Here is a 288,358-nt window from a genome sequence, read left to right as displayed (position 1 = left end):
CAGATATTACATTATCTAATATGAAGTCATGACAGGAAGGGGTTAAAGTGATTCTGCTGCACTAGCTGTATTGACTGTTTTTATTTTGCTGTGTGTGTGTGTGTGTGTGTGTGTGTCGCTATTGTCCTGACGTGAGTAATACCTCACAGTAACACTAGAGGGCAACTGGCTGTCGATGAGATGACTCCTGTAACATGACGTACAGTATATAAATAATTTAGCACAACTCTCCAGTGCTGGCGATTACTCTTACATCTGAGCTTTTTTAATAACACAGTCTGCGCTCACAAGAGCTTTATTTTTTTATCATGTGACTTCAGGTGGATTTGACCTAAAAAATAAAATAAAAATACAGCAGAGTCTGACAGAGAGGATTGAAAGGAATGTGTGGAGAAAATGAAAGAGAGAGAGAAAGTGAGAGAGAGAGAGAGAGAGAGAGAGAGAGAGAGAGAGAGAGAGAGAGAGAGAGAGAGAGAGAAACAAAATGATGTTGGAATATTTTTAGGTGGAGATCAAATTGCAGTTAGTCAGAAGTTCATGACAGAAGCTGAATATTAGCATATTGAGAGCAGGAGAAGAGTAGAAGAGCAGATTGCTGTGCAGAAGCAGAGCAAAAGGGTTGGATCAAGTTAGATCAGTCTTATTTATTTTTATCATTTTGGTTACATTGTTTTGTGACTAAAATATCTTGTGGCACTAAATGGTTTTTGAATAAATCAGACTTGTTTTATTTGTATTTATTAATGGTGTCAAAAGTGTACAAAAACAAAACTTTATTTAAAAAATGGTTGCACAATATATCTATACCATATTCTTTATTGGGTAATATTAAAGATTTGTATTATTGTTAACAGGAAATAATAAATACACGTTGTTTATTTTTTCATTTATATTTTAAACTTATTTGCTATGGACACATTTCTCATGTTCATATTGCTGTAGTACGAACATATACACATATATATATATATATATATATATATATATATATATATATATATATATATATATGTATGTATATATATGTATTTATATATATATATATCAGCTTCGTATCTGCATTGCCCATCAAAAAATCTGTAATGGTGGACATAACATCACCAACAGAAAAGTGACTGTAAAGCTGTAAAACCACTGTATGTGTGAACAGGCTACGTGAGAGAGCCAAGGAGACAGTTCCTGTTTAACAGATTTCTTACTCTGATCTGTGGATTATTGCTATGAATGTGTCTGTTATTTAAGTGCTCGTATAATCCAGTTACCTCACTGACGTGTGCCGGAGTGTTATGAATGGAAGTGCAGCTGGATGGTGATGAAAACATGGGCGGGACTAGCCTGGCAGAAGTTGGCGTACAGCCCCTCTGTCTTCCTGCAGAATGAAAGCAACAGAGTTCATCAGGTGGACGTGTGCCAGAACACACAGGTCATGTGATGAGCGTGACCTTTCAGCACAGTCTGCTCTTCCACAGCAATCCGATATGTCAAACTCAGTGAACACCACTGTTAGTTTAATCATTGAACTCATTGCCAGACTGGCATACTATTGTAGTTTATATTAATATTTACTTTGTCATTTTATCACTTTGTGTGTGTGTGTGTAATATCTATGTCTATATAGTTTTTAATTAACTGATATTTAGCTTTTGTACAATCTACGGCCGAATGAAAATGAGAAATGTTGCCTTGGCAAATAGCTGGAGAAATAAAAAAAATCACTAACAAAGAAAGAAAACGAAAAAGGACAAAGGCAACAATGTTTTCTGTTTTTTAGACATTTGCTCGGAATTTCGAATTTTCTCAATCATTTCAATTAAGTTTATTCAGCTATAAAATTACTTTTCTGATGATGTAACCATAACCATGTGAGCAGGAAAATATAACCATAACCAATAATATCATAGTCTAACATTTTACCATCAATCAAATGCTTCCAAATATATTAACTAAAAAATGCCTGAAAATATCAAGTCATATTGAATCCTGATAATAACTGTAAAGTTTTATTTATTATATTAAGTTTAATTTAAGTTTATAGTTGTTGTAAACACATTGTACAATGATTTAATCCATGAAATGTGAGGGCGAATATTTTTCCCATGCTGTGCCTTGTCTGTGTGTGTGTTTGTGTGTTTTGGGCGGACGGGTGTGGGCTGACTTTGAATGAGACTCTCAGATACAGTTCATTTAATTTGGCTTCCTCTGAAACTTCCATCCACCTCAAATGTTTTAGGCCAAAACTCTAGAGAATCCGCAGATATGCTTCAAACGTATTTGCTCAAAGGAAAAAGCACGACCACAGGAATGCACAAGCAGATATTTGATCTGCTAGAGACCCCATAGTGCTCTGTAATGACTTTGGAAGAAGGTAGAGAAGCCCTGCTTGGCTTCAAAGCTCTGGCCACCCATCAGCCCTCAGCACCATGGTAAATGACCTGTTAAAATCCACAGAGGGAAAGCGCAGAGATTACTGGAAACAAAAGCAACGGAGTTGTGGTAATGAGCTTTTGATGTTTGTGACAATGGGAGCCGTCAGTTTAGGGGGAAACTAGTCTTGCGTAGCTGAAGGTCTGGAATTCAGGGCAGCTTTCATTGGCCAAGGCCCACCCATGAGGCCGTTTGACTGACATGTCAAACAACCAATCACAGTCCATTTCATTCATTGTCCCGTTTCGAGGCATGGAAATGTCACTACAATAATAGACCAGTGTGTAAAACTCTCGGATGTATTTTAAAGATTACATGCCGCAAACTTTAAATATTCCACATACTTTTGAAAATCCAGCATTTAGTTGATCCTGATAATCACTCGTCGTAATGGTTGTAAACATGACGTCTTCTTTCATGAGGGGGTTTGGTGCCACGGTATCTATGTTTGGAAAGATATTCTGGACTGTTTTCAATAGGAATTGCAAATTATATTTTCGATTGCGTTTTACATGTTTGGACACACAATTGTGACAAACCAAATGCAATCTTGCATTAATGTTTGCATTTTTGATTTTGCTAATGCACAGTGTCTGCCAAATTTCAAATGGAAAAGCAAAGTCCATTTTCAAATGTTTTTTCCATGTCCATAAGCCTGCCATTACTGTTTGTATTTTTAAATGCAAGATTTGCAACTGCGTTTGGATGCAACTGCGTCACAATTTATGCATATGAAAATACAATTTGCAATTCCTTTTAAAAAATGGTCTGGAATATCGTTCAATATTAGTGAGCATCCCCAAACTTTTAAACGGCAGTGTGCATATTAAACGAACGTATTATTTGTTATTTATAATATGGAAGTCTAAAAAATGTGGAATGGCTTGCTCGTATTGGAGAGCTCAGTGCAGGATGACAAGTGTGAAGCTAAGAAGCGAATGTACTCCGGCAATCATGAGTAATAAATTACTCAGGACTAGAACAGGACTAGAATTCAAATGATTTTGATGTGGGGTGGAAGCTAAAAGAGGAAGAATCTGTGAATGTGAATCCGGTTTGAGTGGATTAGTCTAAGGAACAAAGGAAAAGTGACATTTAAGAAAGAAGCACCCTCATTTTCTCAATAAACGTAAGCCTTTCCTCTGCGAGCCCACGGATGCCTGCGCAAATGTGTTTGTCATGGCCACAGCAGCCAAGTAAACAACCTGCCTGTTGCCAAGGTGACAAAAAGGCTTCTTGCATAAATGTTTATTTATGAACAAATGGGCTCATTTGATGCCGTTTCTCTGACCCCACTTATGCATGCGCCAGATTTGATGAAAAAGATGGTTCCTTGAGAAAAGAATCCAAAAATAAAATAAGCTTTTCTTCAGCTGATTAGTTGATGCTGTCTTTTCTTTTCCAAGGGCAGATCATGTTGCCAGCCTGATTGTGGCTGCAGCCTTGGGCACTGCGTAACCTTGGCGATGATTTAATTATCAGCGCACATGGAATGTAGTGGAGCTGACCTCACTGAACCTGTGCTCGAGAGCACCTGTCCTGATGTCAAAAGCTCCGCCTGCCTTTCGCTGCGCCGAGTTTCAGCTTGTTGTATTCCAGCTTGATGCTAGAGATGCTTTGATGGCATTCATCAGGTGCACAATGAAAGCTTTTAGAAACTAGAAATGTGAAACATTTGATTTTCCTTTGACCCCAAAAGACTGTTCACTCAGCAGTGTGCTTATCAGCGGTGGCGGATATATCAGCAGGCTTGATAAACGGGTAATTTAGTACAAGTCACAAAAGAAACTTAATACAGCCATTGCATACTGTCTGTCAGATGGTTTTCTGTGCACACTCATAAATGCACTTAAATGGTCCAATACATTCAAATGTCAAAATTACTGACTTTATGCAAGTATTCATATAAACACAGTTAGCTGTGTTTGATTTGCATCAACACTAGGGCTGCACAATTATGACAAAAATCATAATTGTTGATTATGCGATTATTAATTATGATTATCGTAATTTACATTTATGTTTATTCCATCGTTTGATGCAATTGCACGGCAGATTCGTGAGAGTTGGCCACCCTGCGTTTCATAATAATAATCCCTTACATTTATATGTTTAAATATCAAAATGAGGCACGGGTGTTTTTATATCACTATTTCTGAAGGAAGACTTGCAATGTTATATGCCTGATAACGCAGCGTTTGTGAGCATAGCTCTGTTTTGTTTACAAAAAAACGCGCATGCGCAGAAACGTTTGTTTATGTTGTTGCTGTTGAAACCGTCTATACATTGGATTGATTGGTTTCTTCTTTTAATTATAAAAAAGTAAAAATATGAAAGGTATTATAATTTTATACTAAAACTAAAACAATGGATAAACCCATTAAGATAACATGTATAAAGAAAAAAAGCATCTTAAGCACGCAGAATAACAAGTGGACTTTGAACGATTAATTGATTAATTGTGAAGCCCCTAATTGATACAATATACAGGATCCGAGCATTAGGTCTCGGCGTTTTTAATGTTAATCAAACCACAAAAGTGAAAAGTGAAAATTACTCACTGCTCTTGACTGAATCACTTTTGTAGCTTTAATAGGAATTGTTATATTTTTTATTAATACAGTGAAATCTGTACAGTGTTTTATTTTACATTTGATTACTTTATTCAATTTCTATTGTATTTCTTACATATATTAGTGAGGTAGACATACTTCAAAAACCTAAAGCACTCTATTTTTTATTTTTTATCTTTGTTCTATTGTATTGAATTGTCCTTATTGATTAAAGGGATAGTTCACCAAAAAATGTAAATCACCCCATGATTTACTCACCTTCAAGCCATCCTAGGTGTATATGACTTTCTTCTTTCAGACGAATACAATCAGAGTTATATAAAAAAAATGCCCTGGCTCTTCCAAGCTTTATAATGGCAGTGAATTGGGGTCGAGATTTTGCAGTCCAATAAAGTGCGTTCATTTATTATAAAAAGTGCTCCAGGGGGTTAATAAAGGCTTTCTGTAGCAATGCGTTTGTGTAAGAAAAAATTCTGAAACTTTATAAACCGTGATCTCTAGCTTCTGCTGTCGTACGTAAAGCAAATTCACTTGTTAAATGTCTTTGCAGACAAGATGTATGAAATATGAAGCCAAATACTGACACTCATTTTTAGAGGTGAACTCAAAAAGATAAGGCAATACATTCAATATGCGATGAAATCAGTAAGAAAAGTATTGCTTTTGCAACATTTGCACATTTTTGGTTCCCGTAGGAACCTTTCAGTGAATTGTTCTTAAAATAACCTTTTGTGAAGAAAATTGTAATGATCTGAAAAATCTGTTTTCCACAATAAAGAAGCTTTTCTGCAATGGAAAGGGTTTGCCAATAAAGAACCTTTATTTTTAAGAAGGTAGAATTTACAAATATAGAAATATGACCTTCAAAAGGAAGTGGTGAAGTGGCACATGCCTCATATGGTTGGGCTATGCCATGTCAAGTGGAAAGTTGCTTTATTGGGCAATATCTAACAAATGTGCGAGCGAATAATGGTACAATTTTTATTTTTGGAAGAACCCAGCAGCACCTACCTCACTTTCCGCTGTTATTTTGAACCATGATGATGGCATATTATTTATTTTAGCCATTTACCCTTCAGGTTCTTTTTGTTTTCCAGTTGTTGACACATCCTTTCATTCTGTGAATTGTGAATTACAATGTGTATTATCTAACATCTTTGCTCGGAGGGCAATGTAATAGGAAAATGATGTGGAACTGATGATCAAGAATGCCTTTAACAGTGACAGACAGCATTCTGACCTTGTCTCAGGATAATTAAGCCCTGAGTGCCGTGCATTGTAAAAATATCCAGAATGAAGGAGGGTGATGTATAATTTAAAGCAATGTAAGTCACTGGTATGGCTCCAGGGATCACTTGTCAAGCAACCAGTTGGTGGAACGATGCCGGCTGTAGTGTATGTGTGTCTACCGCAGACGTGGCTTATATGTTGTCATGTTTCCTTATTTGTACACATGGCTGTCAGTAACCGCTCTAACTGCTCTTTTGCTGTCCACAGCACCCAACCTGAAGGGCCGGCCCCGGAAGAAGAAGCTCTCCATCTCCCAGCGGCGAGACTCGCAGGGGCAGGGTGGTACAGCCAAAGAGAGCAACGGTGTGGAGGGCAAGTGTCTAGTCAAGGTATGGCTTTAGAAATACACAGATGCTGAAATTGTGGTCAATACAAATTGATAATTTTCCAAAAAGATAATTATTTTGACATTATGAACTAAATCCAGCCCCCATATCCCCCCCCCCCCCCCCGAGCCTAACTTTTGACTATCAGCATAAGGTCTGGTCCACATATATAAGAAGTTAGACAAGAGAAGACTGTCTGACCATCATGCACAGCAGTTTCCAGGAATGTTTATGTAGAAAACACCACAGAAATCAGTAGAAACTGCCCATTTCAGCAAGTCATACAATGGCTAATGTTATAAATAATTACTATTGTGTACTAAATATGAAACAAAATAAATAAATATGAAAGCACACTAAAACCTGAGTTTAAAATGTTAAATTATACAGTAATAAAATATTTACATTTATCATAAATTGATATTATACAATACTTACCAAATACAAAAATTCAAATTAATTAATTTTACTGCTGTAAAAGCTGGATAATGTAAAACAAAACTGTAATAATAAAATAATACCAAAGGTAAAAAAAATATATATATATAGTTTGAAAATTGGTATGAAAGAACAGTATACAGTACTTGTTACATTTAAAATAAATTAATTAATAAATAAGCCTATGATCGGCTTCCAATATCATTCAGTGCAGACAATTTCTAAACCTCATTATGGTCCAGTACAGACAAGGTCACAGATATATAGGTCATCCTTTATTTTCTGCAAGTCTTTTAGTGCATTTTTTTTTTATGTTCGTTATGAGTAGATTTTGTCTCAGTTTTAATACATCAATCTGAAGCACTTTCCCCCTCCACCTCCTGTCTGGCATTTAGTGTTACTGTTTCTTCAGCTTCCCATGTTTGACTAATGGGCTTCAGTTGTTTTTCTTTTCGTTATTTTATCAACCTTTGCCCTTACATGTCATTTCCTGTCCAATCTCCTGCCAGCATGAGGGCAGTGTTTTATGACCTTCCTCGTCTGGATGAATATTTGTCCGGCAAAACAGCAGCTAATTCACCCCAGCTTTGTTGAGAACCTTGAAAACATTCTGTGATCTAAACCGGCCCTGACTCTGATGTGATCTAATGTGGTTCATGCTCTTTCGGGACCCCATCAGCTGCTTGACTTGGGATGGGAATCTTTACCTCACAATTTGATTTTAATTTAGGGAGTCCTGATCTTCTGTGGAACACCAATGGAGTTTAAATCTTAGCTGTGCAACAAAAATAACTACATTTCAAGAAGAGCAATTTGGGTCCAGTGATAATAAAATACACAATTGTAACTAATAACAAAGGGTTTTTGTTTTGCAGTTGCTCTTATATGATACAGAACATGCATACATACATTTCAAAAAGCATGTTATACTGCTTCCAGGGATTGTTTAGTTCATGTCAACGTAACCTAATGCTTCAGTGTTTCTTTCTTTGACTTTTTTTTTTGTATATGTTCACATATTCCACTGGCCTTGATAACTCCTTTTGGAAAATAAATGCTCTTGATTATCGGGAACAGATGGCTAAACAGACGTGTGTGGGCCAGAGATGACTGCAGCATGTGACAGCATGGTGGGGCCTGAAACTGTAAAACTGACTCCAGAACAGTTCTCAAACACGCACTCCGGGGTCAGAACAGCTATTTTAAGTGTGTGAGAGCTTGCAGTGGTATTGAGGAAATCCACAGCATCTATTTTTACGCCACATTTGTTTTTTTCCAGACCTGAAAACACTCAGTATATAAACTAGTGGTTCTTAGCTGGAGGTATGCATGTTTTGATTTTCAAACAAACAAACAAAAACATCACTTTGATCTGTATTTTCAACCTGTTTTAAGTGCTGTTAAAAATTTTGAGGTTAATTAAAAAAAAAAGATTCACGTAAATTAGTATTATTCAGCAAGGGTGCGTTCATTTTTATCAAATATGACATTCATGATGTTACAAAAACGCTGTTCTTTTGAATTTTCTTTTCATCAAAGAATTCAAAAATAAAATGCATTATGAATTCCACAAAAACATTAAGCAGCCCAACTGTTTTCAACATTGAAAATCACAAGGAATATTTCTTAAGCAGCAAAACAGCATATTATTAGTATGATTTCTGAAGGATCATGTGACACTGAAGGCTGGAGTACAGACTGCCAAAAAGTCCTCACAGGAATAAATTACATTTTGAAAAATTCAGATAGAAAACAATTATTTGAAATTATTAATATATTCATAATTGTACTTTAAATGCAGTTTTAGTGAGAATAAGGGGTTTTCAAAAAGTGTTACATAACCCAAATATTAGTGCAAAATAAATTAGAAAATTACAAAGATAAAAATTCATTTAAAACCACTGATTCAATCATAAATGAAAAACACTACTTGTTGAAAACCTCTGATGTAACATATGCATTATCTTTTTTATATTTGTATAATATTAGATTTTTTTTTTAAAGTAGTTTGTGATGTTATCCACCTATGACAGACCAGGCAAGGGTGCTTTTCAATATTCTTAAATACGTCTCGTTGTTTAGATGAAGGGGGACACAAAATCAGGAGTGTCCAAGCCCAAGCCCAATTGTAAAAAAGTGACGCCTGAGGATAACCCGAAGGTGGTGATGGATGAGGAGTGCCACACAGACGAGCAAGCCTTCCTGGTGGAGCTGTATAAGTACATGAAAGAGAGGAAAACTCCCATTGAGAGGATACCGTACTTGGGCTTCAAACAGAGTAAGTACAGAATCTTCACCTTAATGGCATTTGAAAAGTCCAGCACGATGGAACTATCTGCTTCCCAAAAATGCACATTACTCCCCCCTTGTGTCATTCCAAATCTGTTCATCTGTGAAACATAGAAGTAATATCTTATGCAGAATGTCAGAAATGTTGTTTTCCATACAAGATGAGCTGTATATTGAAGATCTCAGATCACATTTGCGGTCACATGACATTGCGAGAACCAATGGCCTTTGCCGATGATGATGCAAACCTTCAAATTTGTGTGCCACAGAAGAAAGAAAACAACATTGGTTTGGAAAGAGGAGCAGTTTTTCAGTTTTGAGACCATGTGTTCATCTAGTTGGGACTAAACACTCCGCAGTGTTCACAGTTACCCAAAACAACAAAATAATTTGTCATTTATATTTAAAAGTTGCTAAGTAGGTCAACATAATTTACAGAGTTTAAATACAACTATTTCCATGCAGCTCTCCAGCTCTGACCCCACAGTACACAGTGTTAATAAACAAGTAGCTTAATGCTCAACTCATAAACAAAGTATACAAGCTATCTATCTAAGGAAGCAGATATTTTATTATTCATAATATGTCCCATTGATTTTCAACACTGTTGTCGGTGGAAAAAACATTGAATTGCTGCATAGAACTCTGTATCAGCCACATCTAAGCCACATTTAGCACATTGCACATAAATGTAACTAGGCTGCAAAATGATGCTGGTTTCTAAAATACCTCAGCAGCTGTTTATGTAGCCAGGAAAGTGCCTCATTAAGTTATGGAATAGATCTGTTTACTGACTATGAAGCCTATTATTTGTGTTTTATATGGAAGGATCATTTACCGTTATCGTGATCAAATAGAAAACATGTTTGACCTACATCAAGATGCACACACGAGTGTAGGAGTCTCTGCGTGAGCCCAGAGAGCAGATGCCATGTTCTTATTCACACTAGAGACGCTCGTCACTATAAACCTTTTTTATCCTTGTATAGTGTGACACACAGTTCTTGTAGAAGATGATTCATATTTCATGTTTAAGCTGTAAGGAAGTGAATCAGGCATCAATCTTCTGGTTTAAAATTGTTAAGCAACAAAATTAGATTTTAAACTTTTCTATATCCAACAAGTGATGTTTGATGGAGTCTTAATAAATTCCACTGTGGCAGCCCAAGCTAAATTAAAGGGATAAAGGGTTTACTCAAAAATGAAAATTATGTTAGTTTATTCACAAAAACATTGATCAATGTACATTAAATATGGTAAACAGAAGCTCAACTGAACAAACCTCATTGGTTCTCAAGCATCAGTCTAGTGTGTTTGAGCATCTATTAACAATATCTTTGTGCGTTGATCAGTGTGTATCAGGTGAATAAAAAGCTAAATTAAAACTGTTCATCTGAAGAGACACAATCACTTTTAACTTTATTAAACCACTCGATTCACGTGCATTTATTTGATGATCTTTTTAGTTTTTGAAGCCTCCTTTTAAATTAGGAGCCAAAATTTCCCGGATTTCATTAAAAATTTCTACATCTGTGAAACAAAGATGAATAAAATCCTACGTGTTTGAAATTACAGATGCCAAAAAAAAAAAATAGTGTAACATGGTTGAACATGGGGACCAGTGTTTTAATATTATGTCAACTAAAATCAAATATGTAGAGAGACATATTGAAGACAGAAAAAATGCATGAAGAAAGGAAATACCAGTGGTAACAGACAAAAAAAAAAAAAAAAAAAAAAGAATTCCAAGAATGTATAATAAAAAGCATCTACAGTGTTTATATGCAGCTTTTTGAGGTAGATAAGTTACAAAGTCATCCTTTTAAGGGTACTGTCCCAGTGACAAGCTGTTTACCCCTAAAGATACAATTTTTGCACATTTGTACTCTACTGATGTTTCAGAGTGTCAGAGAGAGAGAGAAGCTCTCTGCTGTAAGTTTAATGTCATTCAGCCGACTTTAAAACTACTCGCCATGTAACCCAGCAGTCAATCAGAAGTAGCTATTGGGAGGAAGCAAAAATCAATATGGCAAGATATGAGGCCAGACAAACAGCGCTCTGACAAATGCAGTGGTTTTGTGTGTGTGGCGATTGAATCTTGATTGATTAGTCTCCCAGCAGCAAAGTCCCTCATTCATTTCTGCTGTGACTTATTCAGAAATGTGGCACAGCTCTGCTTCATTAAACTGACACAAATTTATTTCGTTTCATCTTTTTTTCCCGTTCTCACTCTCTTTCTAAGAGGCCCCTGCTTAGCATTAGCATTCAAGTGGTGAAAATTAAATGGTGGGGAATGGATTGTTGACAAGCGTTTCAAGTCATGTTTCAGTTTTAATTTGATGTTCAGTTGATTGGAAGAATGTGTTAGTATGGCTGTGTGCGGAATAGAATGCTAGCATACGATATGCTGCACGGTATACACTACTACAAAATGAAGGTTCCAAAAACAGTGATGTCATGGAAAAATCATTTTGGGTTTCCCAAAGAACCTTTCAGTAAACAGTACTTAAAAGAACACTCTGGAACTTGATGGAACTTTTAAAATCCATGGAACCTTTTCATTCCACAAAAAGTTCTTCACAGTGGAAAAACATTGTTTATATTATTTAAACCCACTTCACTGTTAGAAAAGAATGGTTCTTTTAAAAAGGTTATTTTTTCCCTGCTATAAAGAACACTTTCTGCAATGCAAAGGTTCCATGGATGCTAAAGGTTCTTCACGGAACCAAATATTCAAACAAAGAAGCTTTTTCTGTAAGAGTAAACTGCCTACTATTCTTTAAAAAGTAGGTAGTGAAAACTAGGCATTACTATAAATACTGTATACTGTAGCAAATCTCAACTGCTTGATTGTTTATGTCATCTCATGATGTAAGCTATTATCACCCAGCTCGAATCTGATCAAATGTGACATAAAGGCATGAATATGACAAGATAATATAAGCATCATAATTTTCTGTAAAGCTGCTTTGAGTTGATGTGTATTGTGAAAAATGCTATATACACAAATAATGCCCTGGAAAATTGTCATAACATATACTTAATAATATGAAGTATGCTATCCCGAACATGTTTCCCACTGCTCTCCTGTGGAACTAATCGTCATCCTTGTTATCCGTCTTACAGTAAACCTTTGGACTATGTTTCAAGCGGCTCAGAAACTGGGAGGATACGAGGTGGTGAGTGTTTACACAATTTGTTTGAAATCCAGTGCCGTTGGCAGCACGCTTTTTCCTTTGGCTCTGAAAGATTCCTGAAAAACAAGAGTTTCGTTTTCGTTCCCCCGCCTGTCTTGTAATGTGTGTTTACTAGACTCTGGCCTGGATGCGGAACTCTCTCAGTTCCAAATTTGGCCAGAACGCTTGCAGTTGTTATAAAATGTACAAGTGGAAAACACGTGTAACCCTTTTGCGGTGGAGGAAATTGGTTGAGGCCTGTTCACTACCCATGTTGAGGCTCTTAAGGGACCATTATTGTGCAACAAGTGAACTGCGCAATAAAGGGAATTCATTTGGCAGCTTAACTGACATCTGCGCTGTGAAAGTGTGGTGAAAACATTGAAGTCCCTTCTATGCGACCAGCTATTTGATATTTTTGGTATTCATTCATCAGCGCTGAAGCTAGATTGAGCAAACAGGAAGCCACTTATTTGCTCTTTTCATCTGGTGTATTGCTACCATCGCCTGCCTTTCTCATCGTCTTTATGTCCCCTGGCTGCTCAAGTTGTCTTTGCCACAGAAAGCTTGGCTTTAAACGCAGCTGACATCTGTAATGAAAATCATCATGCAGGAGGAGCCATGATGTCATTTGGAAACATTTACATTGCGCAAGAAGATCAGATTAAACTCCTCTCCTGAGGTTGAACTGTACTTGACTGCGTTTTAATACCGCAACTGTAGTCCGGACCCTAAAATCCTGCCTCGTACACAATGCCGATGTTTAATCAAACAGCGGTCAAGGGCTAATATGAGTTTAGAGCAAATGCAAACGCTTCATTAAATGCCATAGGAGACATCAGATGCCCTACTCGGTGAGTCAAGCTACCAAAGGAAACTAGAGCACAGCTGAAGTGTTTCTGCAATCAAAGAGATTGCAGTGATTAGGTCTCCGTGGACACTGGGTACATACTGTATTCCAGAGCACTGTGAGAATTTTGTACTTAATTGTGTTGTAACTAGTCTGTGGTGAACACATTGGCCTGGTGACTAAATCGCACATGCATTAATTTCCCAGCACTTGATGCATGTGCTTTTCCACAGAATGCATTTTATTGAGAGAGGCAGCCATTAGCTACGGGAAACGGCCATTAAAAATCTTTTAACCCTCGTATGCTGAATGCACTGAAGGTCTCTCATGAATATTAGTCGCTGTGCATGTGAATTATGTTAATCGAGTATGTGTTTTCTGTTTTCCTATTCAGTTAAGAGTCTGATCAATCTTATAACTCAATCGTATGACCTTGCGTGGGACATCATGCGCTCGGTGTCATTTAATAAGTATAAAGCTTACGGGATCTGTTTAACATGCATCAAGAGAGCCTGTTATTTTCATAATTCAACAATAAAGAAAGGACATGAATGTTGAATGCATGAATAGTGGAATTCTAATATCAGTGTTCATTTCATTTCTGCTTCATGCACACATCCATTACGTGAACGCCCTTGTCGCTTATAATAAACTTCCCATTCTCGTTTCAGATCACATCGCGCCGACAGTGGAAAAATGTATATGATGAACTGGGCGGCAATCCGGGAAGCACCAGCGCCGCCACGTGCACACGAAGACACTACGAGAGGTTTGTCTCCTCATTAGCCAGGATTGATTTTAGAGAACATCTGCAGATTTCTGTGGAATCTATTTGAATGTGTTAAAGGAACCGGAGTATTAAACTTCTGTTGGTAGCTGAATAAATATTTAGACAAAACGTTTAATAAAAAAACAGGCGGGAGGCAGGGGATATGTCCAAATTCTGGGTAAATCTGCAGATCGTTCCGTGAAAGTCTGTGAGGATCTGCTCTTTAGTATGCTGATGCATGATGGGATGTGCCCATTAAAAAACATGCGCTGATCCTGCTGGTGATTTTTTACACCCCATATTATTAGCAGCCCCACATGAAAGCTGCGCCTGCACAGCTCAAAGAAAGCTCAGCAGATTTATGTAGATTCAGAACATCCAATTATTGTTTTTATAATATTCAGAGCATGCTTTCATGACAGATTTATGCTAACAAACATTAAATAAGATATTACTAACTGGGTTATTTAAAAAAAAATGAATGTAATGAATAAAATGACTAATAATTTAATGCTGTATAGAAGTGCTATATGAAACTGTGTTTGTGAAATACTGTTAGTAAGGGCAAGTTTTGCCATGGGTTTGTGCTTATTCTTAAAGGTTTGGAGGCAGGGGAGACAGTGTTATTGTATTTGCTCTTAAAGATTTTCAGTTTGAACTTTAAGGTCTGTGTGACATGTCTCTCTCTTCCGGCTGGCTCATCGAGGGGTTTATTGGGACCCGGGGCAGGTGGTGTTGGCAGGGATTGTGTTCTTGGCGGTGCTCCACTGTCAGACTTAGTGCTGAGTCAGCAGCCACCAATAATGTATCTGTCCAATGAATAATAGGCTGCCAAAATCTGATGTTATAACCTTGATCAAACAGAGAGGGATGTGTTGATGTGTCCACTTGTGCAGCTGTTACCAAGAGTAATTAATTGAATTAATTTGGCCAGGAAATGAAGCCATTCTGTACATCGTTTGCAAGTGAAAGGCTGTTTCTGCCGCGATGACGCACGGCATTATGCCCCGGCTCATCTTCGGTTTCCTGCCCCGGGACGAGCTACCTATTGTTTGGCTACGAGCGCTGCTCTTTGGAGCCCAACTCAAGCGGCTTTTCTTGGGGGTCCTGTTGCAGGGTCACTGCCAAGTGCAGCCCGGTCACAGATGGGAATGAAGATGTCTGAGTTTTATGAGTGACCTCACTTCTGCAAAACAAGCCGAATATGCCTTGATCTTCTGTGTGTGTGTGTTTATTCTTTTTCTCCCTCCCAGCTCAGGGTAAAACCAAGTTCTTAAAAGATTTCTGTTAAGTACTTCCCAACCCTTTGAAGGGCAGCCGACTGAACTGACTTTGTGTGGAATTACTCATCTTAGAAAGCAGGCACTCTATCAGTTGAAGAAAGCTTGCAAAGTCATGAAGATGAACAGATTGACATACATTCTGATCACAAGGTGCATTGCTTTAACTGCTGCCATGCTCTTTTTATTAAAGGAAAACTATGCTATAGAATAAATGAAACTCAGTATTTAAATTGGTAGTTGACCCAGAAATAGCCATTGTTTACTCACCTATCTCATTCAGAACATGTATGACTTTCTTCCTTCTGTGGTCCACAATAGGAGAAATTTCGAAGAATGTATTGGCTGTTCTTTTCCATATAATAAAACTGAATGGGAATTGAATGGCCATGCTAAAAAAAAAAATCACAATTTTTTTTTATATAAAATCATGTGATGGCTTGAATGACGACTACAAAATAAAAGAAATTAATGATTGAAAAACAAAAATTATTAACAATTAAAAAATATTTTTCATTGTTATGTGTTTTATGGCCCTCTATTTTAAGGTCCAATTTTCACTATTAACTACTGTAGCTGCTTATTAGCATGCACATTATTGGCATACTAGCCGTTTATTACTACTTATAAAGCTCATATTAATGCCTTATTCTGCATGACCATATTTTAGATCTCTTAACTCTCCCCCACACCTAAACTTAACAACTACTTTACTAACTATTAATAAGCAATACAATTAGGAGTTTATTGAGGGGAAAACTCTTAATTAATAGTAGATATGTGTTCCCTATTTTAAAGTGTTACCTGTGTTTGTCAATTTTAGTTTTTATTTATTTCCAGTTAATATTTGTAGTGTTTTATCTTAAATGTATTTCAGTTAGTTGCCAAGGTGACATTTCTTTGTTGAAAGTTTTTCATCTGATATTTATATATTATACTTTATTTTATTTCAGCTTCATTTCAGTAACCATTCATTTTTTTAAATATATTTTAGTTAATGATAATAGTCCTGGTATGGACTACCTTTATTTCAAATTTTATTATTCACTTTCATTATAAGGAAAAGAGCACCTGAGATATTTTTCAAAAATTCACTTTTTTGTTCCATAGCAGAAATACATTGTAACCAAGTTTGTTACACCCGCACAAGGATGCATACACAGAATACACAGAATATTCATTGGGTGTTCTCCAACTGCTCCTAATGATATTTGCTGTATTATCTGATTAGCTTTTGGCTACCATATATGTTGTGGGGGAAGAGAAACAAATGTAGATTACAAATTAGGTCATAAAATATGACATCAATAACCTTGAGAGAGGCTGCGGGAATCCAGCCAGTCCTCAACCCCCCACCCCACCCCTCTGCTTTTTAATTATATAGGTCAGTGGCACTGATCACTATTTATTTAATCCTCCTCTTCCCAGAGAGAGATCTTTGTTCCAAAAACGTTCTGCTTGTGAATACTTTTGCAGATAACAGCATTCCATGAATCTTGTCGAGCAACTTTAGTCCCTTTGCTGCAGAGATTATTTATTTGATGTGTGAATTTCTACTGTCCCTTAAAAAAAAAGAAGAAGAAAAAATCCACAGACAGTTCTTCACTGCGCTCGCCGCTGCAGAACTAACAAATTCAGGATGCATGCATATTTGCATAATGTGTGAATAATATTTGCTGTACCATGTACAAATATTATGTTGCAATATAAAAAACCTCTGATGGGTGCATTTATTGGTTTGGAATGGAATGGCAACTTTCTATTTACTGAATGCCACACATTAAATACTGCATACTGCCTCCTATTTGAATGCATTATGCAATGAAAAACAAAAAGCAGTACCATCTTGCATATTTAATATAGCAAAAGCCAATTTCTAATATTATTATTTTTATAATTTTTGTCATTTTTATAATCGTGCATTTTTAAATGGTAACATTTATTGTAAATACACATTTGGCATACTTGTTCCATGCATGCTGAAAATGTATTTTGCAATAGTAAGAATAGGATTTTAGTATGCTATTCCAAACATAGCCGTTGCAATGTGGGATTTCTAGCACAGTACTTGATTATCGATTTTTAGATCCCCCTCTAGAATTAATGTTTGCTCTAAATTCAAACAAGTCACGCTTCACAGAACTCATCCTTGAACCTCTAGCCAGTATGACAGATTTTAATGCAAGCCCTGTAATTGAAGTTTAATGATCTGGCTTTGAAGGAAGGTTTTTTCCCAGGGAGCATTGCATCAGCTGTTTTTGTCCCCTGAGAGATCGGAGCTTCATTTGAGACTGCAGCTGTAGTAAACAATAGAATTATGCATTTATTATCCCTGGAATCATTAGCATGAGCACCTCATAATCCAACAATATCACAGCTGCACATTCTCTTGAATGTCAGATGATAACAATTTGGGTTTTTAGAAATGCCAATCATCGATCCACATCTATTTATAAATAGCTGTTTATCAGTATTTACACCATTTGGCTGTATTTACATAGTGCAAAGGAGCTGTGGTATGACATCGTGGTTGTGAAAGTTGACAAAACCTAATCAAAGCCCTTATTGATCTAATTAGTTTATCATCTCAGTTTGTATGTCAATTTAGAGGCTCATTTGCCCTACTAAGATTCCATTGTGTACTTGCTTTAATGAGACAGATGTGGCAGTTTCAACCAGCATATTGTCAGCAAAAAATTTTCTCAGTGAAGATAATGCTCTGAGGTACAGTACTTACAAAAATGGCATATAAAAAAAAAATCTAACAGTATCGCTCATTCTATCGATTTGATACCAGAGGCTGTCTGACTAGCTAATGGCTGCTATTGTGCATACAGTATATGCAGGGCTTGAATTGAGGGGGGGATACGGGTGGATGGCATCCCACTAGCTGAAAAAAATGACAAAAGCATCACCTTGGTAAAACCACCATCCCCTTTAGATGAATAATGTATTATGTAAAACTTATCATGCAAATGAAATGTTAAAATGCTCTACTTATGATAATTCACAAACTAAATAATGGCGATTGGCCAATTAGAACTCGGTACTGTAACAAGCAGCTCACAAGCGGAAGACATTTTTCGAGCGCAAAATGATTTAAGCGCAACTTCTTTACAAAGTTCTTTAAAAAGAAGACAACAGAAAAGGTATGATTTTTCCTTGGTTATAATTTAAAGACATTCCCGATATTGTGCTGTACCGTATTTTCCGGACTATAAGTCGCACTTTTTTTCATAGTTTGGCTGGTCCTGCGACTTGTAGTCAGGTGCGACTTATCAAAATTAATTTTACATTAACTGGGAGAAATTAACCAAAACATTACCGTCTACAGCCCCGAGAGGGCGCTGATGCTGCCAGAGATGCTGCTCACTGCTCCTGTAGTCTACCCTGAAGACATAGAGCGCCCTCTCGCGGCTGTAGATGGTAATGTTTTCTCTTGGTTCTAAATAAATGCGACTTATAGTCCAGTGTGACTTATATATGTTTTTTTCCTCATCATGACGTATTTTTGGACTGATGCGACTTATACTCAGGTGCAACTTATAGTCCGAAAAATACGGTATGTTTGACTGTGAAGGATTGAGAGACGATAGTAGAGCTGACAATATCAAATCACTGACTTTGCAAAACCAAACAAAAACACGTCTTTAGAGTCCAAAAGCATTGACTGCGTGATGAAACCTTCTAAAATACAATTATAATGCCCTTATATTTCAAGCAATAAAATAAATGTTTTTACATTTTTATATTCATTGCACTAGCAATGTACTTTTTTTTATATTAGCTCATGCGCATGCACAAATGTGATATTACTTGTATTAATTAACAGTGTAGCAACACAGTGTTTCGTTCGTTCCTTGAATAAACCATATTTTGAACGAATCGAGTGAGTCAGTGATTCAATACTCCATTAAGATTGACTCGTTTTAATTGAATCAGCCATTTTGAACGAATTGTTTGATTTCAATAAATCAATAAATTATTTATTAAAACATGGATTTGCTGCCACCTACTGGCAGTTTTATTGTCCTCATTATTTATCCATGACAGGCATAAACCAGGCAAGGTGTCAGCACTACCAGCACAAAAACAAAAATGTTAAATGTGTTCTGTAGTATCAAAATTGGTATTATCAACAATGCTCAAGCAACATTGCTCAAAAAAGTTGCCCCATGTATCATCAGCCTTAGACTTTGCTTGTCCAGTACTGCTGCACGTTCAGTTTCCGTTCAGAGTATTTGTAATGGGGAGTTTAAAAGCTTTTTCTAAAGCTTTGTTTTGGAACAACCACCATGTTGATGTAGTTTCTTTTTCCACGCACGGCTTATTTATGCTTTATCACTTCACATTGTGCTGAGAGAATAAGTGCTGTGTTTATGTTGGGCTAAAGATCGAGCAGCGCTCGAGCTCAGGCCTCTAATTTAAAGTCTGTAAATCACTACCCAGGAATGTGGCTTTCATTTCAGCCGCATCACAGAACCAATTCCAGCAATAAAATATTTTGCAGGGAGGATGTGTCTGAACAAACGACATACACTACAAAAACACGGCTCTCATTGCTTATTATTTAGAGCATTTAATAATTAAAGCTGGCTTTTGAACGTTAATGGGCTTTAGCCTGAAGGGAGTTAGAGAGGTAATTTCAGGTCTAAAGGCCAGGAATGACAAAAGGCCTGCTTTGGCGTTCCTTCTCGTCTCTGTTTAACTGTGTGAATCTGGATTAGTTCAAGGGTCGACTTCTCAACAAAACCTTTCAGACGTCCTGTGAAGCTTAGGGAACAATGTCTGTTTTTTCGTCTCCCACACACACACACAGACACACAGCCTTAAATTCTCTCTCCCGGCCCGTCTCTGTGATTAATCCACTGTTTGCCCTGTGGAGGAAAGCAGGAAAAGTACTTCAAATTATTTCCCCTTTTTAAAGGGCTAGGTTTGATCCCAGCTTGTACAGATGTGATTATGAACGTGTTGGTTTGAGTTTCTTCTCCATAACCTCTATTATATCTAATAACAGGCCTCTGGTTGTTTAACATTCATTTGGCATGGAAAGCTGCTGATCTGCCATCTAGCCGTGTGTGTCTTTTACTGCGGCTGTGGTCAGAATTTACGGTTCATGGCATTTTGGCAAGCACTCATTAGGGCCACATCAGTGGAAGTAAACTCAAGGCTCCATCAGATGGCTTGTTTAATAAGCAGTAATGTTGGATCCCGGGCACACCTCCCCAACACTAAAGTGGTGGAATGAGATGAATGAGAAAATGAAATTGTTGATGTCAACAACCATTTATCTTCGTTATTTCGGTATGTGGCCTGAGGGGTGCAGAGCGAGATGAGAATGGCTCTCTTTGAGCGAGAGCTCTCAAAGACAAACATGCTAAAAATAGAGTTGAAACAGTTGAGATTGTGATTCTTAGTCTAATGTTTCACTTCCTGTTTTGTGCACCTCTCACAGCTGAGTATTACCCCATCTTGTGACCAAAAATTGTAAGTGCAGCTTGTAGAAAAACTGTTTAAATAAATCTCTGGAAAAGATGGGGGGGAAAAAAGGACTGGACTGACAATTTTTTTTTTTTATTTATTTATTTTTTTTTTTTTTTACATTTTGTTTTTTGTTTTGCTTTGTTTTACTCCATTATTCTAAATGGCAGTTCTCATACTAATTTGTAATATTTTAATTATTATTATTTGTATAAATGCATTAAAAACATTATATTAAAAACAAATGCTCAATTAAAAAGAAACCAATCTCTTTTCCTATTGCATTAATGAAAATTTAAAAAAAAAAAAAAAAAAGAAGGGTCCCAAAATAAGCTCTCTTTTTCTTTGTTCACAGCAAAATAGAATTATGACCCAGACATTCTAGACATTTTGGACAGGTTTCATGCGATTCACCCTACTGCTGGCTGTGTCATGTTTATTTTTGAGCTGTGAGAATTTATGCACTGGAATTTCCTGGAATCAAATCATATTGATTTAATGATTTAAAACCTGAAGCTACTCACATCTAAGTGTCAGTTTACATAATATGACATATGATACATTGGTATATTTGTACTCACACTGTATTTCTGATACAATCGTAAACTTGTATATTTTTATGTTTCTGTGGCAACACTGAATGTCCAAATGTTACTCTTCAAATGCAAGGCATTGGATTATGTAATGCTTATGTAAATCAACAGAACTATTTGTGCATGAGTTATTTCAGTGGGCAGAGGAAACCTGAGTATTGATTGCAGGATGTTGTTCTATAGCAGCACCCGCTCACAGGACTGCCGTGTTAAATATTAGTCATTTGCTCTACGAGTTCGAAAGAAAAGGGAAAAATATCTCCCAGCGTGAATGACTCACTCTTCAGAGAACATCTTTATATGTACCGGTAATAAATGTGGAAGAAATTAAATTCGACTTTCAGTTCCCTCATAGTAACTCAGTAAAATCTCTTTAATATATTTTCTAGTGTGCACTTTGAGACCAAAGTCTCAAACTGTTCTCAGATTGGCCATTTACCTATGTCTGCACTCAAAAAATCTGCGATCTTAATATGAACTCTCCCAGTTTTAAAAATGAAATTATTTCAAACCAGGCTCATTGTAAAAATATGCGTTTGGTGATATTTTTTGCTAAACGATATTATATTGTTTCATGCTTTTTTTCACAAAACTTTTAAAGTGAAATATCAAGTGAGTGGCAATAAAAGTGAGTTCAGTTTTGTCCAAAACAGATAAACATGGATCTGGCAATATTTTATCAAGTTGGTTGTTATGTATAGTTTGGAAATAAAATGTCCGGTGAAATAACGTCACATTTAAAAATAACGTATTAACTATAGCAAACATAAGAAAAACACATTAGCTGGAGCAACCATGTCATTTTAACTTACTTCTACAAGTCTTTGAGCTCTTTTGCCATGAGTCGTGTCTCATGGGACACTTACAGAGCGCTCCACATCGCAAATACTGTGCTCTACCAGGTGAGCTACAGAGCAAGTTTACACCATTGGAAGAACCATGCATATGGAGCTGGTTATGTGATGAAAAGTTTACAAGTTTACACATTTTCAAATGGTAAAAGTGTTCTGAGGTCATGTGAAAATAAGTGTAATCATAATTTGTGTCAAAAGTAATAAAAGTTGTTGTGTTTTACTGCCACCAGTCTTCATTTCAGCTGGAAACTGAATTATTTGAAATAACTGTTAAATTGAATTTTTAAAAAAAATGAACTAATCGGAACTATTTTATTCTTGTTTATTGTAAAGCTCTATCCACTTACTGTATGTCAACAAATTATTATTATTTTTTTCCAAAGGACTTCTAGACACAAAGTAGAAATGTACTTAAATTAAACTATGAGCTGCATTAAGTCTCAAGAGTGATTTTAATTCCTGATAGTTTCATTTCACACCACAGTTACAGCCATTATATTTAGATCAGTTCTGCTGGAGGTTGTAATGAGGTCTGTTTTACTCATTTCAAAAAGTGTCTTTTTAATACCATCAATCTGTGCAACTGCATACAACATCAATAATCGTCAGCGTCTAATATTTGCCTTAGGTTTACTGTGATCAGGCGCACACTGGCAGGGTTTTCAGTTCCACCCTGGTCATGTGGTTGCGGTTAGGGGCTGCAGCAAATGAAGATGTAAGGCTGGCAAGAGCGAGCCCTCACGGTTCCCCTATTACATGCAGAAATGCCAGTTCTCCATGCAGGAAAACCCCACTGACCTCAGCACAGCTTCTTCCTGCATAATCCCACCAGCCACTGCTGCACAGGAAATTGCTAAACACAAACCGTAGATTACCAATTTCAACTGTGTCTTCTACACCCTGCTAGGAAATAACACACTGTTAGTTTTCATCAACTTCCAGTAAGAGTTATATAAGCTGGGCCTCCGGTACCATGGTCGCATTTACTCTTAACCCCACTTGATTTTTATAAACACCACTTTCCAGTGGCCCACGTCTCTTATGTGTAACACATCCCTGGGCAAGGGTGGCAGGAAAAACTGCACCACAGTGGAGCATAAATGCTGGTCTTTGTATAATTGTTGCGTTCTTTAAGTATGAATAATTTTAACGGTCCGCTTATTATTGTAATTAGTGTTATATAAGGATGGACGTGGGGGGGGGGGATGCTGAAACACAATCTTATTACCCACTCAGCAGTCTTCCCAACGGAGAGGAGAGCGTGCAGACAAGAGCGTACGAGCGCACCGTTGTGGTTTTCAGCAAGCTGTTATCTCTGTGATGATGCCCTTATCTGCCCACATTATACAGGAAGCTTTATTCTCCTCACGATCCGTGAAGCAATTATGCATCTGAGTCAATGACAAGAAGGCAGTTTGCACAGCAAAGTCACTTTGTGACATTTTTGTGGACAAATTAAAGTGTTCGAATTAAGTGCACCACTTTAAAAGGCTATAAAAAAGTACTTGTCTCTAAAAATGATGTTTTCGATGGCTTGGCGGTCTGTATGATTCTTTTGAACAGGCTCAAGGTGACACATAACACTGGTCTGGATTTCTAAAATAAATGATTCATTTGTTGAGGCAGTTTTTAAGTTGAACGTTAAAGTGCTATCTGGGGTAAGTACTCGGGCTCAAGGACACAGATTTTCTCCAACAGCTATTTTTGTCGCAAAAATGGAGCAGGATCTTTAACAAACATACTGCATATCACAGTTGTAAATCAAAGACTGGAGTTCGTTTTACAGGAAAATGCTATTTCAGTCATTTTGCTATAAATAAATCATTTAACTTTTTATAATTTTGCTTGCCGTTTCCTTGTAATTGTGAAAATTATTAGCAATTCCTAAGTGAATTTACTTCAATTTTTTTTTTTTTGTGTACTGACGATCTTTCCTCACGATTCCTCTTCTTACTTTAAGGACATTTTTTTTTCCAAACTCATTTCAGTCAATGTCTTTATGCTTATTTAACAGATAAAATTCACACTTCAGCTCACATGCAAGATATTCATGAATAAAATCATTTTATTTTAGCCAGATTGAGAAAATATGTAGCTGCAGCACATGTGAACCGTATATTAATGTTCCAGCCCTCATTTTCTTTCTCTGATGGAGATGTAAAAGGAAGCCTGTAATAGGGCCTCAGTTTAAGAGTGCTGGGTTTTGAATGGCATATGAATGTGACTATATGCTAAACTTAATCTGCAGGTGGTGATGAGTGAATTCCCAGCCTTCAAGTTCATATAAATAATCAGCTCCATCACAGAGCGGGCAGCTGAGACAGAGGCTTTGAGAGCACCTGAGCCCAGCCAAAGTCTGCAAAACATGTTGATCTTGCCTAAAAATGAACCGTTGCAGTCAGTGCGCTGAATAGAGGGACTAAAATAACTTCAGCAGAGCTTGTGATTACAGACAGCTCTTGAACTGTGGGCTGATTCATTTTCATGACTTTGCAGCTGCTCTAAAAGGGGATGCAAATGTTTTTTTATGGATGTTAAAATCTATCTACCTGCATTTCAAATTCATTAAGTATTTATTGAGCCAAAATATATTTACATTTTACAAAAAAATCCATGGAGAAAAAGCATGGTTCTGAGAGGAGTCCCATGTGAAGCTTTGGACAGTTGTAACGGACTGAGTAAAGTCTGACGGGGAGAAAAACTCAGCATGACACTTGTACATTACTGGCAGCGGTTCTGTTCTGTTAAACGCAGGTCTTTGTAGAAATGTTTGGAATGGGGACAGAAAGGGGGATGAGCCTCGTTTCCAGCCACATGAGGGGAAATAGTCCTGTAAATGAATCTCTCTTGTGGCACTTCAGGTTATTCTTTGTACTCCCACAGTGAGCACACGTTCAGACCATCAAGGAGGTTTTTGGTTCATTGCCCAGCGAAATGTATCCCACCACACCATTTGTGATAAAATGGTGCATTTGCTTTTTTCCATTTGTTTATTTTTATTTTGGAGGCCGGCCCAGTCAGTGGTCTTGATCTTTTCTTGCAAAACCTACTTCCTGTACTTGATGTGTTTTCTGTCTTGCAGCTTTTTGGGACTGCGTGTAATATTAATACTGAATGTATTATGAATATGGTGTATCATGTTTTCATTCACTGTCAAACGATATTTTATTCTTCACTACACCCAAGGTTACAGGGAATAATGCAGGACAAGCGTCAAAGGAAACAGTAAAAAGCAGCAGTTAGAATCTCTATATAAAAAAACTTTAATATATTTAAAAGGATTTTATGAAAATAATGAAATATATATATAGTGTTTCTTTAGCTCAATTGGTAGAGCAATGCGATATCAAGTGGAAGGTAGGGGTTTCGATTCCCCGGGAACACATGATAGGTAAAAATTGATGGCTTGAATGCACTGTAAGTCGCTTTGGATAAAAGTGTCTGCTACTGTTAATGCATACATTTTAATTTAAATTTATTCTTAAATAATTTAATAAAATATTAAATATTTTGTCCTTTTACATTGTATAAATAAACAAACTACAGAATTTGGATTTGTATATTCAGAACGTGAGTTTCAGCAAACTTATCAGCAAAAAGCAGCAGTAGGAATCCAAATTTATCAAAAAGTAAAATATTTACAATTATTTAATGAAATTAAATTCCAGGTATACCCATGTTAGATATTTTGTCTTTTAACATATATATTAAAATAAATGCACTAAATTTAGATTTTTTTTTTTAAGCAAAACATTTTCACATTTCACTTTTTCATGTTATGTGGTTTAGTGATAACAAAAAAGTTGCACTCTTTCCATGGGGGGTATGTGGTTATCAAATCTCAAAATGTATGAAATACAAACGTGTCATCCCAATTACCTGCAGAACCTTTTTTGTTTGCCTTAAAAAGAACTGATTGTGCATTAACAGTGCAAAAGACTGATCACATATTATTGACATTTAACAGTCCCTGTTTTATTTCATCAGTCACCTTAGGCTCTTATCATTTTAGTATCAGAGTCAACATTCTGATATCTATCCAGCCACAGTACCCTAAAGACTGGCAAGAAAAACCTTGAATACATAAGGATATCAAAATGACTACTAATGTCTGTGTACATGTATATCTGTATCCCAACCAATGTTGAAACTAAATCTCTGTGTTTGCTTAGCTCTATCTCTCTCTCTCATAAAGGGACATTTAATTGCATATTTCCTGTTCTTGGCATCGTGCCCTTTACCGGCTGCATGAAATGGAGTTATGCATCTGTCTATCTGCCAGCTGCTGAGCTCAATGAAAATAACAAAAAATTTAATCTCACAGACGCCCTCAACCTCTTAAAAACATTTTCCTTCTGAAGAAAAACTACACAGCCTAACTTGCAAGGAAAGATTTTCTACAGTTTTTTTCCCTCTGTGAACTGAAATGGGAAGGGAATGGTGACTTGTTATTCCCATAAATGGTCATGTGGTGAGAATAAGTGAGGATATTCGTCATAATTTATTCCCTGACATCTCACCTTGTATTTCCATTCTTATCTCAACTCAGCACTCAGACATACTGTAAATATAGGTAAATTAAAAGAGTAACATCTATATTAGGTAAATATAAAGTCTCCCTTTGCACGCGGTTTAAAACTGGGTCGTCATAAGTACAGCTTAAAGCTCACTAAGGAGTCTGTGGGGGTTTGAAATAAAAAAAGTCCTTTAGTTCCAGACGAGGGAGATTTCTGAGGATTAGCTGTGAACAAGATAAGTCATTGTGTGCATTATTATACCTCCACTATGTAAACATGAATTGAAACATTACAGTGGGAATCAGGTATTTGGCAGCTGCCTGCTATTTTGATTTGACTGCACGGACCGAGACATTTTCCACTTTTAGCAGCTGTAACATGTTTAAACTCTTTTGGTAATGGGATCTGAAGATGAATGTTCCCTCTGGGCTTCTGCTTAGATTTGCCACTGGCCAGCGGCCAAACCTCAGTCGGCATAGTTTTCCCGCACAGCCCTTGTCTGAGCGTGCTCAGTGCGTCCCGCCTCTGAGAGCCCCAAACATCCCGGCGTTGAGTAAACAAACGGCTACAAACTAAAGGAGATGAATCCCTCTTGAGATACCACCAGATCTTATTAAACAAGAATGAAGGGAGTGATAAAAAGGGAAATTTTAGACACAAAAGAAAATCAAAAAAAAAAAAAATCACAAACATTTGTTATGGAGCATTCTGTCGCTTTTAGCGGTCTCGATCATATTTATGTTTGACTTCGTCTACCGCGTCTTCATCGTGATGCACGAGATGTGAAATGTATTTGGATTAGGGCTGGTGTGGGATATATTTATGATTCCGCATGCCTCCAAGAGTTCCCAGCCAGACTCATTAATCACATCGGACACATTATAAAAACTTCAAGCTACAAGAGTAGAGAGGCAGATCATGTTGCTGTCTACCTCCATTCCCATTGCAATAACATTCTCAAGTAAATCATAATTTCATATCTACTGTCATCTTGGCTTTGATTTTAATAAGTCTTCACTCTTAGTTTTCTGGATGGTACGGATCTAATGGAATGTGGAGCATTATAGAAAAGGTACATTTTCATTAGGATTGTCCACAATTTTTTCCCCTATTTACCTCATTGTGTGTATTCACTCATGCAAGAGTTCATAGCTGGCCATTCCTTCAGCTACATGCATTTTTATGTCCAAGTAGCCGATACAGCCAAGTAACAATAACAGATTTTGGAAAATGTAATATATATATATATATATAATAAACATGCAAGAATTAAATAATGTTAACTAATGAAGCCCTAATGTAAAGTGTGAATGAACAATAAAGAATCAAAACTCTTTCAAACAATATCTAGGGCATGTTGTAGTCCAGATTAAAATGTAAAAAAAAAATTGAAAATTAATAGCCTATTAAGTCTTAATATTTAAGTATCTGGCGCTGAGAGGAACACCATAGCAAATCCACAGATATGAATGGCTAATTAAATTATTTAAATCAATTTTAGAAAGTAGAGCAGTTGCTTTATTTATGGGGTTTCCAGGGTAATGGCTGCATTTTCTGCAGTTTAGCGCCATCTGCTGTCAGAGAGTGAATGTGCTTTCATTCAGCGCATCTCAAGAGTCCCCCATGTGCTTCTCATGCATGCTTGTTAACATGTGAGCGGACACGCGTATTTCAAGCAGCATACAGCATTGTTGTGCATTTTGACCACTTGATGGGAAAAGTACTCTTTAAATGCATCCTAAATTATGAATAATTTTTTATGTATAATTATTCACTGTATTTAGCAGTCCCTCCAGAAAAACGCGATTATGCGATCGCTTGATTTAATGCATAATCATCCAAAGGCCGCATATTTATGCGGGGTCGCATTTTTTCAAATATGCCGCTCTTTTGCCGCATAAATTACCGATTGCAGAAAGCAAAATATGCGGGGCTAGCATGATTTCATAATCCCTGTATTTTCGTTGCAAAAAAACTCAAATTCTTAGCAGAACGTTGAAAAATGTTGCGTTTACTTCACACAAGTAAAGCCCCATTTTCCCCTATAACCATGGGAACCTTATGAAGTGACGTAATTACGTGATGTGAACATCATCTGCAAACCCTCCGGTGAAACTTGAAGCGCGCAAATCATTCTTATTTGCCAACAAAAAAAAGCGCAAAAGAACGCGCAAAGCAGTTTCCCGATTTGTTACATGACAGTGGAGCCAAATTATATTGCGACAACTTGCGAAAACTGCAGTTTGATGAAATAGCGAAAAAAAAGTGATTCCCCCAACACCCCCTTCTCACTAGGCTACTAACACTGTTGTAGTTTCATTCAGAAGTTGATGCAACTTTACAGTTGTAAGATTGCACTTTTTTGTTACAGAACAGTACCAAAAACTTACAGTAATTATATTAGTAGTAGGCTATGTAAAATAATTTACGTTGCAGTAAGAGATTGCAACTTAAATATTCTGTGATTTAGTATGCTCGCTTATCATAGGAAGTAATAAGAAATTACTCTTTACATTAAGGTAGTAGCCTATTGAGAAAAAGGTGTTGGGGGAATCACCTTTTTTTCTCTTTTTCATCAAACCGCAGTTTTTGCAAGTTCACGCAATTTTCATCGCATAAAATTGCAAAAATATCCCGCATATTCCATCGCATTTTTTAAGAAAGCGGGCCGCAAAATCAAGGATTTTTGCCCACAACAACCACAAAAAAAATCCAAGTTTTTCTGGAGGGACTGATTTAGAAGTGCCCACAATAACAATATTGTGCATATTCATTACCGTGATATATCGCATTACAGAATACCGGCACATCTACCACCACCTACGTATATCTCAAAAGGACCATTGACACCATCTATGGTCTCAACTGGTAGTGTCAATGGTCCATTTGAGACCATTTGATACTTTTATTGTATGTTTTAGGCGTGATTCCCATCCACTTACATTATAAGAGTGATAGCATGCTACGGTTTGACTTAAAAATCTTGGTTTGTGTTCTAGTCACCTACCCTGGGGTTAAGCAGATAAACATCAGATTTTCAATTTAAAAGAGAGTATATTTCGTACAAACCCATAGGGTTAAATGTGTCTGTATGAAGAAACAGTCATCTATGGTGAACAAAACCACATCTTCTGTAACAGTGAAGTGCACAGGAAGGAAACATGATGTCATGAGTCAATTTCAGTTTGTCTAGTATAACAGATAAAGCCTACAGGAAACAATGCTATTATTATTATTATTATTATTAACAGTTTGAAAAGACAGGAATTTTTTAAGTAGAAGTGCAATGATGAATCAGTCTAATTCTACTAACCTGTATCACTTCCTCCTCAGACTCATCCTACCCTATGAGAGGTTTACTAAAGGTGAGGAGGACAAACCCCTTCCGCCCGTCAAACCCCGCAAACAGGAAGCCAGTGCCCAGGAGGGTGTTGTAAAAACAAAAATGACGACCATGAAGCGGCCAAAGGACGAACAAAAACCTCAGAGTGAAAAGGACACTTCAGCTAAAATCCCAGAGCCGGTCAGTCTTTCATTGTGTCCTTGTAGCCTTTTTTGAAGCAACAAACAAACTTACAGCAAAAGTGACTAGCCCCAAAATAGGCCTTGCGTACATTACCCATTTGGAATAAAATAAAATATAATTTATAGAATCTCTTATGCTCATCAAGACTGTTAAAATATTATACAATTCAAAATAACTGTTTTCCATGTCTGTTTTCTGTTTAAATAAAAAAAAAAATATAGATCCCTATGATGGCTAATCTGAATGTTCATCATAATTACATCATTACACTATTGGCACTCAATTATTTATATATATATATATATATATATATATATATATATATATATATATATATATATATATATATATATATATATATAAGCATTTTAAAATATATTAAAATAGAAAACAGTATTTTGTTGATCAAATAAATAACTGCAGTCTTGGTAAGCATAAGAGAGCAAATTGTTCACCAGTAGTGTATATTCCTGTCCAGTGTGCTTGGTTTCTTAAGGCTGTCATAAAGCTCGGTGCAAAATAATAACACGGATACAATTCATGCCTGGTCCCTAAAAAGCTGGCGGGAAGAACAACCATGACAGACCACTTCAGGCTGGCTGCCTTTCCTCTCCTCAACAAATAAGCTGTCACAGACGTGTGAGAATAGCGCTGTCAGGAGCAGCTGGTTTTAACATAATTATTTGGGCTGATTTAGAAGCTCTGTCCGCTGCACTACAGCATGGAAATCAAATGCTATTTGTCTGCCTTACTGACTGCAGGCGATTTATACACTGTGCCCGTGTCTGTTATTTTCTGTGAATCTCTGGACTGCAGAGCACAAGGTTTCCCCCCAGTTCCATTTTCCATAAGCTCCCTTTGAGTTTTGTTCACAAATCAATTTGAAAGAGATTAATTGTGGGGGAAATCTTAACAGTGCTGCATTTTTTTTTACGGCAAGACATTTTGTGCACAGAGCGGTGGAAATGTTTTCCTATAACGTCTTAGAGACCAATGTGCACTGGGCCAATGCATGCCACAGTTTTGTTCTTATAGAAACCGTGTGCTTATTTTTATCCCTAAAAGCCAATAAATCCATGTTGATTTGCAAATGTCGCTCCAGTTAAGCATAAATATGAAAAAAGGAGAGCACGACCGTGGAAGGGAATGAAAATTGACTTATTATTTTCACATGAATAAGCAAATGATTACAGAGAAGATGAAAGGGCTGTTTGAAAATGTATCTCGAATTGTCAAATTTAGACACATTTCAAAGCCGTTATGTGATCGGTATTCATTTCTACTGCACATGAAATGACTAAGTTATGGTGTGGAAACAAAAAGGGCTGTAGTAGGTTATTTTCCAGCTGCATGCCTAGCTCATCTGTCTGGTATGTTGTGTAATTTGAAAGGCCTCTTCAGATAATTGATTGTACATTGTACAAGGCAGAAAATGAAAATGGAATTCTCTGTTTGAAGTAGAGCCGATATGACAAGACTGGAGCGCCGAAAAGAGGAAAAAACACTTAAAACAGAGTTATAGATCTCAGAGAGGAAATTAGGAGAGAGAGATGCTGGGAGTTGTCTCGGGGGCCAGCGTGTCAGTGGAGTATAATCAGGGCATGTACAAATATAGGCTAAGAATCAGAGCATTGTAAGTGGTGTTAAATCAGTCCGTCTTCAGGCACCAAATACAATCAAGGCTATTGAATAATGTGTGCTGAGCCAACGGGCGGTCATACCGTGTTACAGCTGGGTCATTTTTGCCTGCTAGTCACTGGCTGCTTGAGGCCCCAAAGCAATTTCTGTTAACTTGTACAAGTGTCCAAAGGCGACAGAGAGAGTGACCCCACAGGTCAAAGGTCTCCATCCAAACCATGCAAACGGCAGAAAGAGACTCATTCTCATTTGATCTTACTGAAAACCTCACAACTCAATACCAATTGTGCTATCTCAGTTAAAATTTTATACCATATTAATACCATATTTTTTTTCTTGAAATAAACATTAACAAATAAAATTTGGTATTAAAAAACTATTATATTATATTATATTATATTATAAGTAATATGATTTTATTATTTTATTTCAACTAGTTGCCAAAGCAACATTTCATTTACTTTAAATTGATGTAAAAAAAAAAAAAAAAAAAAAAAATACTAAAACTGAAAAATAACTATTAAAAATAAAAAGAATCCCTAAAACTTTATCTAAAATTACATTGAAAATGGAACATACAAAAATAAAATTAATAAAAAATAGTAGTAGTAGTACCACAGTAATACTAAAATAACGATGAAGATGTATAGCCTTTAATTATGTATTCTATAAAAATTATAATGATTATAATATTTAATAATAAGCATTGCTTAAGTTTGTTAAAGTAACTGTTCAAGATAGGAAAATAGTAATAGTAATAATGGGTACAGATAATAAAATAATAATAGAAGAAATTAATTACCAGCATAAAACAAAGAAAAAAAATACAAGCGATACAACAAATAAACATTTTGAAATAAGTAATAAAATCTATATGTATTTATATTATGGGTCTTCAATTTTACAGTATTAAAAGACATGAATATTGACCAGAGTTTGACACATTACACAGCGGCAGGTCTATTAGGGTCCATTTCTGCTGCAATACCTAATGCACAGTACTGGATCCAGTATTTTGTCTGTATATGTACATTCACTTAAACAGCCAACTCTGTATACATTAAAACCTAACCAAGCATTAAGGTCAAGAAGAGCATTTTACTATTCATGTGTGCAGCTGCTCTTCATATAATGCTTTTATTTTACTGTCAACTTGGTACAAAAGTACCATTAACATACACATTTAGGGCGCACACAGTATAAATTACCATAAAATGGTATCAGATAGTAGATCAAGGCAATCATGCTACTTTCAAGCCTACAAAAACAAGCTGGGACAAACTATTTGTCTCTGTGCAGTGTAATGTGATGTATGAACGTGCGATTATTCACATGTAGTTGCACATTCATCTGGGCTGAGTGAGGAAATAGAGTGAAAGAGATGAGCCAGCCTTTTATTTGACACCAGCTGATGTCAAACATCTGTGCATCTCTTCCTCCAACACTGATAATGAATGGATGGGCGGTGTACGCCTCTCCTCTGCACTATACTGTCACCACTCTGAAGTTCCGGAAAGCATCTGCTCATTAGAGACACGTGAAGTTTTTCCAAAGTGCTAAACTTGCATAATGCTCTGGATCATAGTGGATGGCAGCAGGTGTCGGCTGTCTCTTTTACGCAATCATGCTGACTCAGTTTTCTACTCTCATTTAAGCAGACTGCATTTAAAGGATTTTGGCATTGATTTGTTCAGCTCTGAAATGATGCAAATCTTACACAGCCTCATCTTTCATCTCATTTGTACAGAGAGAAGGGTTATTTGCATGGGGAATGCATTGAGGTATCAGCTTTAAGCCTACAGCTCAGCTCCTGGTGCACATAAGTGCAAGGTCATCTGTTGATGCACACAACATATGCGCGTCCTGAAATAGACTTTGATGTTGGCCATTTGTATGTAGATGCTGATCTCACAGCATTCTTCAGCAAGTTTGTGTGTAAGGTTTCTGCTGCAGTTATAAAGCTTTCTTAAACTCTTCAGAACATTAGAACATCTAGAACCAACATAAGTACCACCTAGCCACAAATTTCCTGCAAAATTCCTTTGCATGCAAAATTAAAGGGCAAGTATGTAATTTCTGCGCTACTAGTGTAACCAATTGCAAAAATAAAGCATATTTCAAGCAACCTTTGCCCACAACCCTACACTCATTACACCCTTAGGATTATTCTTTACCATATTTACCCTGTAAATAATTAAGTAAATTAGCATGATAATATTGTGTATTGGTTAGGACGATAAGTTTAAGGAGCATATCGCCCAACACATATAAATCATATTTATACCTAAATATCTTCTCTAAAGTTTTAGCCTGCTACAGTAGCCATGCTCCAAACTTTCACCAGGTTGAACTGGAAAGAGACTGATAGATCTGAAAGAACTGATCAAAATGTTCTGATGGTGCCTAGGATGCTCACTCGGTGTTTAAAATTTTTGAGAAGATATACCCATGGATGGCATACTGAAAGGTTACAATCCGAGATAACAAATTTTAAAGTCCAATTCAAACACATGAATAATAAATACATTTTCAAATTTGATCTCAAAATCTCTCCCATCTGTCTAAAAACAGTTCCTCGGTCTGACTGGTTATAATATCAATACCATCCTCGAAAGGGAATGCTGAATCATGTCAAAAGCAGACTACTAAACATTCATGAAATCAAGGACCTTGAAACTCACTTTGAGGTAAAAACTGAATAATTTCATGCCTTTTTGTCAGTCATCTCAGTTTTCACCCTTCTCTTTTTACCTATTCACATTCTGGACTGCAGAAGTGTAGGCTATGCATTAGAGCTATATTAGCTTGATATAACTAAAACTATTCAATTTTATTCCACACTGTTGTTTATGGTTCATTGAACAAGCATTAAAAATAGTTTAAACCCTTTCCAATAATAATCTGTCAAACTAATTGGGATTTGTAGAAACGTATCATTAAAATACAATAACCTGAAAAATGGACGTTTCATTATTTCATGGGTTTCAAAAAAAAAAAATAACACCAATTAAAAATCTACATCTTTAAAAGTTGTATCACCTATCACCTCGGTCACCACATATGACTTAACTAATGTGTTGGTGTAATTGTGCTAGCATGAGAAGCAATGTTTGCTTGTCCAATTTCTTTGTGTAATTCTGCCATTAAGTACATTTTTATGTGTCTGTAGGGGATGGAAGACACTGAACAGCTCCAGGAGAAGCTGTTAGAGAAGCAGGATAGCCAGCAGTACCAGGTTCTAACACAGAAGGACAGAGAAACAAACAGTCCTATTTCTGAAGATGAAGGCGTACAACTAGTGATCAAGGATGAAGATCAACCTGTGCTCCATAACACATACGAGCATGCTAATGGGAATGCGTTACCCTCACTTTCTCAAGATTGTGCACCACTCAAATCAGAGGATTGTGACGGATTTCCTGTTGCTGCCATGCCAATGCAACATGGTCAACCTCGCCCCAACTCTCACACACCGGAGCAGTGGCAGCATGGGATGCTGGAATACAAAGTGCCTCCGAGTGCCCTTATAAACATTGAACAGTCTAAGCCAAAAGAGGGCCAAAACCAGGTGGGTATGGTGCTACCCACCCTAAAGCAGAAACCCCTCACATCTCCAGAAATCCCACCTGAAAGGCCTGAGACCCCTAAAAAAGAAGAAATAGGCTTCAGTTTTAATCCCCTCCTCTACCCTAGGGGTAATCCTGGCATCATGTCCCCATTAGCTAAGAAGAAGATGCTGTCCCAAGTCAGTGGAACAGGAGGACTGCGTAATAATTACCCATACGGACCACCACCTCCATTAGTCAGTAGGAGGCTGTCCAGCAGTAGTACAGAAGGGTCATCTTCTGGACAGCAGAACTCCCAGGCTCCTTCCACTACAGAGACCAACATGGTGATCAAACGGCCATCAGTTATCCAGCATGCTCAAAGTTTCAAGTCCAGAGGTAGTGAGGACAGGAGGTCCTCAACAGAGCACTCTCAGAAAGAGGGGTGTAGTGAAGGAGATCCAATTCCTCAGCCACAGCCTACCCTGATAAGAGAGCCATACCTCATGAGGGCTGACCTCCATTCCAGCATAGAAAAATCTGCTGAGATGCCTCGTCCTGGCCTGGCTCCCAGCTTCCTGAGTGACTTTTATTCCTCACCTCACCTACACAATCTCAGCCGACAAACCGAGCACCACCTCAGCAAGGAGCAGATAAGCAAGTATCTTAGTGTAGACGTTTACCCTCGGGACTGTGAGACCACCCAGGGCTTTCCCCCAAGCCAGCATCCCGACAATGTGGGTTTGAATTACAGTGCTAGGCTTAATCAGAAAGAACAGGGACCTCCTCCAGAAAGGGTAACAGAGGAGCAACCAACTGATTTGAGTCTACCAAAATCCTCTCCGCACAAACTGCCTCTTTCCACATCCTCTCTCTGTGGCATCTCACACCCCACAATACAACAGGACATTAAAAACTCTTCTCTCTTTCAAGCAGGCAACAGTCAGAGCTCAAGCACAGATTACCATCCCAGGGCCTGTCGTGTTCCTCCTATGACTGTGTCCATGTCTAAAAAGGTCCTCGAATCTCACTCAAAAATTCTGGAGAAAGCACGTAATGGCAGAGGAGAAGAGTCCTTGGGATACAAGATCGATGATATGGCTCGGCCCATTCTGAGCACCAAAAGCAGCCCACAGAATATCTGCACGGCACGGCCACTGAAAAGGACCCTTGAGGATTTGGAGAACGGACCTTCGGAAAAGAAGATCCGGGCTGTGACGCCCTTGCACTGCTCAACACAAAGAGACGGCCCAGGGAAACCTAGGACACCAGAAGCTGTAAGTGAGTCCATGAAGCCTGCAGAACCTGCTCACACAGCGCACATCAACAGCTACACATCAGAGGGCCACAAGATCCCCTTGCACTCTCACCTGTTCCAAGGGCTGTATCCAGGGACATTTGTATCTCAGGTCCAGGACATGTGTGAAAGCTTGGGATCCCACGGTACCCCAAGTTACTCTCATCCACTGCAGTACTTGAAGAATCAGGCTGTTCTGTCACCACTCATGCCCCCCTTCGCTATTCATTCCTTAATGATGCAAAGACAGTTCCTGGCTGCCAATCCCTCCCACATTTACAGGCACCAAGTGGGCACCTCATACGGGGACATTCTGCACCCTGGCCTCTACCCCATATCAGCCCTTCACCCCCAGCCAGCTTTCAGTCCCCCTCAACTCTCTTCAGTGCACCCCAGCACTAAACTTTCCTAGGTGACTTAGTCTGATATTCCCTGGCCGGACCCGCCCAGCCCATGCTTAACTCAAACTTGATGCTCCCCAGAAATTCCTATCAAGCATGGTCACAATATGCACCCAACGAATAGCAGTGTTTTATAAACATTTTAACATGGGAGCAGTTATTTCTGTTATTTACCTTCTTGCCACTCAAGTTTATGATTTGCACATTTCTTTGAACAGGGGCCAACTGGGCTAATATTGGCTTGTTCTCAACGCACTGTTTGAAAGTGTTAGTTGGCTTGTTCGAAGACATGTTGCCTTGGCACATGTGTCCAAGTCGAGATGGGCAAGATGTCCATGGAGGCATCCAAAGGAAAGTCAAGTGGCAAATCAGTGCAATGCAACAGTGCTATTTCAGTCTATTTTGAGAGCTCTTTTATCTGAAACACTATGATACGATAATGCAAGAGCTGCCTGGGTAAATGTTTGACCTTTTCACATTACTCTTTGACTGTAAGTTTTTTGTTGCTGTTGTTGTTATTTTAAAAAAATGTAACAGTGTGGTAGTTTTATATGTTTATTTTTCAATCATACAAGGGTTAAGCAATGAAATATCACATTTGATAAAGTCACAAAAAAAGAGACCCGAGTATTGCAGTTTGGCGTGTTACACGGTTACATGTAAATAAAACAAACTAAGCTTTCCTTGAAGGAATCTTAAATGTCAGTGATACAATGTGAGGTAGGCTTCACAAGCTTCTTTGACCACAGTCTGCTGGCCTCCTTTTCAGCTACTCACACCCAGCCAAACTCGCTTCTGATCACCAGAGCAATGTGGAATGTGTTTGTCAAATGTAGGACTGAGGTGCTTGTACATAACCTTCACAAACTGAACACATTTTGTATCATGTTCACTCGCTACTGTAATTTCTGACTGCTCTGAACTGTGGAGCTAAAGAGTGATTTTGGATGGTGAGAGGATAATGCAGGACTACTTAAGTGTCAGAAAGTGAGTTTTGTATTTGCTGGTGTAAACTTGCTTACTCAGAGGACTTTTTATCAGGAGATAAACTACATTTGTGGAAAACACATTTTAGGAGCACTTAGAAAAGCCCACACAGGCTTTTCCATCCATTTCTGTTTAAGGTTTGCTAACAGTTAAACTTTTAGATATTGTTTGAACTTTAGGTCTGTAAATGCTGGCAGCATTCAAATTTGCGTCTGTATTAAATGAAGTGTAACACTTGCCAGAAAAGAGTTTTTAATTATAAAAGCATGATTTCTTTGCACAAAAGATTTTGGGAAAGTACCAAGAACATCTGAAAAGCAACTCAGTACTCCAAGGGGTAATCAATTATATTTTTCTTAGTCCTTTTTTTTTTTTTTGATGTATTAGTAGTAGAAACTAAACTTCAAGAAATGTATTTACTCCAACAACGTTTGGAGTAACACTCAAGGTTGCTATGTAACATTTTGTAATGAGTAATAAACAGTTTTATAACTTAATAGAACAGTTCATCCACGTATGTTTTCATAATATGTTCCAAGATACTCTATATCTAATAGAAATACTAGCTACCTTAAAGGGATACTTCACCCAAAAATGAACATGTTGTCATCATTTACTTAACTTCATGGTATTCCAACCTTTGTTTTACATATAATGAAAGTCAATAGGGTCCACTGTTTCATTGTACTGACAAAAACAGCTGTATTTTACAATTAGTGTTTCACAGAGGATACGATGTCATACAATTTGTTATAATACAAAGTAAATGATGACAGAATTAAAATTTTGGGGTGAACTGTCCCTTTAAACTTTCATTGTATAGGATTCAAAATATCTAATTTTGTGTTTCACAGAATGTTTTTACACATTATTCAACTTTGGGCTTAAATGGTGATTAAAAATTAAATTTTAGGCTGAACTACTCCTTTAAATGAACACAATCACTAAGCCTATTTCTCTGCCCTACTTTACATACTTTATGCCGTAACCACTGGCAAGAGGAATAAAGTGCAGCATACTGCATATTACTATAGATTATAATGAGTTTAAAGAGATAGTTCACTTTCAAATTAAATTTTGGTATGTTTTAGCTTACCTCAAGGGCATCCAAGATGTAGGTGTCTTTGTTTCCGCAGTAGTTTCCATTTTGATATTTTTAGGTCAAACCGCTCTTGTCTGTGACTCATGTAATGCAGGTCTATGGTCAGCACCTCAAAGAGCAAGCACAGAGAAGTACAAATTAAACAATTCCCCATCGTAAGTACACATTGATGACCTAAGACATGAAAACGATCGGTTTGTGTGAGAAAACGAACAGTATTTATATCGTTTTTACCTTTTGTACACAACCACGTCCAAGTGATCTGAGGGCACGCGTGCTTCCTGATGTGTGACGTGTGCGCAAGCGCGGAAAACACCGGAAGTGATCTCTCGCGCATGTACGTCACTCATTGTTTACTGTTTACCACACGATATGCCACCAATCTGCACTGTCTTAAATATAATGCAGTAATTGTAATTAATTAATTGGTTTATAATGCACCCTATAATCGTTGCGATAATAATAAAAATACAACACATTACTCACTCTATTGACAGCGTACCATTGGGTCCCTCTGGCATTGGACGTCGCCTCCAGTTTATACATGGCAAACTAAACACAACATGCAAAACGCTGCGGCTCAACAGCGGAGAAAACTCAGGATCTTCAGTCAGGCAGGTGTGTGATGCGATACTGTCAATGTCCTCGTCGTCGTCTTGTAGTTGTGGCATTGCTATGTTCCGTTCGTGACAACATATTCTCTCCACTTCTGTTGGCATCTCACAACATTTGCTACAAGAACACCACCAATTTCGAAGAGATCTCTGTATCTCTGAGGCTTGAAGACATGCTGCTGCTGCGAATGCTTCCTCCATCGCTCTGAGTTCTTGATCTGTGTATTCTGGTACAAATAAATATGGTTGTGAAAAAAAATTCACCGTTGTCTGTTGATATATTGAAATCGTCTTCATTGCGATGTCCTGTATGTCTAAATACATTGAGAACTTCATAGTGAAAGGTGACACTTCCGAAATCTCTGTGTAAACCATAGACAGTAAGTGTAAACAATGAGTGACGTACACGCACGAGAGATCACTTCCGGCGCTTGCGCAGACTAAGCCAGAGCGCGCACGCACGTCACACACCAGGAAGCACGCGCACCCTCAGATCACTTGGACGTGGTTGTGTACAAAAGGTAAAAACTCTATAAATACTGTTCGTTTTCTTACACAAACTGCTTGTTTCGTGTCTTAGGTCATCAATGTGTACTTACGATGGGGAATTGATTAATTTAGACTTCTCTGTGCTTGCTCTTTGAGGTGCTGACCATAGACCTGCATTATATGAGTCACAGACAAGAGCGGTTTGACCTAAAAATATCAAAATGGAAACTACTGCGGAAACAAAGACACCTACATCTTGGATGCCCTTGAGGTAAGCTAAAACGTAACAAAATTTTTCTCTTTAAGAAACATAAATTGTTATACAGTACATGTATTGACAAAAAAAAAATTAATTAATGTTTATCTATAATACCACAGCCATGTAGAGAATTTCACACTTCCCTACAGTACTCTAGCACTAATGAATAGGCACTGTACTAGGACACATCTGCTCTAGTTTACCCTATTCATTATAATTGTAATGAGCACTGGGAATTTTGTGGCCCCGTAATTAGACTGTTTGTCAAGTGCACTTAAAGTGTCTCTTTCAGTGTAAAGATTGTCACAGCCAGTTGTACAATGGAGGTTAGAGTTCAAACTTGACTGTTCAGAAATCTGGCCTAAATGTTTTAGCTGCTACAGGAATGCAGAGTTGCCACCGTGCTGCAAGGTTAAACACTGGTCCATTTAAAGGCATTGCCACTGTGTTTTGCCCCAAGATATGTATATATGTACATGCTATGGTTAAAATGGCAGCAGTGGAACGAAGTATCCACTGTATAGTTAACAACTTTATAATTCATTAAGTGTTTTAATAGGTGGCATTATAATAGTTTACTTGTCCCACAGCTGGGCTCTGCTTACAAAAGAGTCATACAATTAATACCATCAAGTTGACCGTGGCACAGCAAAACTTTCTGTACCACTTAAAACACTTACTAATAAATATTTTTAAGGCGAGCAAGCTCACATGAAAACAACTGCACTTCATAAAGATATAAAATCCATTCCAAGTGTTTTCCAAGCTATAATACCCCCTCTAGTGGTTGAATTAAATATATGGTGAAAAAGGCAACAATATAATTACAAACTGCTGTGTGGAAATTTGGCTTTGTGGAGCCCAGAAAACTTCTCAACATCCTTTTAAATCTAAATTATAATATTTGTGAGCACATCATGCTGGTGACATGTAAAGTTTTTGTTAAATGACCAACTTCTGTTTTGGAAATGTAGTTTAGAATTTGGTCATGAGGAGGGAAAAAGAAAGCATGATTATAAGAACAGCACTGGTCCCCACAGCCCCAAACCTCCACGTGAGACAAAGTGCCATTAAGTGTTTCTCAGACTCAGACAAGGTCGCCTATTGACTCAGAAGGAAAGGGCATCTGACGCCATCTCTGTTTCCTGCCTTTGAATGTTTCTGTGATTAAAATACACATTTGGTGCAAAATGTGGAAAGCCTTGACTGTACCGCAAATTGTTTCCACACTGGAACATTTACATTTATATACACGTCCTGTTGAACTGCAAATAACTCAATACATTTATTTTTTGATTGTCTGTTTGTACCCAACCTTAAAAAAGAAAGAAATAGCTGACAGCTGACTTTTAACAATTTTCATTTGTTTTACATTACAGTTTGAAGTTAATGTTACAACAAATAATTGTTCTTATTTTTTACTCCAGAGGCTTTATAAAATTGAACATCTTTTTGAAATGCTTCACTTAATCTAATCAGAGAGAGAGTTCACAATCTGAAATGTGCTGGTTTCCCATCCACCTCAAGTGCTAACTCGAGAAGCTTCAGTCTACACAACTGAACCATTACACTCCTTCAAACCATTAAAACCCAAATAAATCCTTTAAAATAAAACCTTTGCACATAAACCAATGTACACATAAATCACACATGAAGTCAAAATGACTTGTGCATGGTCAGACTCAACAGTAAAAAATTAAAAGCAAGTGCACAGAGGGAGAGAATGTGTACAGTAGAATGTAAAATAAGAATTCAGTAATCAAAGAATGATCAGTTATATTTTGTAAAGCACCACTTAGCTTGAGCAGAGCGCTCCCTGCCTGCCAAATGAGAACACTGTCAAAAGCATTTAAAGCATTAACCTAAAGCTAAACGGCTATTCGTTAAAGAATATTATTTTTGCAGTATGTTTTACATTGCTTAAATTAAAAATAAGCACAGTGCACCTGTTGACTGACAGCCATTTAAATTGAAAGAAAAAAAATTATTACACAGATCCGTGGTTCCCAACTTATTTAGCCCCATCAAGTGCAAGCCTTGACAAAACCTGTTATACAAAACGTGATCCAATCACTGCCTCTGTTATACCTCTGCAATTGAGGGTATGAGTTCATTTGTCACAACTGACTGTGACTGTATTGACACAGGACTAAAATTTGTGCCATATCAGTATTTAAACAACCCAATGGACAATAACTACAGTGCTGTACAGAGTGGAGGCAGTTCATTGTTTGCCTGTCCTGATGGCACAGCTGTTTGTGTGCTCTACCCTCAGCAACTGTGCTCTGGTAATCTGCTTGCCTGTGCACAATACAGCCAACTATTCATCTGTTCTGCCCACTAAAAATACACTGCTTCACTTTGTGCATGTGCTTCATGTCTTGGTTTTATTTATTTATTTATTTTATAATATATTCATAATTTATGGTTTTGTTAAACTTTATTTAGTCGCATGTAGCTAATATGGATGAGTGTAACAATTTTTTTAGATTCGATTTTGGAGTTTCCATAATTTGGAGTTAGCTATACTGTTGACGGATTCAGTCAATAAACTATTAATTAAGTTATTGACTGCCCAATATCTAACCTTCTCAAAGTAACCCAAAATATACTTCTAAGGGTATTTAACCATCATATTTCAATGGAAGACACCATGTGCCGTAAGTGTTATAATCAGACAGTGAAATATTGTGTTTATGGGAAATAGAACGCTATGGAAAGTGTATATTAGAGAAATTAATAAATGTCCTAGAACAGAACCTTGGGTAACCTCATATAGGTAATTGAGGCCTAGGCAAAGGTGTTAACAGGCAATATTCTAGTTTTAAGATTGTTCATAATATGAATTAATTTTTTTATTGAGTCCATAAAAATAGCATGAGTATGTAAAAAATAGCACTGCGACTTAGCAAAACTACAAAGGTAGAACGAATAATCATATTACAGTAACACTTTAAAACAAGGTTCTATTTGTTAACATGAGCTGATATGAACGAACAATGAACAGTAGTATTTTTATCAGCTAATGATAACAAAGATTAATAAATGTAGCATGAGTATGTAAAAAGCAGCACTGCAACTTAGCAAAACTACAAAGGTAGAACTAATAATCATATTACAGTAACACTTTAAAATAAGTTTGTATTTGTTAATATGAGCTGATATGAACTAACAATGAACAGTAGTATTTTTATCAGCTAATGATAACAAAGATTAATAAATGCTATATTTGCTAGTTGTTAATCTTAGTTATTAACTTTTTGTAAAGTGTTACCCAAATTACAATAACAATATATCAATGGACTTTATGCGGTATCTCTATGGGCCTCATATTATTACGATAATTTTTTGTCTACACTGAACATGCTCTCCAAAATTATTAAATTATATTACCAACCTATGTTGGGGCTGCTTTTGAAATACTCTATTCTCAATCCATTGGTTTGGCTTATGAAAGAAACTACTTATGAATCTGTTCATAAGAGTTTTCCAAATATTGACTCAGATCAACCACAGGAAAACCACCAGTCAAAAAGTCACCAAAGGAAAAATAACCTCTTTGTAAATGCTCATGTGTTTTGCACAAAATGCTGAAAATTTAGAAGATAACTAAAAAAAAGAATTTTAATTTTCCTTTTTATAACCCCTTAATTGTCACTCACATTTTTGAGTGTAGACATGAAAATCCAAACGTATATTTTTAGAATTCATGAATGTAAACATTTTGTAACATGATTTTGATGTACTACTTTCATGGTAATGCAATGTCTGATTTTAAAATGGTTTCATTTTATCTATAATTTCTGATGATTCCTAAAGTGTGATAGATAAAAAAAGCTACGAAAAGCTTTTTTTTTTTACACAGGTCAGAAGTCCTGTTATGATGTAGATTTTTGAGGTATACTCTCATCATAAATTAATCTATTACTTTTCCTACATAATTTTTTTTAACAAAAAACTGTGCTAAAATATCTATTTAGGAGTCTATTTACTCCCGTCGTGATTTGTTTTGAAATATGAATCATAATGTTGAGTTCATCAGATTAATCAAGGCCATTAAGGCCTATTTTAATATGAACTCATAATATGCCTGTATAGTCATTCCCAACCATCCTTGCTCTTTTGTTCTTCAAGGGATTGTTTTGACATATTTTGATTATAATCTGATTTAGATTATTAGATTAGTGATACATTATTGCTCTCAATTTCCCTTATTTCTTAAGGACGTGCACTGTTAATGCAACAGTAGTTAATCATCTACAATAATGCTGATATTCACCCAAAAGTCAGTCTCAGCAGTGAAAATGGATTAGCCTTCTGGCAAAAACACTAAAATTCATATTTTAAAACATCTTTCAATAAAAAAATAAAATAGAATATATCATGAAGGCAAAATAAAGCAGTGTGTTTAATTTTAACAGTCTTGAATCAAACAAAAGCTGCATGATTGATGCTGGTAAAATATTTATCCATAAAAGAAACAATTCTGCACAGCTGGGCATGTACTGTAGTGAGCCAGCAGTTTCAACCTTGGTTCAAAGTCAAAGCATTAAATGCTCTATACCCAGCTGCTGAAATGTGGCTCTGCTGGAAGATGTATGTGTGTAGAAAGTCTCCCTTTATACTGCTAATTTCTGAAAAGCAGAATCTTTATAAGCCAGTGACCATGCCAGATCTACCAAAACACTTCTTACTTTGACAGAAGACACAACATAAATCGAAAATGCTATAAACATGTAACATGGTTGCACCTCCATCATTTGAACCACATTGGTTCAACAACATAGGACATTAATAACCTCACATGCAGTTGGTGGATTAATAACCCAATAACTGATTCAAGATATCCAAGATGCCACTGTAAAGAACATGACACCTAAAGACTACTACACTGTTTTTTTTTTTACTTGTTATTTTCTCGTTGGGTTCGGGTTTCCTCTTACGCCATGTACTCCAGGGTTCCATTACACATTTATGCACAGGCACACTCTTCAAAAGTGTTGACACTAAAATATATAGTTTGAAACAGATTCACATTCAAATGGAATGCATTGCGTGTTAGCTTGCTTGATAGATTGAATCCACATGTCATACTAAAAGATTACTATGCTTCTTACCACAAATCGAGAGCTGTAGTTCCAACCACGTAAGGTCGCAATGTTTTTAGCAAATGTTCGTTTGAACAGTGGTTTCAGGAAACAATGAATCGTTGAACTTTTTCCGTGTTTCCACTTCAAACTTTCACATTTAATTCAGTGTATAACTTGCTGTTTCTTTGTAAATAATTATTTGTGAAATTTGCTGGCAAATTCTGTGTCAAAATTGTTTCTACAAAAAATTTTCCCCAGCATTTTAAAACGATTTCTGAAGGATCATGTGGCATTGCAGACTGTAGTAATGGCTGCTGAAAATTTAGCTTTGCCATCACAGAAATAAATTACATTTTAAAATATATTGAAATAGAAAACAGTTCATTTAAATTATAATATTATTTCACAGTATTGCTGCATTTTTTTATCAAATTAATGCAGCCTCAGTGAGCATGTGACACTTCTTTCAAAAACATAAGTAGTAATGCATGTTACACTGAAAATGACAGTATAACTACAGTTCATTTTCTATGCAATTAGAATAGATTAGTTGCTTCATACGAGTTCTGAATTTGCGGCCTTCTAGAACGGGGCATGGACATGGGAGCAGAATGACTACAGAGCTGTTCTGAATCATTAGGGAAAAGCCTAGGGGAGGACGAACTGAACAGGCCAGAGGGAGACGGTCAGAGGCAGAGCTAGATTAATGGCGCTGACTCGGAGGAGGCTCAGGTACAGTGAGGAGTAATTAAACAAGCTTTAGGAGATGCATTCACCAGTGTGTGTCTTACCTGCCGATTCACGATCCATCGTCAGTCTACCTCATAAGAGAAATGACACCAGGAGCAATGACTTCCTGCAAACCTGCCTGCGTGAGGGGAAAGAAGATTGATGTATATAATCACCAAATAAATACAGTGAGATCTGCCAAATGAAACATCACCCTCTCATCTCATCTAAAAAAAAAGAAATTAGGTAATAGAGGCTTTTTGGGGGTTAACCCAAAGGTTACATTATTTCTAATAAATAATAATAACAAAATACAACTTGAAAAGATTTATACACATTTAAACAAGTGCTAGGGACGTTATTTTGAAACTGTATCAACAGTTTTAACCCATAAAGCTTCTAGGAAGCAATATATTTCAAATTATAATACCATGTGATTTACATATTTTATAGATATATTTTATCAGAAGGGTTTTTCATTGCAAGAAAATTAATACTGTAGCTGAAAGCAGCGTTCAGGCAATTTTTGTTGTGTGAATCATATGTGAATGTAAATGTTTAATTTGTCATTTAGTAATAGCCTCTATCAAAATAATTATAATAATACAAAACATGATTTAATTCAAACAGCAAACGTCCAATGTGCAGCACTGCTTTCCAATCAATAAATACATTGTTTTTGATTGCATTTTGGATTGAATTTAACTGATTTGATATTATTATGGTTATTAAAGTTGAATAAAAAACGTTAAAACTGATTCCAGAAAATTCTGAATTTGTGTGGGGGGCAGATAAAGCAGATTTCATAGGGGCCTAACTAGTAGTGTTCTTCTTTATTTAAGAAGACTCAGTGCAATGCAGATCAAAAGCCTATTGAATATTGTCTGACTTCCTTTCCTGACGGTGCCATTGATTTTTAAACAGTGCTGTACTGTCAAACAGAACAGAAGACGTGAACTTTGGTTTTGATCATGATTCCCTTGACATCCTTTAACCCTGCTCCCTTACATCCTGTCTTTCTCTTTCTTAAATAGCCCCACTTTCTCCCACTCTATTTTAAAATACAGAAATTATTCTTCAAAGTGGTACTACACACATTGCATTTCTGATATTCCAAATGCTCACTCATTATTATATCAAAGAAAATTTGGGGTTATATTTGGGCAATTTTCCTACTTTGTACCATGCTTGTAAAGTATGAATTCAAGTAAATATTATTTCTATAGTGCCTTATATTTATTTACTTGTGGCACAGATCTAATTAAACGTCAAAGAATTTATTATTCACATGAATAAATCATAATCAGGACTCCAGCTTTTGATGTTTACTGGGGTTTTCAGGGCATTCTAGATCTGCACTCTGGTAGAATTTAATCTATAGCCAATGAAATCACCCCTCCTCAATTAAAACTCTTTCCTGTTTTGTTTTGCTGAGCTGATATTCCTAAAAGAGACTGGTATGGACTGGATTGGTATAGATGTCCTAACAGGGAAAACCAGGGTGATATAAATGCTATTTTAAGTAAAAGGTCAAGTGAAGCACGTTAATCTAATCCTTTCAGCCATAGCACAACAGGAATATACAGCAGTTTAACTCACTCACGCGACTCTATTCAGACAAACGGTAAGTACTGCAAGTGTAACATTGCTTTTTACAGTTCCGTAAACAGTAAGTCAATATTGAGTAACTTACATTTTAGACACAATATTGCCCTTTACTTTTTCCTCCTCTTGACGGAAATACTGCCAAACAACGCGACAGCAGAACCGTTGCAACACAATAGTGTTTGAATCTTGAATGATTCAGTGATTTGATGAATCGGTTGAGTGAATGATTCACATGGTTCACTAACCTTGAGTGAAAAATGAATTTTTTCCCTACAAATCATAATTCATCAGTACATTAATGTGTTAGTTGTATTATAATCCTAATCAGTCAAAATTCTTGAATGCGTAATAATATTTGATTCAGTATTTTACATTAAATTTTTAGAAATGCAATTCAGATATGTCCATGATTTAATAATTTAGTTATATTCATATCACATTTTGAATTTCCCCACATGCTATAAATGAAATTACTTTTTTTACAACTTAAACCTAGTCTGTTTAGTCAACTGCAACAAAAAACAAAAACAAAAAAAACAAACAAAAAAACATTATCAGTTGATGCCCATTCAAAAGTGTCAGTGAATTCTGAAGATATACTGTATATACATATATTTCAAAAGTATATACATTTTAACAATTACCTCAATCCTCCTGAGGTGTAATAGACCATGTGGACAATTGATTTTGTTAAAAAAAGAATCATGTGAAAAAAACAACAACCACAAATCAAAATAAAAAATCTAAATAATATTATAATTGTATTAATAAATTAATACATTTTAAAAAAGTATAAATGCATGCAAGTTGTATAAAATGTTTTAGATTGTATAGGGAGGGATTAACTGGACAGTTGGGCTATGTTTACTGATAGCTGAACTCAAAAAGCACAGCTGAAAAAAAAAACACACAAAAAATACCATTGATAGCTATTGCATAAAATTTTAATGCACAAAATTATGAAATATTGGAGGTTGTTTTGCATTTCTATCTCCTGTCCAAGACATAATGGGACATATAATGCAATCAGTGGTTATAAACCTTATCATACTATTACTTTATCATTTTTTCATATCATCTTTTTCATCCAGTCTCTACCATGAGCAAGTTATTTATGTAAGTATACACATGGTTTTACAAGCTTTGAAAACAAATAAAAAAGAATGGTTTGTATCTGTATGTGTATGTGCGTTCAGAGATACTTCCAGTGACATGTGGGATAATCATGGCAAGTCTTATTACCTGCCAAACTGATAAAACTATTTCAATAGCTAAATCATCTGTTGTCTCTACCCAAAATCTGTTGTAAATCAAACACTGAATTGAATTTAGTCAGTGCAAACATTCTCCCCGAAGCACACGCACACACACTTACATGAAATACCAAACCATTCTAGAACGGATGTATACATTTTCTGACTCAGCAAAACTCTTGACTGACCTACTCAAATTCATTATAAAATGCAAAAACACAACAAATCGCAAATGTAAAAGTACTTATGCTGCTTCTACTTATTTTACTATATATATATATATATATACAGACCAAAAGTTTGGAAACATTACTATTTTTTTATGTTTTTGAAAGAGGTTTCTTCTGCTCATCAAGCCTGCATTTATTTGCATACTGTATATACATATATGGAAAGTGTAAGAGATTTTGAAGTCAAACCCTCAACTGTGCCCTTTCAAATACTGTTTTCACACAACATATCACACCAGTCATATCTGAGAAAGTAATGCTTCTCTTACATGCCACACTATATCAATATCTGGTGATCTGTACAGGAAAAATGTTCTGGTATTGTAAATTTTTTCCATGAGCATAATGCTGCATGCTCACAGAGGGGTAACGTGGGAAGACATATGTATCCAATCAGGAGAGAGGTCTCTTGGGGGGTCCAAACAAGTTCAGGACCGCTGCAACAAAGGCACTGTCTCTCATGGAATGTAGGATATCCAAGACTGTGAAATGTAGGAATGGATAATGCTTCTCTCCAGGCATAAATAACGCCAAAGACCCAACCCTTCTTTAAAATGGAAATATTACCCACAATCCTCAAATGAAGGTTTTCATCATTTGGGTTAAGCCCATTGGAGAGCTGGTTTGGGAGTTGATTATAGTCTGTCTGGTTAGTTGTTTTCAATCCAGCTAAATTACATTTTTGAATAATGAAGAACATGACATTTTCAAGAACATGACAAGATTTCACAGATTTTTCTGATACATAGACTTATGTATAAAGTTTTCAACCACTGGACATGTGTTGCACCACTAGGTGGTGTTAGTTACCTATTTAAAATAGTCCTGTTGGGATTTTAATTTTCATCAAGAAAACTAATTTCATGCACATTTTGTAACACTTTTCACAGGTCCCTTTTATTGTTATATTATTTTATTTAAATGTAACTAAAACAGTATAACTGTATAAAAACATAAAATACAGAATTCTGAGCAAAAAAAATGAATTAATTGATTAAATGCAAAATTTTAAAAGAGAATATGTTAAATAATAACCATAATTACAGTGTATTTACAGTTATTTTGTAATTCCCCTTTGGGATTTGGAGTTTTGTATCTAACACATGTGTTTTAGAGAACCATCGTTGTTCATTGCATTGGACTTTGGAAAATATGACACAGACAAAAACAAAACACATTTACACCTCATTATTACTCTCCCTTTGCCTCTTTCTGGCCATAAACTAGGTGTTTGATATTACAAACAGACAGAGTTACATTTTTTTTTTTTTTATTTAGTTAGTTTTTGATGTTTTTATTGGATCTTTTGGATCATGTAGAATTCAATGATAATCTCACATTCCTTCCCGAAAATGACAAATGTTTGCAATATATTTCTTGATGCTGATGCTGCCATTCTCTGAATGGATGAGTGTGCATGAGCCAAGAAGGTGTCCGTGTGTTTTCGGGTGGGCTCAGATGTGTGAACAGGCCTGTGTGGACCACTGGCACCCAGCGAAAGGAACTTTTACTCACCACATGGCTCTTTTACAAGGCTTCTCACTTCAGGACAGGACATGAAATAATTTCCCACACTGTACACCACAATGTCAGCCTTCATAGTGCCTTACTTTGATTGGAGATGAGAAGGTACACCAAATTGCACAGATGGTAAGGTACATTGCTGTCTGTCCCTAAAGGTTGTGTTCCTCTCACACAGGGTCGCTCAAAGATTCAGATTTCCAAATGCTGGCAACAAAGAGGCCATAACTGTGCCTCAGCAGAACTAGGGAATAAATGGAGAAGTCTTAACAGAAATGCCATTGAGTAAGACTCCCTGGAAATGTCACAATGTAATAAGAGTGTTTGTTATTTGTGGTCTTTCATACAGGCTTGGCAGCACATCTGAGGGAACCTTGGAAAATATCTAGATCTGAGCCTCTTGTAGGAATGGCCCTCTTCAGTGCGGTGTCTGCCTCTTTATACCCCCTCTTTATAAGACTCCAACATTGTTCATTGTTTTCTCAGAAGTTAGTTGTATCTGTATGGCACCATCTGACACTTCATAATGTACAGTATGCTTATGCTATTACACTTCTAAGGAGTTGAAGGAAAAGTCCATACATTTAATGGAAAGAGCACTGGTAATTTTATGGAATTCAGGAAACTGTCAATTTTTCTACTGATTATATATATATATATATATATATAATTTTTTTTTTTTTTTTTACAGTGCATGTTCTTATTTAGAAAGCCTATATTCTAAGTGTTAAACTGATGCGGCCTGACTATATGTGATTCACTTACCACAATAACACCCATACTTTTGGGTTTGTGGATGGCGGTGCAATTTTTTTGCGTAGGATTTGCCTCATAAACATGTTTTCTGTGGCTCCTTATGGAATCGATCTGCTTCTCATTGAGGGTAAATTAACCACTAAGCAGCAAAAAACCTAAAGCTAAAGGCTTAAGTAGATTTTTATATGACAGCCACAGGAATGTCACTTCACTGCGTTAACACTGTTCACATGCAGAACTATCGAATCTGGGTTGTTTTAAGAATGGAAGTAGTGTATATACCATGGATATTTATTATAAATATAACCCACCTTAAATGAGACTTGCTGCGTAGAGGTGTTGTATTATTTTCTAAGCAATCAGACTTAAAGGGATAGTTTATGCAAACATTTAAATGTGCTTAAAAAAATGTCATTTGTTTCTTCATCTGAACAGATTTATCATTGCTCTTGTATACCAATGGATACACTTTACTGAAAGGGTGCCATCAAAATGAAAGTTAAAACAAGATGCTAAAACATCACAATAATCCACATGACTCCAGTCCATCAATTAATGTCTTGTAAAGTGAAAATCTGTATGTTTGTTAGTAACAAATCCATCATTAAGGTGTTTTAAATAACAATAAAAAAAATATATTCTGGTAAAAAAAAAAAAAAACTGAATCCCCCTTTTCCTCTAGTGAATAAGTCCATCCCTTTTTGTCATCTCACATCAAAATATCAAAACATATTTGTTTATCACTTGTAAACAGTGCTTAATCTGTGCATATTTCTCACTTTTTCACTGTAGAATAAAAGCATATGGTTAGACAACTTGCGTTTTAGCTTGTATTTTAACTAGTATGTTATTTTTTAAACAACAAAAAATCATAATGATGGATTTTTTCTTACAAACATGCAGCTTTCCGCTTAACAAGACGTTAACTGATGGAGTCACGTGGATTACTCGAGGATTATTGTGTTGTTTTTATCAGATGTTTAAGTTTCTCCAAATAGGATCCATCTGTTACATTTTAAATGCTTAAAAGAATCCCATAGATTTGCTCTGAGGGAGGCACATGAATCATATCTAGAGACAAGATTATCATAGAGACTTGAAGTGAACTAGTAAACAATCACCTAGCAACCACTTCACCACTCATGACAGCAACTATATATATATAGTACAGACCAAAAGTTTGTACACTCCTTCTCATTTAAAGAGTTTTCTTTATTTTCATGACTATGAAACCCCATCACTCTCCTTCTTGGTCAAATAGCCCTTGATGCCTTCAGAGTGACTCTACAATTTTATAGTCATGAAAATAAAGAAAACTCTTTGAATGAGAAGGTGTGTCCAAACTTTTGGTCTTCTTTCTTTCTACTTTCTCCTTCTCTCTCACTATGCCTCAGTGCTCAAGACTATTTGCATTAGTATTTGCATGATATAAATTTGCCTGTGCAACATTCAAATTTAGTTTTGTTTTGTACCTCTAACAACTTGTATTTTTTATACTCCAGGTATTGAATGAAGTTGATTTTCTAAGCACAAATTTGTCATAAATTCAACAGTACCCTTAAACATATTTCAAAGAGAATATAAATAATAGTAGTTAGAATCATGGCCTAATCCATGTCTGTGGTTCTTGCCTCAATACCCAATAAACAGTTGTGAATTTACAATTGTTTTAATGCGTGACTGGGGAGCAATAAGAAAAAGGACTAGTATGGTAAGAAGGATAAGGACGGTACAATTCTTCACTGCAGGCATCAGGTGGGAATCCTTGACGTTTTGATGATATGTAATGCTGTACATGATGTGTACTTATCTTTCATGGATGCTGCCAGTGAGACACCTCATACGATGTCCATCAGATCCCATTTTCTGTGCTTGAGCCTGGGTGAAGGATGCTTTTTGTTGAGGTGATGTCCCCCCCCCAAAAAAAAAACTATATATGGGGGAAAACTGTGTCATGAAAGTTATTTTGTAATAGTCCTAAAAATAGGTTTTTTTCTTTTGAATTGATGGTGTGATATGACTCAGACTTAAGAGTCACCCATGGTGTGAAACCACAGTGTGAATAATAATTAAGATCTAGGCTGTTATAACAAGATGACCTCAGTGACCACAAACAGAAAACAGGCAAATCAGCTCTGGCATAATTTCTGATAAACATGAAATCCACACAACACATTCATGCACATTTGCCATGCTTTTGGGAAACTTCAAAAATGTGCTCTAATTTCATAAAGAGCCCACTAGATGTCATCCTAAGGACACAGATTCTGTGAGCGACTTCTAAATGTTTTCTGTGAGGCTGAAGGTTGCGTCCACTCCACGCACATTTCGTCTGTCCACCCACAGTTCCTTGTTGGAAGACCCATTCTGATCATATATTTTCTGTATTTATCCATGATTGATGCGTGGGCTCTTTTCATTCTAACACACTATAATTCATTATTTTTAAACTAAATGATCATTGTGGTAGTTCATGATACATTTTACCCAGTAAAGGTGAAAATGAAACTAAATCCTTCTGTAAATTCTGCATTTTAATTCACAAGACCTCATGAAATTGCTGGGCAAATTTAGTTTTTATTTTAATCAGATACAGATGGTAGCCTAATAAAAGAGCATTTTAGTGAATGAAAACTTGTAAGCAGTTATAAATGCTGGCCAGGAGTCTACTTTATGTTTGGTTCATTTTTATTAGAGGAGAAAACTGTACATTTTAAATTGTGAATACCTGCCAGAAGACCTTTTATTAGTTCATTAGAATATGTTAGCCTCAATGCAAACAGACTTAAACTAAACATCACAAAAGTGAACTTAATTAGTTAATGCCAAATCAGGCTGCTCTTAAATCATTATAGATTTAATTCTTTATTCACAAGGTGAGGTAGGAATTTCAAACAGAGTAATTTGTTTCTCATAAAGCAGGCCTACTTTTCCTCATGTCCCCTTCATAAAAGTGGGAAACACACATGTCCTGTCTAAATAGTGTGTCCCTGAGAGTGGGAAGCATGAGACAAGAGTCTTTTCACCCAGCTGAAGTCATCAACGGGTTTGCGTTAACATTATGCAATAACATTAATGATCAAGAAATGAAGAAGGAACAAAACGAATGATTGTTCTGTAAATCATGTAAAGTTTACCATGTGTTCTATGTTCTGTGTTATACGGGTGTCATTTGAAAAGGCTTTTATCAACATACATTATTAGCTTCTTTTCTTTTTTTTCCTTTTCTTTTTTTGACACATTACAAATAACCTTCAACCAAACTTCCCATCATATCATGTCCATAATGTTATTTAAACACGAAACACAACAGAGATGTCTTGTGTCATATTAAAAATCCATATTAATTATGTACATGAGCGTGAAATCACACACTATACCAAGTGCATAAATAATTTTTGACCTGAATAAAATATGCTATAGCATTTCTGTCCTGGCATAAAGTGTGCATGTTCGCTTTTTATTTTATTTTTAGTTTGTATTTAATGACGATTTTAACTTCACGAATATGGTCTGAGTTAAAAGATATGCAATGAGACAAAACCATTCTTTTGTACATGTGTCTGATGCAATAACAGCTAATAATTTTCTTCAAAATATTCTCATTTGTGTGTGAGGTGCATTGCGAGTCAACGATTAGGTGGGTACATTTACAAGTGTCTTCCTAATTTTTACCATTCTCACAACAATATTTTTAGGGCCCCATGCCAAGTGGACACATCAACTGTGTCCCATGCTAAGAAGTTTTCACCAGGTTGCAGAGAGCCCATCTCATCTCTGAAGAGGATCTTGGGTAATTATCATTAGTGTGCTTAATTGGGGGTGAACTAGTGCAAAAAAGGCCAATGTTGGTCATATATCTGCTGCCAGTGTCCTAAGTACCCACTGTAGTCAGTGAGATAAGTATCCTCTGGCAGTGTTTCCATATGACTGTTTTAATGACACATACTTGATGACCATGTGAACTACAAACTAATGATACTTTCTTATATGACGCAAGTTATATGATGCAGCAGAAACCTCCTTCTTAGATGCTACAAGCCTCAGTATTTCAGCTTGTATATCATGCAAAGGCAGGTTTTGTGAACTCCTTAACTGTCCTCTCAAATAAAGAAAAATAAATAAATAAATTTTATATATACAAATGTTTATATAGTTATATAATAATATCAATAATAATAATAATAATTCATATATATATATATATATATATATATATATATATATATATATATATATATATATATATATATATATAATTGTATATAAACACACACACATAAAGTACTGCATTTCCAAAAACGAAACAAACAAATAAATAAAAATACATTTGACGAGGGCAATATTCAAGATTCATTGGACTATATGTATAACATCCATTTATTTGCTTCAGTTATTAGACTTGACTTTTTTTACATCCACTTTCTGCTTTTTATTTACATAGTTGGTTTTTTTTTAGCAATGAGAGCCTGGCTAGTTACTTGTCTGCTTTGAGCGTGGCCTGAACAGTTGTACATTTATTTTTTGTAAATCATTTAATGAAACAGACTGGATATATTGTGGCTGTTTTACAATAAGCAGTTTCCTATGATATGTGGCGCCTGTTCTTGACATTTTTAATGTTACTAACGTTTCCAAAAAAGTTCCCAAAAATGACTTTCTATCTATTTCAGCATCTTTGTTCCTGCTTCACATACATGCACTTTTCTCCACAATACTGGCAGCATTTCAAATAAGCACACTGTCATCGTGTAATATTCAGTGTGATCTATTGCATTTGCTTTATTTGAGCAGCAGTTTTCCTCTGTTTTCCCTTAGCTAATCCACAATAAACAGCCGTCTAAACAGACAAGCATAACAGAGGATGGCTCTCAGAGCAGGGACTGACACAAAGGCACTGTGCCAGGGTAAATAAATGGCTTGAGATGTGGCGTGCTTTCTGTCAGAAGGGTCAAATCTGCCCCTCGCCCTTAGAGACACACAGCACGAAAGTCCAGTGAAGATGACCGTTAGACATGCACACTTATGAAATGTGTTATGAGTTAGTCTTTTATTAAATGGTTGGATAAGCTGATGTACCTTTTGGCATTACATGCTCTCATAGTGAATAATGTCGGTATTGAGCCATGAGCTTTTGACTTCACATGTACTGTTGTAGATTTTGAGTCCTATTATTGACTCATTTAGTCTTAAAATGTTCCCTCATGTGGTTAAATGCAAGGCTCACTGGGAAAAAGCATCTTTATACTTTTTTTTTTTTGCAAAACTGACACGGACACTACACTGTAAAGTAAAAAAAAAAAAAAAAAAAAAACGGTAAAATAGCGTCAGCTTGCCGGAATTTTACTGTAAAAAATATGGTAGCAACATTTTAAATTTTAAACTTAAATTTACAGTTAAATATAGATTTAAATTTACAGTTAAATATACAGTTAATTTCATTAACTGATAAAATGTTAATATACCAACCTACTGAAGTACTGAAATCTGTTTTGAACCATTGTAATACACTGATAACCACCAAATGGAGGTGGTGATGAGAAAGTCACATGATGAACCAAAGCCCATCACAAGCAGTTTAAAAAAAAAATAACATATGTGGAAGGTACACAGTGTCAATCACAAAAACACTTAACACCATCATGGTAACACACATGAAATTGAAATAATACAATAAACGTTCATCAAACATTCAGGTGAAACACACAACCCTAATATACAAAACTGATATCAAAAAACTAAGAAGCAACAACATAAAAATCTCGTTTGAAATGTAACGCATGGGATTCTGGGAAAGTCAATTTATGGTTATATCTTTTTCACTTACAAAAATGGTATATTACTTAAAAATTTTAATATAATGTCCAATACAGTTTTCCACCGTATATAGTAGAGGAATTTGCCTTTAACCATCTAACAGGTTATTTTTTTCACACATAGTAAACTTGCTCAGTAGCTCACCCGGTAAAGTAATGAACTTGAAATGTGCTGTGAAACATGAGTCAGAACACTCGATAAAAGATTTCAAAGACTTGTAGAATCAAGCTAAAATGCCATGGTTGCTTCAGAAAACAATATTTTATCACAAGTTTGCTTTTGCTAACACTGTCGGTTAGGTTTAGGGTAAGGGTGTAACGTAAGTGGCATGTGTCACTCACCAGATATTTCATTCTGGAACTGCTCTGACATGTACAACAATTCACATAATAAAACACTGGCAGATTCACATTCTTCTGTTTTGAATAAAACTGAATAGGTTTTTAGCACCACTCATTGGACAGTTCGCTTGCATCAATGTTGCAACGGGCACATTTTTATCCAGTGAGTCTGGATTGAATTATTTACTAAACAGTCTTTAAACACAGTAGGAAGAAAAAAGGCTTCCCTTTTGTTGTTGACATGAAAGGCTGTGCATCCAGGTAAATTCATGAAGTATTGAAATTCATCTGTCACTTGTTGATTTGCTAGTAAGTTTGTGTTACTGTGGCTCAAGTGGTAGAGCATTGTGTTAGCAGCCCAAGGTTGTGGGTTCGATTCCCAGGGAACACATGTTAGTCAAAAAATATTAGCCTGAATGCACTGTAAGTCGCTTTGGATATAAACGTCTGCTAAAAGCATGAATGTATTTATTTATGAATAACTTACAGTAGTTGATTTGTTCCCTTTGTTAGCCTGCTAAATCATACTTTAGTTGGTTACTTTTGAATGATAAACACATTTAATAGTGTGTTGGTTTCGGGTCTAAAAACAAATCCAGCTGAGAACCAACATGCAGCACAGACCTGCTCTTGATACATGTTTAGTGGAGACTCCACTGACCCTGTGCCTAAGCTAACACCTAGCCATAATGTTAAGAATGTAACCACATCATACTTTTGATAAGTTCTGTCCCTCATATACTATATGTAAATTTCCTTCTTTCTCACAGATAAAAAAATCCTTTTAAAAATTCCATAATGTGCCAGATATGCCATTACATACCATTAGCATTGCAGCTCAATCCTAATGCAAGAGATCTGATGAGATTTCCAAGACAAATTAGAAAGAATGCCGCCTATGCTTGTCTTCTACTAAACCAAATTAAAAATGTGGAAGACAAATTATACAGTTTGAGAAAGAAACGAAGAACTCTGCGGAAAGAAATCACCTCGGGGACAACTGTAGTCAGCCGATAAGAAAGAGCCCCGTTTCCTGCATATACCCAGAGGACTAAGAGGACACGTCTGGGGTAGGACAACATATTCCCTCACACTGTTGCTTGTTTAAAACAGCTATCATGCTATAGCATTGGAAATATAGCTTTACTGACTCTCAGGGTTAATTTATGGTTTACATATTTTCATGACTTGTCCCAGCATAGGCCCTTTTCACACTGCATGATTAGCAGTGCTTTAGGTGAAGCACCACTATCACTATTGCTCATACAAAGTATTAAACTTGTAACTGCCTTCATGAAAAAAGTACAGATAACCACAAATATGAAAAATAATAATTATACATTGTAAATAGACTTAAGTGTGAACTTGATGTAATGTTTTCAGACACTCTATTGTGTTATTTACATTTGAATGAAAATGTATTAAAGATTTAAATACAATTAGTTTAACTTATAAGAGTGTTTTTGAGCCACTTAACCAGTACATAAGTACATCTTTATATATCATTTTTATAATAACTTAGCAAAAGTGTACTGCTGAATGTACTGACAAGCATGTATGGCAAACTAAAATATATTGCAATATAATTTATCTTGAAATGTGTATGTCATGTATTTAAATATATTTATAGTTACAAAATAATAATAATAAGTAGCAGTAGAAGTATCAGTAGAAGTAGTAGTAGTAGTTAGTAGTTAATTTGATTTTATAATAATTTTTTGTTTATTTTGATTTTTTTTCCCCAAAGAGTACTTTGTAAAGAAAAGAGCACAAAGAGTGTGTTAAAAAACAGTCTAGAAAGTATACTATCTGCTTATTTCATTATTTCATTTCATTGTAATACTATTATATTATCTGCAAGTACAGTTTTTTTATTATATACTTTGAATACACTTAAGCACAATTATTTTTCAAAAGTAAATAGATATTTATAAAGTAATTATTTCGTTTTTCTTTGCAATTTCTCCACCATCTGCGCACATCACTGTTTGAAATATTTCTAAATAATTCTACACTGAACATCATAAATGTTATGCTTGAAAGGTTTCAGGTGGAAATTAAGGGGGTTTTATGCCGGTAATTTTTCTCTAGTAATATAAAGCAAACAGTTTATTGGAATTACTGTGTATAATTTGTAAGTATGTCTTCTATAAACTAATGCATGTCAGTTGCATCCTGTTTGAAAAATTAATTAAGAGTTGTTTTTGTTGTTTGTTTGTTTGTTTTTTTGTTGTTGTTGTTTTTTTGGCGGTGGGGGGGGGGGGGGTTGTTGTTTTTTTGCCCCAGGGTAACACAACATTGTGATATATAGTATCCCCAGTGACAGAGCAAATAGTCTTACAAATATTAGAAGACTTGAGAAAACAACAGTCATATATCAAACCCCCATTCGAGGGAGGATCAAACCATTTTGTCATGGGGGAAAAAAAAGTAATCCTGTCTCCAGAGCCCTGCGCGCCCACCTCCACATTGACGAAACCATGGCCTGATGAATGGGGCTACTTTCACTACTGCAGTGGTCTAAGATGGAACGAACACTCATCTTAGTACTATAACCAAACCCCATCAGAAACACAGAAAGTCACTTTGCCTGAGATAGATGCGACAGTTAGTCTTGCTACAAGCAGTTTCCAGCTCACTGACTTAGTGCTCAAGCCTGATGACTGTGAAGACTGTTCAAACTTCAGCTGTTTACAAGGTGGTGAGGAGAGCATTTTCTCTAGCTTACTTTTGTGTGAACTGAATGTAGGAAGTAGATTGCAGAACTACAATTCAAAGGAAATATAATTAAACTGAAATTCAAAGAACAGATAAAGAACATGATAGAATGATAGATAAGCTTTTTAAATTTAATAAATAAAAACAATTTTGTAGATGAGGATAGACGAACATTTCATTTCCCAGAATACATTACCTGTGTTGAATTTCTTTGAATTGCAATTCCATAAAATCCAAAAATCCAACTGAACTTCCTGGGGGGTGAAAAAATGATTTCAAATCCTGTGGTATTTTTAAGAGAGAAAATCAGACCTATATGACATTCCTCATTTTAGATGGCAAGTGATGTCCCTCTACTTAAAAGACAATAATAATAAAATATATTAATTTTCATGTGTAACAAAATGTGCATATTCCTGCTATACATCAAGAGACATGCTGGGATGTAATTGCAACAACATTTTTAAATGAAGCAGCTATACTGTGAATACAGATTTTGTTTAACATGTAGGACTACAAGTTAAGTAAACTGTTTGAAAAGCATGTTATTATATTTTAAGAACTTATTGTGACCACCAGCTTCATGTCTGTGCTGTTTCCACAATGGATGTTGGCTTTCTCAGAAAAAGGTGAATTGTAAATGTCATTGCTGGTCATGGTTGATCGGAGGGGTGCACGGTGAGTACAAATTTGACATACTTAAATCTACATTTTGATAAATGTAAGCTTATTAATATTTCCAAAATGTCTAATGATTTTTAAATTATCACAGTGCCAGTCCCAAATTTAGAAAATCTGCATTTAGGCCAATTTGTCTGTGGTGTCACTTTATTTCTTGGCAGAAATAGTGGTAACACCGCAGACATGAGAAGTCAGCAATAATATTTGGAAGTCTGGAAGTCCTAGTGGTTAGAGAGTTTGACTCCTAACCCTAGGGTTGTGGGTTTGAATCTCGGCCAGCAATACCGTGACTTAGGTGCCCTTGAGCAAGGCACCGAACCCCCATGCTCCCTGGGCGCTGCAGCATAAATGGCTGCCCACTGCTCTGGGTGTGTGTTGACAGTGTGTGTGTGTGTGTGTGTGTGTGTGTGTGTGTGTTCACTGCTCTGTGTGTGTGTGTGTGTTCACGGTGTGTGTGTGGTCACTGCTCTGTGTGTGTGCACTTTGGATGGGTTAAATGGAGAGCACGAATTCTGAGTTTGTATGGGTCACTATAAATATTTTTTTTTTTTATTAAAATGCCCTTAAAGGAATACTTTGCCTAAAAATTAAAATTGGCTAAAAATGTACTCACTCTTATTTAAGATGTAGATAAGTTTATTTCTTCATCAGAACGAATTTGGAGAAATATAATTTCATCACTTGCTCACCAGAGGATCCTCTGCAGTGAATGGGTGCCGTCAGAATGAGAGTCCAAACAGCTGCTAAAAACATCACAATAATCCACAAGTTAACCACTTGACTCCAGTTGATCAGTAAATGTTTTGTGAAGTAAAAAGCTTCATGTTTGTAAAAAAAAAAAACAAATCCATCATTAAGGTGTTTAATGAAAAAAAAAAAAACTTCAAATCTGTTCCGATGAAAAAACTAACTTTTTTTTTTTTTTAACTTCTTTGGGGGGTGAGCTATTACTATAAACTTCAATTTTACATAATATAGCATATTAAGCTCATTTTAAATACATGTCAATACATTTTAATATAAAATAAATTACAACTTCTGTCTCTCAAGTCTCTCTGGATGAACTCTATGAATGAACCACCAAGAACAAGCTATAATAACTGAACAACCTCAACTATACTGAACACCTTAGCATTAATAAGCACACACAAACACCACTCGTATCTTCAGTGATCTTAACAATGTAGTTAAGTGCATAGTTCCTCGTTGGAGGTTAACAAGTTACTTCTGCTCTTAAAGTTCAACTCTATTTGTTCCAATGTATAATATTAATCCTTCTTTGTTTGATTTCCTTTGCATCCTTTTCTATCTACCATTAGTCACTCTTCACCTTTCATATAAAACAACCCGTTAGGTTTAGGTAAATGTGCGAGTGCATAAAAAGAGCCAAATTAAAATGAAAGGGCAAATTTTGACCTTTCATAGAAAGGATTTTGGCAGAAACGTTTCATATCCTTATTTTGAGGTCTGTGGATTCCCCTAACAGACCTGAGCCTTTGTACGGAGATCTTCACCCTTGCACTAACCTCTAGAGTGAGATTGGCTCTATCTATCTCACTTTCTCTCTTTTCATATGAGTCTTGCGGGGGGGGAAATATATCTGTTCCACAATACTATTTTTACAGATCAAGGACTGCATTGTGTGACATCAAATGAAAGAAGTGAAATCTCAGCACAAATAGTTGTGAAACATACAGTCTAGCTTCACAACCTTAAGGGTCATATGATGCGATTAAAATTGTTCCTTTCTCTTTGGAGTGTTAAAAGCTCTTGATGCATAAAGAAGATCTATAAAGTCTCAAATCCAAAGAGATATTCTTTATTAATGTTAAGTCTCTGCCACGCTCCCCTAAAATGGCTCCTTTAAACACGCCCCCACATGTCTACATCACTATGTGGGAAAATTAGCAAAATGCTGCCTAAATGTTCATGCAAAGAAATAAGGCATACATTTTATTCTCACTGTTGCCACCATTTCATGGAGAAGCTTGTGTGTTTCATTGTGAATGTTAAACTTCTTTGTTTGTCTTTCCAAAAGAGCTCAATATCCACTTCGTCATTCCTAGAGCTGATCCATGCTGGTCACCGAGGAAATACATCAGCTTCATGCTGTGGATCGCCGGATCGGCTGTCACCATGGACGAAGTCCAGCTCAAGGTCGTCACATGTTGTTGCTGCAACCCCAGTGCTCCTTTTTCGAATCCACCGGCCGTTCCTCGTTATGGTGAGCGTGATTTCACCGAGTACATCCTTGTTGATCCTGGAACATCATTCTAATCAACCAATCAGAATTGCGAGATAACTTTTCATGAAATGTCAGTTTTAGGCTTACAATCAGGGTTACCGTATTTTTCGGACTATAAGTCGCACCCAAGTATAAGTCGCATCAGTCCAAAATTATGTCATAATGAGGAAAAAAACATATATAAGTCGCATTTATTTAGAACCAAGAATCAAGAGAAAACATTACCGTCTACAGCCACGAGAGGGCGCTCTATATACAGCCTCTCACGGCTAGAGACTGTAATGTTTTCTCTTGGTTCATTTCTCTCAGTTCATATCAAATTAATTTTGATAAATAAGTTGCACCTGACTATAAGTCGCAAGACAAGCCAAACTATGAAAAAAAGTGCGACTTAAAGTCCGGAGAATACGGTAGGTGCTTCTACACCTTTTTTAATCAGCTATCATTTCCCTTTATAGCCAATGGCTGCTGCTCACTTAAGCCATTCATCATTCTTTGCATATGTCAAGGATTTGCCACTGATGATTCAAACGAGAGTTTTGAGCAAGTGTATAGAGTAGCACTTGATGTTTGTCATTCCTCTGATCACAAATGCAGACATGGTTTTATGTTTGTGTGGCACGATATGCAACACGACGTGTAAAAAGACAGTATAGGTCATTATAATCAGTAATTATGTTCCCACTGTATGCAACAACTGCCTCGTTTGGGTAATGGGTTTTATTGTTTTTGTCCTTTCATGCTGGTGTTCTGACCGGGACATGCCATAACAGTATATGTTGAGGGGCAGAACATTTCTGTCAGACGCTTGAAACATTTGGCCAATCACAACACACTGGATAGCTGGCCAATTAGTGCACACCTTGCTTTTCAGAGAGATGAGCTTTGTAAAAATCGATGCCTTTCAGAAAGGAAAATAATGTTCTTTTCAGCAACATCTTATGACCGCTTTAAATTGTGTGCCTAATGGATAGAACACACAATGCCAGTTGACATAAAGAAATGAAATGTCATGACTTTACATGGCTAATTCTTATTGTCTCATAAGACATAGATGCCTCATGACAGAATGTAACTGCACAGGACTTTAAATCTAATTAATTTATATGAATATTTCATCTAAGATTTTAATATTATTAATATAAAACAATATTTTATGTCAATTAATTTATTTCGTTCTTTTAAGAAGCAGCACAATGAGAAGGATCATGTCAGTCATACACTATAAAAAGTTATATATAAAAATGAGAGTTAAATATTAAAAATTCTTAAACATTTCTTGAAAGAAGTCCAGGTCCAAATCCAAAGTTGTTGTTTTTTCTACATTTATTAAAATACAGAAAAACACTAATATTTTGAAATGTTTTTACAATTAAAAAGAATTGATTTCGATTTGATATATTTTATAATGTAATTAATTCCAATGATGGCAAAGCTGTATTTTCAGCATCATTACTCCAGTCTTCAATGTCACATGGTCCTCCTGAAATGATTCTAATATACTGACTTTCAAAAACATTAAGCATTCCTCTTTTTTGACCAGGAGTGAATTTAACTTTCAATAACATTTGACAGCCTGTACATTATGTCTTACAAAAAGCTATTATCATGAATCAAAGTGATGAAAACCAACAAAACGTACAGTAAATAGTTTTCTTTTCAAAACTTATATTACTGTATATAATGTATGATAGCAACATTTACAGAAACACAATAATTAGACAACATGAATTATACGAGTATAGTAATTATGCAATATGGCCATGCATTATTGTGAATGTGCAGTGATGCATGTTGACATATATAATATATAGCAATCATCATCCGATAGTGGAAAGTGTTTTATAATGAGCCTTATGTAGAGAGTTTGACAGATGGATGTTGCATTATAAACTAACTGCTCAAATGTTCAAAGGATTTCAAATCAGCTGCATGGAGAAACCTGCTTTTCAATTTCATTCCAGTGAAAGTTCAAATGCAAGTTCTTGTTTTTAGGATGGTATTAATGTATCTTTTTAGCAAAGACAGGAAATGATTCATCACTTTAACCTTTTCTTCATAAGGTATTTGTGCCATTATTATTAATATCTCGTGCATAATGAAACCTCTTTTATTATAGTCACGAAGCCTAGACTTTTACATTGTCAGCTCCCTGGTAAACGTCCATTATTCCTTTCCACAAACTCACACACACACTCACAGGATCGACAGCTTTTGTCAGAAGGAGGAAGTAAAATCTCACAAGCTGACATGTCACTGTACATCCTCCATTCCATCTCGAGAGTTTCCCCAACCTGGGATATGAATACAATGCAGGGAAATGCAAGGAATGCCTCTCAATGTCATGGAGGTATCATCGGCTCTGAGCGGCTGTCACCTCCAGGAGCTCTGGATGGAAGGCCACTGGCGAGGGCAGCGTGCCCAGCAGACGTGAACCGCCAACTGGAAGAGGTACCTCATACGAAGGGCCCGCTTCAATCTTGATCCTCAACAATAACAGGGGGACAGGACGAGGCCATCAGTCTCCATTACGGAGACACTGTTTTCTCTCAAATTACCCTCTCTGTCGTGTTCTCCGCAGCATCTATAGGAGCGGCTGTCTCGTGCATCATTTTGCTCACAAAGCTTGAAAGCCCCCTGGAGGGGAGAGAGAGCTCCTTCCTGCCCCGCCGGCCCCTCCTTGCATGTCCGTCCACCTTGACAGGGACAGTCTCTGCCGACAAGGGGGGAAATTAGCATAGCAATGGAGATCCTCTCAGGGCTGAAAGGGGCGGACATTGTAAGTGACTCTGTGGCCGCCCACCCCCCTGCCTCAACCCTACCCCAGCAGCAACTGAGACCCTCTTAACAAGTCCCAGATAAAAGCAGGACTGCCGACTCACCTTAAAAACATACCTATGGGTCACGCTGACACAAAGAAATACAGGTGACCGCTGCATGCAGTGTTTGGAGGCTGTGCATTACCACATGTTTCTCAGTGAAAACAAACGCAGAGCAGAGCGAACCAGCAGCGTCACTTTGACGTAACAACACAGACGGATCAACACGTAGCCGAAAACATCCAATAGACGTACTGACGCAGGTGCTCGGATTCAGTGTGTTTATATTTTGTCTGGCTCAGAGAGTCTCAATAGCTGCACTTTTCACTCATCCAACCAAGAACAGCACTTCAGTGCATTTATAATAAGGAGATAATGTTATCATCTCCAGATAAATGATCTCTTATGAATAATATCATGTTATTATATGCATTAATATCACAAAGCAATATACTTGAAATTGCCAACGTGATTTTCCACTGATATAAGTAATGCAGTGTCATTCTCTTTAAATGAATCATTATCATTACCTTTGAATAAAGCTTTGTTCAACAAATTTGGGACTGACAATTATGTGAGTTAAACATTTAAATCATCAAGTACATATTCATTAAAAAAACATACATAAAACCAATAGTGCAAACTATACAAAACCATTTGGTGCAAAAATCATTCATACATACATACATGCTTACAAAAGGTTGCATTTATTTGACAAAAATACAGTAAAAACAATAATTATCAAGTATTATTACAATTAAACATAACTGTTTTTTATACACATATTTACAGCTGTATTTTCAGCATCATTACTTCAGTCTTCGTGTCACATGATCCTCCAGAAATCATTCTAATATGCTGATTTACTTTTCAAGAAATATGTTTTATTATTATCAATATTAAAAACAATCGTGCAGCTTAAAATTTGTTTGTGGAAACCTGTACTTTTTTTCAAGATCCTGAATAGAAAGTTAAAAAGCAGCATTTGTTTAAAAACAGAAATCTTTTATAACAATATATGAATATCTTTACTGTCACTTTTGATCAATTTAATGATTTTCTTCCAAAATAAAGGTCCAGATTGCCATGACAACATCTCCTTTCACCCCTAGCCTTTTGCGAGGGTGAATATCTGCTATTTGTCTTCATATGATTGAACTGTGTAGAACTCTTCTTAATGACAGGTGGTCTCTGTATTAACCTCTCGACTAATGCCCTCTGACTTTCCCAGTGCTTTCTCCTGAAGAAGCATCATCTCATTGAACCAGCAAGTGTTTGTTCATTTCTTGTCAGAGCCTTCATCAGCCCTCATCTTTTCTACTTCAGAGTGTATTTGAGAACTGTTTCAACTGACAGACCAAGCGTAAAAGACAGCAAACGACTTAAGTGATATATTGTGTCACTGTAATTGTCAGGACCTGTTGCCCAAAATCCACAGCTTCTATAAATCGTTTTTGTCTTCTCAAAATCTGTAAACCATTTTGAGACAATGACAGCATAAGTTGTAGTTGATGTCCATTTTTCTTTTTAAGTCTTGTGTGTGCGTGCTTGTTCACAAAACATTTTTTATATCAGTTTTTTCCACTGTTGTTAAGTATGTAAGTTTGCATATTGGAATACTGGATGGAAACTAGAAGAATTTAGTCTTTGGAAGAATCCCAGGACACAAATGGGGGTTTGGTAAAACAAAAAACATGAAACTTTTCAGTTTAATAGTCAAAACTGTTTTACTCATTATAAGTCAAGTCAACCTTGATCATCAGACAGAAGTGAAAATAGTTCCTGAACCAAGTCATTGTTTTTTTGTTTGTTTTTTTGCCACTGAGATATAAAAAAAAGCAGACAAATGTCCCAGATATGCAAATTACACATGCAAAATTACATTAAAGAAGTTTGATTTGTTGAAGTTTCCCAGTCAACATTAACGTTTTGCTAACATTCCCACTGTAATGAAAGATCCCATTAAGTTTCTGAAATAAGTAGCATAATGTTATATTATAACATTAAAAAAAATATTATAACACTCCGACTCATTTCAATTCTAATGCAACAAAGTCTGTGCATAACTGTATTTATAAATTTAAGAGAACCTTGCCAGAATGTTAGCCAGAGTTCGGAGAACGTTCCATGGTGGCTGGGTTATTGGTTTGATGGTTTCATGAAGAAACATCCATGGAAACTTTCCATTGCACAAAAAGTTGTTTTGGATTTTTTAAATGTTCTTTTATGGTTCTTTTAATAAATAATATACTTGAAATAATACTGAGTACAGAATTAAATGGACAAATGTTTCTCTACTACCATTTGCTAATATAGACAGTAAAAAATAAACGCATTGGCAAACAATTTCTACATTTGATTCCATGTTGCATTGGGGGCTGGTGTAAATGTGACACACATGTGAAAACATGTTCTGCTTTTGATCTTGTGAATCAGCTGTGTGTCTGGAATCTTATTTAATAAAGCAATGACGAAGAATGCTTACGCATGTACTGCCTGCATGACAGCCCCTCATTCACAGAATGCACACATAATCAAAGCAATGCATGAAACAGGAGCGGTCTTTCTTCATGTAAAGAACAACAACATTTTTATTGACCTTTGTCTCTTAATCATGCAGATATTTTCCAAACAGCCAAAACATGAATTTTTATGATCTGAGGAAATAGCTGGCATATCTAAAAACAGTAACTGCTTCAGTATCCTCAAGAAATCAATGGAGTCTCATTTGTGAAGGCATAAAAGACTCACCACTGACAAAGGCATGCATGTACCACCAATCATAACAGAACAGATGGCAGATTGAGCACAACAATGGGGACGTTCACCACAAGATGTCGGAGCAATTAGAAAGTCTCATTGTCCTCTGCTCTGCTCATTCAGGATTCTTGGCTAGAATTACCAGAGATGCATGAACTCCATTCTATCTGACCTCTATGCAATGTTAGTCATGCACATTTTAAGCATCGGCGAATAATGTTGCCTTTATCTGCCCTGGTCTTTAGCTGTTGAGAATGATTGCATCTTGCTTGGAAAAACTTGCTTATTCTGAGCTAACATACACATACAAGTTGGTTGAATTATTTATAACAGTAAAGCAATTGTGAGACAACTATGTTAGCCTTCTACCATGAGAGAGGTTTCTCTACAGAGTTTAAGAGCCAAATTCATATCTGAAGGCTTTGTTGATTAATTCGACTTGGAGTGAGTTACAGTTTTGAAATGGACTCAGATATTTTGACCTTTTGGCCCAAACCACATAATCATTAACTAAATATTTATATTGTTAAATAAAACAAGTCATCATCAGTACCAAAAAACAGACAGAGAGAAATCTATGTACAGTACAGGACCACAATAACTCATTTAACAATTCTTTAGTCATTGCACTGAAATCACAGATTACTTCTCATCTGTATTAAAAAAAATCAGGCAAATTATGAAATAGCATCATTTATTTTATGCAATTGTCTAAATGTAATTAGTGCTCTACTGCATCAGAAATCATTCAACAAACACGGTGAGTCATGGCTTCTTCCCCTGTTATTGTCACTACTGCTTGCCATATGCATAGTGTAGCCTTCTCTGTCAGTGGCAAGGGATTCACATGTGGTAAATGTAGGGAAATAGTTAGGCAGACAGAGAAGATTTCAGAACTAGCAACACACGGGTCCAGGGGTGAATATAGTCCTCCTGTAGCGAATCCATGTCTTTTTTAAGAAAAATATCCATATTTCAAAAGTAATAAACCCTTTTCTATCACTTCCGCCAACTCTCATGTGCAGAATCCATTCCAGCGGATGATTTTTCTTACAGAAACACATGCATTCACTACAGGAGGCCTTTATAGGAGGGTGAGTAAAACACAGTCTAATTTTCATTTTTTGGGTGAACTAACCCTTTAAGGAAAACACTCCGACATTGTGGTATAACCAGAGCCACCTGGAAAACGTAGCTGGAAGAAAACAAAACAGGAGAATTTTAAATTGCATGGAGGGAATGTACAATACCATTCATTCTCTTCTATATAGAGGAATAAACTTGTCAAATCATCAAAATCAACAACATAAATGTTAAACCCTATGCCATCTAAGCTACTAAAAGAGGTACTTCCAGAAGTCATAGATCCTCTTCTGAATATTATTAATCCGTCAATGTCATTAGGATATGTCCCAATATAATTTCTACTGGCTGTTATTAAGCCTCTCATTAAAAAAACTTGATCCTAGAGAGTTAGTTATAGTATTTACAGACCAACCTCAAATCTCCCTTTTCTCTCAAAAATAAAATAAAAGGCAGTATCCTCTCAGCTATGTTCCATCTTAGGAAGAAATTGTATCTGTTAGGATTTCCAGTCAGGATTTAGATTGTTTCATCGTACTGAGACTGCTCTTACCATAGTTTGACACTATCGACCACAACATTCTTTTGAGTAGATTACAAAATTATGTTGGCATTAGTGGAATTGCATTGGCATGGTAAAAATCTTACTTATCTGACCGTTATTACTTCATTGCAGTGAATGTAGGGGTACCATACTGCTCACAAGTACAGTATGGAGTACCACAAGACTCAGTACTTGGACCACTGCTTTTCACACTTTACATGTTACCTTGGGAGATATCATCAGAAAACATGGTGTTAGCTTTTACTGTCATACTGTTGATACTCAGCTCTGTTTGTTTGTGGCCCAATGAAACATACCGATTCACAAAACTAATGGAATGCATAGTTGATATTTTCCTGTTTGACACTGTAATTTGACACAACCTGTATTGTATAACGTACTAGTGAATCACTGACTATGGCCAGCTTAATAATGTAAGTGTCAATATTAAATAGTACTATTAGAGAAAATGTGTTTGTTTTAGTTTGTTAAAAGGTCTATGGTGCTAAAATAAATAAGAAATGCTGGTATTTCCTTAAGAATAAGAAGTGCACTTAATTTGTATTGAAGGTGCAGTTGTAGTGTACATAAAATGATATTTGTAAAAATTGTACTTAAAAAATAAATCACTGAAATAAAAGGCCATTTAAGTTTATTTAGAAATAGTACACCTTATTTAGAGATAGTACACCATGACTAAGTATCTTAACACAAAAATGTTTACATTAATATATATGTGCTAAATTGCAAAAGCTAAACCATAAGCATGTCAGTACATTCAGCATTACACTACAGACAAATTTTAAAGATAATAAAAGTAATTTTAAAATTACATATAAAAATATATTGAAGTCTTACTAAATTTCATCAAAATCCTTGCCTTTAAGACAGTGATGATGGAACGATCTCCCTTATGTGTCTGATCTTCACATCCGGGCTGTTGAGAGAGGATCTAATTGAATTACCCAAATGGAAGTGGTATTTGGATGTGCTTGCTCTCTGAGTAAATGAGCGGGCCTCATTATTTCTCAAGAGGATGGTCTTTGTGGTGCTCATGCATAAAGGTACATGTCCTGAGTATGCACTTCACTGACTCAAAGCTGCGTTCTACAGCAGAGTGATGTCCATACACACTTCCGGTCCTCTCGCTATCAACACTAATCTGGAAAAAGATAATGAATTACTGGCCTGAATTACTGAGGTGTAAAGGTTTGACATAAACTTAATGTACAATGAGAATATAGGCATGACTATATAAATGACAAAAATGCATACTTTCCATTTTTTAAATCAAATTAAAATCAGCATATTAGAATGCCTTTCATGTGTCACTAAATCTGTAGTTATTGCTGAATTACATTTTTTAATTATTCACATAAAAAGCTTTTGTTTAAATAAGAGGAAAACTGGCCCTCTGACTAAGCCTGGTTTCTCACAAGGTTTTTTTTTTTTATCCTTTTCTGTCACTGATGGAGTTTTGGTTCCTTGCCGCTGTCGCCTTTGGCTTTTTTTAGTTGAGAAAACAATTTCTGGCAACATTGCTGACTTGACGGCATAGACACTATTTGAAGAGAACTGAACTGGGCTGGATGATGACGTCACTGAATCAACATTGAACTGACTTTAAGTGAAAAACTGTTTTTAATTGTCCTCTTGCATTATCAGCACACATTTTTCCTGTTTAACTCTGTAAAGCTGCTTTGACAGTCTGTGTTGAATAAAGTACTGTATAAATAAAGGTATGCACATTGCTTAATAAATTACATTCATTATTGATGTTCACGTGATGATGTGTTGTGTCCGTTATTTATTTACTTTTGTTTATTTAGCCATTGTTTTATTTGTAATATTTATTTTTAAAATATTCAAAACTACTACTTGCAAAAAAATCTGCTTGCCTATATCTGTTTCACAAAGAACTAGAGATCAAGCCTGTGTGGATAATAAATGACATGCGATAATGATGTTGGTAAGGTGGTGATGTGTTGTTGTGGTCCAGGGTGGTTGTGGGGGAAGGGACAGAGTTGAATGGCCCAATGGGCCTCCCACCGCTTGTCCTTACTAGAAAGGGGAAAAGAGTGTGGGCGTTGTTGGGTGTTGTAGTTCTATTGCTAAACTAAAGTGTGCATTTCTTAAAACTGGCCCCCGGTTTACAAAAAAATAAACATATTTACTTGTATGTCAGAGTATATTGACAGAGCTTGTCTTAATCTTTTCGCATACTCATAGGGGATAACAAGAATTTATTTTCCATCTATAAGCGAAAAAGAACTACAAGTTCCAAATGCTTCCTATATGTCTGCGCATGCGCAGAAGGCACGGACGTGTGGCTCTGATAGCCATGAATGGGGTGGTGGAGACGCGGGTTTGTGGATTTTACCCAAGTGCTAAAATTAATGTTTGCACCTTAATGGAGTTATTTTTATCGTAGCTTTCAACACAGATACACTCGACTGTTTTAAATGCTTCACGCGAGACAATCTCGTCAGGCGTAACGGTTATTTTGTTGTCATCGTTGCTCGAAGCAAATCACGGCTCCGTTTGTTTCCTCCTGTTAAAAATGCCGAGGAACAACAAGACCTCGCTGATCCAGAAGATAGCGAGCCAGGCTTCTGCGACCTTCACAAACTGCTCCACATCTGCCGTTGGAGATAATAAGACATTTTCAGAGCAGCAGGCAGAGTTGGTCACCCTGCTGTCCGATATCAGGGCTGCGGATCTGAAGATTGCGCCACCGGAGAAAGTCTCCATATCCTCCCTCCAGTCCTCAGCAGTCCCTCCAGTCACATACATGCACATCTGTGAGACTGATGTCTTCAGCATGGGAGTGTTTCTGTTGAAGTCCGGGGCTTCCATCCCTCTACATGACCATCCCGGGATGAATGGCATGCTGAAGGTCCTGTATGGCAAGGTCAATATAAGGTGTTATGACAAGCTGGATAAAGCTGTTGGTGCTGAGAGTGACACTGAGAGGCAGTTTGATCCACCGCTGATGCCTTTCCAGGCAGATGATGTGAGGAGAGCTGTGCTCAGGTCCTCCGTACATTTTTCTGATCAGAGTGCCCCCTGCATTTTGACCCCTGTCAAAGACAACCTTCATGAGATTGATGCAGTGGACGGGCCAGCTGCGTTTCTTGATATACTGGCACCACCGTATGACCCTGACAATGGGAGAGATTGTCACTACTACAGAGTTTTACAAACTGCTGGCAAAAAGTCAGAGCAGAGCAGTGGAGATGAAACCTGGCTTTTAGAGATCCCCCAGCCTGACGATTTCTGGTGTGGGGGCGAGCCATACCCCGGTCCTGAAGTTTCGGTGTAGAGAGATGCACACTGGAATTGCCCACAAACCGTCCATATTCTAATACCCATGCATAATAATTAGTTTTGTTTTTGTTTGTTTTTCTTGCGACTTGAAATGTCCATTCCAAACCTATGTGCATCAATTTGTGGCCTTGCTTGTGAATAATGAATGTATACATGCTTGAAAGGCATTTACTCTTGTATAAGTTCACACTATAAATCTATATTAAATACTTGTTTAATTTATTTAAAGAGAAACCTATACAAACACTAATTCCTATGTTCTGTTTATATTTTTACATTTAAAGTACAATTAAAATGTTTATAAATCATTTTTCAATTCGACTTTGTCTTGTATTTAAAGAAAAAAAAGATTTTTGTGCATCATGTGCAAGGTTATTCAATTATTCACTTAAAGGGTTAGTTCATCGAAAAAAATCAAAATTATGTCATTAATAACTCACCCTCATGTCGTTCCAAACCCGTAAGACCTCTGTTTATCTTAGGAACACAGTTTAAGATATTTTAGATTTAGTCTGAGAGCTCTCAGTCCCTCCATTGAAGCTGTGTGTACTGTATACTGTCCATGTCCAGAAAGGTAAGAAAAACATCATCAAAGTAGTCCATGTGACATCAGAGGGTCAGTTAGAATTTTTTTGAAGCATCGAAAATACATGTTGGTCCAAAATTTGCAAAAACTATGACTTTATTCAGCATTGTCTTCTCTTCTGTGTCTGTTGTGAGAGAGAGTTCAAATCAAAGCAGTTTGTGATCAACAAATCATTTGATGTAACCGGATCTTTTTGAACCAGTTCACCAAATCGAACTGAATTGTTTTAAATGGTTCGCATCTCCAATACCCATTAATCCACAAATTACTTAAGCTGTTATCTTTTTTTAATGTGGCTGACACTCCCTCTGAGTTAAAACAAACCAATATCCTGGAGTAATATTGACTTAATATATAAACTGCTGTGAAAAGAGAACTGAAGATGAACACCGAGCCAGATAATAACGAACGATTGACTCGATCTCAAGTCAAGAACCGTTTCGGTCAGACTGCGCATGTGTGATTCAGCGTGAAGCAGACTGACACACCGAGCGTATGAATCAAACTTATTCTTTTGGTGATTAATTCTGAACTGGTTCTGTGCTAATGTTATGAGCGCGGGTAAACCGAAGTCATGGATGAAGGGCAATAATTGCCAATTACGCAATTACGTCGAGCACAAAAGAACCGGTGAACCGTTTTCTTCAACCGGTTTTTGAATCGAACTGTCCGAAAGAACTAGCGGTGATCCGAAAACCGATGAGTCAATCTTTCGTTCATTATCTTGCTCTGTGTTCAATCTTCAGTTACTTCACAGCAGTTCAGTCAGTGTACTGTTTGAATAAATGAATTACTCCGGGATATTGGTTTGTTTTAACTCCGAGGGAGTGTCAGCCACATTAAAAAAGTTAACAGCTTAAGTCATTTGTGGATTAATGAGTATTTGAGACGCAAACCATTTAAGACGATTCAGTTCGATTTGGTGAACTGGTTCAAGAAGATCCAGTTACATCTAATGATTCGTTCACAAACCGGATATCACTACACTGCAGAGTTTTGAACTCTCACAACAGACACGGAAGAGAAGACAATGCTGAATAAAGTCGTTGTTTTTGCTATTTATGGACCAAAATATATTTTCCATGCTTCAAAAAATTCTAACTGACCCTCGGATGTCACATGGACTGCTTTGATTAAGTTTTTCTTACCTTTCTGGACATTGGACAGTATACCGTACACACAGCTTCAGTGGAGGGACTGAGAGCTCTCGGCCTAAATCTAAAATATCTTAAACTGTGTTCTGAAGATGAACGGAGGTTTCATGGGTTTGGAAACGACATGAGGGCGAGTCATTAATGACATAATTTTGATTTTTCGATGAACTAACCCTTTAATGCGTTTTCGTTGTTTTATTTTTTTGGGACTCATAGATCAGTTTAGTTTGTATTTATTCATTCCAGCTTCTAGAAGTATAAGATATATATATATATATATATATATATATATATATATATATATATATATATATATATATATATATATATAAATATATGTGTGTGTGTGTGTGTGTGTGTGTGTGCGTGTGTGTGTGTGTATATATATATATATATATATAAGAATATATCATAACTTAAAGTATACATTTTATAATAAAATATTCAATTTGAATATAAATATGTTAGAATATAAGTTTATAAATCTATAAAAACATTTTTATGTTCTAATATTAGATAAATATAAGGTATTTTTTATTTTTGTAGCTTCTTTTATATGTTTTTAACACTTTTTGCCACAGGTTATTATTATTATTATTTATTGATTTTTTTGCTTGATTTAATGATTTACCCTTCATAGCAGTTGTGATCTGCTGCATATGAGAAAGTTAGTAGAAGAAAGTGGAGAGCTTAAAACTCTTATCTTCTCGTCTTTAATGTGTGGATATTTTGCGTCGCTTAGTTTTGTTATCACTAACAATAACGATTCTGTTGATTTGGAATAGGTTGTGTTGCATGCAGTGAGATCTGTTGAAAAGTCAGACTTTCACTGTGAATGTTTACAGACATATTAAGGTCTAATGTGGCGTCATGTTTCCCACACATTGGTAAATATATGTCTGTAACATTAACGTAGGAGGCAGCCTAAAAGTAATAACAAGATTTAATAAAATGAATTCTTAGATCATTTCTTGCTCCGTTCAGGTTAGACGCAGTCTTTTCCTGTTATCCCTCCAGGGTTTTTGTTTAAAGACCTGGATGTGAGCTGAACAAAAATTACGTAGGTCCTCTGTTAAACTGAGTTTATGTTCAGTCCTGATTTTTTTATATAATTTTAATTTATAAAATCTATATATCCGTTAGCACACATTTAGATAAGCAGTCTGAAAGAGTACATAAACAATAGATAATTCGAATTGATCTTATTGAAGAAACATCCGTCTCCCAATCTGTGAACAGAGAGCATACAGTCTTGTTCAAAATAATAGCAGTACAATGTGACTAACCAGAATAATCAAGGTTTTTCGTATATTTTTTTATTGCTACGTGGCAAACAAGTTACCAGTAGGTTCAGTAGATTCTCAGAAAACAAATGAGACCCAGCATTCATGATATGCACGCTCTTAAGGCTGTGCAATTGGGCAATTCGTTGAATTAGTTGAAAGGGGTGTGTTCAAAAAAATAGCAGTGTGGCATTCAATCACTGAGGTCATCAATTTTGTGAAGAAACAGGTGTGAATCAGGTGGCCCCTATTTAAGGATGAAGCCAACACTTGTTGAACATGCATTTGAAAGCTGAGGAAAATGGGTCGTTCAAGACATTGTTCAGAAGAACAGCGTACTTTGATTAAAAAGTTGATTAGAGAGGGGAAAACCTATAAAGAGGTGCAAAAAATGATAGGCTGTTCAGCTAAAATGATCTCCAATGCCTTAAAATGGAGAGCAAAACCAGAGAGACGTGGAAGAAAACGGAAGACAACCATCAAAATGGATAGAAGAATAACCAGAATGGCAAAGGCTCAGCCAATGATCACCTCCAGGATGATCAAAGACAGTCTGGAGTTACCTGTAAGTACTGTGACAGTTAGAAGACGTCTGTGTGAAGCTAATCTATTTTCAAGAATCCCCCGCAAAGTCCCTCTGTTAAAAAAAAGGCATGTGCAGAAGAAGTTACAATTTGCCAAAGAACACATCAACTGGCCTAAAGAGAAATGGAGGAACATTTTGTGGACTGATGAGAGTAAAATTGTTCTTTTTGGGTCCAAGGGCCACAGGCAGTTTGTGAGACGACCCCCAAACTCTGAATTCAAGCCACAGTACACAGTGAAGACAGTGAAGCATGGAGGTGCAAGCATCATGATATGGGCATGTTTCTCCTACTATGGTGTTGGGCCTATTTATCGCATACCAGGGATCATGGATCAGTTTGCATATGTTAAAATACTTGAAGAGGTCATGTTGCCCTATGCTGAAGAGGACATGCCCTTGAAATGGTTGTTTCAACAAGACAATGACCCAAAACACACTAGTAAACGGGCAAAGTCTTGGTTCCAAACCAACAAAATTAATGTTATGGAGTGGCCAGCCCAATCTCCAGACCTTAATCCAATTGAGAACTTGTGGGGTGATATCAAAAATGCTGTTTCTGAAGCAAAACCAAGAAATGTGAATGAATTGTGGAATGTTGTTAAAGAATCATGGAGTGGAATAACAGCTGAGAGGTGCCACAAGTTGGTTGACTCCATGCCACACAGATGTCAAGCAGTTTTAAAAAACTGTGGTCATACAACTAAATATTAGTTTAGTGATTCACAGGATTGCTAAATCCCAGAAAAAAAAAATGTTTGTACAAAATAGTTTTGAGTTTGTACAGTCAAAGGTAGACACTGCTATTTTTTTGAACACACCCCTTTCAACTAATTGCCCAATTTCACAGCCTTAAGAGCGTGCATATCATGAATGCTGGGTCTTGTTTGTTTTCTGACAATCTACTGAACCTACTGGTAACTTGTTTGCCACGTAGCAATAAAAAATATACTAAAAACCTTGATTATTCTGGTTAGTCACATTGTACTGCTATTATTTTGAACAAGACTGTATGTGCTGGTTTTAGATTTTGCCATGAATAAAATATTGGTAAAGTAGTAACATTTTCAGTGATTTCATTACTTTGCTTTCATTAATTCTTTGTTATTCCTTGTTTATTTAGTTTTTTTTAGCCTCTTATCAAATTACACTTTTAATTGCAATTCAAAATTGTAAATATTGGCAACATTTCCAAGCTAAATTTATGTATTGCCTAAATATGGGGTTGTCCCTGCACTGAATGCGGGGGTTGATATACCTTCAACCACACAAAACCACAAAGATTCATACAGTGTTAACAATTGTTTGTCATTTTTCAGTGTTGTTTCTCAGTTTTCACTTCATAGACACTGTAATGAGCGGTCATAAGTGTTTTTTTGTATCAAATCCATGAATTTATAATCACAAAGCGAGTCACCTGAAAGTTTTAAGAATTGTTCCATTTACACTAACCCTTCTTTGATTATTCATATTTCCCCTCAAGCATTTTGCCCTATATTGAACATTACAGACTGTGAATATTCACACCTATGTGCATTTGTAAACAACACACTGTGTGGGAGCTGACCCTTATGAGACCATGAGTCAGAGATCAGTGATGCCCAAACGGGAATGTCCCTATAAGTCTACTTCACTTTTTCCTTGTACACCTTCCTTTTTATTAAGAAAATCAGTTGCAGACAGTTAAACAAACAGAAGTTCACAATCCATGTGTTGTTTATTATTTTCATGTTGACAAAGTAGGGCATTACTGACCGGCGTTAGTCACATCATAACAAATACATTTATATCAGTCAGAACAACCACAGAACAAACGTCAAGTCGCTATGAGTTCATCTATATTTATATATACGGTCGGTGTTTTAAGCACAAATGCAACACTATTGACACGAAACGGTTTGTACAAAAATATATCTTCAAAAACTTTCATATTAAAGAATAATGTACAATTTAATTCAAGCCTCCGGGTGTATATGTACAAAATGAACGGACGAAAGGCACGACAATGGGAGAAAATAGTGATGTTAAACACCTCCTTGACACATTTGAAAGTTTGGTCAGTTTAAAAGAACTCTTAAAAACTTAGTCACTCTGCTTGCCACTTGTTATCTGACACAATTCTCCCACGTGCTATCTTATGTTATTTTTTTAATTAAATTAATTGGCCTAAATATTCAAACAAAGTGCGTCAGGTCAGTCAGCATGCGACTGAGGCAACAAGAAAACGAATATCGCACCACCTTCAAAAGTGCGCGCCATAAATGTGTCCATGTCATTTGGCACTGTGGTTTGATTTCACTTTCATCAGTCCACTCAGTTTTATTATATTACGAATGGTGCACTATTATTGTAATCATATTGCCTACATATAGTGTTGGATATTGCACAGTCCAGTTGAAAGTTTACTGGCTGGAACTGGACGAGCAGATGCTCGTGGCGACGCCGCGCTCCGAGCTGGACACTCCAGTGGAGGACGAGGATGTTTTCCTCTCCTTCTGTCGCAAGTGGATTTTTGTGTGTCTCTTTCTTTCGTCGCTCCGCGCGAACTTTCTCCCGCAAAAGTCGCAGGCGAACGGTTTCTCGCCGGTGTGCGTGCGGATGTGGGTCGTCAGGTGGTCGCTTCGACTAAAGTTCCTCATGCAAATCCGGCACTGGAAGGGTTTGTGGCCGGTGTGGATGCGGATGTGTCTGGTGAGCTCGTCGGACCGGGAGAAGCGCCTGTCGCATCCCTCCGCCGGACAGGGATAGGGCCGCTCGTGCACAGGGGTCTTGCTGGGTCTGTTGGGGTATTTCCTCGGGCGCAGGATGGGCCTGAGGGGTAAATTCTGCGGACTGTAGGCTGTGGGTAGCCGGGGTCCGTCAGATACCGGTCCCCCCAGTGTGAAGTTCCTGATAGTGTTCAGGGGGGTCAAAGGAGGTGGGACTCTGAAAGAGTCCAGCGGGCATGAGAACGGTTTGCGGTCGGGCATCGACTGCATGTCCCTCTGGCACGGCGGCTGGAAGAAGCCGGCGTAGTCCGGGATGATGGGAAACAGCCCGGAGTCCGTGTTTGGCTTTGGGGATGAGTAGGACGGCGGGGGATAGGAGATCGGACATGTGGAGGTGGAGAAGAACGCGGATGGGTCTTGATACACCTCCCCGCATCCAGAGTAGGGCGGTGGAGGAGAGTAGATGTGCTCCATGTCCGCCTGGTTCTGCGCCATGGTGCAGCTGAGGGTGCTGGAGAAGTGACTGGGGGAGACTGAGGAAGCAGGTGACGAGGATGCTGAGGATGGCTGGGTCATGCCCAGGATCCCCGCGCTCACGATGTTGATCACGCCCTCTGGGTTCCAGTTTCCTGGGTACTGGGAGTCGATGGAAAACTTTCCCATGTAGGTGAAAGTTTGGTTGCGAGGGCCAGCTGGTTGCGCGAAGCTGCTGGAATAGGACAAGTCGAGGGAGCGCTTATCCGTGCTCATATCCCCGCTAATCAAGCCATCTGCAAATAAATACATATAAAACCAAGGTTTAGATACACATGAAAGAAGGCTGTCTTATGGATCATGCGGCTATTGGATGCAGCTTTTAAGCAAGCTGTCCACTGTAAAATCATCGGAAGTCATGTCATCAACATTAGAAGTAATCAAAGAACTTCGGGTTCACTTTAAATATACAAGCAAACAAACGTTTACAGTTTTAGCAAGTTTGGTTTTTCTGCAAAGTAGCCACATATGCTCGTTCCACTCAATACTCTTAGATGCGAAAGATGTATAAACACAGAGCACGTGAGGCGAGATGCGCGCGTCATTCTTACCTCCCGAGTTTATCTGCTCGTAATGTCCTCCTAAATCACCGTTAGGAAATATAGTCACGGAGGCTGGCAGTGATGTGGCAATCTCGTCCACTGAGTAGATGCTCTCGGAAAGCGGGTGCACAAAGCCGCCAATGGTTACAGGGCATTTCTCCAAAGTTTTAGCTGTCATCGTGAAGTCCTAAGAAGCTCTCGTTCAGATGTTCACAAAATGTTTTGTGCCAGTGCGAATGCTCGTTCAAAACGTAACATGTGGAAAGCTCTCAGTAAACTCTGAGTTTAGCGTTCACTGTGATGCCATCTGACGGCTCTGTGTTATTGAATGACAGATCCTGGTGGAGCGCTAGTTGTAGTATGTATATATGGTGAGCCTATCAATGTGCCGTTACGTCATTGACCATTTAAGGACTGGACGGCAAAAGAAAAATAGCGCTGCGCGATGTGATTGGTTGTAGACCTTGTGACGCGTTGATAACACTTGTCAATGGAGAATCCTTTCTGAAAACCAATGTGCTGGTAGGAAAAAAGAGGCAAGTGGATTGCCTGTTGTTTTAAAATATTTTAAGATAACGATAGAATAAAACAAAGGCATATTTAGGCTGAAATATATTGAATCATAAGTGGAAAAAAATCTTCCGTTTTGGTACAACGCACCATTCTCAATCAGGAATTCCGGTTCATTATCACGCCATACATGGTTTTATCCGGTAAACAGTTACACCCCTTCGTCCATTTATGGAGCGTATTCCGGAAACTGAGTATCGGAAACTCTCGAGTGTTGCCGAGCAAAGAGACGCGGCTCAAACCACAATCAAATGAGAGAGACACAATCACGGAATTTCTACCTTTGCTTCAGTGGCACAGTCGGAAAGTGCGCTACATCTATTTGAATAGACCCCATGTTTTTGGAAAGAGGGAAACGTTTTTAGTAACTGCGTTCTATAATTAGAATGCTGCTGGAAAGTAGATTTATTTATGATTCTAAACCAAAAGTAATTTGTTTTACATTTTATTTTTTATTTTGTTATCTTCCGGTGCGTTATAAGCGTTAATATAAATTAATGTAGGATAAAACAGCATGTGAATTTCTAGCTCAGTAAATTTTGTTGACCGCTATTGTTTATGTTTTTATGTTATAGCCTAGACCTAAACGAGTTAATATATGCTACTTGAATTAATTCAACTCTCCTCTTGCCAAAAAACTTGAGAGCAAGAAACTAAAACTTTCCAAATGTAAATGCCTGTATACGTAAATAGAAATGCTTTCCGCCGTGAGGTTTACAGAATCGACTAAATAAAAAAAGATGATAGAAGTGAATTCCCCCCGTGGGTTTTAGAAACTGCTCTAGTAAGACATACGGGGGAGGAGGGAGCTGAGGTCGGAATTTGAGCCAATGGCTCTTTAACTTTATTACAAAATCATTTCATATTTAATACATGTCCAAAATGTCCAGGTTATATTTGAATGTTTGTTTCCTGTATGATGCTGTATACTTTAGCTAATGGATGAATGATCTGTATCGCATTTATTTACCAGCCTTACATCTAAAACAACCTTTAGAAGACTATGACATATTTGGGATAGGTGCGTCAAACAGATGGCCAAATTGTGACATAATAGCCCAATTACAATTAATTTGATAATTTTTCCAAGTTTATCTTTGCACGTCTTGCTTCTGCCTTGAGGACATCTACATACCATCGAAGCAAAAAAAAAAAAAAAAAAAAAAGTAAGAAATCCCTTTTTACACATTTTGTCAAAGTTCAGTAGAAACTGTTCTCGCGCGCGCTTGGTGGCTCGAAGTCCTTGCGCGGAGTCCGTGTCTGTGTCTTTATCACACGCGCCAGTGGTTAATAGCCAGTAGCCTAGTCAAGTCACTACTCGACTTCTATCTGAGTTATGACTGTTGGAGTGATCTCTCTAGTGTATTTTGTGTTTTCAGGGCATATATGTTAATCTCTGGAAAAACTCTTCCATTGAGCTTCCGACATCCCACACATGCTGCAGACGGCCGCTATGACTGCGCGCATGGACGCATGTCTAGAAGCATTGTGACACCATCAATATAACACACGAATTCGGTGTTATCTGAAGCAAGCCGCGAGTCTCCAAAATAAACAGAAGCAAATATGAACACATATCCGTTTAGATTTCCTCACGTGCTTAATCCTGGTTGCGTTTTAATAAATAAAATGCCTGGTGAGATTACAAATGAATATAACGATGAAAATGTGCACTGATGTTTGTCGGGAGAGATTTGAATAGGCCTATACGTAAATTAGTGAGGGTTTTTATTGTATAGCCTAATTAAGTAGGCCTACTTAAATAATAGTCTATTTAAATGTAAGTACTATAAATCAATTTAATATATTGGTAAAATATTCTATATTATAGGCTACTTGAAACTGTAAATATAAATATATATATACAGTTTTACGCGATCTGCGTGGGTTATGTCATGTCATATGGGCAGGGGGCAGTATATGTCCCTTTACTGGTGCAAACGGACACTTCTAACCACTTTGAGCTGTTATAGAAGAAAACTGCTTTATAAATTGTTGCTCTGCTAGATGAATAACTTATATGTACTCCAAATAATTTCATTAGCATTTAGTTATCTCTTCAAGTACAGTAAAACACACACACACACACACACACACACAATAATTATAAAATCATAATTGACTCTGCAGGAGTCTATAACCTGCCCCACTCACATTGTAACTGATGGGAAAAATCAGTTATTGTTTTTGTAACACCAGACAAGTTATATAGATATAGATTGTATAGAAAAAAGTTCTATAGTCGAGTTCACCTAATTATTTCATTGTGAACTATAGCCATCACTCTTTCCATACATGAATGGTAGTTTATATAATGTCTTCACATTTGCAATTGTACCATTGTTTTTTTTTTTTTTCGTTTTTTTTTTTTTTTTTGCAGCTTTCTCTGTTGTGTAATCAGATTTGCTTTTTCTATTATAAGAAAGAAAACTGTATTATTATGCTATGGCTTCACACCAGAGAGGGTTTAACGTCATAATTGTAATATTTAAAAACAAAGGTCGGAGGCTTGTCCTCATTTTTGAAAATCAGATTATTAGCAATTCAAATAATGATTTTTACATTTTTTGGATCTTCCAGCTTGACAGACGCTTGAATGGGAGTCTAAATCGGCCCGCACACAGGAAACCTCAGCACACACCCCCAGTTTTGACAGTACAATGAAAATCCCCAAAGCTTCCTGTTGTCCATCAATCACATATATTTTTATCACCACCCATGCAAACTGGGGTTATTTTTGAGAAGGTGTTGCTGTCATCACAAGCATGGCTTGGGAACAGTTTGTGATCTCAGAAGTGTCATAATTACTGAATGAATTACGAGTGGAGCCATCTGTTGCCACTGCATACACTTATCACTGACTCTATGGTGGATGGATACTATTGCTGAGATGCTATAGTGCACAAACCAGAGCACCAGAACACTTAAAAATAGAGGTTCTAGATTGGCATCAATGGTTCCATAAAGGGCCTTTAAAATTCATGAAACTTTTCAAATGCACAAATGGTTCTTTATAGGAGAAAAAGCTTATTTAGCCGTTAAAAGGATCTTCACACTATGAAATAGAATAGTGTGAATAGTTCTTCTATGGAATTGCGGGGGAAAACTTTATTTTTAAGAGTGAAGCCTTTTTAAATTACTACTGTTGAACACTGAGAACTATGTAGAAAGCCAAATGACTTATTAGTCTTTTTATATATATATATATACAACTCCCACGCCTGTCACGGGCCTTAACTGAGCAGACATTTTCAGGGCTGTTAATGGGCTTTGTGGGTAATGATTTAATAAGGGCCCCATGCATCCGTAACTTGTCTTAGATCTCCTCTAGTCCACATGGTCCGCTCTGAATCTTTTATCGCCGCTGTCGCTCAAGCGGGCAATTAGTAAAGAGGTCGTGTCGTCATAATGACATCTCAGATATTGACTGGAGTGCATCCCCGCAAATCACCCTGAACGCTCAATAGCGAGCCAGGGCCAGCATCACGCCACAGTTACATTATCACTCACAAGACGTTTAGTACCGAACAGCTTTGCGTGTTTGTCAAGCACACCGGTGATTTTCTTGCCCCTTGAATAAAGACTACAGCGAGTAATGTGACAGACCGCAGCCAGACTGATTACAGGGACGTGTCAGTCACTGTTAATGGGGGAAGCCCTTTAAATATTGTCTCGGTTCAGAGCCTGAACATCCATAATGAGGAGGTAATGAGCCTGGTCTTGTTTCTGCTGGCTGTATTAATTGCAAACGGCTGAACACCTTCAACTGCTCTGCAGATCTTTTTTTTTTTTAGATCTAGCTCTCGTAGATCAGTGCTGGATATGCATGTGCTTAACCAGTCAACAATGTTATCGACCTTTCGTATTTACAACCGCACCAACAAGACCGACCATCAGCAACTGCTGTAATATAAACCCCACTGTGAGTGGATAATCGTGGCTGTATGTCAACTCAATAAACAATCCCTGCCTGAAACAAAAGCGCTCAAGTCTGCACAGAAGAGCGACAATCTTTACCGCTGACTGTCGCATCTGAATGCTTCACATTTTCAGGGATTCTTGTGTCCTCCCCCACAAATGAAAGAAGGAAACTTCTTCAGATGCATGTGTCTTTTGTTGTACGCCTACAGATGCAAAAATGTTTGCACACTGTGCAGAAGTGGCCCGCTTTGGCAGAGCGTGCCGGGCCCGCCGAATGCCCACTGGCAGCTGGGATCTGGCTGTCCCTGCTGAGAATGATGGTCTCAATGTAATGGACACCCACACATGGCAGCCTCTGAATTCAAGAGCTTTCTTTCTTGGATGTGCTCGGGGTCTCCCGGGGTCAAATGACTCCTGCACATTGAGGATACATAGAATGACATCCTTCTGCATCAGCCTTTACATTGTATTCCAGGTCTGTTGTATTGTTCTCTATTACTCATCAAATTGTCAGCACACTTAACAAAAGGCTTTATGATATAACTGTACTCACAAATCGAGTAAATAGGCCAGTTCACTACTTCACAAGTATTGCTGTTTACTTTCTAGGTATACCAATGATAATTGAAAACATCTGTGAAATTATGTTTCTTGCACAATTTCATTACATCTATCTATCTATCTATCTATCTATCTATCTATCTATCTATCTATCTATCTATCTATCTATCTATCTATCTATCTATCTATCTATCTATCTATCTATCTATCTATCTATCTATCTATCTATCTGTTTGCTCTAAATATCATTTTGTCATAAAATGTTATTTTTTATCCCAGTAACCAAAATTGGAATAAATAAGAAAGGTCAGGAGCATTGCTGTAACTTTTATGTATTGGAAAAGGAAAAACAGGGCAATTTACAAATCCGCTCTAGGAACCGAATGTCTCTCCAAACTGGTCAGGCATATGACAATACACCATAAAGCAAGCTGTCAAGTTACGCCCACAGAATTCAGATGAGGTTTGTCGAAGAGGGGTGAATGGACACAAACCTGCTCTAGAGCCAGCTGAGATCTAAAGACTAGCCGTGGGAGACTCCGCACAACATGAATTGTTCTTTTTACCGAGTAGGAGGCCGTTTTTCTTAGTGAATTTGTGTAGGTGTTACTTTTCTATAGATGCTCACCTTCAAAGGACTTTTTCGTTTTAGTGATATTGGCAAGCTAACAATTGTTCTTCAGTTTTTTTTATTTTGGTAATAATAATCTCTTTAATTTTTCTATTTATGTACAAGAGCCTGACTGAGGATTAATGACATGGTGGCTTTTTTAAAAAGTCGTTGTCTCTGTATCAACAATGATGATGAAAGATGTAAACGTCTTAAAATATTTTTTAGATAAAACATCACTTTTTTTCCTACGTCCAAATTTGTTTCTTTTTTCTTTTTTATTTATTTCAACAAAAATCCTCTGACATTTTCCATCAAAAATGTTTTTCACTAATTAATATTCAAAAGAGTTTTTCACCTGTCTATTCATCTAATTACATGCATTTTATTCTTATTTGACTTTTTGTTTTTATGTGAAGGACAACATAACATCAAGTCAATTTGAAACACTGATATAATTGCTCACAGAAACAGTCGAGAGCAATAATACCTTTCCGGAAAAAAAAAAGTTTCACCCCTGTATTTGATGTATTCTAATATCCCATTATCCACATTATCTAAATTAAGGTCTTTGCTCACAGAGACAAGTACTGTACACCCACAGGTTCAACATCATGCAGCCTTACAGTGGATTAAAGTGCACACACACACACACACACACACACATGCTCAAACACATAAGGAAACATTGGTGATGGTGAACGCTATACTCACATTATCAGTGCCGTATGGAGAGTGGCTCTTTGTGACTTCCCATCATATGAGTGGGCTCCTCCAAGAGCTTCACACCGCTCCAATAGCAGCACAGCGCTCCACACACACTCACACACTCCTGGGATAGCTGGTGCTCCTCATGCAAACTGATCTGGTTTCAAACTGATCAGTCTATATTCTAGCATGTGGCTATATGAGGTGCTGTCTTACTCTCTCGCACCGTTTCATGGGGGTGTAACAAAGTGGAAGAAGGAAACTCAAGACAATGGTTGGACTTCGTGTGTATCCTACATCTCTGACATTGAAATTGTCATGGTAATGTTAAGTCAGAGGTGCAAGAGCTCAAATGCTTTGACAGACAAAGTCGTGGGTTCTGGTGTCATTCAGACATCTTGATTAGAGGGTGGACAGCGCAGCCATGCATGCAACGTGCACGTGTGCACGATCTGTCCTAATTGTCTTCCTTATATTTACTTACAAAACAGTGGATCATTATCTGAAATACTTTTGTTACGCCTGAAAGATTTGAACACACCCCTACTTTGATGCAGAAGTCATTGTGCAGTATTTGAGGACATATTGAAAAAGGAACTCAAAATCTTTTTTTGCAGTGCAACCATCAATGCTGTGTAAGCAGAACGTACAAAAACGTATGAATGAGATCGTATGAATTAGCCACCAATTCAGCAAATTGTAAATTGTCCCCAGACTGTGTTGGAATATCACAAAAAGAAAAACTCTTTTGATTTGGGTATCAAAGCAAAGCAACTTCAATGTAAGTGCAATGTAAAGATTAAATAAAACGAGTTTAAAAACTGAACTAAAATGAGTCTTGTCTTGATATACCGCAAAGTACTAATCATAGTCAAACTGCTGTATGCGACTGCACTCTGTGTCTCGTACTGACACTGGTTCTGTTCTGATCCGTTCTCAGAGCACCGTCCTACTGGGGCAGCAGGTCACGTCCCAACGCAAGCTTCATTATTTCTAATTACACCGGGTCCATCGTTGACTTTTGCCTTCCCTATTAGCAACATCAGCCATTAACACTAATGTTTTGTTTAACACTGAAGACACAAGACTTTTTCCTGCTCTCTGGGACTGACTGTAGCGTAATGGGTGAACACTTCCAGCCTCAAATTCAGACATAAAAGATATCCCTGGCATCCCATGCATTTCAAAAGTTTCTGAAAAACTTTATAAGCTTTATACTGAAAATGATTGTGAATGGCTTGTTTATAGAATGCAAAAAAATACCTTAATATAGTCAATTAATTCTTAATATTTAAATCAGTGAAACGAATCTATTCCTCTGTTCTACTCTGTTAGGTTTTTGGCATCACATAAAGCCTGGCTCAAAATTTGAATATTGTGAATATTTGATTTTTTTTTCTAGTACATTGAAGGGTGTTATCAGTGAATATACTGTAGCTACCTGTTTCTCACACAAAAATACTGCAATAATGACTACTTTTTAGTTATTATGGCAGATCATGATATGGAAAAAATCTCTGTGAAGATACTTCCAGAATAAAAAAAAAAAATAGGTGTGAAACTGTGGGTTTGGAAAAAAAATAGTTTGAAGCTGTAGGGACAGAAAACATAAGCAAAGGAATATCAGTCAGAATAAACAGATTTATAAAAATATCTTTAAATATTTTGTACCTTCTTATTTTCTTCTCAGACTATTACTATACTATAAAAAAAAACACTGCATAAAATATCATAAAAGCATTGTAACTAAAACAGAAGCATGCAGTTGAAACTTAAAATGTGAGGCAACACAAAGCCACGCTAGATTTTAGGTGTGTGCGGGGAGCAGCGTGAACGTATACAGCAGAGAAAATTAAGCAAATGGCATCATTATAAGCGTTGATCTTGGCTTGCGAGGTGTGCCGGAGATGATGGGGTGTCTGTGTCTTCGGCGGTCTCAACAGACAGAGCTGCATGTCAGACGCTGGTAACAAATGGTTCTGCTAAATCAATCTTTAATTTGATGGCAGCCTTTTGCTAATGGAGAGTCTTGTTAGAGTCTTAGCCTTTTGTCGGCTCAGTCAAAGTTTACCTATTATGCAGCAGATCCATCATTTCTAGATGTGGTCAGTAATGAATTGTGTGCATCAGCATCATTAGAGGTTTATGAACCAAAAGCTTCCACCTATTAAATGGAGCTATTAAAAACCCTCTTAATGTTCACCCTGTTTAATGGTGAGAAATCGACTAAAGCAGTCACGGGAGAAAAATTAGTTGATTTTGATTCATTAGATGCACGCTCATTTATGTGATCCTGAGTGATTGCTTTCTAATACACTGTTTCCCGCCGAAACAACATGTAATGTCTTCCTCATGAAAACTGTCTTATTTAAAAACTTGTTTGTGAGATTTCACAACGGATCAACAGCTCCGCACAAGTGTAAAATAAAATAATGTTTGACCCTGATGAGCCCTGAATATGCCTGATTCAAAGACACAATTCATTTGGTCTGAGTGTGTGTGAGGGTTCAAGTCTCTGATACACACACCAATACACACATGCATGTTTTTGTATCATTTCTTTGAATTAGTCCTATTCCTAAACTTGACATTTTTTTTTATTTAACTATGACTTAATAGCATTCATCCATTAGCTGTCATTGCATTCACTATCCTGTTCATAAATGTTGATAAAAATGTGTGTTTGTGTGCTACTGTATTTATTTTAATTTGACTACCTCTTTGATTTCTGTTGTTTTTATATATTATTGTTATTTAATACATTCTGTTGTTTTATGCATTATGCATTGTAAGTATCATTATTACATACTTAAGTTTTTTAATATGCAACCTTCTATCATAGACTTGTCACAATGTCATCTCTTTTGATTTGGGCGAGTGAGGAACTACCTAGTAACGTCCAAGGAATCACTCTGAACACTTTAGTGACAGCTTAGCAACACCCTAGAAACCACTCAGAACATTTCTGGCTTCAGCAAATACTGGGAAAGTGTTCAGGCCACCTCCAACATCTTGGCGGAGAGTTTTGCACGTGCAAGCACCAGTCATGTTGTCTAAAGAAAATGTAAAAATCCCAAATCCTTCAACACCCCGTTAACAGAAACTCTTTGACATTTTACATAAGCCATTATTTAGACCAAATTTTTATTTTTTACTGTTCTGTTCTTTAATGATGCTAATAATTTGGAAATTAGCAGTGATTGACCAAAAAAAGAGGAAATCTCAGGGATTTCTATTATTTTAGTAATAAGATAATACCCTAACTCTACTCCTAACACTTATGTTTTTGTTTTGCAGGCTTTCTGCAATCAAATGCAAATGTATTTTAGATCAAATTCATTTAAATTGCAATTAGTTACTTAAAAGTATATTTGCACCCACTTAAGTACATTTTTAAATGTAAATTCATAATTAGGCTACTTCTATTATGTTGACAAGCATTTATGGTTAACTAAAATATATGTTAATTAATGTTGTTTATGTAATATTGAATAACACCTTCCATAAATAAAATAGTAGTTAGTTTACTTTAGTATATTAGTCATCAAATCAAAATGAATGCACTTTTTTAAAGCACAACAAAATATATTAAAACAAAGATTTATTATGTATTTTCAAGTGAAACTCTTAGTTTGGCATTATTGCAAAATGCACTTTTTAAAAGTGTACATAAATGGATAGTTCACCCAAAAATGAAAATTCTGTCATTATTTACGCACCCTCATGCCGTTCCAAACCTGTCTGAATTTCTTTCTTCTGCTGTACAAAAGAAGAAGATATTTTAAAGAATGTGGGTAACCAAAGAGTTGTTGGTCCCCATTGACTTGCATGGAAGGGAAATATAATGGGGACCAGTAACTATTTGGTTACAAAAATTCTTCAAAATATCCTCTTTTTGAGTTCATAAAATCATACAGGTTTGGAAGGTGAGTGAGTAAGGTGAGTAAGTGATGACAGAATTTTCAGGTTCACTCTAGTGGCCTTTTATTTCGTTAATATTATGTCATCTGCAAGCAGTCTTTAAAAAATATACTTTTACGATTTGAAGTACACTACGAGTGCACATTCAGAACACTTAAATACACTTTTTTCACAGTGGAACACTTAGAGACCTTTTTGGGAATTTTTAGATTTTAAGCAAGACAACATTTAGCAGCATTACAAAGCCATTTTCGTGGTGGGACCTTGGTAATTTCAGGTTTCACTTACTTTACAGCTCTCGCTTGTAGTCTAATTTGAGTCAGTGTTTGGGAATTCTGAGAATATTTCTGGACTTGGCATGAAACTCAACAACTATCTACCTATGATCCAGTACCTTCCCACTGTCCCAATGCAAGTCTCTCTCTGCGTTTTGAGAGTAAGGTAAAGTCAGGGTAGCAGCGCTGTTGTCCAGGGGAGAAGAAACAAAGGCCCAGTGGCAGGTCTATTCTTCCCCAAAGCTGATACCACCTGCAGGGGCCGGCCTCTCTCCTGAGCGTCCCAGCACCGCTCTCCAAATGATGATTAATCACAGGGGCCGAGGGGGGGCTCGGACCCTGACACGGCCATAATGCTGGTCACCAGAGTCTGGATTGGCCAGCAGCGATCAGTGGGTGGATGTCCACAGAAGATGGATGACCTCGGCGAGGGCTCAGACTCCTGTCATTAACAAGAGAAGAAGAGAAAAAACAGACAACAAAAAGAAAGGCTGCTCGGTGTGAGGGAGACTCAGTTTGTGTGGGAATTAATGAGAGTTTTGACATTAACAAACGTTTAAGACACCCAACTTTCCCAACGCAAAGTAGTCTGAGCCCTGACACTACATGACAGCCGTGAACTTCTGGAAGTTTGAGATCGTTTGCTCTCATCAGCGGAAAGAGGAGCCGCGGCGAGCCGAGATTTTCTCTGACAGTTACAAATGAAGCTGCGATTCATTATTTTCCAGGGAATTCGGTCTTCTGCAGACGAAGATGGAGATGCAGCCGTGGCGTCACTGCCCATTTGGATGGAGATGAATCAAGGCACTTTATCCCAGACGCAGCGCTGACAATCACATCAGCGAGGCTATCGGACTCCCCTCTACTCCTCGTGGACGGATCCGGTGTGGAGCGGAGCGGGTAATAAAGGCTCCTACTGAAACCCCATTAAGCCCAGTCTCCAAAGACCAGCTCATTAGCATAGCGGAATATTCCCCCCGTTTGTGTAATTCTATAAACTCTTATTGCTTCCACTATCCTATTCTTAAATGACACTAATAATGCGGAAAGTTTAGCTGTATAAATGAGAGTGTTCTTGTGCTTTTGCAGCTTGTGTTCATTTTAATCCGGGGTCTGGTTACCTCATTCACAATCCCCCTAATGACCCATCTTTGTTAATTAAGCAGATGAGGATGGGGGTGAGGGTGAGGGAGGGAGGGAGCTGCAGATGCAAGAAAAGCCTTTGTTGTCAAACTGACACCAGTGTCTGCTGTCTGTCAGGAATTAAGGACAGATTAGGTCATAACCACTCTATATGGTGTTTATTACATGATTATACATGTTAAATGGTACATTATTAAGACATTAATGATCCTTTGACATTTAAATGAAAAAAAATCATTATTGTTAGATTTTTATTGCTGAACAATTCACGAACCATCAAGGCCAGATGACACTTTTGTTCCCTCTGCATTTGAAAATGTATGTATTATATAATGGTCTTTAATAAAAACACAGAACTTGTACTTTACTGTGTTTTTGTTCGTTAAGAGTCACATATTGATTCTGGTTGGACATCTGATGACATTTATTCAGCAAATATACAAAAACACTGATAGAGGGCAAATACATGCATCAGATGAGAAGAACTGCACAGATTCTGTCTGTTATTCATATATTTAATTATGTTTCCAACTTCCAATTTACACACACACAAAAAAAACGTCAGCAGATTTTGCTCCCAAATCTGTAAAAAAATGCTGCATTTCTTTGAAATGTGTGATTTTTGTAGCTGCATTTTTTGGGCATGGGTCAAAATATGCTAACAGGAGACCAGGTAAAAATTGAAACTATTGGTTGAACAGATACAGCCATAAGAGGTGCATTTTACACTTTGCATATAGTAGTAGTTATTAACATTAGTGGGTAGAGGGAACAAAAGAGCAAACTGGTTACCTGCAGGTCTGCAGTCTATTTTAGATACTCAGTGTGAGCTCTTCCAGCAGGATTTCAGTAAGTGTGGATCAAAGATCTGGAAGTAGAGGAGAACAAATCTAGTTTAGAGTGCATGTACAATCTTTGTATTCATGTTGCGCTCACAAATTATTGAGAAACGTTTATCGAATGAATAGTTCTGGTCTTTATTGTTTGATACATTATCACATTTCATGATAAAGTGACAGCTTTGACTTGTGCAACATATAGAAGAAGAATAACACTTAGTAGACTTGCTAAATAAAATAGCTTTTAATGAAAATCTGTGCCCTTATTATTTTTACTAGTTGGTAACAATTTTATTAAAATAATAAGCCATTAAGTTCAAGCAAATGAAGGCCCTCTGGCTGATATAATTTCCATTTTCCTTTTATGGTATGACTTCCTGTTGACTCTTGGTTCTCCAAATGCAAATAATATTTGTTTATAACATTTGCAAATAATATTAGGTGTCTTAGACCACACACAGAAAGAAAAAAATATTTATTGTGTTGATGTATTGCAAAACACTTTTACCTCAATAGAGGTGGGATACGGTTAAAGTTAGGGACTGGTTTGTGATGAGGTTAGGTTTAGTGGTGGGTTATGGGATGAGGTAGGGTCCACAAAGTAATTATAGATGTAATTACAGAAATTAATTACAAATGTAATTATGTACAATTATTAAAAAAAATATGAGAACAATAAAAGTACTGAATCAGTTCATCAAATTATTAATTTAAATGTAAAAACAAAGTATTAAATACACTTAATATGAAGTGGTTCCTAATAATTTATTGAATATATATATATATATATATATATATATATATATATATATATATATATATATATATATATATATATGACATTAAATATAATATTAAATATAATGTTTTTTTCAACATTTCATACAATCAACACTTACACCAGTTAGAAATTTTTAACTCAACCTCAACTAAATACATGAATAAATAAGACTTTTTTTATGTGACATAGCTACGATACATAATAGTACACGCAGCTAACCCAAAACCAAACCTTACCCTAACTATACACCATTATTAACATATAGGAAGTATGTTTAGGTAAGTAATATTACTTGATACTTATTTGTGTAATTCCACTGTAATGATGTCACCTTGAAATAAAGTGTAGCAAACAAACAATGAATAATTAATAAATAAATTCCCAAACTGAAAAGAAGAGGTGCATTTGAATAATTTCCTGTATAAATTGCATTTTTTATGTACATTTGCATACCTTTTATAAAAGATTGTGATTGACCCACACCTAATTGCAAAGGTTCCCAGCGCTTTCATTTGGTAATTTCTTAAGGTGTCAGCAAGACAGTGTATGTTCTTGCACTGTAGATTTTTCTTTTATCACACAACATCCTGGCTCTTCCTGTGACGCCCTCAGACTCTCAGTGCATGAATGTCCCTAATACAGTAAAAGTACAGACAGGGCAATTTTGTCTGACATGCGCTGCCATCTTGTTTTGCTCAGGCAGACAAAGAGGGGCTGACTGATGGCTTTGTTTGGCCAGACAAGCTCTTGACAGGCGAGCTCCATATTCAAAGCATCTTCTTCCTGCTCCTCTGCATGGCTCAGGATATAGCTCTGCAGCCCTGCTTTAGCTCGTAGGTTAATGTTCAACCAGGTACAGGAACTGACGTTGTGCTTACGTAGTGGAAGTGTGTCCCCCCCGCGCTCACGGTCATCAGTCTCTCCTGACAGCCAGCTCCACTTAGCTTGTTCTCAGCTTGTAACGCGCCATGTCCAATTAGCTCTCAGGGTGCTTCGTCTTCATCCCTAAAGACTGGAGAAAGACACATCGACCATGATGGAGAAGGCCTTGATTGGACGACAAGATGTCCTGCAGCCACAGTCCAGACTGAGTCAGCTAATCATCAACTTAGTGTCCACCGGTAGAAGTGAAAGTCTGTGGCCTGGACAGGAAGTCTCAAACTGGGCCCTCAGCGCCAGGCCGGGGAGGTGAGAGGCGCTGCTTTTGTCTCTAATGCCCTGTCAGGGAATTTGTGCTGATGAAGACACTGACTGTGTTTCAGCAGGAAATGGAGATGTTGAGCTGTCAATGAAAAGTGAGAGACCTTCTTCAGGAGTCCCGAGCACACAACAACACTTTTATTAGTTGATTTTTATTCAAATTAACAAATTAAGGTTTCTTAAAATGGACTTGAAAGCATGTTTTTTTTTTTTTTTTTTTACTAACTGGATCTTTTATGTCTTTAAATAATGATAACTTAAAGTGTGAAATAATCAAAAATTCTAAAAAAAAATTATAATAATTTGTGTGAAAATGATTTGTATTACATTTTGCTCAAATTAGGCCTGTCATTTCTGATGTGTCTTTTCTACAGTGATTTGCTTCGATAAAGTAAAATAAAGTAAACATAAATAAATAATAATAATAAATGAATTTAGGATTTAAGAATAAGAATAAGAATGAGCTTTATTGCCAGGTATGATTACACATACCAGGAATTTGTTTTGGTGACAGAAGTTCCGCAGTGCAACAGAACACTATGTTATGCTAGCTATGAAATTAGCATTAGCAAGACAAAGGAGATGACTATGATTTAAGAGTCTGTTGTATTTTGTATAGAGTTTAGGAGCTTATTTTCTAAAAGGTCAGAAAAGTGTCCATAGCTGAAAACACATAATCAGGCATTAGCATTTCACAAACCTTCATGTCAGGATGTCAACTTATACCAAGATGTCAATGTCAACTTATATGACTTGAAACCTGGAGACATTTGAAGGCAGTTTTAACAAACATCATGTTTTCATTTTCATATGAAACTTCCCCACATGCCTTCTCACATTGGCTTTCAGTATGACTGGCAAATGTCAAAGAACAAAATCAGTCATGTTTTTAAAATTGTGCATTTTTTTTTCTTTTTCAAAATAAAAGACATTTTTTATGAAATATCTTCTTAGGTTACACAGGGCTATAATAAATGCTATTAAAGGTTCTTTTGCTTTGAAAATCGTGAGTTCAAGTGCGGCTTTCTGTTTACTTGAAAATATACCCTGGTGAAGTTACTCCCAACCCACCCTGAACCTACAATCACAACCAGCTTATAAAGGTTAAAAAAACACAGGAGAATGGATCTGACATCAGCGGTGTGGAAATCGAATACATTTACCACAACTGAGCTATTAGAGAAAAAAAAAAAAATATTGCAGGATAGATTAACATTCAGAAGTGATTATTGGATTGAGTCGAAATAGAATTACTGCTTTTGTCAGTATTGCAACATCTATAAAGATGTCAGTGATTTGGAAAGATCATTACAACCTTAAATTGTCTGCCAGGGATATGAGAATAGGCACTGGCTCATATATTACCCACAGTCCTCCTGTGGCGTGATTGAGCTGTGTCTGCTTTGCTTGTGAGAAAGCATTAATCCTGCTCTAGATGAGGGTAAATTCTTTATGTTTGCTAAATGGATGGAAGCATTACGATCAAGGTCTGTAATGAAAACCAAAGGTGACGTGCATGAAGAAGCCCGGGATGAAACTGTTTTTCAGAGTTCAAGGAATTGCACACAAGTCGTTTTGTTCTCTGTTTGTTTAATATGCACTATCGCGCTTTCTTTCTTACCTTTGCCATTTTCACCATCTTTCGTACCTCTGGTTAAGGTGAGCTTCTGTCGAAGAAGAACACGCCAAAACCTGTGAATTCTCCTTCTCTCAAGTACAACGAGGCAATAAAAGAGGTAATAAAATCAGTAATGCCCTGATGTGGAAACATAGCCTGTAATGATGTTTTTGTATCTCAATCTTCCGTTTCTCACCAATTAAAACAGTTCAAATGAGCTCACCCAGCTGCATCATATTTCTCCATGCAAATGATGGGAATTTGGTTTGTTCTCCAGTGACAGTAAATCTAATAAATACCACAATTTTCTCTCTTTTTTTCCTAAATGATGAAATGCAGGTGCGGAGTAATTGGTGGATTTATCCTTGAGGAAGTGATATGTCTGAAGAGAGCGAGCAAGAGAGAGACGGCGTGAAGGAAATAAGGCTGACGAAACTTGGTGATCAAAGACGGCCTGATATGTGAGACTGCTGGAAAGAGTCCATGTGAAATTTTGGGTGCGGAGAAATCTAGTTTATCTAATTTTGTGAAATAATTTCCATCTTTGATGTGCATTCAGCAGATTGGACAAAATTATGACTAATATCCTTTAAAGGTGTTTTAAATGCATAACTATGTGCATATGAATGAAGCACAAGTACTCTGTAACATGTTTGGTTTATTTTATTCTTTATTTATTTAGTGTTTTACCTTTTCTATGCCAGAAACTGTTTGGTGAACTATATATATTAACTCTCTTTTTGATTCTTTGCAATGCTGGAAGGTAAAAAATAAACTTTTAGTTGGACGATTGTGACATAACTTGAGTATTGGCTGGTTTGACGTTAACTTGGTATACCATATTTTTTAAGCATGTTATTTTGTATATTTAGGATATTTAAAACATTATTCCCATTTTAAAAAACTGTTTTCTAATTCAGTAGATTTTAAAATAAATGTAATTAAAAAAATTGCTAAATTATTATTTGTTTTTTTTTTCTGTGACAAAACAGCAGCATTTTCAGTAGTCTTTAGGCAAGGCAAGGCAAGTTTATTTATATAGCACATTTCATACACAATGGTAATTCAAAGTGCTTTACATAAAAGAAAGTAAAATAATAATGAAGAACAAGAATAAAACAAGCAATTTTAAAACTTTTAAAATTATAAAAAAAATTGACTTATTTAAAATGAATTAAAACAGTTAGAAAATTATTTTACATTAAAAAAAAAAACAGTGAAAATATAGTGCATTACTCTATTTTCACGTGATTTGCCTCTGATGAAATGTTGAAAACAGATTATGTGATGAAGAGCGAGATTAAAAGAACAGCATTTATTTCAAGTAGAAATCTTTTGAAAAATAAATAAATGTAGTTAATGCAGCCTTGATGAAAGAAAATATTGTTGTTTTTATAAAAATAAATGAATAAATCTTACACACACACACACACACACACAAACACACACACACATAATTATATATATATGTATATATGTTTATATATATATATATATATATATATATATATATATATATATATATATATATATATATATATATATATATATATATATATATATATATATATATATATGTATAATATGTATAATTATTATTATTATTATTTTTTTCAGTTTTGGCCTGTCTGGTCACAGAAAACAACCTGTTAGGAGACTGATATTACTGATTTGTTTTAAATCTCACAAGACTACTCAAAGTCTACGGAAGTATCTGACCGTGATCGCCTGTCAATAAACTTCGACGACATACACACCTCGCTGCTGAGCGGGGCTTGTTTTTATCCAAAACAACTGATCGCCATTCAATTTAACCGATATTAGCAGCCAGGGACCAGAGTTGACTAATTTACTCCTACTCTGATGTACAAACATTAGCAACTCTTCTCTTTTTTTAGATCGGACCTGGTAATGTCTTCGCCTCCCACTCGTGTACAGCTAAATGAAAGGCTTCTGTGGCTAAATTTCCCCCTAGTTCCTCCCACTCAAGTCTAACATCATTAGATGTACTTTAGGGCAGATATTGTTTCCTATCAATTCTATTCAAACGAAACGCGAGCTCACAAGCATCGTTATGAGGCAGCTAATAAAATCATACAAGGTGTTTATGCATGCAGGATTCTCAGGAAAGGGTAATCGTGCAGCTTATTAAAAGTGAACTTGCCTACAGCCTTTCAAAGCAGGAGCGACATTGTAGCCCCAGTGAATCAGATGACAGCAGTCGAGCAGCCGAGTCAAAGGTCACGGCTTTGCGTGCATGTTTGTGGAAATGGCATGCTAATGCTCTTGCAAGGCAAACATGCCAATGAACAGAAATGTAAGCTTTTTTACTTTATAGGCATGGTGTTTTAAATGTAAAATGCGCATGGAATATTTGAAAGGAATACTGTGATAAAGGAATCATGAGCCGTGTTATTAGTGTTTGCCAAAGCCAGCATCACTATTAGTCTTGATCATACTGATCTCTTTACCCTAAGTATTCGACTGTGGCATGTTATGTATTTCACACCTTTGTGCTCCAGATATGAATGGGCTTCTGACTTGTTGAGCAGAGGTGTGCTATTGCTTTTCTGATCAGACTTAAAAGTGATTTTTTTTTTATCAGGCAACAATTAAATGAAAAAAAAAAAAAGAGGAGATCTGAGTTTTATCTAGATGGAAAATATCATAGAGACTTGACGTGGGCCAGTAAGCTAACAACTGTTAAATTCTAATTTACAAATAATATTTACATGCAAACATTTTGTTAACACTTGATACTACAGTGTTCATACTACACATATGACATAGAAGCATATTTTATGCATATTTCATACTACACATATAAGCAAAAGATTTTTTTATGTTTTTGATAGAAGCCTCTTCTGCTCACCAAGGATGCATGTATTTATTCGATTAAAAATACAGCAAACTATCAGAATCAGAAAGAGCTTTATTGCCAAGTATTCTTGGGCATTCAAAAAAAAATATTTTTTAGTGACATAAGCTTCCAGTACACAGAGACAAATGCAAATAAATAAGTGTATAAAAATGTGTGCTATAAATGATAATGGAATAGGATTGAGTAAGATGCAGGAATGTTCTAGGATGGAGGGTTAACAAATAAATATAAGGATATTGCACGTTTTTATTGCACAAGTGGGGAACATTTAACTGTTCATGAGGTAGATTGCCTGGGGGAAGAAACTGTTCTTGTGCCTTGCTGTTCTGGTGTTTGCGGCTCTGAAGCGCCGGCCAGATGACAAAAGTTCAAAGATGGGGAAACTTGGATGTGAGGGATCCAGAGTGATTTTCTGAGCCTTTTTCCTCACTCTGGATGTATACATCTATTATTACAAACTATTATTACAATCTTTAATAATTGTAATTATTTTATATAATATATCTATTTTAATATACTTTACAATTTCATTTATTTGTGTGATGACGAAGCTGAATTTTCAGCATCATTAATCCAGTCGTCGGTGTCACATGATACTTCGGAAATCAGTCTAATATACTGATTTAGATCAAGCATCTGTTTTCAGCCCTGATGATAAAAAGAAACTGAGCAGCAAATCAGCATGATCAGATGATTTTATAGCAGGAATAATGGACTTTTTCAAATATATCCAAAAAGAGAACAAGAAAACAATTGTTTATAAATTGTACTTATATTTCAGATGTCTCTGTTTTTTAAAGCCTTTGTGGGCATATGAGATTCGTTTAAAAATTCCACACTTAAGTAAATACTGTGACACATTTTTTTATATTATAGTATGCATGACAAAAAAAACGTAAACAATGTTCCGCCATGCAGATGTGATTCAGTAATCTACTGCAGCATCAGGAAAATCCCATCAGTTGTGTTTGCTGAGGTCCATTGGCAGATTTCTCAGCAGTGACCGTGGGAGGCCGGCTAGTGTGGGGATTTCCTCCTGTCTCCCACTCGACCAGCAACTCTCTCTCCCTCTGTCTGTCTCCTTATCTGGCCTGCTTCTCCTCATCCTGCTCAGTGTGAACCACAACAAGGTTTCTAACGCCTGTTCTTTCATCTTATTGCAACTGTACTGCTATCACGGATGTAGAAATGGACGCGTTTCTTGAAATCAGGTCAACTGTGTCAGGAAACTGATCTCAGACACTCGCCTGCATCTATTATTAGAGACGTTCCACAGTTTCTTGAATTTTCACTACTTGTAGAGCCACAATATGTAAAATCAATATACATATTTATAAAAATAAAGCTGAGAATGAATTTGACTTGTATTGTAAACGTCCACAACGTACAAATTTTGTTGATGCTACGGTGTGAACACACACTGTGCTTTCAAGGCTTCGTGCAATGCACTGGATATCCTCAATCCGAGAGTAAAAGTGATGATTTCCTTCACTCTTCTGAATGCTTTGACACAGCTTAAACGAAACGCATCCATCTATTCAGTCAATGAGGAAAATTTTCATATTCATATTTCTAATATTTCATTATCACTGCTACAGTCAGTAGAGTTATGACTGCAATAATACCAATAGCTCTGTGAATGAATCTTTTTCAAGTGCAATATGAAAAAGCTGTTTATGGAGTCATTAACCTTAGAAGTGATATTAAGTAGAGGAAGATTTTTCCCCAGACAAAAAAAAAAGGAAGAATGATAACTTCGACTGACAGGCTTTAAATATAATGATATTATTAATTTGCAAGGTTGAGATTTGTGAAAATCGCAATTTGTCAAATTTCAGACCCAGAGGAGGACTAAATGATTCATCTTGGTTGATTATCTCATATTGCCAAATAACTCACAAGTCAGTTAGGTTGGCCAATGACAAACACGAGATGTTTCCATTGTTTCAGTTCTGTAGATATGATGCCCTTTTTGTGAAAGAAAATATAGTTTTGTGGAAACAAAAGGCACTTACATAGACGTTCAGCTCTAGATCAGAATAGACGTTCAGTGAGCAGTTTGTAAACATCGACATTTAGAGGAGATCTTGATGATTGTTGTTTCATGAATTTGATGGTAAAATTATAATGAATAAGGATGATTGCATAAATGTGTTTAATAAAATAATGTTATGATGAAAATGTGGGTCTTTTAATAGCTTGAGGTCAACACTTGATGTCACGCTGTATTGTGGTTTGTGCCTTACAACGGTTGTGTTGACAATACAGCACATATTTTATCCATTAATTATTCTTCTTATTAAAAAAATGGCTCAATGGAGTTGTGTCAGGCCATTCATAACTGTCTGTCAGACCCTATTAACATCCCCCCAGTGACCCCTGACCTTCACACAGCTGTACAGTCTTGTTTAAGTATAAAAATAGATTCATTCTGAGGACAGACTTCATTTATTGTTTCTGACCCCAACCCAATAATAAGAATTATGAACAATGAATGTCTGAAAAACTTTTTTCCTGAATGGTCAATTTTCAGATATGTGCTTCCATGAAATCTCTGCTTTCAGACTAGTGGAAAGAAAACCCCCAAAATGCACATCTTCTTTCGCCTGTAGAGTAAAATTAGGATACAGGTCTTTAAAGAAGTAGTTCACCCAAAAATGAAAACATCCAAGATGTAGATGAGTTTGTTTCTTCATTGGTACGGCTTTGGGAAACTTTACATGCATTACATAACGTGGATGCTTTCAACAGCTGTTTGGACTCTCAATTTTGACGGCACCCATTCACAACAGAGGATCCATTGGTGATCTAGTCTGATTAAAAAAACTAAATCATGTGTATTTTGATTGGCCTGTGGAGGGTGGAGAACATTTTCATTTTCAATTTTCAGACTTCACAGTTTTATTTCTAACTACATTCTGAGGGATTTCGCTGCAGGGTTTGTTGTTTATATTGTTGTTATTTGCCTGATTTACATTACATCTTATTCCTAAAAACACAGTGAACATTTTTACTTGATGTTGACAGTATTTTCGAACATCCGAAATCCCTTCCGTTCAAAAACCTTCAACTTTAATATGTCAGCAAAATGAAACAAGAATTTTGAACATGGTTTTTTAACCAACGTTTTGATTTCTCTTCTGTGAATGTATGCAAATAGATGTATATTTAATTATACAGAGCTTGATTTTCATATTTAAACCAAACATTTCAGAAAACGTGATAAAGACCAATCATCTTAATGCAGTGTAATTTATCAGATTTACCCTTCACCTGTGGTGTTTTGCCTTATCGCTGGTGTTTTTCAGGACTTGATTCTCATCTGCTGTATATCCAGTTCTACTCACTTGAGAAAGCTGAACACCTGACAGCGGTGAGAGCTGTCTGCTAGTTTAACATGTGTAAGAATATTTGTCAGGCACATTAGCTCACTGTGGGGTTCCCATTGTGTGTGAGGGGGCGGCCTTCAAAACCCCCATCACATTCCCTTTCTGTCTTTTAGGGCGCTCTGTGTAGGAGGCTATGTGGGATTCCCCATACAACAGCTCAAAAAGCAGATAGGAATGAACCTGCCTCTGCTCGTCGACAGAATACCCGCTCTAAGCAGAATCCTTCGGGCCAGGACAAAGAGAGCAGCCGAGGAGCGGCAGTCAGTCTGTCAGACTCGGGAAGAGAGTGGGCTGCAGCATTCTGCCTCCTGAGTAGCCGGGGGTCTTCTATAGCTTGGCTGGCTCATCATTACTTTTCAGGCCAGACTTCAGCCAGGTGAAAGAGGTGACAGGCCGTCCTCCTACACGCAGATTCCAGTGGACGCTGGGCACGCTCTCTCACAGTTGTGCTGACAGAAGAAGAGCGGCAGGAAGTGCAGGGACTGCCACACACATAATAAAGCTTACTAGAATACTGAATACCACACACTATGTACAGTATATAGCCTATGGTAACACTTGAGATAACTACTGTAATTTTGCAATTATGTGTCAACTACCAGTCATTAGATTATAAGTAGGCTGTCTTCTTAATATCTGCTAACAATTTATTCTGACAGTCCCAAACAAACATTCTATGTAGGTACTGTAAGTAACTTTGTAAGTACATGTCAGCTAACCCAAACCCTAAGCTAAGAGTAATTTCATAACTACTTAGTTAGTAGACTGTCTAAAGTAGACTATCGAAATAAAGTGTAGTCACACCGACAAAGGTTTTAACGTTTACAGTAGGCTTTATTTCACAAGCAGTAGTATTTGACAGTGTAGTCACATGACCTCTACAGTAAATTATAATAAGCATCTTAACAGAATCTTTTTTCTTTTTTTTTAATCCAATTTTTGCATTAAACATTTTTTATTTTTAAGATTTTAAGATATTATATTTTTTTATGTTTTTTAAAAAATCTTGTATGCTCATCAAGGGCAAAAATTGCGAAATAAATTGTTTTCTATTGTTTTTTTTTTATTTATTAATTTGTTTCTGTGAATTGCATTCAGAAAAGGTGTTCCGAATACACATATTATACACGAATATGTTATGAAGGATGAATGCTCATCTGAACATAAAACATCACACAGCTAATATCCGGCTCAGAAGACATCATTCATGTACTAAATAAAGGCTCGGTCACACAAATGTCAAGTTAGCAGCATGTGAAACAGGTTCACAATGAATCCCACACATACACGGCAGTTAGGAGCGCTTTGAAGGAGAAAAGCAGGCTAACTTTGCACCTCAGAGGTCAGAACAAAGGAAAATCTGTTCCAGTGGCCTGCTGTACATGAACGGACAGACTTTTTTCAATGAGTTATGACTCGATTCACATTTGTCCGTTGTCTCAAAGGACACCCACAGTGTTCCAGCGACTGCCTTCTGATACAGTACACAAAACACAGAGAGCTATTCAGTGTCCCTGCTAAATATGGATTATTTACAACACGGCTAAGTCAGGAATCACATACTGTACATTATATTTGCAAAATACAGTTTTGATGAAGAACTCAGTTTTTAAATGTCTGGTGAAATGTGATGAATGAGAGCTCTTTAATATGTCGATTGATTCTCTTGGACAGCAAATGTTTTTTGTCTCCGATTAGTAACCTCACATCTCTTCTGTTGAGTTTCTGGGGAGACCTCAACAGCATCTCAAAGCTTGCTCAGATCTGGCGAGACACCGAGATATTTCAATATAACACGAACAAATATTCTGATCAAATTCTTGCCAGACCAATGATTTGACCTATGCTACTCATTTGTGTCTTTTTCTATTTCTCCTGAGGAATTTTTTGAGAGCCAGGCGAGACAATGAAACAACACTGAACTAAACTGAACTGAACAATGACGCTATTGTCTTCTGTAGAGCTGCTTTACAACTAAAAGTGAAGCTGTTTAATAACAGTAACAATTTTTTTTTCCTATTTATTACAGTGAAAGGGCGGACTTTAGGCTGAGGTTGTATCTGATCCAGTTCTGTTCTCTATTAGTAGTAACTGAAGCACATTCGGATAAAGCAAGTGGCACTTGACAACAAAAACAAAGTACTTGAGCTGATGACGTCGTCGGTTAATAAGTGCACTCTTTGAATGGTCTAAATATTATGCTGTGCAGGGAATCTCCAACCGCTGGACAGAAAAACACTGCCTGTGTCTCTGATGTATGCATACGATCTAGATCCAGTGCTTTTCACATTACTCTGAGTGACACATAACACACATCCAGGGTTATCAAATAGCCCTTAAATGTTATATTGGGACCCAGTTTATATTAAATGTCTTACTACTATGTACTAACATTTAAATGCATACTTTACAATGCACTTAATGTTTACCTGCTCGTTTTTACATTATAGTGACATGTTAAAAATGACCAAGTAATTACATCTATACACTGTAAAATAAGCAAATAAATAAAAACTACATAAATTAAATTAAATTAAATTAAATTAAATTAAATTAAATTAAATTAAATTAAATTAAATTAAATTAAATTAAATTAAATTAAATTAAATTAAATTAAATTAAATGTGTGCATTTAGCAGACGCTTTTATCCAAAGCGACTTACAGTGCATTCAGGATATCAGTTTTTACCTATCATGTGTTCCCGGGGATTATATTATATATTAGTATATTTTAGAAGAAAATACAGTTTCAGTTTTGCTACTCCAAAATTTTGCTAATTTTTCATTTTTAATTCAGTGTGTTACTTGCTGTTTCTTTGTAATAATTTGTGAAATTTGCTATTAATGTCTTTTATTTCTTATGTTGGTCTTTTTTATTGAAATAACAAACATTTACAAACGAAAAGAAATGGGGACAGCATAAGATAATCAAATAAAAAGGCATTGAACGAGAGATGGCATTAATGCATTTGTATATTAAAATAAATATATTTTTATACACTATAGTAATTTATACTGTATGTTTAAATTGTCTGTACATATGTATTAAAATATATTCATATTTATACCAAAATAACAATGTGTTATAGTTAACAGGGACAAAAATATATGCAAAGAACAGGGGGGTGGGGGTGGGGGGGGTTACTAATATCTGTGTTGCTTTGCTGTTATGTTGCTATTTTAAAGGACACTTTCACATCATGTATTTAACATTGTAAAAACATTTGAAAGGAATACTGTTACGCTTAGTTTATATAGGCTAACATATATGATACTCCAAGGCACTTCATTTTATTGGTACAGGTGAAAAACAAACAAACAAACAAACAAACAAACAAAACTCCTTTGCACTCTTATATATAAGGTACAAAGTCCAAACACGATAATCTTTATTTGTTAGTAGTTATTGAAATTGTAGGACAAAAGCGCCCTCTAGTGGTGAGGCAACACCACAGCATCCGAGAACAGATTTTGAATATGGTTTCATGTAATAAGACACGTTTAATACTAAATAATGCCACTATTTATGAATGGGATATGATTTTGCGTGATTTACTAAATAGAAATGACGAAAAGTAAAGCGTTGTCACGTCACGCACGTCGCTGTGGTGGTGTGACGCGGCGGTGACGTCGCGCCGGGGGAAGTTGTTTTTGCTCGACTCTTGTAAGAGTTGATCAGTTACCGGTGAACCCAGAGTCCCTGGTCCCGGAATAAAGACAATAATGTGCCGATGAATCTCTCTTGTAGCTGAGGCTGTGGTTGATGAAGGAATGGAGGTGCTGGACAGTCCTCTCAATCTCGTAAGTGCCTGTTTACAAGTCACATTAGCATGCTAGTTGCTGTTAGCTTAGCCGCATTTCTTCTCTGAATTAAAACAAAAAAATAATAAAGCTGTGAAAAGAATTACCCGGGGCTTTAATTCACTTAACCGTGACGTGAAGACTCTGTATAATCCGTGTGCTATTTTAATGTAGTCTGTTTTAGTGAGCCTCCATATGTTTGTTAGTTTACTGCTGACAGCTGATCACCTTTAAACAAACACACACACACACACACACACACACACTGACTCGATTGATTATTTCCTAAGCTGAGAAATAGAGAGCAGAAGGATATGTTTACTGTGAAGTTATGATTAAATATAATATTAAATATTTCTAGATACATTTCAGTGAAAGTGGTGTCCAAATGATTATGAAAATGTACTTTAGATAAAAATGTTACAAAGTACACTTAAGTGGCCTTTTTAAAATGTTATATAATGCAGTTCTGTAGTTTTTTTTAATTTACTTTAATGATTTGAAGAGACAAGTACACATGCAATTAAGTGCACTTCTTTTTCACAAGGATCAATGGAAGCAAGAACACCTGACCATCTGTACAAAGAGTTCACATGATCCACGGGCTGTCAGATGTTCAGTGTGGTCTCAGATCCCTCTGTAAACACTGAACGCTGACTGTGTGTCATTGAGTCTCTGCTCTGTGTTGACAAACTCATAATGAAATAATGTCGTCTCTTTCAGGCCCATCAACAGTGCAGGAAAGCAGAGCGCTTGCTGGCTGCTGGAAAATTTGAAGATGCCATCTCCTGCCACAGAAAAGCTGCAGGTTGGTTTCAGTTTTAAGCTCTGTTTAGACTCTAATGGTTTCTCACGGGGCCATCTGTGAGGTGTGAGAATGTGATTGTGACATGATTGTCAGGTGTAAACAAAATGTGTTATTGCCTGGACAGATAATTAATTCATATTTATTTGAATAATAAGAAAACAATATCCTATTTGTTATTTATGTAAATATTCTAGTTAAATACATGCACTATATTTTAAATGGTTTTCTGTTTTGTATTTGATCTCTAAAAGTCGTTTAATGGATGTCATTTAAATTAGCAGAAATGTGTGTGCTTTCATAACTTAACATAACGTAATGTCTCCACAGAACTTCTCAAGGAGGCCATGAAGCTCACCGAGTGTGAACAGGTATGCCTATACGTCCCTCATTGTCCTGCATTTTCTTTATATTATTATTTACTGTGGATAAAGTTGACTCAGAGATGTTTCTTTCCTGCGTAGGCTCGCCTGTCACTGGAGCTTCAGAGGGACAGTCACATCAAGCAGCAGAGGCTGATTGAGGAGCAATGGAAGCGAGCCAAGCGAGAGGACAAGCCCAGAACACTCCAGCAGGTCCAAGCCACCGACCAAACGCCACGCCGCCACCTACAGCCGGGCGGAACCGGCATGGACGTCTCCCAACCCTCTGAACGCGAGTACGACACCTGGTTGTACCTCCTGAAAAACAAAGGCACTGTTCCAGAGCCCTGCGCAGGCAGTAAAGCCCAGAAAGATGACAAAACCCGTCTGGAAGAGCAGCAGACCACCATCATCGACCTACGCAACCTAGTGGACCGACTGGTGTCCGAAAATGAGCAGCTGAAACGGGAGAACGAGCAGCTACGGACGGAGAACGCACGGCTGAAGAAGGAACTCTATGCTGATGCCGACTTCGTGGAGCGGTCAGAGCTGTGGGTGCTTCCGCAGACGGCCGAGGAGCGCAAGGCCAAGGACATTCCCATCCCACAGCTCCCTCCGCTGGAGATGCCCACTCAGGAGATCCCTCTGGAAGACCTGCCCGGCCTGGAGCTTCCTGAGGACATCCAGCAGGAACTGCAGGAGCTTTTGGACGGGGAGAAGCTGTGACCACGCACACTCAAAACACACACCAAAGGGAGACGTTGATCGCCATCGTGTGCTAGCGAACACACACAGAGGAAGCACATTCACAGTGAAGCAGCCCAGCGGCGGAAATGACCATTCACATGAGCGCCCTACTCAACTTCTTAGTGGCGCCCTGTAGCGATTGGATATACAAAGAAAGAAAACAACGCTTTTTGAAGTACGTGTGCCTTTTTGAACATTTGTAACCTGTTTTTTTTTGTTGTTGTTATGAAGCACGTGTGAAAAGGGACATCTGAGATTCTGTTGAACATTATGTTATCAGCAGGTGAATTTGCCTCTTGCAAAATCCCACTTTGAATCGAAAACTATTTCCTACATAGACACTGTGAACTACTTTTATAATGTGTGAGTGTGTGTGTGTGAGGGTTTTGTGCAGTATCTGTTGATGTTGTGCTTCTACAGTTTTAAGTTGTCCATCAACAGTGTAGATTTAGGGAAGATTCATCAATGCAATTTAGGTCTGCGTTCTGTTTCCATAAACTGATAACCAGCTTGCAGCACTTGTTTTGCCTTATTGCAGTTAGTACGAAGTCATCTCTGGACGATTTGTAGCAACCTGTAAAACGAAAACAGCTTTGGTTTATTTCTATAGGATAAGGGATTTTGAACATGAGTGTGAGACTACTGCATTGGGAACGATAAGCAATAATCATGTCAAGTGCTACAGAATCACTCATTCATTTAATTTAGTTGTTTCTCGTCACCGCTCACTTCTCCGCTGTGTCATACTTCAGACACAATGCCAAGAGCATTGGAATAGACACGTCCTAAAAGCTTGGCTCTTTGGACCTGTGTGGATGAACTGAGGATGTTGTTCGTTGTTTTGAAGCTTTGTTTGTCCTGTACTCATCAATCAAGAACTGTGTGGATCACGGTGTTAATATTTTCAGGTAACTGATTGCACAATCATACCTTGCTCTAACAATAAACCAGGTCCTCACACTAATCAAAAGCATACCAACATGTGCCAGACGAGCCTGGGAAGACATATGGCTTATATCTGTGTCATGAAGAGGGAACCAAACTCACATTTTGCTCTTTTTATTATTATTATTTTGTTTTAGTTCAATGTTTAATTACTGGTTTACCACAGTAATCAGGGTGCATCAAATTATTATTTGTTTTATTTTTACATTTTGGTTTGTGATGTAATAATCAATGGAAATCATATGATGACATTTTTTTTGATGCATGAATGGCTGTTCTACAGTAGCTGTACGTATATATGATTAAGATATTGAAAACAAGATTTATGTATAATTCATTTGTGAGTTTCTTGTTCTGACAAGCATTAAAGATTTTAACAAGTGGCAGCATAAATCTGTTTTGAGGTGTTGTACAGTTGTTCAACTGCTTGTACGCTATTTCTAATACAATATATTGAAAGTACAGTACTATAGTACAGATAGATCTTATAAGAGCTACATTCCTTATTATAAAAAAGTTTGAATTTGTTTTCAATGGAATATAGCATGTCATGTGAACGTAAACCTCCCATAGTTCATGTTAACTGGCCACTAATGCAAACAAGTTGAAATTTGTCAGATAAAAAAAATCTTTAAAAAAAATTTTTTAAAGAAAGGGTTGTATAAATCATTAAACTATAAGATTCTTAATCAGAGAGACTGAGAGAATGGTAGTGACTCTGCGAATGTGAATGACAACGTGTTCCGCAAATCTAGAATTAAATTTTCTCAATAGGACACTAGTTTGTGAAAATGCTTAACATTGTGTACTATACTAAACAAGCACTAAAACTGAGTGTTTGGTTATTGGTTAACATTATTCTTGGTGACATCACCCGAGAAGGAAAGTAGTTTCAGAGGTTAAGCACAATTTGATTACAAGAATATATATATATATATATATATATATATATATATATATATATATATATGGCCAAACATGGAACATATGTCCTATGGATCTGAACCTTTCATCTTGTCAAAAAGGCAAAAGGCAGGCAGATATTTAATAAATCCATTTTAATGGAAAATGTAAAACCCCTTTGAACTTCAATGTACAAAGCATGTAACACTTGCGCTTTAAAATTTGAAATTGAAGCAAGCCATGTTTAAAAAAATACATCAGTGAATGTATATATGTATATATTTACACAGCATAGTACAATTTGCTTTTTCCATTGAACTTCAAAAGTTCGCCATAGTAAATCTGAACATAAAAAGGAAGAAACAAGACAATCTTTTCTTGAATAAATTACAACTTTTTTTTGTAAATGTCTCCATTTTACAGTGAATACTTTTTAATAAAATGCTGAAGTGTTATTCATTAAGTCTTTCTTTACATAATAGAGCTTTACAATGTTTACAATTGTTTGGCAGTTCTTTTTCTCAAAAGATATGGCATGAGGACACGAGAGCGGATCTCTCTCACAGTAAGTCTCCAAAGTAGTGAGCGCCATCAGAAATCCAACAGCACACTGTACAAGTTACATTTACATTTGATCGAGAACAGAGCGTAGAACTAAAAATAAATATGATTCTCCACTGAGACTATACAGTATGATAGAACAAAAGGGGAACGAAACCAAACAGACAAACAAACACTAGATTCTCTTTCGATTTGTGGCGTGTCAATCACAGTCATCCTGATGCGCTATACTGCTGTGGTGTCAGTAACAAATAAATACAGTTTACTGGTGGGGTTTTCTGCTTGGCACTGGAGGTTTGCGGCTTGAGCGTTAGTGTGCATATTTGGGGGAACGTGTCAACGAGTGTCATGAGTTGGTCTCCTCCTCTTCCTCTGCGCAGCACCTCTTTAATGTCCCCACAGCATCCTTCACGCAGTGGTAAAAGATGTTCTTGACCTGAGAGAAACAGCAGGCTGTTAGAATCAGAGAGAGACATCTGAAATGGCATGGCAACTGATGAATGTCCATAAATACTCAGATTCACTCGAAAAATATTGAAATATTCAAGTCATGTTGCACATATTTATTGAAACTGAATTAGGAACTAATATATCAATACATAAATTAGACATCGATTGCTATTGGATTTAGCAAATAAAATATATTTAAAAAAAATAAATGACATTACTGTGGCAATACAAGTAAAATCTGAATGTGTTAAATATAATTTTGACAAATAATTTTGAATCAATTAATTAATCAAATGCACTGAAAATGAATCAACTTAATGAATGTTTGTATGAAAAAAAAGACTTAATTGTAAGGCCAAAATTCATTGGGACTTTTATTTTGAAATCTATTTGCTTCACTACTTCCAGCTGCTCATTCAGAAAGATGAGGGAGATAAAATGTGCACTCTTGCAACCACCTACAAAATATTACAGTAAAGATCATAAAGGAAACTGTAATAAATCATCAGTAGTGGATCATAAGCAATCTATTGTCATACAGTAACTGCTCTGAAACCATGTGCCTGTAGCACGTGAAACAGCACTGCATCTTCAAACATCCAGCGCTCAAACAAACAGACTCCATGTTTGTGTAACAACCTACAGAGCAACAAATCATGTGATCATGTGATGAGACACGTGACCCAGCTTAGGCCTTTATACTCCAATAAATGTTGACACTGTGAACTCTACCTGTAGCTTATCTTCATAGTTGATTTCCTCTTTGGAGGATCTGAGTTCCTGGGTTAAGTGGAATGAATGCACCACATGTTCCGGAGAGACAAAGTCATTGATCACCTGGACGCAGCTGTGCAGGTTCTGCACCTGTACAAATGAGAGACACACAAATCTTCAGAGTGCACAGTGATGTGACAGATATCAGAAAGATGATAGTGCTCTGGAACTTCAGCAGCTCAGCTAGTTCAGAAAGAGGAAGTTTGCCTGTGATTGTGATTTTGCTGAAAATCTGTATTACACAATCTACTACATGCTTTCAGTCACCTGATTGATGTGTTTTAAAGGGGTCATATGATGCAATTTCAATTGTTCCTTTCTCTTTGGAGTGTTATAAGCCCTTGGTCTGTAAAGTTGCAAAGACTCAAGCCCAAAGGGATATTTTTTATAAAAGTTAAGACCACTGATCTATAATATAGAACTGGATTGCTCATGACGTCATTAAAGTGAAGTAAAGTAATCCCTAGTGTGTGTAACAGTTCCATTGAATTAATAGGAATTGGTATGATTTTAATGAGAAAACATCACCTAACAAGTCAGCGTTTATAAATATGAAGTATCTCTGTACAATATTACAATGCAAAAACCCTAAGCATGTAAACGGTTATTTTTTAAATGTTGGGAATTTCCCCTACTTATTAAAAAGCTATGTTCATTACAGAAGTGAGCATCATGAACATGATAAACATCAGATGACACGACCTCAACACATGTAACAAACTACAAAGTGTTCGTTCTGAAATCTGAATTTATTCAGAGAAATTTATTCACCTACACAATTTAAATATATCGCTTATCCTGCCCCAAAAGACCATAAACACTGCAGATAACATCTGACGTAAACATTACTTTATTACACATAACATAAAAACGAGTCCCATTTGCTTCAAATCGAGTTATTTTAGGACAGCGGTTTGAATGTTACTCAATGGTGCTCTCTGCTGGTGGGGATTAGTAAGATGTCGGATTGAACACTTCCGGTGGCTTCACTTTCTATTGGCAGTTTAGAAAGCTATGAGCGATGTCATTATAATCTGTAACTATGTCCCCACTGGATGCAACAAATGTCTTGTTTGTAATGGGTTTTATTGTTTTTGTCTTGTTGCGCTGGTGTTCTGACTGGGACACAGCATCACAGTACAGTAAGGGCGTAACATTTCCGTCACACTTGAGGCTTTCGGCCAATCACAACGCACTGGGCAGCCAGCCGATCTGCGTACACCTCGCTTTTCAGAATGATGAGCTTTGTAAAAAACAAAGCGTTTCAAAAGGTGGGGCATAGAGGAGAAACAATAATGTACAGTATATAGAAAATAATGTGTTTTAAACTTAACTTTATGTGATCATCCATTAATTCTTTTTTAGACAAATCATGTTAAAATCAAAATGATATATACAGGATTCTGAGGAACTTTTTTTTTCATCTCTTAATCATGATCTCTAGCTAAGAAAGCTAAACATTTAAATATCAGATTACTAAGATATTACTGGGAGATTTAGAGTGACAACCTATATTTATATGCATTTTATATGTTATATTGTTAAAAAGATCTCACTGATTTACATTACAAACTGTCAGAATTTCATCGTACTTTTTGTCCAAATAACTGCACCGATACTATCTTTTGCTCAGTGTCGGCCTCTGAATAAATGTTGGTGTATCAAATATGATACTCTACACATATGAAACCCTTTATTCTTCTTCTTCTTCTTCTTCTTCTTCTTCTTATTTTTTTGTCTAATGATTCAATAAACCATTTAATCAGGTTTTTCTATTTCTGACTATTATTTAATATGTCTGGCTTTAAAGTTAAAGCATTAGCATTTTTTGGGGGGTGTTTTATATAATTCAATGATACTCAGACAAAGTCTGGCTTTAATGTTTTAACGATGTTTAGCAACAGTGCTAACAAAACAGTGAGTTTTGCTGATTTCCATGTCTATAATGTGCTTGTTCTTGGTCTGAATAATCAATAACACAACATATGCCCCAGAATGTAGTATATATCATGATTGGCCATGTGATACGAGTGGTTTCAGCAACTGCAGAAGAGGAAGGAGTGTAATGAGACCTGGTGCAGAGCTCCAGCAGGGATCAGGACTGAATCACCCAGAAACTGCACCACAGTCCAGCCCTGAACAGCGTATTCTTCCAGCAGCCGCTGACGCAGCTTACGGTTCAAGTACCATCTGGGGTCCCGGATTGGGTCGTGATCCACTGGGCTCTCCACGCCCTGCTCTTTCGCCAACTGCAATGTCCAAACACACACAAACACGGAGTTAAAAAAACAGCACATGCCCAAAAGATCTGCACACTCCAGAAAAACATAAGAAATGAATCCTTTAAAACCTCCTTGCAAAAGGTTTTATGAGGACACCCACTCAGAGAGCGCGAGCGTCACTGCAGTGATCAGTGGAGAAATCAAATCAAAATAACCTTGTGCAGGAACTCTTTAATCTTCTCGCCGTCTTTGCTGGTGTAGATGTGCCACAAAGCTCCGGGAGTCTCGCTGGAGTCCTTTAATCTTTTCTTCACGTTGTCATCCAGATCTTCCTCCTCCAGCCTCTTCAGCACTCCTGTATGTTTGGCACAGACACATTCATGTGGTTACACAGCAAACACGTCACACAGTCAGCTTCATTTATTATAAAGGCAGGGAGCGCCATCCTCTTATGAAGACAGAATGGTGTTTAAAAATTAATGCAGAGGAGTGTGCGTGGGAGTCTGGCTTTTATATATTATTTTATATATTATGTCTGCCCATGAGACCCTGGATAAAAATAGAAAGGCCATTACAGTAGGGAGGAGCAGCTTTTGGCATGGCACAAAATTATATGAAAATATGCATGAGAATAGATGCAAAAAAGCATTGTTCAGGAATTGTCATGGTTGTGATTTTGCAACCATCAGCACTTTGACACATTTGCATGTCAACATCATTTACACATCATTATTCAGCAACTAGACCCGTGTTGAACATCAGTGTGAATTACACCTGTACATAAAACCATGATCCGCACTCTTCTTCTTTTTGTGTTTTATTTTACACTAATCACCAGTAGGACAGAAAACAAATGTGACAGGACTTAAAACAAGCATCAAAATATGCCAATATTTTTCAGAATATAAAGGGTAGTGGGAAATTGAGTACGGGGGGTGGTGGGGGTCGGAAAGGACCACGAGCAATGATTCAAACTCGGGTGTCCCCTATATTTCTTATTTTTAAGTCATCCCTTCAACAACTTTATTTTCCTTTTCTTTTTTTAAAGAACAAAGTTTCCCACTGTCTTGGAAAACTGGTATTTATGAGGAAGCCTAATTTTTGGAAAGTGTGAATTCTATTCCTGGAAAAATCATGTAAATCCATAAAGTCTTAAAAAGCCATGGGCATATTAATAATGAATTTACATTCTTCTACTTTGGCCAAGCTCTAAGATGTTTTGCTGGGTAAAATGTATTACAAAAAACATATTCTTCATTCTTTTCCAGTAAATCATAAACAAAGGGAAACAAAGGTCATTGGACTTACGAACATTGTTGAGGACAACTGGAATAAAAAGGTAAAGAACCAGAGACCTGTGTAACTTTAGATGTAACATCACACCCACATTGTTATCTATTGTAGCAGACATCCATTAGAGGATTGTAGATGATCAGAGAGAGCACAGTGGTCATGTAAAACTACAAATGATTTTTAGTTAATACCATAATAATATATCATATGTGAAATTCCTCCATGTTTTTACATTTTCATTCTCCCGAGTGGAGAGAAAAGCTCTTTTAGTGCTGCTATGGCTAGGTATTGGCAGGGAAAACTCCTTCCAGATGCATCTTTTACATTTCATGGTGGAAACTATGTTCTGTTTTTTGTCCTCTTGAGCTCCAAGGTTTATGGAACATTTCTCTAGCAGAAGACTTTCCCCTCCGTCTCTTTCTCTATCACGGCCGTTGACAGCTGTGTGTTGAGCGGGCCTCAGGCTTACCCGTTTTGGAGAGGACACCATTCCCTTTGGCCACTCCTACATAAACCAGCACGCTGATGATGTCCGACACCTCCATATGCAGATTAGCTGTGCCGAAGTCCTGCTCCTGAGATGACGCCACACCTGAGAAATAGATCATAAACACCATGTTATCAAAATACAATAAACCTTTTTCACCATATATGTAAATCTTATTAAAATGAATCATACATAATATACAAATACTATGTTGTTAACATATACTTTTTTTGAAAATTGTCATAAAAAAAATAAAAGGTAAATTATTATTTGTTTTCATGTGTGGTAAAATATGAATGGTTTCATGAGATCCTTCCAGTAATTGAATATAATTTTTGATAAAATGATGACATTTTCTACAGTAAAACCATGGATATCAGAGCAATACGAACACCATGAAAACAACTTAAAATAGGTGTGTGAGAGAGTAGTACCGTAAGCGCAGCAGAGACGCGGTCCCAGGTCTGGACGCACAAAGAAGGAGGGTAGATGGGAGGCCAGGTTGAGGTTCCCTTCAGGGTCTGAATACTCAGGCATCGGGAGGTTCTTCATGAGATCATCATACCTACACAATAAGATCAAGCACATGCTAAAACAGAGCTATGCTTGATCAGAACATACAAATGAAATATTGAAAGTCAACATGAAACGGCATTCGCAATCCCTAAAACAGTGTCTAAATGCTACCTAGCATGTCTGCAATGTTGTGTTCTTGTGTTTATGTGGTACCTGGAGGGCATCAAAGCCATAAACTCTTCCCCTGAAGGCCAGTCTTTCAGTCGATACACCACAGTTTCTCCATCTTTTGACTTGGGCCGCTCTGCAGAGAAATCATGATCAGCATAAACAGAAACAGGCCGATTACTGAGATAATAGCTAATTTGCTTAATTCAAGTGACACTCACTCGTGAGATCTTCAAAGCCGTCCCAGAATTCTTTGACGCCCGAATTGGACATTACTCCATCCTTGCAGTTCAAGAGGTCTCCCTGGTGGTCGGCAAACTCCTGGTTGAAGGATTCTGCTTTCCACAAGCTGGCGTTGAGCTTCTTGTGCACCCCAGAGACCAGCACCGGCTGCAAAAACACCACACAGGAAATGGCCTTTTAATGACAGCTGAGATCACAACCACTACTAAAACTTGCTTTGTAACAAGTGGAAAAATATGAAGCATTGTTAAAAAAGAAATTGCAAGATGGTTTACTCTAAAAACTAAACGCAAAAATTACATTCGTTGAAAAGCCTAAATCTGTGAGTATATTATAATCTGAGTGCCAAACTAGCTTCAGAGCTCTCTAGTGCTCAATACAGCTATTTTACGTGGTATCTGAAATCATATGGAACACTGAGTGCACTTATTCAATCCCATAATGCATGGCAATAATGAGTGTAAAGCCAATGCACATGCAAAAGCCATCTCTCAGCAGCATTGTTAGGGCCGCGGAGAATACATTCACGCATTTCGCCAGAAGATGGCATCTATGGCCCTTCTGGCACAGTCTATTGGCCTTTCAATTCACCCATTTGTTTTCATTCAAACCTTCTAGGGGACCATATTAGTGGAGTAAAGTGTATAGGGGTCTACTTCTGATACACCCAGAGGCTCTCCTCTGCTTCGGAATAAATAAATGCAATGACTAGAGGAAAAGGATGTATGCTTGAGGATTTAAATCTTGCACCTCTTCTGTATCCTCCTGTCCATTAGTGAAAATCCGATTTCATTGTAAAGGATCTATGTGCTCACTTGAAATGTCCTGCATTAGAGCGCACACATGAAGAGGTGCTAGCTATGAAAGAATCAAAGCACTTAAAGCCTATAAAGGCCTATGTGAAGTACACACTGAACAAATGGACTAATGTATGGCGCCTTTCTCTCTGAACACGCAGTGTACATGTAATGCAGAATGATGTTACAGATGAATCAGACAACAGCTGTCTGCTGAGGTGGAAAGAAGACACTATCGAGCAGAGACAAAGGCATTGTTTACCAAAAGTTACAAAAACACAGATATAATAATTTATTATGTGTTTATAATATTACAAGCATGTGATCAGTAAAGAGGAAAAAAGGAAAACCTGTATATAGTATTATAGATATAATAAATCATTTAGGTGCCGCAGTGCCGTTTTAATTAGTGCCATTTGAAAATGTAACATTCTGCAATTTGAGTAAGTGTCATGAAACCCCCGTTTAGCACTAGTCATTCACACCTCAGATTTGAAACAGACTCAAGAAATGGCCATGTAAAGCTGTAGAAAACTGCGAGTGAAGAGGGACGAAAACCAGAAGAAACTGCGATCTAGCACTCCAATCTGTTGTTTTTGAAATCATGCTGAATGTTTGTTGCGATGTTATTTGTGATGGAATTTTCTTCGTCTTCAAACACGAGCACTTCAATATATCATTAAACTATTCATTCCCATTAAATCACAAGACAAAATACACACAAATGTGTCCCTGCTTTAATAAGGGGGCGGGGGAATTATAAGAGGGCGGATAAGAACCCAAAACCACACATGACGAAAATTCTACCACTAGACTGTTTTAGGAATACAAATGTTTATTGTGTATCTATGTGTTTATTCGCTAACGTGAAGAATCTCAGGACTAATAATACATTTTTTTATGGTACATGTAAGAATGAAACTATAATGTTAGAAATTAGTTTTATTAGAGTTCTATAAGAGTTCGTTTTTATGAATAATACTGAGAAAAGCTCAGAAACCCAATGACGTAGATCCATACTCTTCCTCCACAGCAGCCAATCACCACACTGAATTCACACATACACGTAACTTTTCATTATGGTGTTTCAACTTGACCGAAATTGCTTCAAAAAATGAAAAATAATCACTTTTCCATAAAAACATTGAGTGTTGTTGTTGTTTTCATTGATGTACAATCTGTACATATCTGTTAAAATCTAAATAATTTTTTTTTTTTTATTTCCTTTTTTTATGAGAAGAAGTACAGTACATGGATTGTCATTCTCAAGTTGGAAAACATGAAAATCTATATAAATATGGAAAAATCACATCCCTGTAAATAATCAGAGAAATGAGAACAACTGTAGCCAGATAATGATTATTTGTAGCACAACCTGTAATCAGTACACAGGATTATTAGGATTATCCTGACTGCAAGTATATCAGGGGCAATTCTGGACAGTGCTCCAGGAGTAGTGACTCAAAACACTACATGGGAATTAGGGTTTTTGACAATTTTATAGAGTGGTATATTAAAGAAGCAAGAGGAAATATGGGTAAAAGGAACAAAATAATCAAGGAAATGTTCTGAGCTGAACTAATATTGGCTTCGAAAGAACCATAGCTCTAGCAGAACAAAAAGTAATGTAAGATTAAGAATTTAGGGGGCCTTTTTTCACAGACCTGTCCTTGTCTCCAGCATTCCCTAAAGAGTTTCCAGTTGTTGCTATTGTTGTGGTCTTTGAGCCAGAGCAGCCTGCACTCGTAAAGCCAGCAATGTGGGATGTCTGCATATAGTTTGGGTGGTTCTTCCACTGCTTTCTTTCTCTCAGCTTTGGGCTCCTCCAGAGGCTCATGTTTCAGATTCAGCTTGGTGCCACGGCCCGCCGGGATCTTGTTTTCCACCACAGAGGCGATGATATCATCAAGGATGTTGGGCATGCTGCGGCCACTCTTGACAATCTGTGGTAGGAAGACCACAAAGAAGCCAAAAGCTATTTTAGGACAATAAAAAATAAAATTCTTCATAGTAATATAGGCTCTATGTCACAGGGGTCCCCAATTAGTAGACTGCGGTCCGATTCTGGACCCCAGCTTGGTTCCAATCAGACTACGATACATGACAATGGTTGCACAATCTTATGGGTAGTTTATGGTAGAGATTTATTCAGTGCTATTTCCTTTAATATATTTGACCTATCTCCATGTAAGTTGTAACAAAATATAAAATCGTTTTAAATTGACAGAAAACCCCAAACCCTCATACAGTGCCTTAGTTTAAAAACTTTTTTAAGTATGAGCACTTTTGAACTTTTCATTGGTGGTGTATATATGTTGCCATCTCTGTATGCTGGTACAGGGGTTGGTTTTCTGACCTGCGAGGCAGTGGAGTACACTGGAGCGAATGCGATGCCTGCATCAGTGGAGCCCAGACGCAGCTTGCCTGCGGTGGTGGTGAGGAGGTCTCGTAGGGTTGATCCCTGCTCCAGGGACGATGCTTTACTGTGCAGAGACTCCAAAGCATCTGACTGATCCTTCTCCTCCTTTATTTTCCCAACACCTGACTCCTTATTTTCTGCAGGAGAGAAGAACAGGCTGTTCAAAACCTCAGGTGTCAATCCCTTTCACATCATATGAAATTCAAAAGTAAAAGAAATAGTGGAACTTTTGGTTTACTTCCATTATATGATACATTCCCATAATATTAAGTGGGGAATGATGTAGTGGGACGTTTTATCAGAATAAAAGTCATGATAAAACCGAAGAAGCAACAGATCTATTCTTACATATTGTGATATACATTTGAGTGTAACAGATTATTGAAAAAAGAAACTATTCTAGGACTTGGTTCTATGCACTGCTTGCTGACTGGATTTTAAGATGTGCAAATGGCACTCAAAACTGACTCAGTTTGCAGGTGTCATGAGATTTTGAATAAAAATTACAATAAATGTATAAAAAAAAAAAAAAAAAAAAAAAAAAGGACATATATAGATAAAAAGTTAGTTAGAAAGTAGCAGAATTGAAACTCAGTTAAAAAAAAAAAAACTCTGAAGACCTTGATCAGCTTGCTTAGGTGTCTCTGATTTGTATTGGAGCAAAACTTTTCAGGGCAATAGATTTGAGAAATCCTGCAGACTATTATATTTTTCAGATGTACAACTTTCATTTGGATGAAGAATAAAAAGGGGGTAAAAATCCCACTGACTTACACAAGGAAGGATGTGAGACATTTCTGGAGAACAAAAAAAATCGCAGACTTGAAATTGGGATTTTTGCAAGGTCCTAAAACACCGTAGCAACTACCAAATCAACTGCAAAGTAATAAAAAAAACTGCTCAAAATGCTAGCAGAATGTAACAATGTTCCATGGCATGAACTATATACTCTATCATTATTATTATTATTAAATGCAGACTTATCAAAAAGTGCAATTTAAGCACCGCTGCTAAATTAAGAAACTTCTGAATGCTACAACAAACTGAGCTGAACGTGTGCCAGTGACCACAGGGCTGATGGTCTTTGAAGAACAGTTCATTTGGAGAGTGTTTGTGAGAGGAGATGAAGAACTGGATGAACGTGTGGTTAGGTGAACTCTTTAGAATGTGGGAGCTCACAACTGAGGAGGCCTGTAACGTGCACCACTGAATGTGAGGATTGAGGAATGCTGGCGGCCTGTCAAGCATGCACTCGGCTGCAGAAAAAGGAAAAACACGGGGCAGCTGGACGACCACCGGCCCCTGGCTATCAATAACTTCAACCGTACCCACCCTTCTTTTCTTCGCGGGACTTCTGCTCAGCCAGATCGGCCAGGAAGTGCAGAGGCGATTGGGACTCTGGTGGGGTGAACTTGCTCTCGGTGCTGGTGTCACTGGCGGGACTGCTTCCTCCGTTGGCCTCTACCTTCAGAGAGGAGTTCTGCTGGCCGCCCTCAGGCTTACACAGGGAGATCTTGTTACTGTGATTTAGCACGTTTTGTAACACCTGTGAAAAGTAAGAGTGTGTCAGAGAAAGCTCAGCAGAGTCAAAGGAAAATACTGTGGACTTTTAGTGGTTGAGAGATGAAAAAGGACTGTATTCAACATTCCAGTGCAGAACAGAATGTGAAAATCTGTGTGTGATTGAGAGGGTGTGAGACATTTTTAAATGAAGATACATTTGCTTGAGTTACATAATGACAAACAGTTAGTCTTGCTTTCTGAAAATGTATCTAATCAAGTGTTTATACGGACATGGACAAAATTATATTTATTGTGGCCATGAATAAAGAATTTCTTCCCACAATTTTCTGTCCATTCCCTTGTTTTAGTTAAATTATTTACATTAAGAAGAATTAATTTCCAAAACTTATACCTTGTTGTGATTTAATTAAAACAAGGAAAAAGTCTTAATTTGTGGAGACAATTTAACTAAAACATGGGAACAAATTCTTAATTATAATATTGAAAATAAAATTCTTAATATATATATTTTTTCCACGTCATGTGTTGAGTTCAGTAAAACCCCTTTCACACTACGATTCCGGAAAATACACGGGTAAAGTGTTCCGGCAATTGTTCCTGGGTCGCTAGATTTTGCACTTTCACACTGCCAGTGGTTACTCGGAATATGTGTGCGCGTTCACACACACCCCGTAAAGATCCCGTAAAGACACGTGACATCAGCGCGTGACGTGTAATGTACGAGTCGAAAACGCTAGACACGTTAAAGGGGGGGTGAAATGCTATTTCATGCATACTGAGTTTTTTACACCGTTAAAGAGTTGGATTCCCATGCTAAACATGGACAAAGTTTCAAAAATTAAGTTGTACGTTCCGGTTTGTCACAAGTTTCGGAAAGTTTTTTTCGAGTATGGCTCTGTGTGACGTTAGATGGAGTGGAATTTCCTTATAAGGGCACTTCTGCCGGAAGAGCGCGCGCTCCCGTATAGCAGAGCACTGAGAGAGCACAGGCATTCACTGATCAGAGCGAGAGGGTCGCGAAATGTCACAAAAGGAGGAGTGTTTTTGGTTGCCAGGGCAAGACAACCCTGCACAGATTACCAAAAATAAAACAGCATTAAGGGACCAGTGGATGGAGTTTATTTTTACAGAGGATCAACGGAGTTGTGCAAGTGTTTTTGTTTGTTCCCTGCATTTCAAAGATGCTTGTTTTACAAACAAGGCCCAGTTTGACGCCGGATTTGCACATCGTTTATTTCTTAAGGATAATGCAGTCCCAACGAAAAAGGGTCACGATCATGTGTTGGAACCGCATGTGGTTAGTAAAACTGCTTAAAATATCTCTGCCTCCTTGTTAGTGCTTCCACCTCCCCTGCCGGAGACCCGGGTTCGAGCCCCGCTCGGAGCGAGTCGTTGCTGCTGCTGCTCTCGTTCAGTTTCAGCCTTCACAGCTGTCACAGCTTCCAAACACTCTCAACGCAAAAGCCTACTTGCGCTCGTGATTCTTTAGCTCCGCCCACACGTCACACCTCCAGCCGGTCGTGTTTTTCCGGGAAAAATCGGTACAGACTATCTTTCTCTTATGAATATAATAAAACTAAAGACTTTCTGGAGTTATGAAGGATGCAGTACTACTCTATAGGTACTCAAGATTAACAGGATATTGAGTGAAAACGAGCATTTTGACCCCCTTTAACTTTCACTTAAGCTAGCGAACGATCTCAGCTTCAGAGCGGAAAGTGAGGAACTAACTGATATCTGCTTCGTTACAGTTTGCACATATTTGTTTCGTCGTGAACATTGATCTTCCTTCAAAACACTCGCTAAAAGAGTCGCGCGATAACATGCGTCATCACTACGACACACCCTTTACAGCATTAGATCTGGCTTTTGTTCACACAGCGCTCATCCCGGGATTGAACCTGACAATGTTACTAGGTCCCCGACCCGGGACAAATCCTGGAATCAATCCCGGGACATGTTTGCTTTCACACAGATTGCGACCCGGCAATGTTCCGGCAATTTTCCGGGTCCAACGTGCAGTGTGAAAGGGGCTTAAGTTTATGCTTAAAACAAGAAAAAATGGAGTCAAAAACTAAACATGTTTTGCGTATATCTTAATTTAAGAATCTTTAATTTAATCTAATTTTTGCAGTGCACTGACATCAAACACTTAACATACAGTACCACAACAATACTCCCCCACAGCTTGTTCAATTTGTGTAAAATTAAAAAAAAAATGTCATCTACCCTGAGGTCTGCCCAATGACACACTCAAATACCTGGGAGACGCCATTAGTGGAGGGTAGCTTGTTGTAGTGGGTGTTCTGCTTCCAAGCACATGAGCAGTGTGATTTAATGCTGTACTTCTCCCTGAGCATGTGCATAGTGTTCACCAAGTCCATTAAAACTAAAACACACAATACAAAAGTCAAAAGATATCGTTATCTCTTTCTCTACCGCCATCTAATGGTGAAACTACAAGCAATCTCGGATCATTCCAGAGTGAAAATGTCTCTTTCCGTACCAGTTCCTGGAATGATCTGTGTTGGCATCAGGTGCTTGTGATCATGAGGCTGTCCCTTGACACACTTCAACCAGGCATACAGCTCTTTATCTGCAAAATAAGAAAAGGTGGATTACACACAGAGGCTGAGAGTGACAACAAACACAGGGAAGGGCGCTGTCACTGGCCCGTTTTCCCGTAGAGAAGTCGTGGTGTTAATGCTAAATAACGATAATGATAAATAACGAGCCCTGAGCATTGTAGGAAAGGATGTGATTCAGCAGAAATGACACCTCAAGAGCTGGAGGTTTTTTTTAATGCCCTGTGGCAGAATTCAATCCTAAGAAGACAGTAGGAGCTGCTGCAGGAAGGGGAGACTTAAATGAGGAGAACACAGAAGAGGAAGACACAGAGACAGAGGCATATCTCAAACCCCTGGGACAGCTGAGCTAGACAGTCCTAGAACAACTGCTACATCCTACAGCACACACACACACACACACACACACACACACACACACACACACAAAAAACATTCAAACTAACCCACTTTACACTTCCAGGGTAATTAATAAAACTTTAAAGTAAAATTACAAAAAACTAAAATGCAAAAATAAAAACTCGCTCAAAATATATTAAAAACTATATTAGTCTCCATGATACTAAAATAACACATACTCCTGCATGGCAGCCAGAAATTAACTTTATCAAGAAGATATCTAGTATTTTTTTCATCTTTTTATGATAATTCGATTACTTTTTACTTGTATTTTTCTTCTGTTTATTTAAATAAAAATACACAGTGTTTTTTGTCAAATATTACTAACGATTTGAATAATTCCTATAAAAAAATGCAATACAATTACCGTATTTTCTGGACTGTAAGTAAAAAAAATTTTCATAGTTTGGCTGGTCCTGCGACTTATAGTCAGGTGCGACTTATTTATAAAAAATTTATTTGACATGAACCAAGAGAAATGAACTAAGAGACAGGAACCAAGTTAAAAACATTACCGTCTACAGCCGCGAGAGGCTTATACAACTTATAGTCCGAATTTTACGGTAGAGCAATAATTAAAAAAAAATTAACATTTAGTATTAAGTAGCTGTAAATAATATACAATATATCACAACAACTACAGACAACTAAATTGTGCTGTTTGTAGGGCTGGTCCGAATACCATTTTTTTGAGCTTTGAAGCTTCGATAGTAATCAGTTTCGGAGGGAGGGCTGAACATATTTTTCTCTTTAATTAAGGCAGGAATCTCTGCGTGTCTGTCTGTCTGTTTGCATTTATATTATGTCGAGAACCATTCATCCAGTTCACTTCACGTGTGGCGGTTGTGTTGCTGCGGACCCAAGGGAGTGCAGTGTTGCATTTTTGTGAAATATGGACACCCAACATTCAGAATTAAATCAACTTTAAAAAAATACAGAACAGTGCAAGCCAGAAGCAACGCACCTCACACGGGCAGGGTTTATATGCTCTGAGAGAGCAATACTTACAGACAAATTATTATTAGGCTGGGCTACTGTACGTTTTTTTTTTTTATGGCTGCCAAGTATTTTCTAAGTAAATTAAGTGCACATTTTTATCATGTGTAAAATTACTGAATAACATGGAGGATTAAAGTTTTTTTTTTTTTTTTTACACCAACAATATACTATAAGCGTACTACCTACAGAACTTAAAAGGTGATTTTTCAAACTTGATGCACTATTGTGGTAGGACAGTTTCAAATCGCATATTTGGCACACTGCCTTTGTCTTGTCCTCATGCAATTTAAAGTGCTCTCACACAGCTGAGATATCTGGCATTTTTGCCTTCTCCTCCAGATGAACAGAATCATGACGTTCACCCATGGCCAATTCACTATCGGGCCGAACCTGTTCCATTCCGTGCAGATCCGGGCCAGTCAGCACGAATACAGTTTCATTTTCCACTGTAGTGCTAATAAAGGTGCTCTTTGGAATGCAATACAAATGTGTCAGCCATTGCCTTGGTTATGTTGTAAACAGCGACGACGCTGATTCAATCCCTTTCAATCCCTCAAACAACACTGGACGATGATATAACAGATATTTCTGTTTTTGGGACTCTTTTAGGACTCTCCTTTTGTTTAAGCTGATATTTACTTTGTTCAATAACAAAACAAATCTAAAAAATAAAAATCTAGCCTTGACGCGAAAAATAAAATAGAAGGCCACGAAGGCTAAAACATAAATAAGAGCAAATGCTTCCTCAACAGACCAAACTGTCTCAGACATTTTTATATTTTTTTATATTGACATCGCATAGCTGTTTACTTGGCTGTTTGATCAAATAGCGTGCTTCTGCTTAGCCAGCTATGGAGAAACTGGTAGCCAGGCAACGACGTCACGCACTCACTCAGCACAGGCGAGAATTCTGGGCCCGTTTCGTCAGGGATGCCAGGTTTTCAAAAAACAAAAAAACATTATTCTCAAAATTGAAAATCGAATACCAACCAACCGAATGAATATTCGAATAATCAAATATTTTGGTCCGGTCCTAGCTGTTTGTTGTTGTTTTTTTCCTTTGTGAGTGATTTTCATTGTTTTTTTTTTGTTTTTTTCTGCTTTTTTTTTTAAGAATAGCTTAACATTCCACAATACTCACTTCTGAGACAAGGAACAGCAAAATCAAACATCTCTGGGTCGCTACTGTTAAAAATGTAAATTACAAATATAAACCAATTTTATATTTAAATATCTGGGGCATTTTTCCAGTTCTGTTAGGGTTTTTAAGTCTACCCATATCAACAGAAAGAGTGTTCAAGCACAGTCAGCGTTCAAAGTTGAATATGAAAATGATGACTGACCTTTGGAGCTCTTCCTCTCCTTGGCCTTGTAACAGTCCAAACACACCACAAATCCACATTTTTGGCAGACCCAATGAATGTTAAACAATGTGGCTTCACATGCGTCGCAGCTCTCTCTCACCCCGTGCACCGCTCTCTTCCAGGCGATCTTGGCTGAAGAGCAAAGCAAACAGGAGAAGTATGAAACAGACATTCACAGAGCTCAATCACTTTTTAATTTTCCTTTCTCGCTCTCTTTTCAGACTGACGGGCTGCTTTACATTTAATGGTACACTGGTAACAATGTTTTAACACAAAATATGTGGTTTTCCATGGATTCTATTGAGCAGTGTAGCTCACCATCTTTCTTTATCCATGTAGTTGCTGTATTCTCAGTCATAACCAGTTGACAGAATTTGTCTCCAATGTGGCTGAGGATGTATTTGGAAGTCTCCAGGTCCAGGCTGTTTTCTTCATAACCTTCTGGGGCCCAAAGACTGAGTGCTTCTTCATCATATTGATCAGGAGAGGAGAAGCCATCAATCCGGATCACTCCATTCTTACTGTACGAGAGGCTGGAGATAAGGAAGAAAGATAATGTGCAATTAAGAGTTTATTTCCTTCGCTAAGAACAATCCTGTAACAACATAATGAGAGAGAGGAGAAATCTGTACACACAGACAAGGCAGAAAAAAGTACTTAATACTTGAACATGCCATGAGACAATGTCAGAGTAATCAAGATGCAGCCGATGATGGCCAACTTTAAATGGAAAGAAAAAAATTAAAGACAATCACCAAGGTGATTACCCATGGCAAAAATGGTTAGAAATGCATGTCTCAAGCCTGACCACTGGAAACATCACTCTACATTCACTTTGTGCTCACAGACGGGACTCCAACTGATCTTTTAAATACAGTCACTTGTAGGTTGGCTACAGGTTAACAAGGCTAATTTAAAAAAAAGACAGCTCAAGGAAATGTTGTTTGCTTACTGTGAAACAAATAGGGATTCAATTATTTAACCATGACCATCTAATAAACATTTTGCATTTCTTAAACCTAGAAATCACCATCTGTTTTTCTTGGAATGTTCTATATTTTTTATTATTTGTATATTGTTCACTGTACTATAGTATTTGACTATTTCTGTTGCAGTAACGACCCTCATTATTTACTACATCACACAAATAATCAGTATTACCGTGTAGCCTGATGAGTGCAATGCAAACGTGTTCTTTATACTCACCGGCGGAAGTGATAGAAGCGGCAGAAGACAGGTGAATGGGCAGGCTCCTCTCCTTTCTTGGTGCGGATGGAGCGGCACTCCCTGCACTTCTGTAAGTTGGGCCCAATTTCAGAGCATGAGTCGTCCTGCAGAAAGGACTCACCCGTCTGCTTTAGCTTCTTTACCTTCCTCCAGTCCTTCAGTACTGACCGGGGAATGCCATCTATAAACACAGATTACACAGTACAGATTCAATTACTTCATCCATTAGTTAACATATTGCATAAAAACTCAACATTTATTAAACATTAACTGGATATAAAAGACAGGAATAACTATCAGACTGACCCATATATATCGGTCTATCAATAGGTGGGGATAATGAGAGAGTTGTGCAGGGTTTGAAGAGTTAATGTTTATGTTGTTTCCACAACCAATCATAATATTTATGAAGCCTGAATATTGTGACCTACTGTACTGTTACAGTGACCTACAGCTTTAGAAGCTATGCAATTACAAAGAGGCACCATTTTGCTACACAACAATCATCCAAAAGTGCTAATAAAAGCCCAAGTGCTCTTGGAGATGTTTTCCACATAAATGTGAGCATTCTAGTAGAAGCCATTTGCACAGCTGCCGACCAGATGTTCACCAAATACTCCTCACGTCTTTCTCACACACTTCAAACCTTAAAATAACCCTTAAATTCAGGTCAAAATTGAACCCATTTTACTCGTGAAATGTTTACTTTGTTTAATCTGAGTGAAACAAAATATTCAGTAAGAACTTGATTTTTTTTCAAATCAGGAATTAAAAAAATTTACCTCCTGGAAAACGTAAACGTACTTAAAGACTAAGTCAGAACTGTCCCACTTTATAGAAACAGACACTGGCATTGTATGCTACTCTTCCAGGAAACAGTCCTCACTGTCGAAATACTGCGCTGCACACATCTGCATATCTGGATTGAACTGTTCTGGAGCCGTGTTACAACTTACAACTTAACCATTGATTTCTAGTTGTGTCCACTGGCTTTTTTTGGAAGGCTAAACAAAGTAGTTTCACTTTCACAATGAAACACACAGTGTCTCCACAACATTGTGGCGGCGGCAGCAACAGCAAGAATAAAAGTTGTGCCTTCTTTCTTTGCATGAACATTTGGGTGGCGTTATGCAAATCTTCCCTCATCATGAGGTAGAGATGTGGGGGCATGCTAGAATGAGCCTTATAAGTTAGGTGTGGTGGACTATAAAATTTAATTTTATAGAGACTTTAGTCTTTGCAACTTTACAGATCTTCTTTATGCACCAAGAGCTTGTAACACCCCAAAGAGAAAGGAAAGATTTCAATCGGCTATCATCAGATTAAAAGCTGAATTACCCAAAGTACAACAACATATAAAAATGTAACAGTTAAACAGCCATTCAGCTATTGGATAACATTATTTCAAGACAAATTAACATCAGGCAAGTAGTTGCTTCAGTCGAGGACAACTTTTTTCTTTTTTCGTTTTCTTTCGGGGAAATAACATAGACCCATAAAGACCTGGAATATGTACTAACATATTGATTTTATTTTATATCACATGTGCCAAAGAAAGTAAAAGATTCATAAAAAAAAAAGACCTTTTTTGATGTAGACTGTAATGCACTTACTGGTGCTGGCCAGCTTGAGTTTGGTTTTTTCCTTGGCACTACGGAAAATACCATTTGGCTTCACCTCGTCCTCCTCCTTCTCACTGTCTCCCTTCCTTTTCTGCATATCGTTCTGCTTCTTTTTATAAGTGGGCTTGGATTGCCTTTTAGTCCTTTGTTCCATCTTGCTCTCACTAGAGTCTGAGTCATCGCCACTCTCTGAACCAGATTCGTATGGGCGCTTGGGTGTACGACGTGTCTTTCTGTCCTCCTGGGACAGCTTGTCCTCTTGTCCTTTGCTGTCCTTGGCCAGATCCACATCACTAGATGCAGGGGCAATCAAGTTGACGGAGCATGGTTTAATTAGCTCACAAATTGCATTCCCACCTTTTTCAGATTTGTTTGTATTTTTGTCCTCCTCCGAGTGACGCGTGAGCCAGGCTTTCTTGAGCTTGTGATAGTTAGACTGGCACACCTGCGCTGGCTGTCCATTAGGCACAAGGCTTGCTTTGCTAGCAGGATTGCTGGGTGTGGAATTATCCTGGGCGATGGTGGGCGAGTCCTGAGAGGATCTGACACTACCGCTTTCACTCTCAGAAGCACTACTGGAGCCACGAGACTGCGCTGCAGCCAGAGCTGCTTTGGCCTTCTTCAGGTGAACAAAGTTCCTTGAGTAGGCCTGTGTGGGGCCAGTGGAGCCAGCCTGAGGCAGCGCACTAGGAGATGTGGTTCTCGAGCCTCCTTCCTGTGACTCAACAACAGTGGGAGAGTGGCTTTTGGAAGCAGAGCTTTCCAGTCTGCTACTACAACTAGTGCCAGAGAATGACAGATCTACTCCATTGTGGCTCTGCGTGCTAAACGTGCTGTTGGCAGCAGCAATGGCTTCATTAGTCCTAGAGTTGCACACAGAATTGGTCACAAGTGCCATTGAGCTGGGAATGACACCCAGTGACGCTCTAATCAGGTTTTTGTTGTACTGGTCACTGGGAACCTCCAAATTCGTGTTTGGTAGAATGACTCTCCCAGACTCCCTACTCTCGGCCACTTTTAGGCAGTCTGCCTGAGTGCGGCCAGCAAACAATCTGCCACCAAGTTGCTCTTTGGGCGCCATCTTGGGACCTGGCGAGCCATCATATTTAATGCAAGTAGAAGGGCGGACAATAACAGATGCCATGGCTGCCTGTGGCTTCCCTTGACTATTATCTAAATGCCATGCCACTTTCTCATGGCTCTTTGCTTCCCCGCCAGGCCGGCAGGATTCGGCTGAGCCCAGCTCAGCTCCCCTTTTCTCGTCCCTGAGCTCTGGTAGCAGGGTTGGTGGCTTCTGCTGTTCTGACACCTTCCCTGCTGAGTTGACAGGTTGGATGGGGGTAAGTGTAGGTGGGGAAAGGCGACCGTAGGCACCCTCCTTCCGGTCAAGTGCCTGCTGGGTGGGCGGGTGAAAGACTGGTGCTCTTCGCAAGGATGGCATGCCCTTGGGCTGATTAGCGGGAGAGATAGACGGGCTACAGCGTTCACTGACCGTCACCACTGAGGTACTGAGTGAGTGTATGGGTGCTTGTTGACTAAGCTGTTCAGATATTTTGCCCACCAGTCCCTCTCCCTCTGGCTGGTGCTTAATGAGAGGGGGAGGCTTGGACAAAGACTTGGTGTGACTAGAGTTGTATGAGCCCAAGGACAAGGGGCTAGAGGCTGTGGGTGCCTTGTCAAAGTAAGGATTGAGATCTTTGGATTGGAAATGTCGTGGTGGGTCATTTACAACACTATTTGACAAAGTGGTGAAGTAGTTGGTTATAGGGAGGGACTGAGATACAGAGTGTTTGTACTTGTACAGATCAGCCACAGAATGCTCCGCCTCTTTCTCGTGGCTTTTGGGATGGGATGAAATCCGGGAGTAGGACTCGCGATCGGTCTCTCCGGCACGGATCTTGGCAGTGAAGGGGGCCATTTCAATGCTCTCAAGAAGGATGCGGCGGTTTTCTTCCTTATATTTGCTGGTACGGTCTGGCCCCTCCTGAGGCATGCATGATGGTAGTTGCTGCTTGCTATGGGGGGACTCCATGTAGAGACGGTGACGCTCCTTGTTGGTAGGCGTCCGGCTACGGTCTGACTCTTGCTTCAGGTGGGCGTTGGCCATGCTACGCATAGGGTCCACAAACACATTCTTCTCCTGATCTCTGAAGGAACGATACCAAAAATCCAATCAGCATCACAAAAAAATCACAAAAATCTGTCACCATGATTGATTCTAGTCATATCATTTAATCTAAATGGGTGATTATAAACTGGTAATCTACAAATGTTTAGATATTACTGAATATCTGAAAATATCAAAGTCATTGACTATTTTGAGGGTTTTTTTCAGTAGTTACGGTAACGCTGGAATAATATTAATTCTAGGATTAGTTCTACAATGTGTTCCTTCTCAGATATAAGGTAACTGCACTGGAGGTGGTTCACATGAGTACAGACAGAAAGCAGGCTATAATAGAATAGTTTAATTAAGCGCACAGTCAATGAATGAGCGTACAGTGCTTCTATCACATGGCATTTGTTCCACCTCAGGTCACAAGGTATTTAACTGCTAGCCACATTTCCAGGCACTGCAGGACTGTGGGAATGGATTAAACATATGTTTTAATGACAGACAGAGGGACACAAAAGTGTGTGCATGCTCACTCTTTGTGGAGTTCTCCAGGGGTTTTGGAGAGCTGCGAGCTGGAGTGTGAACTTATTTTGATGGGTCGATGAGGCTCTGCACTGGCTGGTCTGCCCGGGACATGGCTCAAAATCCCCATACTGTCTGCTGAAGTTACAGGGGTGGACTGGTGCAGCCAGGGGCTGGAAGTGTTCTGCATCAAGCACACATAAACAAAGAGAAAGTCATAATGCACTCATGGCAAACCACACTTTTCTCTTGACAAGTCAGAACACACAAATTGCGCAAAAGAATGACTTTTCCTCAATTTAGTGAATTACCATGAACATGAAAAGCTTGGAGATGTGTCCAGACACGATACGGCACATACAAGCATGTGCTCACACACATTATGATTTATTACTGTAGGGTAGGTTGTTTCAGGCTGAGTTCAAAACAAAAAAATCCCTTACAGAACCAAGAGAGAGGCCTCCTCTAACGACCTCAGTTGAACATTGTGCATTTCAGTTAAAGAGCCACACAGATGGGAAATCAAAAATGACCTGTATTACAGTGTATGATGTAGCTGTCCATCAGTGTAAACAATGTGCAAAGTAATTAAACCAAAAAGTACACGATTTATAAAGTTATTGGCTTCTAAAGTAAGGAGTCGACTCTGAATCGCTGAAACGAGTCGTTATAGATTTCAAATCTTTTGCCCATCTCTATGTACGTCACTAGGAACACTTTGCATAATAATCTCCGCCTACCATCTTGGGAGAAACGGAAGTCTGACCTGCCCCACCCCCCCACACAGACGCTCTGGTTGGTGTGACAGCATCATGTCGAGGAGACAGTGTGTTTTTAATTGTAAAAGCAAGTTTGTTTTATTTTCACTGCCAAAGAATGAAGATCAGAAGAACCAATGGCTAAAATTCATTTTTACCACAATACCAGAGCAGTACAAAAATCCATTTTGTTCTGTTCACAACATTCACTGATGACTGCTTTTCTAATCTCGGTGAGTACAGCGGGATTTTCAAAGTGTTTGGCCATAAAAGAGGGTTCATTACCAACTTTATTTAGACCAACAAGCATCTCCGAATCACAACGCGAAGTATGATTATGAAGTTATGTGTTTGTTTTCTCTCGAGCCTCTTATCAGTATGTGTGCTGTCTGCAGCCTTTGTCTGCGCTGATCTTCATTTACAAACACGTCATTAAAATGAAGTGTAACAAGAAGTCATTATATCTAATGTGACCACGCCCCCGCGCTGAACGCGCTATTCAGATTCAAACTGAAGCGCGCGGCTTGAATATACCCACACAGAAGAAAAAGCAGCGAGACTGTTCAAGTTTTTTATTTTACTGTTTGCTTCGCGATGAGAGGAATAAGACATAATTCACCCCAAAAAGATGCTAACGCATTGTTTACCGTGAAGTTGTGTGCGGAACAACCAATCAAAACTGACTATGTCAGTTGACCTATCAGAACACAGTATGCTACCGAAAGGTGGGGTTTAAGGAAACTGAATCTTTTGAACAGCTTCGCGCCAACCGTTTGGGGATCTCTGAGAATTGAGGTAATTTTAAAATGATATTTTGACAAAATGACAATGTTTTTTAACCTTGGATGGATTTAAACCTATTTTACAGGACTTATAAACAGTGATAGGAAGCTTAGGATCTTCATCTTACTGGCTCTTTAACAGCTAACACTGCTGCAAATTATAGTCCATATAAATTATAACAATAATGGCTAGTAAACAGACAGGCATGCACACACATACCCTCCGAAGGCTGGAGTCTGAATTTACAGCGTTTTCTGGATGACCCCATTTGTACCCAGGTGGGTAGGAGTGGGTACCATTTGGGTATTGCCAGAGGATGGGGTAGAGGCCAAGCTGGTTATACGAGGCACCGCCATGCGTCTGGGCCAGCAGTTGTGGGGGTGGATGCTGCTGGAGGAACTGCTGCTGCTGGTGGGAATGGTGGTGGGCCAAAGTCAAGTGCCCGAGTCCAGGGGAGTCCAGCCGGGGATGGCTGCTCAGAAGAGAGGCTTGTGAAATTGTGGGCAGTACGGTGGGCAGCAGGTGTGGGTGGTGCACAGAGTGGCTCATGGAAGAAGAAGGGAGGAGGTGGGACGGGTGGTGTGAGCTGGGCGTGAGACATGTGGCGTGAGAAGAACCATGTAGTGGATGCAGGTGTGGGTGCAGGTAAGCCACGTGGTTGTTATCTGATTCAGGACGCACCAATGCAGGGTCCCGGTACACCGTAAAATGCTCATTTTTGTCGACAACAAGCAGGCTTTTCGTTGACTCAGATGGTGTCCCACGGGCTGGCACAGGTTTAAAACTGGAGCGGGTTATGTCTGGCTCGGGTTTAAGTGCCAAGCGGCCTGTTGTGGGTGGATTTTCAGGGTGGCGTGGTTTATGTTTGGACACCTCAGGAGATGTATTTGGTTTGGGCTTGGAGGATTCATGTATGCTGTGGGTTTTTGACTTGATGATGTCAGGTGAAGGATTGCACTTGGGCTTGAGAATGTCGGGGGATGAGTTGGACTTAGGTTTGGGCAAGTCAGGGGAAGGACTAAGTTTATGGGTCTTTCTGGTGTCCTCGGTTAGTGAAGGAATTTTAATAACCATAGATGTGTACTGCTGCTGAAGCTTCCCTCTCTCGCCCAGGGCTGCTGACTCACTCACTGATGTCACCGGCCTTATGACCTCAGAGTGGGAAATTTCGCCTATGCTGTGAGCATTCTGCTGCTGCTCGCCATCCGGCCTCCTGCACTCTGAGTGGGAGGCGTTTAGCACCAAATGTCTTGAATCAGAGATGTAGGCATCACACTTCTGCGATGCCAGCAGTGCTGACACGGCCTCAGAGTTCTCTTTGGAACTAGGCTGCGTGTTGGCATCCTCTGTGATATCAATCACGCACTTGGGCGTGTGCGTCCGAGGCATTCCTGTGCCATAATGGTCCTTGGAGAGGGTTTTCACAGTGCTTTTCATCTCGACAATGCAGCTTTGGACCTCTATCTGTCCAGAGGCTTGGTTTTGTGTACAGGAGGCCGGAGGAGGCAGTGGAGATCTCCTTTCTCCCGAACTCTCTGCCAGCTGAGCCACCTCCATTGCCATTGGCTTGGCGCTTTTATCCTGCATCTCATCCCAGGGAGACAGCCTGTTGATTACACTCAACTCGTCCACAGGCTTGGATCCTTGGGACTTCTCCTCCTCCTCTGAAACTTTTGAAGTGCTCTTGCATTTGAGTTCATTCTCTGAACTGTGCTCCGATGAAGAGTCTACGCTCCGCTTATTAGAGTTCTCAGAGTCACTGCTCTCAGAGAGGTCAGATGTCTCTGTTTTGAGTCTCTTGAGACCGCTTTTCTTGTCCTCTTCATCTGCTTTCCTCCTCTTGTTTGTCTGCTTGCTTTTATTTTTAGACAAATCTAGAAAGAAACAGAGACCAACTCTGTTAGGTAGAACTTTGAACACCAGACACAAGTCATGCCACCAGCAAACAATTCCATGCAAGTTGAGTGCAATTGATTATTCAAGCATGGATCAGGATGATGTAATTTTGTACATTTAGGTCAAAGGTTGATTGAATCTTAAGTGCTGCATTAGAAGTGTGATGGATGGGACTCTGGTAGAATTTATGCACACTTAAAACGTCCATTTCACTGCAGTGGCTGCACACACCTCATCTCTCAAAGACCCAACACCCTGCCAAACACTGTACTGCAGGAATTATGATGGAAGGATCTAAATGATCTTTTACTAGGCAACCATCCAACCCAAAAGCTAGCACTGAAACTATCCAGTAGAATGTTTTGTCAACTTAAATATACTGTATAGCATTAGACAATGCCAAACATAAAAGCCTCTGTATAACATAAACCATAACAGGGAAAATCCTATCAATCTAGAAGAGATTCATTATGTTTTAATTTCTCAAGATTGGGGTGCTGCTATTAATGTTTCATTTCTCATCACATTCCAAACATGACTGAATCAAAGCAATTCAGTCACTGACCTTTAATCCTTTATCAAGAATACAGGTAACACAAATATCCGCTATATTCATCATGTTTAGAAAAAGACAGGTTGTGGAAGACAGCTCATTACTAACATTTATAAAAAAAAATCTTCATAATAACTGACAGACCGACCTGCATACTTTAAATAAAAGCACCATAATCATATTTACATAACACTGTAGTAGTATGATTGCTATAACCGATCAGCATTTTACCTCTTCCTCCACTTTCTGATTTATCATCTTTGATCTTCTCATCATCGGGAACACTGCTGTCAGAGCCTTTCCGACGTGAAGATCGTGAGCTGCGCTGTTGACCTGGTGAGGACTGCTGCTGCTGGTGTTGCTGGGATACCTGCTGCTGAGCATGCTGGGACTGTTGCTGCTGCTGGCCCTGAGAGGCCTGTTTGGGGGTGGAGCAAGAGGAATTCATCATGGGTCTAGGGCTGTTGGCCTGGGCACGTGTGTAATGACCCTGAAAAAACACAAAAGGGTGCACAAACAGCAAACACAAGCATAAGATGGCTTGTAATGGATTTAGGTTACAGAGAGTGAGAGAGATGTTTATGTTAAAATCCACCAATATATATATATATATATATATATATATATACAAAAAAGACACTTCCTTTCCAGCAACAACTGTACTACACACGTCTGTAAAAAAAAAAAAAAAAAAAAAAAAAGGTCACAGAGCTAGGCTTAAAGAAGAGTTCCTATGGCTCTTAACAAAGCTTTCCAACCCCGTACCTCAAAATAAAATTTTACGCCCCAAGTCCATTTAATTCATGCAAGCACAGTGTGTGAAATGGTAATTGGGGGTCAGCATTTATTGGAAACTAGTAATAAAACACTAGTAATAAATTAGCACTTAGTAATAAATTAATGCAAAATAATTAGAAAATAGACAGGGATATGCAGGTTGTATAAAAGCAGCTCTAAATCTATGGAGAGAGGGAGGTGCGGCCCGGTACCTGAGAGATTCCTGTAGAGCCGCTTGGTCTCCCTCCTGTGGTCTGCTTGCATATCCCCAATTAATGTTTAAAACAGGGAAACAGAGAAGAAAAACAAACAAAAACAAGGTGGAACAGAGAAGACTTGTTAATGATGAAGGGTGCAATGATGTGTGCTCTAGGTTTCTTAAAAAAAAGACTGTAAAAAAGCACATAGGAACTTTACTTCAAAGCTAGCTACAGACACCACATCCAGCACAAACAGAAATACAAGTTGGCATATAAGAGTGAAAACAACGTTGATCCAGGAAGGCAGGTGGGCTGATCATCTAGCAACAAAAGCACATATAGGCATGTGAGATATGTGTGTGTTCTTGCAGGTTACACTCACATGGGCAGTGTTGCTATTCTGGCTAGATCGAGACCTGCGTCGTGATGTGATACCGATGTTCTCTCCTTTTAGTAAAGAATGGACCACATCATCCAGAAAGGTCATCTGTATCATGGAAGGGTCAACGTTCTGAGGCTCTAGTACCTGTACACAGAGACAGAAGAAACAGCTTTTTTTTTTTTTTTTTGCTTGCTTTTGTTTGCTTTAAACAATAACAATATTGATTGTGTATTTGATTATTATTTAGTTAACATTTTACAAAGTGGACAATTAAAAAGCATAACATTTCTCAGAACTAAAACATTGAATCAGGCATTAAATAATACCTGGTCGTTCATCACAACCATAGTGCGGCTAAAGAGATCGTGGTGGGTGATGATGCCCGTGAACCACTGGGTGGCTGAGTCTTGTCTGTAAACTCGTACACGGTAGCCATTCAATGAATAGGGACCTGAAAATATCAAGAACCGGAAACAAAAACTCACATCCAATAAAACTATACACAGCTTAAATAACAGGCTAAGACACAATGTGCCTTGATTTTAGTTTGGCATATCAAACATAGCATAATGCTTTTTATTAATTTTCAATTTATTAAAAAAATAGAGCAGAAGTAATATGGACTACTTTTATTTGTTATTATTATTATTATTATTTTTTTTTTTTTTTTTACAGCTCTATAGCACTTGGTCACTGTCTCCATGTGAGCATTCTGCAAAGCTCTGCTTTTGTTCATTCTGGGTGAACTTTACCTCAGGGAATGACACATCAATCCTTGTATCTGTGATATGCTGTTAGCTGCAATGAATGCTGGCAGGTGTCCAAATTGACTGGAGCTCATTAGTGCAGGGCAGGTCATTCCCATTACTTACTCCTGAACACACCGCTCATATGCCCTGCTACATCAGCTAACCCTTCACTGTCCTTGTGCCTACAAACACCCAAAATGCATCTCCCTCTAACACATTTGCACATGCACATAAACCATGGGGTGACGGTGACGGTGATGGTGTTTTGTTCTCTGTTTCCCCACCAAATCCTTTGGCTTTGAGATACTTTCCATTCTGCCCTTGTCAACTGCCAAGTTCAACAATTATCACTAATTGTGGGCCTGGAATTTTTTTATAGACTTTGTAAACAAGACTTTCTGCCAAGACTAAAACTACACCCTCTGCCTGAACCAGCCAGATACAGTGAGCAGTCTGTCGTTTTTAAAAACCACATCAAGTTTTGTTGTAGTTGTTTTTTTGTTTTGTTTTTTTAAAACTCGTTTTACTTCTGTAATGTCACACATTTCCAAATGAAAAGGAAGGGCCTTGTTTTGGATCCTAGAAATTGGGCATTCTGCACCAGAGAGGAGCTAGAACTGAATGTGAGTTGGCAGCTGTTTGGGAAAAACTACTCTCCTCATTGTTTAATATTTTTGTATGTGAATCATCATTTAAACTCACATGACATAACCCCATAAAGCAAGTCAAATGGGTACTTGAGTTAATGTTGACTTTTCAACACAAATTAATGATGCTGTGTCATCTAAATAGCACAAGATTTAGAAAAAAGTTTTCCTTTAGTTGCAACTGCTCTTTTAGAACTGATGAAATGGGACCACCTTACCTTGCATAAAAATTTCCTGAACTTTTTGGTCTTTCACCCACGCTTTCACTTCTTCATGGAGATGTGGATAGTCCCTGAAAACAGGACTTAAACTGTCAAACTCATCCTGCAGAAAACAAACAAACACAAAACGTCAGCATAAAACGTCCAAAACCATAAGGATGCAATGCAAAGTCACATCAGTGTTGAAGGTCACTCAATCAACCTCATCTCTCCACATAGTTGGTCACACAAATTCGCCATTTTCCAGCATAAAGTTGCTTGGTCTCTGTGAGTGATGCTACTAACACTGGACCTATTTTACCTGCAAAATTTCACCAAAAGTCTAAGATTAATCTCAAGTCTAACTGCTTACAATGACAGCCACTCCTCTGCTAACTTCCTGGTTTGAGGTGTTGAGGTTTGTGGCCCAAACGGTGCAGGACAAGATATGCCACAAAGCGTTATCCATAAGGTTAGTGATCCCCTAAGCTTTAGGATGAGCAACAGCAATAGATTTTGCAATCACCACTAAAACGTTTCCAGTCACAGAGATATTTGAACAATCTGATGAAGGCCAGTGACCCACAGAAATTGAAACAAGCACAGGAAAGCTCTCACACCTTCTAATGCACGGCAACCCTACATTTCCGCTTTGCGGGAGCCCAGCAGTCAAACAGATGTGTGTGTGTGTGTGTGTGTGTGTGTCAGGGTCTGGCAGGGTGAGAGGGATATCCGCCCTGCACTTCCATTAATTGTTGATGGTGATGCGGAGTGGAGAGAGGCCGTGGGGGGGGGGGGGGGGGGTATGGGGGGTGCTCATGTTATTTACACAATCCCACAGCAGACCTGATGAACACATGAATTGAGCCCTGGAAATACCACGCTGCTGACACACACACACACAAATAGTGTAAACAAGCTCGCACAAGAGTGAATGGCAACACATCTCAAACCAGAAACTCAGGTACTTCCATGAAGCCATATTAAATCAATGAGTAGAATTTTACTTCTTTACTTTTAAACTTGAACTTGACTGAAATCTGTGAGAAGAAATCAAACTTCACTAAACAATGGTAAATTGACTGCACCTTAAGAATTAATCCAGTAGCTTCTGATAGTAATGTTCCTTTAAGAGTTCTATATGTAAATTAACTCTGTTTTGATTGGGTAATTTCTGTGTACCAGTATGAGGTTCACACTTAAATTACTCAGGGCATGTCACTACTGGTAGTTGAGATATGTAGATATTTGTGGTCAAATGTTAAGGGGCTCAAGGTTGCAATGCATATCCCTGTTGTTGTTTTTTGCCATCAAATAAGCCATTCATGATGTCTTGCACTGTTGCTCATAAAAAATGTCTGATTAGATCTGAAATTTAAAAGCAGAAGTAGTAAAAATGAGCTAATGAAGAAACATCTTTGCATCTGATTAAAATTACATGGAGTTTAGGAACCGAGAGATGCTGTGATTTGTCTAAAAAAAACAGTGTTGAATGGCCGCTGTGTCTAATCCTTGGCGAATATAAATGGACATATCGTTCTTTCTTTCCCTGGTGACAACCATTGCATTACTCAGACACACATACCCATGCCTTTATTCCAGTTTCTATTTTAAAACGAGAGCACTGCAGGACACACGATTAACTGGCATGCAGGTTATAAGCTCTTCTACTCAATGAGAGTAAGAGGAACATCCGAATAAAACAAGTAATATTCCATGTCCAAATGTTTCCTATCAGAGCAACGCACGCTTCCAGGAATGCAAAGTTGCTCACCATCAAACAAATGACAAATGCTGTGAATAAGGACAATGAAATTTAAATCGACGAGTGAGACATGATCTCATTCCTACAGTCTGGTCGAACACCTTCAACAGGACTTCAGCTGTAATCTCGTGTTCTCCTCCTATGCACACACACCCTTGTGAAGGACGGAGCAGATGCACTTTTTCTTTCCATCCCCCACCTCATTCCGCACCGGGCTGCCATCCATCACTTTAACAGCAATATGTTCCAGGATTTTCCACATGGTGCTGCAGTGGAAGACACTGTGAAAGCAGGGTGGTGCTCAGCACTGGGGGAATAGGAGAGTGCTTCCAGATCCAAACTCTGACCCAGATAAAAACAGCTTCCTTCCCCCTTCTTGCTCACTGTCCAGTGGCCTGGAGCCTGGAAACAAGGCTGGGTGTGGTGCTCGCACTCTTTCTCTAGCCATCTCTATCTCCATGTTCCCAAAAAACAGCCTCTCACCATCCAACAGCTGCTCAGAAGTGTTCCATACTGTTCCCTGGCTCTCCAAAGGAATCACGTTTCAGGGACATCTTATTCAGATTGTCCATGTGACATGCTTCATTCATATGCTGTCCTAGACAGGCATAAGCTGCAGAAGTGTGTCTGCCACTGAATAAATAGCACTCTTCACCACGGTTCAGTGTCGTGCAGATCCGTAAGAACATGCTATAGGGTGCTATCCGTAAAATGACACCGTGGTTCCTAATTAGATCCAGAAAACATGTCTGTGCACCATCTGCGTTTGTTGACAAACTGATGCTGATTGGATGAGACTGGGATTTCACATGGACTAGAGACAGAGGTGGTATAAATACAACTATAAAACGTTTCCTTCCTCTGTTCAATTACTTCTGACAGCTATAGATGGATAACCCATGTCAGCTGCTGGTTAGTGTTTTATATAAAGCCTAAAAACCATTCTGCATGAATGATAACAATCAAGCCTGTGATCATGTGCAATGACTTACATAACATTAATAAACAACACTAGAACACACCCATTTTAAAATTTACAATGTGTAAATTGTTTGCAGTATACATTTGGGCTGCACAATTATGACAAAAACATTATACATTCCCTTGAAATTGTAATTGCGAATATTATTTACGATTATCACAATTTACATTGAATGTTTATACTATTGTTTGATGCTGTATTTTTATATGAAAATAAACAAGCTGAGAACACTCTGAGCGAGAAGGAATATAAAGAGAGAGTAGTCAAAAAGATAGGATGAAGACATTAGAATGCCTTAAAAGTGGGCAGAAGAATTTTGTATTTCACACGGAAAGATACAGGCAACCAGTGTAGATTAAACAGAAAAGGAGTGAACATGCATATGTTTAGTCCTAAACCAGGCACAGCAAGCTATCTTTTCCATGTAAATGAGTTTTTGTCCACAACAACCATGATAGAATATTTTTTTGTTCCTTTCTGTAGCTGCATGCTAAATAGCTCCACCCAAAGTAAAATTCTAGTGGTCCAAAATTGTGGATCACATTACTGTGTAATAAACATCAAATATAGTTCACTCATTGAGTGAAACAAAAGCAGCTGGAAATGTGTTTAGATGCAAGTTAATCACAAATAACCACAAGTACTCAATAAAACCACATGTAAAACTCCAACGCAGTCAAAAAAGCAGGTTTAAAATGAAGACGTATGTGATGTAAAAAAAAAAAAAAAACAATCTCTAATGTGCCGAATTCAAATCAATATCTAGTCTAGTCATCATAGAGAGTGCAGCTCAGGCCGTTACTGTACGTCAGTGAAATTAACAATGTGTTCATTAAGAATGAATGAAGTCCCATTACCGTCCCGCTCCACATGACTGAGAACTCCTATTAGCATTCCTCTGCTTCCTTCACTTGTCTCTCTCCTTCGCTCTATTTCTCTGTCTTTGTGCACACAAAGGGCAGACGTGTTCCTGATCTGTCCCTCTCTGAAAAGCACAGCTCCTGCGTTAATGTCGTCCTGTCCTCTGAAGATTCCCGACCTGAGCCTGGAGCACGTGTCAAGGTGAGACAGGCCAAATTTACAGAACCATGTATAAAAAAAAGCTCTGGCCACACATATAGTCTATAAAACATTTAATTGTGGCCCGCCACATAATCAAAACTGACCACCACAAACAGATTTTGACTTGCATGGGTGTTTTTATATGAATGTGTATTTGAACGTATCTTGCCATCTAATGATGCATTGCTTGTTGCATTCCTCAACTGTGTGTCGCTTTGGATAAAAGTGTCTGCCAAATGAATAAATGTAAATGTAATGTTTAAACACTGTTTGAATGTTCAATGTTTGAAATGGTCAAGACACGCATGGGCAACCACAAATACACCTCATCTATCCTGACTAGCACAAAGGACGCTGCTTCAAATCACAAACAGGTTTTTATAGAGATAATGATATGAGGATGGACAGATGCTGGTTCGGATGGGAGATGGGAAAGGGAACAGGCAGGCGGAGTGTTGCCATGGCAGTGGGCAGCATGGGGAGCTGACACAATACTTGCATCAGTCAGAGGTGTAAACAACAAATGGGCGCTCAGAGCACAGAGACAGGATGTTCCTTCCAGGGCACTACTAATGCTTTTCACAGAGATGACGCATTCAGAGGAAGATTTATTTAGCAAAAAGCTGGAATGACATGAAAAAAGATACCATAATAACATTATTATAGCATTAATGGGGATGTCTTCTAACAGCGGCATAAATATCAGTGCAATTAACCACTGCGGCAGTGGGAAAACCAAGAATGGGTGTAGAAAAGCTTTTGTTGAGGAGCAGACGACGTGTGCACTCCTGTTGCTATGGCAATACTACATACGTGATGTGTGTGAAAAAAGCTTGTTGCTGGGGTAATACAAGTGTGTGTGCGCTGATCGTGTCTTTCATATGGGTTTGTGTCATGTCAAGCAGGATGTTGTTGAGCGCAGCTACAGTGAGTTAATTCTTTACGTTGTGGATTAAATCATTCAGCGAGTGCTGCATTCCTGTGTATAAATACACATGCTAAAACGGTAGCTGTCTGTGTGTGAATGTGTGTGAGCGTATGGGGGAGGCTGGCTGAGCCATGTGTATGAGTGTGATATATGGTTCTGCATTAAGAAGAGAGTATACAAGTGTGATGTATGCTCTGTTTTTTTTTTTTTTTTATAGTATCCGTGAATGTAATTTCGCACAAATGTTAGAGCGGGTAGGGATATTGTTATAGTATGTGCAGCAGAGAAGAGAAATCACAGACATCTCTGCATGCTACATATGCAAGCTGTAAAATCAATCCCAGCACTCAACACAGAGGGCGTAACACTAAAGGGCTGTTGACACCGTCAGCGATTTGCAGCCAAAAAGCAAGAAGACATTTGTTTTTCATTTAAAGTTGGTGATCTGAGGTGAAATAAGGAACAGGCCATCAAGCATAGAACATACTTCCAGCTGTTTATTCATTAAAGACTCACAGGTGCTACCAGTTCTCTCAGTCTTTAGTAATTATCGGTCTTAGATATCTGCATAAAAAAAAACACTAAATATTTGAACAGTAGTGTTTTAATACTATAATATTATGATGTTATGTCAATTTCTGCAGAATTTCCGTCAAAATCAGCTTAGAAAATGTGGATAAATGTCCAGAGAATCCATCTAGTACTGATAAACTTGGATAAAGCTATTAAGAGACTAACAGCACAGTGACTGGGTGACCTCCAGCGATTAAATGGCTGTCAGTGTGAATGTTACCTTATCTGCCATGACAGTAAACAAGAACATGTTTCACTGTTACACAGAGTTCTCAAGTCCTCTACGTGGCCACATTGAGGCCAGAGGTCGAATTCCTCCTTTTCTATCCCACTCAAGGATAAACAAATGCAAATGCATGCCCAGACCCAATCCCCGCTCAGTAATGTAGCCCACGGAGAATAATGAATGTAAGTCACAAGCATGTAGAAGTCTCTTCCAGTAATGCACACCATAACAGCACTCCTTTTTTCTGTTTCTCTCTCACTCTCGCCGGCTGGCCTCGCACACAGAGCCTCAATTGTTGCGATTATGCCAAACAGATTCCTGGGCTCCAGCCCCTCCTCCCTCCATCCCTGGATCGGGCTGCTCGGTGGAAAAAATCCGTGAAGGAGAAAAGAGGCCAAGACAGGATGTGAGCAAGCCAGCTCATCACACTCCAGCAAGCAAACAAGTTCCCAAGCACTTCTGAGGTCAGACTTTGGATTTTTGAAAGGGGGCGGGATTTTTGTTTCCACAACGAGATGAGTGTTGGAATGTGACAGGGTCCCGTGAGAGTCACAGACACAGGGATTGAGGAATATTCCTTTTGAGGACATTTCTTGGATGTGAGTGCCGCTGTAGAGATGACTGAATACCTGCTTGCTTCCTCTCGACATGTTTTGGAGTACAAACGGAGTGGAAGTGTGTCCTGTCTGTGACTGTAGCAACATAACCTCAGTTTCACCTGGGACTGAAACACACTCATGCAATGTCTACATAAGCACTGAAGTAGCAACCTAATTACAAAGGAATCTCATAAGCGACTGATATGAAATACTCTGCATGGATGGCAACATGAACAAGTGCCATACAAATAGCTTTTGACATTAGAAAATAGCTGTCAAACAACAGCTGTCAGAGATTCTCTTTATATTTTTGCACCACGATTACAAACATCAACCTGATAGAAAAACTAACTGGAGAATCTGACAGTTTATATGAATGCATGTTATAGCACCCCTATAGTTCTTAATATATAGAAACACAAAACTGTATAAAATAATATAACTTGTTGTGACCGATAGTAATTAGTAATATGACAGAAGGAGTTGGCCACCACAGTTTGCCATGAAAAAAATACTATACCAGAAGTGCACACAGCACTGAGATTTTAGTAGATATATCTAGGTATGCGTTACGTTTTCTTAAAAGGTAGCAGTTTTTCCTGCACAAGTGCCTACAAGAACAACCTTTGCATTATAAGCTCAGCACCATGTCCCTACAAACATTCTGGAACAGAGCTTCTGATTCAGTCATATTATTGATAAACTTGCTACTGCAAACCAAAAACCCATCAGCATGTATTTCTTCTTTTCTACTTCCTGTAGAGATTAACCACAAGCATCCCCATAGATCTAAACTAGATCTTTCAGCTACTGTTCAAAAAGAATGAATGAAAGAATGTCCACAGTAAACCACAAATACAAAGACCCACATCAAAATTAATCACAATTTCCCCAAACATGCTATGCTCAGGTTTAGGTTTAGGGGAGAGAGTGGTCGATAATTTTCTGACAGTTGGCTTTTCATTATTTGTCGTGCGGGATGGAGGTGAGTCTGCAACACTGGGAATGAAACGTTGTGGATATGAATCCAGCAGTGGAGATCATCTCCTCCCATCTGTCATGTGTGTTTGTTTTCAGAGCATCTCTCTCTGCAACTGTGTGTTAATTAAGGTAGATTAATTAAGCTGTTTATGAAAAAGGCTGTTTGTTGTCCTTATTAGCGCTCTGAGCATAAAGCACCCATGGAGGCAAACTAATATAGCTGACCAGATCCACCCAGAAGGGCCCAACAGTTGAATCTGGAGGGAACATATTCAGATGGCAGGGGAATGCTAACAACAGATCTGGAGGAACGCATGGAAAGGATGCACAACCTGAGGGGCTTTAACCAGAAGATTCATCTTGGAAGCCAAAATTCGTAAATGGACAAGGTCACCCGGGCAGAAATGCGAGTTACCTTTTAGATTAGTGTATACAGCTTAATGTAACTTCAAAATACTGCAGAGATACGTGAGAGAGAATGCAAAGCAAATGAGACGGAGAGACTCTCACCTGATAGGGCTGACAGGCTCCTTCATCCGTCAGGAAGTCCAGGTGTTTGTCAGAGAAGAACTCGATGGCTGTGGTGGACCCTAACACTGTCTTCCCTACCAGAGGCTTGAACGTCTGTAAGGACAGAAAACACTGGTTAGTCAATGATCTGGGTGTCAGAAGCTAAAACAAACAAGTTGATGACAGCTCAAATGGAACACAAATAAGTTTGGTAGGGATGCACGATATTGGATTTTGGCCGATATTCGATATGCCGATATTTTCAAAATAATTTTGGCCGATGCCGATACCGATATCGATATATATACAAATATATACTGATATATTTAAACTTTAATTTTACTGAAGAGAAATCCATGTATCTCTTCTGTACTGATTCTACCATAAATTTATTATTTTACAAATGTAGACAGACATTCACATCTGAAAAACAGGTCAATTATTTCACTTGGAGAATATCGGTTTGGCTCATCGGCAGAAATATTCATATCGGCCGATACCGATAATGGTCATTTTAAGCTTTTATCGGCCGATACCGATATTGTGCCGATATTATCGTGCATCCCTAAAGTTTGGTGCATAACGTTTCACATCCATCCTACCTAAACAGTACATACACATATGCAAACATGCTCCATGTGACTGAATATTAAAGGCCTTCTCACTGAGTTTTATGATGGGTCAGCACCATATTTACATAGGGGTTACTGTTCATTTGCTAGAATATAACAGAGAACTGTTTACAAACATGCCACCAATCATACACTACATCAGTGCAAACGTCATTGAGTATTCACATGATTTACACAGTCACATAAACTTTCAGGTCCTGTGTTTAGTTTCAGCATCCAAGGGAACAGATGAAAATGAAGAACCGTGACAGAGAAAACACCTACAGGTTTAGAATTTTTGTCTTTTTGTGTGTGTGTGTGTGTGCGCGCGCGTGTGTGTGTGATTCAAACATTGTTATTACAGGAACTTTGTACATATGAAGAAGAAAAAAGGTTCACTGTGAGGTCTTGAAACCTGAGTAGCAAAAATGTATTGCTAACCCAGGTAAAGTATGAACAGGGTGAACCAAGAAAACGGATTGAAAACCCAAGGTTAAACAAACAATTTCAAACAAATAAAACCAATTTGTTTCCCTGACAGCTGTTCCTCTTGCCAGTGAAACAATAAACAGGGTACCTGCAGAATAAAATAAAAAAAGTAATGTTAAAAACGAATACTGTCCATACCCATAAAACTCATTCAATCTCAAAATAAATTCTTTATCTCAGGATTTATGTATATTCAGATATTCTTTTTCTTAAGAGTGGGGCTCACATTCACTTGCAAAACTGGGTAAATTCAAGTTTAAATTACATTTATTATTAGAGAGTTACATATGTACTGTATTTGAGTTATGTACTAATATACTGATATATACAAAGAGGTTGAATGATTTTGGAAATTTGCTGATACAGTATAATAATAATTTGTTAAAAGTAAACAGCCGATACTAGTAAAATTAACCCAGTGAATGTGTTTAATGAAGTTCTTAGTGTGACAGGGAAGCCCCAGAGACAAGCTACAAGAGTTGAAGTTGATTTAAATGTCCAAATTCATCAACAGCAGACCATAAGCAACTTCTTGCCATAAATGTACTATATTCACTGATTAGGAATGCAAATGAAACCATGAACATATGGAATATGCAGCACTCACATTCATTAAATTAAATCAATGTGTTTTGAAGTCTAACACATTAATCACATTAGGTCAAACTACAACTAATATATTTCTGGTCCCAAATTTCAGACCTTTTAAAATTCTAATTAAAACTTTTTTTTAATACCATCTAAAATATTTGAGACTTTTTCTGACCTTAAATTTGATCAAACTGAATTTAAGACTTTAGGAACCTGTAGGCACCCTGAATAAAAGGACGCAATGCTACTCAAGAGCTAGATGCATTAATGATCATGCGCCTGTGTGAACTGTACAGTAAACATCTGCAGCTTCACCTTAGTTTGGAGGACTTTCCTGAGACTCCAATTGAAGCAGAAGCTTAAATTGGCACTAAGTGTGACTAGACAAGAGTGGGACTGAGTGGACAGTAATTGGATTCATTACAAGCTCAGCCTCACAGTAGAGTGCAAAACTGCAGCTGAACTTAGTATGTGTGTGCGTGAGTGAAAATGGCATGCCATCTGGTCACTGGGAGGAAAGCAGGCTTTATCCTTCATGCAGACACAGCAGTCATGGGACTAGCTGCACATGATCACCACCACAATATTTTCTTCATGTCTGCTAGAAGGGAACACATCCACAACTGTGCTAGTCTCAAATGCTATGTACCAGGGGGCTTATGGATTTAGATATCATTTTAGTTTCTCAATTACGACATTCTCATAATTCCTACAAGCAGGACTGGAGGTCATTAAGAAGTTAAAACTGTATTTATGTTTAAAAAAAAAAAAACATTTTAAACTACATTCTCAAAGTGAGTGTTTTCAAACTTTTTGTTGCAGTTGTAATCATTGTACACTGTAAAAAAATAAATAAAAAAAATTATATATATATATATATATATATATATATATATATATTGTTAAGCTGTAAATAAAGCACTGTTGGAGTATGTTTTGAAAAGGAAATACTATATATTTTTTTTTTTTCAAAAAAATGTTTTTTTAATGTTTTATTTGATTTGTGACATTTACTCTTTACTAACTTCTGAAAACAGTGAAAACAGTGTTAATCTAAATCCTACACCATATTTTCAGTGCTGTAGTAAAACAAAAATAAAAAGAAAGAAAGGTTAGGGAGAAATCTGTACTATTTCCTCATTATGAAACTAAAAACCATAAATAACTGAAGAGTATTCTAAAAAATCTAATAAAAAAGAGAAAGATACAATAAAAAATGTCATTGCATTTTATACAAGCATGCATGTGCATGTGATCTTAATCCGTGCTGGACCTTTGGCTGCACAACCTAACATTTCTATTTCTATCAATAGAGGTCAGATAGACATGCCCATGTCTGGATACCTCTAAAACAGCCCTTGAAAGTGAAACATAACCACACTGCCCAACAGGAGGAATTTTAGACCAGTGAACGGTGTAAGTGTCTAACCACAGATCTCTGTGATAGCACAGTCTAAATGAATATTTCTGATTGCTGAGATGTTAGCTCTGATGATCTTTCTGCCTGCATGTCTCTGTGAACCTGATCCTGCAGCAGCAGGGGAAAGACTAGCTGTGGATTTACACTTCTAAAATAAACCTATCATCAGCCTCAGGAGCAGTCAAGTGAGCTGCTATTCAATTTGACTTCTATATGGAGTACCGACATACTATTAAAACAGTAGTTTTAATTTAGTTATTAAAATATTGTCTACTGAACAATTTGCTACACATAGTTCCAATTCTAGATGCTGATTGGTTCAGCATTCAAGGGATGCTAAAATATATGCTTTACAACTACAAAGTGAATTTATGCAACTGCACAGTGTCAAGGGACAATATCTTTTAGCTGAATGATGGCATGTAATACATTTGCTATATAAAATATTATGTAAAACATAATATAAAATATTTCTATGCATGATTGTATTCCTAAAATATTTTAACAATGCAATTTGGCCATTTTAGCAATAAGACGCTCAATGCTACGGCTGTGTTAAAACCACCAAACACTTAAATAATTGTCATTCTTTTTCCTTATGATGTTGCATCAATAATTTAGAACTTTGGATTAATATTTAATCTATCTGTGTGCAGAATCATTTAATTTCCTATAGTTTAATTCAAACCTACATTTCTATGAGACTCCAGATCAAAGATTTGCATGCAACTCCGTAAACTGCCTGTAATCAGACTGAACGTCTTCATGTGAACACCTCAATCAATCCGAAAGAAAAAGATTCAAATGAAATTTACATCACACTGAACCTTTTCTGATATTTTTTTGTTAAAAGAAAAACAGCAGTTATGCAATTCTCTCTGTGGGTTTCTCTGTTTCTCCTGCAAATGTGCCGAAAGTTTGTCCAGAATATGTAATGCACATGTACAGTAAAATCATTTGTGAATCAGACTGCAAAGTTTAGTGTACGTAAACAAAACTTTGGGACTGACAAAAAACAGTGTATGCAAACATGGGTTGCAGTCCCACCACTGTGTCATTCATAATACAGCACGTCCTAGAGTGACATTAACATGCTACTGTATATACATGACTTTCACATGCTAATAAAGCTTTCTTGTTTTAACATCAACAGAAATAATGTGGTTGATATGAATGACAAAGGTGACATTCAGCATTAAAATGAACAATGCAGACACTTCTAACCAAGAGTATCAATCTAATTCTATGAATCTGTGTTATTTACTAGAAGCAGCATGACTTTATCAGAATTGTAGCAGAGCTTCATTGCTGTCGTGTAGTTCCTCTTTGGTGTATGGGGAGTTGAATCAAGGCTACAGTCACATGAGCCGTTTCTAGGACAGATAAATATAGCAACACTGAATCCACGTCTCTTAAAGGAAAACCAGGCTTTGTTGTTCTAATAAAAACATTCACACAACACAGAGCTCAGGGAAATGCATGTTTCTGTGTGGAGAAACATGAAAACAGATAAAATAGAGGAAAATTCAGAGTCCTCTGAGCAGGTCTGCAGGTGCAGCTAATGATGTTCTACTCCATGATTTTTCAATTTAAAATCTTTGCGACCTTTGGTAGCAATCGGTCTACTGCAGACAGCAAAATTAAGCATTCAACACTACCAAAACTGCAGCGTTTTGCAGTTAATGGCCAGAGAATTTTATCAGAAACTAGACATTACCCCTGTGACACCTTCGCACACAAACACAGATGAACGGAGAGACGCATAAGCACTTCCTTGAGCGACTGCAACTGGGTCACATCTGCCACTTGTCATTAGGGAGATACCTCTCATCACAATCACGCTGTCAAACACACAGCACAATAATTGCTGAGCGTCTCCAGAATACAGAATACACCTGAGTGAATCCATGATACACGCACACGACTGCGGCCCCACACACGGAGACACAAACACATGTATCTCATTCCCTCTGCAAGAACAAAAAGAGGCCAAGGAAAGGAGGAACTCTTTCAGAGAAAGCACAGACCGGCTGTGTGCAGACAAAGCATCTGCAAAATACAGTCCTTGGCTGGGCGCTGTGCAGCGGGCCGTAATTCAGCTATAAATATTTGATAAGGCTGAGCGCACGGGAATGTGCAGTGGAGCCGCGAGGGGGGTTCATGCATAGCCAAGTGACGCTCCAGGACAACACTATCTGATAAAGGTCACAGAGAAACGCCGACTGCACTTACACATACATGTGCTGGTGTTAACAGTGATGTCTCTTGTGCACATGCACTCAAGTCATGAGCAACCAACAGAATCGATGGGCTGCAAATTTCTCACTATCTATAAAAACAGTCGATACAGTTTCGATACACTCTATAAAAATAAATAAATTAAATTAAAATCGAAAGTTGTAAATAAAGATTTTTGGAGTACTTTTCACAACAAAAAGTGTCAGAGGACCTCTTTATGTTTCATGTTTGCTTATGTGGCATCCATTGCTATTCTGTTTGTCTTTTTTTTTTAAACAACGTGCATAAAAAGACACAGTAATACTTTAAGTTGATATAGTTACACTTTACGTGTACTATAGTAACAACAAATTATGCATAATAAAACAACTACCCCCAAACCAAATCCATATAGTAAGTACATGTAGTTAATTAACTTTGGTCAGTACTTACTTGTGCAATTACACTGTAACAACATCACCTTAAAATAAAATGTAAGCAAATGCGCTGTCAATTGTAACTGTACAATTTTCGAATGAAAAAACGATCACAGCAGACAGCAGTTATTTGGTAGGCTACTTAAATCAACATATGGACTCTTAACGATAACGTTACGACCGCAAATAGCATCACATTGCCAATTTGCATATAAGCAGGCATGAGCTTGCATGGAACACCCATTGTGGTTTGTTGGTAACATTTGGGCAACTCAGCGCGATGACATCACACTGAGAACTGAGACCTTTAGTGAAGTTAGCTGTCAGTCATGTTCTGAGGAGTTAGTAACCCCTCATTTTCTCACAGAGCAGTAGACTGCTGCCATTAACTGCCTACACTGCAAGTGTGAGATGAACACACTGACAATGATCTAGTCTTGCATCATATAGCTCGCAGACAGTGTTGTGTTTCTCTAGCAGATTTCTGCTGTGGAGGAAGACGCCATATCCAATGTTCCATAAACGCCTGGTGTGTTTGTATGGGGCTAGTTTCCCCCTAGGATGTCTCAATCACAACTGTTACTAATTCAGTTATCGTGTCTCAGATCAACTATGTTCAAAATGCACTGCAAGCGTGCTGCTTCTCTGCCTACTAAAATTGTAAAATGACCTCACTATGCAGCAAGTTTATTTTACTGTGTGGCATCCAAAGTTGTGTTTTAAACATTAACATGGTTCAGCGTGATTGTCTGAACAATACTTCAAAATAAAATACTTAAAATTGTGGTTGATATCCCCTCTGCTTTATTTGTCAGACTGGAAAGGGAAGGTCCATTTTAACTGCACATTTTGGTATTCCATGTATACATATTTGACACTGTGATATGTAAACTTTAAGAATAACTGGTGTTATGAGTACTACTGCAGTATGACATTGCGAACATACCCAGAGACAGTAAGTGAGCCGTATGCCAAGTCATTTTGCAGTACAGAAGATTTATAACCTCACCGCAGAGCTTCATCCTCATAAAACTGTAAAATAAAGCAGAAGGTTGGGACACCCGGCCAAGCCGGCTCTAACAAGCAACTTTAGTTCGATGGCCCTGGCGACTTCCTGTCCACTGTGTTCCTAAATGGAGGCAAAAAAGCTGGCAGTATGTGTGTGTCCTGACCAAAGAAAGCGGCAAATTCCCTCTGCAGTCCTGAGAAAAGCCAGACTCATGAGAAACCACCACACACTGCAGAGGAAAACACATCCCGACAGCAGGAACGGTACTTTCCCATTTTCCCCTGACACATCCCACTTCACACACACAATAACTGAAACCCAACAAACATTCTTTTGTATCATCCAATAACAGCGCAAACACCATTTAATCATTTCAACCAATCTGAACAACAGTAACCTGATCAAAACAAAGATAAGACAGGAATAATTCTTTGAAAAATGAAAACCATGTCATCATTTACTCACACTCACATTGTTCCAAACCGATATGACTTTTGGTTTGGTTTGAAAAGATGTCTGAAAAGACAATTTGAAGAAAGGAAGTGTTTGAACATTGCTCAAGCTGTTCATTCCTTCAACACTTCAGAATAGGGAACACATTTTCACTTTTAACTAAGAGTTTTCCCTGAACAAACTCATAATTTTCTGCTTACTAATAGTTAATAAGGTAGTTGTTAAGTTTAGGTATGGAGTAGGATTCAGGGATCTGAAACATGCATGCAGAATAAGGAATTAATGTTGCTTTATAAGTACTAATAAAAAGCCAATGTGCTAGTAATATGAACTGATATGCAATAAAAAATATATAAAAATTATAGTAATAAAAAAGAAAATAAGAAAAAGAAAAAGAAACCGGTAACACTTTACAATAAGGTTCCATTTGTTAACATTGGTTAACAACAATGGTTAACATGAACTAACAATAATGCTTCTAAAACATTTTTAAGTCTTAGTTAATGTTAATTTTAACATTTAATAATACATTCTTAAATTCAAATATTGTATCTGTTAATATGTTTTAATGGACATGAGCTAACATGAACTAACAATGAAACTGCATTTTTATTAACTAACATTAAAGATGAATAAATAGTGGAACAAACTGCTTAATGTTAATTCGTGCATTAACTTGCATAATGCATGAACTAATGGGACCTTATTGTAAAATCATCATGAGAGCAGTTCATGCTTATTGTTATGCGAGTCTTCTGAATGCATATGTTATCTTTATGTAGGAACAGATGATTTTTCAGTTTTTCAATTGTGGCTTGGCATTCCCTCTCCACTATCCTTGTATGGAAATAGAGCACTCAGGATATTACTCAAAACATTGCCTTTTGTGTTATACAGATTCATACAGGTTTGGAACAAAATGCTGTCTAGATAAATTAAGTCCAATTTTATTTTTGGGTGAACTTTCCCTCTACAAGGACTGTATTGTCACTGTTTTCCAACTCTTCTGTTACCTTTATATAGGAACATCCTGAAATTAGTGTGGGACACATTTATGGTGCATTTTATCTTACTTGTGGCTTGACAGCCTCCCTCAAATATTCCTTGTATGGAAAAGGGCACACAACATGTTCCTTAAAACACTGCCTTTTGTGTTCCACAGAAGACATAAAGTCATACAAGTCTGGCTCAAAATAATGTTAAGTAAACTATCACCATTTTCATTCTTGGGTGAACTATACCTTTAAAATGACTGTACTGCAACAAGACTGTCTCTCGTCCTCTCTCTTTCTGTTGGAAACGAGAGGCATAATTAGAAACAGCCGCACTATGCACAGTGCTGCATTGAAGGAGCTGTTTGCTAAATGGGTCATAGTGCAACCCTGCCCTTACTCCATCAAACACACACATGCATACACTGTTTCAAGCAATACACTTCTCATTGGATCAAGCAGATGAAATGCCCCTCCAGACTTTACTCCAGAGACACAGCACGGGACGATATAATCAGCTTACTATGCTGAAATAAACAAGGCCTATCAAAACACAAGACACCTCTGCCTGCTATCACCCTAACCGACACTAGACGACCCATGTTCCAACACCCACCCAAAAACAGGCACAACATCTATCCCTGTCTCAAATAAGCGGGGGCTTTCCACACAGCTAGAGTTCTGTTCGACACCACCATCTGTCTGGGTTGCTCACATGTCATTTGCGCCACTGATTTAATAAACGTACAACCAGGAAAAATCCCCTGCAACTTTAAATCTCAGTTCTTCCAGCCAACAATATGCTCAGATCTGAACTTGATATTTCTTTATAAGTAAGAGAGAACGCTTGTGCTTTTGCAGGGCTCCAAAATGCACTTGTGCCTTCCACCAGTCATGTTAGCGCCCTGTAGCTGTCGACACAATAACACGATTGACTGCACCACGCAAGCAGATGGCTGATAAACATCCTGTTAGACGAAGACATGAACAGTCCAACCCGCCCTCATGTAACTGGCTCAACATGAGACACATCTACCTCTACGTCTCTAGGATGTATGGTCTCAAAGCATAGCATATTTAAGGAAAACAAGATCGTGTTTACCTCTTTGCTGGTCTTGAGAATGAGCCCGAGCCAAAGGTGGAGTCCAGTCTGTGGACACGTGCCACTCAAGTAAAAAAAACTCGAGTGGGATGCAGATGAGTGAGAGAAAAAAACGAAGAAAAGCAAAACAAACAAGCACAAGTTTCTTTCAAAGGTGCCTCGTGGTCTTTAAAAGAAAAGGCATACTTTGAAAAGAGACCTTCGCTTTTTAGACGCTGGCCACATGTCAGACATTTTATGTGGCTGACAGGAAACACAGAATGAGAGAAAAGCCCCCGTTGCCGCAGAGCTCAAAGAAACAGAGCGAGGAGGACAAAAAAAGTAAGGCAGACCGTTTGTTTCGTCGCTCGCTCTCTCTTCTACTTGTCTCTCTGTATCGGAGCGTCAGACTGTTATCGAGTGTGTCATCAGCGGTGCCAGAGAACAAGTCTGATCCGTCCGATGAGCAATGTTTCTCGGCCTGCCTGAGTCTGGAACTGGGTCAGGCTGCCGCTTCCTCCAGAGCACGGTTACACAAGCGGTTACACACACACTCCGCAACTGCAGTGATCAGGAAGCTTCTGTGAGCCACTTACTGAAAGAACAAGCTCGCACAGGCTGCTATTGTATTCTCCTCCTCGTCATGGTTTTTTTGGTTTGCTGTTGCAGTTTTTCAGTGGCTGTTTGTGTGGTGAGCAAATCAGTGTGGCATGGTAGAGTGAAATGAAAGGATCTGAGAGAGAGAGAGAGAGAGAGAGACAGGAAAAAGAACAGAAGGGGGGTGCCATGGAGGCGAGTGTAAACCATGAAAAGGGCGTTGCTATGTACAGTGTAACTAATCTCCCACCATCACAGGTGGCAGAGCCACAGAGCCACCCACAGTATGACTCACCCTGATGAGCAGACTGCTGGTGCACACACACACAAATAATTAAAGGGATAGTCCACCCAAAAATTTTAAATGTTATCTTTACTCGTATTCAAGTCGTTCCAAACGCATAAGAATTTAGTTTGAATCTTTGAAACACAAATAAGAATCTAGAGGTTTCTATCACACATACGGAATAGAATATACAAAGAAGCTCAAACGTGCCTGTGTGATGCGTACACGAGCTTCCATGTTTACCATATGTGATGCACTATTTGCTTGTATGTATTCACCTTCATAACTTTTCAAACCATACAAATTTTAAAAGTAGACATTTTGTTAAAAGTCCTGGCTGTTTCTCTTGCCATACAATAGAAGTGAATTGGATCAGATGCCAAAATGAGAAAAAAAAAAATAGTTCATATTACCCATAAGCGGAAGTAAACATCTTCTGAAGTCATCCGATTGTTTCATAAGAAGAAAACACTGAAATTTAAGTCGGTATTCACTGAAATTCCTGCCCTCAAGTGTAATTTACACTTCATGCGACAACCAATGGAATTTCGTATCACTGACATCAAATCTCGCATAAGACATCTTGTCATGCCATATTTAAATCCACTTCACTGTCAATGGAGCATACTTTGAAAAGCTTGCACATTCAACTGTACACAAGACAGAGTGAACTGCAGAAAATGTATTATACTTGGACCTTAAAAGATTGTATCATTATTTTCTGGAAGTGTTATCCTTTTAAGAGCATATTTAAACAAAATATGCAACAACCAATGAAGTTTAATATCAATCATAAAATCTTGCACAATCCATCTCGGCACACTATTTTAGAATCCACATGAATATAAATGAGATTCGGTAAGTTACAGCCTGTTCCTTACACAAAAACACAGTATGACAAAAGACTTGAAATAGAGCGCACAACTCACATGGACTACTGCTTATGTGGTGCTGTTTATTTAGCATCTATCCCCGTTTAGCCAGGAAATTCAGCAACGTTTCTTATTTTGTGCTCCACAGAAAGTCAAATACCGGTTTGGAAAAACATGAGACTTAGTAAATGTCAGTTTTAATTTCTAGGTGAACTGTTTCTTTAAAGAGCACACAAGCGAGACCATGGACACGTTTCCTCCTTGCAGGTCCAGGCGACTTTCTCAGCAGCTCTGTATTCAAACGGCCATGCTGTGCTGAAATACAAGCCTGCTGAAACCCATTAGTCACCGGACCCACTTGAAGAGAGGACACAATAATCCACATAAATTAAAATGAAGGGACAGGCGTTTGGCTCGCAGGTAGGATGTCCTTGGCTCAGACGTTGTGTGTAATACAGTAGAGGATTAAAGGGAAGTGTGTGCGCCCACTGGAGCGATCAGGACACAGACAGAGAGGCAGGAGGTGGGGTGGGCTTCCTTACACTCCAGTGACTGTGCCCACCTCAAGGGCAGGACACCATGTTCAGTCTTCTGAAGCGAAGACAGAAACTGTGAGAAAATAAGACAGATCTGTTTGCCCTACAGATACAGTACAATGATTAAGTCCCAAATAATCAATACTTCAGCTTTTGAAGACAAGAATGTCCATTTCTGGAGACAAAAATGACCAGATTTGGTCCTTAATAAATGTATTAGGTCTTATTTTGCGCAAATTAATAAGTGTACATTATTCTAAACCATAAAAAAGTCAATAATTTTATCCGCCACTTAAACAACTTTTATGTTTATGCAACCAGAACTGTGTAAAATGATATTAACAAAGTCTGTGGGAAAATTTTGCCCCTTTTATTTTCTGCCAGGCAACAATCTTAAGTCCAATTGTTTGGAAAAGTAATAGCAGGATCCTCCATAAGCCACACAATTTGAATGCTTAAATACCTAAATATAAATAAATCAACACCAACAATATGAGACACAATTTTCACCAGTAGATTAATTAGAGATGTTAAAATTCTCTTTTTTAAATACTCTCATGTTGCTCCAAAGCTGTGAAACATAAAATATACTTTCAAGAAAGTTGGTACCCAAACAAGTTTTGGTAAAAACAAATAAATAAAACATCTCAAAACATCTTAATTATCAAAATATCTATTCTTCTGTGTGAAAGAATGAAAGTCAGAATGAAAGTCAGTTTTAGAACAATATCAAAGAGAGGAAAGGATAACAGAACTTTAATTTTTTTGCGTGAACTATCCCTATAATAATATCTATAAATGCACAGCAAATGCAGTTTTATAAATTACAAATGGCTTTATAAAAGGCACAAGAACAGACATGTGCTACATAAAAAAAGAACAAGGTGCACACACATCAGGAATGAAGAGCAAGTGAAGATAACAGCATGACATTTGAAGCCATCTGTGTTGAAAAGCAGGAAGTGGCAGGAAATGAGTATGGGTGCATAAATGTTCCCTCTCTCTCAGACAACATGATAAAAGCCTGCTGAAATCCAGAGCGTCTATGCTGCAGTGTGTTCATGGAACCCGAGCTGTCATGCTCAAAAAAACCAAATCACGTCACCATAATCAAAGACCATTTACACGCGCAGAACCCCAATCCCATTTCTCTCACTCCGTCTCTCAGTACACTGCCAGCGCGCAGTCAAACCGGTATTGCTTTAAAAATTAAAGACATGCTGCTGTGATTTACCATAAGTCTTTTATTGGTAAATGCATTACATTCTCTATGATTGTTAGTTCTTATTCACAATCAGTTTTTTTCTTCTTTATGTGCTGATTTTTAAAATCTGTGGAATTCTCAGAAATTAGGGTACACATATGTCCCCTTTTTCCCAGAAATACTTTTTTAAGACTTTAAAAAAAGTGTCTGGCCAGGAATTCTAAAGTGCTTAAAATGTCCAAGTCTTAATGTTGTTTTACTACTAATGTGCTCCAAAGTCATCATATATTACAGGTATGCGCATTTGCATTGCTTGGACATTTCGTACACCACAACTGGTTGATGATGTAGAATGTACAAATCCCTACATGCTGTTGGTCAAACTACTTTGCAGTAATTACCTACAAGTATAATGCCTGATTTACATATCACATACACTTTATTAACAGATCAGAGCATTCATCATGAGAGCATGAGCCCTTTGGTGTTGAGTCCTAGAATTCATCCTATTTACCAATCTGAAAATGCTTTACTCAGGCAGTATAAGTCTTGCTGCAATTGTTGGTGTTGACAGTGTTAAGCCGCAACACCGGTTACGTCACTTGCCTACTGTGGAACTGTCCTTTTAATTATTTTATAGTAATCCAAATTATTTCGCTCAATTTCAGAACAGACGCTTCAATTAAAAACTGAACGAGGTTGCTCAGTAGAGTATGTAGAATTTTTCATGTGAGGAGAGTGAGCCAAGTTGACTAACAAGAGGTCAGACCGACAAGTAGGGTTGTGTACTGAAACCCGGTGCCAATATGGCACCTGTACCTATGGAACAGTTATGCACCAAACTAAATCAGTACGCAGATTCCAGTGCCTCATTTCGGTACCGCTTAATGCCTGGTATGGCATTAAGTAAGACTCTCTCTCTCTCTCTCTTTGCATGTGTGAGAAACAGCGCTATCAGTAAAGCGACGGTGAGTTGTGCACCTTCACAAAGAGTTTAAAGAGCATCAAATGCAGGTGCGCTGTGCGTCCATTGAGATGAACTGAAAAGTTCAGATCGCTTGATGGAGAGAACTCTGAAGCTCAGATGCTGAAATGAATGCAAGTGTCATGCGCTTCAGTCTATGTAGTAAACTAACCTGCACGTCTCTGCCATTCATTCATTCACACAGAGACGATCAGAACACTGATTCATATTTCAAACAACTTTTACGGCTTAACATTTACAGATACTGGTCCATATGGAGGTATGATTTGATTAATTTATTCTAACTTTGACAAATTCCATGACTGTCCATATTAAGATGTAAGTTTCATTTTCATGACTGGATTTTGAGATTCCGTCCTCGTTTAATTATCAAATGCATTTGTGCCTATTTGTGCGCCCATTTAAAGCCTGTAAGCAATGTCCCATAACAGTACTTTTACCTCATTTACAATACATTTACAATGACCATTCAGTATCCATAAGCTCATTTGTCAGAGGAGCATTTTTTACTAAATATATGCGCTATATTGCATATTCATATTTCTACTTAACCTGTTGTCTATATGATAAGACAGAATGCAAGGAGCTAAAGAATAAACAGTGGCGGATAAAAAAAAAAACGTTACAAAGAAAGATAGACTTGATGTGTTTAAGACATATGACAACATTTATAGGATAAATCGAGGAGAAGCCCAGACAAATGGCTCCTTAAACGATTTTTTTTGTCTGTAGCCGTTTCTGAAGAATCATATAACACTGAAGAAATAGAAAACTTTTAATTGTAATAATATTTCACAATATTACACAGTATTTTTGACCAAATAAATCTAGCCTTGGTAGGCAAAACAGACTTTTCATTTTAAAAAGTACTGACCCCAAACTTGTATTCACACACACACACACACACACACCTTGCAGAGGGAAGAAAACATCACTCTAGGCTTTACAATTTTTCCATATTTTCTCCAATGCAAAACGGAAGCTCCAGACACTGTGACATTTCATTTAATCGAGCATTCCTCTTCTATTCTGCCTGTTTTGCATAATAACTTTCACCATTCAAATTCCAATAGGGTCAGGTAGCAGCTCTGCAATTGTGATCGCATTTATGCAATTAACGTTCCGGCAAATGCTCTGGCATAAACCTCAGCAAATGCTGCCTTATCTCCTGCTTTTAAGGTCATGGAAATGAAATATGGTGCCAATTATACGTCAGCCCAGAAAAGTGCCGTGTGCCAAGAAGGAAGAAATTCACCAATGAAGATTCTAATCAGCAAGCTCATATGTTTCCCGATCAATACGAGAGAGTAATTTTCAATGCAGTGAGAGCAGCTTGTGTGGATAAGGTTTGGGGATGGACGGGTGAATGCTCCAGGAATATCCCTTTCACTGTAGGGTAGGGGTGGGCGATATGACCAAAATCTTTTTTCACATTTAAAAAAAAACAATTTGTAACAAATAAATATGTTCATTTTCAAATAAACAACTCCTGTTTCACTTGTTGTTTCACATCATTCCTGTTCAAATTTTTGCATTTGCTTTCGTGACAAAATGTGGTTCCCCATGTGGTTGTGGTTCCCACACAATAGAGTACAATTTTTGGTCATGTAGTGTGAACTAGGGTTAAGTCTGCTGTCCCTTTAATACCAATCCAATATACGGAAACAACATTATAATGAGAACACTATTATAATAAAACATTATGAATTTGTTTGGTTTGGTTTCCATGTTTCAGCAAGTTGTTGGAAGAGCCAAGAGCGCATCCACAACAGAAGTTAAACTTTCGGATTATCACGTAACTTAGTTTGAATTCGCGTGTACATTTGTTTTTTTTCTACGTATATAAGTTGTAATATTATATTTATGTTGTATAAATATCTGAATATATAACTTCAGTTTACCAGTTTAATCAGTTTGCACAACATTAATAACTATAATTGGGAATGTCATAAACACAGTATTATAAAGAAAATATTACTGTAATAAAAAAAGTTGTGAATTATTTGGGTTTCTTTGCCGTGTATCAGCGCGTTCAGAGCATGTCCACGACACATCTAACTATTCAGGGTTTGTAGGGTGGGTGCATTGCAATATTGGAAATAGTCCACTTCTGTTTTAAACCATGAAGGCGAGCCAGTGGATATCATACAAGCAACATGCAAATTTTGTGCAAGTCAAACTTATGCCGGTGAACGTCTTTCACCATGATAGTGAAATAAAAAACTGACGGCACTTTCTGCATCTGACGACGCACACAACAGTGCGTATTCTCTCAGAGACGAATCTCCTAATAAGTGGCATAAATATCTGTTTTAATTTATTTCTTTAATGTTTCTCTTGTGGCCCAAACATTATGAAAACAATGAGAAGAAACATTATTCATGTTGAACAGGTTGGTGCATAAAATTGATAAAGTGTTACTGAAATGTAACTATCTGTAACACATCTGTTTTTTTTTGTTTTGTTTTTTTTTTACAAAAATGTGGATTTAGATTTATCGGCCAACAGACCGGTTACTGGCTTTCATATTTTAAATGAAATATGAATTATTGATATCAGCCAAAATGTTCATATCAGTGCATCCCTATTGCAAACTCAGTCGAATCCAGCTGTGAGATCTTGTTAAGTTTGCACTTTTATCCAGCATGATCACGTGTTCTCTGCAGGATAGTCAGTCCATGTGAATTGAATGCTTTAAACTTTATTTATTTATTTGTGAAAAATACTATAATTTAAAGTATAAGTATGTTTCTTTTACACATTTTTTAATCTACTGTCAAATGATTTCAAATCTCTTTAATATTATTAATAATAATAAAAATTATATCGGCTTTATATCTGCTATCGGCCCCCTGATTTCCAAGATATCAGCATTGGCATCAGCTATCAAAAAACACTTATCGGTCGACCACTACTAACGATAGACACTTTATTCTACGGTAACGATTAATCTGTCTGCCAGCTGCCAAGAGACGACACAGATGTCCTGACAAGGGCCTCAGAATTTCACTGTGTGAAGTGTTGAGTGGTATTGAGCTTCACTCTCTTTATCTAAACTCTCTGCACTTTTTTATTTAGAAATGTTTACACAAATGGTTTCAGAAAATGAATGGTAGCTTAAATTGTATCCACAATCTTCAGTGGTTCCTGTAGAGTTTTATGTGTTTATTAGTGAAATCTCAAACACTTGATCTGGTAAAGGAGGTGGCCACAGGGGTTGTTCAGTGCCTGATCCAGAAATCCCCCCATCAGAGGCCTGTCGTAACACCATATACTCCATCTGCCACAAATGTGCAATAAAAAAAAATCTGATCCATATGCTAGTGTACTTCCAAATAAAGTACATCACTTCCTTTCTCAATCAAGAGCACATTCAATCTCTCTGTCCTCTGCTGTCTTTGAGAGCCTCAAGCAGGAGAGCTGATCTGTGAATAGTAGTGCTGGAAGCTTTGGTTGGTTTGTGAGATTCATCTGACATTTATCTGACTGTCAATAGGCCTTTGTTTTCATCCAGTCTCTCTCTCTCTTTTACCAGCACTGCAAATCACAACACAAATCACACAAATGTTGACACAGGCAAATAAGTGTCCACACCAGAGACCTGAAAACACTGCACCAATGTGTATCATCTATCATGAGTGTATGAAATATTTAAACCCAAATATGCTGATTTAAAAATCAACAAAATAAAAATCTTCAGCAACGTCCTATTATAGTACATTTGTCCAAATGCCAATATACCAGTGTTTCTTGCACTGTTACTCAAGCTGTGAGCAAGCAATGTAATTTGAATGTAATGAGATGAAAAGCCTGGGTTCTGTTATATGTTGATACAATAGACAATAGGTCTTTGGACAGCTAACTAAGTTGCTCAGCAAGACATTCTTCAAACTTTTCCTCCCCCATAGACAGTATTTCACCTGAAAGACAGCCCATGGACATAAACTGTATTTCAGGCCTCCAAGTCTTCTTCCTAATACCACACAAACAAATCTATTCACTTTGATGAGCGTGTCGATCTTGATCAGCGGTGTACAAGGGCTCTTGTACACACTAACCTAACTGACAAGCACAAGTCAACGTCACTTTTAGCCAACAAAATCAAAATATGAGCAAAAGCATGGTCTATTAATCTCATAACATGACATAAGAGGCACTGAGAAAATTCACTTCAGCAACTTCAAATATGTTGCATGTGTATGAATATATGAGTGTAACATAATCAGCATGCAGTGGGGATGGGTATTGTTAAGGTTTTAATTACTACTCTTACCGATACTGTTACTACTCTTAACGATACTAAATTACTACTCCTACTTATAATGCTTATTGTTCACGCAATTGCTTTTTGATCAAACTGTGCGAGAACATGAACAATAGGGCTGTGACGGTGGCAGATTTTTACCACCGTGGTTTGAATTTTATTAAATATTAATTTAAACTGAAAAAAATTATCGCCTGCACAACTGCTGCTTCTGTCGCTTTTTCTCTTGATGAAGTGCATTTATTCAGTCGCAGAATGACTTTGAAGAGGAGACATTTCAAATACGCGCTCCACTTCACCTGTATCCTTTCTTATCAAAGTGTGAAATAAACCAGTCATTCAGTGTCGTGGTCAGTTAAGTCACAAAGTTACCAAAATGGTGATTAAGAAAGTTAAATACACCCTGTCTACTGGATGCGAGTGGCGCGGCGCTATATAACTCATTATAATAAGTGGACAAATCCCCGACAGTAAACTGCCTCATCCTGTTTATGAGGTTCTGACAGTGTTCAAATGTCCTGTGTAGACAGTAGACAGACTCAACCTGTTGTCCGGTGCAGACCACACTGTTCAGCCGCCATGCAAGTGGATGCATTAACTCCTCATCTGGAATCGTTGCCACATTTCTTGTTAACATCTTTCGTTTATCGCTGTCTCATTTGTATTTGGCCAGTTTGGAGTAAGCCTCACCAAACCTGACCAGCCAGGTGTTTGCGATCACAGGAACTTTTACAAATGTGGATGGGTGACATGAATGGAGATGGCTCCAGATCAGTGATTTGGTTTCCCAACAAGGACCATTGCCCAACACAAAATGTATTTGCTGAATGCATAAACTGTATTTTCCTGCGCTCAGACCTGCCAATCTAAAGGAAATGCTGTGTATGGCGTTTGAGATCATTTGTGAATTACCATAGACAGTCTAAATAAAACAGATTGCAACTATTAGTGTTATTACACTTGTATACAGTAATGCTTCTTATTATGCTTGTTATAGAGTGTGTGATGTCACGTGCACTACCACCGCTGGCTGTAGACAACGGTCACAGTCCTAACATAATAATCTTAGGCAATATAGGCAGAAGATATAGGCACAAATAACAGAATTAAAAAAAATGAAACTATAGTTTTGTGCATGTGTCATTTACATTTCACCAGGTTAAAATAATATCTCAAGCTTTATGCTTGATCTATTTGTAACACATAAACCTCAAAACATCTTCAGCTTTCTCTTTCTGCAAACTGTATGGTGTAGCAATATGAAAGCACCCAAAACACTGCACCCAAAACACTGCAACGCAGCTCCATTCTTCACACAGGAAAAAAAACCTCGAAAGATGATATATGACCTGACAAATGCTGGCCAAATCACAGAGTTGTTGATTCGCACGGGACTAATACTATCAGAGGACCTCTGTGTGCAGCAAAATATGGTACGTCTTTTGCGGGTGAATTTTTACTTTACAAATTACAGACATGGGCGATTCACACAGGTTTAAGATCACAGTCAACCTCCCCAACTATTACAAATGACTGGAGGTCACCAGGTAATACTAATCCGTGCGAATAGGACTAAAGACACTCGTTGCTGCTGTGACACTTTTTGGTGACTTATTGCACAATTCACTCCACATCTGAAAGTGAAAGTCATGACATTTTGCCAAGTATGGTAACCCATACTCGGAATTGGTGCTCTGCATTTAACCCAACCAAGTGCACACACACACACACACAGCAGTGAGAAGTGAACACACCGTTAACACACACCCGGAGCAGTGGGCAGCTATATATCCAGCGCCCGGGGAGCAACTGGGGGTTCAGTGCCTTGCTCAAGGGCACTTCAGCCATGGGTATTGAGGGTTGAAGAAAGCGCTGTTCATTCACTCCCCCACACCTACAACACCTACCAGCACCGAGACTCAAACCGGTGACCTTTGGTTTTGACCGGTGATTTTGTATGAAAGGATGAATTTTTAATTCCCTTCACCTCCTCCACTGCATGTAGCCATTTATTTTATGTAAAGTAAGATTTCCAAAGAAGAACTAGTACACATTTTTAATACATCAATGAACAAACACTGCTCCGATCTTCCACACAGTGTGAATGTCTAGGGTGGAGAACTTGATCTCCTGAGAGCCTCTGGCTACAGACAATCTCTCCACAAACTATGATGGATAATTATATCATCAAGTATTGTCAAAGAGCCCTTGGAGGATCGCCTACAAAATACTCAAACAATTAACGGCTAATTTTATCGATAGCTGGATTTTTAAAGCAATTAAGCTTCAAAAATTATTTTGCAAATTAATCAAAATCCCACTTATAAAATTGGATTTAAGGGAAGAGTAGTATTTCAGCACCAGAGAGAGAGAGAGACAGAGACAGAGAGAGAGAGAGCTGTGACTTTATAATCAAAGTCAGCTGCAATATGCAAATGGTAGTTTTATTATCAGCAGTGCTGTTTAGGGTTTTGCTGGTTGTACAGTCGCAGCCGAAAAAACTTCCTGAGAGAACGCAGTCCCCTTCACCAAACAATGGCCAGTTTCTCTAGTCTAAGACTGGGAGCAGTTTATTGAATTAATATTTCAAAAAGACAATTTCTGTTCTTGGCAAGCCACAACCTCGTTCACTCTCATTCTAACACTATAAAGTACATTATTCAAGTTATCTATGGCACAAACTATCACGAGACAAGCTTCTGAGATTATAATAGGAGCATTCTAGGTTTATTGCATCACATTTCTTGTAGTATACACAATAAAAAAATACTTATGCTGCTTGTTCAATTTAAAATGAGCTAAAGCAACATAATTGCTAGCCATTTTGTCCTAACTTAATTTAATTGTGGTGAATATACTTAAATATATGTAAAATTGAAGCCATTCTTCTATCAAGAATCATTTTTGTTGCATTAACTGAAACTAGTAGTAGCTTAGTTCCCAGCATGCTTTGCAATGGGCGGAATCATGGGAGCAAATGTTGAAATCAAGTGTTTTTTTATCTTTGTGAGTGGAAAGAAAACCCTGTAAATGTTCAGTGTTCAGTTATGTTTTAAAAGAGTTTATGTTTATGCTAAAGCTTTTATGGTTACCATTGTGTTGAAAATGCTTATGGTTGGGTTTATCTCCTCAACAGAAAAGCTGTAATCCGATTGGCTGATGCATGGAAGCACAATTGGGTTTACAAGGTATTCTAACTGTCTATGGTGCTTTATATGAAGGCCAGACTTTGCGCTGTCAGTCATATCTGGCTATAGGGGATAACTTAATAACTAATAATAGTTGTGAATAACAGGGCTTTACAAAAATGACAAAAGCCAGGCCATGCATTCAGTCCTTTCACAATCCTGTTTTTCTCCCATTGGCTGAGGAAAAGGCTGTGTCTGTACCTCTCTCTCTCTCTCGTGCTGCGGTCGCTGTCAAACCCATCATCCCCAACCTCTTCCCGCCAAAAATGAGGTCAAGTGGAAAAAAAACTAAAGTAAAGCTATAAATAATACACAGCTACCGCAGTGAGTGCATTCTGAGAACAAGATATTTTCAGGGCACCATCTCTGCAAAGAAATAAAATTCTTCAGGCAGATGAAAACGTCTGTTCTGTTTCAAAAGAATTTTCTATGCATCTGCTTTTGCATTAAAAAAGTTAATTATACTAATTATAATGCTTACATTTACATGATTTAAAATAACTTAACTTCATTCTAGCGCAAGTTTACGAACTTTAAAAACACAATCATAATAATCAGTTAAGCTAGCTACACTGTATAATAAATAAATCTCTTAAACTTAAATCGCACATACATCTGCACTTGGTTGTTTATGATTAGAGAATTCACAAGAGAGAAGAAATTAGTCAACGATCATGGCAGTGAACAATAAAACTCCAGTAGTTCAGCGATGACTCATCTAAATGCCTCTGATTGGACACTACATTCTTAAACTCAATGGAATAGTGTTTAATTGGTTATAACATGTAAAACTGTAAAAATGATGGATCAAATAAGCTCTAATATTAATTAGATAGTATTACTAGCCTGATGATGATGATGATGATGATGATGATGATGATAATAACAGTCTTGTCATCGTCAAAGGCATCAACGATAGGCGATATATCTCTGACTATTGTTAATACACAATGCTATTCTCTATCGGCACAACCCAATCAAAATTTAGCTTCTTACTTTATTTTACATTCCTTGACAACATGCCAGATTCATCCTTGCACAATTAGATTGTCTTTTGTTTACAAAAATAACCAAAAATACATTAAAGTATGTATAACTATTAAGTTTTAGCACGATTCAATTCATTTCTGATGGATAAAGTTAGGTTGTTGCTTTTCTCATTGAACATCCTCTTTCACTGAAAAATTTAATTTTATAGAAATGTATTATAAATGCGGTTTCATATGCACTGATGCAAAGCAAATGTTGTACACTTATGGCAAAGTCTCCATGTTTAAAAACAAAATAATCAAGTGATGCAAATCATTCAATACAAAATATAGAGCAGGACCTGATTTTATCCATGGGGAATTGTTTGAATGGCAAAATAAGGCATTACATACTGGAATGCAGCCAAATTTTATGTGGCATTGCTAAAATAAATGCCTTAAAAGGTATTTGACTACTGGGTAACATTACCCAATAGCTAGATGGCAGAGGATAAAGAAAGTCTTTCAGTGATGTATAAAATATTGATGAAATATTACAAACACAAACATTGTTTTCTTAGAAACAGTATGCACTGATGAATCGTACACAATAGGGCCAGGAACGTGTAATTAGAGAATAAGTCCATTTTGATTTCATGTTGGCTTTAAATACTGTATTAACAAAACCAGAAAAGAAAACACTTTATTCCACTCATTAAAACCAAAATAAGACAGGCGATAATCACAACACACTATTTTCTATACAGAAATAAGCCTTTTAATTTGAAAGTCTCATTGATTTCAGCTAGTTTTTCCACTCTCTCTCTCTCTCTCTGTCAAAGCAGCTCAGCTCTAACATGAAAGGCTCAGAATGAGGACAGAACAGCCTGCCAAATAACATTTTTCTGGAGCTGGAGGCAAGCGGCCAAAAAGAAATCTGTAAAGAAAGAGGAAAGGCGAGCGTGCATTACATTTATTATAAGACAGGCACTCTGCTCTCTCTCTCTCATTCTCTCTCTCTGTCTGAACACAGGCTGGCAGTATTAATACATGTCTTAAGATTGGAGACGCAGTGGTCTGGGATCACTGCAGTCTGATCAAATGAACAGGGGGAGGACATGACCTTCATTGGGTCAGTCGGCCCATAGATCTAGCAGCTTCAGCTGGTATGATGTAATATCTGGCAGAAAGACAAAATAAACGACCCTTAACCCAGAAAGCAGTGTTTTTTACAGGCTTACACGCAGCTGCAGTGCTAACTGGTCTTTAGCTTTTTACATTACATTAGCTTTATTCAGATCTCAGTGAATCTATACCACAAGCAAGAGCAGGCCTTTGAAGTCAACATAATTTCATAATTGGCTATATTTATTTTCTTATTTACTTCCTTAATGGATGTTTTTGATCTTACTAAGCACATTCCAACATTTGTATTTATAATCCATCAAAATGTAATTACTTTTTCCACCACCTCTGTAACAACTTTTCTTTTCTGATGTCACTTAGGCCACACATGCATGCTATTGGATACTTCTTTGGTACACAGAAATGTGTCACATTACAGAAACAAAACTGACTGCCATTGCTAATTCACATATATTTCCTGATATCCAGTGCATGTTACTCCGGCTCTTTAAACTGATTCACCATGTTGCAAAGAGCACTGAACCTGCAGTATCCTGACTCATAGATGCACCAAATTCACACCATCGCTTCTCATATTTCCTAAACCCAGCATGGTGGAAGAGCACTGTGCAAATTTGTTGCATTTGCATGAGAAGTCTGCATCTCTGATGAATGTAATCACCAGACATGTGTCTGGATGACAAAGTCCTGCTTCATTAGATGAAAGAACACGAAAGCAGGGATGTAATATCGCTGGTTACAGCACTGGCTTCCACTTGTATAACAGGGTGCCACAACAGTGTGGCCTTGATCTAATGCTGACCCAAACATCTGCATAACACTGAACTTAATTAAGAACATGCTTATCACCTGACCACATGTCTGCATAGAAATAGCAAATCCAGCAAACTTAGGTAACACTGCAACCTCAGATGAGAAGCTTCTAATGTGCAATTCTTCATCTTAAATATTAAAAACAAAGGAAAGACTCAATCAGTTAAACCTCACTACAAAACATAACTAAACCACTTGTGCATTATGAAATGCTAATAATTAACAAATTAACCTATAAATTACATTTCTGACATTATTTATTCATCTTTACATTGCTCCAAACCTGTTTTATTTTGTTTCTTCTGGAGAACAAAAGAGAAATTTCGCAAATTGATCATGCTGCTCTTTTCCATAAAATAAAAATTTAGTTAATAAACATTATTGGTTTTGTATGTCTAATAACTGATTGAAGTGCACTAATATGAATATGCATATATTCAAATAGCACAATATTTATTTGTAATATGATATTTACAGTATACGGTGGCATAGAAGATTATCTGCAAATAGTTAATTATTTGTACTTAAATCTAGTCAGTTCCTCACACAAAGCTTGGAATACAAGTAATATGAACTACAGTGAGCAAAAATTTGGTGTAAAAACAATTTTCACTCAAAAATTGCTAATAAATTTCACAATTATTTACAAAGAATCAGCAAGTATAATGACTTGCAAAACATACTTCAATGTTTATTAACAACTTTGAAAAATATTTTTTTACAGTGAACTTTATTATTCTTTTATGATGGAATTGTCATCATATGTGGAGACTGACAGTCCCTGTTCACCATTAATCTCCTTTCTGTCAGAACAAAAGAAAGAAACTTGAAAGTCAGTTTGCGACGTGAGGGTGAGTAAATGTTTTTTTAATGTAAACTATTTCTTTAAACAGTTGCGTAGGACACGTGAGGTGGCACGTGCAAGTGTTTCTGGTTTTTCGAAATGTTTTCGAGCAGGTGTGCCAGTGTATTTATTTCCACGGCTCCTGTGTCACCGACTACGTCTTTCACAGCCGATAATCCTCTCTTCTCATTTCCCTCCGAATCGAGAGTGTGTTGCACAGATTTGAGGCGTGTGACATTAATAAGAAAGTCTCTTTTTCATCAAAGGACTCCAGCAGAGCTTGTGGGGCTTATCAGAGGTGTATGTACGGCACATGTGCCCAAGAGACAGAATAAGCAGCAGGGACAGGCCTGTCATGTACGTCTGCCAGTCAGTGACCTTCTATAGGACAGGTGTGTGTAATCATAGTTTGAAGACTTCAACACTCAGTCTAGAGTAGGGGTGTGTGATATCAATTTATTAAGTGCTGCTGTTAAATACACCTACTGTTTGCTTTATTTGTATATTATATGTATTTTTATTGTGTATCTTTGTTCTTTTTTTTTTTATAACAAATATAAAGTAATGACAATGATTTTTATCTTCACCCACTTAATGTCTGCCATTGTTTTTATTTTATAATTTGTTACTTTGTAAGGCTTTGTTTTTAAAAAATGGAAATTAGTTTGGCTGTACTGCTAAGACAACTCACAAAATAGTAAAACCAACATGAAAAGAACCTGATGAAAACTTCATTTTTCTGGAAAATAAATTATGATATTAAATTTTTGCCATATTGCCCACCCCTAGTCTTGAGCTGAATATCTGTTGCATCTGTAGTGATGCTAATGTGATATATTAACAGTGTGGTTCATTTTCACAAGCTGCGTTTCTGGCAGCATTACACTACAGTAATACCTAATTAGGTGCAATATGATAAGAGTGTGATAAGCCATTTGTCTGTTCACACTGAACATAAAAATACAACGTGATGAGACACAATCAATCAAAAACAACAGCCTATAATAACAATCATCTCTGATTGCTTCATTATTTATTTTGCCTGTGGAATTTTTTGGATTTGTCATATATTATCAAATTTATCCAACCCTCTACATTGCGAGTAAATCACTCACATATGCAACTAAATCTTTACCTGGGCGACTAAATGATGTCAAATATTAGCCAACGGCCAATAAATTCTCAGATTTGACTCACCAGTGTGTGAGTTGGAGGCTAAGTGAAAGTTTAGCACAGATATATTTCACATACCAAACACTGTCTGACTGAGCGCTTCAGAGTTTCCATCAAGCGATCTGTGATATTTTTCAATTTTTTTATGAATGGATGTGCAACGCGCCTGTATTTGACATACCGTAAACTCTAGTGTAAAGGCGAACAACATGCTGTCGCTTTGTCTCTCACACACACACACACAGAGAGAGAGAGAGAGAGAGAGAAGAGACAGAATTGACACGCCACATGTAAACAATATTCTTTGATGCATTTTCCTGTCAAAATAACGGCGTTCCTTTGGAATTCTTCAGCTTAAGAACTGCCGGTTTCTCTGGTAGTGGGCGGAGCTAATGCACAAATGGCAATCTCATTGGCTGGCGCTCACCTATTATCATCCCTGTATCAATTTCAGCAAATCAGTTCAGGCGAACGTACACAACCTGATTAACATTCATGAATTAATCCTTAGTGTGTCTTATTAGTAGAATTTGTATCATTATTTTCCTAACAGTATTTTTGTTAATTTTTCCCAATATTTTTTTTTTTATAGAAACACTGAATGATAAAAAAGCACCACCACCAGTCCTAAGTTCAGTTAAAATGACTAATATGTATTCCAACATGGTTCAAGTTTTAATTCTAATTACTAAAGTTCTATTATTAAATAATACTTAATAATAATGCTTGACTGACTGATGTTAAAAGTGTACTTTCAGATATTAAATAAACTGTGCCATTTTACAAGCACACACACACACACACACACACACACACACATATATATATATATCAGTCTGGCGAGTAAACAAGTAAACAAAAAAAAAAATTACTAATCAATGGCGATTCAACTGCCAAGGTGTCCATAGAGGGTTGTTATCTATTCTATATTATCTATATTCTAATTTATATCTAATTATCTAATTTCACAACTTTTTTTGTCAATGATTATTAATCCGCATTACTTTACAACCAACAATATGGGAGTAGTACATGAAGGAGAAAAAAGTGAGTTTCATGGAAGAGATATTTTCTGTCATGTTGTGGCAGACTATTTTCCCACATATTTATATTTCATAGAGCTGTATTTTTTGAAACTTGGACAGTAAGTTCTCTTCAGCAAAGTTTGTGGATGTTCTATTCCTGTTCTGAAAGTCAGTTGGAGCTGCACACTGCTGACAGCACTGATATAGAGGAATGAGATCGCAAAAGAAGAGAAAAAGCTCTGCCCTCAAGTCTCATGCACTGTCCGCCACTAAATAACAGACAGAAGAGAGGGAAGATGTGCTTGCTAGAATGGAGTTGCACCAGCGAAGCAGATCAAAAAGTATAGCTGAATTATTAAATATGCATTTTGAATCAACTACGTTGAGTAAACTTTCATTGCAAATGCATGACTATTAAAATATTACAGTTCTACAAATCTATGGCAACTCTGTACATTAAATATTGACAAAAGAATGAATAGGCTTCCTGTGTCCTTATCTAGCTGGCTATAATCTGTCTGAACTGCCTCACAGTTTGCATATGTTGTATATTGTTTAATATTCCATCTTGTACTATACTGTATGGTGTGAAATAACTTTATGCTGGAAATTGTTCTATCGTACAAATGATATTGTATTTTTTTTTTTTGTACACATGCACTAAAAGATTTATTCTTCAGGATATAATCCAGAATTCTGAAGTTCCTTTTACATAAAATAAATTGTTTCCATTTTCATTTAGGTTGTGAAACCTCTTTACACTATTTAGTTAGTATAAGTACTATGTTTGTCCCTTTTTTATTATTCACTTTTTGTCTGTACTAAATCCAAAATAGTGATAAATCTAAATAGTGATGAAACACGACCCATTAATGCATGTTAACCAGGAGTCACTCCCATTTATGATCGCAACATCGTCTGATAAAATCAACATGCATGTACAGCAGATGCATGTTTAGCGGCTATTAGAGCTTAGATTCTCTGCCCGAGGCCCTTGATAAAGCACATCACTTGTCATGCGCAGCATCTCGTCCACTCGCAGTCTCGCATGCGTGACGCATCACACCTGCTGTGCGCGCTGTAGCCTACTATTCAGTAGATTAAGTGCAACATGGAGCTTGAAGAAGCAAAGAAAACAAAACAGGAGAATTAACTTTGAGCAAGTTTGGAGGAAAATCGGAGGTATGGAAACATTTTAAACTAGTTGTGGGGAGTGACAACATATGTGTTGGCTTTGTCTCGTGCATTAAATGCGGCACGCATATATATATATATATATATATATATATATATATATATATATATATATATATATATATATATATATATATATATAGCGCTCCCCCGTAGCACAGCAGCACCTGCGGTAAAAAGAAAAAAAAATCTGGCGCCACTTGAGCTACAGCTAAATAACACACCCCTACCAACAAGTGCACAACATTAACATACAAACTATGCTCTAATTTATAATTTATAATGAATTTATAATTCCAAACACTCAGTAAGCAACAGGTACTTGGAAACTCTGTTTTGTACTCTTTTTTTTTTTTGACGAGTCCACTGCGGGACAGCCAGCTGAAAGCAATGCTTCTCTGATGCTCACTGCACAGAACAGACATCGAGAGAGACGATGCTGCGCTGGGAGAGTCTCAGCACTGGCACATCTTCCAACTGAATAGCTAAAGTTTATCCAAAAAAAGTCGCTAGGTTTATCAGTCTATGAAAAAAAAAAAAGCTGCTAAAAGTGTCTGAAGGTTGATAAATCTAGCGCTGAAGTTGTGCTCGTGTGTGTGAGGCACGAGAGCTGATGGCAACCGGCAGTGGATATGTGGATACACACTTAGTAACAGAAACAGCTGTGTCCTCACCACAGTGCAACAGTGAAAAGAGACCCCTCTCAGACGCGTTCCGAACATTATTTAAACAACACCGGTATTGTGGTATTTGAAAAATGTATATCATAATAAAAATAAATGCTGGTATTCGGTATGAACCGGTATACCACCCAGCACTACAATAGGCCTCTTTATATAAAGACGGATATATATAAGCATATCCAACTTAATATTTATATACTTTATCTTTAAGACCCCTTTTAAAAACCCTTTTTGTGATCCCTGCTGCATTCAGTCATGCTCCAGCTAACTAGAACACAAAAACATGTCATGTGTGAACAGATCCTAAACTACCACTAGATGAAGTGTCCAAAAGACTTTAAGCAAGTCTGGTTTGTGTAAAGGGAAGTCTCTCTATAAATAAACCCTAATGGGAGAAGAGGTTTTAGAGACCCACCACAAAACTGCACCTCCCACTGTGAAGATGCAGACCTGACCTCATATGAATCCTCTCATTAATATCTTTCCTGCAGTCACTACTTGCAGCTCTGATAAAAAGACGAGAGTCTTACGCAACATGCCCTCAGAATGACACATTATATGACACACATGAGAGCAGAGATAACACACAGGTAAGCCACAGAGGTCTCACTTCCTGCCACACAGCTGCTGCTGATGTGGGGGTGCTTCCTCTGGCATCGCAAGATAGATGACAAAGAGAGAAACAGTAGTATTATGACAGGAAGCAGTGCTTGGGGTGACAGACAGGGTTTTTTTGTGTTGTTCTTTTTAAATGGGAGTCTCAGTGAAGGGTCATTGTATTTTTCTTCTTCTTCCCGTTGGCCTAGACAGGTCAGCAGTTTAGATTTTACCCTGCTGACATTTTAAATGGATGCAACACAAAATGTTTTATCACTGTATTTTCATGTGCCAGAATATGTTTTCGGGAAAACTTCTTATATTTATTTAATAATAATAGGTGAGTGATATGCAGCTATAATGTAGCATTTTTCTGGATAATGAAGGCATATGATGCCAAATAAATCAAATGTTCAAGTATTCACGGCATAAAAACAGCCAACACCACATTATCATTCTTAAAACTCACATTATCGTTCAAAAGTTAAAATGCTGTATAAATATATAAGAAAAAACTATTTTGAACTTTCATACTAATCATTTTATAGTATTTCTGATCAAATAAATGTGAGCAAACATTTAAACACTAGTACTGCACATAGCAGAGAACCTATATGTGAAAGTAATGGCATAAACCCATGCAAATTATTGATTTTAACCATACACAAAAATTTTGCACGATTCACACACCACAGTAAACATTTAGATGTTCATACAGCAGCAGAATTTGGTTGTCAGTTCTGTTTAGAGAGCTAAATACAGTTACGTTCATACATATTTCAAATTTTCAGGAGTCACAAAATTTTTGAGGGGAAGTTCCACATCACTGACAAGCATATGACATACAAATGCAAGCGCAAGCTTCATAGTTTAAACTGTATATTCCTGTTAGCACTTATTTTCCTTGAGTGTGGAAACCCATAGCACTGCACACAATTATTACAGCAGTGTGAAGAGAAGAAATAAAAAGGGCAATGACAATCAAATGAATTCTTGTTTTACAGTATATAGGTTGCAACCTCATTTTCCCATGACTCTATGGAGTTCTTAAGGCTGAGGACTAAACTAAGAAACCAGAATCACAAGCAAGCACCGACACAAATCAAAGGCAAATGTGCAGAGGAGGGTTTAGGTGAAGTCATGTCCCACACCCACCCATCAGCCGGGCTTCATTACTCACAGAGACAGTCCTTTCAGAGCCGCCCCAGGCCATCCCTGTATATGCTGCTGTCTATGATTGCTGCTATTAAGCAGCCAGCTGCGCTGCTGGCAGTGAAAGATGTGTACTGCTCTTAATGTACAAGGAGTCCGTACCACTTCACTCACACTGTCTCTGCACAAAATACACATGGATGTTCCTTTGTCCTCTGCATTGCCAACACACAATCTGACGGGACTGGCAAACTCAATGTCCTGAAAACGTCATATGACACAGACAGACAGACATATGATACTACAGCAGGAGAGAGAGTATTTTCCCCTCAGGCTTATTTTTATAACCTGTCAGAAAGCAACTAAGCAAAGGTCACAAGAAGTGAAGCATCTTTAACCAGCAGCACCACATAAACACAGACAGAACCCAGATAAACAGAAAACGCTGTGGTTTCGGACAGCAAGATTAATTATTATGGAATACTAATAATAATAACAATAATTATTATTAATATTATATTTCTGTCTTACAGATGATGATGATAGTACTCTCATATTATTGTACATTTATTATTATTAATATCTCTAAAACAGAAAAAAAATTAAAAATTATTATGGACTTAATAATTAAATTCATTATTTAACAAAATTCAAGATGAGACCCCACTGCAACAAGTTTAGTTGATACTGGATACAATTAAACAATTTATAATCGATGACTGCTGAGAACTTGTGTTCATTCAAATGGTCTTATGCAAACCAGAAAGTGTATTTCACTAAAAATAGCAAAAGTTCTCTGTTTCTTGCGGCAAACATTTTTTATAGAGAAATGATCAGTAAGGACTATAGTGACCACATGGTAAACATTCTCTAGGTGTTAGCTGATCTGATGCTATGCCACATAAGAAACACTAAACCAATTATCAGCGCAACAGCTGTTCGGCAAGATCACAAAAAACTAAAAATAACAATGTGTGTTATACAATATCCATTTCACCATCTGAACTACCAAACCTTTGCTCTTTAATCAGCGTTTACAGTTAAGATTATAAGGAGAACTCATATTACTCGCTGCACTGTCCAACAGCAGAAAACAGAAAGGGAAGAAAAGGTTTTTGTGTGTAAGGCCTCTAACACACTCTTTTCACATCATAATAATCAAGCCAAAACATTGTAGCCAAACCATTTATTAAAGTCACTCATGTGGGCTGATGAAAATAATGGGTTTGAAGATTATAATCCACAGCGTTGTTCCTTCTACGGAGTGACTTCATCCCTAGTACACAATAAACGCAGACAGCTTTCACTAAACAAGACAGCGGGGCATGGGTCTATGCATTTATCAGCAGTAAAGATCGCCCTTGAGGCTACGTGGCAAGCAGGGCTAAACACAATTAAGCCATCAGAGAGTTGGCCAAATAAGCGTCGATGTGTAAAATATAGCGCTGGACAAAGGAGATTTACAGCACGTTGTAAATGCATGACGGCCTTGTGAAGCATGTGCAGGAGGAGCTGTGACAATGGAAGAACGAGCATCCACAGTCATCTCTAATAATCAGACAGGAAGTCAGACAGTTGCACCACATCTGTAACAATGTGAACTCATCTCAAACAAACAACCAACAGGCACACAAATAAATTGTCTTTTGAATGGTGGTGGATATACCAAAAGTTAATAATATCACAAACAATTACGATTCAACAATTAAAAATTATTCATGAGTTTGAACATGATTTGAGATGTTTTGGCTAAAGAAACACAAATCATACACAAATGGGACTTTGCTGCATGTTTCTTGTTGCATTCAATTGGGAATAGCTGTACAATCCAATGATGTGCAGGAAACACAGAAAAAAAAACACGCCCAGGTCATATTCAGCTAAAAGATCCAGTGCTCCAATCTGAACACAGGAGAAAACAATCAGCTTGCTCAGGCTGGAGCACATATATCAACAGACCTTCAGAGAAAGGCCAAAGTGTGCAGCAAAAACAGAGAGAGAGAGAGAGAGAGGAAGTGCTGAGTAAGGGGATTTGGTTGCAGTAAACTCTCTTCCAATGGCAGCCATAAATAATGGAGCTGTGAAGGCAACTGTGTGTGAGCTAGGACACAAGAAACTTAAAAGAGGGTAAGACGACAGCAAAATAACAGCTTTCAAAGAAGATCAGAGAATAACACAATTAAGCAAGGCTAGTGGGTTAATTGCTGTTTGGTCAGGCGTTGAGTAAAGTAATTAAGTTGTTATTAAGCTATTTGACAACTGTAAAAACCCATCAGAGCCAGAAGAGTGTAAAGTGTAAAGAATGGAGGAAAAAATATTTCCTGGTTTTAAAAAGCAACACAAAAAGAATGGAGAATTCTAATTCACAATGACAGTGCGTGGTTTTTCTGAACATCGGCATGGTCAACATACTTGAGTGTAGTATACTGACTACATCATTATTATCTCTCTCCAGTTAAATCACTCAGAAAATAAAGGTTGAATCACAAATTTTGTGTAATAATCCATCCAAAGACAGATAATGTAATTATAAACATGTGGTTCCAGTCATCCTAAATATGGTAATAGCTACGACCTAGTTTACCTGAACACTGTTTACTGTACCTGTCAAAGTTTGGAATCATTAAGACTTTTTAATGTTTTAATGTTGAAAAAAGTCTCTTATGCTCATTTTAGCTGCAGTTATTTGACTGAATTTTCAAAATATTATATTATTAAATATATTATTATTAAAATAACTGTTTCAATATATTTTAAAATGTAATTTATTTCTATTAGGGATGCTCATTTTAACTAGTTAACCCCTTACTAGTAACCCCCCTTTTTTGGCATGGAGACCGAAATTACATACCCAAAATAAAAAGGTTTCTGCTCATGAATCTTTCTGACTAGATACATAATCAACCTTTGTTCACAAAGCTGACACTTTAAAGTTTACTGTTCAGGAATCAGAATCACTCAGACTGTTATGATAATAGAGATATATAAGCTCAAACATAAAAACAAAAATAAAAATATTAAAAACATATGTTTTAAATGTATTTAAAAAAATGTTGATGTAGGAAATGAGTTTGAAAACACAGTGTAGCTAAGGCCACAAGTCTTCCAAGACTTCATAAAAAATTTCATAATCGAATCTGTAAAACTGTGAATTTTATGAAATATTTTCTAAGGCCATGTCATGTGTGTTTTTAGAGAAGGCTAATCAGATTGATTTATGGCCCTTGTCATCTCTGTAAGATCTCACATGTAAACTTTCCTGTGCTCTTTGTGTATGTTTCACTGTTGAAAACTGCCCGAATCATGATTGTATTGTTCTCACCAAACGGTTCTTTCACACCTCCGCCAAGTATGACACATTATCCGCATTATTCTTTTATCATTATTCTTTTGTTTTTATTCCACCTTTATTAGCCTTGATTGTGGTTTTTCAGGCTTTACAAAGCAACAAAACAGCGATCTCACTTAAGTCTCTCTTTGCATTTAGCCCTTATTTATCAAAAGTCTTACTATAAAAATACAACAAAACATTTTCTTACGACCTTACGTGAATTATTGAGACAAAAATGCATTATGAAGAAGAAAAGCACCTGCTATTAGTAGCATTGGTGCTAACGTTAGCATCAAGCTACATCTGACAATTTATGAAATTATTAGTACACTTTTACTCAAAACTCACTTTAAACCCCGATCGAGTGTTTATAATAACTTCCTTTAGCGATCAGGGGTGGAATTTGGTCGTTTACTGTTGTAAAAATATGTTATTTGTAGCCTTTTTCATCGCTGCACAAGTTAGCATTTCCGATGTACATTTTCGATTTTTTTTTTTATAAAAACGCCCCAGATCTCAAGAAATTCTGATAACAAGCTTTACTATCGTAATCGCGGGTTTATTATTCGGATATTTTGTGTGTACAGAGGTGTTTCAGTGTTGTTTTGGCCAGATAACTACCAGGAAGTGTGCAGGAAGCATGTGACACGATGGGGCGGTGTCCAGATATGAAACTCTAAGATTGATGTTTGAAAGACCCAATCAGAGTCTGAGTCACACACCGCACGAGCTGTGACTACTGCACGCACACAGAGATCGCTGGGAGAGGCTGTTTATCATCTGATCGCGTAAATCCGTGGAAAATGAATAGAAATGACGATTCTGTCTGAAGAAATATGAAGTAAACATCAGTAAATATATCCATATATCTCCGCAGATATGCATCTTTGGTCTGTAAATCCTTATTGACGCTGTTCAGTGAGTCTATGTGAACACAAATAAACCGCTCTTGACGTGAATGAATATGAGTGAGTTGTGAATTTCTATTCAAAATGTGGCATAATACGGATTTATTATTTTGCACTCCTGACATAAATCACTAAATATCTGTCACTGCAACAATGTTTAATCAAAATATTGGTCAAATATCGAAGCTTGAGTCTTTAAACTTTCCATTGATGCACAGTTTGTCCAGATGAAGTAAGACAGTGATGTTTAATGTGCTGTGAAAGTGAAACAATAATAAACTGGGGCCGTCAGCGATGTTTGCACGCAAAGGGGTTAACCGACTATAAGAATTTTTACCAATTAATACAATCAGTTAAACAGTTTAAAAAGTCTTTTTTTTCTGTAAAATATCAAAGTATTTTAAAAGGTTTGCTGCATGGTTAAAATACGCTATGCGTGTAAAACAAAAATTGTGTTTCTTATATATATATATATATATTAGAAACACAATTTATATATATATACTAATATATATATATATATATATACTAATATATAATTTATATAACAACTAATATATATATATATATAAACATAAGTCACATATAAGTAAGATTTTATTATTTAATTCAGAATTAGGCCTAATGCCGATGCGAAAGGTTTACAAACATTATAACAAACACTGTAAACATAGCTAGGCTATTTTAGTTCTCCTCGCTCCACAACCAAACATTTAACAGTTTAACAATTTAACAGTAGCCTATTTAGAAAAGAACAAGAATTAAAAATATAAGAAGATATAAATGACAAATTAATTTAGGCTAAAGCGAACCTGAAACTAACATTGGGTTTCTCATTCGACACAAAATCAAATTTTCTGTATTTGCAATGTATTTGAATGCTAAAATATTATTTACTATGTACCTCACTCGCATTCCAATATCCATATGAAACAAAAGGTTTTACATGACATCATGGCAGTACGGTGATAACGCTTAGTGGCACACATTTTACTACATATTTAAACTGAGCATTGTGTTTTCTTCCATATGTCTGACTGACTGTATTTTATTATGATAATGAACAGGCTGCATTGTCAAGGTAGTAATCTTAACCGTGTGCGCGCATGTGGCGCAAGAGCAATCACTCTAATTTGTTTTCTTCTCACAGTGGAAGCAACTACTCCTTTTAGTCATAAAGATCATCAGCATTGTAAAAGGTTTGCTTTTATTTATGTACATTCACAATAAAACAAATCTTTGTGGTTTTGTAAAATAGGCCTAAAGAAAAATAGGATTTCTAATTTCTGCTGTCTGTTTCCTTTTGTGCAGCACAAAATGAACCAAAACTCTGCATACTAGGGGACTTGTTTTCTTTAGTTTTCTTAAATAAGTAAAAATGTCTTGTATAGGCATGTTTATTTGTCAACACACTTAAGCTTAGACTAAATTCACAATATAACAACCTCTTGTACCTTATACCTTAATTAAAATCCATTTAAAAAACAGCAGGAATCGAATAGATGCTTATGTTTTTAAAATACTATAAGGGAAAAAAACACAAATGCCTAGCAAATGTCATGCATATGAAAAACTTCCTGGTTGCTCAGCAAGGGGCTCACAAGTTTTCAGTGTGACATTTGCTGGGTCGTCTGTCTGTGCATGTGTGGGCGCTATGACAACCGTCCTGTGTGCCATACTAGGTATTCTCTTTGAACTCTTTTATCGTGTGTGCCTGGCCCAGATGGCGCTGTACTGCTGCTCACGTTACATAATCAAACAGAGTGAGCCATGAAACATTTACAATTCTTCCTCACTGCCTTTCCGTCTCTTATAAAGGATGTCAAACCCTCTGTTATTTTCCTTCTAAACAAATAATGATCTTATTGTCAGATGTGAGCCATTGATCTGAGAGACATCCAAACCCCAAATCATCTCAGCAACATAAAAGATCCTGTCGTATTGCCTCCGCAGAGCTATTGTTCCACTTTAAATACTCCACAGCTGCAGCTCAACGCACAGCGCATCTCTGACTCAAAGATCTTGGTAGGAATGACTCACCAGAGCTGGCCACTGGATCTGCTTGGCTTTTGTTCCCTGCAGCTGGGCACCCTCCTTCCTTTTGGCCCAAACCAGCTGATGTTCCAGCAGAAAGATCTGGAAGTCTTCGTTCACCTTGACCCACTCACGCTTATCCCACTCAAGATCATCAAACTCAACGTACACCTGCAGAAAGAGCAAAGAAAAGGGGTCACGTTATGAGCACTCATCGTGTAGAGCCCACGTTAACCTCAAGCTATACAAAGGGTGTGGGAAAAGTGTTGATGTGGAACACGTGATTCATATCAAAGTTACCCACTGCACTGAACTTTAATGAGTGAAGCGTCAAGATCCAGCATTAGCCCCGGGTAAGTGTTGTGCCAGATCAAGCTTTGTACAACATGTAGTAATTGATATACAATTTCAGCTTTGATGTTGTTTGCTGAATAAATTCTGAAGCACAACTAATATTTCCCAGACAATTTGCATGAATAAATTCAGAATTGACAAAATTAGTATTCTAATAAATAAGGTTGTTACAATACCAAAATTTTAGACAGCAGTAAAAAAAAAAAAATTCCAACTGCTTACACATTAATGCCGGTTCATTAGGGGAGGGTTTCCCAAATGAGACATCACAACTGTATGGGGTTCAAGATCTGATTAAAAATGGATTAAATAATTATATAGAATGTAAAATAAAAAAAATTAGTAGGCTCCACAATGATCATGTAGCTTAGTGTAATTTTCAAAGCAGTGGCTGCAATTTAATTAAAGAACTGTTTAGCTTGATGTGCTGCGTTTCAGAGAGAAGTGCACCACTGTGTTCATCTACTGAATTTGAAATGCAGTGAATTCCATCTCTGCATGTGCTGAGAGCTTAATGTACAACATGTGCTGGGTTTACTTTATTTACACATTAACATTTTTAGAATTAAAACATAATGATTAAATAATAAGAATTTCTAAAACTCCAGTGTAAAAGTAATGTGACTGAGACACAATCATAACTACAATGTTTAAGTCTACTTTAAAGTCAAGGTATAAATAAAAAACTTACTAAAAACATATTTTTTGTAATCTATTAACCTGCATCTAATTTGACCATTAACCGATACAGATAACCAAGAATATGTGAATAGGCCATACAATTATTGAAATATTAACTTTAAATCTCACTGGGTATTTGGTGTTAAAACAACAATTACAGTTAACACTTGAGTAATTTTCAGTGTAATTTCACAGCAATAAAACCTCAGTGACCTTAAATGACCTCATTTTGGTTTGATTTCATGGACAGACGTGGTCACTGCAGACCAACTGAATGTCCAGCCTTTCTCACAGTCACAGGACTAAAACCTCATCTCGGTCCCATTCTTGTCCTCAACTGTGAAACAACCCATGGTCATTTGATTCAAAGCAGAGCTGGTGTGCAGGACTTTTGTGTGTCTGTGAGACAAGAGGGAGAACATGTTTGAGCTGCTGGATGTTTTCAACATACGCAGCATGTCATAACAACATGTTTCAGGCCTGTCAAAGTCTCCTCTTTCCCCAATAGCTCCTGCACACAACAACGTCCATCAGTTGACAAATACAAACCTGCGCTCAACATTTTTACAATGTGTACAGAAAGTGCCCAGCTAATGATTTGAAACACACAGATCTAGTGCTGAGAGCTGTGGGAATCATCAGCGTGAGTGAGTCAGCCGAGAACACATTGCACAACCCCAGTGCTGAGCAACGTGCAGTAACAGGAGCTGGTTTCATAATGTGGATTCATACCAGAAATGATTCACTGACTCTGCCTCTTGTGGTTTTCTCACCATGACTAGGGTTGTGAGGATCTAATGAGTGTTTAGAAGAGTGAAAAACAGACCTGTCAGGACAGATTTCACATCTGGACCCCTCTGTTATGTGTAGGCTAAGCTAAAGGAAAAAGCCAATTCTAAAGCACTGCTTGAAGCAATGTCCTATCCCACTACCCCTATCAACAATAATAACACAGTGCTGTTTTATAGAGTAACCCAACAACCAATGAATGAATGAAAACAAAACAATTTATCACTAAAACAAAGTGAATGGAGCTTGCATTTTTTTGTCTGCCGCTCTAATGATCATAAAAAAAAATGTTTATAGTTATAGTTATCGTGCTTGGTGCAAACATCCATATACCGGCTCCAAGTCAGACACCCTCCTACAATGCAGGTCTAAGGAATCAGATAAATTATTATCACACCTCTACTCAACAAGACAAACAATTTGAACTATCATTTAAAGCTGCACCAATATTAAAATCAATTTAAAGCCATAAACCATTTCATCAACAATAAATTAAAAATAAAATAACTAAAGACTAAAATCAGCCATTTTAAATGCTACTTTTTAATTAAGTCCATATTTGAAAAAAAAAAAAAAAAAAAAAAAAAAAGCTTTGAGCAGTAGATCAAAAAAGTAATGTAAAATGTCGAAAATAAATAAATGAGTGACAAAACATCCACAATTAAATATCTATTATCGCAAAAACAGTCCAAAGCCCGAGTATAAGCAATAGCAATAGTGATGATCAGTCAAATATAATCTTTTTTTATTTGGGTTTCTGATGAATATCATAACCTCAAGATAATTATCTCATATTGTGTAAATCTGCTGACTGCTGCTTCAGGATTAGGGATGTCAACGATTAATCGATGATCGATTAATTGTCGATAAAAGATGCAATCGATTAAGGCTATCGATGGTCGGTTAACCGATTCAATGTTGGGCTGCGTGCGGCTCATGCGCACTCAACACGTGCGAGCGGCTGTGAGTGACGGTGACGATATATAAAAGCATCATCATTCATTCACAATGTACAAATTAAGCTTTTAATGTGATTTAAACTTTAAAGTACATTAAAATAGAAACAACATAAAAGTTCTTCAACATTAAATGCAATAGAAATGTAGTTACTAATCATTTCATCAGATAACTGTTTTATATCGTGTGCTTTGCAGGGCTGCGGGACACAGTGACAGGACAGGTAGTCTATTCATTCCTACAACTTGTTAATTCATTCCTACGAATTATTAATGTGGCAATTGTCCATGTTTCATTAATTTTGTTCCCTAAATAACCCATGATTTAAGTGAAATAAGGGAACAAATGAATAAATCGAACGAATTCTTAATTCATGAAATCTTTAATTTCCCTTCCCATGTTTACCACAGTAAGAGATGCGAAAACAGTTATTAAAAGCGAAAGATAATAAAATAAACCTGGGAAATTAGAGGGTTAGACTATGAAGATTTAGGAAAAGAAACAATGCCTAAATATACTGAATTTGTGGAAATTCGTGACCAACCGGCAAACCAGAACAAAGCCGCGTAAATGAAGACTATGGGGTCCAAAAGCATGGTCGCGATGTAACATTTTCCAGTTAACCTATTATTCCTCTAATAAACAAAGCTTTTATACCACACTTGTCATAATCAGATCTTATCATTTCTAAATAAATAATTGCTGGATTCAAAACAGCGATTAATAGGCGCTGTGACCGACACATTCCTGGAGCATTCAGTTTAAATAGACCGTAGTATACCGGTCCACTCTGCTGTTATGCCAAGGACGTTTTTGCTCATATGAAGAGGATCATCTTTTCCGTCTATATGCGAATGCGTGTTAAGTACAAGCCTAGTTTACATTATAAATAATAGTTTAACATTCAAATACATTGCGAATATGGAAACATTTCGATTTGTGCCGAATGAGACATGAGCAATAACCTCCAAATAAATCTAGCGAAGCCGTGCTCGCTCATCCTCGTCTGCACGCATGCACTGTCACGATCTAATGCGCTGTATGCCGGATTTTTAAAAATCTGGCATTTTCTAGGACAGAATCCAGCAGGATCAAATTAATGTGAGCAACTGTGTTTTGGTGCAGCAGCGCCGATGTAGTTCACTTAATGTGCAGCGCAGTCACACGCGATCCACATTTCGGATAATTTTATACAATAATGTCAGTTGAAAACATCGCAATTGTGCTTTAAAATACAACAACGAGCACCACAAAACCATTTAAAGATGCGCGTTCAGCGTTCTCCGTGCGGGATTGGAAACTGTCAACAAAGTAAAATGACCTCAAAAGTATGGCGCGCTCTCTTCATTTTATCAAATGATCATAATCGCATCTATTCATTTTATAATCCTGCTACTAGCATTTTATTCAGACTAAAACCTCTTTAATTCAAGTGAGAAAGCGTTTTGTGTGTGTGTGTGGCTTTTGCACATCCTGTCATACCGCTGACTGTGTGCCTGCAATAGACGCATTTTGCAGTATTATGGTTAACGATTAATCGATTAATTGATCGTTAATTTAAACGACGATCGATCATGGAAATAATCGAAATTTGACATCCCTATTCAGGATATAGACATTTTAGACAGTTTTCTGGGTAAAATGTAAATGTGTACTGCTGGCATGCCAATTCCCATCCCAGCTATTCTTTTTCACCATTTTAGGTGTTTTAGTTGGTCATATGACCACAGCAGAGCACAGCACGTGACCTTCCATAACACCCACATTAACAGAAAAAACAGACAGACACTCCCACCTCAGTATCTGTACATCTGGATCAGAACTTGAAATGACAGATGTTGCAACCTCTTAAAAAAAATTTATTGGCATCTATGGTTCCATGAACAATTTTTAACATCCAAGGAAACTCTGCATTCAGCAAAAAGTTCTTTATAGTTAAAAACACAAAGTGGTTCTTCTATGCCCTTGCTGTGAAAACCCCCTTTTGCCTTATTTTTAATATGTAACGTCAACATTGCAACCTATTCATTAAAAGTCACATTTCTTATTGCTACTTATCTCCCCACCTCCAAAATGACCAATGTAAACATTTGAAGTCTGTGAAGCCCAAAAATGGCTAGTCAGCTTACTAAATTTTTAAACACCACCTCTGTGTGTGTGTGTGTGTGTGTGTGTGTGTGTGTGTGTGTGTGTGTGTGTGTGTGTGTGTGTGTGTGTGTGTAGGCATGTAAAGTCCAGCCTTCGTTCCTGTAGTGACACACGTGACCGAGGCTTCTCCTCTCCCCTCCCCCCGTCTTGCTGACCCCTCCCTCCCATAATCCCCTTCACAGCAGGGATTATGGAGGATGGCTTCCCTCATTCGCCCTCTCACTGTTTTAGAATGAAACATTAACTTCATATTGTGTTTCTGCTGAAGCAACCCTCTGAGTCTCTGCTGCTGGCTAGATGAAAAATTCACTCTCATTAAAAATTGACATGGGGCAGAGAGCCAGAATGAGTGTGTGTGTAGGGCACAGTTACTTCTTATGCTGGTTATTCAGACAGTGACCTGCAGGCCTGAGGTTCTGGTATCAGTGAGAGGCTGGCATACACCACTGCCACAAATAGTCATCAGTAATTAGGCCTGCATATTTCATTGCAATGAAAGCAAAATCCCAACAAGTATGGCAAGTGCAATTATCAACAAAAAAGGCTCTAATTTTATTAAATAAATATAGACTGTGTGTTTCAGAGTAAAGTGAGACACTGTTTATTGAGGTGCATACAGCTCATGATCCAGTGTTTTCAGCATGTACATGTTTCACTGTACAAAATCAGGCATAAGCCACAGACAAACTAAAGGGATGCAGCAGATGACTGGAAGAATGAGAAGGTTTCTGGACAGAAGTACAGTACACAGACAGATGGTATGGTTCTGGCCCTTCAGCAGGGTGGAAGCCGCCTCACTAACAGTGACTAAGTTATTCAGATTGATTACCAACCTGAACAGAAAGGAAGCCTCATGTGCAAGATTAAAGAACAAATCAAACCTCCCTGCATGCAAGACTAGACTAGTATTACAAATCTCATCATGTCATGCTATTATTCTGAGTCTGTGTATGCATGTGTATGAATGTTTGTGTAGCAGAAAGTGGATCAGAGCAGGTTATTCTGTCCTTTCTCCATAAATTCCTGTTCCTGGTCATGTATGCACTGATGATTCTGTGCCAAAATATACAGACGTTTCACAATATTTTAATGACTTCAACTAAGAAACTAGAGTTTACATTTATTATCAGGGCTTGACATTAAGCTTTATGAGCTTGTCCTTTGGACAAGTAAATCCATCATTCACTTGTCCGAGTAAAGTTACTTGTTTTTTTTTAGCTATTTTGGCACAAATGTAATTTATTCTGAATCAGCCTCATCAGTGCTCTATCAGGGATTATTTTAATCAGCATATTTTTTATATTTGCCTTAAATTGATTGCTGTTGCACTTTTTAACTTTACGATTTTCCTAAATTGATTAAATGTATGTCTCCATTTACGTTGATTCTTACATGTGATCAATATGTAAGAATTATAATTCTTAAGTTATAATAATAAGACACTATGGTTGTTACTATTCAAATGAAATCCGTATCAACAAACTCCATCTGTCCAAATGCATAAATAATGTTGTTAGATTAATGTTTTACTTTTTGTCATACAAATATGATATGTTGGAAAAATGCAATGATACTTTTAAATATGCAATTAAACCACGAGTAGGTGGTGGCAAGTTTCTGTCTTAATGAGTGAATCACTGATTCAACCGATTTGTTCAAACGGCTGATTCATTCAATAAATGAAGCAAGTAACCCTTTTTATAAATCACTGAATCATTGACTAGTTCAAGAATGAATCATTTAGTAATGAAAGACTGTTCTGTGTTGCTCGGAGTTGCATGAATGTGCTGCTGTGGCTTCCCTTAAAACTTTTTTTTTTTTTTTTTGCGAAAGGGAGCGAAAATGATCAATAATGTGTCTAAAATGTAAGTCACTTAATATTACTTGTTTATTTAACTTAAGTTATATAAAATCAATATCACATTTGCAATCTAGCTGAAAGTCAGGAAAACATCACTCCTGGTCATGTGATGTTGCATATATTATATAGAATATTTAGATTTTTCCTACAGCAGTATTGTTCATTTTTGTTTCTCCGTGTGTGCTGATGCGCTCATAGTGTTGATTTCTCTGTGAGTCAGACAGGCTGCACGAGCCTCAACTGAAGTGACCATGACACGGCAATACATTATCTGTTATTAGTCACTGTTTACACTGAAAGTAATAAAATCAGAATCTTTCTCTTCAGTTTCGGTGCTGCCCTAGTTATTGTTTGTTATTAAAATTTTGATCAGGTTACTTGTCCGGTCGCGCAAGTAAAATTCTCTTTCACTTGCTCCTTCACAAAATCCACTTGCCTGGGACAAGCATTAATGTCGAGCCCTGATTATATTTCTTAAAAATAATACTTTTAAAAATGTAATAATTTTTCTTTCTTTACAATGCTACTGAATATAGTTGACACAGTCTATATCCAAAAATAACAAAAAGCACCATTAAAAAGTTGTACATAAATATTTCAAGTTTTCTGAAGCCATATAATAACTTTGAGTCAGTTCCTGATTAATCTTTTGGAGTTTGAGAAGAAACCATTCTCAATCTGGTCAGGGTCATGATAATATAGGATGACATCTTCATAAGTAACTATTTCTTTCATTTCAGTTCCAGGAAGTGAATACTTTTAGGCCGACAAACACATGACTTAACCATCACAGTTGTGCAGCAAATCCTGAAAGATACCAGAGCTTTTTTACATTCCACCCCATCTGTTTAACTACAGATGAAAAGGGGCAATGTAAAGATGAAAGCACAAGGATAACGGCAGTGAAATCTGATGCGGGATCAGATTTGATCTGGGATCAGGTTTACTTATCTCTGCTAAACGAATAACTCCCTTTTCACAAGAGAAGTGTGAGGAAGAGCACTCTCACTATAAAGACTGATCAAAACACATATGAGGACACACTAAAGCAATAGACTCATTAGAATTCCCATGCACAGTCTATGAAAGCAGGATGGGTTAACCTTGGATAACCAGCAGAACAAAAGCAGGAAGGATCTGGAAACACTGAGTACAGATGACACCTCCCCGTCTCGTATACAGATGGAGGAAGCCACCACACGTGCCTCTTCCATGGCCTACAGAACTGATCAGATGTCAGGCTCTGCATTTAATCTGATTATGGATTCAGTGCCAGCTGTACAAGCAGAGCAGGGATAACGGAGGGTTAACTCAGTATGCAGAACTCACAGACAAAGCAAGACTGGGGGGGGGGGGGTGACTCCAAATTCATGCAGGCAGCAGGGGTGTTATATAACTGCATTCAGTCAGACACTGGAGGAGATGAGAGCTGCCTGCCTGGGTGCTGAACCCTGCACCACTAGATTAGGGTCTGGAAAAGCAGTTAGGCTGGGCCAGGCAAGTCTTATGTAAGACTATGGAAATGCCCAAAAATGGAAAATAACGAGGCTGAAAAATTGCTTGTTGCTAAACAAGTGTTGGAATGTGGCCATCTGAGTTGTTGAGAGTGTTGTGTAGCAGAAGCAAACCCCTGATGAATAAACCGACTGTATTTTAAGGGAAAAAAGTCGCACATGACTATAGAAGTCACATTGGGTAAAAATGGCATTGCTGAGAGAAAAAGTTGCATCGATGTAAGTCACATTTTATTATTATGTTTAGTAATAATTTAAAATACTGGACAATAAAGTGTTTACAAACACTATTAACATTTTAGTTCCCTTCACTCCACGAAAAAATTCAAATGTAAAGTATAAAACAAACATAAATTATAATGGCATTCATTATTAAAAATATATATATATATTATAGCCTAAACAAATGAGGTCAACTACTGAAGGAGATAACAGCCGCAGTGTATTTGAGAGGGGTTTAATGGTTACTGTTAGCATAAAAGGAGTTCAACAGAGCAACAGAGCTATAGCATCAGAAACAATGCTGATGTATGAAAAATGATCTCAGTATTATGCATAATCCATAGGTCTCTATGATAGCTTTGTACAATGAAAGGTTAAATTCCCTGCTGAAGAGAGTGCAATAGGGTTGGAAATTGGGAAAATTGATCAGAACTGAATTATTTTTAAGATTCAGTTCTATCAATAGTTTGAACATCTGTTTCCCTCTGCTGATGTGGACCGAATGTTGTAGTGAAATATGCAGTAGATGTATCAGAGCCACCTGAAACTGTGCCGTTGTCATGACAATCCGTTCATGTTAAATGATCTGTCTGCTGAGCATGAGAATCAACAAACTCATCGTCCCTCATAATTAAAAGTCTCTTTAAAAAGCACTGTTTTTATAATAGCTATATGCCACTTCCTTGCAACGCAAAGATTCACGAGGTATGCCTCAGAAAAAAGAATATAGCAGTTTTAGGTTTAGCAGCAAAGTAGCCAGATGCAATAAATGTGAATGGTTAATAACATTTCCCCCCCAGAAATATTATTATGTATAACACAATTTTATGTATAGAAAATTATGTATAATACAATTTATTTTTGATTGAAGTTTTTTTGTCTGAAATGTAAAATGATGTCATTTCACAAAGTTACAGAGGATGAATGCAATAAGTAGCATTTTACAACCACTGTCCATACTTTCTTCCTGAACATTAAGCTAATGGAATTCATTGATTGCAAACTGCATTGTAACCGCAAGCCTGGGGAATGCACAACAGCACTGCATCTGAAACATGCAGCACTCACATTTATTAAATTAAATCACCGCCTTTTGAAGTTTCATAAATTACATTTCTGGCCTCAAATTTACCATTTTAAAATTGTAATTAAGACTTTCCTTCACCTTAAACGTGACCAAACTTATAAGACAAGGACCCCAAGGAACCCTGAAATTATCAGTCACATCCCTTGTTTTTAATGTCTATTCATTTGCTAAGCAATGTGTCTGATGGAGTCAGGTGGACGTGATCCTAAACCAGTCAATTATACAGAATCATCATACAATTCAACAACAATCAAACGTGTAGTTTTGCGCCTTATTTGTGGAGCAGTTTTGGGAAAATTTATAAATAACTTTTTTTATAAAATCGGTACACCTTAAAACCAGCCCAGTGGTAAAGTCATTGTCCTGGACTGAATGAAGTGAACATGTTGAAGCACATCCATGGATCTCTAAGGCGACTGCTCGCAGGCATACAAAAAACACAACTAATGTGCAGACATTACGATATCTAAGAGCTGGTTGCTATGCAACTAACAGCACATAGGCCAGAATGCTCAGTCTTTATCTTTCTCTCCATTCTGGCTTTCTTTCAAAAGGACTATGTCTGCTCTGAACGCCTGGGGAACGTGGCGAGCTGCTGGATTCACTGTGGGTCAGTGAATTTACTGGACTGGACTCAGAGAGAAGACATGGCTGGGTGGATTCATTAAAGAACTCAACTGAAGTGACCCTGTCCAACAGCAAACTGTCACCGATTCACCTTGTGTATGAGAATCATCCCATCACATGGGAAAAAGGATAGTTCAGCCAAAAATTACAATTATATTTCATATATTCACGCTCATGTGGGACACCTAAAAGACAGGAAGCCAAATGCTGACACAGCACTTCAAAAAATAGTAGTTTCCCAATATTTTCCGCAGCAATAATGTATCGATACACGGTTACAAGTATTTTTATTTTATTACGTTATTTGATGGAATAATAAAATAAATTTCTTTACATCCCACTAGATGGTGGTTGAGATTTTTCTGCTGAGGTCAGCTGGGTCACCTTCTGCATGCAGTAAGTTAATAAAATAAAGATCACGGAAGCATCACGGAAAGCCCCATTCATGTGTAAATCGGCTGTAAGACTGTTTTATTTATTTTAAATTAAAAGTAATTTACTTGCAAATGGCCCAATTGCTGAAGGATCTGCACTAGGGCTGCACGATTAATCGAATGCTATTGTAATGCGCATCTTGTCAGTAAAGCCTGTTCTGTGATTAGTAGTAAATCTCCATCACATGCTTTCAGATGGAGCAGCATTTACTTCACCGAGTTCACTGCCAAGCTACAAAAAATGCGTTCATAATCGCAGACGATATAATCACGCAGTAATAAAATCGAAGAAATCATTCTGTTATTATTTATGAAAGCTGTTTGCGTAGCATCTCAGTGAACTATGGCTCAGTGTAGTAAATGCTGCTTTATCGGAAAGCATGTGCATTATTGAAAAGCACCACATTTAATAATGTTTTTCCTCCTAACATAACATCAGTCGAGTGGCACGTAACATATTTAATAGTATTCTAAGCAGTAATAAAGACTATGTCGATTAGCATTGCATTATTTTATATTTTATTATGATAAAAATTATAATAAGGAGAACCCAGATAAACCATACATTGTCGTAGTCATGTGTTTATTAGTCATGTTGAATCAATGAAAGCAGTTAAATCCTCTGTTTATTCAGCTGCAGCAATAGGCATTTCCTGGATTTCTTCTTCGGAGCACATTTGGAAATTCAGCGCGACAGCACCCTCAGGCCGATTTACTACTGATCATAGGACTGTGCTTCTCTGAATGATATGTATGACAATTGCAGCTTCTGACTAATCGCGATTTATAACCTTTGCAATTTAATTTCAATTCATCGTGGAGCCCATGTCCTAGAACTAGCTGTTTCTGTTTTCTAAAACAGACAATTAATTGCCATAATTACAATTATTTGTTAGACTATCATCAGCCAAATTTCATAACCATGACAGCTCTAGTGGAAGGACACAACTTTCATGTTTCATAAAAAATATCTTAATTTGTGTTTTGAAGATCAACAAAAGTCTCATGGGCCATTTATTGGTAAACCATTTCTCTAAGAGAATACACTAACAACCATAGAGATGCATGTTTTTACAATCAATTGGTGAAAAACTATTTCATATGAAGAATCACCTGTGCTTTTATAATGCAAGTCAATGTGTAGATTACATACGTATACACAGAAAAAGAAAAAACAAGCTCATAACAAAACCAGTGACATTTCAGAGAGCTCACAGAAAGACACTTTCATCAATAAATGACTTCTAAAAGCACGTCTGCACGTCCTCCCCACCGCTTCAGACCGTAGAGTTATTATCATTCACCGCGCCGTGTTAGAGTGTACATTGGAAAGTCTGCCCGTCACTAACAGCAGCAGGACTTCCCTGACTGGCTGGGCCCAGACCGCTGCAGTCCAATCACTGCTGGCCCAGACGCCGCTCTACTACTGCTGATTGCTAACCTTAAAAAAACTGAAATCTCCCTTTCAAATCACTGAAGGAGAGAGAGACAGTGTGGTGGAGAGAGGCGGATTTAGTAATATTTTCAGGGGGTTTTGCTTCTATCAGATTTATGCAGATGAAAGCTTCTTTTGCTGCGTGGAGGACAGAAACACTGTCAGCTTCCGTCTTGTAGATGGCATCCTTGCAGAGAATTGAGAATGAATGAAGGGACGGAGATGATGAAATGAGACGTTATTGTCAGTCAAACTATAGCCTGTGCATGTCCCCTTCTTGTCATAGACCGCCACATCTTTTCTACATGTCACTTTCCTACAAGCACACATGCGCACATAGGCCAGACAGAATCCTGTGTTCTTCAGAGCCCGGGGGAAAGGGAAAGGACAGATTCTTGTTTACAATGCCGTTTCATCATACAGCATCAATGATCCAGCCTCAGGGCTCAATGCTCTTGAACAGCTCCAAATATTATAGACAGTGTTGTCGAGAAGACAATGGCTTCAATTACACTGCGAGGCTTAAGGCATAGATCCAATCTGTTGACCATATCATTTTTTGTCCCATCTGTTTGCATTCACTTAAGACACATTTGATTATCCCACTTATACCAAGGTCCCTTGCCAGCATGGACAAGTTTTAAAGGTGCCATAGAATGCAAAAATCGCTTTTATAAGGTGTTTGAACACAGTTGTGTGGCCGCAGTGTGTGTAAACAACAAGCCTGTAATGTTAAAAATCTACCCACTCATTGTTTTATAATCCCAATCATTCCTCAACAGTCTCTCCACACTAGCAGTTCCAGGTCTCTCAGACGATGACGACGCAGTAAGTGAAAGTCCCGCCCATTTGTGACGCACTCTGCCCTATTAGCATATACACAGCCGAGTGAGAAAAAGCGGTCTGTCATTACTGTTTTCTAGCTGTAGCTGCTGGAGATAAAATGTCAGCGCCAGAGAGCTGTTAAAAGTGTTATCTGTTGGGATGCACCAACAAACATAGGAGTCTCCATAAACCTCTGAGGACACAGTTATTAATTGTTTTTATGATATCATTTTTCAAGGAAATATCCCGAAAAAAACTCTGAAAAGTCCTATACATTTGTGCTAACATTTTACACCGAACTGCCCCACAGACAAGGATCATTTCAGCTCTGAAGTTCTGAAAGAGGGATCAATACCAATGCTTCGCATGCAAACATCCAGACTACAGACAAAATAAGCATCATGCATCATATTTTTTCCAAAAGAGCTTCTTGGCTCTCTGTAAGGCTAATGTTGCTAAAGCTACAATTGTCTCTGCCTGTTTTTACTAATGCTGCCTTCATGTGCTACCAGAATGCTCATAAATAGGAATATGGTAGTTAAAAATCGCATGTTGAAGCAATGTAAAGTCAGTAACACGGTCACCCCAGTTAAATTGTAACACTGGTATGCCCGCAAGCATAAGCTCTTGAAGCTCTGCCAGAGATGCCATGTTTCCACAACAAAACCTGCCCAATTACTACTCAAAACTAGCCCAATCTCATTTTGAGGGGGATTCCCAGCAAAAATTCTAAATCCAGTGGGGTAAAATAAACGTTTTTGGTCTGATTCCCCTGGTAAATTTAGCATTTTAGGGGCTAAATATCACGTTACTGGGGTACCTTAAACCCGCAGGAAAACAGTGGATTGCTCTGCAATCATCTGAAAGAGAGGCGGGAGCAGCAGCTCATTTTCATTTAAAGGGGACAAACACAAATAACAGCAAGTTTTGGCTCATACCCTAAAAGCTGCAATTTCAACAAGCTATAGAAAATTATTTGTGGGGTATTTGGAGAACTGCTTCGACACCTTTTTTCTGTTTATATACTCTTTGTCTCAATAAACGAAGTTATGGCATAGAACAAGAGCATACAAAAATGGGAACATTAGGAAAAGCTATATTTGAAGACAAATTTGTGTCATCATTGCCTTGTGGTGGCTTGACATTCCAATGTAAATCATATATGTTTTTAGACATTGAATATATGTCTAGATATTGTACCACATTTAAAAAGTAGCCTATAGATTTTCATGTTTACACAATCATCCAATCTAAATCATCCAATCAAAAAAACAAAAAAAACATCCTATAATCCACAGCCTATAATGAGGTCTAGATGTCAATCTACAATGTAGATGTTATGATTTAAAAGTAAACTATTTGTCAAAATCTGCAGTCTTTCTCTTCCAAGTTGCCATACATGCCAAAATGCACGGAGGACTCATCTGGAACTCAGTGACTCAAATAAACGTGTCCTTCCCAAAAATACCACCTACCATTAATGATTACCAATAGCAATTAACACATGGTTCAACAAAGGGCAGAAAACTGCCCTTGCAGAACCTTTTCCAAAAGGTCTTTAACATCACTAATGGCTACATCTACATAATTGATACAAGACTCCTTTGGAAGAAAGGGCATTTACTGTATCGTTCAACAATCACTGGCAAGGAAATGGACATGAACATGTGTTAGCATCTGAGCTAACAAAAGAAAGCTTACAGAAAACTGCTTGTTGTGCAAGACTTGTAACCACATGAGAGCTCTTTTAAGTGTAACACATTTTTCTGGTTTCATTTTAAGTTTTTTTCCTAAACTAAAACAGCTCAAGATGTAAACAGGATGTGCATACATAATTTCACCAGATTAATTCCCATCTGGCGTATTAGCATGCAAACCAGGAACCAAATGGTTTACGAGCTGAGTGCTCTATTCAGACTCCGCGGTGAAACCACATCACACACAAATCTCTTCAGCTGTAAGATTTTATCTAACAAACCTCAACTCACTGTACTTCCTGTCTACAAACCCGCTGACAAAGACACAGCACAACAAAAATAACAACAAACACAGCTATGTGTGGAGAGAGTATTAAGAAAACGCTTCTCTGCCATGAGCCCAGGGAATATCTGCAGTGAGAGCATGCTCAATGCTTTCTCCAGATCAAAACAATGCCTTTGTTTACCACCTTTCTGCTAAAGCCCAGCCTCACACATGCTTTCTTCCTCCCACATGAAAACAGAGATCGGTCAACACTGCAATGTTGCTGAGCTCAGCTACAGATAAGACACAGCAGGGCAAATGCCGTCAGATGTCCTTAAGAAGAAGAAACAGTCCCTCTTAAACACATATCTGTTTGATGACCGCCATATGTAATATGTGAAAGCGAAAAAACCCTTAAACGGAGCAGAAATCACAACAATGTTCAATACAGATTTGCCTTTCCACAAAGCGAGGCAGCAATAGCGCTGTAACCTGTGAGTAGAAATTCCCAATTCAGATCAAATTCAAATGGCCAGTTCTTATTCAGTAGATATCTCTATGAGGTCATCGTTTTCATGTGGTTTTCAAACTTTTAAATATATATATACACATACACAAATTTATTTTTAGATAAAATACCAAAAACTGAATGTACACAATGCTTAGACCCAATGTAATGAAAGTTGTGGTAGAACAACTTTTCTTCCATGCTGTGACATAAAAATTATTTTGATCTATCCATCAAATGCTGGCTGAAGTCAGATCTAAATGCAAGTTTACAGTCGACTGTAAGAAACAGACGCAGTTTACAAAAAGCTAAATGACTGGGGGATTCTGATATATGTCATGAGAAAAGACGTCTGTGATTTTACCAGAAAATCAAGGAAATTTTTAATAAAAAGATTAAGTTTACAATAAGATCTATAGCATGCAATAAGAAAAAATACATAAAACAAGTTTCAAAGCCATGAGTGTTTTTATAAATAAACTAAATAAATTAACAAAGAGCTCAGTGTCCAGATGTCACTTTCACACAGAATAAATAATTTCAGGCCTCCCATCTATGGATGCATTGGTATCGGCTCCGATACTGGCATTTTCTGCCTGATCGGGTATCGTTCAGACGAAACGATCCAAATCCGATACTGTGCTTATTCTATTCTGTGTTACTGTTAAGCCCCACTAAAGCACAAACACATTATAAAGCACCATGAAGTCAAAGTCCAAGTGTTCTGAAGCTGTTCCATAGTTCAGTGTAAGGTACAGATGAATATTTAAGTAACTAAATTCAAGTTCACGTAAGCTCTTCTCTTCGCTGCGGCTGTCTGTCATGCTCCATTGGTTGGTCCACATGGTTGGTTACGACAGTCAAGACGAAGAAATTCTCTCCAAGAGCACACAATAAGTGAGATTTAAAACTGTTAAAAGAAAAGGTTCAATATACTATGGCACAGATTTAATAACTATGCATCAATATCTCTTTCCTCTGTGCTTTGAACGTCTGTATGCGGAACTGCACTGTGACTCTGTGTTACTTCAAGCGCATCATTCTGCACACACTATGCGCATAAGCGCTTTGTGCCACTCTGTATCAGAGCTTTATACAACATATCATTATTATATTATTATTTATTGTTCTGTCCCATGAGGCTACTAATAATCTAACCCAGTAATGAAGGCAGCAACTTATGATAGATAGGACTGTTTTCATTGTTGCATTTTACAACAATACAGAGTAATGTGTAACATTTTACCAGATTTAGTCCTACACTTATTCACTTTTATTTGTTCCCCATTAAATAATGTTATTTCACTATATCATGTTGAGATTTTATAAAATTGTGCACTCATGATTTTTCTAGAATAAATTTGCTGCTAAATTATCCACTAACCTAGTATAAATGCTTATAATAGCTAGGGATGCACCGATCATGATTTTTCATGGCCGATTCCGATACCGATTTTTTTACAAACAAACTGGCCGATTTCGATACCGATTTCCGATTTTTTATTTATTTATTTATTTTTTATCTATAAGCAACAAACAAGAAGGAAGGAAAGTGTGCATAAACAAGATGTTTATTTGGTATTTAATAGGCCAAACTGGCTTTTGGCTATTGAAAACAATAACTGCAACCATCTGAAATTAACAGCTACATTACAGACATCAGCATTTAGCTTTTGTTTTTGAATTGGGTTGAAACTACAGAGAACTGGCCTTAAATTTAAAGATTAACTGTAACCATGTGAAATTAAAGGCAATAACTGCATAGTTCTATATTCCAAACAACACAATCAAGACACATTCAATAACATGTTTCTTAATCAGCATTCAGTATTTTAGTTTTTAAATATGGTTTTAAATTAAAAAAAAAGGTCTTTACCAGTGTCTTTATTTACAGACTAAATAAAAGTATGCTATATAAATAGATTATTCCAAAATGTTAAAATCAAATAATGTTGGTGCGAAGAGAACAAAGATGCAAAATGTTTTCATTCATCCAATAAAAAAAAAAAAATTAGGGTAATGATTCACATCTATATTTTGTTCACTTGAGCCAATTAAAAATAAATAACTATTCTCTCAAGTAAAAAAATTAGATTAGAATCATTACCCTAAATTTTTTTAATTGGATGAATGAAACACTTTTTCTCAGTGTGCTACAGCAGGTGATTTTTAAATCAAATTAAGTCGATGTAATTTACTTCTGGCTTTTCAAAAGTGTATGCAAGTTCCACTTTACGAAAAAAAAAAAAAAGTTTCATCACAGTTTAGTCCGTTTCGTTTCTCATCCAACACGTGAGACGTTGATCTGAACATCTCTTCACGGTCTACTCGTGTTCACTGTTCAGGGCTCAGACCGGTAACAGTAAGCTCGCGCAGCTTTAGTGCGCGCAGAAAAGGGACTCTTATTTGTGCGCCAGTACACCAACGGCTGATCACTTCCTGCTGCTATCTGTGCCTCAGACATGTAACGTTAGCTCTGTATTTCCAGTACTGATCGGCTGCCCGTGTCCTGCGCACAGATTTCGAAATACTTCCACACAAATGACATAGCGAACGGTTACAATGTAGTCTGTGCATGCGGCCGCACTTCTGGAAAAATCGGCCTAAAGAAGTCCAAAAACCGGCCGATTGCCAATCGCGTATTTTAAGCAAAAACCGTCCGGTTCCGATTTATGGCCGGTCAATCGGTGCATCCCTAATAATAGCATTTTGTCACAGATTATTATATATTTTTTATTAAAATTAAGTTGTCTATTTTTAGTAGATTGTGTTAAACAAACAAAAGAATGACGATCAGGTCAACACACAGAAGTAAAGAAATACTATACTAATTTAAAAAAATCGGATGGGATACAAATTGGTCGATTTTTTTGGGATTGGATCAGATCTAAAAAAAAATGGTATCATTGCATCCCTACTCCCATCTATAAAACATTATTATTGAATAAAAGCTATCCAAATGATCTTTCATCTGATAGGACCGAGCCCATGCAACAAAAACAAACACCATATGAAACAGAAGGACACTCTCCCATATGTCACCCGAAACAACGTGTCTCGCTGTAGACAAACAGTTAACAGAGAAACAGTGAGTGTCCTAAAATAAACAAACAAAAGTAGGTCAAGTCTACTGCGCTTATCTTTCAGCCATAGAGCTCAGAGTTCCCTGACCACAGCAAACACAGCCGTCATGAGACACATCCTCACCGTCTCACTGATACTACGGAGATCATGCTGCACTTACATTAGAGAAGAGCATCTCATGCTCTCTGAGCTGAGATTTACAGCACCTTGAGCAGAAAGACAGACAGAGACAATAACAAAAGGCCACAAAAGAAACAGACACATGCTCATCTTCTTTCTTTGTTTTTGTGAGCACTCTGTTAGACTTTCCTCACTGAAAAAAAAAGTATGTGGTAAGGCACAATGATGGAAGACAGCATAGGAGAGGGAAAGCAATAAACCATAAAGTGGAGCACCAAAGTATATTTAAAAGAAAATGTAAATGGTGATGGCAAAAGGCAATACCCACAACATAAGGGTTTTGTCATTGCTGAGCAAGAACTCCAAACCGATTTACTTGACCGAAAAATAATAACCCATCTCTGCTCAACAAGTGTTTGTGTAGGTCACTAACCTCAGTATAAGCAATAGTGCCCAGTGATACTGGACTTCAGCTCTAAATAATTAAACAGTCATTAAAACTCAAAGCAGTATTACTTACTGTTTAAAAACAAGCCAATTTCCAAACTACATTCCCCATAATCCTGAAGAGAGAATTCACTGTTACCATAGAAACCAAAACTTCAGCTCAGCAGATTGCTGCCTCCATTCACTGCTCTTTCACAGCTTTTGTAGTTTTATACAGTTGAGTGCACACATAATCATAATAACATAATTACATAAAATGCCTGCCTTGGCAAGTAACCACATCCATTTATTAGGTCTTTAAAGTTTGTATTCGATCTTATTTTTAATTACAAAGGTAAAATGAAACAACAAAAAGAATATCAACCACCCCTGGTCAACAATTGAACAGTCACTGTGGTTAAGTCAATGGTTTATGGGATGGGATGAGTAGTTCATTCTCTCAAATTAGAACAAGAATAGTTAAAGAGACCTGAAAATGATAATTCTGTGATTATTTTCACATCCTCATGTTTCAACAAACCATTCTTCTGCATGAAATAAATTTTGTGAAAAGTCTCAGTGTTCACTGTTCTATACTGCTCTATGTTTCAAAGGTTTGTTTTTTTGTTTGTTTTTGTTTGTTTTTTTGTTTTAGACTCCGGGCCAGTCAACACCGATACGGTTTCATTTTCCACTGTGGTGCTGATAACGGCGCTCTTTGGAACGCAATACAAATGCATCAGTCGTTGCCTTGGTAAAGCAAGTATAATGTAAACAGTGATATGGATGATGATCAGATATTTTTGTTTTATGGACTCTTCTGATATTTACTTCAAATAAATTAAATAACAGACAAAAAGGGCAACCCTTGATGTTAAAAATAAAATAAACAGAATAAGCGCAATAACTGCAAGTGTTTCCTCCACAGACCAAACTGTCTTGAGCAAAGCTGTTTACGTGGCTGTTTGATCAAATAGTGTGCTTCCACTTAGCCAGCCATGGAGAAACTGCTAGACATGCAGGCAACAGGCAACTCTAGCAGCATAGCTCAGCATGGTTGTCTAACAGTGCCGAAAATTCAGTGCCGAGAATGGTTTGTAATTGTGCCGCGCCTTACCAGACTCCACTGGAACCGTACCTGACAGTTGTAAGAAACTTTCGGCCTGATAGTGGAAAAGTGGCTAATCACCGAGGGGTCTTCTGAAATTAGTGAGGGTGCTTTCATGCAAATCTATTTTGAATTTTTTTGTCCATGACTATCACTTTGTCAATCCTTGCTATTTCGAGAGGGAATCCCCAAAAACTTTACAGCATGTTCACCACGCAGGTCCTCTTATCAGCATGAAAAACAAAAAAATCTGAATGGAAAATTCCATTGTAATCAATGAATCTCTCTGAACTACACAATAAATCTTTTATTTACATTATGTCTACACTGTTTCTTATAGTGAAAGGATTAGCTTGCAGAATTCAAGACTCTGCATTTTGAGTGGTGACTGGATTCTGACGATCAACATCTTTGTCTGTGATTGACTACAATGTTCAACGCTGTAAAAACATTGAGACAGATACGCACTGGTGTCTGGCTTGGGGTGGCTGCTCCTTACTTTCATTTTGTTGTTTATGTTTATTTTGTTATTAAAGTTACGTTGGCCGATTTCCGCTTCCTTCTTCCCTGAGTCTTGAACTTTGTTTCATACATATATACATTTTCTTTAAATCATCCTTGTAGCCTGTTTTTTAAGTTTCATGACCCACCCAGGGTCGCGACCCAGGGTTTGAAAACCACTGATCTATACAATGGAAGTTAAATAGTCACTTAAACTGTCTGATTACCAACGATCTTTGAAGTTTCTTATTTTATGTTGCACAACAGAAATAAAATCATATAGGTATAGGCCACTAAAACAAGTGGGCATTCTGTGTTGTGTTCTATTTATGGCTCCAGGTGTGAGAGCTCAGAATGAGCAGTCTCTGTTTCCTACATGTCCATTCCTAAGATTAACTGAGAGAGAAAGCATGAGAACAGGAGCAAATGGACATGAACAGAGAAAGAATTGAAGGGAGAGGGAGTATTTGTGAGTGTTGGAAACTGAAGGAATGTTTGACTTTGTGTGTGTTTTTGCACACTAATGCATCTCACATGAGTAGGCGTGAGAGAAAGCAGAGCTCATGTGCTGTACTCCAGCTAAAGGAAGGGGATTTCCACAGGCCCTTAATTTACCCATCCCATCTCCCTCTGATGACCTCAGTGCTGATTAACCCCCACAACTCCATGGTTGCAGTGATTTTGCCCAGTAAGACATGTTCCTGGATCAACATCTTTTGTTGATGCTGGATCAACATTACTGTCCAAAAATATAGACCTAACCCAATCCCTACCCATAATTTATTCCTAAAATCAGAGAAACAATAACAATATAACAAGGGTGTAGAAGAGTCTTACCCTGACTGTAAACCTAAAAATAACATTTCTTAAAAACCTAACCCTTCAATTCTGATTGGTGGATTGGAATATTGTTCCAGGATCAACAAGGATGTTGGTTATGTAGTCCTGCAGGCCATTTCTGTGCTCCTCACATGAACAACAGGTGAGATGCTTATGACATGTCCCTCCAGCTCAAATTTTATTGAATTTATTCAAGCTAAATTGAGTAAATTTATGATATGTTCCTTTATCATAAAACAAGAAAACTGAGAGAACGTGAGAAAGAGAAATATGCAAAAAGAGCCAGAAACAATCTGTAAACCATCTACAATCAGAACAAAGCTCTTCAGTAAGAGAAAATGTGCCAACAGAGACAGGAAGTGAATTTTATGTTTAATAGAGCGTATTAGTGCCTGCCCACTTTACAGTGGTAACCTGTTCAGAAGTAGAGACTCCTTTAGACTTGATGGTCGACTCTCTTGAATTGGTTCAGTAAGCCACCTAGCATCCACACATGCACTAAAAACCAGTCAGAACACCTTAGCAACCATCTATCAATGCCCTTCAATTAATCTATGCAACCACTCAAAACACCCTAGCATCATATATATTTCATATCAAATGTAAAAATGTAGTAAGGATTATTTTCATTTCGATTCATAAGAACAGCTCTGGCATCTGGGGTGTTAGTGAAAGTAAAGCTCTGTGACTCTGTGTGTGTGGGCCGGTCTGTGGGTGGTCAGAGGAGAGCGAGTGACAGGGAAGGGCACCTGCACACACACACACACACTCACAGGTCTGTCTGTACTGATCTCCAACCGCCCGCTCAGCAGCCCTATTAAAAACAATGCTGACAATCAGCGGCCAAAAGCGAGCATGTGTGTTATGTGTGTGTGTTTACATCAGGGAGGTCCACTGCTGCAACAGAACAAAAATACTCGCCTTACATCCAGTTTGACACTAAAACCAGATTAAAGTGGCCCATCATAATGTTGAGAACATATCAAAATGACTTTGACATGCATATGATATCAGAACGTGTCAAATGGACAGCCACAACTATTTCTCCATCCACACTAACAGGATTGAGAATATTGGCACTAAAATCACTAAACAAAAGCATAAGCAGGCTGTCAACATGAAGAGCTCCTTTTTGAGACATTTTGATTTGCTTAAGTCTTCACATAAATCAGAGATTACCACAAATTATGCAAGCAGGCAATGTCCCTCTGAAGAGAGGAAAGATGAGTTTCATACACAGAACATAGTTCAATCTTATGCGCCCTCCAGAAGTTTGCGCTCTGCAAGTGAACGACCCCTTGTGGTGTGGAACTTTACCCAGGAACTAGGGACTTTGGCCTGGTTTCTTAGTGTGTTTCCACCACAGGAACCAGGAACTAAATAAACTCCTTTCGGGGGCGGGACTTGGGCACTAAACATGCTGAGTTCACCATTTATTCGGATAATTCAAAATATTACTGTTATTGTGTCATAAAATGTCATTTAAAAAGTATTTCAGGCAAGAATGTATTTGTTTAAAACTCAAATCTGTGGTCTTTAAAAATGTGTTTCACCGATCTCGGAGACGGTGAGCTCCACGCGATCAGCGGGAGCTCAGTGCTCATGTATCCGCCGAGAGCAGCCTTATCTCTGATGTTTCTTTCATTGGTTAAACAAAAATATAATTCGTTTTGGGTAAATCTAACAGGTAATCTTTGGTCTGTATTCAATTTATCTATATGTTAAAATTAAAATAAAAAAGGCAAATTTATATAATATTTTGTTTCATTGTAATGTCTGTATATATACACATATCCCTGAAGTACATTTCTGCAGCTGTTATTATTTTTAAATGAAAATTAAAGGAGGCAGTAGTATTTGATATCATATTTCGTTTTATTTCAAATATACAGAGAGGAAAATTGCAGTAGCCAAAGCGAGCTGACTGATGTTATCAAGTACGCTGCTGTTTGCAGAATTACCGGACTTGCGTCGTGGCAGACATCACACTCGCGAATCAAATGCGTAAAGTCCGAACTACCAAGGATGCAAGTCCAAAATCAGCGTACTTTGTATTGAGAAACGCGCAGACCTACATCACCAGACTATTTACCTAATATTCCCGGTACTTTAGACTTCGGTGGAGACGCAAAAACAACAGGTCTTTGGTTAAAATTGGTTAAAAGAACCAATTTCTGTACCTCCAGATTTCCTGTTTTTGGACTACTATTGCAAACTATATATGGAAATGAATTAACAAAATTTAATAGGGTTTGTTAGAGTCGATGGAGTGGATGTGTATATGAGGGAGAGAGAAATAAAAAGACAAGAATTTCTCCCGAATCCAATTAAATACTTTTTAGCTGAACCTCTGGAGCCATGTCATTCCCAAAAGGCACTCCTCCTCATGCCTGGCGATGAGACACACCAATTAACTCTGTCTCTCTCACACACACATCTGTGTTCTCATCATGACTGGAGCTGCCAGTGTCATTAAAGCTGAATAAAAGAGCAAGACCACATCGCTTTGTCTTTGGTCCCAACACAGCCATCATTTAACAAACTATTAAAACAATTAATGAGACAATCTTCCCTTTGCACGCTGGCAAGGTTTTTTTTCGATTTTTGCTTCAATCATGACCGCTGTCTGAATGGTGACCGTTTCCAAGAGTGTTGAGCAGGGTAGCATGGAAACTAGACTGGGATGCAGGTTTCTGGTGTACACATGGTGCATACAAATGACAAGTACGTCATGCCACAGGAGGTATGGAGTGCTTTACTGGTCAGCGGGAAACAGCTAGCAGTTGTTCTCAATTATGGGGAGAATACAGATAAAATGTTATCATGCAACGCCGATCCACATGAACAGATCAATGAATCGTGGAATAAGCGCAGTGAGAATTAGAATACAGTTGTTTCTGTCAATTGCTGCTGTTTGTTTGGCAGCGGACTGCAGTGCAGACTCATTGTGTCTGAGCATTTCCTGCTTGGCGGAGACAATGCTGTTGAGACTGGCAGCAGGAAGGTTGTTCTGTTGTACGTTGATGCTACATATGAACTAGTGCAGTTCAGCCAGCTGCAGCCAATGGGCTATAAAACACAGGTCTTATTGCATTAATAATGAAACCACATCCTGTACGAAACTGATCCATGTGCCTCTTCACTCTCCAATGTCAGTCATTAACAAGCAACGACTGATAAACAATACGGTTAACGCTGAGAGGTTAACCGTAAGGGTTTTAATAGTGAATGAATGTAAGATTGGACAATAGAAATTACAGTATTCCTCATTTGAAAGCTGGATAAAAGCATCAGGTAAATAAATGAAGGGTATATGTAATGCTCTCGGTAACTGGTGGGCGCAGGCTGATGCTCCACACCGTGGGGAGATGATGGGTTGGGCATCTGGATCTGGTGAGATCATCTATGGGGCAGGTGATGGATGGTGATCAGATTCCACTCCACCGAGGCAACAAAATCCTCTTGAGGACCATACTCGGATGAGGGCGCTCTGCTCTCGGTGTTCAAGCTTCAGAGTGTGTCGTCCAGGTAGCTGGTGGTGCTAGCTAAAAGTCAGACAAGTCTTGTATGTTCCTCCAGAAATCTGTCCCCCTGCTCGAGCAAGAGGAGGAGGAATTCTGGGCGGATAAAGGGATCCATAGACAACAGGAAAACAAAAACACTGGGAAAAACGTGAAAACAAATAGAGGGGAAAACACGGAGGTAGCTGTTTTTGGTCAGGTGTTCTGTCACGATTTCCTGGGAAGAACGAGAAGACATGGAGTAGTAATCAGTCTTTAATGACGAAAACACAGTACAATCCACGATAGGAGCTGGGCAAACACACATAGAAACAATTAGACCCAACAAAACCAAACTGAACAGACCGGGGCTTATAAACACAGGGCAATCTGGGAAACACAGATGCATGGAATCATAATCAAAATAATTAACAAAACAAAGACACGAACAAGACCACATAAGGGAACAGAAACAGGGGCAAAACATGACACAGACAGTCCATGATCCTGACAAAAACAACACTGGACACCTCTAACCTTCCTTGAAAAATAAATAAATAAATAAAACTAAATAAAATAGAACACTGACTCCAACATATCATCTTTTGTTTTCCACAAAAGAAAGAAATCCATACAAGTTTAAAGATGGCTTATAAGGTGGGGTAAAATATAAAATAATCAAACCAATACAGTCAATAATCAGCAGTTTGCAGCTGATTCTTTATACCAACTGCACACTTACTTTATACTGCATAAGAGGACCTGACAACAAGAAAAAATCTAAAAAAAAAAAAAAAAAAACAGCAACCATATGTACTTTTTTTTTTTTAATGCATTTCTGACATTGTCAACACCGATTTGCTATCCATTAATTTTGGTGCATCAGAGCATCTTCAAAAGGAGGCACAGCTTCCCCAAAATTTTGAGGTGAAAATGAGGACAATTTAATGTTAATAAAATTCACAATTCATTTCAGTTCATGTCTCAGAATATAAGAAGATATTGAATATTTGATTGCCTACAGATTTTCCAAGCGGTCATTCATATACAAATTAAAAATAAAGGGAGCCAGAATTAATAAGAGGGATGGATAATTAAAGAAAGGATGGGTGTTTGTTTCAAGTGATAGGACAGGTGAGTGAATTTATAGTATCTTGCTGTACGTGTGTCGTTTTCTTTACGTTTTCTGACTAAAAGCCACCAAAAACCCAAGCAAATAATAATAATAACAATCGGCATGGATCTCCAGACCAATTCAATTAGTGTGCCTCCTCTATTTTAAAACCCACAAGCCGCCACTGACTGTGAAAGGCTTGATTCACAGTGCGGACATCACCGGTGGACTTGAAGACAAAACACTGCAGTGTATTTCAATAATGATGGAGAGCAGCAAAGGAGCTAAAAATATCTCAAAGCATTCTATTAACATAATCCATTTCATTCTGAGTTAGCATATGTCTATAGTGACAGAAGAGTCAGTAGGCCATGGCTGAAAAATCAGAGATATATATCTGTAATGACAGAGGAAGATTGAGTGCATTTGACTGTCTTGTAATGAGGGCTGGAGCACACTATTCATCCCTATAATAAAAATCGATGAGAGGACGGTACTGAGAGCAGGATTTTCTTACACTGTTCTGCTTAATCGCAGGCACGTCACTGCTGAGAGATCTTAACTTCCAGCACACAATGTATCCTTTTCTTTTTTTGGCACCAGAATTACATGTGGTGAGACAAATGTAGAAAATTGCTCACACTAAGCCACCATTATAAGAAACAATGACACCCATTTATGGTTTACGTGGCAGGTACAATTTCACCGAGAGACTGGCTCATCTCATCGGCAATATGATACTGTCAGTGACACAATGACCTGCACTGCAAGAAATACGCAAGAAAATAATTGGTTAATTAATTCTATTATCATAGGAACAAAATGTATGCATAATAATGTGACAAATAATTATAACACCTGCATGGACAGTAAGAAATATTTATGTCAGTAAATTCTTAAGGCAGGTGCTAAAATCTAAATTCTGGAGCCTGTCAGCACAGCAAGGATCTTTTGTTTAAATATTGCATTATTTACACATTTGCATCATCTGTCAACAAAACAGCTCAGCAAGAATGTGTTCATTGGTTTAATACATCCTTTATTCTATGAACAAAGTGTTCTAAAAATAGTATATCTAGATGAGATGCTGCTGAAATCTAGGATGCTCTCAAAATAACATGGGAAAATACATTCCTCCTCCATGCCAGAAAGCTTTTGTTTTGGTTTGGCAGGAAGACAAAAAGTTCATTCTTAATGTAAAACTGCCTCTTAAAAACAGGTTGTGGACTACAGAACTTCATAGTCAACTTCCTCTGGATCAAAGAGAGTGAGTTAGTTAGTGCTCACTCCACAGGAAGGTTGCCATTATTCTGACCAGCTGATAAGATCCAAATGTAAACTAACTGGCCACACAAGTTCATCTCATTACAGTCTGTCTACTGTACTCATACATGCCCTCACAAGGCAACAGTTTTCTAACAGTGCCATATAGAGGGAAATCATAAAAGTATTCTGATGTTAAAGACCAATGATAATTTGTGCTATTCACAAAAATGGTAATTAATTTAAAGGGTTAGTATGATAGTCACATAACTGAGAGAAAAGTGCTTGTTACGTTTGAAATATGGATATTTTTCTTACAAAAACGCATGTAGTCACTACAAAAGGCCTTTATTCACCCCCCGGAGCCATGTGTGGCACATTTTATTTTAAATTTGCCCGCTTTATTTGATGACTTGTGGACTGTTCAACTGCTACACCCGCTGACTGCAATGAAAGAGCTTGGAATAGCCAGGATCATTTTTTATATAACTCCAACTAGATTCGTCTGAAAGAAGAAAGTTGTATATACCTAGGATGATTTGATGGTGAGAAAGACACAGTCTAATTTAAATTTTTGGGTGAACTAACCCTTAAGGGTAGTGAGATAACATTTGTAACATTCAAAAGCTGATCTTTTCCTCACTGGCTGATTCTTTGCCAAAACTATGGTCAAAAGCTATATCCAAAACTATATTTTGAAACAAAAGCATGTGCATAATGCATAAGGATGCAACATACAAATAATTCACTGGAATCCAGTCAAGCAAGCTTGAGAGTGGCACAGGCAGTACTCAGCTGTACTGGATTTTATTATTCATGGGCCTTTCCCATACACCCATTTAGACGGCTCTTCAGGAAGAACCTGTCAGAGGCAGACTAAAAACCAGATACTGTTTCCTACCAAGTCTGGACAAAATGTGTTGGTATGACAGAGTGGAATTTACTGAATTTAGTGAAAACTGAGAAATTTTAGCACCTTTTGAGACGAAACCAATTCAGAGCGATAATTTCTAGGTTTGATTGACATTAACAATTTTGAATGATTAATTAAAGCATTCCAACTGCTAAAGGTGACTGATCAAGGAGTTCAAAGTGGCATGATTAGTGCTTTATAATTGTTGTTGCTTGCAGTTAGGTATGTGCATTTATCACTGTATGGCAGCCAGTCTTTCTGTTTTACAACATACATTTCAAACTGCAACCCAAAACAGTTGTGCCATCAAGCTGTAGATCTGGCAACAGGGCATTGCATAATGGTATAAGACAAACAATAGAACATCAGGTTCTTGACATACAAAAATATCTCCGTTGTAAGCTGACTGGAAGGATCTGGAGAGTATTTACTAAGAGGAAATGACTGCTGTTATCTAGGCGAGACATGTATAATCACCATTATTTACTAATCACCATTTAGCAGCACTCCACTAGCACCCCCGAGGAAGCAGTCTTTTTAACTTCACTGAGGTAAAACGCCATTGTACAATACATTAAAGCTGATCATAACCCCCATCTCCATTTCATGAAATGCTTCCATAAACTAAAAGCATCAAAGTAGCCAAAAGTCTGAAAACTAAAAATTTCTTAGATCTGGAGTTTATGTGCAAAACACATGTGTAACATTAACAGTGTGTCCTAACCAAGTGTGACATGACAGTTAAACAATAAATCACATCTACTCCATGATAATCTGACTGTCAACAATGTCATACACCGATGATTTCATTGTTTCTATTTCTAATGCAAAAAAAAAAAAAAAAAAAAAATTATATATATATATATATATATATATATATATATATATATATATATATATATATATATTTTTTTTTTTTTTTTTTTTTATCCTGGTCCACGTAACTGTTATTTAAATATCAAATATGTTCTGATTTGCTAGCATTTTCCCAATTTATGCCACTACTTGAAATCTGAAGGGTAGGTTGATAAGTTCCCACTCTTTTATGAATAGACATCTGTTCTGCACAACCCTAAAAGAGAGTTTGAACTGTCCAGTCATGCATTAGTACAATGGAATGGGCATTGATGAGGTGCCTCTGACTCTCTGGACAAGAATTCCCAAACATCTGGCCATTAAAGTCTTCGATGAGCTTCTAGAGCACATCAATTAAAGAAGACATATGGATTTTACAAGATGTGCTATGCTCAAATGAAAAAAAAATGGTCATCATCTTCCACTTTGACCTTTCTGAGTCAAAAAAGATTTATGCATCTGGCAGACGCTTTTATCCAAAGCGACTCACAAAGGTATACATTTTTTTATGAGATAATGCATTTCCTTGGAATCAAACCCATGACCTTGGCATTGCTAGTGCCATGATCTACTGTTAAAGGCAGGGCCTGAATTTCGTTTTGGAAAATGGGCTTGTTAGATTACCAGATTAGGTGGCTATTATGGGGGGGGGGTTCATTTGAGGGGGGAGTTAGGGTATTTTTTAGACATATTTTTAAACCACAATCATCGAAAATAAATATTTCGTCAACCAGTATATTTGTGTTTTACAATTTATAATGTTGTTGATTCATATTTATATTGTGAGGAAGATATGTTTTATTATATTGTTTACATGTCATGTAGGTTAAACAACTTCATTCTGTAGTCATGCACTCTCAAATGTGGCTGTATGTGTGTGCACTTTGGGTGCCACCTCACAGAAAGGCGTCTCACAGAGCCGCACAATTACTGAAGTACTAGTGTTTAAAATTGTAAGACTCAAAAGCATGTCCAAATGATACATTCAGTCATGTTTCCAGAGTGTCTTTCACACTGAAATATTTGCAGGAACTTCTGTGTTACAAGCACGGAAACTGTGAGAATCAGTAGAATTATGCGCAACCTAGGGTTGGCGGATGTCTGTAAAATTGGCATCGGATGATGTATACAGTGAAACATCATGATGGATGATGACATCGGCGGGGGGTTAGGGGTGTTCCCGAAGCATGAAACAAATAACGCGTTCTATGAAGCCACTAAAAGTTTAACTGCTTGCTAGCGATAGCCTGTTGAATTACAGTACATGAAAGTTCACTTACCACATAAACAGAGTAAGGAGAGATGACTGAGGAAGATGGCAAATTATTTGCAGATCCTGAGCACCAATAACAAATATCTAATCTTATAAAATGTGTGGTTAATACTGCTGCTCTTCGTATAGAGTCCTTGTGATCGTGAATCTCAAAGGTGAAAGTAAAATGAGAGCGTGCATTCAGAAGCGGTTTCCATAGCAGCTCCCCGATGCCCACAATTTACATACAGTAGCCTTTAATTACCCAACAATATAATTGCTCGAAAAATGATTTAAATATTTTTTTAATCATCCCATCTCACAGACTATTTATTCCCTTTAGGATTTCTGTCGTACACTTAATTTCCTTTCCGAACACTGAACTGGGATGTGGTGAATTGGGGGAGAAGGCGTGAGGGGGAAGGAATCACAATGTCAGCTAAACATTGTGATGTCTGTCAGCCATCGGTGATGGACGATGGTATCATCTATCGGCCAAACCCTAGTGCAACCCCCGAAATTCAAGCCCTGTTAAGTTACAGGAAAATAGCATCACATGGAGTGGGGTAAAGGCAATGATTTTCCACATGGTGCACGAACAAAGAGGGCCTCTGTTTCTTATTACACATGTGCTCGCTGAAGGAGCGTATTAGGTTAGTGTTTCTTTAAGCACCCGGCACTTTTTTCAGGCGCCTTCCAATGTTTGGCTTTCAAACTGGGCTGAAGAAAGATGATCCCCTGACAGTACTACTTCATTATGGAACAGGCTGGTACAAGTGGAGGGAGTGGCCGGCCAGTTTTCCTGCACCCGGCCCCCTGGCTGCCACACTGCTGGTCTCACCATGCCTGTGCACATACATGAAAGCAGCACCTCACTGAAGAATTAAAAAAAATAGTGTGCCGACTTCCAGCAACAGCCCTAACCTCCACCTCCTCCCCCACTTCATAGCCTGGGAAAACAGATTCCTGTGTTATGGCTGTGAAACCCAAACTTGATCAGCTTTGCCTTGAGTCGAGCGAAACCAGTTTCCTGGGTTGCCATACAGGTCGTGTTAATTACACCCAATGCCAAGAGCTCAGGTCTCCACATGGAGGTGGGTGTAGAGTTGCTATAACTCAAGAGAGGAGGCGTTAACCGAGAGCCAAGATATAGCAGTTTAAGCAAGAGCACAAACGGTTGGAAACATGAAAGCAGTGTGAACAATTGGCCTTAAAGTTTGGAGTTGTTCGTTGCACGTGATGTCAGAAAGCATTCAAGCGTACTGATCAGGCCCAGTGGTTTTGTTCCTGAGATAAAAGCATTCATTAATAATGGACAATGCACTGGCTCAAAGGTTCATCTCATTATTGCAAATGGCTTGATATTCATCCTAATTATCAGACTGAATTGAAAGACTACGATTCTGTGAATGACAGCTGACATCACTCTTGTAACACAGCACCTAGGAGCATCCCATTACTTGAGGCCCAGCACAAGACACTCATGTAAAAACAGACCTTGACGAGCCTGAAGGACAGATAATAATGTGTGTGGCAGTATGGAGCTAGTCATGAACTGAAAAATAGTCTATCACTTACTGGAACAAATTTGCGTCGATTGTATGCAATATGCTCAACTTATATTCATCCATGTTGGTGCATAAAATGGTATAAGAGAGCCTACATTTCATTTTGCATAACAAGCTAACTATTGTACAAGATATTTTTTACAATAGGCAGAGATAAACATGCCCGCTCCAATCTCCAACCCTCCTGCAGGGCTTTTGTAATTTGGATGTTATGTGGGTTTGCAGCTAGCATGCCAGCTCCAGCATAGTATTGACTGATCAGCACGCACAGCCAATGTGAGCAAGCAAACAAAGCAGCCAGACAAATGATGTTGATTTATTCACATAAGCCTTTACTCACAGAGCAGATACATTTAATAGCCAGAGAGCTGCTTGTATGGGTGGAATTTGCCCAACCACAGATGAACAAGTTGTGTTTTGATTACAAGACTATCAATTCAGCTAGCCATTTGCATTGAAGAAAGGTATAAACAGTTATGTTATTAAATCACTGACAGGCATAACAAAATATTCTCATTAGTGGTCAACAGATATGGGTCTTTCAGTGGTCAGTGCAGATAATGGTATCAAGTTCCAGGTGGATGATGGCCAGTATGATTATTTAATGAGATCTACATTAAATGAAAAATGTAAACTGACTTAAACTTAACTTAAAATTTACATTACAAAATATTTTCTCAGAATTCCCTAAATACAATTTAAAACACCAGGAAGTCCACCAAGAATCTACTGACAAGGTTAGATTTTGGTCCTATTATCAAAATGGCCAATAGTTTGTTGACTGCACTATATTCAAAGAGACACATTTAAATAATTTTAACCTGATGGCTTCAACAAAACATAGTCCACTGATTAACAATCTAGGAGATCACAACAAGTCTGTCTTTGAAGGTTTATAAGTTATTTATTGTTAAAAATCAAACTTTCCCTATGGAAGAAATTCATGGGATTTTTACTTCTGCAAGTATTTTTACACACCATCTTTAGTACTGTTCCAACCTTATTCTGCTAATGTACCCCTGAGGATCTGCTCATCCTTCCAGAGCTTTCCAAATGTTCACTGGTGCTTTCTTTCAGCTGTTGAACAACTTCAGCCATTTCAAAAGAAGTTGATTGAGAAAAACAATTCTGTGCAGAGTTTTAATGGGTGTGATGTTTGAAAATTATATGAAAGCAAAGCTTTCCTTCTCTCTCCTCTGCCGTTTAAACATCTGCTGATTAAGTGAGAGTGCCACCTATAAAAAATGGGGATGGCCGAGCAGAAGAAGAAATGTTTGCCTAAACACAAGGTCATAAAATGCCACCCTTACTGCATCTGTCAGAATGCAAGGCAAAGGACCAGATGTTTCTATCGCTAGTGCTGTTTAATTTTGGCACAGGGCAGCGGTATTAGTTCATCTGTCTATAGCTCTGTCTCAAAGCCTGTGATCAATAATTCAGAGAGCCCATGAGAGACCAGGCTGTATTACAGCTGATGGGAACCAAACACAACCGCAGAAGCCTGGCAAATCACAAGAGCTGATGTGAGAACTATCTTTGATGGTTCCAAAGACAAAATTTAAAAAGAGTTTGAATTCCGGAAAATAATAATAAAAAAAAAAATCTTAAAGTGTGGACATCTGTTCTTAAAGGTCCCCTTCTTCGTGATTCCATGTTTTAAACTTTAGTTAGTGTGTAATGTTGTTGTTAGAGTATAAAAAATATCTGTTAAATTCTAAAGCTCAAAGTTCAATGCCAAGCGAGATATTTGATTTAACAGAATTAGCCTACAAAAAACGACCCGTTTGGACTACAGCCCTCTAGTTCCTGTAATAATGACGTCACTAAAACAGTTTTTTTGACTAACCACCACCCACATGAATTCACAAACAGGGGGGGCGTGGCCTTGTTGTGCTCCGACGGAGAAGAAGGAAGAGCTGTTTGTTTTTGTCGCCATGTCGTTGAAACGCTGTTTTTTCATCTCTGAGTCCAATCACCTTTGTTTGGGCTTCCCAGGAACGCTGTACTTCGAGATTAATGGTTACAATTTATGTTTAACTCGGTTCCTGAGTTAAATATGCACATGTAAAACTATGTGCAGCTCAATTTGCTGAGGACAGCTTGCTGAGGACAACTTTCTCAATCTCAATCAGTTTAATGCCGGATTTGCACAAAGATTATTCTTGAAAGATGGAGCAGTTCCCTCTTTGTCTGGACCACAACTGGTAAGTGTATTTTATTATTTAAGTTGGTGCGTTTAACAGTTTCTGTAACTTATTACACAAAGGGCAACGCTGTTTAGCTTTGTTAACTAGATGGTAGGGCTGTGCAAAAAAACGAATGCGATTTTCATGCGCATCTCGTCAGTAAAAACGCTCCTGTGACTATAAATACATCTCCAGCACGTGCATTCTAGCCCAATCGCGTTACCAGGAGGGCAGCCTGCTCTCAGCTGCTGTCGAATAACAGCACAGGAACCGCTGACCCAATCAGAACTCGTTACGTATTTCTGAAGGAGAGGCTTCATAGAACAAGGAAGTCATCAGCCAGTTTTTATGACAGTGAAAACAGCAGTATACAGATAGGTGAATTGTGTGAAAAATACGGTGTTTTTTTACACGCGAAACATGAACACATTATATTGCACATTGTAAACACAATCAAAGCTTCAAAAAAGCGCGTAAAACGGGACCTTTAAAATCTCCAAAGTTAAGAATATTAGGTATTTGAAAGAATATTCTAGTGAAGTTACACCATTGATTGATAATGTAAACAAAGATTGGTCATGATTACTCTGAATTTAAAATTAATTTAAAATTGTATAATAACATGATTTCAGCAACATTCAGCACATATGAATGTCATTTGTAGGGAAAAAAAGATGAAACTGACTGACGCAAATGACTGGTTAAAGCACATGAAAAAAAAAAACTGGAAAGTTAACTTTTTTCTTACATTCTCACCACAGTCTAAAACATGTTTTATATATCTTTTTCTTAACTTTTGATTAGATAAATCACAGAAACAGCTGAGAAATAGCCAATATACATGGACACATGACCTCACATCAGTTTAATTCTATCTTAACAGAACAGGGACTCGTCCAGCTCTATATTTTCGCATTACTTCATGTTGTTACGTCTCTATCATGTGCAAATAATGTGAAGCAGTCCTGCCTAATTATAACTGTGCAAACATACCTACCACAGTATAAACAGAACAAGGAAACCTCCTTTTTGACCATTGCACAGTATATGCTGTCAGACCGTGCAGACCTAGTTCCCAATGTAAGATGCCAGACTGTCATTTGGGAATGCTATAAGCTGTGGCCATTCTCTTGCAAGCAGAAGACACACAGTCCTTATTCGACACCAGAGAAAGCAGGTCATCTGCATTCATACATAATTGGGTATTCAAACAGTTATCTAACCACAACTAGCAGTTATGCATGAGCACATGCAAGCACACAGAGAAATGATGAGTGGCCTAATACAGGCTTAACACTGAGCTATTTTGTCTTGCTTTGGTACAACAATGATAACGCAGTGATCTGGTTATTCTGTCAAAAAAACAAAAAAAAAAAATGGAAGGAAAAAAGTGGAACAGAATGAGACAGCCATCTGTCCACCACAGCAACATTCAGCCGAGCATTAGTACCACATGTGCGCTCTGCCTAACACACCACTGCCTTCTTTTTCCTCACAACTAAAATGTCTGTGAATTAGCACATGCTGCTTCAGTAGAATCCTGTTGTGTTTTCAGGACAGGCAAATGTCACTGCAGAAATCCTCTTTCAATATACTTTAGTCACACATAAAAGAGCTCTGTATATCTGCCCACTAGAGACCCAATAACAACAACACTCAAAAATTATGCAAAAACAGTTTGACATTGTTCAGTTCACTGGAGAATGCTTTTCAAAGTACAGAGGATATAAAAAAATAGCTCTTACATTATTTTAAAAATAAATACAGAGAAATTCAAATAGAAAGCACTACAGAAATAAAGGTGAAAACAGATAATGTCATTTAAAAAATAATTTATAATTATAATAATAATTTCAAAAGGAAGGAATAAAATCAAGATGAATAATTTCAACATTTAAATATGTCTGTATTCACAATTTTAAATATGTACATTATACAACTGAAAATACTGTGAACTCTTCATGTCTCAGCATAATTGGGAAGTTATCTTCAGTAAGACAGCGAGGGAAAACTGTGACAAATGTGCAATATCATCACTCTCTCTCCTCCTACACATTCATTACAAATCTGAAACTGAATTACAGCTCTGTTGAAAAACCCATCGTGCTGCCTACCTAGACAGCCGTTTTGGCATCAGAGGCAGAATCCTGACAACAAGGCTGTTCCAAAAGATCAACAGCAACATCATGCTGCCTTCTCTGAGTGTTGTCCATTATTCTGTATTTCTGGTTCTTTTGGTCCAGACCAAAAGTTTAGATTCAGTCCTGGTTTCAGAGCATTTACAATCAGGGCTTGAAAACGAAAAAAAATTCAATTGTTTTACTCTGAGCAGAATCGATATTTTAACGTTTCTGTTCTGCGTTCCTCTGATATTATTGCCGTTCCAAAACCGGTTCGGGTGGAAGAAAAACCGGTTAATAACGTTATTTTTTCAACAAAAAAAAAACAAAAAAAAAAATATATATATATATATATATATAATAAAGTGTTTTCTTTACTCAAAAAGAAAAAAAATTGATATCTAACGCTTAGTCACAGCCAATAGGCCTACAGCATCATCTTCTCTGGATTTTGGCCAAATGTAAGAAAAAAAAAAATCTATCAACACTTTAAAGACCTCAAACTATTTTTAAGATATTTAAAAATGTTTGCTGCATTGGAAAAAAAAAAAAGACACTTGCATAAGATTGCGTTTTGAGAGTGAAAAAAAAAAAACTTAAGTCACGGCTCACATCGCATTTTATTAGCCTAGAAACAGTTATTAGTTTATCTCCAAAGCAAATCCTCTAAAGTTATAGGCTATAAAAACGTCAATACAAAAACAAATTAAAGGTGAAGCTGATGCCTACCTCTCTCATTTGGCAGGAATCCAAATGCTTCCATGTTCCCGACTAGGGGTGTCACGATTCTCCAAATCCTCGATTCGATTGCATTTTCGATTCTAAGCTCACGGTTCGATTCGATTCTCGATTTTTACATTTATTCTTTTTAAAGCACAGATTGTCATTTTTCAAACTAGACTTTTATGCAATATAATATCTGACCTTTGTTTGCAATGTACCACACTACATTGTCAAATTTAAAACTTTTATTAACAACATAATGTAACAATAACTACATATCTTAAGTCAATTGAAAACTTAAAATAAACTGCCATCCAGTTTCTCTTTTGTAAGTGTAGTCTTCTTCACAAAAGATATTACGATGTATCTATTTAAAAGATTAAAGATAAAACACTTGTTAAACACTTCACTGTCATTCATTTAGATTTAGATTTATATATGTATGTATGTGTGTGTGTGTGTGTGTGTGTGTGTGTGTGCATCATTAAAGTCTGTAAAATATGTGCATCTCTTATTACAAGACTGCAATCACTAGCAATCAGAAGAATTCCAGTTAATCAAGTATCTACAAAAGATCTACTCTATAAACAATGCATTAAATTACATTAAAGACAAAAATAAATTAAACAAGCAAAATAAATGATTACTCACATGTATCTGGTCCACTGATGAAGTCATGGGTCAAGTCAAGTGAATTATTAATCATTTTCTAACAGACGTCGAATACTGACTTTAGGAAAAGGGGAATAACCAATGACATTTGAGATAACAACTAAAACAGCAAGCCCCGCCCCACGACTGACAAAAATAAAATTGTTCGCGCGAGCAGAGGTGAGATGATCGAGCGAGGATGTGGGGAATGAGCATGCGCGCGAGGGCTTTTATTGCGCGCAGAGTACATGTCACGCGCGCGCGAGAGAGTTTGAAATGAGATCGCGGGCTCCCTTTTCTTCGCATCCGATTCAGTTTTCCTCTCGCGGAAGCCATATAGCGCACGTGCCAGCATCAGTTGTATGCTCGGTTATTTTTGTCATTGATTTGCCGTGATACAACATGGGGGCGTGGCAGCATCGACGATTACATTTTTTAATTCGAAGTTTGAGACTGTGACTTAATTTCGATCGATTTCGATTTTGACACCCCTATTCCCGACATATCTGGATGCTAAAATGTTATTTATTATATAGCGTTTATACTTTCAGTTATTATTATTTAAAATAATCTTGTCGGTTAACGGTTGTTGGTTAGGAAAAATAAGGAAATTAACATCCCTAGTCAGTAATGTCAGTGCAAAGAATACAGAATAATAGTTACTGTATAATAAAAGGAAATAGGTTACTGCAGTAGATTGATTTAGAATGCCCTATTTAATACTGTCATGATGAGGGAATATTGTAGAAAAATTCCACTCTTCCGCTCGTGTATGTGAGGCAAGGGAGCTGATGGCAGCAGGGGGTGGGATATGTGTGGCGGGCAGTGGATATTGTGGACAAGTTCTTGTGTGTCATCACATTTTACAGCTTCAGTTTCTGAACTTTCATGCTTAGTAAAAGAAACAGCCATGTCCTCGCCACAGTGCAACAGTGAGAAGAGACCCCTCTCAGACGTGTTCTGAACATCATTTAAACAACACCGGTATGGCGGTTTTTAAAAAATGTATAGCATGAGAAAAATAAACAACGGCATTGAGTATGAACCGGTATACCGCCCAGGACTAGATTGAAGCAAGCAACATAAGTCACAGCACGCTGCACTCCACATTCCAAATAGAAGAGATAAGATAGCAAGATTTTACCTACACACCTAGTATTATAATGGGAATATATATTCTTGGAGAGAGAGTTTTTCCATGCTGAGTAACTTTCATAACTGAACGTGACGTGCTGTTTGAATGCTGAGTGGAGAACAACTGACAGCTGCAGCAATTTCGGTAAACATAAATTTAACAATGTAAATATAATTCTGTCCCTCACATTAAGATATGGAATGACCTCAGATGATAAATGCTATACAGTGCATGAAAACCAAACTGGTGCTCTTTTGTTCCTTTTGGTGTTTGACCTCATGTGTTGCCCCCCCCCCCCCCCCATTGCCATATAAAAAGCACAAAACAGCTGTTGTTACAGACAACAGCGGTTATTGTTAGATCAAATAATCGTGATAAGATGGTTATTTGATTATCGCGACAGGCCTAGTTGAACCACAATAGAGTTTGTCTGGAGGCAGGCTAAGACTTGAAAAGAGGGAATATCTCTGTCCACTTGTCTGTTCCAAACCAAGGTTCAGATGGCAGTAGAGGCGCACAACTATAACGACATATGAATAATCCCACCCAATCTAAAGCAGAACTGAACTGTAGTGGAAATGCAAACCGAGCCGAGCCATGCTGTGATGTACCATACTGAGCCGTGCCGTGCCATACCATGCAGTGGAAAGGCGCCATTAGACATGCATGCTCATAGTGAAGTCAAAACCAGACTTCACTGCAATAATTTCATTAAAATAAATCATAATTTTAACAATCCACAAACAACTATTTAATCTAATTTTCAACAGAATCACCTGTGAATTCCCTAAGTATCATACAATGCAAACTGTAACACTTACTATACCTTGCAAGTGACACATCAAAACTACAATGCTTCCTTTATAATCATCAAATTGTAAAAAGAATAAAAAAAGTGTTTGTGAGGGTACAAAACTCACACATGGACTGTCAATGAGTTCATGCTGAACTCCAGAGCTCTATTCTTTAACGTCATGTCTATTAATCGAAACAGTAATATGAAATAATCGAATGATATTAGTCATAATCATGCACTGCTCACAGTTCAGTGTTTGTTGATGACAGGACACTTGCTGGGTGACCTTTATCTGGGTGCGTGAAGGGAAGGGATCTGAAAAAGGGCTCAGGTTCAACATGGCCTTAATGTCTTTCAGCTGTGTGGAGAAATGTGAATTCCTGCAGCTATCGCAATAAATCTCCACAATCTCAACCCAGTTCACATGCTCTCTGATTCTTTTCCTTTGTATCACTTTTTCCTGCCATGAGGTGCCGAGCTTATGCTATGGTCTTGTGGTTACCATAGAAAAAAGGATGTGATACAGGAAAGGGTCTGCTGGATGGACAGTTGTAATATTTTCTCAAAATTACAGGCAGTGCAACTTTATGACACATACATGTGCTCATCAAGCAGGTTGGGTGAAACCTCAAACAAAAAACATGATTACTGGGACAACATGTTCACACACACACACATTAACACACTTTTTTAGTTCATTTCAGGGCTGGGACTTGAAGCTTTTTATTATTCACTATCATTACTGGCACTGTCTGTATTTCCTTTCAAGATGCCACTATATTTCTCAACAAGCAGCTCACTTTCTAAGGGGCTGACGGCATAAATCAAGCAAAATTAATTTCAGCTGTTTAACCAAAGAGCTGCAGACTCTAGTGCATGTTAGACGCCTGCTTTGGCTAATATTTCAAGTTAATGATATTAAGTGCATACATGCATACGCTAACTGAATAGAACATATCAATATGTGGCAGTAATATAGTTTGGATGCACACAGACCACAGTTAGCTGGTATGAAACAAAAAGAAAACTAACCACACAAACCAGCTGAATAATAATATGCTTATAATGTCCCGTGACATTAAACATAAAGTCCTAATATTAAAAGAAATAGTTCACCCAAACATAGAGCTGACAGACGCAAACATAGAGCACCCTCTCGCTGCTGTAGACGGTAATGTTTTCTCTTGGTTCTTGGCTCTAAATAAATGCGACTTATAGACAGGTGTGACTTATATATGTTTTTTTCAGAAAGCGCATAATGTTTTTCTTTTTTTTTTTATAGAAGTACTTTTTGTTAATATTGCGAGTGCACACAAACAAAAGTAGACCCTTTACAGTTACTAATGACGTGTTACTCTTTATGAGTAATACTGTTGTGAACAAAATGGCGGCGTATCCACTGAAAAAAAATGCAAGTGATCACACTGGCACCTTTATGTCCTGCAAAGCATGCTTTAGCTTCCACTATCGTGCTAACTATTAGATAGAGCGCACATCTATCTAGGTTTAACGTTTAAACATTGTTACATGCTTGAACTGTTTTATCTCTATAGATTTTATTTAAGGAATGTCATGATGATTTCAGAAGGTTAAATTGATCAAACACAGGCTTACTGTCTGAGTCTGGCCACTTGCTTATTACTTTAAAAAACAAGGCTCTACTGGAGTCTTGTGGACTACTGTGATACCTTTATCAGATTGTTCCTGATGCCATTCACTGCAGAGGATCCATCAGTGAGCAAGTGATGTAATGCAATTTTTTTTTTCAAATCTGTTTAACGGAAGAAACAAACTCATCTACATCTTGGATGGCCCAAGGGTGAGTAAATGTAAATTTTTGGGTAAATTACTCCTATAATAGTATAATAAAGGGATGTAACGATGCACTGCAAGACAGTTAGACAATAGACACAAACATGTGATGATTCAAATCGCTTTGAGATATGAAACAAATCATAATACAGTTGGGTGTAGGAGTTTATATTAATGTATCTCTGAAAAAAAGAGATACAGTACATTAATATATACATATTCTCTTTAGAAATGTTTAGATGATATTTTCTTTTCATCTTGACTCTGTCAAATGCATATTACAGCAGCGTTCATCAATAGCACTGTGCTGCTTTGTTTACAGTGGTAACCAATGCGCCAATAAGCGCACCTGCTGTCAGAGAGTCTATTTGCATTCTCAATCAGCCTGTGTGTTGTTTTAGTTTTGTTCAGATGTTTGAAGTTAGACCATTCTGTTTTTGCTTCAAATTTCAAAATTATACAATCTAATTTAGATTAAAAACTGCTCATGCAGCGTGTACGCAGAATCTTTGTCTGGATCATGATTAAAAATGATAAATGATTCTGATAAAAAAAAAAAAATTAGTTTGTTTATATGAAGATTTATTTTATCTGTTTTGGGGTTTGTTTTAAAATTTTATATTTAAATTTCACAAAGAAATGTAACAAACAATAATAAAAAGGACAAAATTTCACTTATAATTTGTCTCAAACTAAAAATCGTTAGAAAATCATATAGTGAAATCAGTATCGTATCGCATTGTGAGTTGAGTGAATCGTTACATATAATAATATTTGGTTTTGTAGCACCTGGACTAATTAAAACAGTGGCAAAGCATCCCTCAGACTGTATCGAGTAAATAAGTAACATAAGGTGTAGAGTTCAAAGGACACTTAAGGTAAAGCTCAGACTATGCAGGCCAGTTTGTTCTGGTACACTTAACTATGTTAATCATCTGTAGTCTACCTCTGGGCAACAGGATGCAGGCGATATCCCAAGATAAACATCATAACAGCAGAACGTGAACTACTGAAAACTACAAAAATGCAAAGTCATGAAAAAAGCCCGTTACCCCATGCAGAACAGCATTTGAATTTTTTAATTAAAAACACTCAACAAAAGCTGCATCAACTGCTTGTAGACATGTTACTCAATAAACAGGCAAACACCAGCCAAGCAATTTCAAAATGCTGAAGATGATGTATACATCCTGATGCCAAGAGTAGAAACACAGCGGGGTATTTCAGCCTCCTAATGGAAGACAGACGTCTGGCCACAGGACTCCCGCCAAATTGCAGTGAAGGCAAACAACTGCACCACGGAATGGAAACTTAACTTCCACTCTTTTTCCTTTTGGCCTCTCTGTCTATCTCTTTCTCTTTAATAAACAAATGTTAGCCTAGTCATATACCTAAATTCCCGCATTTGATCAGGGCCCATTATGTTGCATTATGGTACTGCTGTACCAGCTTGTCATGTTATTTTACACACCTGTAATTACAGTGGCTTTAGCTCCTTGGTGAAAAAAAATAAGTTTTTGGAGTCAGTAACAATGACGCTACCAGTAAAGACTGTTTGGGTCCAATCCAAAACAGTCCTTAACATATGAAATTAAAGTAACTTATTACAAGCTCTGCATTATATGACTGACATGTCTAAGCGTTTGCATCTTACTGTTACTTGAGCAGTTGCTGCGTTTCGTACAGATACATGGGGTATATTTAAAGAGCCCAGGTGGCAGTAGTCCAGGCTCTGTCTGGTATTAAGATGCCTTCTGTCACTGTATTTATCTCAGACCTGGCCTGATTCTCACAGATGGGATTTTCCAGCAAAGCACTGCAAATGAGTACAGCCCAAGAAACTCACATTCCATTAACATTCCTTGAGGACACGGCCAAAACCTCAAGTGAACATTCATACATTTCATAAGCATGACAGGAACTGTCTCTGACTTTCCATTGTGTTTGGAGAATAAAATCATATAGGGCCAGACTTTTGACTATCAGCATTAAGTCTGGTCCACTCACTCATCCACAAACACCTACTTAAAGGCTTTGTCACATCAAACCATTATCAAAAAACTGATGTCGTCTGTGCCTGGGCCAAAAAGTTGCATTTGAAAACCCCACAAAGACAACTAACTAGTATGTACGTTTTGTGGCTGCGTGGGAGAAAAATAAATGCCTATTCCAGCAGGTGTCAGTAGTCTACATTTATCATTCAAAGTCAGGACTCAACATGCTCAATTTTGCCAAAACGTGACCGATGGGGACCAACTAGTGATGATGGTTCAGAACACACTGCGAAAACAGAAATGCAGCGACAGTCTGACTTTGAAAAGGCCAACAAAATCTGTGTGGAAAACTTTTTAACTCTAACGCAAAACTCTCGAAAACAGGGATTCCAAATGACTGGATATCGCCCACTTAACAACAATGTTACCGCTCCTTTTGGCAGGAAGAGAATCAAGAGATCATATGACTGACATGTAAAGTTAACAAAGTTACAAGTCTTTTAGGTTCAGGTAGCTCTGAGAAACATCACTGGATATTAAATCGCCATGGAGAAAAAAATTATTCAGATTACAGACAACAGTCTCTGTGAAACTCTGGAAATCAGAAAATAAGGCATAGGAAATAAGAACAGACACAATATCTAGTTAACTTTTTTCTAAATGCATATTTCAAAGATTTGAAGTCACAAACCTCACAAATGTTTTCAATTCCAATGATTAAGCTCCTCTTCAGAAGCTTTAAATATGATTTTGTGTACCGCCAGACTGATATAAACCCATTCACCATGACTTCCAGCAGCTGCATAGCAGTCGAGCAATATGAAAGGAGCTTGTGATTTTCACATGCACTTTCCAGTTTTGTGCAGACATGCATCAAACAGTCACAGAACCAACTGTGGGCTGCCCATGGCCTTGACGTCTGAGACTTATATTAAAGTTGTGATAGTGACTGTAGTGGAGTTCAGCTCAGGTGAAAGCTGCAGAAAGGGACAAAAAAAGTGAAAGTGACGTGACATACAGCCAAGTATGGTGACCCATACTCAGAATTCGTGCTCTGCATTTAACCAATCCAAAGTGCACGGACACAGCAGTGAACACACACAAACCGTTAACACACACCCGGAGGAGTGGTGGGCAGCCATTTATGCTGTGGAGCACGGGGAGCAGTTGGGGGTTTGGTGCCTTGCTCTAGGGCACCTAAGTTGTGGCAGGTGGCAGCATCACATTATCTAACACAGAAATTAAACAGCATTTAAAAAGATAATTAAAAGTTTAAATGGCACAGAACTCAAATGTAAAGTTAGACTTTATAGGTACATGATAACAAACCACTGGTGATTACAAACCTCGGCCATAACTGAAGGAAGGACTTCAACTGCTATAGGCTATATGCTTTCAAGAAAAACAAAAGCTGCAGATGAAGAACCCTGAGGCCCAGGGGTGCCAAAAAAGAGGTGGGAACAGTGTGGGTGGAACAGGGGCCTAGCTATGGCCAGAGAGCGAGACCTCCTGCCTCTGTGTGTGAACTCATAAATGTCTCCCCATAGCACTCTTAAATTACCGCCAACTCCTACGCAGCTACAGGAAACATCTCCACATAACTTACCATGTCTTCTGCTTCCTTTATATACAGCAATAGGGTCTCCTTATATACAGCAATATGGTCAAAATGGTCTCCCAATTTCTCAAGGATGTGAGCGTTTAAAGAGAGCATGGGACTCACCGCTGTCTGCGTTCCAGCATAAAGCTGCAGCACAACAGGCCTTTTCAGTGTGTCACCCACGCTTGGATGAAACCACACTCTGACATACTCAGAGCAGGCCTCCAGTTTCTGGCCCCCAGGGGAGCGGCCAGCAGAGGACTGGGTATTGAAAAAGCAAACAAAGTTCCAGATGAGGGCATGCTGCACTCAGGCAGGACGTTAACCCGGGTCTACAGAAATTCCATCCCACTGCTACATGCTATCCAAGAAAATAATTCACAAATGTTCCCTAAGACAATAGATTTTTCTCTTTAGAGAAACGCACAGGTCTAATATAGTGTTACACTGAAAGTTTTGCTGTTTTGCTTCTCAAAGGTTTACATTTACTTAGCCTATATACCGACTATAGCCGTCTGTGTTTACGTGAATACTAGCCAAGATAGGCATTTTGACAACTTTGTATGAATTTGGCCCTTTTCGCACTTAAGGCAACAGAACTCTATACTTTATATTTGCCTGCTTTGCGTGTGGGCGCACAGAAAACGCACAGAAAGCGGTCTATAAGAGAGCATGCAAGTACTGTACTGAGCTATCTTTCGAGTGTTTTTTGAGCTTGAATGTCTTAAAGTCACTTGAATGTTTAAATTGGTAAGACTTAAAAGCATGTACAAATGATATATTCCGTCATCTGTTATCTCGTTATATGTGTGTGAATTAATAGAATAATGCACAATGCCCACAGCAAATTTAAGGTCCTGCTCTGTCTCTTCCTCTAATTCCTCAGCTGTGAATGATGTGAGTGGTGTCACTGTGATATCACTGAGAAGCTGCAGCCATGGCCGGGATGATTTTTGGTGTGGCAGCCTGCCAGAGCAGAATGAATGTAGAGGAAACACTGTGTAAAATCTTTTACTACTGAATGTATCCTCAAAATGAACTGTCTGTTATATAATTAAATAAACTGAATTTATCACCAAGGTTAAATAATCTCATTCTTGAGGGCTTTCCAGTGGAAATACATCCCAATCCATGAGGATTTTGAGATTTGAGTTCATAACCGCAGGAATGTTACATGCTTTTCCTGAAGCAAAATCCTTAGTGTAGCACATAACAAAGGAGTTATTTAACATAACAAATGTAGAAACCCAGCAAATGCAGAAAAGGACAGGTGAACGACTCATTTATCTCATTTGACTGCGACCAGGTTCATTTGTATCTGAAATAAAATGTGTTGCCTTGAGGTTTAAAGCAATAGCAGCGTGTCAGTCATTTACCTTGTCTCTGTAAAGTGAATTTATTCTGCATTAAAGAGACACGTTTCATCGTCTGTGTGTTGACTAGACCTACGCTGACAATGAATTACATAACAACTGACTATCAAAGACTGATGCTTTTTCTTAAGCACATAACTTGCCTGAGGGATTTTGTTTTGTCTAACATTTAATAACACAAATCCCACTCTCAGATGTTCCGTTTCTTAAGGGCTCTATTTTCCCTCTCTAAGCATTCCCATTTTCCTTTTCTTCAAAGTCTCTAGCAGCAGACAAACTGACAATAGAGCACAGCACAAAACATGTTTTATTACCCATGGAACAATGGAGTCCATTTTTCATTCCATATTTTCACAGCATTCCTCTCTTTTCCTTCAAGCCTGACATGGAGTGCCCTACTGCCAACAATCACCTTCAGGAAAGAAAATTCCAGCAGTGGGTATGTGAATGCATCCAGACTGTTTCCTGCATGTACACACATGCTTGTGAACACACACACATACATACAAAGGCCCGGTGCTTTCCTGCGGTTCTGCAGCCGAGCTGGGATGAAGCAAGCTTGAGGAAAACAGTCCTCACACTGTTCGTTCCTAAATCCCTCTACAGGGCAGCCGTGTCTGCTCCCATTAAGCCGGCCTTTAGGGAGCTGTGTTCACATCAAATTCACAACATCCTGCACACTGACTCTCTGCTCACACTGCCAGACTTCCAAATGGCACGTCATCATAAGCAAGTCTCTTTGATTATCTGTTTTTCTTCGGCAAGTAAGATCTGCACAGAGAATGAAAATGAATTTTGGTGGAGCTTGAAGAAAAATGACAAATCCTTATCTCTACAGTCTCTGCTTTGTGCCATTATGTGGTGGCTCATCCATGACATGCACAGAGAAAATCCAAAAGAAAATAGAATAATCCGCAAATATTACTCATTTGGTGCGAGAGCAGAACCCATAATCCAGATGGTGATATTTCTGTGGTAGATAATTTTGCAAATGATAAACGATCAGTCCTCAAGACCTTTAAGAAAGTCAAGTGCAAAGGGCATCATTCTTTGAGCAAGTGGATCTTCTTGTGCGAGTGCCTTTGAAATAAATCTAGATGCATTTGCGGTCACGGGACGGGTTAACGCACGGTACTGAAATGTGTGAAATTTGCCACTGTGGTGAAACACTAGCACGGGCTGCTAAAGCAACATGGCAAATCTCAGCACCCGTTTATCATGAGCTGGAAACTTAATAAGAAATCCACATGTGAATTTTCCCAGCATTATATCTCCTTTGATGAATTAATTAATTTAGCCTAATTAGATTTAATACTAAATTGATGTGTTGTAAGCATCTTTGCCCAGTGGAAGTGGTCCTCTTGCTAGGCTTAAGGAGCCAAATGCTTTGTGTATTTGAAAAGCTTACTTTAATCACACTGTAGCCCATATCACCAGATTTAACCCAATTATTAAAGCTTATTTTCACCCTCAAGATGGTTTTAATTCCTAATCACAAATAAAAGGGGGCATTTGCATGAGATGGAGGAAAGGAAACAAAGCAATTAATTATCTGGGTGTGTTGGAAATTTTTGCACCGCAGGCAAATCTTAGGTTTACATTTATTTACTTTAATTAAATGTATGTTTAGAGTAGACATGTGCCGGTATTCGGTAATGCAATATATTATGGTAATGAATATGCACGATATTGTTATCATGGGCACTTCTAAATACCATGAATAATTATTAGGGGTGGCACAGTTCAACTTTTTCATGGTTCGGTTTGTTTCATGGTTTTAGAGTCACGGTTTCGTTAGAGTTTGGTATGTTCTATGTTTATGGAAAAACTATACTTTCTAATAATAATAAAAAATAATATTATATACAACTACAAGCAACAGCACAAATACATACAATAGAGTAAAGATACAAAAAATAAACAGTGATTTTCAGGGGGGTGGGGGTTTTAGGTAGGTCTAGCATTAGTTTTTAGGTACAGAAATTGAATAAAGTAATCAAATGTAAAACAGCATTGCCTATTGGACTGTATAAATTAAAGATTATTCTTTAATAAAGTTACAAAAGGTTTTTAATCAAGGGCATTGAGTGATTTATTTGTTGTTGCTGTTCAATTAATATAAAGACTATCACTTTAAGAGAATACACTGATCCAGTGCACTAGTACAGTAGGCCTAAATTCAGCCGGATATTGTCTGCTATAGGATACTTACCAAGACGGGCATTTTGACATAATTTTTGTCTGAATCTGTCCATTTAAACACAATACTTAAAGGTACAAGTTATTTTAGTAAGTTTATTTTAAGATATTTGCAGTAAAATAGACAAAAACCACTAGGCTAGTGTTATATATTTTGTCCAGCTGTTTACTAACAATATCTCTAATGCAATGGTTTTCAACCTGTGGTCCGAAAATAATTGGCGGCCCACCTGCAATACCACCAATTATTTTCTGTTAATTTCCAGTCCATTCTAGGGCTGTGCGTTTAAAAGAAATCATCATAAACTCACGACTGTATAGCACGATTTTCCGCTGCCCTGACCTCCCGTAGTATGCTATCCGATCCAATCAGAATGCATTGTGCCTAGCACGAGAACAGAACAGACTGGGCTTTTTCCCAACTCCAGGTTCACACATTGTCTGTGATGCGCCTTTTTTCCGAGCCCATGTTAACGGATCAGAGCGTTCACACTTCATGCGGTAAAAGGCTAGAAATAAAGTCTATACATTTTGTTACATCTTTACTACAGTGATAATTTTGACTTATGTCTGTTCTAGAGACATTACAACTTTTTGATAAAGCTCTACTTGGTTTTCTTTTCGAAATATGTTTCAAATTAATCCTGAATGCATTTATGACTGTAAAAACATATAGGTGTGTGTCACAATCGCAAAATTGATCAAAGAAATTGCGATAGTTTTTTTTTTTATCGCACAGCCCTAGTTCATTCAATACAATAAATACAGTTAACAATCTAGCTTCTGAGTACTAAGTTATTAACCCAACAATAGGGGGGTCAGTTAATTTTTTGTTTGAAGTGGGACGCGCAAACATATGTGTGTGGTTGTGTGGGCCACGATGCTGAAAAAGGTTGGGAACCACTGCTCTAATGTTTTCAACTACTTGTAAATCATTAGAAAATTCCCCTTCGAAACAGTGACACGGGGCAGTGCAGTCACCCATCAATGACGTTAGTTTCCCTTTGTTACCGTCTTTACTGATGTAAAAACCACATGACAACAGTGTGTGGACAAATGCGGAAGTAGCTTCGCGACAAACTTCAACTAGAAAGAGGTGCCGATCTCGCTTGTGTTTTACTCGACAGGTGAGTTGTTTTGATTCGTATGATTTTTTATTTTTATTTTATCTTATTGGAATCGAAACTAGGAATCGATAAGAATCGATAAAATTCAAACGATACCCAACCCTAGTAAGAAATGTTACAAACATAGATAAAATAACTGCTGATAGTCAATCATATTTACAGTACAAACCTTGTCAGGGAACTATGAGGGCAAAAAAAACTAAAAACAAAAACAAAATAATCGTTCAATAATCGTAATCGAGGCAAAATGTTCAATTAATTTGATTTTAGGCCATAATCATCCAGCCCTACTATACTATAAGCATATAATATGTATTATATATTATATGTAGTATATATAATATTTTTATAAAAGTATTACATTAGTATACTATTCAGAACATAATTTGTGTTCACTGAATAATGTAAGGCACATTTTATTAAACTGAGAATCTCCAGACATCCTCCATTCATATGGGTACACGCTAAGGCAAACCATTAGGATCTGGCATCATGTTAATAAAACATAGGATTTGTATGAGAACATCAGAGCTGTATTCGGGTCATCAGCCATGTCCATTACAGATCACCCCCTCTGAACCCTGTGATGACTTAATGGCTGCATCGTGCAAATACATCAATAGTTTAATTTTTCTGTATCTTGTCAGAGATAAGCACCCCTTAGTCAACATAACAAGGAGAAAGCTGTCTAGATTGGGGATCAAACTGAGTCGTGGCAGGACCTCAAACATCTGCTAAAGGTCAGGTTTCCACAGTATGGAACCAATCAATGAAGCCCATAGAGCTTCCAAACAAAGAATAGTGTTTCACACTGCAGAAGGAACCTTGCCCTTCATTTAAAGGACACTGATTTTATGCACTCAGTAATCCCCTCTAGGCAAGACAACCTTCAATCCATTGGAGAACCAACAAAAAGACATATGTGAAACTTGACTTGTACTTATATGTTATCAATTTGGATGTAACTGGCCATCCTCATTGCATCACATCTACTGCTTCTTCTGAAACAGAAAAACTCTGTACAAAACAATTATTTGTTGTTTTTAAAGCATTAAACACAAATGTGTAAGAGTGATCTTTTAAATGGTTTTGATGAAGCATCTAAACAATAACTGAATTACACTATTTCATTAGCTATAAAATTTTATTACAACAGCAATTTTACAGTAGGTTGTGGGCAGCATGACCGTCATTTTATATCATTTTTAAGTAACCCAATTTTATATTATTGTTATGCTATTTATAATATAATAACTTGGTTTTAAATGTTAATAACTACATGGTAATGCCTATTTTTGGACAATCTAGCAAATGTAATTGTTCTATAAATCAAATGTTGTCTTTCTGTTATGAACTTGAATGCATGTGAATGCAAACAACATAATTCAAAAGAAAAGAATGAGTCCGGCATGAGTGCAAAAGTAACTTCACAACTAAAATAACTAATATTATAAAACCGATAGTCCTGACACTCAGTTCTTATTGGATTGATGTGTAGTCTCTGATTTCATTTACTTGGCATTAACATCTGCTTTTCAAGTACTCCCAAGTACCTGAGTACTCCACATCATACCTTGCATTCATCTATTATTTACGATATTGCTTAAATGCCATAAACAACTAAATGTTTTACGTTGTGCCTAACACCCCTTAATAACTGCAGCCTCTTCCAGCTGATACATTTCTATCACTGCACAACATACACTGTCATACAACTCCGCCATAATTCATTGTGGTATATTCAGCCACTACAAAGAACAATACTGGGCTCAAAAATGTAAAACTGGCACACGTTTGCATCAAAGGTTTCTTGAGAGCAGCAGACACAGTTCCACCACATGATGAATAGACCAGATTTCAGCATTGTTCCTGAACGATTCTTTGCTCGCTGTAATTGCACTCAAATTTCCCTGGAGATTTTCACAAAATCTAAAGAGCAGCAGCCACTTGCTGTGCCATGCCAAAGGTATGTGTAGCTATATGTGTTTGTGTGTGTGTATCTCAAAGTCTGTTGCGGCTCCAGGCGTGAACACACCTCCCACTGGGCCTCTCTTTAAAGGTGTGTCATGGTGCACAATAATGCCTCCAGCTTGTGGGTGTTGCTTTTCAGCCCCAGGCACAACAAAACAAAATAAATGTGGGCTCTCAGCAACCTCCTTCAGATCTTGCCAAGCTACCTCAAGTCAGGACATTGAGAAAAAACAAAACAAAACAGCCACTTAAACTCAGATGTATATTTCCATCCTGAGCTAGATTTAGGTACAAAGCACGTGCCCATAAAGGTGGTCTGAGCAAAAATACTTTCTACTACATCAGCTGTACTACGCCACTTTCTCTGTCTCCTGCTTTCCTGTGCCCAAGCAGCACTTCCACATGCATCATTGGGCAATAACATATGTGACTATTCAAAGAGAGAAGTTAAGATATTGCTTTCTAATACTGCTATCCGGACGTGGGACAGTATTTCTCAAATCAAATCACTCAAGCCGGAATCGTCCAAGCCACAGTTGCATTACCTTTGAGCCAACAAGTGTTCATTTGTTTGAAGCAAATTTAATTAAGAACACATTCCAGTATGCTTGTCAAATAGCATGACGGCCACCTCAGATGGAACTGCTAAAAAAAGCCAAGCCCTTATAGTAACAGTCCATTTATTTGATTTGTGAAAGTATGCGCTGAAAAAGAATATACAGTACACTCTAAACGGCAGACATCTGGTTTCGCTTAAGAGCACATTCAACAAAAGCAGAGAAGGATCAGCACAAGGAGATAGTGCTGGAAGCCTGCGTTGGCTCAGTCAACCATTCCCGCCTACAGAAAGCCTTGTTTGTGTTTCATTTCTGACCATTTGCTGTCTTAACTCAGGCTAAAAAGACTCTACCATCACAGAAACCAAAATTAACACTTCCAGTGCGTCGGAAATTAGGAAGCCAATATTGCCCATAAATTGAGCAAGATAAATAAGTTTCCCTGCTTTCTAATGGTAGTGTGATTCAGATATAGTGGAATAGGCTCTGTGTGTCACTGCCGAACTAACAGGATATTCGACACTACTTACTCATTGCATCATCCCAGAGCTATTCAGACCTCCATCACTAATGTGTCCATGTCCATTCACAAAGAAAGAGGTCAGTCAGCGCGGCGCCAATAAATGAACTAACATACTTTAATGTGGGACTGTACTGATATCCTAAATAATTTAAACTATACACATTTACCTCAATTAAATGCTCAAATATGCGCTAAAATGTTCTGTAGTGCAGCCATTTCACAGCAAGACATAGGCGCTGTTCCAAAACCTAGTGAGCTGTCTTGCTGTCTGCTTGGTACATGGGTAACATCCTAACTGTAGTGGGACCAAACAAGTAACCGATTTTTACATAAAATGATATAACCTAGTGCGTATGATAGATTTTTTTGTATACTTTTGTACTGAATGAATTATATTCATAACTGAAATCTCTCTTATTTTGTCCTCCACCATCGCCGATGGCTAATAGACATCTCTCCATGCCGCTTTACTAAAGATATGCACCTCGCCTATTTTGGAAGACAAGAGTATGCACTCTTGCACGTATATTATCCACCATACATCATTGCATCACTATATCATTGATATCGTGACACTTTTTTTATCATGTAAAAATGTATACCAGTATTATCGTGGGCAGTATGATATGGTACACCCCTAATCTGCACAGTGATTCACACCACTGGGTTGTGGTTGCTATGGGATACAGTCCAATGGCTGGACTGAGATGTCACTTCACCTGTATGTTAAAAAAATAACAACTGCAGAATTGAATTGCATTAAGTGACAAATGTCATGATCAAGGAAGTCATCGCAAGACCTTGCGTATCATTATAATTGCTCAGGTTGAAACAATAAAAAAAAAAAAGGAGTGAGATAGACAAAAAAATTACATTGTATTGTATTGTATTGCTACAACATTGAAACAGTGTTGAGTAAGCATCATCATGTAATTGTTCTCATATCAGAGGAGCTCAGAGTTTTTCCAGAGAGGTCTGGCTGGTACAGGACAGGGGTCAGTCCAGGTTAAACAGGCAGATTCTGGGAAGAGCATGTGCGTCACACACTGCAGGCTAAAATCAGTGTGACATTATTTGATCTTCATTACAGAACTATTTTAGAATAAAATGTGAAGGTTTTGTCAGTGGACAAATGTGGCAAATGTAAAGGTTTAAAATTTAAATTGATAAGTTTAAATGCCAAACACACAGAAGAAGTGAAAAATGATCAAAATGCACGTTTAGCTTGAAATATATGGGGTACGAATATGAAATCATGTAACATATGCATGCAGTATAAAATGCATATTCTGCAATATTCTGCAAAAAAATACTATGCACTAATTCAAACAACATACTGTACCTAAAAATGCAATCAACTTTGCCTTAATAATTTGATTAAAGGTGAAGTATGTAATTTCTGGAATGTAATTTCATCAAACTAGGGCCCTATTAAATCCTCCAGCTTTTTTCCATTTTTATGACTGGATTCCACGATTACATTCATGTTTTCTGAATTGCAAAAATCATATGGTCCTACCAAACACATCTTCAAAAAAAACTAAAAGGTTTCTTGAATACGAACAAACAGATGCAGTCCGTATTCTTCAAGTAGCTTGTATTTTATTTAGATATTTATATAGCCACAAACTGTCAACTACAAGGTTCAGTCTTTAAAATCCAGCATTCAATGGAAGGCTGTTACTTTTCACGAGAAGCCTGACAAGGAATGCACATCAGAGAAAGGGCATATATCTAACTCAATAGAGTACAAAAGTTCAATGTTTTTCCACCACATTGCATTCACTTATGCTGCGTCCTTCAACACTCCTGGCAAACTACTGTCGCAATCCACCCCTGAAAGGGAACACGCTAGAACACTCTGCATTCAGGTTAACGCTCCCATCAACCTTTAATGTTTAAACTCGAGGCCTTCCAGTCATAAACCTCTCCCGCCGATAAGTGTCATTTCTCTGGTTTTGAATCATTATTTTACAACTGCAAAAGATTACAATGGGTTCTTTATATTACGTATGTCTAATCCACCGACAATTAAGATAGGAAATGTATCATTGGCGGGGCTCAGACAGAACTGCTGTCATTCCCGGAGTAAAGGTGCACAAAGAATGCTCAATAAATCCTTTTAGAGACGTTATGGAAACGGCGGCTCACTGTCAAAGGAAAACAGTGCAGGTTTATATTGACAGTCAGGCTGAACAAAGAGCAATCTCTCTGTAGGTTAACTCTGGTTCAGGGGAACGGCTGAACATAGCGCCCTTTATGCTGTGCTGCAGTGGGGGAGGGCGGTGAACGACCACCGGTCTCAAGTTACGAGCTGTTTTCTTAAGCCACAAATCACATGGCCACTTCCAGCTCTTTGCAGCCAGTTGTTGCCAATGTGATTGAATGATGTAAATAAATCTGCATTGGTATTTTTTGCAATTAGAGGCTTTATCATCATCCCTGTTATCCAGGCAAAAACAGTGGTGCGATGTCATGGGAAAAAAGGCTGAAGAATTTCACGACTAAACGATATGTGATTTTAGGCTTGTTTACTGTATACTAAATATATACTGCACATACAAGATTGTAAAATAGTCTTTAATTTCATGCCAACTCTATAATGTAAAACACTTTTTAAACTATTCTACCTCAGACTTTTTAAATGACTACTTTTCCATGTTACCATTAAAAAAAATGTCCTGCAATATACAGGAAAAAAATGGAAAGAAACAAAAGCGTTTACAGCTTGAACTTTCAGCTGCAAGGCAGCTATTGAGTATGGAAAGTTCTGTGTGCTGATTAGCAGCGGTACAGTTGGTGACCTCAGGACACAGCCCTGAAAACAAACGGCTAGCAAACTGTACACACTTACTCTATACACACAATGACAGGAGCCGCTCCATTCATCTCCACCGCATGAGAGCTGTCTAAATGATCAAAACCAAGCTAGATTTAGCTTCAAATATAAGGAAGTTAGCCTCTAAATTAGTCTAAATTCTTAATATTTTCTACTCCACACCCTTAACTTAAAATACATTTAAAAAGTTTACATTTTACACTTCAGTGTTATAATATTATTATAAACTACTTCAAACTATTTTGTATAATTTCAGATATATATTAGTGGGGAGATTTTTGAGACCCATAAAAATACAGCATTTGAAATTACTTATTACATTAAAAAAATTGAAATATATGAACGTCAAAATAAGGGGCACATAATAAAACTACCTGTACTAATTCTAACGATAAAAATAGAAATAGCTATTTAAAATTTGATGTAAAAATTTAAAATGCAGATATTAGAATTCTTAAGACATTTAATAACTAGAAGCGCTACAACAGTTTTATGAGGGGGTTGGGAAGATTTATGTATGTGTTATTACATTTTACGACTGACAAAATAAAAACTATCTGCAACGTTAAACATCACGGATGGCCAGGGAGTTATTTACTATGTATTCATGAATGAAAATAGGTCAGAATTGTTTTATGGCCCTGACCATTTACACAGATGTGTTACATATGGTCCATCTGTTTGCAAAATATTAGATTGCAAAGTGCACTATCATGATTACACTGAAACAAAACAAAGCAGCAAAAATGCTTATGTCTGAGGGGGGGGGGGGTAATATAAATCAGGATTTTAGATGTTACAATTAGAAATCTTGATGCAAAACATTTTCATTAAACATTATTTCGTTACTTGTCACTTGTAAGCGTTCAACAAAACATGATACATACAATAAGCAACATTTTATTGGTATTGCAAAAATGACAAAAGTCACACGCTGACAACTAATATTATAATCCACCAACGATGAATGACTGAGATCCACGTAGAGCTCTACTAACGTACACGACCCCATTGCCTGATTGACTACAAGCCTGTTTCCATGTACCAAACGATAAAATCTAGAATAAGCTAACATTTAACAGGCTATTTCAAAACGACAAATCCCCACTGAGATCTTCCGCTCGTACAATGTATTTTTCGCAGCATGTTGACCGTTGTCTTACCGTCAGTTCGGGATTGTCGTGGTCGCGGTGAGTGACGGCTCGGATGACTCCGGCTCGCCAGGACCAGCTCGCGATGTGCGCGGGCTCCAGCGGCTCCTCTCCGCTCACGCACAGGAACCGTTTCCCGACCACCATGGCGAAAAACCCCTCGAAAACTTGAACACTCGCACCCTACCGACCGCACATTTACACTGTCAAACTGCGTTCTGAACAAAAAGAAAGAAATAACCGTGATTTTTTTTCGCTTTTTTGCGTGTCGACCGCAACCCGGGGGATTTAAATTTCTCTCAGCCTCCACCCGCGAATGGTTGCTCTCGCGCTCAGTGAAACTGAACACTGGACCGGATCACTGCGAACGTAGAACTGGTATCCCTCCGCCTCACACAACCCTCGAAGTGAAAACCTCAGTAGGGAGATTTCTACTTCCGCCAGACAGATTAATTCTCAATGGGAGACTAGCTGCTTTCACACTATACGCCAATGTGAGGAAAATAGCGCGTTAGTTGTTGTTATTGTTGTACACATTAACAGGCAGTGCAGGAATGAAGAATGTAAAAACAATCAATAATAATAATTTAAATATAAATATTATAAAAAATATAAATATTTTATAAAACTAATTTACCTAATGACATTAATAAAGTATATATCTGTCTGTCTATCTAGCTCTGTTTTCATATTTCTGATGCAAACATTATATGTCTGTATAATAATTATAATAAATTATAAATGAATAATGATAAACTATATGTAAATATAAATATAAATTCTATATTTATAAAACAAATAAATGATATACTTAATATTTAAATACTTAAAATGCAAGTGATGTACTAATAATGCTATAAAATATGATTTTGATATTAATAATACCTAGAAACATACACAGCAAATGTTATTTCTTTCCATTTAGTCATGCAGATGAAAATATTTTTACATTTTATGTCCTATTGTGTTCCACACTACTCCAATAGCTGCCCTGTGGGCCATTCATTGATGAGCACAAGAGGAGCACTGATATATGGGAAGCATATCCACTGGATACAATCAGTCCGTGTCACCTTTAGGTCAGAGCAGAAGATGAAGACAGATATCTTGTGGCTGATAGAATCACAAATCATAGAGTGCTGCTGAGATTGTTGGTCTTGCAGACACTCTGCTGAAAGCAGGAAGGCTAATCTGTGCCTGACTAAAATGTTGAATGCAGCATGGCACGATTCCAATTTACAGCTTCTTGAGCATCAATTGGTGCATACAACAAAGTGCATACAACACAATATTTCTGTTTCTTCACATGCAATATGTAATATGTGATTACAACATATGCTATGATTGAATGGTTGAATTTATTGTATAATAGACCTCACTGTAACAGAGACTCATTATTATGTGAACATTAAACATATTACAAATGAAAGAAAGGATATAGTTGAAAGAAATAATTACCTTCTGCTAAGTGCTATTATATTACCCCAATATGTAATTAATACACAAAGAGAAAATTAGATCCTTAACACCTCAGATGTTTAATTACATGAAGGTGCAAGACACTAAATAGCTCTCTTACAGGAATAATGCATGAATTTCAGCAAGATTACCAAGAGAGACCACAATTCACAGATGCCATCTGTTGCCGGATGTGTTCCACTACCCAATATGTCTGTGCTTGATGTACTATTTCAATCAGTTAAATTTTCCACAACAAAATAAAAATAAAAAATTTGGTTCAACTTATTTACATCATTTATTTAGTAGCATTATTATAACATTGTTCATGTTCAAACATCTGTCACTTTGAACTCATATCCCATTTAAAGTATGAAACTCTATTTAATCCTTAAGGTTTTTTTTAAGATTCAGATTTTTTTTAAAGACAACCTACTATATACAGTAGATTGGCCTAGAAAGATAGATAGAAAATGTGTTAATGCCGTTAGGTAAATTCGTTCTATGATACTGAATTTATTCATTTATTTATAATTATTGTTTGTTTTTGAGTTCTTCGTCCACGTTTTAATAAACAGTTACAAGCTTTTTTTTAACCATATCTGTCTGTCTATTTATATTTATATTTATATTTATATTTATATTTATATTTATATTTATATTTATATTTATATTTATATTTATATTTATATTTATATTTATATTTATATTTATATATGAAATAATATTCGAAATAACATTTCGGGGAGAAAAGTATTGAATTTACTTGCGACAAAGGAACACATTACATTCCCCCAGTTTGTTTTTTGCAACACAACGAGATAAGATAATCGATTCTGAGTTTTTATTTTCAACGTTTCTGTTTAATTGGTCTGTTCCTCTTTCCAGTGGCTCTTAACGAATCAGCATCAAATGCGTTGAGCGTGTGGTGTTTGCGTCTTCAAAAGACGTCACTTTTAACAAACATTTTGTCTAGCCAACCAATGCCCGAGTTTCATGTAAACAAATCATATAGACCAATCACGTAACAGGAAAAGCGGGTCCTTGAATCAAATTATTTCTGACGTCAACGTGAAAGCGCACCTTTTACAGTAACGGCGTCGGTTTGGGCGAGAGCACGACGAAGATGGGCACAAGAATGCCATTGTTTTAACTCATATTACCCCATAGTTAGTTTTATACAACATGTTTGCGCGTAATACTGAGTAATGAGCGAGTGGAGGCTCTCAGGAGACCGTTAATGTTTGTCCTCGTCTGAAGTTGATCACTGAAGTTGAAGTAAGGTTAGCTTAGCTAGCATCTCTCTGCTCCGCTCAATCCTGAGGAAAATATGGTGTCCTGGATTATATCAAGATCTGTCGTGTGAGTTTAATCCTCTTTTATTCTGTCTCGCTCTCCATAAATTGAATTTATTTTTTAAGATCGGGTTAACGTTAAATTAAATTAGCTCTTTATTTTACTGGTTTGCCTATTAGCATCTGTATTCCGAATACTGGACATTGAGAATTGTAAAAGTAACGTTAGCTAGATTTTTTTTTTCAACACCATGTCTGCTCTGATTGTTTAATCCAAGAGCTTTACTCTTTTTAAAAAATAATTTGTGGGAAGGGTGCTTGTTATTTGGAATATAAGAAATCAGAAGCAGCAAGCCAGTGTTTTCAGTTCACTGTCCCGTTTGGCATCGCTATTGCATTGCTGTTATCAGAGGTTTATGTATCAGTAGTGAAATTATTAATATGGCAGTGATGTCAATTTATGTTTTTGAGTTTACCTCTTGTACAAAAGTTTTGTTACTTGAGGCTTTTGGGTTGGGTGGAGCTGTCATAAGGTTCTGACTCATCTCTGAACATTTCCTCTCCCTTATATTAACGTGTGGCGAAAGTCATTCTACAGGCCTGAACACATACAGAAAGTCCCAAACAGGGAATCAAAAAACAAAACAAAAACTGTCAACATTAGATGTCTTATGATATAATTTCTACAACATATTTACAGATATCTACATTTTTTTTATATCATGTCTGTCACAATGTGTCATCAAAATTAAATTGGTGGGTCCATAAAAGCCCAACACTGCTGTTCAGCAAGAAACAACAGTGTTTGCAGGTTAGGTAACTTGCTTTTCTATTGATTCTCAAGTGTCTAGCATTTTAAACATAGCAGTTACATGTAACCTAAACCGAAGTACAGTACATTTGCACACATTTAGATTGAATTTTGCACAAATATATTGACATGATTCATATTCAAACTGTTGTGTCTCAAATAGAAATTATACTAGAATAATAACTATATTAATTAATAATAAATGATTAGTTCTGTAAATCTGTTATTGAACATTTAAAATAAATAGTCAGTATCAAACCTCTTCTACAAATAGAACACATTTGGCTCTAGGGTTGGAAAGATTTAAATGATTGATGATGTGTCTGTCCTTATTTGGTAGCTCATTTGCAAACAGCAGAAAGAGTATCATTGTGGTTTACTTTGTGGGCAAGACACATTTTGCAACGTGGTCCTCTCACAGTCACTGGCAAGCAGTTAGGAAGAGACATAGTCAGTCATAGAAACCAGCAAGTACCAATTATAGTCCACCTTGTTAGTTTAGGGTTATAATTCTGTGGTTAGGATTTTACAACATATACGATGTAGAAGTTCAAATATAGGACAGTAACTGTAAAGCTATGGCAAGATGATGAGAAATCAAGACCACATTGTCTGGTTGAAATGCTGTGGGTTTATATACTGCATGGACATGTTTTGTTTTCCAGCTTTGTCTTTTTTCTATTTGAAGATGTAAAGCACCACATATGTGAATAAACACCTAAAACTGTAACAGATTTTTAAAATGCACTATTAAGAGCAGGTAAATGGTAATATTGAGGAGAAAAAAATAGGCATGTCTGTTAACTTTGTTGGATTTATATCCTCTTGCCATGAATATAGCCACTGATATGGCATTAAATCAGTAAATTGTTGGATTTATTAGCTGGTCTCTGAGAACAGGTTTGTCCTCATTTTCTTTGATCAGTATCACTGTGTTATGTATGAACTACAGGGATGTTTTTCTGATTGCTAATTAGGGCTGGACGATATGGCCAAAATAATTATCACAATCAAATCTTTATTTCTTTCAGGTTAAGGCAGATATTTGTTCCCAAGTGAAAGTTGTAGAAATCAGATTGTTAGTTGTGGTTTTAAACCATTCTTTATGGTCAGAACATGATAAAAAAAAACTTAACATTTTTGAATTGTTTACACATCTCCAGTCATTTTTCTTAAAACAAATAAATAAATGTCTTAATAGACAAATTAATATCTTAGTTTCTGCATTCTTATTGTTTCAAATCATGAAAGATTACTCCTTTTTTGTCTCTTTTTTTGGTCTCTTAGATATGCAAATTTGACAGTAGCTTGAGTTGACAGTAGAAGTAACTTGAATTAGGATGTAGATTTAAATTTATGTTGATTATAACAAACAGTAACATCTGTAAAAATTGTAGCAACCTCTTTTATTACAGGCAAAATTTAATTATTCGGACTTTTTGAGTTTTATTAAAATTTACCATTTGTCTTCCATAGTTAAAACCTCAATACCATGGTAAAAATGCATTTAATACGTTTTCTAGGTAGCCTATTTGTATGAATAACAGTAGTCTAAATGCATTAGTATAAATGCACAAATGCTACAGCTTAATCACAAAAATACTTTATTAGTTCTATTCCAGTACTCTTTTAATACATTTAACCCTTAAAGACCCAGAACATTTTTGGGGAGAACATCAGAGTCAGTTGTTGAAATGTCAGCCCTCTTGAAACATCCTTGTCCAATCAAATTAGTGGACCAGAACATGACATGTTTTATTCCATTACAGTATGCAAACTGTGGAGGCTACATCTTTTGCATTTTCTTTTCAATATTGGTTGGAATACAAAACAGTTCAAGGGCTGTGCACCTTGTCAGCCTTTTTTACATTGAGTCCCAAGAGCTGAACCATATGTGGTTTTGAAGGATCTTAACATCTGGCTCCAAGTAATAGCCAATCCACAGCATCATCAGTGTGAGCACTGCCTTTCCGTTTCTTAGCAGGAAACTCAAAGTTGACCTAAACCTGAGTGTCAAGGCCCGTCTGATGGTTTTATTTTTTCAGCTGCACACCCTGAGAGCGATACTACTCTTTACAAAAATACTTTCAAGACCACTTGGTGCAGGTCCCATTTCCTTCAGGGGCCCACTGGAGGAAGACCAACTGCTTGTTGCGAAAACAATGAAAGACTGATGTGCAGCACATTTATTTGTGTTTCATAGGGGCCGTGCAGGTTCTGTAGTGGGAGGAAAGGCCACAGGCAGATAGTGAGGAGAATCAAAGCCTTCCAGCAAAGTGATTGCTAAACCAACAAGTTGAGCGGACTTTATGGCTTTATTGCACACACTGTTAGTGCTGGGCGGTCTGACAGTAAATAACCTGCAATGATAGAAACCTCTTAACCGGTAGAGCGGGATGTGTCCCAAACAAGTAAAGAAGGGGAAGAACCTGTTATTAAGGGGTGTTTGTTAGGCACATCACAAAGCTTTTGTTTTTAGTTTTTGGTTGCCAAGCAATTAGCTCTTTCACATTAATAATGAATGTGTGGTGGCAATGGTGGATATAAGCTATTTTACATCAACTGTAATATTTTACAATATTACTTTTATATACTTTTGTTTTTAACTTAAATCTTACACTTTGTTAGATATATGAATTTTTTGTTATTTTTTTTTTTTTTTTTTTGCAATCTGTTGCAACCTTTTGGTTTGCAACCTCTGACAAACACCCTGGTCAGCTTTTTTTTTCATACTGGTAAAGAGCGAATGGTTCCTCATGCATATTTAGTTATTCATGAAACCAGACATGTTTCTGTAGTCTGTTCTGAGAAATTTATTGGTTTTTCATGTAAACTGAATGATAAAGGAGTCAGCAGCAGTAACTTACATGACTGATATCTAAAAATGTGCAGCGCTGTTGGAATGTTGTTGATAACACCAAACTACATGTTTTGCATGGTTGAGAGTTGTAGTAACCATAGACTATTTTATTCTGTTAAAGGACAGTTATTTCATGTATAAAACCATAAATTGAATGTATAACAACTCATCACAAGTCCTTAGGCACTCAGAATAGTGCCATGCCCTAACCAGGGTTATAATTGTAAGAAAATATCACCAGTTTGAATATCTTTGCTCTGTATTTTTATGATCCATTTCCGTCTAGTTTTAGTTAGTATTATTTGATTATTACTTTTTTTTGTTTTTGGTGATAGTAAATTATTTTATAAATGACTATCTTAGTTTTTGTTTCAGTAGCACTTTCTAGGGCTCTGTATTGCCAAGAATGTGACGATACAATACGTTTCAAGATACAGGGGTTGCAATACAATATATTGCGATACTGCAAGCAAGGCAATATATATTGGTATATTTCTTATTTTAGGAATAGTATTGTAAGGAAAGTTTTCTTTAACACGACCTAATGCAAGCCTTAGCATTAATAAATAAATAAATAAATTTTTTTAACCAGAACTCAGTGTGATCTGCATTTGTAATAATCAGTCCCTGTAACATTCAACGTTATTGAACCACTTTTTGTGCTGTACGAGTAAAGGGGGATAAATTCATAAAAACAAAACAAAAGCATAATCTGAAAAACCAAGCCTTGTGGATTATAAAGAATAATATTCTGAATATAATACAGTTGGTTTGATACCTTTAGATCAAATGGTGTTGTCGTTTAATGGATCTATATTATTGCATACATTAAAAGTTGTAAAATTATTATAAAACACAAAACGGTAATTAAAAAAACATCAGTGGTGTGCTCTAATAGTAATACTAGTATTTCCTGTCACTAAGGATTTGTACAGAAATGTAGACTGTCATGTAGCGGTCGGGAAATAAACTCGAAACGAAACAACTCAAGTATGTAAAAATTGACTCGAGTCATACAATTTTGAGAATCGATACATTATCGCTAAACAAAATATTGCGATACTCAAGTGTATCGATATTTTCTTACACCCCTAGCACTTTCATTATTAGTTTTATCCCTCGTAACTTAATAATAATAATAATAAATTTGCAGTAAAAACTAAAAACCGGCAGCCTGTAGCTTCCAGAAATCGACAGTAAAAGTATAGTAGTGCAATTTTAAGTTTTACATAAGCTTTACAGATTGAACATAAATTGATGGTAAAGAGAAAACATATTTTATTAACTCATGTTTACTTTATGGTATTTCACTTTAAATTCCAAAAACATTTAAAATACATTACTAATATTGTAGTGTAAAATTACATGAAATGTCTTCTTAATTCTAGGAATTGACTGTAAGATCTGCCCAATGGCTCGGGGCCAGTGTAGAAGATGCACGGGCCAGTCGCCACATGGCCTTTTTTCTTTCAGTGTAGACAGATAAATGACTTGCTGCTGGAAACAAGCCGCTTCACTGTCTGTTTATTTGAGGTTTCTTCGTGGTCTTAAGAGCTAGAACTGAATTGTGGGAAAACAGTGTTGTCCAGTGTCTACAGTTTAGCCAACTGCAGCTCATTGTTAATTACTGAGCTTCGTTGTAGGTGAATTTCCTCATTTGACACTGATTAAAACAATCGTCCAATGAAACAAAAATACTAGTCATTAGGCATACACAGAGCCACATGAATGCGAGTAACAGATCTGTAAATTACAGTGCTCGAGGGACAAGGCGGGGGGAAGGGTTGAGAGATATTTGGAGCCGAACACCATTGTTACAGCCTGGTGCCGCTGCTGTTTCTATGGCAACAGGAAAATAAACTGCTGCCAAGGTGGTTCTTTGGATGAGGACCATGCAACAGGGAGAACTTTGTGAACGTTTGCTTTGCACATCCCCTGCACAAATAATATGATTCCTAAACGTAACAACTACCTTACTAACTATTAGTAAGCAGCAAATTAGGAATTTATTGATGGAAAAGTCATAGTTAATAGTAAGCCTAGGCGATATATCGCTTGCGATGATCGCGCATCTCGTCAGTGAAGCCGGTTCCCTGATTAATGGTAAATCTCCATCACCTGCTTTCAGCTGGAGCGGCATTTAATACAAGCTTCACCATATCACATTCATTATCAAAGACGATTCATCTGCAATAATGAACGCAATATTGCAAATCTTGTCAGTGAACTGTGGCTCTATGAAATGCCACTCCATCTAAAAGCAGGTGATGGAGATTTACCGCTAATTAGGGAACCGGCTTTTAGTGCTGGCCGGTATACTGGTTCATACCGAAAACCGGTGTATATTTTTTCGTTACGATATAAATTTTTTATATATCGCCATACCTATGAATTTAATTACTTAACGTTCGGAACAAGCGGTGCATCTGCAGCAGTACAGCCATCGTTTACGTACCGAGTCTGTTTTTGCTGTGCTGCAGGCACTGAATTAAAGTGAAAGCACTTTATGGAGGCAGAAAAACAATGTTCATTAAGATCCGTGGGATTGCTTGTGATAAAGATGTAAATGCAAAAGGCACGAGACTGTTTTTGTCCGTGGTGTTTTAATTGTAAATATTTTAACAAGAAAAGTAGGCTTATTATTGTGTTTAAATGTTTTGCCGCTTGCTTGAGCAGCTTATTATACAAACCTAGAAGTAAAATGCATGAATAATGCTTTGTTTATATTTATTGAGTTTAAACTAATGTCTACTACTATAAAAGTTTGTTACTGTTCTGTGATAAGACTCCCAATGCTGAACAAAAAAAAAGTGTATATATATATATATATATATATATATATATATATATATATATATATATATATATATATATATATATATATATATATATATATATATATATATATATATATATAGGGGTGCACCGATCGAGATTGGCCGATCATTAATGCGCATCTCGTCAGTAAAGCCGGTTCTGTGTAGTAACAGCAGAGATGCTCACAAGTCTCTGAGCTAGAGTCCAAGTCAAGTCTCAAGTCTCTTATATTAAGTCTCTGGTTATAATAAATGTTGCATCACGTACAGCGACCCATCCAAGCTGCTTAGAACACTGCATAGCTATATATAAGGAATTCAAAGCATGTAATATGTTATTATGACAACTCTATTTATTAGCATACAATATCAACTTTGATTTTGGTAAATAATCAGTGTAAACAGGCTATTGCAACATGACAAAAACACCAAGAATGCTTTACTTTTAAGTTAATATCTTTATTTTGCATTTATGGATTCAGTAATGGCCTTCTGTCTGTCCTGGCTGTATAGCTGCACACCTCTTGTCTGGCTTAAGAATGAACAAAGCTACGCTGACTTATGTTATTCATACAATACCTACTCACAAATAAACATCAAAAACAAAGCCGGCTGCAATGAATTTCTGTGCAAAACAGCTTTTACTACAAACACTTCAACACAAGAACATTGTTATCACACAAGAACATTTTGATAGAGAACCAAAAATATTTAAAGTAGATAAAATTTAGAATAAATAAAATGGAAATGTCTACATACTATTACTACTGTAAACTTTGCAAATAGGACATCAGCCCCTTCAAGTCAATGAACAATAACAAAGTGGGCTGCAATGAATATCTGTGCAAAACGTCATGGCTCCGCTCCTACCCAATGTCAGAGGCACGCAGGTTTTTTTTCCACTGGAGTACTCACGTGAAGGATGCGTGCACAACTAATAACTAATATCATCACGCTATAAAGGGTTGGCCTGCGCTGGGTGCGCCCCTCCCCCTATAACTGTTCTATCTCGCGGAGGAGCTCATTTGTGTGCATCTGTGTGAAACACGCGCTCTGAAACACGCATAGGAAAAAAGAGCGACAGAAAGAACGGCTCCCCTCCAGCCGTGACTCGGCTCCCATCGTTCATGTTTATGAGCCGTTCAAAAGAATCGGTTCGTTCGCGAACGTCACAACTCTAACAGCGAGCTCATCTGACGTTTACTAAAAATTAACATTGTTCACGAGTCCCGGAGCTCGAGTCCGAGTCGAGTCTGAAGTCTTTCGAGGACGAGTCTCAAGTCGAGTTTGAAGTCACTGTTTGTGCGACTTAAGTCGCACTCGAGTCCGAGTCTCAAACTCGAGTCCCCATCTCTGAGTAACAGCTGCTCTATGTGAAATCACGCACCTGAGGGAATTAACCGCTGATTAGAGAACCGGCTTTACTGATGAGATGCGCATTAATGATCGGCCGATCTCGATCGGTGCACCCCTATATATATATATATGTGTGTGTGTGTGTGTGTGTGTGTGGACTAAACAGATGTGAATCAGTAGCGGACTGCAAACGTGTCATGTGTGACAGCACAATGAGTCCGTGCTGCAGACTGCATATGCACTGCAGGCGGAGTATGTGTGAAACAGGTGTTACAGGGAAGATGGATGCTGCAGAACTAGTAGAACATGACACAGAAGAACTTGTGCCAAAAAGAGGAGCCTGCGCTGTTGTTTGGAGGGTTTTGGTTTCCAAAAATCAGACGTCGACCAAACAACCATTTTATGCAAGTGCTCTCAGGCTAAAAGCACGTCTTGGAATATCAACCAGCAGAAAATGCATTGTACACCTAATTATGCATGAAAAAAAAAACCTCATAAATTGTGAAACCGGCATAATTTAGAAAAAAAAGTTATTTACATTTTTGTTCAAACCGCCAAGCACTACCGGCTTTACGGATGAGATGCGCGTGATCATCGCATGTGATATATCACCCAGCCCTATTTAATAGTGAATAAGTGTTCCCTGTTCTAAAGTGTTACCAAAGGCTCATAGGGGCCCTTTTCCCAGTGGGTGTTGGAACTTATTATTATTATTATTAGATAATTGGTTAACCTATCAATTTTTTTTTTGATTAATCGAGTTAAACATCACAGAATTGAACAGAGATGTTTTCTATAGCTTGAGATATAGTGCATTTTACTGATACCGATAGCTAGGTTGTAGGAAAAATAACATCAGCCTGTCCACTCAGATGGTCATAGCTGAAGAAATAGAAAGAAATCACAAATTCATTACGGTCTTAATAGACTTAGTTTTTTTTTTTTTTACTGCACCAAAGCTGAGTTTTTGGCTGATATTGGAGTAGGCTGAATTTCTGGGTCACACACGGCCTATAATTGGCAGTGTAAACGGTACAAACCTTGTCCCCAAATTTAACTGCACTGCTGAGTCAAGAAGTATGTCTGTCTGCAGAGACACAGTACCTCTAAATAATCCCAGTGCAGAGGTAACGTTTCAACTCGAGACCTTGAATGACTCTTTTTTAGCCTTCTGGGAAATGTCATTTTTCAAGGCACAATTTTAGTATGAAAGTGAAACACTGGTTTCAGAGAACAGCATTATCATCTGGGAAACATCAAGGCTGGATCCTGCCTGTGAAACCTCAGAAGAGTCTGCGTGGCATGTCGAAACCAATGCTAGCAGAAACTTTTGTCTGTTATCACATGCTGTCTGGGCCACAGGCACTTTGGGGCCAAAATTCAGCTTCACATCTGTGTCTCACCCTGCTTTTGGTATGTTTATCCCTCTGAACTTATTTGTGTGGGTCCAGATGAGAAAAGCATCTGTTTTGTGTATGGCACCTCTGATTGTGCATTCATTTCTCAGGGCAAACAGAAGTCTTGCACAAGGAGGGGGTTCGCTGTTATCAGTGGGTTCTAGTATCTTCTGCTAATTCCCCAACAAATTTAGTCGAGCGGAACGTAATAAACGGGTCTCGTGTGATAGCAGCAGGCTGCAGATGAAGGGTTGGCGCTGGGCCCATCTGCCAGTTTATTGGCTAGTTTCAGGTCAGTCGCTCACAGAGTGAAATGGAATAACAGGAATAATGATTTATTGAAATGAACATATCAGTGTGACCTCTTCCCACCTTCTGCCCATGTTTACATTATATCCAATTAAAATGGATAATTTCCCAATGTTAGGTCAATTGCTCAAAGTTTCTATGGATCTGTTTAACTATTAAAAGCATAGTTCAGCCAAAAATTCTGTCATCAATTACCACCCTCCACTTTTTCCAAACCAATATGAGTTTTTATCTTTTGTTGAACACAAAAGAGTAAAACTGGGCATACACTAATCGACTGATCACACACTGCCCAGACTTTCAGGTCGTTACAAACAAAACATGTGCCATGTGTGTTTCTAGGAGATACATGACAAATGTGTTCTAAAATCAGCCCAAAATATTAAATGTTTTATATCTGCCAAATCGATAAAATCAGTGTCTCAAGTAAAAAAAATCGAAGTCTGTGACAATTTTTGGGGGGGCAATCTGCCAACTCTGCCCAAAGTCTGTAGACTCCCTCTAACCTTTAGCAAATAGCACCAACCCTTCCAGACTTTAAATTGATGCAAAAGTTGTGTAGTGTATTCCTGCTTTTAGTTGCACACAGTAATGCACACAGCCCTGCTCTCTGTGGACCACATGGATTTGAACTCTATTAGGGCATGTTTTACATTAGGTGTTCCCTTTTATTTTTTCTTTTGCAACGGAAGAAAAGGAAATCGTTGTTTTCCTTGTAAACAATCAGACGGAGGAAGTGAGTGGCTTTTAATAGAGCTATACACAAAGATGGGAGTATTCAAGCCCATTAATCATCCTGCTTTGAAGAATATCTATAGAGAGTTACAGTTGTTTTTCCATTGTTTATTAATTTTACCCTCTGTTTCTTTACACAGGCTGGTTTTTGGTAACCTGTACCCAGCGTATTACTCCTACAAAGCAGTGAAAACCAAAAATGTCAAAGAATATGTAAGTATAAACACAGTATCCATTCATGTATAGTTCTTTTGGTTGTTTTTCCTTTAGCAGGCATTTGATTTTCCAAACCAACTTGCAGTGTGATTGCTACAGGCTCAGTCTGCTTTGAAATAACCAGAGGTTAAGTGTCCTGCTCAAGGGCTCAGTAGTGATCATTAATCAACACTTTACAACATTTGGGTTACTAGCCCAGATTTTTAACTGCTAAGTCACACCAGTCCTTGAAATGAGATGTGAACAGCCCAGGACATTATTGTTTCTGTGCATGTTTGGGCATGTTTGGAGGGAGTGTGTGTTAACTTGTATGTCCGGAGCAGGTGACACATTTTCTCTGCACTTTCTTGTTTTAAAGGATCATTTTTTTTGTTTCAATGCAGGTGTTACGCTGAAATGCTAATTCAGCTCCACCCAGAAGCAGTGTCATTTATAGTCAACAACACATTTGAGCAACATTATATACTGCAAAGCAGTATGTAATGAGGAAAAATATGCAGAATGTGGTTTTGTCCACAAAAGTTCACAAAAATTGTGTTTTTAATTTAATTTACTTACTTTACTGTTGTTCCATGGAGCCTAAAGATTCAGATGCTTTCCTTTTGTATTTCATGGTTTGGAACAGCGTGAGGGTGAGCAAATGAAGATTTTATTTTTGGGTAAACTATCCCTTTAAACATTCCTCTTACTTGGCTGTCATGCCTTTGTTCTAATACAGACAGCTAATTTTAGGTTTCCTTAGTGGTTGTACTGGTGGTATTTCAGTACACTAGTAACTTAGAGTCTGTTTGTGTCAGTGCTGCACAGGCCCGTCGCCAGAACAAACCAAATGGGGGGGCATTTAATTTTCATAGGGGGGCACACTTTTTTTAATGATCTGAGACAGACCATAACATAAACCCATATTAGGCTATAACTAAAATAGACCACAATAGTCTTGTTTTGTTGAATTATTCAAATAAAATACTTCACCGTTTGATCTCAACGTATCTGTTTATTGTCTCTTAACATTTCCAAAATCGCCAAAAATTTATTCTGAGATCGCATGCAACGCGCAGCTGAGCTGCGCAAAGGAATTGCGTATAAACAATACAATACTGTATGCTTAACTAAATGAATTGCATGATTAATATATACATATACTTACACACAAACTGCATATTGTAATTTGAATTAATAAAACTACTAACACAAAAATAACATATTGAAAGGTCTGCTGCTGGAGACTTGCCATTGGCTTTTGTATTTGAATAATTAATGAGGTAGGTCTTTGCAAGGTTTGGGTGCTGTTTTTGGGATGTTTTAACAGTCATTTATGAATATAATTATATTTAAAATTATGTTCTGTGTAATAATGCGTTGAATAATGAATCGTCTGAATCATTTCTGAAGGTAATGTGTAATGCATTTCTAGTGTTACCGTTGTAGTGATTACTGTTCCTGCTGTTCTGCTGAAACAACGTTAGTAGTGCAATGACCCAAATTCAATAACATTCAATAATAAACGTGTAATTGCGCGCTCCCACCGGCGGCGTCGGGAGCGTCTAAGTCGCTTGTGCCGTTTTGCTCACGACGCTGCAGATAGATTCGTGAGTGTTCAGATGCTCTGATGTAGACCGAATGCTTATTTTGTAATTAAAGTGGCCGCAAAGCAACAAGACTTGTTGATCTTATGCAGACTAACCACAAGGAGGTTAACGTTATAAGTTGATCTCATTAAATGTTGTTATGGACGAAATATTAAGATCCTTTACTTAAAATGAACGATCTCAGACACCTTGGCCCACGTATCACTTTTAATTATTTTTTTATGTCCCTGTACGCAAACAGGGACACATCACAGATTACTGCAAACGCGAAACGGCAATAATCAACCTGTCCTCTATTTTGCTTTGGAACTAATGTGATCGGAGCTGCGTCCTCTGGAATCCTCTCAAGCGGTTGACTTCTACGTTCCGATTGGTTGCTGCCCAACCGCGTCATAGCTCACTACCATTAAGTTGCCTTGATTTCAACTCTGCTCGTCGCTCTCAAAGGCCAAGTCGCGCCGCGCCGCGCCGCTCCTCGCTGGTTTACATTGAAAATGAATGACTTCTGGCCACTTTGACGCTCTCGACGCCGGCGGTGTGAATGCACAGTAATGCAAGTTTGGTGCATTAAGTTTGGTTAATTGTTCTGTGCGTTGCGTTTAGGGGGGCACAAAAAGTCATTTGGGGGGGCACTGCCCCCCGATGCCCCCCCTTGACGACGGGCCTGGTGCTGCATTGCAGTGAATCGAGTTACTTCTACTGTGAAATCCATTCCCCTCTACTTAACTTGTAGTAGTTACACCAGCACGGGCTCTCCTAAACACGACTGTTCTATTTGTCATTCAGAATTTCAGAAAGTCAGGAAAACTATGGAAAATACATTATGAAATTTGTTTTTCTTAACATTGCTGTAACAGCCTGCAGCCAACATTTGTTTATCAACAGAGGTGTTTTACGTTATCTGTGGTCAGTAGGCATATGTCAATAAATCTACACCAGGGCATCAACAATGATTTTCTGAGCATTAACATTTCTTAGAAAAAAGTTCCTGATGAAAGTCATCATCTGTTGGAAACCACCTAAATACTATGCAAAACTAATGTTCATTTTATGACGCACTATGCACTCATTCAACTATGTACTTATGTGCTCAAACATGTAGTGAATGAATGATATAAGGTTATTTTGTCATTCATAAACGGAGGCCGATAGTCCCTCCCCCTTCAGTACGTAATTACAGCTGTGACAGTTGAGTGCATGAAGTGTCCAACATACCACACTTAGTTTTCTGGTTATTTAAGTGCGTCATCTGGGTATTTAAAGTGCACTTTTTCCTTTTGGAATTTTCAGTGTGTATGCGATTTGGGATGCACCTTCACTCTTCGTATTTTAAATTATTCTTAAGGCTAAATGCGAAACAGCAAAATGAATATCAGACACTAGGGCTGCACGATAAATCGCATGCGATATTTAATGCGCATCTTGTGAGTAAACCTAGTTCTGTAATCAGCTGTAAATCTCCATCACCTGCGCACTTCCACATGGAGCAGCATTAACTACACAGAGCCATTGTTCACTGACAAGCTGCGCAAAAACACGATCATATTTTGCGCATGTTTTGCTTTTTTAATGAAAACATTAAAAAAACATATTAATATAATGTTAATATACTGAAGTACTAAATTCTGTTTTGTATGTTCATAATGTACTAAAAACCACTTGAAATTCTGAAATGTTTGTCATAATATATATTACAGTTCTTCACCATATATAGTTAGGGAACCGTTAACGAAGTAATTTGTTTTGTTGTTGTTGTTTTTTATTCTGAATATTTTGCAGTGTAGCTCAGAAAATCATGTTGATGCACCCTTCTGTGTTTTATTTTTTATTTTTTCATAAGAAAATAATGCAAAATCTATGGCTATAATAACACCTTCAGTAGAAGAAAATCCAGGCTGCTATTCTGGAGTGTTTCAAGGCAGAAATGTGCTGCTTGAAGTTTTGTTAAGATTAGATTAATAAGCGATTATGTCAAAGTAGTCTCGTGTTAAGAAATATTTAACTGGCCTAAAATGCTCTGAAACCAGCTTTCAGGCCAATATTGTCAAGCACATGATATATTTGATCTGTATAGAGATTGCATAAAGCGATGTAAGGGCATGTTTCTGTACACGGCAGTAGTGGGATCGCTCAGGAGCACTGACGCTGACAGCTCAACATCACGGATGTTTATATGCTTCGCCAGAATGTTGAATGTTCCTGAATCTTCAAATGGAAACTCAGTTTTGGTAAACTAAGACTTTTAATAGCAAATCCGTGAAAATAAAGAGAAGAAAGCTCAATTGACCACAAAAGCTGCTTTTTAAAAACCTGTCATAACCGTTTCTGCGTTTGCCTTTGAGTTCAGACGGGTAATTGAGAAATCTCTTTCAAATCATTTTCAAAATAGATCTGGACAAATGATGCTTTGTGTCGCAGGCCTTTTATAGGGCCGGTGGACAAAGCCTGTGTTTACTAGCATAGCCTAGATGCTCTTAGAAACCACACTGTGGTTTTCCAATCTTGAGTAAATCTCTACAATGCCTACAACTCCCGTTTGTTAGATAAACAGAGTGGGTCAGCTCATGTCTCACTGCTCAGTTTAAATGTTGAACAAAGAAACCTCTGCATGGTACACATGCAGAGCAGGAAAGAAATACATCCATTCACAATCAGGATTCTTCAAAGGGATTTTTCCATTGGAAATCCAGACTACACAACTGCTTATCCACATGCAGTGCTGAACAGGATAGGCATGCTTGTCTTGGGTGCCGGCCCATTCTCGAATCGCCTTCAACCCAGTTCTTTAAACGAGATGGAACAAAGCGGTAGAAATTCTGCTTACATCTCCCATGCTTCTCTAATTGAAGCCAGGTAATTGCAGACTTGTAATAAATAGGATTGTCTGGAGGATTATTGAAGGCAGGCTTCTACATCTGATTAGATTTCTTGCATCGATGCAGTCAGCTACCAAAGCGCTCCATGCTATGAGAAAAGATCACCGCTGGTGGATTTCGATTGATGGTTTGTCACGGAGCGGCAGCTTTCCTGCGGCTGATGCAATGCATTGATCTCTCTCCGACCGCTGAAGGTTCATTGGGAGGACACCAATTAAATCTGACGCCTCCTGTCAGGCTGGTAATGCTGCCTCTGCATGGATTCATTTATCTTTGTTCAGTGAGGCTGAAAATATCACCTAATACCTTCGAGAGCTGCAGCTCAAGGCTGGGGATCACATGACCGTCTGCACGGGTGTTTGAAATTGAAATGCTAAGAAGCTGGCTGAAAGCTCACTGTGGTTGGGAACAGAGGAGAGGTAAAGCATACCAAACAGGTCCTTCTGCAGAGAGACACACACAGAGAGCTGGGATGGAAATTAATGTCACGGCCATAATGATTTTTTGTTACACTCGACTGTGTTTACGTCTCCTAGGAAAAGAGGTGCACTTGGATTTGTGTTAGCGAGCCACTCTGTGCAGAAAGAGAAAGGCGTTGTCTCTACTGAACAGGGAAAGAAAATGCATTGATTTTATTTTAATATTCTTTTTTTAGTTTTATGTTAGAGTTACTGTGGTGTATCTACTGACATTTGCATTAAGAATAGCACTCGGAATGCACAATATATCTGTGCAGTGTATTGGTATCATCCAGTTAGAGTTTTTCTTTGTTTGTTTTAATTAGTGTCCAGCTGTTAGAGGCACAGACAGCTTATTCTTTCACTTTAACTTAACATCAGTCCATCATAGAGTACAACAGTTCCTGTCCCCTTTTTCATTGGCTTTGTTTCTGGAACTATGTAGAAGTGCCCACATAAGCCATGAATTAAACCAACCAGCTAAGAGGTGAATCACAAAATTACAAACTTTAAATTAAAGCAAAAAAAGGATGTATAAATCAAGGACAAAAAGTACAAACCTATGTATTTAATGGATTAAATGAAGGAGAGGAGTACAATTCCAAGAAGCACTGAGAATGACTTGATTGTTAATTGAATTTTGAAAATGGAGGAATATTGGAGAAATAATGGATTTAAAAGATTTTGATTATAAAATATAGTTTAAATTTGTTCCTATTGTATTAAATGGAGAGTGCAGGGCGACTTTGTCATGGGAGTGGGTGAGTGCTGCAGAGATTTTTATGCTGAATCATGAGTAATGTAGTTTTTCATCACAAATGGGGAAAAATGTGGAAGGTGGAATAATGCAGGCTGTTTGGCTCTTAAAAATCACATACCATTGACTAATAGTGGTTTGATGAGACCCTTTTGCCACGAGACAAGATTGGGTTCACGACGAGTTTTTTTTTTTTTTGAAGAAATCCTCAATGATGAAATATATAGGAAAAAGCTGTCTTTTATTCAACTGAAAACTAAAAATGCAAAAAATGAAAGTGCATCTTGAAAACTTGTACTTTATGAAATTAAACTTCTATTTAAATGAATTATATGTAGCATTATAAACAATATACATATTATATGTAAATACATATATATATATATATATATATATATATATATATATTGTGTGTGTGTATATATATATATATATATATATATATATATATATATATATATATATATAGGCCTATAAATTAGAGATCACAAAAAAAAAGGATTTCGAAAACTAAACAAAAAAACTATTTACTAGTGGTTCTGACAAAATGTTAATTGCTTAAGTCTTTTTAAAAATGTATATTAATTTGAACAAAATAAAAAAAATTGTGTGTCGGTGTCTCAGCCTGTTTCTCAATTTGAATTTTTTTAATGAACGATTCAATGACAAATACTTTTTTTAAGAGCAGTTGTCGCCAACTCGTGACGGAAGGGGATATTGCTTTACAATACATACACGTGTTAAGATACTTTCGTTTTGATCGCTACTGTAGAGAGAATACGTGTTTATACCCATACTATAAACATTTATCCCAGTACTTCTGTTATCTAAATGTATTTAACACTGAAATAATGATGTGTGGTTGAAAAGACTGTTTGTGTTGCTCTTTCTGGATCACCTGCAGCATGAATGATTAATTAACATGGGCAGAAACTAAACGTGCTTCTCACGCTCCACTGACACTCCCGAAGTGAAACAGTCATAATAGAATAGCTGAATCATTGTCATTCAGAAATAAAATAGTATGAGTGTTTGAATTGAGATCGCCATTTTTAAATGATTAATCTTGCAGCTCTTACGTAAACACTGTAACTTGTTTTGCGAGGATTATCATCACGTTCTCGCGAGATCTCGTGTCACATCCCTATTGACTAACAATCTTGCAGTAGGTACCTCTTTATAATTTCCCATGGAGAATGCGAATATAATTTTTAATTGGTGAACTAAACTGTTGTACTCTATACTTAAAGGTGCAAAAGGTGATTGTCTTCAGAAATTTTTTTTGTTATGCTGGTTGAAAGTCTCTTCACATCCCGATAGCAATCATTAAGTTAAGTGATCTAAATGTATTTATCTGTATGTATATTTTCTGTGGAAGGCGTAGAACCAAGAAATGTACGTCCAATCAAAAGCTCTGTCCAAGCGTTTTAAATGGCTTTCCTACCTGCTTGTCAACGTATGTATCTGCATACCTCTGCGCACCCTGTTCGTGCAGACCGGATACGTCATCAGGGCATTCATGCACACTGTGCAGACAGAGTTAGAATGACAGACAAATATATTGTTGTTCTCGCTGGTTAATGACACATGATGTAGCCCAGCGGTTCCCAATTCCAGTCCTTGTACACATATTTTCCATTGGCTGGAACCACTGATGCAGCCTATTGTAGTAATGTTGTCTCTGGTATTCTGGTCTGCGTTCAGGGGGCATGGCTTTAGACGGCGATTGTAGGGAGGGTGGCACGTTCGCTTTCAGTGCTATCCAGCTAAAGTTGACATTTTCCAAATTCTTCTATTGCACCTTCAATTGTCAGTCTCCAAATTCTGTGGTCAGATTTATTGGACGATGACTATAAACTGTAGATCTGATAATTTATCATTTACAGTCAGTTTAGGTGTAGCTGTGTTCGGTTCATGTCTCAAGTAATGGGGTACTGTACAGGACAATGATCACTTCATGTCAGAGTTTATTTTGCAATATTGACCAGTTTTGACCAGAATTAACCAGGGTTTACTTTCAAAATTAAATATGAACAAATATTGGTTATTAAAAAAAAAATTTGATTACTGTATAGGTCCCATTTACTATATCATAACTCCTAATGTGTTTAAGGTTTTTTTTTCTGCTGTGCGTGTTTATTTCTAATTTAGTACATGAATGTGTGTATTATGCAATCCTCAGTGAAATAACGTATTTTGTTCCTTTTCCAGGTGCGATGGATGATGTACTGGATTGTTTTTGCCCTGTTTACAGTAGTGGAGACTGTCACAGATCTAACCATAGCCTGGTGAGTCTTCCTTCACTCCAGCGACGCATTTACCTGATTACAAGTGATTCCTGTCAGGCTAAAGAAGCAAGCCAGTTCATTTAAGATCTGGTGTTTGTTTCCCTAGACCAAGGAATGCAGGGAAGCAATCAGGGTTTAATGAAACGAAGTTGGCATTTTAATTTAGAGTAGCACAAATTAATTTGTTGGAATACAGCTTTAATGAGTGTAATTATGTTAGCTGATTAATCCGATGTAACGTGGGTCGTCATATCTTTCTTTCTCCTCTCTGATCTGAAGGTTTCCCCTCTATTACGAGATCAAGGTTGCGTTTGTGATCTGGCTTCTGTCTCCCTACACGAGAGGAGCTAGTGTCATCTACAGAAAAGCTCTTCATCCTTTGCTGTCCTCCAAAGAAAGGGTGAATCTACGCTCCATACACTCGTTTTGCAAAGCATTTGACCAAATATTGTACTATTATTCACCATATTCAAAATCATTCAAAAGCACAGGCTTTGTCCAAAATAAAACATATGGAGGGCTTGTTCTCCTCCTCTTTAAAATAATATATTGCCTTTTTCCCCCCTGCTGTTCTGCGACACTATAAGAACAGACCAATAGTTGAGAACTATTGATCTGGTTCTTCTTTTGCAGTAACATATGTTTGCATGTTTTATTGTTTGATTATGTGCTTCAATGATCAGAAAGTGATCAATCTTGCCCTAATGTTCCTGAAGGAAATCGATGACTACATTATCCAGGCCAAAGAGCGAAGCTATGAGTCTATGGTGAACTTTGGCAAGCAGGGCCTGACCATCGCTGCAACTGCTGCTGTTTCTGCTGCTGTCAAGGCAAGTGTGTGTGTTGAAGATAGACGTACAGAATGAGAGAGCGCTGTTTTGAACAGTTCATACATAGTTCTGCCTCTGATATGTACGTTTTTACTGTGTGGGTCAACATGAAATCAAAATAGACCCCATGTGCTTTCTTTATTATCTTTTCAGTCTCACTCAGGAATACACTACCCTTTGTTTTAGGTTTGTTGTTTTTGAAATTATTACTTTTATTCAGAAAGGATGCATTAAATTTATCAAAACTGATAGTTAAGACATTTGTAATGTTACAAACATTTGTATTTCAAATTAATTGTTCTTTTGAACTTTCCATTCATCAAAAAAAATCCTATAAAGAAGTTTTACAGTTTCCACTAAAACATTAAGCAGCACAACTATTTTCAACATTGATGATAACAGCAAATCAATGTTACACTGAATTTAGCTTCAGAAAAATTTAGCTTTGTGTCAGGAATAATTTACATATATTACTTATGTTAAAACAAAACTTTTGTTATTTTAGATTCTAATACTGTTTCCTATTGTAACTGTTTTTACATAAGGGACTTCATTAAAAAATACGTTTTTTTTTTTGTTTTTTTTAATTATACCAACTCCAGACCTTTGAATGGCAGTGTACATCAGATTATCAAAGTAATCATTTGGCCACTGTTCTGCCTAGGCTCACTCTGAAAAGATGTTTTTATTGAAAGACGTCTTCAAAGTGGAGCCAGTGAGCTTGTACAAGGCTTGTGTCAATCTTTATTCTTGAACGCTGCCAAATTTTCCCCATCATACTTCTTTTTCCTTGCTTTTACTCTCTTTCTGGCATGTTGTTTGTTTGGTTTGTAAAATCCTCTCTTTGGCAATTATCTTTTTCTTCTTAACTTGTACTGATATGTGTACTGCCCAATAGGAATCCTGCAGCCCTGCTCTCTCCACTGCAGGTAATGCTATAGAGTGTCTACAGCATGTGGAAAAGACATCATTTTAACAGCTTTGAGCTCATGTTTTCCTTTTTCCATTTTTTCATTGTTTTTCAAAATCTTTGCTGACTCCGACATGGTGTTAAGCACTAATAGTTTTATTACATCATTTTAAAACATTGTTACGAGGCGTAACGTGCCGATCCAAATCTCATGTTCTTTGTTCAGTTAAGTGCAAGCAACATTTTAACGCAGACTTCTGTTCTAGCATATTTATGCTTCCTTCTTAACGTATGATCACTTTAGCACTTAAAAAATTACTTTCAGTAGATATTGGAAGGTGGTACCACTCTCAGATCTTGAATCTACCCTAGTATATCAACAAAATGCAAAATGAATAAGTGTACAAGTGTGAAATGAAACCTACTGAGAGTAAAAGTCGCTTATTATTATCATTAACTGCTGGGATCAGATCATTTATAAACACTGCCAAATAGGACATTCCACCCAAATTTCAAATGGAGATCCACTGATATCCTCTTCATGCCAGAGTCCATATCTTATTAAATAGTTGTAGTTTGCCATGAAAATAACCAAGGAAACTGACATGTTTAAAAAAATACAAAAAAATACACTAACCAGCCATGTCCGTATTGATAATCTAGTAATGTTTTAAGCACATCTCCCACAGAAATCAATCTGTGCTGTTTGTACAGTTGACAACAGGGCAGCTCACTAGGTGACAGGTCACTTGGAATAGATCCCAAATCTTTTCAGCATTCATTCATACATACATGCATGTCATAAAGATGTCATCATGGATGTCCATGCAGTCTTAAAGCTGTTCTGTGTGTTGTCAGTGCTGACGTGTTAATCCTAACTGGGGGCTGTTTTGTCTCTACAGGGTCAAGGTGCCATCACAGAGAAGCTAAGGAGCTTCAGCATGCACGACCTTACCCAGATCCCTCATGACGATGCATATTCATCATACAGCTCTAACCCAGCCAGAAGAGCTATCATGGACCAGCCCGACGGAGCTGGTATGTCTTACCTCGCAGATGAATTATTAACACACCATCCTTTGTTCCCTTTCACACTGCTGTTTCTCAGCTGTGTCCACAACAGAAGGCAGATGCCTAACAGACAGAAGCTAATTGGTTTCAAAAGAGATTCTCTTCATAAACCATCATAGTAGAAGGATAATACACGAACATTGAATTCAGACGTGATTTGAAAAGGTTTTAGACGCAGCCTTTGTGTGACACATCTGATGGGAAAGCGTCTGTAAAGATGTTCAGTAGCGCAAAAAAAGCCATCCAGATCTCATAATGATATCTCCACTAAGTCTCACATGCTTCAGGAAGTCACTGCCGTGTTTAGTGGTTTTGGAGCAAAAAGAATGGATTCTGTATTTGTCTCAAGCATGGGAGGGTAATAAGTAATAGCAGCACGTTCCTAGCATGAAAGGTCTAGTGCTGCTTTGTGAGAAGATGAAGAAGAGGAAAAAACAGCCCAGGGAGGCTCTGAGCGGAATACATAATGTGCTTCTATCTCAGTATGTTTGAAATTCCGCTGGCATCCAGGTCATTTTCATCTCGTCTGCACTGAAGCCATCAGAAAGCTAGCTCCTCCAAAATGGCAGTGCCTTTCAGCGGCTCGAAGCCTAGGTGAAAGTTCTCGACTGATCAAACGAGCTGCTAATTGCAGTTTGAATTAAAAAATGGGAGGTAGCCTATAAAGAGAGAGGCTCAAGTGTGTTATTTATTTGCTCATGCTTCGATGTTGGGTTTTGCGATTTCTAAAAGAAGCAGCGATCAGCTTTGAATGACAGGCATAGCATAAAACAGCTGTATATATTTTAAGGCTCTCCTGTCTGTTCACAATGGTTTCGCTGGTTTGCTATATTTTATAAAAAATGCAAATGTTTGAATGCAGCAGGATTTAACCATTGTTTTCTAAATAGAAAATATATGTAAAATAAAAATACAAACATATCTCCTTCTTTAAACATAGCAGATCATTGCTATAGTTTTTCAGTTAATGTAAAAGACAATAATTGTCATTATAATAAATACAAATGTCATTATAATCACATTATAATCGCTAAATATTGTGCTACATGTAGCATTTCAGTTTATCTAAAACCTTCATTTAGATATATTTAATATGCCTTGATTATTGGACAGCCCTTTAGAGCAGCTAACAACACACAGAAAACAACAGAGCTGTATGCTACGTCTTTATATTTGACATATTTCAAAGCTCTTTCTGCTTAGCTTGCACAAGGACTTAACAGAACTAGAATAGTTCTGGAAGATTCATCACATACTTTTCTAAATCCCAAGGAAGTTATTTTATTTCAGTAATTGAAAACAGCGTGGGTGTGGAAACAAACAAAGGAAAGCTTTTCCGCGTCATCGGTTTCTGTATTGCTTCTGCCCCCTTATGGCGGATTGGAGAAGTGCAATACTAAATTAAAGCTACAGTTCTGTGCGGTGCAGTATGGTCTTGTTCTAGCCTGTCCTTTGGGTGATGGAGTGTGCAGTGAATCAGCTCTGGCTGGATTACCGTTAGACGTCCTGGCACAGGCTGGCTCTGCCTAGCTCCCAGCTCTACCCGGGGAGCCCAGAGGTGATGGTGCCAGGAGCGGCCTGAACCCGGCAGCTGCTCTCTCTCTTGCTCTCTTCCCCCACTTGTCCTTTCTCCACGGCTGAAACCACATTCCCACTCTTCACAGTAAAATGGATGAGTGGTTCTCCACTGGTCAGTTGTGATCCAAAAGTCTGTTCAGGACTTTAAAAATAATGCTAAATACAGAATAATACACAAATAATAAACATAATCTTGTTGACATGTAGTCAAATTCTGCTGTATTTTGGCACGAAATCATGTCACCTGTTTCCAGAAAAATGTCATGTGCTTATGAAATTTTCCTATGTAGCATAATGTCCTGCTCATGGTTTTTCCATATTATTAGGCCTATACTTTAATATTAATGTATTTTAATATTATTGACTAAATCTGTAAATGTTTTCTGCTCTTTGTAGACGTAGCACATATTTTTTGTACCCTAGACAATGTTGATTCTGTGTTACTGGGTCGGCAGTGTAACATCAGTTTGAGGAGCAGAGATCTCGATCATGCCTGCTGTTCTATCCGATCAAGCGTTGATTTGTGTATTCATCTTGTTCTCCTAACACTCAACTTGCTTGTTTTGTAGAGTATTATCATGGTGATGATGATGACAGGAGTGATGACGAGGGTAAAGCTGTGTACTCTGAAGATGAAGCTGTATCTCATCATGGGCTCCGACGATCTCAGAGCGTTAAAATCACCCGCTCAAAACTGCGCAGAGATGTAAGTCCAGCAAAACCTGATAGCACATCCCTGTTTTGTTCTTCAAAGACTCGGGTACTAAACAAACATTACATTACACCTGCAAAAAGTCACTTTTTATTTGCTATATTTTATAAAAAATGCAAATGTTTGAATGCAGCAGGATTTAACCATTGTTTTCTAAATAGAAAATATATGTAAAATAAAAATACAAACATATTTCCTTGTTTAAACATAGCAGATCATTGCTATAGTTATTCAGTTAATGTAAAAGACAATAATTGTCATTATAATAAATACGAATGTCATTATAATCACATTATAATATAAATATTGTGCTACATGTAGCATTCCAGTTAATCGAAGACCTTCATTTAGGAGAATAGCTCACCCCAAAATTTGCTGAAAATGTACTCACCCTTGAGCTACCCAAGATGTTGGTGAGTTTGTTTCTCAGCAACCGAAATTAGTCGTGCGAAAATAGCAAAAAAGGCTATTTCGGTGTTTGGTCAAATAAATGTTTGTATTGTAATTTTACTGTTAAATAAAATAAATTAAAAAGTAAGACGTATATTTATAATAGCATTCATACGTGGTGTTCAGATTTGGATTTGTAATATTTTCTAATATTTTAAAAGAAGACTCTTCTGCTCAGCAAGGCTGCTTGTATTTGTACAGTAAAAAAAAAATACATGTCTGATTATTGTGGTTGTTGTTGTTGTTTTTTTCTTTGAAAAGCAAGACAAAACAGTAAAAAGCATGTTTTGGCTATTTCATTTATGCGATGGTGAAAAAAGCTGGTAAAATGCATGGGGGGAGGATAACGTGTTTGATTTTGGCTTCTTTGGCAAGAACTTTAATTTCAGTGCATCTCTAAAATTTTCATTTTCGGGTGAACTAGTAATTTAACGTGTAACATTGACTTTTTGATAATATATTTTTTTCTTTTTGTCTGTTACAACACCTTTTTTTCTATTGCAATGTGCTGAAAGAAGCATTTGATGTTTAATATTCTTAAAATTGAAATATTCACATGGATTTGAATTTCTAACATGCATTGTAGATATGCATTGTAGCAAACCCACATTATTCAGAAGCACTGTTTCACTACTGTAAAGTGACATCAGTGATAGACGTTTGCTGTGCCAATTTTATACTTTAGTTGTTGCAGTCCTTAATCAAATCATATTTCCTCGAGTCTATAATTGATTGTGGCTTCACTCTTGATTTGTCCTGTGCACGAGTTTAATTATGGTAACCAATGCCTGTCATTCATTGGTCACAGGCGGCACGGTATGGATCTCTGAAGATCAGAGGGAAGAAAAGACCAGCAGTCAATACCACTAACTCCAACATGGAGAACTGAGCTGACTACTGATGTGTGGGAAGATGTGGCCACTTTATCAGACAACCAGTGTGTTCATATTCTTCTCTTTCCATAAGGGGTGTGGACTTTTTTTTCATGGATATACCAGCGCATCTATTTATTACTTCTACCAGCAAGTGTGTACATACAGTGAGTATCATGAGTTAGAGTAGTATATGAAACGTGTGGGGTTTGAATGATGGGTGTATTTGTAACGGATGGCTTTATTGGTCTGAATTTGACATTTAGATGTCTTTAGCTCCAGTATTTTGTATTTAGAAATGTCCTCTTTGGATGGGGGTTTTATATTTCTGCTTTCAGACCTTTGCTGCCTTTTAGATGATGTTTTGAGTAGTTTTTACAATTGTAGGTTAGGTAAAAATACAGATTCTTAAAAACTTGAAAATTATTTGCCAGCATCAGACCAAAAGTTTCTCTTATCAGTAATAGAGATAATACCAAAGAGAACAAAAAGGCAGTGTTGCTAAATGTTTTTAATACAATTTTCAAATGTAAAAAAAAAAAAATCAGCTGTTGTTTTCTTTATTATTGATGTTATGTTGGATTAAAGAAAACCCCTTTTGCACATTCTTTAAATCCTCGATTTAGATCCTTCACTTCTGTTCTTCATGCAGAGTGTTGTTTATCTGGGAGAAAGGCCACACTAATGTAACATCTCTGCTGTGTGTGTGTGTGTGTGTGTGTGTGTGTGTGTGTGTGTGTGTGTGTGTGCGCGCAGATAATTCTGTGCTGTTGTGTGGCTGTGTCATTCAAAATGAATGCAATAATATGAATAAAGCTGGAATATTGTAATGCAATTATTTGTTAGTGTTTTATACTTTATTATTCTTTTATACTTTATAATACTTTATTAATCTGCTGTTTGGCAGTTGACATTTTGGTATTTCAACTGTCACTTCCGGGGCTTGATTGTGCTTGATCGATATATATATATATACCATTTTTAACAATCATGACCTCATATTACTGGTTTAATAAATATTTGCAATTTATAAGAGAGAGGCATATATTCAATTTTACCTTCAATGCATGCATTAAAACATTATATACTGTATGTATATATGTATGTGTGTGTATATATATATATATATATATAATATTATTATTATTATTATTAATTTTAAAAATGTCATGGGCATATGTACCTATAATTATGCAATACCACTGGGCTAAGTCAAAAAATATTTACAATTTAAAATTATCATTCAACATACTTAATATACAGGTGATGGTCCTTAGTTGTTAGTTATAATCATCAACATTAAAAGAAATAATCATTTGAAATATATCAGTCTGTGTGTAATGAATGAATATAATATACAAGTTTCACTTTTTGAATGGAATTAGTGAAATAAATCATTTTTTTTATGATATTCTAATTATATGACCAGCACCTGTATGTAGTAGATAAGAAAATGGGTCTGCAAAGGTGAACTTGACCTGATTTTGGAGAAATTATAATTCCAGTCAAAAGGATTGACAATGTTTCTCATGATCTTTTATTTCCAGCATACATGTATTCTCTTGAAGTTGCTTTAGATAATGCTGGTTGTTGACTTTTATTATTCTACAGTGCATTATCAATAGAGTAGGTGTGTGGAGATGTTTGACTCGTATGCTCAAACACCCCAGGCACTAGTTTAGGACAGATGTTGAGCTGTTCTTCTGGAAACAGTTGAGCTTGTATGACTATTAATGAAGCGTTGGGAGATCCAGAGCAGAACCTGAGCTTTGCGCTTCACTCAGAATGAGACCGCAGAGGAGTGAAGATGTCTGAAACTCCCGTCAGACACACATCATTAAAGTATAACAGTACAGCTTCATCATCTTATCTTCTAATGTCTCTTTCATCCAGGAGCATTCGTGTACTTTGTTTAAATCTCCTTAGAATTCAGACTCAAATTAAGTTTAATAAATGCAATACAGTAATCAGATTGCAAAGGGTAAACTTAAAACAATGTTTAGTCTTGATCTTGCTAATCAACGAGTTCTGTAGGATGTTATTACACGCATCGTCCACTAGATGACAAACTTTGTTAAGGTGTGTGTAAATCTTTCCACGAACAGTGTCCAGTCCAATTAGTGCTTTTTCAAAGCCTAAGACATAAAAATTAATTTTTGTAGAAAAAATTAATAGATATGCCACATATACTATTGTCTAAAACAGCATAAAAAGTAGAACATTTTCAGATTTAGATTTCGCTTTCTTGATCGTCTCCATTCTGTCCATCAATTAAATCATTCAACAATATCATAATTTTACGATCTATTGAATTTCTCTTCAATTTACTCCAGTAAGGATTAACTCATTTTAATTAGCAGAATGTATGACTTGTATGATGACCCTGTATGGTTTTCTTAGTTTAAATTAATAAATAAAAATTCTGTATGTGGGATGTGACATCTATTTTGAACACATTCATTAACCAATTCAACCCTGTTACCAAAGCAAGCTAGACATTTTTTTAACTGCGAGATTTGCATTCTATTAGATGTCCGCTAGGGGGAGCTATAACAGTATACAGTATTGTTCAAAATAATAGCAGTACAATGTGACTAACCAGAATAATCAAGGTTTTTCGTATATTTTTTTATTGCTACGTGGCAAACAAGTTACCAGTAGGTTCAGTAGATTCTCAGAAAACAAATGAGACCCAGCATTCATGATATGCACGCTCTTAAGGCTGTGCAATTGGGCAATTAGTTGAATTAGTTGAAAGGGGTGTGTTCAAAAAAATAGCAGTGTGGCATTCAATCACTGAGGTCATCAATTTTGTGAAGAAACAGGTGTGAATCAGGTGGCCCCTATTTAAGGATGAAGCCAACACTTGTTGAACATGCATTTGAAAGCTGAGGAAAATGGGTCGTTCAAGACATTGTTCAGAAGAACAGCGTACTTTGATTAAAAAGTTGATTAGAGAGGGGAAAACCTATAAAGAGGTGCAAAAAATGATAGGCTGTTCAGCTAAAATGATCTCCAATGCCTTAAAATGGAGAGCAAAACCAGAGAGACGTGGAAGAAAACGGAAGACAACCATCAAAATGGATAGAAGAATAACCAGAATGGCAAAGGCTCAGCCAATGATCACCTCCAGGATGATCAAAGACAGTCTGGAGTTACCTGTAAGTACTGTGACAGTTAGAAGACGTCTGTGTGAAGCTAATCTATTTTCAAGAATCCCCCGCAAAGTCCCTCTGTTAAAAAAAAGGCATGTGCAGAAGAGGTTACAATTTGCCAAAGAACACATCAACTGGCCTAAAGAGAAATGGAGGAACATTTTGTGGACTGATGAGAGTAAAATTGTTCTTTTTGGGTCCAAGGGCCACAGGCAGTTTGTGAGACGACCCCCAAACTCTGAATTCAAGCCACAGTACACAGTGAAGACAGTGAAGCATGGAGGTGCAAGCATCATGATATGGGCATGTTTCTCCTACTATGGTGTTGGGCCTATTTATCGCATACCAGGGATCATGGATCAGTTTGCATATGTTAAAATACTTGAAGAGGTCATGTTGCCCTATGCTGAAGAGGACATGCCCTTGAAATGGTTGTTTCAACAAGACAATGACCCAAAACACACTAGTAAACGGGCAAAGTCTTGGTTCCAAACCAACAAAATTAATGTTATGGAGTGGCCAGCCCAATCTCCAGACCTTAATCCAATTGAGAACTTGTGGGGTGATATCAAAAATGCTGTTTCTGAAGCAAAACCAAGAAATGTGAATGAATTGTGGAATGTTGTTAAAGAATCATGGAGTGGAATAACAGCTGAGAGGTGCCACAAGTTGGTTGACTCCATGCCACACAGATGTCAAGCAGTTTTAAAAAACTGTGGTCATACAACTAAATATTAGTTTAGTGATTCACAGGATTGCTAAATCCCAGAAAAAAAAAAATGTTTGTACAATATAGTTTTGAGTTTGTACAGTCAAAGGTAGACACTGCTATTTTTTTGAACACACCCTTTTCAACTAATTGCCCAATTGCACAGCCTTAAGAGCGTGCATATCATGAATGCTGGGTCTTGTTTGTTTTCTGACAATCTACTGAACCTACTGGTAACTTGTTTGCCACGTAGCAATAAAAAATATACTAAAAACCTTGATTATTCTGGTTAGTCACATTGTACTGCTATTATTTTGAACAATACTGTATATTTAAAGGGCCTCCTTAGAAATCATCAATGAACGTTTGGTTTTCTTTTACTCATCCTCAAGTCGACTTGCTTTCTTCTGTGGAACATAAAAGGTGAGTTTAAAAGTTTTCAAATCTCAATGATGTTTTTGAATGTTTCAATTATGCTGTATGAAGATGATCTAAGAGGGAGATTGCAACTGATTAACAGCTTAAATTTCATTCACGTGAAACCATAATATGACTCATATGACCACTGACTAAATGCTTTTAAATCATATTTTGTGTTCAGTGGACACAATATGAGTTTGCAGTGACACTGTGGTCTCCCATTTTGGGAGCTGCGGTGATTATGTATTTCTGTACGTTTTAGGCCAAACCGGAAGATAGCATCACCCAGGATTTTTTCTTTAGCTTTTGTATTACTGGAGAAAATAAGATATGTGACCAAAAAAAGTCTATGATTTATATAAATTTTTTGAATCGTAATCCATAATTAAATTTTGGTTTTTATAAATTTTGAAGCCTAAACACAAACACAAATGTTTGCTATTACCAGACTACACCACATCATTAAGCTTCCGACAACCCTTTCAGTCTTTACTTAAAATAATTTTCCCTGAAAGTTTGAGTTAGAATAGTTTGCGCAGAGTGATTATGAGCACAATGATGCTGTAAAAGGAGACTAATGAGGAGATGAGTTTACCTGTTCAACATGATGACGTTTAAATGTCCCAGAAAACTACCATTTAGCTACTTTTTGCCTTATTTCAAGTAAAATAATTGAAAACTGAAAGGGTGTGTAACTGATGTTGTTAAATAAAATGTGAAAATATCGCGAGCTTCTGTTAAAAACAGACCTTAGTTTAGGCATGTAACCAAACCAAGATGATGGAACTCATTTCCAGGTTTTGGCCTAAAAAAACACGTCATCCCTGCAGCACTTCTATCCAAACCTTCTTGACAGCAAACCCCATGAATGACTGAACGTCCTGGCTGAGCTGGAGTCAGAACACATGAATAATCTCTTGTTTGTTTGTTTGTTATCAATCAAAGCTGCTTATTTTCATACCACATTCTTGGAATGCTTAATCGCGGCTCCAAACACATGTACGGAGTCAGGCCGGCCTCCTCCGTCACGGCTGTCCCTCAGGGTTTGACCAGGATTTGACTTGATGATTAGAGAGAGGTCAAGCAGCCGCTGCTGGCTCTTCACGTTCTGCTATGGAATCATACATTACTGCTCTATAGAGATAAGAGCCAGCATCGTCTGAGGAGTCGTGTGTCCCGGTTTAGTCATAACCATAACCCCCAGCAGATCTGCAGACTTAACCACTCCACGGTTACTAATATCACACAAGAGAGACATTAGGGATTGTTGGAAGCTTTGCTGGCATATCAGCAAGGATTGCTGACAACAGTTTAGTTTACCCCCCATCAACTCATTATCTGAGGTGCATAAGTTACATAAGACAAGCAATATGCAGCAAAAGTTTATCTGCTCTCTGCATTGCACATCTGTGTGGTGGACATCCACGCACACTAAACAAAAGTTCATAAATGGGTTGAAGAAAAGGTCAGTCACACACTACAGACACACTGCAACATTAACTAAATATTTCCTTAATTGTTTAAATTATATGGTACTTGTGTCCCTTTTCTCCTGCACCCGCCCCATCGCTAATCCTCATGACCCCTCAAAGGCTGCTCAGGTGTGTGTGTGTGTGTGTGTGGAGGAGGGAGGGCGGAGGGGAGGAGCAATGTCTACACTGACCCATGGCTGAACTTTACACAGATTTCCTGTTGCTGCTGTAGACGGAGTGTGTTGTGCCGTGGAGAGGTGCAGATGGTACGATCTATCCTTCCATTCCCTCACTGTGAACCTCCATTAGTTGGCTGTGTATTAACAGATTTACTATTATCATCACCCCTTGGTTTTGCATTTGTTTGTTTGGGGTGATTATGTTAGTACTGGAGTTCAGATTTTCATACAAAGCCTTTTATTGTGGTGATATTAGTGTCATTGAATTTCACACTATTTTTTTTTTTATTTCATTAAATTTTATAAACGATTTTAAAGGAATCAACTCATATAAAAGGCAAACAAATTATACCATGGTTAATGAGTTAAACAAATCATTAAAATGTATATAATATGTAATATAATATGTATACCTTTGTTCAGATTAGATAACTGTAATTATATTTTTCACTTTTAAGTAGTGATTATTTTAGGGATTAAATGTTCTTAATTGTAATGAAAATCAAAAGAAAATAAATGATAATGAAAACAAAACTTGAAATGTTTTTTTTTTCAAGCACGTCAGCCTTATTCCTGGGGGTTGGTGTCACTGGAGTGTTATTGTGAATGAACATGCACTGGGGCAGGCCATGCAAGGAGTTAGAGGGGACTAAGCAAACAGAGCTGCCCTTCAAAGTGAGAGGAAGCATCATAAATCCAGCCTGGCGACAGGAGATGGTGTACCTCCTCAGCTCCTGCAAACGGCTGCTCCGCCTCACCCATTCTCCATACAAGCACCCAGCAGCCACCTAACTAATGTCCCTGCAGGACAGAGTACAGGTGAAGGACCAAAGCGCACTCATTCATCCATTTAAATGATTATAAACCTGCCTTTTTTGATGCTGAGAAGGTGCTGAATTGGCAAATTGTAGGACACTTCATGTCCCACAGCAAGCGTGAAATCTGGACTGGTTTTGTTGCTTAATGGGAGCAATCCACGTCTACCCAAAAGGAGGCATTTTGCACACTTCCCTTTCTCATTCCCTCTTTTTAACACACATGCACACGCGCACACACACACACACACACACACACACACAGCTGTTCTTGACCTGATGGCCACCAATAAACAAGAAAAGTTCACATTCCCAAAGGCGGCGGGGTCAGGACCTCAAAATAAAACGGACAAATCTGATTGTGGAATCAGCACGTGTCGCCAGGCTGGGGTTGGAAGGGGGGTAAGGGTAAGTTGAGGACAGGCGCGAGGGGCAATACTGGCGCCCTCTGTGTTTGAGTTTATGAGAGCTTTCCTGTGGTTGTCCCCTCGCCGACCTTGTGACGCTGTGCTGCTTCACCTGTGGTGTGCTTTCTCATCTATAAACTGCAGTACAGCATGTTCTGATGTCACATTTTCATTTTCTTAATAAGGCCCATATTCTAATTATGCTCTGAGAGAATATTGCTATAGTCCTGCACAGCAATCTGCATAATACAAATAAATGACAAACTATGTCACATAGTTCCCCACACAATATTAGATTATGAGCTCAAAATGCTCCATCTTTATGACTTCTCTGATAAAGTAAACTTGCTTAGTAGCTCACCTGGTGAAGTGTTACACCTATGATGCAGAGCACTCGGGTGCAAGTCCCGCGCTACACAAATGCTTTTTATCTGTTTTATTGTTTTTGTTAACACTATTGGTTAGGTTTAGGGTCAGGTTTAGTATATGTGGTGCATGTTTTTGCCTTTTAGCTCCACTCACCATACATACAAAATACATTAAAAAAACATAATTAAACGTTGCCAGATTTGTTTATCTGTTTCGCATAAAACTGAACACACTTTCAGTGCCACTCACTGGACATTTGTCTTTAAACATGGTAATATTCCGTAAAATGAATAGGCACAGATTGGCCTATCAGCCAAAAAAGTAAGCCATTGTGGAAATAACATTCACTACACCATGATGTTTTATTTTATGTTCGTAAAATGTTCATCATCAATACATTATTCGGAATAAGGTGATTTCAGTCTTATCTATCTTATTCTGTTCTCTAGTCAGTTTTTACAGGTTATTTGGGAAAATCTGGTTAATAAAATTCTTGTATAATCAGAATATGACCACAATATTGATTTGCATGTACTTATTCAGTGTGTCGGCATAGTTAGAATCAACAGCATTGCTGACCACAAAGAGAAGCGTCAGTGTGAGTTTTCAGGTATGCGCTCACAGAATTGAGGGCCGTGGAAACATAACATGTCAGAGATGCATCTTTCCCCTCCACCTCACACTGAACTCCTGGCTCACTGGTTGACCTGATGTTATCAGTCGCTTTCACACTTGGTGCCGCTTCTGGTTGTAATTACACCGTGTAATGGAGCATCCTGTCAGCGTCTCTCAAACGCCGCTGGGCTCTTATCTCCCTAGCTAAGCATCTGCCAGGACTCACGAGAGAGATCTGCCAGGACAGTTGCACAGAAAGAGGGAGCCAGACAACTGCTCTGCATGTGGACTGTTTGGCAGGTGCAAGATCAAAATTGTTCAAATTAAATCACAAGGATAGGGTTTATGTAGCATCCAAATAAACCAATTGGTACAATGTTTGCTACTGCTAAGGAGTTCTGGGTGTCTTAGGATCAAGTTAAAAGAGCCTGCCTGATATCCTAGTATTTTTTCCGATAAGGTTAGGTTTTTATCTTCTGCCAAGTAAACATCATAAGTCTGGGTTTCTTAGAAAAGTAAAAGCCACCCTTTCTCAACAAATTGCATGATTTTAGGTAATGGTGTTCTCATGTTTGAAGCACCAAAGGGAAGAGACAACTTCAACATGTGCTCAGTCATTAACCCTATGTATGGTTCTGTTTCCAGCTAGTATTACGTTGGTTTTCTGTGATCCCATCACAAGTAGTCCGTGTTGACAAATGAAGTCTAGATTATTAGGGCTATAGTTATGAGGTCTAGAATATTTTGTGATCGAAACCCCGAAGACGCATATGGAAGTAGTCAGTAGTGGAAACGTTCATCCATCCTGACTATATCCCGTTGTTTTGAGTAATCCTTTTTTTATTGTCCTCTTTCTAAACTTTACTGCAAATTTTATTTTTTTATTTTTGTATCTTAATATGAGATGGGATTTGGGTTTATGAGCAATAGTAGAGACAGTTGCCTTAACATAAAGCACTATAAAGTGGATTGCACTTCAGTGGTATTTCCCAGTTCAGACCACTGAGATCCATTACAATATTTAGTGATCTATTTTCTATGACTCTTCGGTTTTCTGTTGGCTCCTAATCAACCAACTGAAATCAACACCTCATCATTCGTGAAAGATAATGCAGATGGTGCAGCTTTTAAAATGCCTAAGTTGCTCGCCGTTGGACTGTTGCTGGTGAAGTAAGGCAAATATGAATATATCTCAGTGGCATTTTCACAAATATTGTATAAAAAACTGATCCCTTTATAAAACGTACGTAAGTGGAGTAGTGCTTATGTGCATTTATGAATCCACACATTTTTGGACACACCGTTGTATGTTCACAATGTCATGGCAGTCTTTTTGTTCGACTCTCATGTCAGCTGTGTTTCTGAAAGAGCTGATAATCATGGCACCGTCAAGGCAGGTTTTACAGTCACTCATGCAATCATCTCCTCATCTCCCCTGCTGAAACACAGCGCTTCCCTGTTTAATTTGAGGTCGCGTGAGATGATTTCAGGCACATGGACAATTCCAGTGAACTCTTTGATGGGAGCAGTGGGTTCACCCACAGTTCAGGGTAATTCTGGGTGCAGAGACAACTCCCATTCAAGCCTTTATTTTGATCAGCTACCAATTAGCTTTGACACTGAGGTGCAGTCATTGCCGCTTGACTGGCTCGACTTGGGTCAGCGAAATGCCTCTCTTTGAAAGGTAAAACACAAAGCAATTGCAGATAACTGCTGATTTTGAGATTTTTTTTTTACATACTGGTAAAAATATATATGTAGCCTAAATGCACTGTAAGTCACTTTGAAAAAAAGCGTCTGCTAAATACATAAATCTAAAATGTCTGAGAAGATAACCTAATTAATTAATTTTTACGCCATCATTCTTTGATGAAAATCTAATTAAACATTACGTGGATACATAACACAGACATAACCACACCAAAACAAAATAATTATACTGTTAATAAAAAACCCAAATGACTACATCTGAATTCAAACTTAGGAATATTATTCATTTCTGTCACTAATGTATGCATGGTATGGAAAGTAAATGTCTACAGTAAACCTTGAAAGTCAGGTTTTTAACTTTATACTTGTTGTCTATCAGCTTTTCTCTACATCACATCTTTATAATAATTGAAATACAGAATGAAAAATGTTAAATAACTTGCAAAATCATTAATACCTACTTGGCAACTCAAGTATCCTCGAGAATAAGCTTTCCACTCATGAATTACAACTTTGCACAATCATTCATTTGTTCTGAACTCATAATTATGACATTTTTGTCTCAACCTAAAGGGCACATTTATCTGCTGAGCTATGAATGGAGAATTTCTGAATTAAAACTAAAGAAATAAACAAATTTGCACATTCTGTTGCAGCTCGTTGCATATGTTTTGCCATATTTTGGACAATTATTTGGGTAATTTTGATGTATTTTATTGCATTTTCTTAAAAATAAAAAAACACACCTTCATTTATAGCTACACATTCAACAAGATTAAAAGATATATCTTTATAAGAAGTGCCATGGGATTTTTAGTGATCTCTTTACAGTATAATGTCCCCGTCACTAGGGACCACACAGACCACAGGGTGAGCGCCCCCTGCTGGCCTCACTACACCTCTTCCAGAAGCAACCTAGTTTTCTCAGGAGGTCTCCCATCCAGGTACTGACCAGGCTCAACCCTGCTTAGCTTCAGTGGGCAACCGGTCTTGGGGGTGATAAGGCTGCAGACTCGTAATAAATGTATGGGTGAAGCAGATCTGCTAAGCAGCCATGTTTGTGTAGTTTCTGGAATGTGACACAAGGTGAAAGCACCAAAGGACGGCTGGAATCACATGATGGCTGATCTAGCACAGATCAGGACTGTTCTAGATCCCACTGTTATAAACCCCTAAACTCTCTCTCTCTAATTGACTAGTGTATAAATAAAACTTCATAAGTGTGAGAGGGTCACATGCAGTGTGTGTGGTTAAAACACATTCCTGGTGAATCTTGGCTGAACCCAGATCTGCTGTTCGTGGATCCAGCCGCAGTAAAACAGAGCTTCTCTGCTGGTGACAGATGGAGAGGGATGGAGGTCTCGGCAACAGCTCAAGGTGAACCGGAGGGCAGGCCGTTGAAAAACCCAGCACCCACGGAGAGATGCTTGGATGGTACACCTCGGATTCTCTTGAGGCGACAGTGTGGTGTTAGGATGAGACCTAGTGCTCCTGTCCTTTAGCCCCCTCTCTTTCTTTCTCTCTCCTATAAAGGAGAGGAGACAGTCCTTTGATGGTGACAATGAAAGATGACCGATGCTAAGGAAAACACTCGGCTATGAGTGATCATTTGATGCATGGCCTCAACAAAAGTGAAAATGGATGATAAATGCACCAGCAAGAACATGGGGTTGGGAGGACATGTGAAAAAAAAAAGAAAAAGATAATAGAAGTATTGAAGCAGTTGGTTTGTAAAAGCATCTCAAACTGTTGCTGGACAGACGTGTGCCAGCCAGAAAGGATTATTAAACATGCACAAAATGCATGTGCCGACAATAGAAGAAATTACATATCTTGATTTTGAGAATAAATTAAATTGTTTAAATACATAATATATGTTTTATATAAATACAAATGGATATTATATACAGTATATTGTCCTTTTTTGTTTATTTATACATGAAATTAATTTATAGTAATGGAATATTTCAAAGTATATTTCTAGAGCTGAATATAATTTAAAATTTAAATGTAAAAATCACATGTATTCCAGTATGGCAATCTATATTGTTTATTTGCAGGACTGTTAAAAATCCATATTAATTAGTTTTAATTTAATTTATTTACATATACAAGTAAATTTAATATACAATAACACTTACTACATATAAATTCACATGGATGTATTACACGGTCTAAGAAAATATTTAAACCTATATTAGATTTTTTTTTTTTTTTTCTAAAATATATATGTCATCATATTCAAACCTGCATGACATGTTTCCTGTGTTTAAAGACACATTTCAAGTGAACAAATAGACCATGTGAATTGAAATGTAGTTACAGGAAATGAATGCATGTGTAATGAGTCCATTTCACTTGACATCAGGTAATGTCAGATATGACGACCAAAACTTTCTGGCCCATGATCCACTGTTATTCAGAGTTCAAAGAGGTGACAGTTTAGTGTAGAAAACAATAAAGCGGAAATGATCTATGGCCTGTGGTCTCAATGAGAGCAATGCAATCACATACATTTGTGAGCTGTCTGAAACGGCGGTGGACTGTAGTTAACCCCTGGCCACGACTCCTTTCACTCCTTGTTCTGACAAATCAGGGCCTATAAAGTTGAGTACGAAAGCCAGTTTATAGAGGAGAGCGTCTTTGATTGCACCACCTAAATAGTCCCTGAGGCTCCTGAAGATCTGAGGACGGTGTCTCACACCACCTTCAGAGCGCCATTACGACGTTAGTGTGCATCAGACTGCTTTGACACAGGCATAAAATGCTAATGAACTCACCGGGGTTCAAAGAAACGGGGACCTGTCCTGATAATGTGTCTCTGCTTTTCACCAGCAGGTGAGGTGTCACACGACATAATACATCCCTAACTGAAAGTGTGAAATGCGGCTTCGCAGCTTGCTACTGTCGACCTAATGCCAGTCTCAAACAAGATAAGAGGGGGGACAGACAGGATGACTAGACTCGGACCGTCACCTCTCTTGTTCCTTTGTGTCCTTCTGTCTCTTCTCTTCCCCCAGCCCTGGTTCAACCTGAAGGGCCCCAGGACAATTCACATCTCCAGGTCTGACAGGAAACAAGGGCCGTGGTGCACAATGCAGATCCTGTAGACACTTTGACTCCAGCTTAATGACGGCACTTAGCAGGTACCTCTTCAGATGGCCCTGTGCCAAGTGCCATAAACGACACTCTTTTCATACAAGTCCATTCTTCCATTCAACCCACTTCTCCAGCTATTCCTCTTTGTAAATGTAACCTCACATCATAACATGTAATACGACGTGAGAAGACCTGATATGCATAGAAGCCTATTTTGTATGTATATGAATGGTTTTGGAAATCACTTTAACACTAAAGCCCTGTTTGTTCTATATAATACATCAGAATTTGCCTGGGGAACAGTAAAGTATAAAATCTCAGTGACATCATGAGACACATGACCAGAATGCTACTGAAACTTTTAAACTACACTCAGAAATTGGACCTTTATATGGTACAACAACCTGTCACACAGCCTGCAGTAGAATGCACTAGAAATGTTTACAAATTTAGCTATTGAAGTTACCAATGACCTGCTTATAAAGTGTTCAGTACATGATGAAGCAATAGGGTGAGACACTCGACTTGAGATGTGCTAAATCACACTACGGCATGAGAGGATGAAACATTGCTGTTTAATAGGCAATAAATAAGAATTAGCATCAGTGGGGTTATGTTCAGGTCAGGAGGGGTCTGCGCAGGGCTGTGGAGTTCACTGATAGACTCTCTGGCCCTGACTGGATTCCCAGCTGTGAGCGCCAGTGGTCCTCATCTGTCCCTGTCTGTCTCAGCATGAGCTCTTCTTAAGTGTTCCCCACCACACTCCTACACCGGCCAGACTGCGGGGTTCAGAGCTTCCCCTTCAGCCTCCACAGAGTAAACAGGTGACATCTGCTCATCAAAAGGTCAATTCTAGGATTTCATGTCCTGAAACTCACTGTGCATTTGGTTTTCTGTCAGCTAGGAAGAAAATACCCATTACTATCATTGCTGTTGATTATTTTAAAATGTGGAACACTAACATTTATTCAATCTTAAGAGGTTTTAAAAATGTCAATTAGGAATACAATTTACATTAACCAGAATGTAATAAAAAAAGTAAGGAATAAACATTTAAAGCTGAATTAATTGCAGAAAATATTTGAGTGCGTACTACAGTTTTAGAGTTGGTAAATATTTTAAAATGTTTTTTAAAATGTCTAAAGATGCAATTATTTGATCAAAAATAATATATTTCAATTTTAAATACTTGTTTTCTATTTTAATATATTCTTCAAATGTAATTTATTCCTGCAATGGCAAAGCAGATTTTTTTAGCTTCATTACTTCAATCATCAGACACGTGATACTTCTGAAAACATTCTGATGCTGATTTGCTGCTGAAGAAACATTTAGTTATCAATGTTGAAAATAGTCATCCTGCTTAATATTTCTGTAAAGAATCATGTTTTTCAAAATCAGCATTTATTTGAAATAGAAGTCTATTATAAAATGTCTAAATGTCTTTATTGTCACATTTGATTATTTAATGCATCCTTGTTGAATAAAATAATTAATTTATATATTTTAAAAAACTAATCGCTGACCAAATTGCTGACCCCAAAAATTTGAACAGTATTGAATGAAATTATTATTCATTTTAAGGCGAAGAAATCCAGTTATAAATAACAACAGTAACCTATCGCAGTTTTTACATCTATGGATCTTTCAGATTGATTTTAATGTCTTTATGTTTGGGCTCCCATGAGACCCCAGAATCTGTTCAAATAACCATAACCAATTTTACAGATATTATTGAAGCATTAACCCTCTCAATGCACTTTTCATAATTTTGAAGTATAATCTGTTTATTCTCAATCTGACCACAGCAAAATCGGGACTATAGTAAAAGTCATGAGGTTTCTTTAAAGTGGAGCCTATTAGAACATCTGCTAAAGATTCAGTCTGCTGACACATGTTCTCCAGGCAGTGATAGTGTAAAGAACGACTCGGCACTGAACTTTCCTGAATCAAAGACAGGACTGAAATTGAGGGACAAAGGCAGCTCTTGACAGATGGGCCGAATGAAGGATTAGGTGGCTAACAAACCAAGTACAGCTATCCACCATTACAGTTTTCCACAACTGATAAGTTACACTTCCAAAGCCGCTCCAAAAAGAGTTCACTCATCCCCGGCGCTTCAAACCCTCAGCGTACAAGTAATAACTCATCGGTTTTGATCATTAAGTCAGAAGATGGTGTTAGAAACCATTCAAGCCTTCCCAGTACATCCAAAACAGTGTTTTCTTTTTGCAATGACGGATGTCGAAAATAAATGCCGCTGCTTGCTCGGTCTGGCATGGGAATGAACCCGAAGAGTATTGGAGGCGAAGATGATGGCAGCTTGGACGAGGGTGAAGTGTTGCAAAGAGTTCCTCTCGTGAGGGAGGTAATGGGAGATACAGAGGTAACTCTTTCAGCATATGTGTGTGTGTGTGTGTGTGTGTGTGTGTGTGTGTGCACAAATGTCACAGACACACCACTCTATATCTCCTCTGCCCTCCCAATGAACTGGGCAAGTCTTCCTCACTTGCTTTCCGAGTCCATAGCAGCTGTTCATAGACCGTCCTTTTGATGGGAACAGCAAATGAATCATTTTGCGGGAATCTCCACCACTATCTGTTTCCACATACCAAAACAACTTAACATACCTCTACCTGTGACATTGTGCTCTTTACAGGATCAGCAAACTCATTAAAGGCCAGAGCCAGCAGTGAACTTTGAGAAATATCCTCAGAAAGTACCCCCAGAAAACAAAAACATCTTAAGGAAGCCAGAACATTCAGTTCCTTATAATGGAATCAGTTTATTCAAATTATATTATGAATACTTGATTTTTATTGCTCAGTCATTGCATTTATATTTTAGTGTTTCCACCTTATTCTTCCCGTGCAATCAGTTTTACTGCATGTTGTTATTCTTCTCGTTATTTCCCTGTAGCAGCTAATGAACCGAAGACTTACCCATAGGCTTACTTCCGCATTGAAGAATAAAGTGGATAACTGACTGTTGTTACAGGCAACTGATTTCCTGTTATGTTATCTATACTTTCCTTCTCGCAAAATAAAATGATTTTAAGTCAAATCTGTATTTTACGGACTCCCGCACCTGGCATGCAGGAAAAAATAGGAGGCTAAATTGTGTGCACGATTTACTATTTTGTTCCCTCTATTTATAAATTGTGCACACAATTTATAAATTGAGAGAACAAATCAGTAAATTGCGTTTCACTTTTCACTAAATGAGAGTGTCATAATCTCTGCTTCATTTCTCAGGTAAGGAGAGGAATGTGATTAAACAGAGAAAGGTTTGAATGAGGAGCCACTGAAGTTCTCCCCTCTCCGAAGGCCTCTAACCCTCTAAGGTCTGCTTATGACGAATAAGATATTTTCATGTATTCATTCACAACTATATGACAAGGGAGAGGTTTCCACATCTTATCTGGATGAAGTTCAGCCCTGTTACGGCTCCTGTGACCGCGGAGCAACCCTGTTTCACTTCTGAAGTTTGCAGAGTACAACACTGTTTTTAATTTCCTACTATTTGTTTGGTTGCCGATTTCACAGAATGAGTTTTATTATATAATTATTTTTCAGAGAAGTAAGCAAATAGGCATTTGTATGTATTACTTTCACAATAATTAAATCTGTTCTCCACAGAAATCTGTGTTTCTCGGGAAAGAGCGTGGGTGAAAATACCTCGACTGCAGAACAACTTGAGTCCTGACAAAGTTCATGGCTAGACTGAACTTTTGAACTTTCAGTGGTATGTGGCTTTGTGCTGGAGTCCAAATCAAATATTTAGACATGAAGCAATAAGATGCAGTAGTGGATTTGGGCTCAGGTCTCACAATGATCTCACAGGTTATCAGCCCATGATTTGCCACTGAATGTCAAGTGCACTGGGCTAAACATCTACAAAACTCAAACAACCCTAAAGATTTATTGCTGTTATTCATCAGAGCTGAGCTCAGGCATATAAACCTTTACTTTGATCCCCAAAACCCAATTAGTGAGCCATTAATTAGATTACAGTACACTGTTATTGTGGTATTATTTTAAAGGAAAATTAAGTAATTTTCCAGTCAAATACTCTTTATATTTGAGTTAATCACTGCTATTTTTAACAGTTCTATAAGTTAGGCTGCTAACTAATTTTATTTCATTCATTTAATGCACATGCATTTGTTTATGTTTAATGCATCTGTAATTTAAATCAGTTCTGTACTGATTGCAAATTGTCATCCAAACGTTATGGCCTGAAATACTGTCCCTTAAATACACTTAGCTTCCTTTTCTTTACTTGGTAACTACTTCTCTGAAAGCTATCGTATACTACTTCAATTTATGAGCTTGTGTCTTGGGAAGTTGCAATTTCGAACCAGCTTCCCCAACTGGAAGTAAAGCCAAAACCACCTAATGGTTACAGTCATGCAGCTTCACGTGAAAGCCACAAGTAAAAGCAATAAATCATCTTCACTTTCAATAAGCTCCAGATATTTAGCTGCCTATTTGAATGAGGTCTTCTTTCCAGGAGATTTAGGGAATTTGTTTTCACTTGCTAGCATTGATAGTGATATTCTGAAGACTAAATGGTGCATGTTAACTGTTTACGCTGCTGGTCGAGTCAGAAACCTGAGCCGCGGCTACTTTACCAGAGTAAAGCTGCCTCCTGAACTGTGTCGGTGTGGATGTACAGAGAAATCATTCATCATGAGCTTTGAGCACAGCTACTCACTTTGACAAAAGCTCACACATAGAATCTCATCAAAGAGAATGTTTTTCATCTCTTTGTTTTTCTGTGGTGTAAAACTTTCAATGACTATATTTGAAGTTTGGATATTTTCTGGAAGAAAATGTAAATAGGGTTTACCTGGGTATAACTTGTTTACCATCCCAAGTTAAGTAAAAAATCTGATCATAATCTAGTCTCCCGTAGGACATACTAGATGTTCTTCATCACAAGAAATGTGCTCACCATCGGATCCTCTGCAGTGAATGGGTGCCGTCAGAATGAGAGTCCAAACAGCTGATAAAAACCTCACAATAATCCACAAGTAATCCACACCACTCCAGTCCAGTCCATCACTAACTATCTTGTGAAGTGAAAAGCAGCATGTTTGTAAGAAACAAATCCACCAAGACGTTTTATTCTTCAAACTGTTGCTCATCTACATTTTGGAGGGCCCGAAGGTAAAAACATATTCAGCAAATTATCATTTTATGGTGAATTATTCCTTTAAAACAGCCAATCCCAGACTGCACAACCTTCTGATTTCTACATGTTTATTCAAATATATTTTGCTGATGCTTTTATATATTAGAAGAAATTTTCAGTACATTCAAGCTGCACAGTTTTGTTGCTACACACTGAAGGGTTTCCCGTTTTTTTATTGTCACTGTCGCCTTTGGCTTGCTCAGTTGGGGTTTTAATTAATTTGATATTAATATTCAGTAATATTATTGTTTTATCTGCACTGACACTATTGAGTGAGAACTAAATGAAGCTGGA

The 288,358-nt window shown here is 37.5% G+C and overlaps 6 protein-coding genes across 11 annotated transcripts in view; 4 read left to right on the top strand and 2 right to left on the bottom strand.

Moving 5' to 3' along the window:
- The window catches only part of LOC113056333 (AT-rich interactive domain-containing protein 5B-like), a 105,778-nt gene extending 67,027 nt beyond the window's left edge, over window positions 1-38,751 (top strand). Inside the window, exons 5-10 of the mRNA XM_026223013.1 lie at window positions 6,495-6,616; window positions 9,134-9,329; window positions 12,467-12,519; window positions 14,038-14,135; window positions 30,194-30,383; window positions 35,194-38,751. Of these exons, the coding sequence (XP_026078798.1) occupies window positions 6,495-6,616; window positions 9,134-9,329; window positions 12,467-12,519; window positions 14,038-14,135; window positions 30,194-30,383; window positions 35,194-37,278 (2,744 nt within the window). The 3' untranslated portion in view covers window positions 37,279-38,751. The remainder of the gene's footprint in view (window positions 1-6,494; window positions 6,617-9,133; window positions 9,330-12,466; window positions 12,520-14,037; window positions 14,136-30,193; window positions 30,384-35,193) is intronic.
- Window positions 38,752-73,229: 34,478 nt separating this feature from the next.
- adoa (2-aminoethanethiol (cysteamine) dioxygenase a) lies at window positions 73,230-74,556 on the top strand. The gene has a single exon (XM_026223012.1). It carries the CDS (start codon window positions 73,474-73,476, stop codon window positions 74,233-74,235), a length of 762 nt encoding a protein of 253 aa, XP_026078797.1. The 5' UTR covers window positions 73,230-73,473; the 3' UTR covers window positions 74,236-74,556.
- A 4,983-nt stretch (window positions 74,557-79,539) lies between these two features.
- On the bottom strand, window positions 79,540-88,161 carry egr2b (early growth response 2b). Of its 2 annotated transcripts, none has more exons than XM_026223010.1 (2): window positions 88,007-88,161; window positions 79,540-81,324 (listed from the first exon to the last, which is right to left on the bottom strand). In XM_026223010.1, the coding sequence occupies exon 2, from the start codon at window positions 81,302-81,304 to the stop codon at window positions 80,249-80,251; it is 1,056 nt and encodes a 351-aa protein (XP_026078795.1). In that variant the 5' UTR covers window positions 81,305-81,324; window positions 88,007-88,161; the 3' UTR covers window positions 79,540-80,248. The 2 variants fall into 2 exon arrangements, with proteins under 2 accessions (XP_026078795.1, XP_026078794.1); XM_026223009.1 differs by lacking the exon at window positions 88,007-88,161 and adding an exon at window positions 81,640-81,987.
- A 19,493-nt stretch (window positions 88,162-107,654) lies between these two features.
- Window positions 107,655-111,630, top strand: nrbf2b (nuclear receptor binding factor 2b). Its single transcript, XM_026223008.1, has 4 exons — window positions 107,655-107,848; window positions 108,572-108,656; window positions 108,984-109,024; window positions 109,118-111,630. The coding sequence occupies exons 1-4, from the start codon at window positions 107,819-107,821 to the stop codon at window positions 109,739-109,741; spliced, it is 780 nt and encodes a 259-aa protein (XP_026078793.1). The 5' UTR covers window positions 107,655-107,818; the 3' UTR covers window positions 109,742-111,630.
- Window positions 111,631-111,750: 120 nt separating this feature from the next.
- On the bottom strand, window positions 111,751-242,606 carry jmjd1cb (jumonji domain containing 1Cb). Of its 5 annotated transcripts, none has more exons than XM_026223003.1 (27): window positions 242,287-242,606; window positions 185,576-185,740; window positions 148,470-148,583; window positions 140,862-140,967; window positions 139,574-139,698; window positions 139,248-139,391; window positions 138,878-138,922; window positions 138,120-138,378; window positions 135,659-137,313; window positions 133,910-134,082; window positions 131,252-133,407; window positions 129,618-129,819; window positions 128,730-128,944; window positions 128,391-128,543; window positions 125,571-125,660; window positions 125,326-125,453; window positions 122,873-123,086; window positions 121,478-121,677; window positions 120,786-121,064; window positions 118,303-118,471; window positions 118,127-118,217; window positions 117,832-117,962; window positions 117,380-117,502; window positions 115,833-115,972; window positions 115,468-115,644; window positions 113,354-113,485; window positions 111,751-112,607 (listed from the first exon to the last, which is right to left on the bottom strand). In XM_026223003.1, exons 1-27 carry the CDS (start codon window positions 242,419-242,421, stop codon window positions 112,518-112,520), a joined length of 7,611 nt encoding a protein of 2,536 aa, XP_026078788.1. In that variant the 5' UTR covers window positions 242,422-242,606; the 3' UTR covers window positions 111,751-112,517. The 5 variants fall into 5 exon arrangements, with proteins under 5 accessions (XP_026078788.1, XP_026078789.1, XP_026078790.1 ...); XM_026223004.1 differs by having other exon boundaries at window positions 138,878-138,919; XM_026223005.1 differs by lacking the exon at window positions 138,878-138,922.
- A 2,194-nt stretch (window positions 242,607-244,800) lies between these two features.
- Window positions 244,801-270,526, top strand: reep3b (receptor accessory protein 3b). Its single transcript, XM_026223002.1, has 8 exons — window positions 244,801-245,094; window positions 255,452-255,524; window positions 263,419-263,495; window positions 263,775-263,895; window positions 264,212-264,325; window positions 266,138-266,273; window positions 268,454-268,590; window positions 269,855-270,526. Exons 1-8 carry the CDS (start codon window positions 245,063-245,065, stop codon window positions 269,933-269,935), a joined length of 771 nt encoding a protein of 256 aa, XP_026078787.1. The 5' UTR covers window positions 244,801-245,062; the 3' UTR covers window positions 269,936-270,526.
- The last annotated feature ends 17,832 nt before the right edge of the window (window positions 270,527-288,358 follow it).

The sequence above is a fragment of the Carassius auratus genome, chromosome 37 (assembly GCF_003368295.1).
Source record: "Carassius auratus strain Wakin chromosome 37, ASM336829v1, whole genome shotgun sequence".
Lineage (NCBI taxonomy): Eukaryota > Metazoa > Chordata > Actinopteri > Cypriniformes > Cyprinidae > Carassius > Carassius auratus.
Note: the sequence above shows the minus strand (reverse complement) of the source record. Positions and strands in the feature narration are given on the sequence as shown.

What these genes read in the sequence shown, in the direction of transcription:
- adoa (XM_026223012.1), top strand. Translation starts at nt 73,474, where the DNA reads ATGCCGAGGAACAACAAGACCTCGCTGATCCAGAAGATAGCGAGCCAG.
- egr2b (XM_026223009.1), bottom strand. Translation starts at nt 81,808, where the DNA reads ATGACAGCTAAAACTTTGGAGAAATGCCCTGTAACCATTGGCGGCTTT. An exon ending in CGAGCAGATAAACTCGGGAG is followed by an intron (nt 81,325 to 81,639) that starts GTAAGAATGACG and finishes ATTTATTTGCAG; the next exon opens with ATGGCTTGATTAGCGGGGAT.
- nrbf2b (XM_026223008.1), top strand. Translation starts at nt 107,819, where the DNA reads ATGGAGGTGCTGGACAGTCCTCTCAATCTC. An exon ending in TGGACAGTCCTCTCAATCTC is followed by an intron (nt 107,849 to 108,571) that starts GTAAGTGCCTGT and finishes CGTCTCTTTCAG; the next exon opens with GCCCATCAACAGTGCAGGAA. An exon ending in AGCTCACCGAGTGTGAACAG is followed by an intron (nt 109,025 to 109,117) that starts GTATGCCTATAC and finishes TTTCCTGCGTAG; the next exon opens with GCTCGCCTGTCACTGGAGCT.
- jmjd1cb (XM_026223003.1), bottom strand. Translation starts at nt 242,421, where the DNA reads ATGGTGGTCGGGAAACGGTTCCTGTGCGTGAGCGGAGAGGAGCCGCTG. An exon ending in ACAGATCATTCCAGGAACTG is followed by an intron (nt 125,454 to 125,570) that starts GTACGGAAAGAG and finishes TGTGTGTTTTAG; the next exon opens with TTTTAATGGACTTGGTGAAC. An exon ending in GTCCCGCGAAGAAAAGAAGG is followed by an intron (nt 121,678 to 122,872) that starts GTGGGTACGGTT and finishes TCTCTCCTGCAG; the next exon opens with AAAATAAGGAGTCAGGTGTT.
- reep3b (XM_026223002.1), top strand. Translation starts at nt 245,063, where the DNA reads ATGGTGTCCTGGATTATATCAAGATCTGTCGT. An exon ending in ATTATATCAAGATCTGTCGT is followed by an intron (nt 245,095 to 255,451) that starts GTGAGTTTAATC and finishes TTCTTTACACAG; the next exon opens with GCTGGTTTTTGGTAACCTGT. An exon ending in CCAAAAATGTCAAAGAATAT is followed by an intron (nt 255,525 to 263,418) that starts GTAAGTATAAAC and finishes TTCCTTTTCCAG; the next exon opens with GTGCGATGGATGATGTACTG.